At 38.0% G+C, this 288358-nt stretch overlaps 1 protein-coding gene and 1 long non-coding RNA gene across 2 annotated transcripts; one reads left to right on the top strand and one right to left on the bottom strand.

The window, feature by feature from the left end:
- Positions 1-134832: 134832 nt before the first annotated feature.
- LOC120412023 lies at positions 134833-262401 on the bottom strand. The gene is made up of 3 exons (XR_005604679.1): positions 262246-262401; positions 135550-135634; positions 134833-135172 (listed from the first exon to the last, which is right to left on the bottom strand). It is a non-coding gene; the product is annotated as an uncharacterized LOC120412023 (long non-coding RNA).
- LOC104691753 (testis-specific serine/threonine-protein kinase 2-like) lies at positions 250955-252467 on the top strand. The gene has a single exon (XM_010403385.4). The coding sequence runs from the start codon at positions 251394-251396 to the stop codon at positions 252387-252389; it is 996 nt and encodes a 331-aa protein (XP_010401687.1). The 5' UTR covers positions 250955-251393; the 3' UTR covers positions 252390-252467.
- Positions 262402-288358: the final 25957 nt, after the last annotated feature.

Here is a 288358-nt window from a genome sequence, read left to right as displayed (position 1 = left end):
TGAAAGCCTCTCATCTGAGAGGCAAAGGAGTTGAAGTTAAGGCTTTTTTTTTCCCATGCTATGAAGTTTTGTTCTTCTCCCTAGGGATTTCCTACAGATTTGATACATGCCAGCATCTTAGCCAGACAGCTGGAAAGAACACAAAGTTTTTTGAAAACTGCGAATATATAATGACTTCATAAATTTTCTTCTAATCACAAAAGAACGTACAACATGATGTGGAAGCAAAGCTGTCAGAGACACTTTTAAAGATTCCAGGGTACAGTCGAATCTGAGCAATTCAGGTGTAGGTGCAGGGTACCTTTGTTAGTTTTACACCTGAGTGGCTCCTGTGGGATGCACTGGGATTGGCACGAGTGACAGGAATCTCACCAAGTAAGAGCAGTCCTATTGAACTCCCCAGCTGGGAGTGATAGAGGGGAGAGGAAAATGCTTATGTCCTCTTACCATCACTTAAAATGCCATTTGGGACTTTTCCAGACTCAGCACTCATTCCCATAAATCTGAAGTCAGCATACTCCAAATTTATACTTAAGTATCAGATTCTCAGTAATATTTGATTGATGTGACATTTTGGCTATCACAGCTCTTGCTCCTGGGAGGGTGAGGTTTTGTTTGGAATTTTAGCTTTATTCTATCTCTTCTAAATTTTAATTCTTGATTGTTCCTGACTGTATTCTTGCTATGGAGGGCAAATGGGATATGCTCAGCTAAATCTTTGCTTTTTCTTTATCTTATTTCACAAATAGCCAAGTTCCTCAAGTATCAGGCAACTGAGACTTGAACAAGTCAGAAGTTTCAGAAACTCAGTGATCCACTCAAGTGAGCAAAGCTTTACCAAAGCTTTACTGCTCCCATCACATCTGCTGTGCTCTGCTAAGCTGCTGATTTTATTCAGATGTATTCCAACTTGAAACACATACTCACTAATAAGTATCTGTGTAAAACCTTATAATATTCAGCTTACTTGTAATAGAAAAAACAGAGGGAGTTAAGAGATTGGGAAAAGTCTTTCAAATTTTCTGGGTTTTTTTTCTGAAGGTTTCAGAGGGATTTATTATGATTACTAGGGAATCAAAAGGAATTCTAACAACAGTGTTGTGTAGGGGTGGGGGTTTTTTTGTGGTTTTGTGCAAGATAGTGGAGGTAGGGGAAAAGGGGACAAAAAGGTAGATTATAGTTGTCTTAACTGTCAAGATGTTAAAAGGAGACTACCAGAAAACTAAGGAATTATGACTCAAAGAGCTTACAAAAATGCCTGTTTTTCTGTGGAACATCTAAAAGGAAATGGTACACAGGCTGCTTTCCTAAAGACTGAGGGAACTGGGCAAGCACCCTTGGAGAGCTGACAAATCCCAGCCCTAAAGTTAGAGCAGATTTAGTGTAATTCAGATATAAGCATGGCTCATGTGAAAAGATAATAGTAGTGGGGAAAATGCTTCATTCTGCAATTCACACCTTAATTAGGGGTATAGTTTGTAGCCTGCATTTACTGTAATCATATTTACCATCATATCCAACTCATAAGCTACTTACCAGAACTGAGTAGATAATTCTTATTTATTGATGTGGCCTTCTTTTCCATAATGCAATGTTTACAAATTCATTTGATGGTGGCTTAAGTTTGCCATGGCTTCTTTTTGTTCTCCAAATAATGCATGGGGATAATTCCTAGCAGTACAGTGCTAATGGATATTTCATAGTTAACACTAAAATTGAACTATCAAGGACTTTGTTTATATTATCCTTTTGTTTTGTTTTGTTTTGCTTAGCTGGTGAAGCAGTGGGCCTAGTTAAAAGCTCATTTGCTGGGAACTGAAAAATAATGTTCTCTTTTTAGTTCTGCCAGTGACCTTGCACAAGGCATACCCGTATCCCCATGCTTTAATTTCTGCATCATTTAATAAGGAGGATAATACTTTCTGCCTTAGTCTGGTGAGATTTACTGATGAGAAACGTTAAGTATAATTGTTTTTCAAAGCCTTTATAGCTTCATCCAAATGCAGTGACAGGGTACAGCTTCTTTTCCCTGGCATGTGTTTTTCTGATCTAAGAATATGGTGTCTACGTGTCAGATTTAGTTTTGTTTTCTGTTTTTACAGTTGAAAACAGACCATGAAGATTACCTTGTACAGGGAAAAGATACTGTCTCCTTGTAAAAAGAGATGAGATAAATGGAATAAAATGGGGAGGAAAAAGCTACAGTTTGTTTTTAAACTGTTGAAAATACACAGTATCCCATCTCCTCTGTTTTCCATCTCTGGCTGAGTTGAATCACCTTGTCTGTTTCTGTGCTATAGAACCAATTCAAAAATAGTTCTTAGCATACCAGTCATTTTTTGTTCACCTTTTTCTGCATGAAGCCAATTGGGCTATTGCTGACAGTTTTTGTGCTGGCAAGCGAGCCAAGAGAGGCTCTGAGTGGCAGACAGCTGCTGAAATAAGAGCCTGGCACTCTGGGGAGAGAAAGAAATTCATTCAACTTTCCTTCTCAGCCTCTTCCCAATACACTGTAACTTTCTTTTTTCTACTCTATAGTTACCATAATAATTCTCTTGTCCATTGAATGCAGATTGTGGGCATATTTTTCCATTTATAGCCCAACCACATACTGTAAAATCCAACTCTATGTTGGAAAGCCCACCATTTTCCACAGTCTTCCATGGCATGCCTAGAAACCTGATGCTTCCATGCAAGAGGGCTGATTTCTAAATGTAGGACTACAAGAATACATGGTACCATATCCATTCAACACAACAGAGATATAATTTCATCTCCACTTTTCAATTTGCTTTTGATTAACCCACTAAAATTCATTCACTGGCTAGGCCTTTTGTTTTGCTTTATATTTGGATATTGTGCCCATTAAATTCTGAGAATGCTAAGGCTGCTCTCATTTTCTTGCTGATTCATAAAACGGGACATGTGAACAAGTATTCCTGGTTTCTAGACTACAAGTGACATGGGGGTTTTTTTGGCTGGATGGGGTAAGTTCTCTGATCCCATGCACAATTTCATACTTCTAGATAATTGGCAATTGTTTAGAGGCTGTTTATATAGAACATAGGATACATGGTGCACCACAAATTATTTCTGGCTGTGCAGTGTAAACCATCTGTCCTGGACCAGCAGGAGCACATCAAAAGTAGCTCAAAGTAGTCCTTAAAAAGACTTGTTCTTAAGTTCTGGGAGAAATTTGAATCGAGGAGAGTAAATATTCAGTGATCCTTTTAACATGTCCATCTTCAAGATTTTAGGGGATAATTTTTTCTGTCTTAAGAAAACAGGGTTTACTATTTAAGGAACGATATCCAGACCTTCCTCTGCTGTAAACAGTGTTTAGTTCCATAAACATCACTGATCTGATTTACAGTAGCTGAGGATGCAGCTGCTTTGTTTTCTAAACCCCTTAACTTAAGCAATCAATATTTATACCAATAATGGATCAGTGCTGTCAGTGCAGGATGTTGTCCACTTTAATTCCACTGCTGTAGAACCAATACAATTTGCCACTGCCTTGGAAATTTTAGTCACATTTGAAAAAATAGAGATCTTTGAAAGTTCACCAACTAGTTCATTTTGGGGTGTAAATGAATAATTTCTGTAATAAAACTCTTTGGTTGATACATTTATACAGTTGGGGCTTCATAAACCGTTTTAATTTTCAAGTCTTAGGAGTCGGTAATACAACACAGTGAGGCAGACAAGCATATTTTGTGTTCTCCTTTTCGGACTCCTAACTTATTCTTAAAGATCAAAGCTTTTTAAAATGTCTTGCATCCCTATTCTGCCACTCTCAGAGTCTGGATGTGAGTCTGTAGTCAATGGTAACTGCACTGTAACAGTAAATGTACTTTCAAAGAAAAGTAGCAGTAGAGTCCTGAGACATGCACAAAGTCACATCCAGAAAGTCACATTTTCCCAAGGATGGCCACAGCTGTTTCTTTTTCTTTGTGAGCAATACATTGACTTAATCTAAAATACATTACCTTATTATCATGCAAATATTTATTCCACATTAGAATCAGACTTGCTTTCTTCACAATAGATAAGCTTCCTGTGTTATTGCAGATAATGAAAATCCAATTTCTGAAAATGTTCTCTTATTGTTTCTTTTTTCCTCTGCTTTTTATTAGTGAAGAACTTGCAATTATTTGCTCTTATTCAGATGTTCCAAAGGAAGAATTGAAGTCATATTTCCCACACATTGGGATCCTGATAATTGAAATTCACTGCTTTCTCTTCTTTCTATTGCCCTTAAATAAAGGAATGTACTAAGGAAAAAGACTCAGCTCAGTCTGGAATGATACAAGTGCAAGTCAGAAATAACTGAAAACAGTTTTGATCACCCTTTGAAATCCTCGATTAAGCAATTTTGCTAACACTCAAATTCACTGGAACCTTTTGATTTATTGCACAATAGGTAGAAAGCTGCTTTTCTTCTTCTTCAGGCTCTTACCCTGCCAATGGATATTTGTTCTGTAAGTAGCACTGACATGAAGTCTGAAGTTGTCCACTTTCGACCAAAGTTCCCTTGGTAAACAGAGTACCATGAGGAGAGCAGCGTTAATCCTCTAAGTTTACCTTTGTGAAAAAGCCACACTGAAAGATGTGAAAGCTTTGAGGGAAATTAACTAAACTTTGCAAGCCTTGCCAGCATCTTTCCAGAACACTTCCCATTATATGAGATCCCAATTTAATAGTACTCTTAACAGTTTCTTCCATATTAATAAAATATGAGCATGGAAATACCAATGGCATTTCCCCTTTGCTGAAGGACCACTTAGCAACATGGATTTTAATGTTGATTGCAATGCCAGTTCTCTGATCTGTTGAATTTTGCTTATTAATTGAATTAATTGAACTGATAAATTGAATTTTGCTGCCTCTGGGCTGAGTAGTCAGGCTGAGTAACTGCCAGGCTGCTTCTGCAAAGGGGAAGGAAGGGACAGAAGAGGAACTGCGAGGACACAGAAGGAACAGAGACACAAAAGCACAGCCTTGAGGAGGTGGTTGAGGCCACAAGAAATGAGAGCACTGCCTTCCTAGAAGTGATCCCCCACACTCACACACAGAGACAGGCTCCTCCAGCATGACATTCCATCTCACGTTCCTCAGTCGGGTTTTGATGGGCTTCAGCATACCCAAACCAGGCAGTGGGCACCTGGCCTGTCTGCTTCCCCAGGAGCTGCTTGCAGGGCAGACACGTTCAGACAGTTGCACTGGGTTGATGTCTGTTCATCCAAAGCTGTCTGCACTCTCTTGGCTAATTTGGTGAGAAGCCTAATGGTCTGGTAGAAATCCCATTCTAAGGGCTTGAGAATTGGGTCTGGAGAGCTCTGTGTTTCAGCTGACTGGAAAAGTGGGAACAGCACAGTCGACTTTCTTCGAGAGAGTCCTGGGAGCCTGCCCTGAAATTTCTCATCTCATTGCACTCAATAAGATGTCACTATCATTAAAGAAAAGATAAGTAAGATGTCTCAACAAGGGCACAGAGGAAGATAAATATTAAAGTGATAATATAAGAGGAAGTACTTGGTATTGGAGGTCAGAGAGGACTCCAGTGGCAGAGCTGCTGGAATAGGGACTGGCATCCCCAGGTACAGCTGTACCGGTTTGGCCAAATTTAGAAATATATCCTCTGAGAGAAGGCAGGTTACCACCCCTCCCCCACCAGGTTCGGGGAAAATTTTCCTCAAAGGAAAGTGAAAGAGATAAAAACTATTTATTTAACAAACACACAAGAAAAGGAAAATAATGCTAAATAATGAAATCTCTGGCTGTGGAGAAAAACCCTGGGAAAGTGTCAGAGTCCTCCCTTTGGTCTCCTCGGAGCTGGGGCTTGGGCCGGGGCCAGGCCCTCTGTGCTCGGTGGAAAGTCCTCCCAATGTGCTCTGATATTGAAGCAGTCCAGCAGAAAAGGGAGAAAATCTGAAATTCCAGGGAAGAAAAAAAAAAAAAAAATTCAACTCTCAGTCTCTCTGTGGAGAAAAAGCAGCTGAACAACTGGCCAAAAAACTGACCTGGGAGCAGCAAGCCAGGTGCCTCCTCCCTCCCCTGCTGCAGCTGGGAGAAAAAAAAGTTGCTATCTCTATGTGACCTTGAACAAGCTGCAAACTGCTTTGAAAAAGTTTTGCTCAGTTTTTTCTTTCCTCCTCTCAGGCTCAGTTTAGAGGCATAGAAAGGCACAAAGTTAATTTCTGGGCATAGGGCAGCGATATGGGATACACATCATAAAGTCACCCCAAGACAACAGCCCTTGTATGTATGTGCTGCTGCCCTGTCCGTGACACCAACACTGCTGCTGCCAGAAAGGCACAGAGCAGAGGTCTCTCTCCCACAGTTTCCAAAGGGTTGTGTTTCTTACATTCCTACTCGTGCTGAAGTTTTCCCGAATTTACAGAAATGGTGAAGTTCTAGTGAATGAACAAATATTACTCTGACCGTAGTCCCCAACCCCTTGTGGAAGCACACACATTCCTAATTCTGTGTTATTAGCTAAGTATTGTTTTCCATGGGATGGAAAACATGGAGGACAATTACTTTAAATAATTTAGCTTTTCTCTGTTAATATTCCAGCACATGGTACTGTATTCCAATACATTTTGCCTCCTCTATAATGTGCAATGTTCAGAAATCAATCTGTTCTTAATGGGGGTTAGGTGTGAGTTTGGGGGATTTAGTAAAGATGGGGAATGGTACAGAACCAACCTTACATTTCTAGACTGAAATAAATAGTAAACTCTCCCAAATATATGAACAGGACCATACTGAAAAGGAGAAAAGGAGATGAGACTCCCTGATGGCCTCAAAAGGGAAAGAACAAATGAGCCCTATCTTCCTTATTAACTGACCCTGTCTCCAAGTGCTTTTTGATAGCACAGATGGCAGAAAAAGCACTGGACTCTCTATGCCCTGAGAATAAAGTGGGTCACATAGCACCACCATCAATTTTTAAACAAAGTTACTCCCTTGGAATCAGTGCTTGTTCTTAAAAATTGTGCACTGATCTACCCTTTTAATGCAGTGGAATAATTATCATTTTACCAAACACGGCAATACTGTGCTCTCTAGTCCAGTGTAGGAAGAGATTTAAATTCCAGTGCCAATAGGAGAGGGGCCTTTGAGAGATGAACTGTAAGCACTGATGCCTCCACAGATGATCCTCTATAAAAAAATGTTGCTTTTTTTGCTGCTTGACTTTGTCATTCATGTGGGATTCATGTCATTTAACAGTAGCTACCTAAGCATGAGGTATCTTTCCTAGTTTAATCATCAGTGTACTTTTTACGGTTAGCAGAAGAAATCAGTCACACCATGAGTTGATTCATCTCACCCACCTCAGCAAATTGCCATTGTCTGCACACTGTGTATGCCTTTGTGATTTAGACTAGTCCCCAAGTCAAATTAATAGCTCAAAGTCCTACTGAACAGGAAATGGATGAAAATTCTAAAGCAGTTTTTATTTTTGAGTCACATCCATATGGATCTTCAAGCTTCTTGAAGAAACACATGAATTTCCTATGCTTTAATGGCAAAGTGAAACTCTTGTCAAGAGAAAAAAAATCAAGGAAAGAAGGAAAAAATATTCAGATTTTTTTTCATGAGGAGGACATATTTTTAGTTGCATGCAGCCCTCTACACCTCCTTCCTTTATGTCTACCACCACAAATTCTCAGTGTTTCCTGAGCCTTAAATCTCCTCCACCCACCTCTATTTTTGATGATACTCAGCTCAGATAATGCTGTACCAAATTTTCTGTCTATGCCCAGATTCCTCCTTTGAAAACTATCATTTTAGCAAGATTTAGCTAATCCTGGGGTCCCACATAGATTCCTAAGATATTGGTCCTCATGTCCTTTCTTATCTCCTTACAGGCAACTGGGCTTTTTCAGACTTGAGATTTGTAGTCACAGTTAAAACACAGGTGCCCTTGCCACAAATGAGACTGTGTAGCAGAAAAATTGTCAGTGGCACCACACCACACCAGCAGGAAAATCACATCCTCCGCAGCTATTAAAGGCCACATTTGGATATATTTACACAGAGAGAAAGATCCTGCAGTCTTTAGAGTAGCAAAGATGCTTGTGCATCTCACGTATTCAACTTAAGAAAAGTACAGGAGAGAGAAAGTCTTTTGGAAGATGCCAAGAAGTGACTTCCATAAGGGGACTCAGGGTGGCTTTTTTACTGAATAGTGAGCAAGAAGGAGATTCCACCCAGTGCTCTGAGTCTCCATGTTGATCACTCTGAGGCAGCGCCAGCCATGTACAGTTGTTGTGAATATCCACCAAAGTATTTAAAATTATTCTGCTTAGCCAACCATGGCTTTATGATGTGCTGTTTATCATAACAGTTGCTGCTTACAGAGAGTGACCTCACTTTGCTCTTACTCACCGAGACAAATCACTCCATCTTTTTTACATGTCCTTTTGTAAATAAAAAATTCCTGGGAGCGAAAGGTGGTATTTTCAAAAGCTTACTGGTGTATAAGTGTTGAATTACACCATAAATTATCTTTTAAACATCTGATCATAAAAGAAATAAGTGTATTTTTAAGTAGCTAATGCTCATTTATTTTTAAAGCTCTTAGCAGTTCTAGAAGGTGTCTAAATGGTCACTTTAGCAGCACAGACAGGAAGGGCTATTCTTACCTAGACAAGTCATGTGAGTTTACAAAATTTGGTGATTTATCTCTTTTGTCAGTATTTTGACACCAATCCCATTTGTCCAGACAAACGGTGCCTCAGGAAGTTAAGGAATACTCAGTTCCAGGAGGAAGCACAATCCTCCTGAACCCCAGGGGCCTCTGTCCCAGCTCCCAACATGAACCCCAAGTGTGAGTAGCAGACTCAGTAGCAGCAGAATTTCCAGGTGCTCACATTAGAAGAAAGGTGCCTCTGCAGTCATCCCACTTTGTACAGTGGGATGTACACTTCTCCTCATCCCTGTTGCAGAAGTCAAGTAAAGATAAATGAGCAATCAGCTGGAGATCCCCTCCCCACACAGACTTTCTTCTATCCACATCTTGTGTGATCAGTGCTGACAAAATGTGTAATACAATGCATAAAACAAAGGCTTTCCTGGATGGGCTTTTTAACTTCTTAAATACAGAATCAACACCATTCATCTTCATTTGTAAAGCAGTGGATATTATTTTCTATAGCAAGTAAATAATCATTCTTTTTTATTACTTGCTCTCTGCAATCATAAAGATGCATATTTTACTCTTCTGTTTTGTGCTAAGCAGACAGAAAAACAATGCAGCCTGTATTCTTGCTTTAGGTAAGCCCTGGTCTCCTGCTTCATACACATCCACACTTCTTTATAAAATAAACAAACCAACAATAACTATCTCTCTTCTATGTTTACATTGGCTCCACTAACAGAAAATTTTCAGATATCAACTGATCAAATGGGGCAATTCATCCATGCAATAATTGCATAATTGTGACTTTATCCACAAGAACTGTAAGGAAGACAAGGATTTCCCCATGGGAAAGTTGTACACAAGTAGAATGTAAACATGGCAAACGCACAGAAATGCATGTCATTCTGTTTCTTCCATAGCAAGGATCAAAAACTGAGAAACCAAGTAGCTTGAAACAGTTCTTTGACATTCATACAGATGAGTCACATCAATTAAACAATTGTTTCTCTCTTTGCTAAAAGGGGGTAAAACTCATTAGGTTCTATCTGCTAGTATTTAGAGTTCTAAGAGTCCCAGGTAGAAAGAGCTATTGAAGTGTAAAATATGTGTTCTTATTGTTGCTCATTGCTATTTGATAGCCTTCACTTTCCACTCTGAAGGAAAATACAGGGTGTAGGGACAACTCTTCTAAAAAATCAGCCCATCATCTATTTTTTTTCTTTCTTATTGCAAAAGGGATGAAATGCACCCATCAAAGTTAGTATAAGCCAGTTGAACCCTTTTGTTGCAATCCTGTATCACTAAAGTCCATTTAAATTCAGAAGGAGCAGGAATAAAGACTTTATTTGAACAACAGTGGTTTATTATAGGAAGTTTTCATATAACTGAAAATCCTCCCAGCAACAAAGCAATTTGCAAGGAGACACTGAGTTTGTTGCTGAAAAGAGAATTTTAAACATGCAGCATGTTCCAAGCCACTAGTTGTGCTCTTGAATAATTTCCTCATGAAATGGAAGCCATAACCATCCCATTTTATGCCATGGCTAGTCAAGAATCTGCCTTTTGGTGTTTATGGAAGCAACTTAAGATATTAAGTTTGTATTCCTGGAAAATATACAAACCCTTTTTGGCACTGACTGGCTTTATTGTGGCAAAATAGGAATATGAAGTTTTGTATTTAGCAAGTCTGTTCAGGTATTTCCCATTTACTTAGACTTCTTTTAAAGTCCTTACTCTTCTTACAAGATTTCCATTAGACTAGGTTTAAAAACTACTGCTGAGCCAATACAACCAAAATTGTATTAAACAAAATGATAAGGAGAACAATATCAACAGGCCCCTGAGACAATTATGTCTGATCTCTAAGCAATTATTTCTATTTCTTAATATTACTGACAGAATGAAGCTGTTTGAAGACAGAGAAACAGTTCATTCTGATTTTTGTATTTTTTTCTAGGCAGGGTAAAGCTACCTAATACACAAATGCACACATTTCAAGCAAATATGACAGAATGAGGACATTATGGTTATGATACTCTACGTGTATTTGGAACTCTGGGTAAATTTAGTAGGATTGCTGCAGTCACTCGAAATACACACAGCTAATACCATTCTCTGAATAAGAGAGGAAAGGGCAGAAACCACTTGTTAGTCAAATACAAAATAAGGAATGAGAGACCCTCTGGAAACTGGATGTAAAATTCAGTATCCCAATCAGCTGTGGTGAAAACCCAGCCTTCCAACCTCCTTGTGTTCACAGCATTGGTGCTGCCCAGTGCCTCTCACAGAACAGGGGCTGTGCAGCTGCATGACCAGAGCCACATTTAACACACTTTGACATGGCTGGAATCCCAGCCTCCTGCCTCCTTGAAGGAGTATTAAAGCTTCTGCTCATCTAAAGGCCTTACCCAGCTTTCCTGAGGATCTGTACACAGATTGGAATGGACTTTGGACCTGGCTGCTGTCTCTGAACTTCTGCTCAAAAGAGAAGTTGGAAATGATGAGCCAAGTCACTGTGCCTGAGAAAAGACTCTCTCTGTCACATCTCATGCCTAGAACAGGACTAAACAAGATGCTGGATGTGTCAGGATCAGGCTAAGAGCTGCAATCCTGTGTCCTACAATGGGTTACAGAGGTTAGCTTATGCTGATCGTCCTTGTTTTTTGCTGTATCTGTTTCTCGATTGAATAACTTTCAAAATAATTAGTTCTTTATCTTAAGAATTACTATGATGCATTTGATAAAGCCTATTCTATGTCCTTAAAGGGGCAACAGTTATTTAATTAATCCTTCCAGACAATAGGTTAACAGGGTTTTCCAGGGTCATCAGCATGGCAGCAGGGTTAGGTTGTCTTAGTCCAAAGACGTAAAGAAAGTGAAGTAACCCAGGGAAAATGACACACAGGAGCAACAGCGGCTCCATTAAGTAGGACAAGGAGTAATGACATTAAACTGCAAGAGAGAAGGTTTACATTAGATATGAGGAAAAATTTTTCACTATGAGTGTGGTGAGGCCCTGGCACAGGTGGCCCAGAGAAGCCGTGGAAGTCCTGGGAGTGTTCAGATCTCTGACCACTTCAAGGCCAGGTTGGATGGGGCGCTGGACAACCTGGTTTAAGTGGAAGTTGTCCCTTCCCATGGCAAGGGGTTGGAACTAGATGATCTTTAAGAGTCCTTCCAAACCAAACCATTCTATGATTCCATATGAGTATTGTATATATATACGATATGTTTAATATCATTCTCTCTACAGTATTGACTGTGTAAAGGAGTTACTATTTTTTCTATGAAGCTTGCATCTTTATAGACACACAGAAATAGATTAAAACTTCTCATTAATATATGGGATTATAATGAAGCAAGCCAAGTGTGAATTTCCTATAACTGGCTTGGATTATCCTTACCAAATCAAGAATTGCTCTATGGAGAAGGAAGTTTTGTGAAACACTTGTACAATATTTCCAGAATAAAAGGAGAACCAGGCCTACAGGCTAATTTTAAAGCATATTTTAAGAAGCAAGCAGACCAGATCAAATGTCAAGAACCAATTTGTTCATGTGAGATTTGCCACCAGAAGGCTCTAAAATCAGTCAGAGCTTAGTTTCTATTTCACAAGTCTTGATCATATCAGCAAGCTTCGTGCTGTTAGATTAAGGTGCACACTGAGCTTTCTGAAGACTGAGGGACAAAAAAGATAAGGGAAAAGAAAAATGAAGAAAGGCCTAAAATAAAGGCAAAGGAAATAAAAAGTATCTGGAGATGGGGTATAAGATCTGTAAAGAATAAGTATTGATAGAATTTAAAAGAAAATTAAATAATGGAAGTGGGGGAGGATGCCGAAAGATGATAGGGGAAAACAAACATTCCTGATTGAGAAGAAAAGAAAAAGAGAATTTACTGAGACTAACAGAGGGAAGGCAAAGCACTGAGTATTTAGTTGCCTCTAGCTGGGGAATAAGACAAACATCAATGCATAGATTTTGCCCTGCTAGCTAAGTAGTGATTAATTCCATTCCATTTAAGTGTTTTACAATATCCTTTACTTATTGATGGAGGTTGTGATCTTTCTGCTTCTGCATCATCCTGTGGAAAATGCTGTTACAAATGTTGTAGGATCTACTCTCTGCTTAGCTGTACTTACTTTCCTCATATAATTAAAAAATTGTCACAAGGTCAAAGGAAAATTCTGTGTTCAGGATATCCTGGATCAGATCATTACAGATAAAATTATTAAGATCCCTATGGAGCCGCAGTAATTTACACCAGTGGGGATTTAGGGCCCTGTCTGTTCAAGTACAGCCTAAAGCAGATACTTGATAGAACTATTACAATTAAAAGTGACATACCTTCATTGAAGTGAGAATATTGTACTGTACTGAGGCCAGTGGAGTGCCATTACATGAACCACGTTTTATATTGCTTCACACTAATAATTAACTTCAAGATGCCTTTGCTTTTTACACTATATTTCAAAAGCATTTGTATCTTTCATTTAAGAGCAAATTTCCTGTAGTTTAATAGTACTCTTTTTGTGTTTTTCCTAAATTTTGGTATGATTTTGCTTTGATCTATGAGGCACCTTTTAATGCACATTGCCCAGACCATAGTTTCGCCAAAGAGCTCATGCTGAAATATTGCCATGGATTAATTTTCAGGGAGCATAGGCAAAGGGCAAGAATATAGGAACACTACACTGGCTTAATCCTGTAGTTCACTTAACCTTATAATCCTTTCTCGTTTCCTATCTGTGGCTAGCACAACAGATTTTAAAATCTGTGGTGTAATCAGTCTTCCCCATTAAGTATTTCTTTACTGGGGTAAGCGTGGAAATGAAACACACAGCTTATTACCTCTTTCAAAAAACAATTTTGAGCATGTTTCTTATTTTTATTCCTGTTATGAATTGCCTAAATTCCTTATGAATGTAATTAAATTTTTGGTCTGAATGGTTGGGGTTTTTTATACAAATACAGGTGGGGGTTTCGTTCAGAGTTCTCAAATTACCCATTGCTGAGGGAACATTTCCCTATCAGGTCTAATTATAGTGTTTTTACATGTTATTCCCCATCCTATTCCTTATGATTCTTAATGTCTTTTTGGACTCCTGGCCATCACTAAAGTCTTCATTAAGCTGTCTGTAACAACATCCAAATCTCTTTCCTGAACTGAATAATTAATTCCAAGTCCTTTGCACTTTCATAGATGTTTTAATGCTTTGCATGTACTGATGGTGAGTCTCGATTGCTGTCACGATCCTGATGAAGCTCATCCATCAGCCCACAGTATCGAATAAGACTATGGGGCCACTGAGTCTGGAAGCACTTCACCACATAATTGATGTTTAAACCAGAAAACCAGTGTGAACATCTTTCCATCCCTCACACATAAATCAGTCTTCCTTTGTGATGACTGACCCATTTACCTGTAGTCTCTGCCAATTTTGCTGCCTTCCTGTTCATCATCTTTTTCAGGAATTATTTAAGTATATTGAACAATTTTGCACCTAATTCACCATGTTAAATTATTGTTTTTATATTTAACTTGTCAGGAAAAAAAATCTTAATTTTCTGGCTCCTCACATATAAAATCCCAAGCTCAATATTTACATAACCTGGAAGACACTGTATGAAAATATAAATACTATGAAAGTCAAGGAAAATGTGTTCTAGAGTATTTATATATTTTTTTATTTCTTGATTCTCATAAAATATGAACCAGTATTCATGATGAATTTATGAATTTTTCTTTTTTTTCCCCAGTAAGAGAATATGTTCTTATAAAGGATAATTTTAGACTAAGATATTATAAAAGGCACTGAAATGCAGTATGGGACAATTTAAATGCTTTCAGAAATAGAAAACAGTGGTCACAGTGCAGTATCAAGAGAACTCACTGTTTCACTGTGCTCTGAATTTAACTTGCCACTGGTTTTATGTTTTTCCATATTTATAGGGAAAAAAAAAAAAGGTTAAATTGTGGTTACAGGTAATAAAGAGAGAATTCAATCTTCAGATATTAGCTTTAATTATTTAGGCCTCTCTTAGCCATCATAACCAGAAGCTAGCAGAGCAAGGCAGATGAACTTCTAGGCCCTTCCAGTGTTACAGAAGATAATAAAGTCGTTGCTCCTTACAGCCTCCAAGATCCCTTGACCAACATCGCTACAAGGAGAAGACAAATGCATCATGAAAATGGGGAGAAGAACCAGCCAGGCTACATCAAATATGAGAGAAATAATAGAAAACTTGAGTTTAAAATGTGGTGAGAGGTCTGGAAACCTTCACAACATATCAAGACTCTAGCATCTCACTAAACATGCACATAGAAACTAGGGAACTTCCTACACCTTCTGTGTGCATCTCCCACAGGTGGGATGGCATTTGGTACAGGAACACCAATATTTTTTTATAATAAAATAGTGAATAACAAAAAGATTTCCCTTACTGTATCTGACAATCCAGGAAATCAAATGGATTTCATTTACAGAGGTGTCAACAATTTATAGTATTTGATGAGGATTTATTATCTGGTTTACATTAAAAGCAAAGAATGCATCTGTAAAAGCATGTAAGAAAAGGTTTAATCCAGGTGTCTACAGAGCATGATAATGCTTCCCTGGGAATGATTCACGGGTTCCTATATTAACTGTGTGTATTATAGGACTAAGCAGAACTGCAGAGAGACCATTCACAAATAATGCATGATTGCCTGCTACTTACAGCTTGTTGAGTTCATGAGATGTGAATAATCAGCAGAGCTCTGGGAACACTAAAAAAACATTCTTTTTTTAATATTAAGCCATGCTTTACCACTGACCAAATGCCGAGTCCTAGGCTGTGCCCCAGTTCTTTCAGCAGAACTTCCTCACATCCTGCAGGTCAGAGCCACTCTTGAGGAGTATCCACCTGGGGCTCAACAGGCCACTCACAAAGGAACTCTTCACAGTTAATGACAGGGGCACCACCAGGCCCTGTTTGGATGATAGGTAGTTTACAGCTGAACATGAATTTTTCAGACATTTTTAAAAATGAACCTTCATAGTGTGGAGTTAAAAATGCCCTTACTCTTCCCTGACCTCCAGGCAGCTGTAGCTCTGGTTCATACACAGTCTGAGGGAATTGCACAGTGGTGGTGCCTGCAGATAAAATAATCCATACAAAGGCTATAACCTTCCCTAATTTGTACTAAGAGGATAACTCAAATAAGCTTTATATAAGTTGACAAAGGAGACTTATGGCACATTTGTAGAGTGAAATGTCTTTGTTAATGAATTAAAATCTGTAAAGACTGTGCTTGTGTACACCTGGTTTTGTTGAGGCTTAAGATTTGCTTCACTCTGCAAAACTCAGTGGTGGAGAGGAACAGCACAAACCTGTAAGGAAATTAATTCATCCTTTGAAGGCAAGTGACCATTCACAGCTTTTCCTATTTGTACTGCACCATTTGCTACTATCCATTATCAAGTGTCAATTGTTTTCTTAAGGCTGAAAATTTTAAAACACTTGGCCTACCTGCCAAAACCAGCCAGCTACAGAACTGCTTTTGAATAAATGCTACTGATTTTTGATAAAAGATTTGTAAATATGGGGAATGAGCGAGTGAAATAGCAATTTTTGCCCTAGATTCTGAACTGCCCAGTGGGTGTCCTTCACATTTAAAAAGCTTTCCTTCTGCCAGTAGTACTGAGTCCTCACATATGCTCTACAGTCTCTGTTTTGCTACGCACAAGGCTAACTGCAAATGAGAAGGTTGTTAAGTGGGAAAAATATATTTGTTTTGGTTTAGTAGCCAGCAAACCATGTTTATTTTGCACATTTAAACTAAACTGCACTAAATTACTAAAGGAAAATAAAAGTGTGATACAAATGAGATGTATGATCAAAGATCAGATTTGCTGCCAAGCCACAGAAAATGGAGTTGGTTAACATTCAACTTGAGTTATCATGTAAGAAACACCAAGGGAAACTAAATGTACTACACTAAATGTTGCCATGCTTCTGTGGTGAGATCATTTGGACAAACAAATGATAGAATTACTTTATACAAAGTAAACCACCATTAACAGTCAGCATATGTTAACACATATTTCTGTCTATTTATAGCCAATTAAGAGCTGCATTATTCAGTTATTTTCCCTTCATGCTAGCTGGTATGTTTAAAAAAGAAATGAGTTAAAAAGAAGCACTCAAGCTGACTCTAGTACAGCAAATCTCAACCACACTAAGTTGACATTACCCACCTTACCATTTTATATCTGGGGAACTCAGGGGGATATTGCTATCCCTCTTGAATGGCACAGTTATAGACTGAATCCTCTTATTAACAAGAATTGAAGAATTAATAGAGAAGCATGAAGACTACGTATCTCTACAGTATCTGCCTAAAAGTAATAAGCATCACTAGTTGAAAATATGAAATGGCCTTATTTATCAGAACAAATATCACCATTTCCTTGCACCCCTTCCCTCGAATGGCCACAAACAGATACCTAAAGGATCATATGAACAAGTCAACAGTGTGATTCTTCCTCAGAATATTTGCTCAGCCTCCAAAAATTCGTGTCACAGAGCCTTCCTAAGCCACACATACAGAAAGGTGATGACTTCCAGAACTAGGTCTGATAAGAATTACAGAGCATGACACCCTCATGATTTAACAAAGGGTCATTAATGTAAATGTAACGGCAGTGGATTGGTTACTGAGTAGGTTGTAGAAAATCACTGACTCCAGTAGGTTGTGCCAGAATGCTACAGGCAGTAATATCAGCTGAAACATTGAGGTCAGCAGGAATGAGCAAAGGGAACCACAGACTAACAAGCAATGTTATTTAAGCACAACAAAACAGTCAATGTCAATGCTGCAAAAATGGCATGTCAGGTTGGAATCAGCAGCTAAATATGCTGGGATGAGTGCCATGCAGCAAAAAGCCATGATATTCATACTACAGAAATACTAATGACTACTAATTACAGTGTCCCAGGTGTGTAAACCAACATGTATTAAAACACCACTGCAAAGGGCCAGAGATGCTGCATTTTCCCATCAGTTCTATAACCTTGTGTATGTGGACAAGACCTGGCAGTTGTCATGCATCCAGCTCTAGCACGGAATTCATGTGTATATCTTTAGGGGAAAACCTTATGGATGAATTTTTAATTATCACACCTTAAGTTTTCCTTTATTAATTGAACCATGAGAAACAAACAAAAAAAAGTCGGAAGAATCCATTGAAGACCCTATGTCAGTTTTCAGAGCTACCAAGTTCACACCATCCATAAGGAGCATGATTTCTGTTTCCATTGTTGTCTCCAGAAACAAGGATCAGCTCCTCTCAGTTGCTGTCAGCTGGACCCAGTGTTGTCTGAGTATTCTCAAGAGTAAATTGCAACAGCTTTCCTTTCCTGTGCTTATGCAGGGATGCTTTTGCAGGGAATGGCTTTGTTTACATTTGCTTTCTAAATGAAAGTTTAAAATTTCCTCTCTACACTGTTGTTTGAGCTCTAACCCAATCCTTTCTCCAGACTTTCTCTCTTGCCTGCATGCTCTAGGATTCCTGAGGACTGGTTTTAGCACTAAAAAGTGAAGCAAAGACATTCAGTAACTCCACCCTCTCTGTATCTTTGTAGGACTGAGCTCACTTTCCTTAATCTTCCTTTTGCTACTGTTATACTTGAAGAAACTCTTCTTGTTTCTGATATCTTTTGCCAGATTTAATTCCACGTGGACCTTAGCCTTCCTCTGTGCATCCCTGCATACTCTGAAAACACTCCTACATTCCTGCAAAGCAGCCTCTCCTTTTTCTCCACATTCTGTAAATTTTGTTCTTCAGTTTGACTTTTGCCAGAAAGTCCTAGCTCATCCATGCAGGTCTCCTGGAGGAATGCACTGAAACCTATTTCTAGCATATTGAAGGAGTAAAATATGCGGATTTTAAAGTTCAAGAAATTTCCAAAAGCTGAGAATATAATCGAGCACAATTTGAAGCTTTCCAGATTTGGCAACTTCACTGTGATCCTAAACAATACAGCAGGCACTTTCTAAAAATACTGTCTATTGTGTATATTTAATACTGACATCAAAAATACTTCCTGGCAGCAGGCAATTTTAGAGGCAGGTTATTCTGATTTCTCTTAAATTAGGTGTGATTTAACAGAATTTAAAAAGTGTTTTCTTTCTAGAAAAAGGCATAGCCAAGTCACACCAAGTAAAAGACTTGTTCTGTTTCCTCATTAGCTCAGCCTTGCTGGAAATAAATGCACAACGCTTAGCTAGTCCCATGATTAAAAGAAATAATGCAAGATGTCAGATAACTGGTGGTGTGAACTTACTAAGTGTTAGTATCCAGCTACAGAGACAAGAAAGCTCAGGCTGAGTTTTTCTGCTGCCACCCATGCTGTGGTTCTGGCTACATGAGACGTTCCACTGACAAAGTACACTGATGTTCTATATACCCAGTTTTCCTTTTTAAATAAGGAAAGCAAACTCATTTTAGCATAGTCTTATTTCTCTTTAGGAAAATGGTTGAGTCATTTCAACAGTACCTTGACCTGGCTGATTAAAAAAAAGGAAAAAAAATTCTCTCAATCTCTTGCAGTGGGTTTTTAATGGATGGGTCAGTACAGTGTGAGGGTAAATAAAACAAGCTAACAATCACTAATGTGCATAGAATTTAAAAGGCAAACAGTTGTGACTTAGAAGGAACAAATAAATGGCCTGAAATTCCTCTGGGTTTCAAACCACTGAGCGAACATGGGTCATGTGAAAGCAGCTTAAAATGAACTGAGAATTATTCCCAGACGAACAAGAAATTTTTGATAAAGAGAATTGTGCTTCTAGTAAAATTCACGTGGCTTGTTTCTTCTGACAAGATGTGTGTTATAAAATAAAAGTGGAGGGTGGAGGCCCCTGTGGAGAGTTGCTTACTCTGAAAAAATGTTAATGGAGCTATAAAGCCCTCTTATACTTTTTTTTTATAACATTAGATGAAAATAAAGAATAAAATATGACTTTCCCCTTGAATCAATTATTTTTTTTTTAGTTATCTGTTATGAACACAGTGATAGGTAAATACCCTATTGATATCTAATAAATTGTTCATTTTTTAATAACCAGTAAGTCAGCATTTACATTTGATCTTCTTCCAGCTAATACTGAATATGATCCATTTGTACTAAACAAAATCGCAAGGACTGGAAGATATTCAGGATCTGTTGGCAAGGTCACATTGGCTGAATAATGCATTTGATTTACACTGTAATGAAAAATTAGTGTCTCTTATCTCAGTGAAGTAGGTGAATAAAACACAGCTTTTAAGCAGCTGTTTTGTACTCTCCTGTGCACTCCTGAGTCCTTACAGAAAAGTTGACTATGCATAAATAGGAAGCAACACATGTGCTAATTGTAGTGTCATAAAACCTGTCACTCAAACCCTTATCAGCACAGGAGAAATGGAAAGCAGTAAATGCAACCTCAGCCTTTGAGAGTGACTCTACCAGGTAGGTGAGAAACTATAGGTAAGCAATTGTGACTTTCAGGTAAATAGCTGAAAATCAGAACAAAAACTAGAACAGCAGATGTTTGGATAACCAATTGTGAAAAAATTCTGCAGCTTCTCTAGGTGGCATACATTTCCTTCAAACCTCTTATGGCTCTTTGAAGGAGTCAACAAGCATTTGGGTAGCTGTGGTGTGGTCAGTTCACTGTCCTTGGATTTTTAAAAGAGCTTGTGACAGTATTTTTGAAAAAGGAAAGCTTTCAGACAATGAAAGATAATAGTTCTCTCCCAGATCAGTAATTCATTGAAAACTAAGAAACACGTCTTAAAAAAAAAGAGCCAGCATTCACAGCTAAGGATGGTAGTCACAGAGGCCTAGTGGCATCCATTTAGTAAACATATGCTATTCAACACATTTATGAATGAAGAGGAAAAGAGAGTGAACAGGGAGATAAAACATTTCCAGGTGATACAAATTATCTGGGATCAGATGAAATGCAATTTTGATTGCTGCAATCAAAAATAATAACTGCAGCATTTAAAGTATAGTATTTGAGTTTTTTTACCAGGAGGAAAATATGAGTAATTTTAGAAAGGTCTTTTGAAAGTTATAAGTCCAGAAAAGCAAACAACGTTAAATACTAAAGGAAAATCTGAGAACAAACCAGAAAACATAGTACGTGCCTGGTGTTCCATCTGTTTTGATTTTTGCATGAAACTCTGATAACAACTTGAAGAAGAACACAGCAGAATGAGGAAAGGTACAGTTTCTCCAGTGATTCTGTGCAATTCTGTAAACCGTGGCCTTGTTGACTGGAAAGGCTTTATTAACCTGTCAGTAAACACTGTAGGATATATCAAATTTGCAGTGAATTGGAAAGTAGGAAAGTTTTCTGAACACTGCAATGTAGTCAAAGTCAGGACTCATATTTTGGCTCTAGGTGCTCATTTGCAAATGAGCAATTCATCTTCTGAGACAGAAAGGAAACAGCTCCAGGTTTATGTCAGTGTTACAATGTGAAGTGCTTCTCATTGACATGACTGCTTTAGTAACAGCAAGACTGACAAGGCTGAGAAAGCAGGAGCTGAATTTTTCTCTGACTTTCCACATTGTTCTGGATGGAGTGAGGAGACTCTGAAAAGCATCTAAATGTGTTTAAACTACCAAAAGCAGAAAACAGCGGGATGAGACAGGACAACGAACACTAAGGAGGGAGAAGGCTTATTTATGATGGTACCAAATAATTGCTGTTCTGAAAAGACTGAGCAGTAAGTGGTGAAGAAAGCCTGAGTCTATTGTGCTGTGCAGATGGCTCTTGGGAGAAGAAAAAAAAAGTCTCCTTGATCATTTGAGTGTAGGCAAAGAAGCCAAATATACTGATGTAGTGTAATCCCATATTGGCAAGTCAAGGTAACCTGGCATGTCTGCTCCAGAGAACATCAATATTCTGTTAGAGCACTGAAGATATTATTATGAGACACCTTGTAACCGGAGTAGCCTGTGTTGTGTGTTTTTAGCTGAGACACACTACTCCTAAATTTATGAAACCCCATGGACAAGACAAACCTTCAGGGCCTTGCAGAGGTTTCTGGCTGGATTTTGTTTTCGTGTATCAAGACTGCTAATATCTGTAAAAAGGATAGAAAGTATCTCAGAAGAGACTGACTGAGAGGATAATGCTTATTAAAAGCATAAAAAGGTCAAAGAAAGCAGCTGTGTGCCTTGTTTCAAAAGTATAAAACATTATTTTAAATATAAAATGAACAAAGTATATTTCCTGTCATGTAGCCTGGCAATAAACATGAATTTAATAACATTAAAAATTACTATTTTTAACATAATCAAAGTATTGATTGAATTCAGAGACATTCAGATGACATCTTTGTTAGATGTTAAAGCATCATATTCTGCATACACAGTGTATCCTGGGGAGGAAATGGAATGTTCTTTACAATCATTATGTGTCTAATCTCTAACCATATACACACAAAATACATTTTTTAATAAGGGTTTCTTCTATTGAAGAGAATTACAAAATATTTCAAAGAGTAATGTATCCTAAAACAATCCTAGCAGGTCTAGGGTCTGTTGCCCTCATTTTTGTGCACTGGGGGACAAATTTCTGCCTTGGTATTATCCAGATCCTGTCTGCATAACTGTTGGCATATATTGTTATATGGGACTAAGGATGCACCTCTTTCCCTTATGGAGCACTGGGCAATAACCCTCCAATTTCTGACTTCATTCTATAGTTGCCAGCATTAATTATATCCCTCATGGCAGTTCAGTAATGCACTCTTATAAAAGCAAATATAAAGTCAATAGAAAACAAAAGAATGACTCCTGTTGATTTCATCAGAACCTGTCTCTATTTCTTAAATAGGAAAAAAAAAAAAGAAATAACTTTAAGATATTGCCTAGGTACTTATTTTAAATGGCATATGAATAGAAGGGGTATATTTTTAAAGTTTGGAAGCAAACACCTAACATATCAATTTTTTTATTAATGCAAGTCATGGATATGGATCACTAGAAACATTATACTTGGCTAGTGGCAGCCAATAGTTTAATCCATCCAAAATAATGGAATGGCCACTCTTCCCCTCTATTACTCCCACTGGTTATAGGTCTAGACAATGTCACGTCAAAGAGCAGCAGTTAACACCAGGGCAATCTGACACAAACCTGGAGCTATTTCCCTTTTCCTTCACATGATGAATTGTTCATTTACGAATTAACACCTTGAGCCAAAACATTAATGCAGAGTTTGCCTGCATCTCACTGTTTGGAAGAATTGTTATAATGACAACGCCAATTGATATCACATAGGTGCCTGCCTGATGTGATTTGTCATTGAATAATTCAATTAGTTAGTAGTTAATATTCACAGACTACAGTCTTCCAAATTAAATCACATTTCAAGATGCTCAAATTCTATTAACCTTTGTGTTTGTTAATACAGGCTGTTACTCAAAAAAACATACGTTTTGTCAAGTCAGAGTAAATTTCTGGGAAAAGGGAACAGATTTAGATGAATAGCAGTGAAACAAAGCCTGTGCTTTTACTGTTCAATAACAGTTATTTCCGAGAGGAAAGTATATTTTAAGTTTGGAAATGTCTCAGTCATTACCATTTTTGTACCTGTCCTTTCTGCTGCAATGGGAAAGGGTTGCAATGTCAACACAAGTGTGGCACATGGGTGGGCACATGTTTGCAGCTCCCTGGGACTTGCACACCAGAGAAAGGGGATATCTGGAACACTGTGCCCACATCATTGCTCAGCTTTGGTGAGCTCCCACCCGTGCAGGGTGCAGAAATAATGATTTGCAGCTGACAAAGGTGCCACCTTGAGAGTGATGGTTAGGAAGGAAAAAAATAAGCAAAATATGAGATCTGTTTCTGCAGAGCAGAGTCTGTGTTATAAAGCAAGAAAGATATTGGACATATCCACAATAAAGCTGGCTGCAGTGAAACACTGCAAGGCACAAGAATCCTTTCAGCACTCAGAATGTTAATCTTTTGGTGTATTATCCTTGAATATTAAGACAGAATTATCTAAATTAAGGACCTGACCTGAAAATCTTTTCCTCATCACTGTAATTACACTAGGAGATGTGAGAAGGCTGCATTATACCCACCTGCAAAGAATTCCTAATAATTGCAAAGCACCTTCAATATCTCAATCACGTATTTCAGCTCCTGATTACTTTTCTTTGTTTGTTTTGCCTTTGGTAATCCCCCCTCATACCAGAGCTGCTGCAGAATTTGTCACAGCTAATAAGACTGTATTTTTGCCTCTTTTGCAGGAATGAATGCTTGATTTGTTTTTAACAGAGTTTCCAGGCCTAGATGAGCAATAAAAATATCCTGAAAAATGACACCCAAACACACAATGCACGAGCTTTAGTTTTGGTTACAGGGCACTGTACACATGATTATAACGCAGCATAGCTTTGAAGGTCACGTTTTCACAGTCTGCTAAGTAGAATCCTCATCAAAGCAATTGCAAAAAATATTATCCCAGAGTGAGCAGGAAAGAACACCTGATGATTACGCTCTCTGTATCATGGCTAAACCGGTTTATTTTTCACTATACTATAATGAAAAAATCCATATTTTAGACCTTCAAAGCTAAAAACCAGGGAATTCTGGGAGCTTTGTTTTATCATGGGCTTTTCAAGCCAGAGACAAAAACTTCTTGCAGTACACATAAAACAGGTCAGGGATGCCAATTACAATATTATTCCAGTCTTTCCAGCACTGCAAGGGATTTCTATAAAAATCTTTTTCAGAAGCTAATACCTGAGTGTTTTATTAGCACTTTATTTCAAATGGCAGTGCTCATTCCATTTCGCTTCTTTCAATTTCATTTAAATTTCCATGGTTCAGATTTCTTTTTAGTCCCCTGAGAACATTTTGACTATAAGGATAGATTCCTTGCAGCCTGACAGGAGAAATTAAAAACCCAAGCCATTCTAATTAAAGATGGCCAGCCCAATTTGTATTTGTTAGTTGATCTGGAGTGCAACAAGATATTTTATTCTGTGTAGGCAAGCTATTAAACAATTTCTTTTGATTACCATGTGTTGACATCAACCAGAACACATAGATGACAGAAATAACGATAAAAAATCCTTCTCCTTCAATGAAAATGTATGCTTTCCTAATAAGTTAATCAATTTAGTGATGCTTCTAGGGAAAAAGATTTCTATGAAACACTTCAGCAGATCACCCTTTGTTCCATTCATTCAAGCCTTTCATGTGTCATTATTACTTAGTTTTTAAAGATCATATAAATGCCATTGTCCTTTCTTTTTAATAGCATGAGGAACTTTTCAAATCATAGCTCATTTCCTATCTTTCATTATATATTTTTCTAGTATAAAAACCAAGTGTTAACACATAAGAGAGAAGTCTACTGCTAACTGTAACTTAGAATTTTCTCCTCTTCTCTCCATTTCTGAGGTGTTGATGTCTCACTGAAAAAAAAAAAAAAGTCTTTGTTCTCTCTTTGTCAGTATTTTTCCTGGATGTAAGAATTTGACATTCAGAGGATGTACCAAGGAAACTAATCTTCCTCAAAGTACTACCAAGTTCCCTCTAAATGTTTTTCTGATTGCTTCACTGAGGCATTTCTTTAGTAGTTTGTTTATAAGTTTAGATCCAAAAATGGCTTTCTAAAACATAATCTCCAAAGGTAGACATGATAAAATTTCAGTAGTTAAAACGAACAAACAAAAAAATCCTTCCCAGAGCAGGGATGAGGGCTTAAAGATATTTTCTTGACCCAGTAAAAATTATCTATCACTTCACTGTCTTGATCCCTAAAGATCCAGCCACAGACCTGATCCAAGAGCCATAAGAAACCAATATCACCAAACTTCCACGGATCTCAGTGCCATTTATGAGCTTCAGCACAGAACAGTACAAAAAATCAGAGTTTCCAAGTGCCTACATTTGACAGAATGGGGGAAAAGCAACCACACACCATGTGCAAATTCCAGGGGTGGGAAAACAAAATGTAGAGTCATCGATCCATATTTCTTAACCTGTTTTGGATTAGATAACCTGTCTCCAGCCATCAGGAATGGTTAGCCCTTAATGCTGCAGAATAGTTTAGGGATTTTATAAATAAGCAGCAGTATTCTGATATGCTCTATCTAGTCATAAAGGAACAAAATCTATGACAGAAAATGTGGGGTTTTTAATAAAAGCATACAGCAATAGTCCCTTATAAAAGCTGATCAGGAGACTGATTTTCTAATGAACTTATGCTTAAGCAATTTTGTTATTTTGTGTCTCTCTGTCAGCAGTAAATTATGTGCATATCTCATTTATGTATTTCTTATTTTTTTTACACTAGAAATAAATTTATTACTTCTCTGAGAATGAAAATTCAAGTAGTGAACACATATGGTGGTCACACAGTCATTTAGTATTTGTTTTAAGGTCAAGTCCCTGACTTCTGACAGAGCTTTTTGCTTCTACTGGAAACATATCCCTACTGTTCATATTCCTATTCAAAATTGTATATATAGACATTTTTATGAGTAAAGATATGTATTTGTATTCTATTTCTTTCCTTATTGTAGATATTCCTAATAATTCAGCCCAGAGGTACAACATTTGGGTCTTTCCAGATCTTATTAGCCTTAAATCTCTGGGTTTAGGATGGATTCAAAGCTGAAAAGAGCCAACTTCGTTTTTCTGCATCTTCACTCAGCTTCTTCTCTGTGGGAGTCTGAGATGATTCCTGCTTCCATAGCAGGCTGAGATTGCCTCATGTCACCAAGCAGAGCTAACAGTACATCAAAGAAAGTTCCTACATAAAATGCCCAAGAGCTGTATGTGTGAGTGGGGAGTTCTCTTTTAAAATAGCTACACATTTCACATGTGGAAAAAGTTCTTTAATAAATGTATGGTGTGGAGGGCACCGTAACTGGTCAATATTAGAAGCCAAAATTCACAACAGTGCCTGTAGGAGTCGGAAACTCAATCCAGAGATGATCACGTCCCATTACACCAAGAGCCCTGCTGGAAGGAGGAAAGGCAGGGTTTAAGCTCAGAACAAAACTCTAGCTACCCCTTGTAGTCTCACTACCCCTCCTCTGTGGCAACAGAGTCCCAGTAAAACTCTACACAGGCACGGTTGAATTGTCCTTTGTTTTTAAAGAAGTTTATTCCTAATGAAGACCACAACTGAGAGCCTCCATCAACATCATAAGAGGTGTGGTAAATGACAACCTTGATTCTTCAGCATAAAGGAATGGAAATGCTCTTGGATCTGGCACCAGGAGAAAAGCAATGCAGCCTCAGATGCAGAGAGAGGGGGTGTGGGCAGGCTGCAGGGAGCTGTGTGAACAGCCTTCTCTTGGAGATGAAAATAATGCATTTACACTACAGGACACTGACATCTTCCTCTCCCTTTCCCCCATAGCCCATGCTTTCACACACGAGGAATTTTCTCCCAGAACCACCCATACAAGGACTATCCATAGGATAAATGCATAAATACTTGCTCTTTCTGATACTCATATTTGTAAAATGCTGTTTTCCATTAACTCCTGGTGTACCAGTTATTGCACTCCACTCCTGTGGAACATGCTTAGTAGGCTCTTTGGACTGCAGAGGCTTCTCTTTTATTCCTGTTTTGCAGCTGGTTACACAGGTGACTTTTCTTTCCGTCCGTTTACTGAATTAGTTACAAGATTTGTGATGTGCCTCTTGTTTAGAATCTCATCCATTCTGAGCATGTGAGGCACAGAGATAAGATCTTGGAGTGTCAAGGGTGTAAATATTCCCATGATTACAGAATCAGCCGTTTATATGTGAAGGCAGATCTAAATGTCCTTAGAGTTAACTACAGCTGCCATCATTAAAAGTTAGCACACCAATGCACTCTGCCTGCCATAAATTACCTCCCCATGGATAAGCAATGTCAGTGCAAGAAGACAATGTGGCTGGTGATAAGCAACAAGGAAAGGCAGCTTTGGCATCACAAAATGAAGCAGACTTAATCCCAAAGGGTATGAGATCACAAGTGTCCCATTTACATGAAAAGAAAGGGTAAGAGAACAAGCCCCTTCAGCTGAGAAAGGAAAAGATTAAAAATATATACATATATATATATATATATAAAAACAGAATCCTGTGGTAGACTGATGCTTCAGTTGAGGCTGATAGTGCAAGAACCACCCTGAAGACAAACAATAAATGGATTAATAGATTCTGGTTTAGGAGAGACTGAAGAGGGACAACTGGCTCTGTGTTCATAGCAATGGAGGCATTTCACACTCCCATGCTATAAAATACAAATAGAGAGGCAAATTGCAGAGATCAGGAAAAAACACGCAGGACATATGCTTCCCTAATGGCAAACAGTTTTTAAAAATGCTGATTTTTACTGATAGCCACAATCATGCCTACAAACAAAATTGTCTTCTTACCTGCAATGAAAGAATTAGAACAACAAAACTCCCCCCCACCATCAGCATTTTAGTGATAATAGCATAAAGGAATTTATGTGTGTGGAGATTATATACTTTTACTAAAATGTGAATAAAATACCCTGGCACTTTTGATGGCAAAATAACTTCAAACATTCAAGGGACAGTTCTAACACACCTCCAGCAGTAAAGAAGAAAACTAATCACAACCCTCATCAAAGCACAAAACTGGTAGACCCATCCTAACCCTCTCAAGTACACTTAATATAATTGTTTGCAGAGCACAAAAAGCTATTAACACAAAAAGCTCATATAACTGAGCTGTGTAAGAACAGAAGGACTTGTAAGCTCCCCATGGGATATGTGTATTTGGAGAGATTTGTTCAGAGGGAGACTATTACCACAGAATGAAGCATTCATTCATTTAAAAACGGAGGCTGAAAGCCATTGATTGAATCCCTGGGTCTGAATAATGATAATTCTGTGGGTTATGTCAACTGTTAGGTGAGTTGTATGTACAGTAGGTGTAGGCTTGGGTAACTTCAGATAATATTGGCACAGGAACAGAGCAAAGGCAGAGCAAAACCTAGCAGCTCCAAAAATATACTGAGCAACTTTTCTTGTAGGCGAAGGATGTTTATTCACGTACGTCAGAGTAACATCATTGTGAACACAAAACCTCAGTGTATCATGCCTATGAATGGGTCAGTGGACTCCTTTAAATATGTGCATCTGCCTATAAGGCTGATAAGCAGCTTCTGAGAAACAAGACACACAAATGGTTTTCACTTCCAGCAGTCTGTGGGGTTCTAGGCAGACAGCTGATGTGTCTTTGATCTCAGAAAGAAATAACAAGTTCTCCCAATAAGGAATGCTTACAGTACTCCTAGATTGAACGTGGCTATGAGACACCATGCTTCAATTAGGCATGCTGGGCTAGAAACAGAAGTTCATGGGTGGCAGCAGAAATTATTGCCTTTAAACTCATGTCAGCCAGTGATGTGGGTTTTGGTGAAGAGAACTCTACATTTGGCTAGCAAACTGAGAAAGCTCTGAGATAGTATTGCATAGATAAGATTGCAAAAGGGGAAGATTAGAACCACTGAACTCAAGGGGCATATGAAATAGATCTTATTGTCTCAATATATTAGCTTTTATTACCTCTCATGGGTGACTATTTTGTTGTGAAAGATGTACTGTACAGAAGAATGAAGGGAATAACTAATTTAGGGACCAGATGATGCAGATATCCTACAAGTGGCTGTTTGATGATTTTGGTTCCAAATGTTGAAAATCCTGTATGATGCTCACAGAAGGTAGCAGAGGACACTAATCCTTACAAAAAACTCCTTGCTACTTGTGTTTTGCATTAAAAGAACTCTTTGGGTATTTGTTCATTTCTATTCTAATTTTTTGGTGAGAGAATGCACATGGCAGCAATAAAAGAAATTACGGCACAAGGGTTTTATTTATCCTCATTAACTGGAAATATCACTAAGAGTTCTTTCACAGTCATTTTTAAAATCATTGAAGTAATTAGCTTGAACTTTGCAGAACTTTACTGCCAGCTCTTCTTTCCTCTAGATTTATTCACCTTCAGAGGTGGCAACCCCAATTCTGTATTACTAAACATCACTTCACAGACTTGTGACATTGTTTTGTTCACAAATTATTGGCTGCTTGGATTAATGAAGCAAATCAGCCACCTCCTGAAGCACTTAATGATCAATTTTCTACCGTGCAGAAAGTTCTTTGAAAAGTATAAAGTACCTAAATCTGGCTAAAAAGATTAATTTGCACAAGTCTTCTCTCAGCTATTCGGAGCTAGCCAGTAGTGTAAAGTGAGAGGATCCTCATCGTCTGCTATTTATCCCTCCCCCTCACTTCAAGGCTGGGAATGCATTAAAGTTGGGGAAGGCGTTGTCGCACTCTGACAGCTCCTGATATATCCAGGGGTCCTTGCAGACAATGGCCAGACAGTCATAAATTACATCAGTGTATAGGTTGCTCTAAATTACTGCACGTTTAAAGAAGTTCAATGATGAGAGAATGACAGCCAGTTCTGTGGGAGAACCCCCATTCCAGAGCTGAAAAGACCTTGGCACAAGAGAGAATCTCACTCTTTTTCAGTGCTCCTACACTATTTTAGGAATCATCATTCTTCCATGCTGAGAGATCATTTTCTAAGTCCTCTGTGTTGCCATAGCAAAAGCCAGATTTTTTTTTCCACCCAATGCCTGACAAAAAGAGTCTGTGCAATTACAGAGGAAAACAGTATAAACAACAGTTTTAAAATGACTACAAGTGTTTTCTGTGGCTTCATTTTTTGATCACCATTAAAGTACAGTTTAGTCATATCAAGGGTGTAAAAATATGTCTGAATTCTCCTGTTGTCTTCAGACCTGGGGATTCTAAAAGCTGCTAATCTTGCCTCATGACTGAAAATTTTGTGAACTGAAAGAGAATGGCTGGTGTAGAGGAAGACGTGTTTTCTCTGGGAGACATTTTAAGGGATGCATTCCATTTACTTATAGCTGTGGTTAACAGCTATAAAATCAGGACAGCTAGCAATCACAGAGAAATCACAATACTGAAGTAATCAAAAAAGAAATCACAACTTTCTCTACTTGTGAGAGCCTAAATATTGGAAAGTCATACTTGGAACAGCCTAACACAAATGCAGGTTCTTACACTTTAAATTACCCCCAAATGCTTCAAAGAGTAAAAAATAACCTGCACTCTTGCAATTGTGGTAGTTTTGGACTCAACTTCAGATCATTGAGTCCTGCATGTACCTGGGGTCAAACATTAGCATTTCACCCCATATTATTAATGTGCAATAGAAAAAGGCCTCAATCACTATAATCAGTCACTTAGCACAGCATGTAATTAAATATTCAGCATCATCGAATCCTAGTTACACAAAAGGGGTCAGAACGCTGCAGCAGACACACAAACACTACAGCCTTTAGTTTACACCAATTTGCATTCTAAATAGGCACTTGACTTTTCCTCTGTGACAGTCTCACAATTGATTAGATAAATATTTTGCAGTAAGCCACAAAATTGTATGGGCATAAATCAAGGTGTCATTTTTGAGATTGAGAAATCTTTAAACAACCAAAGAAAGAAATACTGTTGTTTGAAATAATCCATTACTTCCAAAGCAGTAAAGTCTTGATCAAGCTCTGTGAAACTTCAACATGCTGTGTTTCAGTTTATGCCCTCTACCTCTGGTCTCTCACTGGACACAACTGAAAAGAACCTGGCTCTGTCTTGTCTACACCTCAATATCTACATCAGATTTGTCCACATTCATGAGTTCCCTGCCTGAGCCTTTTTTTCTCTAGCCTCAGCAGTCCCACCTCTCTCAGCCTTTCCTCACAGGAGATGCTCCAATCTCTTCATCACCCTCAGGGCCCCTCAGTGCACTGACTGCAGCAGCTCCCCCTCTCTCCCACCAGAGAGCCCCCAGCTGTGTCCAGTACTCAGCAAAGAGACGTCATTCTAAATTAAAAACTTTAATTCTGTCTGCAGCTAAACTGCTTAGAAAGTGTGCAGTTTAGAATGTCAATTAATTCTGGTGTATGTCAATTCATTGCAAGAAATTTGTGGTGTGCTTGATTGCTTAAACTCTTTTAAGAGTTGCTGCTTAAGCAGATGATACAAGACATTCTTATCACTTAACAGGTTTAGAAATTTTAATAGGCTACCCAAAGCTGTAGCTAAGTTTGTGGTTGGCAATGATATAGACTAATTTTTGTCAGAAAAAGAAAATATACATTGTCATTTTCCCAAAACTACTGTGGATTTCCAGTTGCTGAATTGGGAGGGTTGTGGGGTGTTTTTTTTTGTTTGTTTGTTTGGAGTTTTGTTGTTGTTGTTGCTTTTTGGCTTTTTCCGTTAAACTTCCCAACATAAATAAAATAATTGAACACCAAGGGGTTGTTTTGTTTTGTTGTCTGGGTTTTTTTTGGATGATGACAACTCATTTTGCATTTCTTACAATATTTTTGTCTAGATGGAACTGACTCTCCTCCTAGTTCAAAGTGAATTGACATTACCCACCAAGACCAGTTATTCACTAAAGAACCTGTATTTCCTCAGTGATTTAAGGGTTGCAGGTGGAGTGAAAAGGCAGCTTAGGAAAAAAAAAAACCAACAAACCTATATAGATATATGTGGATCTTTTCCTTCCATTGCATACAAACATAAAAACCTGGAGGCAAACTTGTACAGCTTCAATTTACACTGTGTGACCTTCACTTATTTGGCATATTTGGGATGACTGAGATAGCATCCTAGGAATTTATGAGTTGGTTTATGTGAAAAATGATTTGTCTGAGAGCTGATCCTTCAAAACACTAAAAATAAACAAGCCCACTTTTCAAGCTGTGTTAAATACTGTCTTTGAATGCAAAGCTGGGTTTATCTGGGAGCTGAAACCCAAGACAGAACTGGACTAAAATAGTGTGCTGATTGTTTTCCTTATACTGCACACAACAAGCAATATCTAGTTATTCATTTGTGTTTATTTTGTGCCTCTCAGTAGGTATTGCATAAAAAAAAAATGTCAAGGCACCTGATTTTGCCTGAGAGGCATCAGTCACCCATAGGCTGTGGCAGGTCTGTGATGAAGAACTAAATAATGCAGCTCCTCCCCGCGGTGTGGGGTTTTAGGCAACAATTGTGGATTGTAACCAGGGTTACCTCTGAATGCAAAGCTGCACCACCCATGCTGCTCCTTCTCCTGCTCTTGGTCACTTCCCTGTGCCTCTCACCAGCTCTGGGTGTACCATGTGGGTCCCCTTCTCATTTCCAGCCATCGTGTGTCTTTGTCATTTCATTGCAATCTATCCCCAGGGAGGTCTTTGGGAACAGACTCACTGAACCTTTTCCATAATATGAATCTGTAAGGCTTCCCTGATGAAAGAGAGGTATGGAAATACAATTTGTGGAAACAAAATCCCACTTGTCAGAAAGTTCAGGATATTGAAAAGCACCTTGCAAAATCAAGCCTGTGTTTGCTACTTAATTATACATGAACCTGAAATACAAACTCCTCCAAATGTCATCAAATTCAAGAGATTGACTTCCCAAATCAGAACTTTTTATGCCACATTGACGCAAGGTGGGCCAATTTTATGTCTCTCTGAATACCTTAATCTTCCCACTAGTATTCCAAAACATGAGCAGAGCAACACTCGTAATTAACAATTGTGTCACAGTCTATAAAAGGCTCTCTGCTCAGGAAGCTGAAAACCGAGCAGAAATGAAGCCAACACTTGCTGTTAAGGGCCCACTGCTCCTACGCTGAGCAAGTATGAACAAAAGCCAGAAAACTTGAGGAAAAAAAGAAAAAGAAGTTGTAAAACCCTAATGATAGTTGATGGAAGTTTGACACATTCAGATGCACCTTCTGATTCATACATGCACAAATGCCACATTTAGTTTCTAAAGAGACCTAAACTGTAGCTTTATCTCTATGCTAGTGGTAGTCATACATCTCAGCTTTATCTATTAATACATTCTTCCAGAAAAGCAACTCCCATCCCAGTCCTTGACTCTAATTTAAGGCATGGCTGCTATTTTCAGATATTAGGTACTTCGGATTTTGTCCCCTTGTCATGCAGAACGTGACTCAGATATTGACTGAGAGGAGCAGCACCACCCTCTTAGAATTAAAATTAAAACTCTTCTGCATTTAAAGGAATGAATTAAAATACTATCTAATTGTCTAGCTCATGGGGATAGAAAGTGGAAGAAATTTAGACAAGTGACTGTTTCAGTCCTACATTTCATCTCTTTTCATATTAATAACTATTATTTTCCCCAAGGTGACCGGGCATAGAGACATGGCTACCTCTGAATTCCAAGTGCCTGAAACTTAATGTGATTTGTCTTGTATCCAAAACTCCAGCTTTGATTATGAAAACAGGACGAGGGAACAACATCTTCTTCTTCAATCATCACTAGTGCTTCAGGAGAATGTAAATAGATGTCTTAAATAGAGGAAATATGTGTATAAAACCCATATGCAACTTAGCTTCATATGGCTATATTAAGAGCAATTACACCAGTCATAAGATCAATTCTGCCCTTTAGTAAACCACTGTAAAGTAGGTAAATCTTCCAAAAGATCCTGAGACCAGAAATTCAACTGTATAATTGTGTAGTTCTCCTCTGTTTATTACAGTATTAGCTCTATTATTTTTTACACCCCACAGGAAACCAGTTAAGTGAAAGCAAAAATGAACTCATCAGGCAATCTTGGAACTCAGTAATGAGATTTTCTCTTCTGCCATGGAAAGCATTCAGGTTCAGGCTCAACTTGCCCGTCCACAGTCTAATGAAAGGTACAATCAGCAAACAGCAACCAAGGACACCAGGTGGGCCAGTTCTGTCAGAAGTTTTTCTATTCCTGTCTTAATCCAAAATGATCATTGTGTCCTAAACCATTACCAACAGCTGTTTATTTAATTAATTAATTCACATATTCATTACCGCTATTTAATTAATATATTCTTTAAAACTATCCATTCCACAGTCCATTTATTCCAATACTTAAATATCTACGAATGGCAAGTCACAGGACTACTGTTCGTGGTTCTCTGCAAACCTTAGATGATGTTTTTTTCATACAACTTATTTTTCTGTAACTCAGTTCACATCTACAAATGGTAATGGCATTTCTTCATTTCCCATAATTTATACGTCTAACTTGTCTCCTAGAAACACCAGTTATTTTTTGCATGCAGAGTCTCCCAATAGACACGTATTTAATCCACCTACATATCCTATCTAGTCTTAATTAAAGGCAATGACAGTCTCTTTGACCATGTTTTAGTTGATGCTGGAAAGTGCTGATGTTAACTCCCATGTGCTTGGTTCCCACACTTGCTAGTTCACCCAGGCTGGCTTCTGTCAGCAGATGGGGTTCATTTGTTGTTTGAGCCACTATGGACAGAAAAGTTTAGGTTATGTGTGGAGTGGCATTCCAGTATTTCTGGATGCATTCTCCATGTTCTCTCTGAGCTTCAAGGGTGTGAGTTATGGCACCTAGACAGAGAGCTGAGCTCCACAGCACAAGCTGCAGAAACTTTTAGTCTCTCCCTATCACCAGGCAAAATGAAAGCTATCTCACACATCATGCTGAGTGTGGCAGAGTCATGATTTACTTGGTCCTACTACAGTGAAAGATAATTACACAAGTAAGATTTACTTCAAACATCAGAAACCGCATTGCTCAAGTCAGCGATTTGTGCTCTCCTCATTTGCAATGAGAACTACCACAATGCCGCTCTGCAATGGCAAACCTGATGACTGCATGCAACCACAGCAGAAAATTTACAGAACCATACATACATAAAACTGATTAAAAACTTGTATTTCCCTTTGAATATAAAGTTAAGGCATAAAATGCAATCATTAATATAATGACAATGGTTATCATTTTTAACACCATTATCATTAACTGACAGCACAAAAACCTAATTGCCTATAATTATGTCTCTATAATTGATTAATTTTTTGTGTTTTTCATGGCTGATTCAACAAGTAGAAATGCCTGCAAGGTATTTGGCCAGTGAAAGATCTTGCAGGCTGTCAGTGATCTGATGGAAGGACTACTGTGACCAGATGACATAGTCTCTGTTTCACAACATGAAGTCCAAACCACAGACTCCTTTATCTTTCTTCCACTCTCTCAGCTTTACATTTGTATTAGTTCAGCTCCAGTGAAGTCTGTTTTGATGCAAATGTTAGTGCTGATGTCCATCATGACTCTTGCTGTGTATAGAGCCAAGTCATAACATCCCAGGACAAAGAGATGAAAATCACAGTCCCCTCTTCTACCTGGCCAGGGCTACTTTCCCCCACCCAAATGTTCTTGTGATCACTGCACCAGTGAGGAATCTGAGAAAGCAAAAATGTACATCTCAGCCAATGCCATTGTAAAATTAACTGAAGCCACTCCTGCAAGATAGCACACTGGAAATCAACGGTGAGGAGAATTTTGGTGGATATCGTGGTTTTTATGGTTTTTTTTCAAAAGGCAAAAATATTCTTTAACAAGTTAAATTTCACAGTTTCTTTTCAAGATATGAAAAAAAAAAATATCTAGACTAAATGCACACAAAATAGGGGCAGAGATAGGTATGCAAGGGATGGGATGGAGAGTATTAAAAACGAAGGATTCACTTTCATCGCCCTAGGTCCAGACCCAGTCTTAAGTTGGACATACATTCCTCTCAAAAATTTTCCTTCACCCATTTTTAAGCTGCATCAAGCAGGTGCATGTCAGCATAAACCATTGCTGGAGTTTGAATTCATAAATATCAAAAGTTACTGAATCTGCAGACCTCAAGGAATTAGATTACATTCTATTTATACTCATGGCCAGATTCTAACCTCTACTTTAACAGCCTCGACTTACAGTAGGTGTGCTGGCACAAGTAATTTCTCTGTTTACATCAGTTTATGTGAGGTCAGACTCCATATGAGAGGGAAAGAATGAATGGATCAGTGTAAATTTATACTATAGTTACAAGATATTGAAGCAGAATGTGAAAACTCCCAAATTAAACTTGTTCCAAAAAAATCTTATTTAAGATACTTGTGACAAGAGAAGGAATTGAAAAATGTCAGCAAAACAAAATTTTCCTGCATAAAAACTGTCCTGTCAGATAGGCATTTATAATTCCATTTTTGTGCTATTATGCATTAACCCATACTTAAATTGCCACCTGAGAATTACTAAAATTCCAGGATTAAGTTAGCAATCCTTTAGGTATAAGAAACCCCATACAAGTACTGTCCATTTAAACACATATATAAAGCAGCCAAAGTTTCAAGGGTATGACATATAAGCCAGCAATTTTATATCAACCTAATTAGCTCACCAAGCCTAAAAAATGCTTTTCTAAAAGATTTTGGTTACAATGGAAAGAGTTTTCAAGTTCAAAACATACAAGATCACAAGCTAACTGACACTGTCTCATAATCGGAAGGTCGTGAGTTCGATCCTCACACGGGGCACCAATTGACACTGTACCATGCCATAAATCAAGTCCCTCCGGATGGGAGAAAATTTACTGAAAGTCCTTGCAAGGAGTTTGAGAGATAAACTGAGACTTTTCCTTTAGTTTCAATGGTTCCAGATAGTTGTTTATTAAGTCTTATCAGAGGAACAGAGCCACTAGCATGACCCAGGTACAGCACAGAAGGAAGAAAAGTAGGAGTGAGTCTAATTATCAAGATTTACATAGCCTTTTAAAGATATTTTAACCAGTAGTTACTAAAAATGTACATTATTTTCACTTTCCTACCAATTATTCAGTAACACGACTAGGAACTGTGGAATTTTCTATCCAATCATTCCAAACTACTTCTACTGCAGAATATGGAGTAGTAGAAGAAGGAGAAGAAGGTTTAGAGAACAACAACAATCCTCCATTTTGATATTTTTTACTCTTATCTATTTACTACAAAGAGAAGCCCAAAACCTCTAAATTTTTCACCCTGTGACAATCTTACATAGTAGTCTATCACCTAATTCACACCACTGTATTTTCTAGTTCTTGTCTGACTGTTGGTAATTTTTTCCAAGGTTTGAAGCTAAAACAGTGTTGTTCAGGGGGGTAAGAACCCTTAAAAACAGGCAGAGAAATATTCTCGGCACTCTGGGTTCCAACAGCTAACACAAACACCAGCCAGCTGTGTGTCTAAGAAATACCCGACAGAACAATGTTCTCAACTTACTGTAATTTCACAGTCTGTATTTTTAGGAGTTTTAATAATCAATCTGTATATGGGCATCAAAGCAGCTGAGAGAGAACATGCATTTTCCATTGCCCAACAGCAATCTTTGAATAACCGAATCACTCCTTTTCTTTAGCAAATAATCACTTCAGTAAAATTCAGTGCAGGATCTTGGTGGATTAGTGTTTGAATCCAGATCTTGGTGTTCCGTGTGATTTGCTCACAAGAGACTAAAGGCAGAGATGCTTCAGGATACAGAAATACCACCCAGTTCCCTAGAGAAAAATACCAGCTTTCCCATGGTCTATGCTGGGATGAAGATATCTTGAGGCTCAAGGAGCACTGTTAAATTGGCTTTTCCTTCCCTGATTGTTGCTTTCTGAGCATTTAGAAATACAAAACTTGGAAAATAGAAACAATCTGAGACACAGCACCCAGCTGAATTATGAGCACTTCAGCAAATACTTGTTCATCTTTGTTGTTCTGTGGGAACCAGCCTCAGGAGAGGATTAGCATTCACAGTGAATCTCCTGCAGCCACTGACTTTCCACTGTCACAATGCAGGAATTATTTCTGATAATGATAAAAATTATGGTGGCCCCTAAAGAAAAGGATAGTTGTAAACTGTACTGCCAAAAGCCGATGGAAATGAAGTCCCTATGTCTTCCTGAGAAATTCTGTGTGATGTGCCAGCTGTGCAGCAACATTCCCAATATGTCTCAGCAGCCACACTGCTGGTTTACATGTCAAAATGTCTTAAATGCTGGGAAAGAAATGATCGAACCTTCACTTTTAAGATAATCCCTATTTTGTAACGCTATCCTGATATGACACTGTGCTGTGAGTGTAATGCAAAATTATACTCATTGTTCATAAAGTCCTAAATATGTGCAGGATGTGTTTCAATGCTGTTGTCTCTAATCAGCCCCATAAAGCCTGGCAATCGTCTCTTCAGTAAAGACTGATGTGATTACTATTCTGATGTAATTCTGGCTCTAGCTACCTCTGAAAAGGACTCAAGAGATACACAGGAGTGTTAGCTCAATTTGCCAGCCTCTACAGAAAAGAAAGTGTAAGATATTGAGAGCAGCCCTGAGGAGAAGGACTTGGGGGTGTTGCTGGAAGAGAAGCTTTTCATGACCCTGCAGTGTGCACTTGCAGCCCAGAAAGACAATCACACCCTGGCCTACACCCAGAGCAGCGTGGCCAGGATTTTGAGGCAGGGAATTCTCTCCCTCTTTGCTGTGCTCTGGTGAGAGCCCACCTGGAGCACTGCATTCAGTTCTGGGGCTGCCAGCATAAGAAGGAGGTGGACTTGCTGGAGGCCACAAAGATGTTCAGATGGCTGAAACACCTCTCCTAGGAAGACACGCTGCCAGAGTTGGGGCTATACAGCACAGAGAAGAGAAGGCTCTGGGGAGACCTTAGAGCCCCTTATGGGACATGAAGGGGTAACGACAGAGCTGGAGAGGGAATTTTGCAAGGGCATGGAATGATAGGACAAGGGGGAACTGCTTTAAGCTGAAAGAAGATAGGCTTGGGTCACATTTTAGGAAGACATTCTTCCCTGTCAGGGTGGTGAGGCCTTGGCACAGATTGCCCAGAGAAGTTGTGTTTGCCCCATTCCTGGAAGTGTCCAAGGCCAAGCTGGACAGGGTTTGGAGTGACTTGCTAACCTCATAACACATCCTAAGGCAAATTTTTCTGGATGGATAAGAGTCCCCAAGATCCATCCTTAAGTGCACAAATTTTTGATATCACACAAAAGAGCATAAGATTTTCACTTTGCATAAACAATTAGTTTAATGGTACCTTCTTCTTCCCTTATTCACAAGAAGGAATTTTAATGAGACCTTCAACATTTGAAAAAAAACATATACTAGACTTCTAGCTAATTACAGTAGACAATTAGTCCAATTAGCTACCTATTAGAGCAAATTATACTTTATTTAAATGCAATGCCTCAATTAAAAAATGAAATCTTGCAATTGATGATGAAAATAATACAAAAGGAATGGCTGAAATAATGACCTGAATGGAGCTTCTTTTAAGCTGTCCTCCTTTTACCTGTTCTCTTTAACATCCCTGTATTAGACAATGCACTTATAACCAGCTAGCAAAGAAAAAGCTTTTTATAGGCTCTGAACTCTGCTTACTGTACAATCATTTGTCTAATCAAAGAAGCTGTGTCTATTTTAAGATAAGGTTTTTTGACATGATATCAGACATAAATCCAAGGAGTTCTGCATGCAGAGTAGATGGAGTCCATCTCTTTTTCTTTAAGGAGTAGATTTTCATTTAGTACATGTAGAGATACATGTCTCATTAATTTGGATGCACTTATTTTTTGGTATTTACTATGCAAATTACTAATTACTTCTTATTTATATTGTATTATGTCCAAAAAAAAATCCTTTTCAGTTAATAGCATTCATCCTAAAATGATGAATGGTATGCAAGGTAATATTAACAGCATTAGTCATTAGAAATAGTTGGAGAAAAATTACATGGTAATTCTCCACTACTTTCAACTGAAAGTCATACTTTCTAAAATGAGCAATCTAAACATAAACACATTCTATGTCAAGCAAAATATGCTCAAATTAGTTTTGAAAACATCACATTTTAAAAGAAAAAAAATCATCATAATACTTTTTTTAGTATTCCCCACCTGATCTCAAATATTTCTCATTTTCATCATAAACATGTATGAAATGTTGTTCAAAGCTGTTGTCCTTTGCGAAAAGAAAAAATTCTGAACTGAGTTCTTATTTCTCCACAAGAGAGGGTAAAAAAGATGACTGAAGTGAAACAACAGGGCCCAGCTGCTCAAGAGGTTAAGCCAAGCTATTTCTATCACCAAAAACTCTGGTCCAGCACAGTCCAAAAGTAGGACTGGAAAACTGAAACTCCTAACCAGAGGTGTTGTGCACTGATCTCAAAGACATATCCCTGTTTCTGAAAAATGGATTCTGCTGGATGTTCAGTGTTAGACCAGAGACATCTTGGAAAGAGAGTACAGAATATTTTAATTGAGTACCAGGACTTTTTTTCACCCAATCTTTTCTGATATTGCACTAAAAAGGAAAGTAGTGTCATCCAGGTTGATTGTATCAGGATAAAATCTTAATGAATATTGGAAGATGAGAAGCTAATAATGGTACAACTCCTTACTAACTCAAGCCTGAGATTTTACACCTTCTCTATGTAAGCCTGCTACTCTATTTATCACTGACTTGCAAGATATCTAGTCTGAAGGGGAACTTAATCTCCAACAAAAGTTCTTGCAAATTACTATTAATAACAGCACCTTTTTTCCCTAATGAGCCTACCCAAAATTAGCTCAAAATACATCATGAACTTGAATATTCAAACATGATGAGATAAATGTTCCCAAAGTTAATTCTAATCACATAAAATATTAACTCCCTGATTTAAAAGGAAATTCCTGGGTTATTATTTGAGAAAAACAAGGATTTTCAATGTTATTAGTGATTTGTACATCTTTCATGAAAGTAAGAGTTTTTCTGCCTATTCTTTACTATATAAAATTAAAGACTGGAGGCAAAATTTTCAGACTTGAGACAAAGACTCAATCAGATTTTTAATATTAAACTGGGTCCAGTATTGTTTAACTTATATATCAATGGCTTGGATGAGGGGGCAGATGCCTCCTCAGCAAATCTGCTGATGGCACAAAGCTGGGAGGAGTGGCTGATACCCCACAGGGCTGTGCAGCCCTTCAGAAGGACCTTGACAGGTTGGGGAGATGGGCAGAGAGGAAGTGCTTGAAATCCAACAGACACTTGATTTTTTTGATAAAAAGTAGAATCCAGAAGAGCAAAAGCAATTTCTCATTACTTGGCAGTATACTGGTCACAGAACAAGCTGCAGTTACTGAAGGTCCATTTTCAAAATAAGAACAACTCTTCGATTCAAAATTTATTTCAGTGTCTTTGGAGGTATGAGGAAGCCACACACACACAAATCAACCAAAGTAATACTCAGTTCCAAGGAGAGAATTGTTTGAAAAAGAAGCAGCTTTCTGAAAGCAAACAAAAAGCAACAGCTAAAAAGGTAAAAACATTTATCCATGATAGAAAGACCATTAAAAGCCACTATTATTGTGAAGCTCATGGTAAGTGTATAAAAATTTTCAGGACTATATTAAAGGAAGGGGGAAAAAAGATGTTGCTTTTAAACTGTGAATAAAAGACCCTATTAGAAGTAAAAAGCCTTTAGCACAAAGATGTAGTTATCAGTTAATTAAAGAGGGGAAAGGATGCTAAGGAGCGATATTTAAAACAATAAAGCAGGATTCTGGGGCTTAGCAGGCTGTCAACATATGAAAAGGAACACCACCACCACTCAAAAAAAACCCCCAAACACCAAACCAAACCAACTCTAGTTGTGAAACTTATCAAAATGACCACATCAAAGAAACCATAACGTCCACAGATCCCTGAGCTGTAAACATGGTGCTACAGCTTGTGCTGGCTGATGCCACAAAAGGAAAGGCTACAGTATGGGAGCCTTCTGTCAAGCAGAACATTTTCTAGGACAGGATGTCTATGGGCACCTTCCTGTGATTTTACCCATTTCCACGTATTCCTGCCAGCTCACTGTTGTCACCAAAATAAAATATGGACCTAGTGCTGTGTACTGAAAACCACTTAAAAGTTAGCACCTTGATGATCTCTTTCCAACACCTCAAGTCTTCCATGGAGAAGGGCAGGACACCAGTGAATCCACCAGGTATCTTCCTTTGTTGAGCATTTTCAAACCCTACTAAATAGTTTTGACACAGCTCTTGAGAAACTAATTCTTCAGGAGATAAGCTCAAAACCTGGTTGCTACACTCTCTGTTTCCAAGCTCCTCATCAGGGTTAGACCGAGGTCCTTTAACCAGCTGACCCATCCCAGCACCTCTGGCCCTCCAGCAGCTGGTTTTTGCCCTTAAAGATTAAATCATCTCAATAAACACAACAGAAGTCAGGTTTACAAACCATATCATCTTCATTGTCTGTTCTTGGACATTTCCAGCCCTCCTGATTAATTTATTTACATTTTAATGCCTTAAAAAGGTGAAATTTTCGAAAGAAAATCAGAATATTTGTAAATTTTTTGGTCTTGTTTTATTTCAGCTACATTGTTGATCTGCCTACTCAAATGGACATTTTTAGAAAATACAAATGTAGCAGATGCTTACAAATACGCCCTACTTCTACAGTCAACCCTTCTTTACACATTTCTATTAGCTAGTAACACACAGAGCCTCCATGAAGTTTTTGAGGTAAGAAAGATTGGCTTTCTTTGAAAAGCAAACACAGCCATGTAACAAGCAAGTACATTTTCAAACAGAGTCTGTGTGTATATCATGATGGGCTCCATTGAGGAAATATTTGAAGAAAGATTTTAATACCCAGTTCTCATGGACCTGTGATTACATGGTGATGAAATCTAATTTATTACATTATTCACTAGAGAGAAGTTCTGGTACTTTTGGCAGGTTTCTCAGCATGCAAACCAACAAATGACTGCCTACATTGCCCAGCACAGAATTTGCTGTTCTTTGTTTTTCCCATAAATGTCTACCCTTTATAGCTGCTCTGGGCCAGAGATTTAAATAAAGTAAGAAAGAAGGTGGAAGTCAGCGGAACAAGGGAAGGAAGAGCCATAACCAGAAGAGCAAAATATTTGTGATTAATGAGGGCTTCTGGTAGCACAGTGCTCACAGTAGTAATTATGTAGCATCAAATATAGTTCCAAAAATAATAGCAATGTACTATCACTGTCAAAATGCACTCCAAAGACTTACTTGTAATACTGCAGAGGCTTAGACAGAGCACATGGAAGACAGGAAGGTCTGAAGATACATTACTGAGATTAGCATCTTCTCTTTAATTCAGTGTATGGGAGAGACATAGCAAATCCAAGTTTTTTAGCAAAGTGTAGGTAAGTTATTGACTAAATGCAGAAGGTTTATGCAAGCTCTCTGCAAAACACAGCAACTCAGCTTATCCTTAAACTATTTACTACAAACTTTGTTTTTTAAGCAACTATTAGCTTAAAGAATCCAGATTTTTATTAAAAAAAAAAAAAAGACCATAATTACAATGGCAGTTTTTCTCCTGCCATAAAACACTGATACAAACATGGAGAGAAGATGCTGCTGGTAGGTACAGTCCAGGATGCCTGGTTTATTTGCCAGGTTTCACAACTGATCATATTTTATAGAATAGTGTAAGAATGTCCATAAGAGAGGTCCAGAGCAAGGGTGAGGCAGAAGATGTCAAGTGCAGAGGGATTTAAGAGATGGTGGTAATGAATAAGATCAAAGAGGTTGCTAAGTGTGATGTTGGATATAAAGATGTGTGAGAAAACTCTACAGGAAGCTAAATTTACTGAGCTCTGTTGTTTGTGAAACAGCATGTTACATATTACATTAAGTCCTTTCATTTTCCTCATGAACAGGGACTTTTCACGGAGTATTGAACAAATCTGAGGGTGTACCTACAAAGTCCATCAAAATTTGAAAGCCCAGACCTGCTTAGCTGAATTTGTGTAACTCCTGGCATCCAAAGGAGGACTGTTGACTTCCTGAGGGCTACTGGAGCACCTGTTACTAGAGAGAGCAGAGAAAGGAAAAACTTAGAGAAAGTTACCTGAGGGAAATTCTGGGACTCTGAGATCTACTCAGATCACTTAGCTTTTGTAAGACAGGAATGTGAAGGGTGCATCTTTCTGAAACCACACACAAACTGTGCAAAGTCTTCTTATGGAAAGCATTTGATTCTAATAGCCTTTGCTGTCTAAGATGAAGATGCAATCTCTTCTATTAATTTTGACAAGTTCAGCTTAATTGTTTTCATTAGTCTGTCACCAGCACTGTTCATTTCAAATAGATACATCAATTGGAAGTGGCATTAGCACATTAGTTAAAGGTTAGTTCAAGCAGCATGGTGTATTGAAAAGAAAGATATACTAATTTCATTAAATTAGAAAGCACCTTTTCTTCCAAAATAATCTATGAGTACACCAGGACCCATCTAGCATTTCAGTTGGCAGGATTGTGATGGCTGAAATTGTAACTTGAAATTTCTCCTCTTAATTGCATCTTCTTCATTACTATCTCATTTGGTCACTAGATTTCTATGTATTTTGTATGAACAACTTCCTGGATTGTGCCTTCAGTTTGTGCTTCACTGACTCTTGTGACTTTTTTTTTTTTGTTGTAAATGGTTGACACGGAACAGGATATAACTTATTAAATAAAAACCCACAAATTCTCCAGAACAACAGCTACAGAAGTTTGCCATAAATACATCACACATGATTTGAAGTCATTAGAAACACAGTTCAGAACAAAATGTGATAATGCCTTTAGATGTGTTAAATTAGCATTTAATTTTAAATTAACAGGGCTGTTGTGTAGAATTTGATAGCATTCAACTGTGAGAGAAGCACATCTGGGAGCTTGATGAAGATACATTTTCTATAATTCAAGCCTAGTTAATTTATTGTCATGTCAACATCTTCACTATCGCCTTTGGGTCTGGTGGTGGACAACCTGGCGTGCAGAGACCTTCCTAGAGAAAGCGACCCACCAGGGAAAGGCTTCTCCAGAGCCTTTAGCAACTTCTCTGGGTGACAGGTGATTTCAGCAACTTCTCTGCTACCAGTGGTATCAGCTCTTGTGATTCAGCTCTTTGTGAAATCACCCAGGCAAAGCTCAGGGACAGAGAGACAGGAGCCTCATTTGGCAGTTCCCCAGAAGAAGCCTTTATTGTCCAGCAGCCCCTGTGAAACCCAGGGACAAGAACCGTCAGCAGGGGTAGAGGCAGAGGTTATATGGGGAAGGCAGGGGGTGGAGTAAAAACCAATTAGCCAACAGGGTACAGGCTATTACCATAAAGAAGCAAGGAATGCTGGGGGTGGCTCTTTTGGCCACCATGACCTTGAAGAAGGTTGCTGATCTCTGGGGTGAATCCTTTGGCACTCAGCCACCTCTCCAAGGGAGTGCAGGGGGCTCCTGTGCCAGGGGCTCACAGCCCTCCACACTTCACTATTTTTTTTTTTTTGTCAGTTAAATCTGTTGTCCCTGAGTATTTCAAATATCAGTTTAGTCCAAACACATACGTGCATGGGGTTATTTGAGGCTTGCACAGTGCTGGTTATGTGTATACCCCACCTGAGAGACCACAGCGGGTTGGTGTTCGAAACTGGCTGTACCTCAGAGAAAATGCAGCAGCCTCTTAGGAGTCCAATCACAAAACTTGCTCCGTCTGGTCAGTAGAAAACATTTTGTAAGCTTCAAACATTTTTTTCTTCTTTAAAAAAACACTGAAAATGCTAGAGGTTTTTTTTTTTTTTTTTAAATTTTTTTAAAGGTTTTTTCATTTGATGGTATTGCCTTTGTTCTAAAAAACTTTTTCCCAAATTCTCAAGGATTAATATATCTTAAATACTTGCAAATTAATTTAAAATGTTGTGATTTGGCTTTAACATCCTGATCTACTTTTTTTTTTAAAATGCATTTCTGTTTTCATATCTACAACATTTTTAGGAACTACAGCACAATGATACACATAAGAGTGAAACTTGTTATGATAAACAGGAAAAATCTTTTACAGAAAGTTGAAGGAAAGAGTCAATACCAAGAAGCAGCTATACTTAAAACTTCTTTTGAAAAGGAACAGGGTTTTGTTTTTTTTTTTTCTCCTGTTACGCCACATTATGACATTAATTGATCATAATTTGAGGGAATTTAAAAATTGGATATTATAACTAGATAGAAGACATGGAATAATTTTTAAAAAGTAAAATTTCCCATAAAATTCCTATTCCAATGAAATGCGAAATTCAAGTTACAACTTAGTATGGCATTTACTGCTTTATTTCTCTGTTTATCAAGCTAGAAAGCAATTTAAGATTGAGACCCTCTCTGTGCAGTGGTCACACATTCTCTAAAGCTTGTCCTTATGCTACTTACACTACAATCATCAGACAGAAAGCCTGGGAGCAGATGGGATCATTTACTGGCTTTTGTTAGATTGAGACCCAAGAATCACTAAGAGAAAAACCTACTGCCAAACCCTGAACTCATGTAAATGCAACTGCGTTAAATGACACTAAAAGACATCCCTTCTAATTAAGCCTCATTAAGTATCTTTTTAGCAATCAGATGGTATTGAGTTAAGTGAGAGTAGCTGACCTATAAAATCTAATTCAGACCTAGGTAAAATCTATTTTGCTGCAGGCTCTCTTTCTTTTTTTGTCACATGTCACAAATGATCTATTGATAAAAACAGAACTTGCCATAAATAGCACAGCCATTGGGATTTGCAGTGTGACACTTAAATATTTCGCCCACTCGAGACACATAAATTATTACCCAAACTTCTGTGGTCAGATTTTACTGCATTCACTGACACAAAGAAACACGAGCACTGAGGTACTCGTGCCACACTTCATCCTACAAGTGTTGGAAGCCCACAGGGCCACACTCTTTCCCAGCCTTGGATTGATGGAGCACAGTTGATCTCATGCACCTCCCCCCCCCCCCCGAATTCTGTCATTCCCCTCCAGTAAATCAACCACGCTGGCAAGAAGGGGAAAATTCAAAGCTGTCAGATTCTGCCCAGCCATCAGCTCCTCTAAGCCACAGGGAATTTGCAGCCAGATTATGACCACTCTGTGTCATCTAAGTGATCGTATTAGAAAATCTGACCAAATATAATGAGGCAATTAAGGGCTTAGTTAAATCTGATTGAGGGCATGGGAAAATTCTCATGCATAGGGAGACTGCAAAAAAACACTTGTTTACCTGGAGGCAGAGCTGAATAGGGAGAAACTTGAATAAAGAATGAAAATGTCAGCAGAGCCAGAACAGCAGGATCAGGAAATTTTTCCATCGTTCACGCAGAAGAATGAGGATTGTGAGGTGGAACACAAAGTGACATATATAAAATAAAATCACAGGGAGATATAACTACACAGGAACTAATGAGTACAAATATATCCTACAGAATCTTTGCCAAATTTGCCTAGATCTTTGTTGGATGTAATTTTTTTAAGGAGGAAAAAAGTACCATTTTTAATTTGATGATGCTATGTATAGCTTCTTTAAAAATTTTTACACCTTTCCTAAACTCTAGAATTGTATGAGTTAAATGTATTTATTGTGAGTATCCCTCACCTTTCTCTTTTGCAGTCTAGGAAATCAGATCAGTATTCTTTTTTCTAAGTACTGAACAGAATCTGCTTCCTTGGGATCTTCATACCTGAAAAGAAATTTTGACTATATTTACCCATTCTAACTAGACAATATGAGAGTCATGAAAATGAGTCCCATCTTTTAAATATTTGTCCTCCCTTTATGCTTTTGAGATCAAATTACATGCTTGTGAAGAGGAACATTCTTATTATTCCTGATTTACAAGTGGGGAGCTGAAGTATGAGGATAGACAGAGGTCCAGATATGAAGATACTTGAATCCTCAGGAGACTCATTCCATAGAATCATAGAATGGTTTGGGTCAGAAGGGACCTTAAAGATCACCCAGTTCTAACCTCCCTTCTGTGATTTAACATGGCACTTCATTCCATGACACAAAATCTGGATTTACTGGATACTAACTCAATCACCGGCTTTATGTTCTCTTCAGCTGCTTAGGAGCAGATTGATCCAGAACTACTCTCCAAGCATCTTCTCTGGATGATACTACTTCTTTATGAGCTTGCCACAGTAGGACAGGTGAATTTCTGGTGACAGGTGAATGTCCACTTTCCCCATGAAAAGAATGTACGGAGAAATTAAATAACCCTGAATAACTTCAGAAAAGGAAATATAACCAAATCTAGAGAGACAAGTGGGTAGCTACAGAAATAACAGAAAGTAATAAAATAAGCTATTTGCTTTTGCAAGCATTATCCTTAGCAATTAAAACATCTCTGTGAAGAACACAACCTCAGGAAATGCCTAACAATTGTTTCCAGCCACTCAATACAGCCATTCTTAATGTTTATACTTTAATTGGTTTCTATAAACCTCTTTAGCAGCTCATAACTCCATAATTCTGCTACATTCCACCAATTAAATGTAACAGCACTAATACAAAGTTCTGTCAGTTCTTTAATTTGTTACAATATTTTTTTTTCTGTAAGTGCAGTCTGGTGATTGAGAATTTGTCACCTTCTACTGCACTTTGAATTTATCCAACTTCCTCATAAAGTCTCCTTTGTAAATGCTGCCAGCTGGAATTGCCACCTCATGGCCTTTTTACCACTAGTTCCATGCTATTATATGAAAAGAATTTAATGGCAGCTCTGTCATTGACTGCAGTAGTATTGGAATAAAGCTACTTACAAGGTAAGTGAAAAAAGAATTAGTTCACATTTGGTGTCATGAAAAGCCCCATCTTGACGAGACAAATTGGCATAGCTTTATACATAAATGCCTTCTTTACTTGGATAATAACCTTTCAGAGGATATTAGAATTTTATTGCACTTTTAAAAACAACTTCTACTGAGATTCATTCCAGCTAATACTTACTCTTTGATACTGCTTAGTACTATCAGAATATAATACCAACATTTTTCAGTTTATTTATTCTCTTGGAATTCTGTAAAGTTTTTTTCTTTAAAATTAGCTTCTGTCCTGTGAATAAAGAGGAAGAAAAAAAGTCTGTGTGAAATACCCCTGATCTCAGCTGGATCATCACTGCTGTTGCATTTCTGTGCCATATTTATTCCAGTATTAGTCAAGGCAGTGGGTGCTGAATGCTCTTCAATTACATACAGTGGGGAAGTTTTGGTCCCAAATTCCTTATAGTCTCATACCTCTTACCTAAACTGCCAATAATAAAAAAAAAACGACAAAACAAAACCAAAACACAATGTTCTACCTCAAAAAAAAAAAAAAAATGCAGAGCAGGAATGCACACAACCTTCTGTTAAACACCCAAAAAAGCATTCCACTCAGGAGACCATAGAATCATAGGTTGGAAAGGATCTTAAAAATCATCTTGTTCCAACCCCCTGCCATGGGCAGGGCCACCTCCCACTATCTCAGGTTGCTCTAAGCCCCGTCCAACCTGGCCTTGGACACTTCTCTGGGCACCCTGTGCCAGGGCCTTCCCACCCTCACAGGGAAGAATTCCTTCCTAATATCTGACCTAAACCTACTTTCTTTCAGTTTGAAGCCATTTCCCCTTGTTCTCTCATTACATGTCCTTATAAATTTTCTCTCTCCACCTTTCTTGTGGGCTCCCATCGAGGGGCTGGAAGGCCACAATGAGGTCACCCCAAAGTCTTCTCTTTTCCAGGCTGAACAATCCCAATTCGTTTGGAAAGAAGACAAATCATCTTTTAATGCTTTTATATTGTTTCATGTATCCATTTGCTCCATTTGCCTGTGACGTAGCCTGGAAGTACCAAGCCCAGCCCAGCACCTGCCTGTGCTACATGCAGTGCAAATTACCACGTCCCCAGATTCACCAACTTCTGCTGAAGAAATAAGAGAAAATGAAAAAACTAAGGAAATGGTGTGGCTGTATAAAGAATAAAGAATGAAGGATGAAAGAAAGTGGTGTCATCACAGCAGCTTAACAGATGTCTGATGATACAGGGATGTTATTAGGTCAAGTCTGTCATTAATTCTGTTATCTGTGACATGGGACTTTTGGACAGTGTCTTCCTAAGAACCCAGCTCAGTTTCTTCTGTTGAAGACACTGAAGTTAAGGATTTGTACCCTCAGAAAAGGCACTGTTAAAAGGACATGGACTATGCAGTCAATTGTCCAAGTGTAAATGGATTATCACTATGAAGTTTTCTGAAAATCCCAGCAATCACTGTTAGCATATCACTGTCTGCAATCAGAGCTATGCAATCAGAGGAATGCAATTCTCCCTATCTCCCTTCAAAAGCAGAAAACAAGCTTGATCTGCCCAAAAACCATAGGTATTTTAAATTGCAAATGTATATCTGATTGTCTGGTTTTGTTTTTTTTGAAGAGTTACAATTAATTTAGATTTTGTAACTGCTTTTTCAGCCTTTTGTATACAGTAAGTTTTTAAAGAAAAAATGAAGCTATTAAATATATTCTTGATTCATTAAAACTGTACTTATAGCTATTTCAGTGATTAACAGGCCTTGAGGGAAGTTCCTTTAAATAGTTTGCTAAAACCCAAAAATTCTTGCAGCAATATGAAGCTCAGATTCTTTTTTTCAGTGATATATTGTACTGTATTCACCAGATTTTCAAAGATCTAACTACAGGAAGGAATTCATGTGTTTCAAGCATATAAGAAAAGATAATTTCTCCTAATTAAATTTTGCGTCCTTTTCCACCTGTAAGTACAAATACAGATAAAATGATGCCCCTTTTTTTCCCTACATGAGGTACATTAGGCACCATATTCCTCCTTTTTGCAGTGTGCAGTGCAGGATCACTGGATTAGACTTTGCAGACTTTGTAGACAGACAGAAAAAGGTGATGGTGTTTGAAATACCTACTTAGATTTCCACAGTTTCTGTTACAGGTTGAACCCCATTTCTTCAAATTGACCTTTGTATAGCAGTCATTGGAGCCACTTACAGAACAATACTTTACTAAGAGCATTTTTGTTCTATTTATATCCACTGACCCAGAGTGGAAATTGCTCATTTAATTTCACCACAGCTTTGGAACATCAGGTTGCACAGGGCTTGTCAGGGCACACAGTCCAGTGCTCTCAGTCAACAGGAAGAGTTACGGAGCACAAAGCACATGCAGAAGCGTAATTGAGAAACTCAGGCTGTCCTTTGTATCAAAAATCCCCACAGGACATGCTGTGATGACTCTGTGATTTCTCTTCTTTGCCACTCCTGATATTTGTGTTACACTGGAGCCCATGGCTGCAGAGCTTGCTGCCCCTTCTCCAACAACAGCAGATTCCGAGTGTGTGATCACACCATCAATCCTCCAGCTCACGCTGTTGCAACAGATGGTACACAGAAAACCAGGGTGTATTTGTGTGCTGGAAAAGTAAATAAAATTATATGACACTAAAATGCTGACATCAGTGGAAATGGTAATGAAAACCTATTAGCTTTAATGGCAATGAAAACCTATTATCTTTAAGGGTGCAAAAAACTATCTTACCAGAATTCATTACGTATCTGTAGAGGAAAAAATCCCACATGACTTTTACTATAGTGCCTATGTAGTGACCTCAAGAGAGAAAAAAAAAGAGAGGTAGAACGACTCTAGATGCATAGAAAGAATGCATAAACCCACATATATACCTGGGTGGCATAATTTTTCCTCATCCTCAGTCCCATACTCCTCCCAGGTACCAGTAGAAGGGAAAATACTACTATTGGCATCACAAGCCATGACCAGCAGGCTCTTAAAACTTTGCCTCACAGAGCACTCATTCTCACTATTTTCTCCTAAGGAAGTTTTCTCCTTCTTATTGCCAATTTATCCAAAATGAGACAGTTAAATCTATTTCAAACCTCTTCAGCTGAATTCTAATTACTTTGATGTTCACTGTATTGTGTTCTTTCTCAGGAGTGAAACATTTCCTAAGAATTGCAAGTCAGAGCAGGGTTTTCATTTGGTATGAGGCCAACATATAAGAACAGTCTTTTTTATGGATCTGGTTGTGTGCCTATAAGGCAATAATTTATGAGCACTGCATGTTTCCAGCTCTAACATCTCCAGGGTAGTTCTGAGTCCATATGAACACGATTTTTACTGCTGGAGGACAAGTGCCCAACACCAGCTACTTTTGACATGTGTTGTCTATATCAGGTTGTTATAATACTTGCTGTAAGCTGCCACTCGGGCCACAGAGGCAACACCACTTGTGCCTTTTGGTAATCTAAATAAATCAAACAAAGGAAACAAGGGCAATGACTTTCCTCAGTTCACCCAACACACCATGGTCAGTCCAGAACAGAACCAATTCTTATGTGTTCCTAAATCCCTTCTGGACTCTCTTGGTATTTGCAGTATGAGGAGCTCTCACAATTCCTGACACAGAGCAGCTATGTAATGCCTCTGTAAAGTCCTGCACATGATCTGAGGCAAGAACAATGAGCAGTACACAGACTGCTGCCTTGTTCCACCCCAAAGAGTAATACCAATTAAGCCCAGAATTACTTTGGAAAGTGGCAAGAGTGGAGTCTGTTCCTCTTCCTCCCATCATTAAATAAATAAAAACAAAAGCTAGATTTCCTGCAAACTAGGAAACACTGCTGAATTTAAATGCATTTTCATGTTCATCTTCCATCAACAGCAACCTGGGGAGACCTTGGGCATTCCTCACTGAACCACTAAACACAACAATATAAAATAAATAAATAAAAAAATAAATAATTGGAAAGCATCAGCCCTGACAGAAGAAAATACACTCCAAAAATACTTCATTTTCCAAGGAACGATTCAGTTACTTGACATCCTAATAATCAGCTCTTTCCTCATCTACTTGTGGAAGTTTAACAGCAAAGTCAAGTTCTATGTCCTTCACTCTGTTATCCTTTAAAAAGATACTTTAATCATTCTTCATTCCACATTTGGTACACGACACACATAGGCACAAGGAGATTAGTAAAATCAAATCTCTTTGTGTTTTAATATATGCAGCAGTGCAAATAAAAATAGAGAAATGAGAGGAAAATACAAGGAATGGGAACAGATGAGAAGAGAAAATCAGACCAGGCAGAAAAATCCTCAAGGACTTATAAGAAACAAACCACTTCAATGAACCAATCTGTGGAGTCAACCGCATAAAGTGAATTATTCAATCAAAACCCAGCAACAGGTTGTGAAGCAACAATAAAAGATTTCCTCATCTGCTTCTTTGTTTACTGTCCACTAATATCTTCCCTCACAATTTGAAAGAAAGTAAGGAAAATGGAAGGGAAGGACAGAAAGAGAACCATCATTCTGCTGAGCAGTAATAGCAGAGGCAGAAGCAGATGCTGCTTCAGGGGTCAGCCTGTCCCCTTTAACTTTGCCTCTCCTTCTGCAGCAGATGTGCAAGCAACACATACAGCAGCCATAAAGTTTAATTCAAAGTACTTTCAATTTTCCCAGGGATTTTAAGTATATTTTATGTTGGGTTTTTTTTCCTGTGACCCAGCCATGCTCAGTCTCCCCTCTTATTTGTATCACAGAGTGGAAGAAATGTTCAGTGTGGCTACACAAGCATTCATGTGCCAGAATAATTATTCCAAACAGCAATTTCTGTTGTTTTCCTATGACATATCTTTTGTGGTGCGAGATGTGTAATTTCACACTTTCCTTTATTTGAACCATTCTGAAAAATGAGCATAATTTCACTACCAAATCTGTTGAATTCAAATACTTAGATGGGTCACCCCAGCTGAGCTCCAGGCAGATATCAGCTGGAAGAAGCAACACATCTCCCTTTCACCAGTGTGTCAAAAACCACACAGCTTTAAGGTTTGATCAAATGCTAACACAGCACTAAAATTAAAAGCCCTGATTCTTACTGGTTTGATTAATAGATCTATCTATCTGTAAAAATCTGTTAAATCAGATTAACAGCTCTAAAAAACAGGTGCTGTAAAAACAAATTAGTTCTTGCTCAGCCACATCACTGAGCGATGCAATTTGCAAAAGTGCTGAGCACAACAGGCCCTTTTGACTTAACTATAACTATAAAGCTCAGACCTGCTTCAGCAGAAAGTGAAATAACCTATTGTAAGGAGCTTATAAGAGGAGCCTCTCTCCATAAATTTGTTTGTTTAACTTCTTTCTTGTAGCATCCATCACACAGATGAGTTTTCTTGCTTGTTTGGAACATCTCTAACAAGTTAAAACCTAAATGAGAGAAGAGGTTTTCTCGACAGCATTTCCTTTACCTCAACTTCATTGCTTAAATGTTTTCTACTGCAGTAGCAGCCTTGCCATTTTCTCCTCACTACCTCTGGCCAACAGGGAATGCCATCAGTCAGAGCACTCAGTTTGCCCCTTCCCTGCAGAAATCAAATGTGTCATCTCTGCAGTGCTCTCGGTCTCTGTAAGCCAACAAAGTCACAGTCTTCACACCCCTTTCAAACTGGGCAGGTTCTGCTCACAACACTGAGTCTGTGACAGGGAGTTGGTTTATTGCTAATTACACTGTCTCCATGTTTTTTGAGCTGAAGAAAATTAATGTGGGTGTTATGCAAAGAGGAAGCCTGATGTAGAATTGTACAATTCCAGCATTTGAAGGGACCAGGCATTTCAAGTTTCCCATAAAAGAAGATACTGAGGATTTAGCACTGATACAAATGAGGTTCCATTTTAGACTGAAATTTTTTAAACTATTGCTGTAGATACCTTCTGGGGACTTGAGAATTCTTTTCTGTTTGTTTTAAACAACAGAACTCAGCTTATTAACACTTATTAAAACCATCCTACAAATTACTTGATATTTACCAATCATGTCATGTTTCTTTTCTTAAATAACACCAATATCCCCATTGACCCACCTGAGAACAATAGACATGCAGTTGGATGAAATGACTTACTTTATACTTTTTCATATTCTATATCTACTTTTTCCTCTTGTAAGTACTATTCAAATGATCTGCTGGGTTTTCTTTCTTGTCATTGCATTTTTAAAGGGCTTACCTTGTCACTCATTAGAACCTTTCAAGTGCAGCTCTGCCCAAGGGTTCTAACCTACATAACATTCCTGCCATCACTCAGGCACAAAAATCCTGAACTCACCTCATCAAAGACACATCAAACAGTTTGGGCCAAAGCTTCACTTGGTGTAAAACTGCAAGGCACCTATATCTAAAAGAAATCTTTAAAGTAGACCTTTCTTCCCAAAATGTGCATTAGACACAGCTGGGAACACAAACACCAATGTGTCTGGAACTCTTTTACTCTCTAAACCAGGTGCTAAAAGCACAGCATGTGCACGACACAGCCACCACTCTGTTCCCCGAGATGAATTATTGATTTTGAGGTTCGCCTGCAAATCGTGAACTTCCACAGGATCCTTGTAGCTGACCTGCATGACATTGATGTTCCACGAGCTTCTGTTCCATAATTAAATTCACCTTTGAAGCAAAAATGCAGAATTTAGCATAGCACAAAGAACAACCAAGCTTTAAAGTCTAATCTTGCCTAAACAGAGATATGATTTTGTCAGTGAAGATTATAACATTTATGCACTTTTTACTTGTCATAACAGATTTACTGCTTATTTTCTACAGCCTTTCCTGGGGAAAAGCATATTCTTGCCATTCTAATGTCACAGTATAGTTTAATAGCTTAAATATAGTAGAGCTTAATATTTAATTTTTTTCCTCTTAGCATGGCAAAAATAGCTGAAGTACAGATTTTGAAAAATTTCTCATTTCTGCAATGAGTTTTGAGAGGAAGAACAGATCAGAAGATGAGGAGCCACGTGGCACTCAAGTAGAAGCCAAATTTTGAATCTGGCCTGCAAAACGGCCCTAGGAAACACTCAAGCTCTTACTATAGAAGCTTCTTTGGTCTTTTTGTTTTTCAGATTTAAATGGACATGGTAACATCTTATGCACATCTGTATAGAGCGTTCAGATCCTAACATTCGTTTTTGAGCGCCAGGAACTCTCCACATTATTAGCAGAGATTAGAATCATTCACCTCACCAAAACTCAGGGTTCTTAGTGGGTCATTTTGGATGAGAAGACACCATTAAGAAGGAGACAGCATAACTTTAGTTTCAGTGAAAAGTATATACGTAAAAATTAGTTGGATTAGGACTACTGAAAGAGAACTAAACCTTTCTCAGAATTCCTACTTAAAATTGCTGGACTAATTATTTATAATGGAGCTGGATGGCAAGCAGATGAAGGAAACATGGCAAAAAACATTGCAGTGTCCAATAACCAGAAGCCTGGATATGAAATACCAGCAGTCAAGTTTTGAGTCATGATCCAAAATTCCTAGGAGGTCAGAACTGAAAAAATAAATCAAACTAAGTGAAGGAGAGACATTTCTATGTAAATGTCCAATATATTAGGGTACTTTTTCGTTTTAGAGCTTCACACACACACAGCCAATGTGATTTATTTCAAAATTCAAACTTTAAACACTTAATCATCAGTATAACAGTTACAAGTTTTTTAAAAATATCCTGGTTGTTCAGTCAGAGCATCACCCCAAATTAAATTATCCATATTTCAAACTCAAGACTTTAATAAAATAGCATATGAAACAGCCCCATTTTTCTGTTCTTACCAGTTTTCCAAGTGATTGTCTAATTCTACTGGAAATGTGGGGTATCCTATTAATTGGGAAAAAACACAAGGCTGTGCTGAACTGAGGGATTATGGCTGCATATTTCTGTGAGCTGATTGCACTGGCTCACAGTGATGCACTGTTCAAGCACCTAACATTCAGCAAAGGATGAAAAAACATAAAAGGCAAACTCCTTTTGCAGAGGCAGCGTCGTGGAGCAGAGCGGATGCTGAGCGAGTACCTTGTGTGCATTGTTCTTTTGTGCTCTACCATCATGCTCAATTTTCCATTGCAGCACTTTGCCTTTCTCACAGATGGATATTTTATGGAATTTGCTAAGGGCATTGCAAGGCCAGAGCAGAGCATGGACATGAATCTAATTTGGTTCGTGTTGGTGGAGCCAAATATTTTAGCAAAAACTTTCTTTTTTTTTTTTTTTCTTTCCAGATTGTGTTTCTTCATGCCCATTTAGAATAAATAATTTCTATTCTTTACAGATCTCATCTGGTATGCAGCTCTGAACTACTGTCTGACTCTAGATTTGCTACACCAAGCCTCTTCTGGGTTGGAAATGGTTCCAATACAAGCTCATAGAAATTTCTACCAGCCTCAGGCTTTATTCCACACATAATAGTCAGTCTGATGTTAGGAATACTTATGCTACTATTTATATCAAATCTGAAAAAATTAGAAATAGGAACTTTCAGTAAAAGAGAACTGATTTTTTTTTACCCCTTTAATCAAGGGGTAAAACTTGGTGTCAGCTCATCTTAAATTTCACCTAAAATTCAAGACAGTCACAGATAGCATATTTCAGGATACCCCAGAATGGAAAGTTCTTTGCTGCTAAACTGTTATAAGATCAGTAAAGTTTTCACTGAGCTAGAATCTGATGGAGACATTTCTCAATGCAATCAGATCAACTGATTGTGCAATTCTAACACTGTCCAATACCCAAACAGCTCACCTACTACACTGGTAATATTATCAGTTCATGTAAAAAAGGCTGACACACACATTCTAAGTACAAAAATCTCAAACAAACATGAATTTCTTTTAAAGCTGAAAAAAACTGTACTTACATGTGACTACAACTACAATCAGCCTTCCCACCCCTCCAGTGGACTCTGACATGTTTTGCCTTCTGTAAGGCAGAACTACAAAGCCACCCACATGCATTCAGCAGTATTGTTTGACCTGTGGCTTAAGTCACACTTGAATCATTGCAAATCATCTCCGGTTCTAGGAAGTCAGAGGCTCTGGTGGTCAAAGAAATAAAGCAACCAGCAGAAGTCTCAGCAAGAACCACTGCAGACCCTGTTACAGCCAGATCGTGCTTTTCAATATTGGCAACAACTGCAGCAAAAAGGGGAGATAATACCAGATGGATTTGACACTTCTTTTCATCAGGACAGCCATGAAAGGCTACTCTTCTCTTTCTCTAAGCCATTTTAATGCTGCTACAGTTCACTGCAACAAACTTTGATAAGAATACACAATTTGCTTAAACGCTTCTTAACCAATAAGGAAATCCAGACTTATTTAGGAGAATGAAGGTAAGAAATCAAACATTTAAAATCTGCCATTATCCGGAAGGGTCACACTACTCTGGCATCGTCTATGTTTCATGCCTTTCATATATAATTGTTTGATTTAGTGACACAAACTTTATAATCTTGCAGCTCATAAGGAATTTGCATTAATAGTACTACAAAGACAGATAAACCTCTGCTAGCTCATGCCTCAACAGACATGCCTTATTTAAAATATTCTGACACTGGAGTGCCAGTTTCACATCTTGGCAAAAGTCATCAGTCAGGTTCTTTCTACTTTTAAATTACTTCAGTTTCTTTTAGTAGTACCATTGTTTTAAAACAAGGAAACAAATCCATATTATATTAAAATTCCAAAGAATCATTTATACTATCACCAAGCGTTTGGTCTTAAAAATTACTTAAAAATTTTCAGCTTCCATTAAAAAATCCTGAAGATCTGAGCACACATGCTAGGCCACATTTACTTAGGGAAGATGGATGCATGGAAACATCCAGCCTGTGAATCCTCATCAGGCTACATAGATAAGGTGGATGCTAAACTGTCAAAGTCTAGGATTCCTACAATTGCACTTCAGCACAAATGCCTAGAAGGTTGTACAGGTGTGTAGACCCTCTAATATACAACTGAGGTGGAAAGAGAAGGGTTTTTTCCCACCATCATGTCTATGTGACATAAATGTGCATTAGAGTTGGCAAGTTCCCTCTGCCATATGAACTTGTGTATTCCTGTGACCTCCATTTCACTCCACTGCTGTAAAATGTACTCCCCAATTTCAAAAATATAATTTTCATCCAGGTTTTCTGACACTGGTTTCTCATCTGCCATAAGTGTTTGATGTTACACTGTCCTCTTCCTTTATATTTACAGATTGAAACTTGTTTGGTTCAATTTCCATTGCATGAAATATAAATGCAATTGTAAATAACTAATCTAAGGTCAACAGAGTAAGAAGTAATCTAAGGTCAACAGAGAACCAGGCAGTAAAACAATATTTTTCAAGATTGTGTGAAAAAAGTGAAATGGAGTAGATCACATAAACAGCATATTTAGTTTATTTCAGTGTCTCTTCTTAATGAACCCTTTAGAAAATGGACAAATGCATCCCATAAATCTCATACTCAGCAGATGTAGGTCTGAGAAAGAGGACTCTCTATAGATCCTCAGTGGTTGCACTGGGAAAAGCATTATCAAATGTCACTGTCTTTTAGGCTGTATAAATTCTTCCAAATGCAGGGAAAATGATGCCTTGTTTTAAATATTGATGCCTTCTCCCAGACAGGGAATCATCCTCCAAAGCAGCATTAGAGTAGATTTGTATTAAAAACTGTCACTGCAAAACTTCATTCCTTTATAGAGGCAACACAAACAATGCTGAATATGCTGCAGAGCACAGAAGGAAGGACTCTTCTTCAGTGGAAACTGTTCTCACCACATAAAATGCCTGGTAATAAGAAAGGCACAATTTTTTCCCATCACCTTTTGTTCTCTCTGTTGTTTTGCTTTTGCTGTTTCTCCTACTTTAAAGTTTTCTTAGGCATTAGTAGAAAAAACTATTACCCACAAAGGTCTGAAGTGGCCATAGTAAGTGCAGAGGAATGCCAGCTGCAAGATCTAGGTCTGGGGGCCAGGCTGTTCCTCACTTTTCAAACCATTTAACTCCAGCAAGCAAGCACACCAAATGTGCAAGCAAGCACACCAAATGCACTGCAATATGTTAATCTAGCCACTGCCCTGATTTAATTGGCCCAGAAAATTGCTTGAGGTATTTGGGACTGCAATTAAGGCTAGAAAACTGTGGAAACACAGTCTTTGGTGGTGAAGGGATTTTTTTTATTATTATTTTTAAGAAACCAAGCCCTCTCTTAGCTAAGACTCTTGGGCTTAATTAGAGATTAATTAGAGTTACTTGCTGCTACTTAGTTGAATTACAGCTCAGCAGACATATTTTAGGTGGCAGGTATAAAATTTAGCCTTTTCTATCTCTCCTTTTTGTCTCTGCCTCCAACAACAAGAACTTCCTCAATCAGCAAACTCATTCAGTTCAAATTAGAATAATTGTCCATCTCTGCCCTTATCTTCACAACTTGAGGATACCTAATATAATTTGGCTTAATGAGATGAAATTAATTTTAAGAGAACAATGACCCTTGCCTGCCACTGTTACCATGCTGTGGCCTGTGAACCTGCAGTTGGAAATAGCACTTACTGTGCACTGGAAATATCCAGCTACATGTAAAAGACAAAAGTAGGGAGGTGACTGCACCAGAACAATGGGTAAATTATCTAATATGGTCCACAAATCAGAGACAAAATCTTATATGAAAAGCACAAATAACAGTAACTCATGTAGCAGCTATGGCTGAGATAGGGGGGTCCATTCCCATTTAGATTCCCAAACAGAGAACAGATTTTTCAGTCTGTAACAGAGCTCAGCACAAGGCATGGCTAAAAACCACAAAGCTTGTCTGCAGGCACCTAATGTTTCCTTAGCAAGACACCCATGCATCATGGAACAGGAGGTCAAACACACTCCTCCAAAAAATTCAGTAAAAATACACACTGAGGGTTACACATAAGAGTTTATCTAAATTAGCAAATCCTCAACAACACTGACTTTAATTTGACTTATCCATTTCTGAGTTTACTATTATTCTAGACAACAGTAGCAGGCACAATTTCCATACTTACATGATTCATTTTCATTAAGTTGGAATGGCATCATGTTGTTATTGTCTGGTTATTTGGATTTAGTGGGGCCAGCAGAATGTTCTTCTGTTGGGTTTGGTGGTTATTTTTGGGAGAGGTTGTTTTGTTTTAATCACACTGTTCTCCAATCCTGTTGTCACAGCAACAGTGGACATAACTAGCTGACATGATTTTTTCCTCCAAACCTTCAGTGCTATTCAGATTGCAGATTGAATTTAATAAGCCAATTTAACAGCCTTCCTGAATCTAATTGCAAGTTTTTTCTAATAGTACGACATTATCCTTTTCAATACATTCTGAAAGATTTCAGTAAATTCCTTTCCTATAGACTAGAGTAGTGAGTTTTCTTTGCTTAAGTGTATCTTAGGAGCTTCTCTCCCCTTCAATTTCAGATACATAAGCATTCACTCTTGTAATTTTGGAACATTTATTGCAATTTGAAAAAACTTTTAAGAATAGAAACATTTAGAGATCTGTGTTTTACAGTGACAAAGCTGAATTTCCAATATTATACAGTAAGGACATATGCCTTTGGGGTTTCCTTTAAGGAAAAAAATCTGCTCAGTCTACCAGATTTCTCCCTGATTTTATAGATTCGACTTATAAGAAGCAAATGTATTCTAAGTATGAACATATTCACCTTGAAACAATAAAACTTAGTGCAGTGCTCTCCCTTGAAAAGAACAGAGCAGTTTTAAACAGGCCTGCCCATGGTATTATACCAATACACTCTGAATTAAACATCTCTCTTAAAAGGTCTCTAAAACTCAGTGGTAACAGCTCCATGGCACTCTCAAAGATAGCCTCAACACCAAGGTGCAGCACTGCTGTAGTTGATACAGATGGATCATTCAAAGCTACTCTCACAGTGTTCTCCATAAACCCTCCAGATCAGAAAGCAACAGTCAGCAGTGAGGATATTTAGTCACACAGAGCCATGACACTGTGAGCATGTACAGTTATGTTTCACTAAACTTACTAGTATTGAAATTTATCTGAAAGGTGCCTTTGTAGTTTTGTCAGAAAAATATGTTATATGGACTATTCAAATCACACCAAGAGCGGGCCATGGGTTTGTTATGCAGAGCCTGCAATGACAAAGTGTTGTCCTGAGCAAAAAGAATAATGGCCTTGAACAGAAACAACCAAAAATTCTGAGTCTTCTGCCCTTTCAAGGAAAAATGGTTATGCCATATACCTCTAAGGCATCAGACTTTGACAACAAGCAGCATCAGGTCAATCTTAGGATTAGAAGAGGTGCTTTGTGCTAGCATTTTTCGAATGGAAAAATTGTTTTTTAACACACAACACTCTTTTCAAGCCACAAAGCACTTTATAGTCCTATAGTATTAGAAGATTTGATAAGAGAGATGTGTGAAGTCATTCTGAGGGTATCTACCATGTAGTCAAAACACATCACAGAGGGCTTTGTACAGAAATTAAAGTTTCTTGAAATCTAACCAGTTGAGATACTAAGAGCTCTCAAACATATTAGAACAAAAAAGAAAAAAAAGTCAAATTTAACCTGCTTTTGGTCAGGTTTATGCAGTCTGTGGTAAACTTGGTGCTGCTGGGGTGAGATTCAGAATGCCTGTTGTATCACACAATAGTCACAGGTTTGATTTTGGGTACTGTTTCCTGGTCTTCCCTGCTTTTCTGTGTTGAATTATTGGAGTTCAAGGTTCTTGAAAAGCTGATTTAGTTTACAAAATAGTGTATGGATCTCTGCTGTTGCAGAGAATTAATTCAAATCAATATGACTGTGATGGATCTTAATGATGTTTCACAATGTGTGCATGTGTACACTTAGGAATTAATTCAAGGTAATTGAATGAATTTATATAATTTAATTTTTAAATGAGACCTGATTCCCTGTATTAGTGGTATTCATATCTGTTTTTCCTGTTAGACTCCACTACTAAGGCTCTTCAGCTTTGTGTGCTATTACTCTCTCAGTTACCCAATTAAATAAACACTAATCAGCTTATTTAATAAACTAGATTATACTGTCTGTACTGGCCTAAGTTTATAACAGAGACAAACACAGATATTTGAGATGCACAATGTGTTGTGTTAAAGTAAACAATGGACTACATATTATCCAGAGACAGGCAGATCCCTGACTAAGCACTGCATGTTTCCATGTGTTTTTTGGGGGAAAAATTGAGGATCAGTTCATCACACCATTCACTATTAAATCTAGGAAATAAAAAAGACAGATTAAAAAAATTCAACACATCTTCAATATTAAAATTAAATAAATACCCCTTTACATACAGCCTGTTTGGGAACATCTGGGATCAGTCTTTGCAGAACAAACTGACAATGTTCACCAAGAACTGAAGCAGCCAGAAGCTGACTTTCAAATATGCATTTTTTAAAATATGCATCTCTGTTCAGGTTTTTTCCCAACTAATCCATCCATTTTGATAAAAAAAGATCTGTAAAGGTCGGATTAGATGGTATTAGTGGTGATGCTGTATCTGACACTGTCAGTAGAATGTGGTGGTTTGTCTCTTTTGGGTTTCCTAGCCTGGTTTAGGCTTCTTCTGATTTTTGCCCCACTTGTGCATTCCCTCTTGTCTCATACAACCAGAACCAGTCCTGCTCAGAGCAGTTTGAGGTGGAAGGGTTGAATCCCATTGAAAGAGAGAAGAGACAGGACTGTCTCAAACTGCAAGTTGCACCAACCACAAAAACTGCTGCTTTCTGCACTGCTTTCCTAAATCCTCAACACATCACCAGCTTCTCAGTAACTGGAGCTTTCTTACTTCAAAAGGAAGAAAAAACTTCACTTTATTTGAGGAATTACTATCTGGTCTATGCAAAATAGTAGAAAATCGACATTTAGTATTTGAAGGAAGCTGTGAGGCTAAGTTTTTCTTCTTTGTTTGAATTATCAAATCAATGGTTAAATACAGAAGATCATATCATTTTTAATAGTTCTTGGCCTTGATATGAAATTTTTTAAAGCAATGTAGTCCTTTCCTTCAAAACAGTCATGCTGGCAAAGATGAATGTTTCAAACTGTTTTGAAGCAGATCTACAGTTAAGATCCAAGGAAACCACTGAACATAAATCAAGGCAGACTTGAATGCACATAGTGTATTTGGAAGAGGACTCCAGAGTAAATATAAAGTGATGCTGCTAACAGGGTGCCTGATCAAGCTTGACAAACTGTTTCTTCTCAAAGGCACAAGAATCAATAGCAAGGTTATGGGCAGTGTTTATGATGGGATCCCACAAACCTTTCACATATCCCACAGAAGTCATGAAGGGCGTTACTGAAGAACAGTTTTAGGATGAACAGATGATGAAATATTAACTGATTTATTTATCCCTAAACAAGGAACATAGCATTATGCAAAAAGTCTGAGACCTAAGCAGAAGCAGTACTTACTTTGCAGTAAGGCATGAGGCAAAATTTTTAAATTTAAAATTTTATAATTTTTTTAAAACCTTAAATCAGTTCATTTGGAAAAGCAAGGCTCAATTTTTTTTAAGCGATAAAAAAGATACAAATATAAAAAAGAAATCAATTGCTTTTCTACTCAATCAAAACATTTCATGCCTAGACAGACCTTTTTTTTATTTTTTCTTAGTTTGCTGTTTCAGAAGAAAAGCCCCAAGAAAGCAGTTAGTATTTTTTATTCCAACTGACCAAAACTTATTCTGTCTTTATTCTTGGTTCAATTTCTGAAAAGAAAATCAGTTTTTCCAACACCTTTAGCCAACTTATGTCTCATTGTCAAGATGTGTCTAAAGATTTATTTGCATAAAAATTCTTGGAAAAGCAACTTTTTAGCAATGAAGCTTTAGGAGATCAAAAATCTCTCTCTGAGATTTACTGGAGGGCCTTTGCACAGTACTGGTCAATCACAGAGGTCAATCTCTCCCATATGTGACATCTAATATTAGATCTTTAAATCTATATTTAGAGACCAAAATCTTTGGCCTGATTTTTAACAAGATGAGCATTTCTTGCCTAACTGCAGAAACTGAAGTTCAAACAATTTGCCTTACACTCTCTTTGCTCTCAATGTCATGGAAATGAGAAATAAATAGAAATGTAAAATGGGAAATAGAAGACTTCTGAGCTTCCCAAATGCACTGTGAGGATAAAATGTCAAGTCTGATGAATCCTACTATGATGTACATTGTGAAAAGTTTATCAATAATACATCAGGAAAGGATTAGAGGCAATGTCACTGTAACAAAGTAGATTAAAATAATTCTAACTGCTTTGAAAACCACCTTTCATTCTCCATCTGCCCTATCAGCTCATACCCAACCAACCACCATCTCTCATGCATATATCATTACTCTCAGCAAGTAACAAGAACAGACAAAATATTTCTGCCTTTCATACTATTTATTGCATCAATTGAGACTAAAACTCTAAGAGAAATGTCACTCTGTGGAGGAGCTGTGGGCTAAAACAAGAACACTGGCTTCATGAATGATGGTGGGACTAAAACTACAGTACCTCAGGATCACCATTAAAATCTGTCTCTTTCTCCATAAAATCCATGCATGTTTGTTCTAAAGGATGTCCTTTGGATAGCTAAGATTTTGTCTAGGAAACAACAACCAAACCACATCAACAGCCACATTTTCTGTAGCATCACCACTGGAGTTTGGCCTGGGAAATGCTCACCAGAACCTGCTGGCTCTGATGTGAATCTGCTTTGGTTTCTAGTACCTGAGCTATAACCAACCCAGCAAAAGAGAGCAACCAAGAATAAAAGTTATCAGGATACTAAAGATGACATGTGGGTGTCAAGGCCACTGATTATTAAATAGTGATGAATTGTCAGGTAGGATAAAACTACAGACACATGCCTACCCTAAAGTTAATAAATTTCCTTCTCTCCTTCCCACCCTTGTTCTAAGCTGCTGCAAATGATGTGAAATAATGGTTTTGACTTTAAACAGACTGAAGGCAGATTTTAATCTTCCTGTGCCCACTGTAGCAGCTGTACAAACACTTCATTAACATAAGAATGGTGATAAGTATGTGCTATTAAAATTGGGGAGGGGGGGCAGTGTTTTTCTGTATCCTTTATATCTCACTGCATTTTATGCTATGAGTAGGTGCTAAATCGGGAATGAATAAATGCATTTCAAACCCGCATTTGGCATCCAATGTATGCTTGTTCTCTTACAGATGAACCAAATTTTTAGATTGACAATTTTTGCATCTATTCAGTGCCAAGGCAAGCATGTTATTTATTATGAATTTGAGAAAATATAGCAAGAAAAGGGCTTTTTTCTCTGAAAAAAACCCCAAATCCATATTCTTAAAATGCTTTCTATCACAGTTTTCACTTGCGTAGAACTCAGGCTACAGCATGTAGTGTCTGTTAACTCTGCTACTAGTATGGCAACATGGTGAATTTTCTTTCTTTCAGGAAGCTTATGAGTTACTTTTTTCTTTGAGGCCTTTAACAACTTTAAATTCAACTGCCTTCCTTAGCTTTCTCTTGATACTTCACTAGAGATGTCATTACTGAGAATTTACTGAGTCACTCTCAGTAAATGGTGAGTGCAGGATTATTTTTTTATGAAGAGAAGCCAGACAGTTGATCTTCTGCATATTTAAGAATTTATTTGATGTCAAATTAAGAATTTGCAAAAAATGTACTTTGCCAGGCCTAGAAATCATCCCAAGATAGGGTCTACTCTGTCTGCTGCTCATTAGGGATACAGACATTGTCCCTACTCTTCTAAAATACTAACTTATAAAATTGAACTGGAAAACTGGCAGCTCATCAGTTTCCTTGGTTTCTTCCTTTTCATATACACACATGAGCACATAAAGCATTCTCTGTTGGCATATATATATATATATATATACATATATATATCTTTGTGTGTGTATATTTATATAAATAGATACATTTCTATATATATGTATATATAAATAAATGCTTCTTTCCTGCACCAGCTGTCACCTCTGAAGCATATGCCTGACCAGAAAAGCAGACAAATGCTTTTTGAAGCAGATACATCTTCTATTTCCATAGCATGTTGGCAGGAGGTGGTAGTAAGGATTAAGAAATTGGTTCTATCCTTGCTAAGAGCCAACTGGCTGGGAGGATGCTTTGGGGCATTGTGGATGTGATACGTTGGTAGTTCTTGAACTGAAGAGAAAGAATGAATTTCTATGCAGATATCTGAAATCTCTGTCTATTCCATGCTCATCACGCTGTTACCTCGCCTTCCTCTTTGCAAGGATGCTGCAAAGCATGTCTGATGGCTCCAAGCCAAAATCTGACAGGCTTTTCTTTACCTCTCTGACATATGTACTGCACATCCAGGCTCTTTGCAGCTTCTTCAAAATCCAGAAGGTCAAATTTTGTTCTCAGATGGCAGCACACAACTCTCATTACCCTGATTTTAATCTTACTCTGGTGTAATTTCTGCATAACCTCTTTGCAAATAGCAATGTGTCATAGAGGAAATTAAAACTTGGACAGAGCTTTTTAGCCAAGCACCAATAACTTCATTAAATTACATTGCCTATACTAAGATAGAGAAATCAGGAGGAACAACAGACACTCAGTTCCTGCTAGGATCTCAACCTCATTTCCATTCTACATGGGAACTGGGTTCTGGATTTTCCGTAGGTCAGTAAACATAAAGATCCACTTAGGTGTGTTGATGTTCCACCCTCTACAAACTAAATGCTGCTCTAGCACACTCAAGTTTGTTCAAGACCATGAAACCATGGTTTGGTCTTTAGTCTGAGCCTTCCACTAACTGAAGTGTTTCCTGCTCAGTAATGAGGTGATGACCTGTGGCACAAGATGGTGGCTGTATGACATGGACTTGGTTAAGTCTAGAACTAAGCCCTACACATTCTTGTTCCTACTGTCTTTAAGGGTACAGGCCTTCAGTTGCTCATGCAGGCAGAGTAGGGTGGTTGGGTGTGTCTGACAAGGGCTGCACACACTGCTGAACCAGCTCTGTGCAAACAGGTCCTGTTTGCAAGCACTCCTGTGCTCCAGCTGCATCCCAGCCTGGAGCTGTCCTAGTGCATGCTCAAACCCCTGCACAAAACACCAGAGGCATGGAGTGTCTTCCACACACTAGATAACTTACATCTCATCCATACCTAATGCCACAAATAACCCAAGGATGAAGGAGTGGAATTTTTGAAAGAGGCAGAGGAAAGACAGACTAGAAACTGATCAGCCTTTCTCCCCTGTGTAAAAGCACATCTCTCCTAATCAATCCTGCTATTAGTTAAAAGTGATGACTGTCCACTGTGAGCACTGGGCACGTGTGAAGAACTTCCTTCTTCAAAGACTGTTAAAAAGTGCCTGTTCACATCACAACAAAAACCCAAAGCCCAGGGTAACCACAGGAGCATGACTTTGCCCGAAAGCATAGGGGAATGTTCCAGGTAGCACAACACATCAAGGGCCATTCACCTGGCAGGTGAGTGCCACTGTGAGGACCATCTGACTTCGGTCACAGGTGATAGCTGCATTAGCCACTCCCACAGTGCTTCTGCAGGCAAGCAATAAAATGAACAAGTGGCAAAACTTGGCATCAAACAGCCCTGTGTGGGAGCTCCTGGTCACCACACTCTGACAGCCCTGAAGTTCCTCTACGTTGACTCCAAATTCACAGCACTGTAATTGAAAGTAGCTTCAGGTACTGTCACTACTGATCCTTGTTGACAGTGATCAAAATTACTGCATGAACCATTATGGTTTGAACTGAACAGGCAGTATCTGTAACTGAGAAGCAAACCAATTTCCAATGTACAACAGAGTGGGGAAAATGGGAAGGACAGGCATAATGACTACTAGTGAGTGGGTTGCACATTCTTTTTCATTTGTCACAGCTTTCAAATGTCATAACAAAATAGAAGAAATTGACATTTCCCCAAGAGCAAGAGAAAGTTCCCCAAGAGAAAGTTCTTAGTCTCCAATCACTGCAGAGTTAAGCTAAAAACTGGGAGTGCAGTAAACGCTATCTGACTTTTTTTGCCTTTTTAATTAATTTTCAACTGGTGATGAAAAAGGACAGGCATCAATTTTCAGAATTTACTGTACTCTATTTATTTTATTTTTGGTTAGTTCACAGGAAATGTACATAGGCAGGAACTCTGACAGTTACCATGGCCTCTTTGCTGCAGGTAGAAAAAATGTCCCTCCATCCAGTTAAAATTGATACTGAATGTTCTTTTCTACTGAGAAAAATTGGTGGTAGCTTGAAAACAAATTACACCTTAAACTTTCCTGCACAGTGAGTAGTGCTCTGTAAAGAAAGAACATGTTCAAGAAATAAGAATCATGTAGAAATCAAAAAAAATCTCCAGCTATGTATACCTTTGAGAGAAACTGATAGGATGAAACAGAACTATGCAGTTCCTCAGGTCTACACTGACAACAGAGGAATTTCCTTCCTTCCTCCCTTCCTCCCTTCCCTTCCCGCATATTTTGTGTAAAAACTGAAAAAAATTGATCCCATGGTCCAGATATCATATCCAATCAGATGTGGATAGGAAAATATGAATCAAAACTCTGCAGGTCAGAAACCACCTCTTCCTACAAGACGTTACATAAACTGGAGGCCATAGATTGAGATTTGAATTAATTTCCACAAAAAGATGTCACCCAAGTGGAAAGGTAATCTGCTATCAACACCCTCACTGAAACTGTCATTCTAATATTGGCTCTTCCTTGAAACCAACGGGCAATTATTTACCATATCACAATGTATCCTTATTGCACTCCTGCAGTCATTCAAGTGAATGAAAATTAGAGCTCAAACTGTATCTGAACTGAGGATTTCCATGGGGTTAAGAAGGAAGAAGGAGATTCCATAGGATAAGATCATAGGAAGCTGCTTCAATGTTTGTCTTTATATTTTTGCCAGGACAGGTGGGGGAGCTGTTGAGTTTGGAATTTATTAATTTAATATTTATTAATGTTTCTATTTAATAGGTCCTTATAATAGCACAATATGGGGCGAAAAATTAACCTAGTTATTAAGGACCAGAAACTAGAAGCTTTCTCATGCTCCACTGAAGTGCTAGAGCTCAGAATGAATTCTCAAGCACCTTCTAAACAACAGGGATATTGCCTAAAAGGCAACTTGAGTAGTTTGGTTGCTCTACAAGACACAGATGGCTATTCTACATGTCAGAGAGTGCTCTGATCACCAGACTGTAAGGAAGAAACAACTCTTGGCTCTTCTGCCAGCCAGTCTTGGAAGAAAGGAGAGGTATCCTCTGCAAGATGACAAACCCTGCAAAGGCTCCTCCTACACTGTCTGAGAGACTGGAACAGAGATGGCAGGAAACCTTATTTTGCTGTCCCTCCTAAGGTCTGGGCAGAGTTTCATGTAACCACTCAGTCAGGACTGAGCCAGCTCTGCCTTTCAGCAGCACACAGACACCGTGATACAGAATTGAGTGTTTTATGCAAGTGGAAGGAGACTCAGAGGTCAAACAACTCTATATGGAAAGTTAATGCAAATATGCAGTTTACTAGCCTGTATCCATGTCCTCTAGATAGCCCCACGCAAAGTAATTGGATCCTTGAAAACCAAGATCCATTTCTGCTGGGGATACAATGAGAACACAGAGACTAAAAAGTGACCTCCTAAAGGCAATTTTAGAAGCACAGCTTGTATTCAGAAATCCACACGAAGTTTCAAGTAGGGTTTGTGACAGAGGCTGTGCAGATCATTACAATATTTGCTAACTGGTACCTGCCAACCTTTTGGTGACCTTCTGGAACATGCATCCTGCTGAAATTAAAACTGTTACAGAATATGTTACATAAACATTGAAACACTCTTGAAGGCACTGACTGCACACTCTGGACAGGTGAAAAGAGAAATGGGAGTTTGCTTTTAAAATTCCTTTTCACTTAAAGCAGTGGAGACACAACCTTGCAATATCTTTAAGGACTGCAATAAAACACACTTTGAAAGGCAATCTTTCAAGGGGACACTAAAGCAATGTGGTGGCAGAAGTAATTATGCAGAAACATTTTTGCAAATAATGAGAAATATCTAATTTCATCTTGTTACTTCTTGGCATGGAAATTTATAAGAAAATCCTTTTTATTTCATTGCATTTTCTGTGAATGATTCAGGGTTAGAACAGAACCTACAGAGGAAATGAAAAATGCTCATTTAAGTTTCAGATATTTTGTAATCAATTAAAACTTTGTTTCAGAGCTTTGGTTTCAGTCCCTCTCCTTCTACCTAAGCATCTTTCCTCATCCCTTCTATACTATAATAAATATGAAAAAAACCAGACTTTTCTCCCTGGTGCTGGACATTGCATATGAAATATTCCAGAATGGTTTTCTCAAGCTGATAATTTACTTTGCCTTCTAACAAATTGACAGTTACAACTTTTGCCATTTCAGCCACCCTTTTTCTACAGAATACACCTCTTAGAACACCCATGGAGAACAAGTTCACGAGGTTTAGACAATTTATTTACCCCCATCTGAGTATTGTCAGCTGTGCAATTTCCGAATCCTTTCAGTCCCTAACCAAGTTTCATGTTTACTGTGTGCCTGTCAACTCTATACTCCTTACAAAAGCTTTGATAGGACTTCAACATTTCTGCTTTAGGCATCAAGGAAATTTAAAGTCATAGATATAAATCTTCTGGAGGATTTCTTAATGAAAAGCCTAGCAAAACGAGCTGTGGACTGAAGTACCACCTAGATAGCAATATCCTTTAGGGTGCCAAGTATGCCACAGTAAGCAGTGTTGTAAACCCTGTGACTTTTTGAGACTGTGAATGAGACCGACTGTTCCTCTTTCCTCGTTAAAGGAAATTGTCCCCACTCTGGACAGGCATAAACCAGAACAGGGATTCATAGGAGGAGAAGGAATGTATTCCTACAGCTCCCAGATTGAATGACAGATTTTTACACCTACGCGCTGAGAATGGTGGCCCAAATTCCTGGTTCCAGAAGAAGCGAGGACATTGATGAGTTTATTTTAGTGATTAGAGTTGCTCCTTACATTTACTAAAAATGTATCACAGAGCTATTGCAGGTTACTTGAAATATGTGATTTTAAAATGTATGTTATTCTCCTGAGCTTTAATTGGCTTGCAGCAGTCATTCTTGTGCTTTCACTTAAAAAAGCAAAGCCATCAACAACAGAAAAACAAACACATGAATCAGGTCTGGGAACGGTCCTGAGAGAGGAAACATGGTAATGATAGGAGTGTATAAAATATCAATCAGTAGTGGTTATGCACTTTACAAGGTTTTACTGGGTAATGACTGCTCCAACCTAATTCATGTCTTAAAATCCAGTTAGGAGTGGGGAACCTAGGACTTTCTTTAGAGGACTGAAGAGCAGTTTTAGTGGTGGTGGTTTTTTTCCAAACTCAGCCAAAGAGAATAGGTGCTGTGGGCTTGTGGTTTTGTTATGGTAGCATTCACCTGGGATGTAGATATCTGACATTTAATTACTGCCTCTGAAAGGAGGAGGGTCCACACCCCCACTTCTCAGTCAGAAACTGCTATATCCAACCACTTCTAATGCTGCCACTCTATTCTCTATATTCTGGTTTTTTACATGCATAATTCCCTTCTCATCCCAGCTTTATCTGATTTTATCTACCTTGTACACAGGCTAGAGGAGACTGTCTTTAACACAGACAGTGCCTTTGCTGTTTGCTGCAGGCCAGAGAACCCTTCTCATCTGAGAGCTGCCTGGCATTCACAGGGGTTGAGGCCCCATCCTCTGTCCCCAGGCAGAACTCCAAATTCAGAAACGACGGTCTCCTGGCATCCCTGCAGTGTGCCACCAGGGACAATCAATGAAGGATAGAAAAGTCAGTATTTGTGGGACTGGGGCTGTAATTTTCTGTCACAAACTCCAGGTTTTCATTCAAAGGATATACAGGAAATGAAATGCGAAAGCAAAAAAAAAATAATTCTATTTTAAAATCCTATGTGAGCACTTGACTAATGGCATCATTCACAAACAAGGTTTCCCAGGTGTTATCCCACAAAGAGACAACAGCAAGGAGTCAAGCAGGTGCAATTTAAGAGTCTCCTGATGTCTTGGATCCAATTTTTGCAGTTGATGCAACCCTTCCATTTGTACCTTCATTGACCATTGCAGCACCATGTAAAGCAAGTCAGCATAAGCCAAGTTTGGTTTACTTTAGTTTTTACTTTGGCAATACACAAAACCAGTTCAGCTACAGAGGGTTGCTGGGAGAACCTGGGCTGCTGTTCCTTCCTCCCAAACACTGATGAATTATGCACTCACTGCCTAATGGTCCAGCACATCTCTCTCCCTTGGCTCGAGGCCTCTGGCCTTGCTCCTGATTGCTGTTCCATACACATGGCTGTACATAACAAGGAAAGAGAAATCCCATGTCCTAGGAGTTTACTATGGAAACAGGAATGAAGGAGCTGAGAGCTACTTTTAGGAATAAAGGCCTGCAGGCAACTTTTAAAGCCTCAGGCAACCAAGGGAGCAGACAGGCTGAGATAAGGAGAGTGCAAACCACCCAGCACTCAACAGGGTAAGGGAAGGCTCTGAACTCTGGTCTTGACCAGAATATCTCTAATCATTACCAGAGCTGTATCTTAGAGCAATGGGATGCTACTGGTAATTTGTGTGTTCTGGGAGTTCCTGTATGAGGTAAAAAAGAGATAAGGTGACACCTTCAGATATCTCAAAATTCAGGCAGAGAAAAGAGGCTTTACATGTATCAATTCCACTCCATCATTGCTTATCTATCATCAACATAAAAATCAAGCCAAGTGTTGAAAGGAAGTCTGCATCACTTCTTTTCAAAGCTGTTTTTCAGTGTAATCAGCATAAAAGATTCTGCTAAGGTCTTGAGAGATAATAATGATTTGTCCTAGGTCAAAAGCCAAGCTTCTTTACCAGCACCAGTCTTTGAAAATTTAGGTTTATATAATAAACACTTTGGACATGTGGAAATATCAGGCATCTCGTATTTCTTGTTTTTCTTGACACAGATTGTTTTTAATTGTTGAGAAATTGCCAAACTCAAACTGCTGAATGCCATGCAGCAACAATAAAAAATTCCTTAACAGGACTGAAATTGTTTTTTCTCAATTGCAGCATCTCAAAACCCTCAATGTTTCCTCTTAACTAACTGTACTTAAAAAATATCCTCTCAATTTAATAAGGATTCGAAAGTATGTTAGCAGTAGCAAGGGAGGAGTCATAGATAGAATTTTCTCTTCCTGGATTTAACATTTTCTGGAAGATGCCTGAGACAGGGGATGACAAAATCTGATGGGGATTACAGTCTTGTTTTCCTAAATAGCTCAAACTTCAACTTTATAATGTCTCTGATTCATTGGACTGTATAATGAACCCTGAAAACTCCTTATTTCCTTAATGTGTTTTTCTTTAAGGTAAAAACATGGGGTTTTTTACCTTGAATTTACTCTACGTTCAACTCACTTTATTCCAAGGGCTCAAATCCAGGATTGAGTGTAACTGCACCAGCAAATACCAATGTGTATCCTCTGAGCTGCTGGCAAACAAAGAGTGATGCAAGAACTGCTTCTGAAGACCTAAACCATGATGCTACCAAAAAGCCCAGTGCTAGTTCCAGCTAACCCATCTGGCTTCTTACTTCTAAAGCAAGAGCAGCAGCACAAAATTGTGGCCTTTGACCACGGCTTAGCAAGGGAAGTACAGAAGCCTCACTTATAGGTCACATATGTATAAACATGGAGAATACACACACACACAAAATGACATTGCAGGATGGGCACAGTCAAACCTTTTAAAAGATGACCATTTATGATAGCTATTAATATTTATTTTATGGTGTTATGTCATTACAGGTGTCCTGGTAACTTTTGTGGGACTGAGAGAAAGTGGCAATTATTTTTCAGCTGCTTACAGAAACAATAGGTGTTTAACTAACAAAATGAAATATTCCAGCCAAGAATATTTCTAAGAAATCTGCCTTCTGTCATGCACTGTCAGAATTCCAGTGTGAAAAAATAACTGCCTTTTGTCATAAAACTTAAAAGTTTTTTCATATCAATTTTGCAGTTCTGACATTGAATCTGAAATTACTCTTTGCTGATTGCATACTGTTTACTCTTTCTATCCTAATTTTGTTTCTTACTGCTGTCTAAAGCCGATTATTTTGTCTCATTTCTGATCCCAGCATCCCTTAACACTTAAGGAAGAATCCTGTTTTTCTAATAAATACAAATCAGGCATCTGAATTAACTCAACCACAGTTATAGAAAACACGGAAATAAACATTTAGCACTTGGCAATTCGGAACATTTCTTTTTAGGACCTATGGAGGCACATAAATGACTGTAAATAAAATTTACATTTTAGTCATAAATTGCTGTGTTTGTTCTTCACAAATGGAATCTTACTATGCACATCATACTTTACATGAAGAAAAATGACCCAGGGTGATCAGTGTTAACTGAAGGCACATGTGAAACTACTGAGACTTTATCTCACAGGATCCCCCAGCAGCAGCAGCAGCCAGGAAGCCTTTCTGCAGTGTGCAGTGGGAATGGTGGCACTGCTGCTCCTGCAGAACACCTTTCTGAGAGGTTTCAGAATAACACAAAAGTCTCCTCTCTGTGTGTCCAGCTTGAGTCTCTACTAGCTGCAGAAAAGGCATTTTTCACCAAGTTGAAGAATGCTAGACAAAATGGTGACTGACCTCAATTAAACTCATTATCTCATCATACCTGTTATGATCTTTGATCTCTATAAACTGACTTTTAAGCTTTCCTATAATTATAAGTTCTATAACTTATTTCCAGTATCTTTTTCCTATAATAATCACTCCCTGATGCAGCTCTCTCTAAACAGTGAAATGCAAATGAACTTGTCTCACAAAAATCCTTAACTCCAAACATAAATTGTGTTGATTGTAAATATCCCACTAAGAGGGAGACTGCGAAAAAAGTGAAGTGAAAATGCATTCAGTTCTCTGTGTGAATGAAGTTAGCATATATATCTCCCTATAACTGCAGAAATATCTTGTTGAGAGGGCATTTTTTGTTTTAGTTTCATTTTTTGAATTCACCTTTTTTTCTGTCTTCAGACATGTCTGTTCTCCCTGGGGCATTCTCCCACAGGATTCATCCTGCATCTTGTTTGCTCATTAACAGCAGGCATGAGGAGCCCACACACGGGTGTGATAAACCTCTGATGCTGTGCTCAGCAGCTACAGGTGTAGCAAGGACCAGAACAACACCAGAATAAAAGCAAAACAAGGCAAAAAAACCCTAGTTCTGTTCACTCTTCAACGTTTCTGTCAGCTTTGCTGTATATTTAATAATTAAATCTAACAAAATTTTGTGCTGCTTTGACACACTACCAAGCATAAACACAGTGATCTCTAACACAAGAAAGGGAAGAAATTTTGTTTAAAATGTAATCTGGCATTATTAGAATTAACTATATCCTTCTCTTCCATCAGGTACAATACTTGGCAACTATGGCATTCTGGTTTTGACAATAAATTGCCTGATTCTCTGGGCTTTCTATGGAAAAACAACTTGAGGCCTGATGAATTTTTAGGGGGAGAAAAGACAAAGAGAAAGCACATTTCTGGTTCCTCTATGAATCAGTAAGAATTCATTCTTTGTACTGTTGGCACAACATTTTGTATTAAAAGACAAATCATCAGGGGCAGGGAGCTGGTGTTTCAGTAGAACACCTCCTTGAAGCTGGATTTTTTAAAGAGTGATGAAACTCCTTCCCACAAGAAAACAATTGTTTCCCATACTTTCCAAGAACTTGTTGGAGAGAGTGCAATGAATAGATGAGACATAAATCATAAGAGCAAGCCAACCCAGAGAGCCAGAACTCCGTTCCTCTGATAATTATATCAAATACCAGAAGAGAAACCTTGTTTAACCAGAGCCTATTCATTCCAAGGAAGAGAAACAACAGATAGTGAAGCAAAAGCAAAATTGTTAAAAGAATAATACTGAAATTTAGTGTAGAAACTGAGATCACTTCAGGACAATTTCAAGTTCTTCCTCACCTATTAACAGAGCTCCAGATTCCTCCATCACTCTCTGTGTTGCTGCAGGCACTCAGACTGCTTTACCCTTATAACCTCCGCCTGCAGCTACTTCACCTTCTCATATATTCTACATTTCTCTTTTGAGTGACTTCCTCACAATCCAGAAGAGCAAGAGAAACATCCTAATGATTTCCCAGCAGCCTCCTGTACACCAAAAATGTCCATGCTCCAAACAATGTTAGTTTTCCTGCATCTTTCAGTGCATCAAGCTGCAGAAGGTTCAGTGCAGCCCTATGGCCATATCTGTAATGCACCTTTGCTTCATTACCAGGGTGAGATTCAGTCCTAGCAAAAATCACATCTCTTCTACATTTGATACCTTCTGTCAACCAGTACAGGATCAGACTTGTTTCTTTTTCTTATCACTCCTTCAGGAAAATATGTTTATATGAGCAACCTTTAGCTGTTGTGATTAAAAAGCAGCCGAGATCAAGCACAGGTGCCACACGCCAGCGTGATGTTTTCTAAAAGAAATATTGCCTGATTTACAAATAAGCCCTGGGGACTCAGAGATGGGCTGCAGAGCTTGCATTGTAATAGTGGCTGAATTGGTCTGTTCTGCTCTGCTGCTGTTATCATCCTGATCAGCCCAAGGATATCCTTGTGGAGGCTGTGCTGTTCAATATCCCAAACCTTTTAACATGGTAATGTAATATATTTCAGCTACAAGTTTTGACAATATTATGGAGTAGCATCTCAATAATGATTCAATAAAGGAATTTTTTTCTGCGTGGTCTTGTCACTTGTGACAGGGAAGACTATAGCACAAACAAATGGACAAATTAGGGCCAAAAATATGCATTTCAAACAACTGAGTTCACCTATCATAGCATGCAAAGTCTCAGGAAAACACATACTTTGGTCCTAACAGGGCAAAGGTGCTGTTACTGAGATGCTGGTTCAGGCTAAAAGAAAATAAAATCTTCACAGGTGATATGCTTAGCCAAATTTTGAAGAGCTTTCAATGAGAATTAACAATATACCTGCATTAGTGATTTTAAGTACTCCTCCAGGTTTGCAAAAGAATCAATTTAAAAATAAAATTATCTGGTTAGGTGTTAAAGGTGATTTATTTGCTCAGATGAAAATATTTTTAATGGCAGAAATGCATTTGACTTTTCCTGGTAGGAACACTATTTATCTTTCAAAAGATCAAAAAATAGACATATCATATTTATGTGCCTGTTTACCAAAACATAATCTGAGGTTTTACAAGGGTAGAGGCAGAGATGTATTGCTCTGTGGCATGACTCAGGCTCCTCAGTGAACACCTACAACTGTTGTTTGACAAATATTCAAAATTTCCTCCCAGACCCACAGTGGACACTGGATTTTCAAAGTCATATTTTGATGGAATCTGATCCCTTGCCACAGACACAGAACAGATATTTTCAATAAATGGTTTAAGATTTTACCCTGAACAACAGACATTTGGGAAAATAGAAATACGTATAAAGATTTACTTCCCAGTTTCTTACTTAAAGTAAAATCTCTATGAAATTGGCATTTTTCTTTAAAAGTGTTTAGTTTGCTTATCAACTTTTGCCTCTTCTGTTTCAAACTTCAGATAACTCAAAAACCTTAATATTTTGGCTCCCCTGGGCCAGAGAAGCTCTGAGGTGACAGCAGATCAATGCAGCATGCTGTAATGTTTTCAGTACAGACAGAACATTCCTGCCTTTCCTTCCACATCTGCCACATTACTGCTCATCTGGCACAGAGACTGCAGCTTCCTCCAGATGAAACAAGACAGCATTTTGGGGAGGGTACACACTGTGTGTGTTTTGTTGTGGAGGGATTTGGGAAGTAGAACTACAATAACAGATAAAACAGGTTCTGTGGTTGTATTTCCTTCCTACAAAAATACCTCTGCCACTAAAGTGCCTGGTAAAACAGGACATGACAAAAAATATATAAAAGGAAAGGTATACTGCAATGAGAAAATGAGCAAGTGAGAAAAGGGCTACAAACCCCCAACCAATCAACCAACCAACCAAAGAAACAAAAAAAAGTCACACCAAAACCTGAGCTTGGTGTCATCCCAAACAACTAGCAAACATCCATTCTCACCAAAAATGATCTCTGTGCTTCGTTTTCAAGACACACAAATCTGAACTCCTGATATATATAACTAAACTCAATTCCTGGCCAAGTCAAAATCAGTGTCCAAGGGTATCTGAAATACTCTGAAGTAGTCTGTCCCATCAGATTAGTAAAATATGCTGTTATAACAGGAATATTGCAAACAGGTACCCATCAGGATAAACACACTCAAAAGTAGATGGAGTAGAATCTGTCAAGTGGCTCAATGGACTAATTATGTTCAAGATATTAAATGCTGAAGAAAATAAGTGGTATTTGTGCAAGACTTAAAGGACTTCCCAAAAGCACTAAAGCATGTTGTTTCTTCAGCTCATCATTTTGCTTCCACATCAGGCAGCAAAAAGGACAAGATGCATCACTAATGCAAAGGTAGATTTTACTAATGTTATGCTCCTAACAATGTCAGTGGCTCAGGACGAAGCAGCAGAAAACAAATGAAGAAATCAATTAAAAGTATTTAGTAATCTATTGAAATAATACTGCACTACTCTTTCAACAGCAAAAGAGTATCAGTACTGCAGCAAATTTTCTAGGAAGCACTAAAAAGCTAAACAAATTTAAAGAGAAAAGTGTAAACTGTGACATAGCTGATTAATGTGTGGTTACTGGTTAGATAACCCTATTTTCTTGGGAAACTTATTGCAGAAGTCATCAGTCACTTCTTTTTTTCCCATTCATTTAATTTTTTAACAACCCTATGCAAAGTACATGATCACCGCTCTTCATCAGAAAGCAAGTCAAGTTTTCCCACTTTCAGTTGCCGAAGCAAAAAGTGCCAATATAGAGAAAGTGGCAATACATTGTTTAATAATGTCTCGGAACAACTTGTCTTTATGGCCCAATCCCCTCAGCAGCAAGCAGGCTGTGCCAGAAGTGTGTTACCCAGCAAGAGACTGATCACTTGGGGTAAAGCTGAAACTCCATCAGGTCATGACAACAGCGTCAGCAAAACTTCCTTTGTGCCCCTCAGAGAGGAGCTGGCATCTGCTGCCCCTGTGAGGTACCACTGCCCGTGCCTACAGCAAACTGCTCTCCACTGAGATCCCCTTTCAGGCATGGCACAGCTGATGGCTCTCACCTTGCTCGCCTGTGGCTTCAGCCCAGCTAGATAGAACTGTGGGAATACTCACATATCCCTAATCTGTACATTGGCCTCCAAAACTCAGCCTCCATTGCACAAATGGGCAGATTCCAGTTTACAAATACAAAGGATAATTTCTTTGCAAGCTATCGGCAGTGCACCTAACCTTTGGTGGAAAGCAAACTAAACAAGGCTAAGGAAATGTCTGTATTTCATAAGTGACATTACAGGGAATGATAAATATGCACACAATTTGTTCAGAATGAAACAACATTTTAGCTACAAAATGGTAGGTCCTCATCTTCACAAAGTGACTTTTGATTTACTCTGCCATAAATTTGAAGTGCAATAGAAGAGTTCAATTTTGTAGACATATCAGCTACAATATAACCCAATAATGTAACTGTACCACAGGTATTCAATTTTATTTTTTTTGCAGTCCAAACACCATACTTTTTGTTTTCCATTTCAATACAGACAGACAGTGATGGATTATTACAATTTTAAGTCTATAGTACACATCCTGTGTGGTAGCATGCAATAAAGATTTTTTTTCCTTTTTTTCTGTATATGTGCAGCTCCATGCCCAATTATTTGTGTCAAAGTGACAGTACAGTGAGTTTCTACAGTATTACCTATGCTGCAAACTCCTCTAGTACAAGTGATTTTTATGCTCTTTGAAATCTTGTGGTTGGTTAAAGGATATGGTAAAAATGCATGACTGAAAAATGCTTTCAGAGATTTGGAATCTATTACTTGGGTGCTGAGACACATCTCAGTGGCAGAAGTAGGGCATCTGATGCCCTTCAGCTACTATGAGATCACACAAAGCTCCTGCCTGAACATATCCACAAGGCTCAGAACTGACTTCCTGAAATTAAAGAGCAAGCAGAATTAATATGGACTCTGCCTCTTGTGGCTTGTCTAATGATGTACTGGAGAATTTCTTTGACTTCAGCTCTCTGTGGACAACTAGCCAGCAGTATAACTCACTCTGGTTTCATCACAGTGATGTATGTGTGTCTGTGGCTCAGACAATGAACACTGAAAATGCACCTTTCGGCATTTGTTCCGTGCCTTCCTCACACATATTTGGGCTTTAAGTGTTCCCTGCAAAAGGGAGTGCACAGGACAAGATCAACCACACTATGACTAAGAGTTCACCATTGCCAAACACTCAATGTCAGTAAGATTTGATCAGATTTGATGGGCTTGAAGATAAAATTAAAATCACATCCAAACCAGGAGTGCTGCCTTCCAACCTTTATAGCACTATGTCAAGTCTTTCTCTGTGTGTAATTCATTTCAGTGCCAACATACTTCACACACAAACTAAAACTCTACATTAGCATTACTCAGGAATTTTAGTGCTAGTGCTCAAGCAATAGCAAAGGAAAATATTTATATTCAGATTCAAATGGTTGTGTAAGAGACACTGAACTATAATCAAACCCTAGCACAGACATTCATTAGCAATTACTTTTTTTTTACAGTTTTCTAAAATGCAAGTCATGAAAATCAAAAGCGCATAATTAAGAGCAACATTCAAACTTTTATTTATATCTAGTCAACATTTCTTACATACATAATTGCAGACCTTAATAAATATGATTTGATTTATTAAAGATGTATAAAATAAGCATGATGGATATGCAAAGTTGGTTCCATTTCTTTCTAGAGAAGAAGATGTATTAAAAATCAATTAGGGAAGGGACAAGTTGGAATAGGGAGCCAATAAAGAGGTGCATCAGTACAGAACTATTAATGAAAAATAATATTCCTTTTTATTCAGTTTCTTAATTATTATTTTTGTCATAAATTAGTACTATTTTAATAACATGTACTTGCACATTTGCAAATATTTCACAAATTTTGAAAATAATATTACATCATAGTAATTTGAATTACCTCATTTTTTGCTATGCTTTAACTCTGTTTTCTTTGCATACACTGTTTATTTTCTTCTTTTTCCACTATCTGCCACAAGCATTTTAAAAACAGGACACAGTGAAGAGTGGCCAGAAATACACTTCACAGGAGCTTTATACAAACACCTCAGAAAAAGTTTTTAATTAAACTGAAGTGCCAGGTGGCTCTATTTTGACCAGAAAAGCTCTCATTTCAGACTTTTCTCTCTACCAAACCCAGTCAGAACAATGAGCTATCTTTGCTTTTGAACTTGGCTGTAAATATAACTTTTACCCACCCAACCCCAGAGTGAGGGGGGTGGTCCAACCTCTCCAAACCCCTCAGGCTGCCCTGAGATCTCCTTAGGGCTCAGCCTGGAGAGGGAGCACCTGGGCTGGACTCCCCTCACAAACCCAGTCTGCTCCCAGGAATTCCTGCTGCCTAACGAGCTCCTGGGCTTTAATCAACAGCCTTGGAGGCTTATTTTTCTTCCCTGAATAACAACCCAAGTGGAACAACATTTTTGTTATTGAACTTCCAAAGAAAGTTAGCAACCCAAAGTGAGTCCAAGATGGAAAACTGCTATGACGGAAGCCTTCTGTCTTGGGGGCCTGTAAACAGTGAGCTACAAACCACTGGTTGTTTTCTGGTTCATGTAAAAACTAAACTTAAAAAAAATCCAAAACAGCAACACTTTTTTATATACATGCTGACTGACCCATGCCTACAAAAACAGCAATAGACCATTTTTGCCTCATTTTCTAAGAGGTCAAAAGCTCAATGGATGTGAAGGATTAGCAAGAAAGTCTTCCTCAGATATGCATGAAACACACCGAAGATGTGAAAAAGAGGTCGGGCCTGAACAAGCCATTTGATTTCAGGTGAGAGGACAATACATTACCATCCCTTCTCTTTTCCCACCTTCATTTCCTAAGGCATCGCTGAATTTTCATCAGTCTACGATCTACATCTCTACAAATTATATCCCTCTGTTACCTATGGAAGGCCCATCACTTGCATATATACTCAGTATAAACTAATGTTGTTGAATACACAAAAGTCAAAAAAATTTCAAAGCTCAAAGCCAAAGCAACAGATTTTTTTCCCCCTCATTGGTTAAACAAAACCAATATTTCTGAGAAACATGTCTGAATACATAAAAGCAGATGGTTTTTCAGTAAGGAAATGCCATTTTTACAAAGTAATTTTTAAGAGATTTGTACAGGTTGTTTCTTTAAATTCATGCTTTCTGGCCAAGTTTGACAAATTCCTTGATGTGGTCATTTTTCAACTGTATGTTTATTGAATGTAGAGGTCAATGGTTAGAGGGATGAATAACCTTGATCAGGTTTCACTGCTGTCAAATAGCACAGTAGATGGAGTTTCTAAATTCCTGTGATTATCCAAGAACTGCAGCTCAAATTAATTCTTCCTCCTCCACCACAAAAAAAAAAAAAAAAAAAAAAAAAGAAGAAAAGGGAAAAATAAGGGGGAAAAGAAAGGAGGGGGAGGTTGAAAAGCAATTTTTTTATTTTTAAAACTCATGATTTTCTGTGGAGAAAAGGGGAATTGAGGAAATGAGAACAGCTCTGGGGTTTTTTTATTATTTTTTTATTATGAGATTGGAAATGCTGAGTCACTTTGGTTCTATATATCTGTGGCAGCAAGCAGAACACATGCTTATGAATTTCACAAGGAAGACACTAGGAGTTTTATACTGACAGATGCTGAAGCACCTCATTTTACTCATGTTAGTCCTGAAATTGGAAAGGGACAAGTTGTGACAGAAATGCTGGCTACAGGCATCTGATCTTCCATCCAGAGAGAATCTAGTCACAAAGGTTTGGTATGGTCCCAAAGGTAATAACCATTTGACAAGAATCAAAGCTTCTTAATTTAGGCTTGGTACCAAGTTCACTTGGCTTGATTTTATCTGGTCCTGGTCAGAAAACACCATGCAGCACTGTTTTATGTGAATTTATAAGGCTGGCTCTCACCTAGCCTGAACATCTCTGCACTGAGCTAATTTTCATGGCACACCAGAGTCTGTCTGATTACTTACTGGAAACATGCAGGAACTGGAAAAGTGCTACTGGTTGAGCAAAGCAAAGGATCGAGCAATTTTAAGTACAAAACAGCACTGCTCTGTCAGATGCCTGCAAATCACACCAAAATATAGTCCAGTCATTTTCTGGACATGTACATGACCTACTTTCCTCTTAAACGCATAAGCAGCCTGAGTTCTGGCATGAGCTTTGAATCTCAAAAACTATTCCAAGCATTTTAAAATATTAGAGCCTTTTATAGGATGTTCTCCATAGGAGCTCCTTAACTCTGATACTTCTGCAGTAATGTTTTAGACTCTTAGTCAGATGTTTGGTCTGGTAGTGTGGACAAGACACCTGTACTGGTCTCTGTGAAAGGATGGTGCTTGTGCCACTTGCTACTCTTTATATTATTATTTCTTCTCTTTATTTTCAATATTTTTCATTTTCAATAGCATTTTAGCATTTTTCCAGGAAGGCAGAAGCCATTACCAAGATAGGAATTTCTCAGTGTATTTCTAACTATTATGTAGATTCTCTGAAAATACACAGTTCTTTGATCTAACTCAAGCTAGTCAAAGAGATAAGAGAAACAGATTGATACTGAGCTGTTCTGAAGCTTGGGGAAAATGAAACAGATATAAATCAAAGAACAAACATTGTCCTCTGTGATTCTGGCTTCTTCTGCAGGGGCCTCTCTCATGCTTTATCACCAAAATGCATGTTTGAGGTATATGCTCTACACTTACTTGAAATTTTCTAATTAAATACAATTGGTAAAAATAGCAGTAAGTACTGAGCAATAATATAACTATATCTGTCTACTGAACAGCACTTGATTGCTCATTCCTCCTCACCTCATCACCTCATTCCCCCCTCACCAGGGGAGTTCTTAGAGGCGCCTGGGTCACAAGGCCATGAGACTGATCCAGATACTGAAATTATAAAACTGTGATTAAAAAAATATAAAGCAAATAATTGAAAAGAAAACATCCTTAGTTTATTCACTTCTGAATAAAATGCATAATAGATTTGGAGCTTATTTGGAATGCTAAAATGGAAGTGGTAACTCCATGTATGATGATACTCAGGCACTCAGTTCTCTGTCCTGGTGTACCAAGGGAACCAAGAGTGGACATTGGCAAAATTAGTTTGAAAATTCTTCTGTCATAATAAAGATGTCCAAAAACAATATTGTAATAGGCATGTCAAATAAAGGCATCTAAATAACTTAAGCTAGGGTCTGCTAAACTAGGAAAAGGATTAGATATTGTCATCTGTGCCAGGAAAGGACTAGACCTGACAATGACCATGGCTCTTCAGTCTTATTTTATCCTTTGGAAGAATCATCCAGCCACAAGAAGGAAAAGTAACAGCTGGAACAAACCAGCCATAAGAAAGTAAAACTCTATGGATAAGACACTGTAAAAACCACCTCTAGAAGAAACATCATCATATTTCATAAGTTTTCATGAATATTCAGTACAGCAAGAAATTTAGTAAGGAATTACTCGGTGGTGCTCTGGGAATAGCAGAAATAGTTCTGTAAGTATTCCAGGAGAAGAACAATTTGGCATGCATTATGTAAAAGAAACTTCAAGTAAGTTTTTAGTCTGAAAGTATTGGCAGACTTCCAAGGATCAAATATTTGGGTAAAACTCTGTGCCTAGGGACTGATCAAGGGTATACTTTTAATGATAAAATCTGACCATTGTGAAGACTAATTACTATATGCTAAAAAAATATAGAAATGCAAGTACTGCCAGGCTGTGAATAAAGAAGTTATAGATTTGTCTGCTTATGCAAAGGACAATTATTCTTACATTTCTGGACATTAAGTCAGGAAAAATATTGGTATATAGTTGCAAGGAGATAAAATAAGAACTGTGATGCAGGCTGTATAATTATAATGCTTCTTGACACATATAACTACACTTCATTTTGAGAGCTGTTAGTGGCAGAGTTGGCATCATGATGAAAGCAGTGTTCTTCTTAGAGAGTCTGGCTTTCTAGTTTATAAGAAAGACTACAATGGTATTAAGACACACATCTTAATGAGAAAAGGAAAAGATTTCTGCCATTATGCCATAAATACAGCATCATCACTTTTAACCTCCAAGAGCTTCTAGTAAATCAGTTAATGGTTGCCTTTTTAGGAAATAATGAGGCAAATACAATTATAAGGACTTTTCCAGCTAAAATGATCCTGGTACCCAAAGTGCACAAATTCTCCCTTTTTTCTTTTAAAAAAGAAACAAAAAATACCCAAAACCAAACCAACCAAAAAAAAAAAAAAAAAAAAACCAAAACCAAAAAAAACCCAAACAAACAAGCAAACAACCAAAAAAAACCAACCAACCAAAAAAAAAAAAAAAAAAAACCACACAAAAAAAGGGGCATAATATTTGACTCACTCTAGAATATAAATGATTTCATCCTGCTGCTCTTCAGTTCTCAGTAGTTATAAAAATAATACTACATTCATACTAAATCTTGAAATTATCTGTACTGGAAAGAATCAAGGTCCAGGCAAAGCAGTCTCAATAAATCATCCCTGATCAATCCCTGACAGGCTTCTCTGACAGTGTACACCGAGCAGACCTTAACAGAAAGATTATCCAACTGGGGATCCTTCCATACATGGAAAAAGAGATGGAACTGGACCCCTTGAAAAGAATCAAGCCTGGCATATGTGGTAGTCATGAAAGGTCACAGGACAAACAACACAATTAAATCAGACATGAAGTTGAATTATACATGAGATTAAAGTAATCTTGATGTTATAATAAGAACTGCTGTGCAGTGTCAGGCCAAAGGGCCAAACAGCTGTGAGAGTTGCCAATAGGGCATGTCCAGGGAAGAGCATGCCAATGACAATGTCTTTGATGTATGGGCATGATTACTGTATGTCTGAGCAGCTGATTGCTTGTGGAGCTAAAAAAAAATTATTTGGTATAGGACTATGCCTTTCCTAAGGTTAAAACAGGCATGTAGCATGCCCCAAGCCCTCCAATTCCTGCCTCTCTCTCATGCTTTGTAAATACAGACCCAACTAAAATGCAACCTGCAGGTGAATGACCTGATCTGTCACGCTGTGTTTGTGGCATACTGCACTGCAATAGGGCACCTGTAGTGAGGACACCCCAGACAGGTGGATATTACAAACTCCTGGTGGGGAGGAGCGTGCATTAGTCCACAGGTGAGCCCAGGTACTGTTGGCCACCGTGTCTCCACAGGGGAATGGCTGGACATTTTTTGTCCTTTTTGGTGACAAAGTGCTAGAATTCATATGAGCAAAACTGACAAGGTTGAGGTCAAAGCTTTGTCTTTAAAGGAACTCACGATTATTTTCTATTTTGAGGACTTTCATTTATATTTTTCTATTTCTTTTACCTTGGTTTGTAGTGTAGTGGAATATTACCGCAGGCCTGGGCCCTAGGGTATATCACCGTGTCCCGCAGCCATAGGGAAGAGGAGGAGAGAAGATCCAGCAGGCAGGAATTGTGCAGCAAAATTGATTTATTTAATTATTTTACAAACTCTTTTATAGACTTTTTTCTTCATAGTCTAATTGGACAAAGGATCAGCCACCCCTTGGGGGTGACTGGCCAAAATCCTAAAACATCCATTGTCAAAATATTTTTCCACTATACCATAAACAAGACTTTTCAAGGTTGCAGGTGTTTGGTTGTTTACATAACTCTGCTACCTCTTCTCCATGAGAGAAAAGTCTCTCATGGGCTTAGAAAATTAGCAAGAAAATCCTTGCTAGCAGCATTTTTGTATCTACAATGGAACACAGCATATCGGAGTCAGGTATAAATAGGGTGTGTCAGCCCTTTAAAATCTGGCAGCTTTGACAACTAGGAAGAGCATTTTGAATTACAATTCCACAGATTTGCAACACCACCAAAAAAAACCGAAAAAGAACGTCAATAATGTAGGTATTTAGTACTCAAGAGGGCAGATGGCAGAAATCAGCTGTGTTCTGATACAGTGGCAGCATAAGAGACCAGCTCCTCTTTCTAGCAAAAATCTATATCATAGGCAAGGTGGAAAACCATGGTAACTTTGATCAAACACATGATAGATTAATTTTTGGTTTTTTAATATCTTTTGTATATATCAAGATTTATCACAAACCATTTCTCAGTGCTGGCAAAGAATGCGAGAACCACTCTGTGTTTTGTGGGTCTGGACTCAGAAAGAGGATTGAGATTCTATTAGAATGAAATATATTGATGTCTTAATCCAAAATATCTTTTTATTTTGAAAATATCCTTCCTTTTCAGTTAACTTGTCCCCTTATGGTTTTGCTTTTCAAATAGCAAGGACAACTATATTTTAAGTGAAACCCTTTGGTCTTGGTTTCTCATCAAATTACATGACATTTAGGCGTGCTTGGTAGACAAATATCTGCTATTTTTATAGTTCTGTTGAGACAGTGAGGTCCAAAATTAGGCCAAAGTATATTGCTTGTATAAGTAATAGTTACTATGTTTCCCATGAAGGTTTATGCCTAAATAAACTACATTTAATGATAAATTAACATGCAAATTAACATATGTCTTAGCTATTGGGCTATCACAGTAGTTCTCTCATAGCCATAAGTATTGATAAAGAAAACTGTGAGACATTAAAAAAAAATCAGAGTAGAGAAAAAAAGAATGTCAGTCCTTAAAGTAAACTGTGCTTCCCTAATATAATGCCTTACTCATGGGGCATTTATAATCAAAGAATAACAATGCCGAAGAAAATTACTACATATGTGAATATCTGATGTTGAAAAGAAAACTGATTGATAAGAACAATATTGAGACTTAAAATCACCTAATCACAATCAGTAACTTTTAGTCTGTAATCTGCCTGCACTACCAAATGCAGATGAAAAAAAGTCAGAATTGCACTAGTTCATTCACTGGAACATGCACCTGAGAATCAGAACACAATGGCAAGAGCTTCAGGGCACATTTCTTTAAATATTAAATAGATGAAAATTAGCATACCAGAAGTCCAGACAGGGTGGTATTATGCTCCACAAGAACTGAACATTTGAACTTTTTGTGACAGAGTGGTTTGCTTTCAGATGTGTGAAAAGTTTTTCCTCTACCAGCAAGTATTCTCCTCTGAAATAATTTCTAATGCTTCACTGGTGGTAGAAGGTCAACTACTCACACTGGGGAACCAGAGAACTGTAGCTTGTCCCTTCAACCTTTTCCCCAAAGTTTTTGGTCACACCAGAATCTTCTCTAACTACTTTTCCCCATCCTGGAATACATATGTAACAATACTTACCTGCCTTCTGAAGCTATTTCCCAAGTTGAAAATATTGAGATATGACACTTATGAGTGACATCAACAGAAATACAGTTAAAAATTATTTTTATTGTACTAGTAAATGTACACATTTCAAATCCAATCATTTAATTCAAAATATAAAACCTATGGATGCCTACATGAAGTTCTTTTAACTTCTTTCTGCTGAGAATTACAAATGTGGCACACAGACCATGTCAACATCACCTTTTTATTCTAGACAGAGCTTTTTAAGCAAGCTGCCTCAGAGGCTGAAGGACATTGAGCTCAGTGTGGGCAACAGAGCTTCCTAAATGCCAGGAGATGCTGTGAGGTAGAACCAACAGTGAGGTAGCAAGACACATCTGTGTCCACTTTGGTCACACTGAACAGCCCGAGTAGTCACAGATAACTTGCAACTGCTACCCCTCTGAGCATCAGATTTGTCCACTTCATCATTAAAAAGAAAAAATTAAACCCAGGAGTAAATTGTAAAGTGTGTGGGATTGGTGACAGCCAGAAACAGCTTGTTTAAGGACCAAAAATTAGTGCATTGTCTGTGGCACTTTCTGGAAGAAATATTCATAGTTGTCAATCACTTCTGATTGTCATAATGACCTGAATGTATTTGAGCTTGGAAACTAAAACATTTAAGCAAATCAGGAATGGAAGTGCTATTCAAAGTAGTAAAACACCATGAATAATGTTTGCTTTGCAAACTTCATCACCTTCAGAGAAGGCAAAAAAGGAATCAGAAATACACAAATTGATTTTATGATCATTATTTAATGCAGAAGGACATGAGGGTCCTTTGAAGCGGAATGTTATTCTAATCAAGCTATTATTAGCTGTTTTCATCCTAAATCAATTTCCTCCTTAAGGCTTTAGCTGAAATCAGTGAGGTAATAAATGTCAGACCTGTAAATTCAACATGAGAGAAAGTTCATAAGCATTTGTTCCTTAAAAAGATTTATTACAAACTCTGGCATTTTTTCCCTGAAAGCCTGATGATGGACATGCCAAGGTTCATAGCTGTGCCTGACAGGGGTGGACAATGTAAAACATAAGAAACAGTGCTCTTGTAGATGAAAGGCAAAGAGCCAAACTTAACCTCTTGGAAAATAATTACAGCTCATGTACAAAGACAGCCCCAATTTACATTGTTATCATATTAAAAGGTTGGTAAAACTACTGAATGATATCCACTTTCCCCAGGGAAAGAAAGCACAGCAGATTGACAGGTCCTGGATTCTAACAGAAGCCTCCAGAGCAATGTGACAACCCAGACAGGCACAGGCAACCTTCACACTCAGTGTACAATAATTTCTCTTGCGGTAAATCAGAATAATTTGGAGGTTTTGCTTACAAAAAAAAAAAAAAAAAAAACCAAACAAACAAAAAAAAAAACCGGCCAACCAACCAAAACCCACTTACTATGGACCAGGATAAACATTTTTTACCTAACTGAAATTGATCATGTGAATAGGCACCAGTATGCAGAACAGAACCTATGGCAGGTCCCCACTAACACTTTTATAATCTGCAGGCACAGTTTGAAATTACCTTGTTTATAACCATAGCTGCCTATCTAGCAGAAGACTTTAGAGTTCTGCTGGTTTCCCTGGCAACTATTAGTAATGCAAGAAAGATACAACATAGAAAAAAATTACATTTTACCCAATCCTGTTTCCAGTAACTGCTAATTCGCCTTCATATCAAAGGGAATTTTACAAAAGAATTTTTCCTCCCATGTCAAGAGTGGCAAGAGTAACAGATAACACAAAACTTTGCCACAGTAAAGGCCATTTCATACCTCTTTAACCATCACATCTGATTCTGCCTAGACCAGTACAAAACAAATGTTAACCTTTTCAAGAAGTTTTCTGCTTTTCATCTGTGTAGGTAAGCACTGTTGTTTTCCTAGGGAGATCAAGGAAGGGAGGTTAAGCAAAATGCAGATACTTCTCTGTGTTCAGCACTTAACCTTTTTGTCACCATCCTCCTCTCCTGCTCTGGACCACATGGCACTTCAGCAGTGGGGAGCAAAAAGCACACTCCACAAGAGGCACTTCAGCCTAATTCAGCAGGACTGAGGTGGTGACTTCTCTGTTTATTCTTCCTCATTATTATTCTAACATCAGCTGAACTTAGTTTCTGCAGAAGTGTCACACTGATATCTTCTTTTCCCCCAGTGCTGGTTCTCACAGCCTGCCTTGGCTGCTTGTACAGATTCACCTTTTCAACAAGGATGTCACACTCAAAAGGGAAATGACTGCTGGGATATGAAATCTGTGTGGGTTTATCCTCTGTTTGGCAGAGTCAGCACTTACATGGACAAGTAATACTTGGCCACATCGAAAAGCTTTCACCAGAACTCAGAAAGGAGCAGAATACCTTGAAACTTACAGATGAAAGGAAACATTATGTGACAATCACAGCTGTGAAAAGCAGGGCAAATCTGCCCCCCCCAAAAAAAAATAAAAATCAGGGATTGGTAGAGAGTAGGAGGAAAGAGTTAAAGACAACAAAGAAAGTGAAGATTAAGTGAATCTCCAGCATGAAATGCATTTTCAGACCTCTACTGACAGATCTGGAGGGGGGAAAATAGTATTTATATTTCTGAAAGACTGTGTTTACAGCAAGATGAAGGGGACAGAACATGGAACCAAAGTGCACTTTAAAACAAGGAACAAAGGTAACAATAACATATGAAATTCATTAGGTTTTTATAGAAATTATTTACACTCTCTATATAATTTTTCATCTATAAGTTAAATACTTACATTTCAATAGTCCCTCTATATCTTCAAAAACATTTTCATATTTTTACAGAATACATGGACAATTCTAAAATCATTTTTCAGAGAATAAAAACCAAATGAAGGCTCTAGCCTGTTTAAAACCCTGAGTCTTCACCCACAGGTTTTTCTGTCTGTGCAAGCCCATCCCATTAACATAATTTTAACTCCAGACTAATTGAGTCAAGCCAAATGTAGTCGACAATAGCAGAGTACACCTACTCTTTCTAGGCATTTCTAGTGAATCGGATGCACGAAGCCCGGAATATTATTAGCAATCTTTAATAAAATGCATCAAGGAAAACTGTGTGGCTTAGTGATACCCCAGAGCAGTTACAGTTTACAACATGTAAGTCCAGAAAGTGCATAAAATTACTTCATGAACACGGAGGGGATGAAAACAGAAGTGGGAAGAAGCAAATTGTACCAAACTGACCTTCCGGGTACCAAGTCCAGTGACAACCAGATCCTGAAGGCACGTGTGCCACTCTCGGGAAAGACATTTGTTTTGTCTTCACTTTTAACTTACAATCTGCAGTTATCCTCATAGATCTGCAGCGCAGGCCGGTGCAGAAAGGTCTGAACCAGCTACAAAGAGGCAAGCCCTGTTTGCTGCAGGATAAATGCAGGAGTGAGGTGCTAATTAGCACAGCCAGCACAAACAAAGTGCTTCCAGCTGCTGCCCCGCTGTTGGACACCCCTCTGTGCCAGGTAGAACCAACCCCCCAGCTGTTTGACTCTTCACCCAGCACCAAACTATGCTATAGGAGCCTGTGCTATGTAGAACTTCTTAAGAGACATTGTGCTGTTTGTCATTTTTCACAAAATGATCCATCACTGGCAACCAAGGGCCCACTAAACACTCTCATCTTTCACCTTCCTATTCTTGAAAGAATGTGTGGCATAAATGTTCATTGATAAAGCAGCCTTGAAACATAATCTGAGTTGCTGAAAGCCAAATGAAGGAAGTAACCAGGGGTTATACAAAACCATCAATAATTCAACCCAGAGAATTTGAACATTTGTGTATGAATCTGTATTGGAACTCCTGTAAATACAGCCCTTTACAGAAGGAGCATAGTGTAAATTCCCAGCACATATTTTGGATTTTTGCTGGTGTGAAAATACTGTTCAATAGCTTCAGTAACTCAGCTGTCATCTCAGAGACACAGTCAGTCTTGTATCACTGGGGAGCACACACAGAAGATGAGACAGCCATCCATTACTCCTTCCTCTAACTAGATTCTCCAGTTTTAAACAAGGGTTGTGGACAACTGCCTCATGAAAATATATTTAGGGTTATTCCCACCATCTTAACCCAACAAGCAAAAAAGACTGTTCCAACGATCAGACTGGATTCGATCTTTAGCTCTCACTAAGAAGTGCTGCCCTCTTAATAGAAGTAATTTGCAGGTCAAAAGCGATGACAAGTGCACTTTTGTGGCCTTTAACTGTACAACAAGCTTGGATTTCTGACTACACCCATTCAGATGTCCAACAGACAAGCTCCATTTAAAAGTAATTGTGGTTAAAAACGGGACTAAACCGCAGAAATTTGCTCAGCATTTTGGTATTATCCACATAATTTCCCTATGCCAATGGTATCCAAGAGTGGGAGAATCCCCATTTTGATGAGCTGAGATAACTAACTCAAGCTCTCTGATGAATTTTCATTCAATGACAATGCTTCTGCAGTCTGATCTCCACATGTGCCTCTCTTCTTTGGCAGTTGTGGCTTATGCAGAGAACTCACAGAGCAGAACCAAGGATTTACACATCAATTCCTCAACCACCCTCCTCTGCTCCTGAAAGTGCACACAGAGAAGGGCAGTTCAGTCTTCCTCCCTCCTTTTCTTTGGGAAAACACACATATTTCTTTCTGTTGCCATAGATACATCATGCTTATTAAAATAAGACACAGCAATTTTAATTAGCCTCACTAGGTCATAAAATGAGATAATTATTTAGGTTGGAAAACAACTTGAGGTCGAGTCCAAATGCAAAATGGAACAGGCTGGAAAAGACAGTATAGATATAAACCCAAACACAGCTCTAGTTAAAAAGACAGAGCTCCCCAGATCCTGGGGTACACTATAGAGACCTCCGACTCCAGAGCCAAAACCAGTCTAATTGTGTTTCCCTCCCTTTGAGAGACAGTTTTTGGAAACAAAGAACACTTCCACTTTGCTATTTGAAAAGTTCTTACCAAAAATGGTTCCAAGCAAAGGCTAAAATTCTGTGACAGTGGTCAAATAGTTCAGGAGAAAACATCATCAAGCTATTGAAGCTTTCAAAAGATCCCTAAGGGAGAGAAAAAACAGTACTGGGTTATGGATATTGCAGAAGACACATTTTTGTAAAATAATGGAAATATTAGCCTTACAAACTACCGAGTCTGTGGGATAAAGAACCCATACAGGGAAATTCAGTCAGCAACATTTTTGTTCAATTCTTGTAATCATTTTTGCAAGAAAAAACACCTTCCTTGAACTTTTCCTTTACTTTTAGTGATAAAAAAGACACTTCAGGACTGCAGCTTTAGTTATTATTATTATTATTATTCATAATAATAACAGTTGTGATGATACTTAGATCAGACCAGCAATTTTTGAAGGATAAAAAAAGTTAAATCTTGGTAAAAATTATTTCCAACAATGATTTTACCCCTGGAAAAAAAATGATGTCAGGCATTTAGATCAATTTAAGTAATTTTATTTCTCCTAGTAACAGGAAGTGCTTCAATGAATTTAACTTTGTTAAGTGGAGACAAGCCTTGTTTTGAATGTTATTCAATGCATCTGGAAGACGACTAATAAAAAAAAAAAGAGGAAAAAAAAGAGGCATTTACTAATGCCCTAGAAATTGCTCATCCTCTTGAACTAAAAATACTGAGTATATTGAGACTGTTGAAGATTTAAAAGAAATTGCTCACAGAACAGGAAGAAAACTGGAACTGCCAGATTATGTTAAAGAGTGTCCCCAAGGCAGGACAGCAGGAGTACAGCAGAAAGCACAGAGAGGCACACCAGGCACTAACAGAAGCAGGTATATAATGACTAATGCTCGTCAAAAACCTTTCATTCTCAGTACATTCCTGACCCAAAAGCTTTTCTCCTGGGGGTCCCTGGAGTTGGAATGATTCAGCCTTTGCTTGATGAATGAATTTAAATATGGGCAATTTCCTCTTAATAAGTGCATCTGGCAATGCATTGACATTCCAGAAATGATTTTTTTAAATCGTCCTGTAAAAATCAGCAGAATTACAAGCCAAGATGTGGGGAGGGAAGGGTTAATTCTGGTTGTTAATTTTGGTGCCTGGGAGTCAGAATTCCTATATGGTCATGGGAGGAATGGTCCAGAGCATCTAGGCTATGGGCTTACAGTTCCTGCCATTCCCAATGCAGGATGTGTGAGATAGAAGGCTGCTTTCACTCTGTGTCAGTGCCCCGGCAGGATGTCTGTGCTTTCCTTGGCTGGGGAGTGCATGAGAGTGTGTGTGTGTGTGTGTGTGTGTGTGTGTGTGTGAAAACACCAGTGACCTCAGCACTTGGGAGTTTACATCAAATAATGCCTCTCTAACTTCTGCAGTGAAGAAGCTCTTAAGGCAGTAGCAAACAAAACCAAATTGGGTTTGACAGGAGGTACTGAGATAGCGTAAAGCTGTTTCTGTAAATCTTTGAATAGTGCCTGAATTCAGTGGCTCTCCCAGTCCTAACTCCAATTCTGACCTAAGTGGGTAGAAGGCTTGTGCATGCCCAGGAAGACCAGACAGAAACATCAGGTCTGGCAGTATTGTGGGGTGCCCTTGTCACACACCAGAGACTGCAGCAAAGGCAGGTTAGGTAAAATGCCCGAAGTCAAGGAGAGTGGGACATAAAATGGGAGCTGAACTGGGGATAAACACACACCCATTCACTTGTTAGAAGATAACTTCCTTATGTTCCCTGTCTTTAGCTTTACTTGGTTAATGGTATTGTTTTCCAACACTAATCTCTCTTACTCCTTTAACCAAGCCTTTAACAAGGCTTCATTTAAAATAGAAGATTCTGTTTTGCTCTGAGAGACACAGGTCCACTAGTAGAAGCAGGAGAAATAAAAGTCACAGCAGACATAATAAGAAATCACGTGTCAACTCTGCAGGGTAGTGTTGTTATCCCAATTTCACTAGGGAAGGAAGGAAGCAGTAAGAACAGCATTTAACAGGTAAAGTACAGTCTTCAGAATGGCTACAGTGAGAAAGAGCAGTGCAATTACCATCAAGTAAAATGACTTGGTAAATGAAGATACAAAATTCTTAACAAGTAAGTTTCACACAAATTACATTGTAAAGGACATATCAAGGTGCCGACTTTGGCATTACAGTTGAAAACAAAACAAGCAAAATTTTTCTTTTAGGCCTCAAAACCAAAGCAATTAGGATAAGAGCTATCACAGCATATGTCATAACTGAGTTAATTCTTTAAATGAGATCTACCACAACACAGAAATACAGTCAGTCGAATGTAAAAATCAACACCTACAGGAACCTGCAAGAGTCATCTGCAATAGGAAAGAAACACATAAATAAAAAGAAAAAAAAAATACTCTCAGTGGCCAAGTTTTCCTGAGACCATACCACATATAGTACATCAATTCATCAACTTGCAGATTATGTACCAACTTTAATGTTTCATTCTTTACAAGAGGAGATAAATTTCAGCAGCCTCACGTAGTGGTGCATTTTTACCCAGAAGCAAGAATGCAACACAGATGTCCTGTAAGTGTTATTTTATTATCCAGTCAAATATTTTAGATGTGTTTGAGGTAAAAAATATCCATGAAATTTATTTATGAAGTCCTGTCATAAGAACTATTTTTTTTTCCATTAAAAGCCTACTCAGGAACATCTTGTGCCCTAATGCAGCACTGCCTCTATGGGCTTATTGCATTAACTCAAGTCACTGTTGTAATAAGCATTTAGTTTAGCCTCTATAAATTCTGACACTAACTTAGACTGTAAAGAATTTTTCCATATTAAAATAGAAAATCTACTATTAATCACAAGATTATGCAAAATCATATTAATGGAAATATTTCTAAGTTTAGCAAGTGAATCATCAATGGAAATTGCATTAACTGAGATGCATATCATATCCAGACTGCTTCAGATTTGCTCTTAAATTTAATATTTTCTTACTAAAATTACTGTTTTAAATACTTACAAATAACAGATTACGGAGAAGCATAAATTTGGGCACTGTTATTCTTAAGACACACCTTGTTTTCTGTGTGTTATAAAAGTGTTTCCAGTAAAGTGTTTTGCACAATATTAATTAAAATACAAACCAGAACTCTTTACTCTTAACAGAGCTCCTTTAAGAGAGTAGATTCAAATGTATGAGACATAACTTTCACCTATGAAAGAACAATGATCCTCATGAATAAGTACCTACAAATTTTCACACAAACCAATTTCTGAGATACAGGCTACTGGAGGCATGGGTTATACAGTGAACATACAGCATTTATCACCAAAAATATAACTATTGTCAGCAGACCAAACAGTAACTACACAGTAATTTATAATAAAAGGACATATTTACTTATGAAATGCCAAAATGCATTAACCTCTATCAAAAACCAGAAGAGTATAAGTCTTAAAGCTTGTTAAAATCAGATGCTCTGATATTATTTTTTTTTTCAAACAGATCTACAATTTGATGTTCTATTGTTAGAGGAAAGAGAACAAGAAAATTGACTTTTTTTTTTTTTACTTTGATGATGCAAAAAGATAACCCTGGATTGTAATTCAGAGGTTCACTTGAAAAGGTTTCTTTTTCATTTGTATCAGTTTTCTTTTTTTATATTTTTTTTCTTGGAGGTAATATCAAGCTATAATTTGTTCTTGCACACACTTTGATAAAAAGAGGGGGAAAAAAAGCCCCAAAACCAGAAACAACTCCACTGGTAAGATCAGCTAAGGTTGCTTTGGGGAAAAGCAAGATTATCACATTTCTGCCTAGAATTTCACTCAGTGTATGTAAATATACAAACCAGCCATCCCTCATTTCACACAGATGGATCAAAACACAGCAGACTTCTATTGAATGAGTTATAAATTTTACCTAGACATGTTGATCCCACATGTCCCTGGAGTTTCTGGACATCTATCTAATCCCAAAACCATGCAGCCCTCCTATTGCACTTCAGCCACCTCATGCAGAATGGATGAACCCTCTCTGTCCCACTAGAAGTTTTCTCTTTCAGTCTTCTCCTCCTTTCTCTTCTATCACTTCTCTGGACCTATTCCAATATTAGCTCTTTTTTGAAGCTGTATAACTTGATTAAAGTACTAGCAGCCTCTTTAAGACAAATACCGATATATTCCCATTTCACCAGGAAACACCTTCCTTAGCCTATGCCAAAATTACATGTAGTGTTCCAAGGACGAAACCACACTGACAACTGTGGACATTCTGTCATCAAAGTTTTCTTGTTGATCTTCTGAACCATTGACAACCTCTAGAAGAAATAGCCATGACTTTCCCATGTAATATGACGCTGGTACATTACTGAATTTTCATATCATTCCTCACTCTGTTCTTCCAAATTATACAGGACTTTTTACAAAACAGTGGTTCTTCCTCTACACGATTTCCATCTTTGTGCTCACTACAGCTTTAATACTTTATACTTTGTGCTACAGTTCTCCAAAGAAAATACCAAACACTTTTGACCTCATGAAAAATTCTTCAAAAATTTCACTAATAATTCTATTAGCTTTCAAGTAAATGAGATTTAAATTCTCCCTCACACATTATCCCAGGTTAATAGGTTGAAATTATGTTCTGTACTACTTGCAATTTTAATTACATGATTCATCACTGGCATCAATACTTGTGTTCTGCATTACTGAATCCATTTTCTACTTTTGCAACAAAGAGGCTGGACTCACCTTTGGAAATAAAAATAAAATAAAATAAAATAAAATAAAATAAAATAAAATACCCAGTAATAAAAGAGCTAATATATCTGAACGAGGAGGGGGGAGAAACAAAAAAAAAGAGAACAATTAAATGAGACTTAAACAATCAGAAGAACAATATTATTACCACATATCTTTGCAAAGATGATATACCTAGCAGGAAACTAAGTCAGTTCTGTATTCTTCTTCATGACTTCACATTACAGTCCCAAGATCATAATATACCTAAGATTTATTCCAGTTGCAGTTTTTATCTTAATTGTCACCCTCTAAAATATTTCAGGTGTGGATTTATTTCATCTTGTCAAGGTGCTGTGTCCTGACAGTGCCTTTCAGGCTCAATACAGGATTTACTTCATTGCAGTGCCTCTGACAGGCCTGTGACAGGCAGCACTCCCAGAATTACTGATGGGCTGCTTTGCCATTGCAGTGCCCAGTTCCTGACTGATGGCAAGACCTGAATTCTGCATTTTTGTCTCCAATGAATTATAATCCAGTTTGAGGATAAGACATTGAATTTCTATGCCAGTTTCAATGACACCAAATGTCTTCCAGGTTATGATGTCACCTATATAACTAAAATTGTGTTTTCTGTTCTCCCTGCCCCATTTCTAGCACACATATACACCAAGTAGTGCTAACAGCATGAGTTATGATTTTTCAATAAAAAAGACCAAAGCAGGTCAAAGTAAAAGATTTTAGTTCCACAAAAATAAAAGCTTCATTTTTCTTAAAAACCAGGTAATTGTTCATTATTTAAATCACTGATAAAACAATGTCAGTTTCCTACAGCCCTTGAAAACCAATACACTCAGATACAACTAGATTATCTAAAAGTCCATGTTTCTTTCTAACCACTGAGGAAATTAAGTTATGGGGAAGTTATTGACTCCTGAGACAAATACCTGAGACTGTAATTTCTTCCTATGAGTCACTCTTGGAGTAGAATTCTGTGGTGTCAACCTGGCACACAAAGTCAGAGGTAAGACTGAGCATGAACACACTTTTTTCCAGGCTAAACACTAAGAAATAATTTAGCAACTCTATGTTTCTGAGACATGAAATAAGTAGGGTCAGACCTACAAATGTATAATGTAGATGCCAATCTTCAAATTCGATGGAAACAAGAAACCTAAACCATGTGCATCTGTCCTTACCCTTCAAAGACAAGGTGTTTGACAACAACAGCAAATGAAAACCAAACACAGCTAATAAAAGTTCCAGATATGTAGTGCCAGCAGTTTCAAATGGTGAAGAGGGAAATCATTTATCCAGCACAGTTTGACTTTAGACATGCCCTTCAAATACTGAAAATACAAAAGCAAACTAAATCGGAATATCTTCCTACACTGCATGAGTTATAAGGTCAATATTGGAACTGCAGGGGGAAATCTGGCCAGTGTTCTGCAGAGGGTCAGACTACAAGATTACAATGGTCCCTTCTGATTTTCATATCTAGCAAGCTATGAATAATTTAAATAACTTTCCAGGACAAACAGAGAAACTGGAGTTTAAAAGCTGAGCAGGCAAAAAAATTTTTATCGTCTTGCCCACCAACTGAGTTTAAGTAATATTTGCAAATATGTGAAAAAAAAATTGTATTCAAACAGTAAATAACAGTTTTCACATCTTTGCCATGGTCACTATAGCTGGTTTTGGTGTTTCAATCTACTTACTACAGAGATTCAATCAAGAATAGAGCTGCATGGAAACCTGACTAAAACAGGAAATTCCCCTTGGCTGAAGATTTTTATTCTGTTTGCAAATGAACACAGTAAAATTAACTGTGAAATGGCTTATTTGGTAATTGACTTAGAGATTCTTGGCCCTAAGAACATGAAGCCGTGGTTACACATCCACTTTAATCTGGCATTAGCCCAGGATGTTGCTGAAGAGGAGCATCCATCCAGACATCCAGACCAGCTTCCCTTTCCTGTTCCATGAGAGGACTGGTGTGGCTCACCAAGTGACTGCACAAGTGCTGGTGTGAGCACAACAGAGCCAGGGAGATCCTGTAGCCATGGCAATTGGAAGACAGGACTGAATTTAGGTCAGATTTAAGTAATGCCATGATCATGGTCTGAGTGTCTACCAGCTCAGTTGACTGAGGAGCCCAAGGTGATGGCTCAAAGAACAGGAATATTTACTTTCTCACTTGTATTAACTCTTATTCCCCAACTGGAGCAGTGGATGTAGTGACCTAAAAAGGTCATTACTTTTGTACTTGTGACCCAAAGATTTATTCAGTTTAGCAATTCCTTCATTACAATTCACACTGCGTCATTGCAGAGACCCAGAAAGCAAGCTGCTGAATACAAACATTTGAATTAAAGAAAAAAAATCAAACTCTGTCAATAAAGCCTTTATATGAACACATAAAGAGAAAACAAACGCTCCTGTCTTCATTCTCCAAAGGAACTCTGACTTGTGTGTTGTATGTTAGGAATTCTATCAAATGACATGGGTTTTTAACTATGTTCATATCATAATAAAAAGAATAATGTCCTCTGTGGGGGAACAAAGACTTTTTAAAAAGCACTGCATTTTGACAGGGAAAGCTTGAAAGATAGTGCATAAAACAGTAAAGATTAAGATAACTTTCTCCTCTCAGCCTTTAAAGGACATAAAAAAAGTGAAATAGCTTTCTCAGGATCCAATTTGGATCTAAGTTATTGATTATTACTATATAAAAGAATGTAATGGAAGACCTCCAGGATCTTCATAAAGCATTTAAAGTCTCTTAAACTACAAAACTGAGAAACATCTGGCAAAACAGGAGAACTGCACCAATGTGTTCATCAGATCTTTAGTTGGTTTTTTATATTCTTGTGTCCCATCTCACTAAGAAGCTGTGAAACTCTACAGTTGATATTCCTTCTTTCAGAACATTTCTGGAAAGGCAGAGAGGCATCGTCTCTGATCTAAAAAGGCTTTCAGTTTACTATCACTGTTTGCATGACCAAAATACTTATCAGTATAGGCCATGCAATCAGTACTTGACCACTGTACCAGTTGTTGTATAGATGGCAGAAAGCATGGCCTTGATATTTGTTGCTGCCTGTTCTGAGCTTCCCCTCCCCCTCCAAGACACTTGCCTCTGCCATGCGCTCAGAACCCCTTTGTTCCAAGAGGGCAAAACCAAATGTAACTCAAACTCTTTAACAGCAGTGTCTGATTGGCCGGTCACCCCGGGTCCGCCCCCAGCCCGCCCCTTTCCCCTTCTCCCAATAAAACAAAAGACCAAGGCGGGCCCCGCCCCCTCTGGCTTGGCAACTCTTTCTGCGAACACCTCTTGTCTGTTCCTTTTTGCTCTTCTTGTCTGTTCCTTTTTGAAAGCTTCTGACTGCAGGAAATTAGGCAAGTCAAGAGCTGTATTTCTCCCTCTTTGCTTCTGCTAGGGGTATTTGCTTTGCAGCTGATACAGGTATCGATTTTAGACCTACTAAAATGCTAGATTGCCCATGCTACCTCTCTAGGTTGCTTGAGGCTTTCTAAGGCATTGAACTACAAGTGCTAGCCGGTAAAAAGCTGAAAAGATACCTCCCTCATTTGGCACCCAACGTGGGATATTGCACCAAATCTCCAGAATGTCTTATTTTCACAGTATTTTTATGTCTCCATGAGCTCCTCTAGACCGCTCTACTCCATGTTTGCCAGGTTATTTATCATTCAGTGATCAAATAAAACTGGGTACTGATCCCCACGGCCTTGATTTTTCACAAAATTTATTTTGACACCCATACACAGAGTAAACATTATCTGGGTAACTAAATATAAATAAAAGTCCCCTTTTGGTCCACAAATATAACTTAAAGAACTTTATGTCTAAAGGGAATCAGCACTATTTCCTCAGCTTCTGAGACATAAAAATGTAGCCATGAATCTGCCAGTTTAAAGCCAGAATACTGCTTGCTACACTCTTTCATTTATTTCTATTTATAGTTGTTAATTTTTAAAGAGATCAAAACAGCAAGAGGACAGAACAGTCAATCCTGTCACATTCAGAGGAAAAACACATTAGTCACCTCCTGAAGTGTGGCTCCTTATTCCAGCTCTCCTATGGCTTATTTAGCAAAGTCAGTGCTCTGCTTTCTCTCTCTGGCCCAGGTGCTGTGCATCCCACTCCATCTCAGCTAACCATGCTCATGCTTCAGCTTGCCAGAGGGAAGCAATGAGGAATACTCTCCCCAGTTCCGCAGAAACTCGGCCTTCTGAGCCACACACTGACTTCCTAATTCTTACTGTTACAGCTAGGGATTCATTTTCCCTCTGAACATAAACACACATAGGAATTACCATGGACTTTCTATCCCAGAAATGTGGCAAATACTGCATAAAAATGCTACAATAAACACCATAATCTCTCCCATCCTGCAAAGTGTTGATAGGTGGGATAGGAGATGATTTTGGACCTGTTTCAGCAATGGTGTAGACATTGTAGAACCCTTTATTAATGTTCCCTAAACCCTTCTTTGCTTTCATGACAGAACGCACTTCATTTAAAAATCTGTTTTAAGGAGTTTTTATGGGAAGGACTGAGTTCATTCCTCCAGACCTGACAGTGTGTAAAGCCTGATGGACTTCCTTCACGGAAGCAGGTTTACTTTCATGAGGAAAGTTTTAGAAACAGATTTTTTTGAGCCTCATTTTTGTCTTTCAAGTTCAAGAGTTCCACATGAACCCACTAATGCTTTTAGCTAATTATTCAGATTTTTATAATTCAGGAAACATTATGTTCAATAAAGGCACTTAAAAGACTGGAATTCCCAGACAGCATCTTCTAATGATCTGTAATGGGTCTTTTTTTCAGCACTTTCCCCCTTTACATTTTTAATAATTATGAGTCTGGTTTTGATAAAAAAGGAGCTGTCCTAGAGGTTTGATATCCTAGATATGTTATCTTTGTAATGACACAGTATCTATTCCTCCCTTCCCTCTCCAGTGACTCTTCCACATGTTATCAGGTCTGCCCACCTGTCTTTCCCTAGTATCTTCCCAATTCTTCACCTGGCAGTGGTCTCCCTGAGCTGTTCCAAGGTCTTTCTCCCTCTAAGGGTTTACTATAAAAAAATATCCCTGCAGAAATTTTTTACATTGGAAGAGTAAGTGTCTCATAATACCTGAAAAAACAGAATGCATCAAAAAATATTGCCTCATAAATGACAAAGCATTAGTATTTGGAAGTGAATGTGGATGTGTGGTGTTTTAACCTCAGCTGGCGCCCACACGGCCACTCATGAGCTCCCCAGCACCAGGGGTAAAAGTGAGGAAACTCCTGGGTTGGGAAAAAGGCAGTTTAACAGGTAAAGCAAACCAAGGGATTCATTCCCCACTTCCCAGGGCAGGCAGGTGTTCAGCATCCCCAGGACAGCAGGGCTCCATCACCTGTAATGGTGACTTGGGAAGACAAACACCATCACTCCAAATGCCCCCCCTTGCTCCTCCTCCCCAGCTTTATATGCTGAGCGTGGTGCCATATGGTCTGGGATATCCCCTGGGTCAGTTGGGGTCGGCTGTCCTGGCTGTGTCCCCTCCCAGCTCCTTGTGCCCCCCAGCCTCTCTCTGGTGGGGTGGGTGAGGAGCAGGAAAGGCCTTGGCTCTGGGTAAGAACTGCTCAGGTACGCAAAAACATCCCTGTACTGTCAACACTCTTTTCAGCACAAATCCAAACCATAACCCCACACCAACTACTACAGAAATAATTAACTTTGGCCCAGTCAAAGCCTGCAAAGGGTTTTCACAAGGGGGAAAAAAAAAAAAAAAGAAAATTTAAATGTATTTATGCATAGAAATTATAATGTAGTAAGGAAATAGTGTAAGAGAACTACTTTTATAAAATTTTAAATTGAAATATTATCTTTGGTCCACTTAAACCGCAATCCAATAAACTTCCTGATGTGGATTGTTTTCTTACTCATTGACTGTGCAGAATTATGCAGGGAGTAGAACATTACTTTGTGAATATAAATAAGTGAGTGAAATGTAAACTAAACCTTTGCATTTGCAACCTGCTTTATTCAATTCAAGCAGAAATTACTTGTATACTTTCAAAATAATCAAAGTGGAATAACAGTTGTTACAAAATGGAAGTATTCTGCAGAATGATCAACAGGGGAGAAACCAAATAAGAGATTTCTTTTTTGACTATCAGTTTCAAGATGAGAAACATTTTGAATACTCTCCTACTAAATAAGTCATTATGGGAGATCACATGAGAGAATGGCACCTAGGCTGAAAGAGAACAACAATTTATTGCTTGAAATATTACCTGTCACAGCAAAGAACAATACAGCATTCCAGTTTCATAAAAATATCCCAGAAAGGAACTATGGTTTGAAAATTTTGCATTCTAGATGAAAAATAAGGCTATAAATGAGCAAAAGAGAAAGATTTTTTTTTAATCCCATAGACAATAAAAGTTGAAAGCTGGGGTTTTTGGATTTTTTTTCAGCAATTACCCGATTACATGATTATTATGCAAGAAAAGCCTACATCATAAATTATCTTTACATCTGACATGACCTTCTGTCCTCCTTTTACTATACCCCACATAACCAATTTTATGTATCTTCCAGAAATTGCAAGAGGTATCTGGTAGACTGCCCAGTTATATTTAGTTTGGCCCGTAGTTGTAGTAGTAAACATCTGATGTGGAATCTGCCATGAGATGATGAGTCTTATCACAATCACAATTTCATTTTCTCAGCACTACCAAAGTGTTGTCCTGGGTCTACACTGCAGATGAAAAATATTGAGAATTTATTTGGCAAGCTAAAAAAAATAAGAGAGAGTTTTTCCTTTGTCTGGAATACCCCTAGCTCACCGAGAAGTAGAAGCCAGGTTCTCACACCTGAATAAAAATAGATTCCACACCAGCAATAAATGCTTGCTCCTTTTCCCAAATAGATATTTAGAGATTTAAATAATCAGCATTCAGAGATGGATTTATGGAAGGGAGACAAGGAGGTACAGATGCTGAGTTCTCTTTCTCTCCCCACCCAGACTGCACAGGTGGGAACTCCCTGTCTATCATCCCCTGTTCTCTCCTGCTTCCAAGATCTTATGGAAAGAGAGTAACAGAGTTGAGGTAGGGATGCTTGCCTCTATCCAATCACATATCTGAGGATGGCTGCAAAATCATGGTGCTGTCATTCACAGCCAGGCTGCAGCCACTTGATCTTTACCAAGAATATAGCTAAATTTTTATTTTAATTGATATGACATCCTTTGATACAAGGATACAAGAGGGCACTATAAATCAGCACTGGAAAAACATCACACAAAGCTTCATTAAAAAGATAATATTTCTCATGTAATTAGCTGTAAATTAATGGTAATTTTTTTACCTAAAAGAAGAAATATTACAAATGTTCTAATACAAACAGCTAGAGTAGGAGTTTTTAATTCTTGTGAATGTCTGCTTCCACAATTGGTCTCTGCTCTTTTATTCTAAGTGACAATTATAGCAAAAACAATTTTTCCCCTTGTTTGAGATAGATGATGAGGATTGTTGTTGTTGAGGAACAGTCATATTACAACTGCAAAATTAGATCTGACTAAAAATCTCTCCCAGTTTGGTGCATCCTGATACCTAAAATTCAACCCCTAGAAAAAAAATAGTGAAGTTTTTCAGCTAAAAAGGCAATGTAGACATATGTTTTCCAAATTGCATCTTCTGAAAAGATCATATATCTGTCACCCACACAGTCATCTTCCATTTTTTTCTTTCTGGGTGTATTTCAAATTGTCACTTATCACACAGCCTTCCAGTTTGGCTACTAGCTTGCTAAGTGAGCATCTTGTTCCACATATTCCTTTTTTTTCTGTTGAGATAATCTGAACACTCTTGCTAATTTTCCTCAAGTTTGTGTAGAACTGTCAATATTAGAAACCCATTTTTTATCCACAATTAATTAGACATAAGGCAGCTTCATCAGAGATATTCTTGGTTCTTGGCTTTCTGAGCACTGAGACATGGATAAGCCAAAATACTAATGTGATTGGAGAAGGGTTTCTTTGCATGGAATCCTGTGATATTACAGATGGTGGCAAGACATGAAACAACATAATAAACAGTCTCTTATTTTTTTATAGAATGTTTTCCCAACTGCATTCTCTTTGGTAATTGGATACACTGAATCTAAAAACCTCCACTGTATATAAACACAATAAATTCATTGGATTTACTGTTTACCAGAACTCATAAATGAGGCAAACACTGTGAAAGATATTTTAGGATTAGCATCTGTATGCTAGATGGTCCAAATGCTAATGAGGACATTATGCTCATGCAAAATTTCATACTCACTTATGGGAATTCTGCCTGTGCTATTTGTTACATGGAGTCCCAGAACTACCTGCTATGTAATATAGAAAGGGAGCTTATTTCTCATTAATTCAAAAATTCAAGACTCCTCCCCTTGTGACCTTTGCAATACAAAAAAAACCCCTACTACCTTTATTTCCTAGAAAGGCACTGGTCAAACAGTTAAGTGACTATTGATCTCTATGAAGGTTAGGTAAAGTTAGAGAAAAAGGTATTATTGCCTTAATACAACATGGTATTGTATTATCTGTTCTGAAAAATAGATATAAAGAAACTCTAGAATGAACTCCCTGAGGGGATCCTACAGTTTTCATATTCACAGAATCTTTCCACAGAGTTTTAAAAGGGGATAAATCCAGCCTTAAATAAGAATTCCTTAGTTAGCCTTCAGTCCATTTGTGTTTCTGGTAGGTGAAAGAAGCCCCAGACCTTCATAATCCACTTGCAATGTAGGCAGGAATTACCAGATAGAGCGTTCAACTTTTATGGACCTAAAATTTCTCTAGACATTTCAACTGATGATTTTTAGGCTTGTCTCCCTATTTTTCCTCATAGAATTTCCCTTCACCAATATGCTGGTTTTAATCCATATATCCCATCTTAATAACTAAAGCATTTTTCATGAAGCGATCTCACATTCTTAGTATTTCCAGGGTTGGAGAGCTTTTTTTGTAACTTGAAAAATATGAATTGTGTCTTGGAGACAGATCTTTAAGAAGAGTGAAAGCATTTTATAAAGTCAGGCCTTTCAGCACACTCTGGAAGGCCAATTGTTTTTGTATTTGGTCTTCTGTGGTGATTCTCCAGATTGTCAACTTTCTCAAAGAGCTAAAATATTTCCTTCTTACGCTATTCTTTATCCTTCTTAAAGCCTGAAATACCATCTTCTGAATTACAAATCCTTTCCACTACAGCAGTTGCTCAAGTGTGTATTTTATTTATCAAATGCTCCTGTGTCCTCTCAACCTTCCATTTCACTGGTATCACTAAGACTGGACCTATGTAGAAACACGTCTACATAAAGAAAAATAAGTTCTTTGTGTGCATCAAATTGTACAGACCTGCAGTGGTGGCAGAATAATTTATTATCTACAATTAAAAAAGAATGGGTGGGTCAGATTTAATTTTTGTTTTAACCCAGATTCTCTTCCCAAATGTGTTGTGAATCCACAACTTTAATTCAGTGCCTTATCAGCTGTATTATCCTCAGAGAGAGAGAAATACTGGCCAGGCAAAATTCAGAGCATGTCTGTGAGACTACAGAACAAGAGCAAATGATACTTTTTGACAGAAGAAGCAAAAAACCTACTGAAAAGGGAAGAAAAGTTTAGGAAAAGGTTATTGGTTAGAATTCCTAGTGCTGAAACTGGCTTAATTTGAGCAATTCCATAATTATTTAAAGTGAGGAGTTTAGCTTACTGTCTCCTTGAAGGAGACCACCAGTTGATTTTAATTTATACTGCTGTGTTTTTTCATAGTTAACAATCAGGAAAAAAACAAGGAATTTTCAGTTTATGCCATTTTATATTTTCTTAGGGAAAATAGTAAAAACAATTCCTTTGCCTTAGAAAAATGCTCAAAGTAATTTGAAGTATATCATATTCTGTGAAGAAAGGGTTATCGCAGTGCCTTACTCAACTAGCTGGTGTGAAGAGCAAGATTTATATTTTTTTCTTGTCTGAACATTGTCAAATCATTCTGTTAGGAGTACTTTCTAGAAAAATTATTGGTTCTAATGTTAAAAATGTCTTTATAAATAGGATGATAAATCCAAGGATTTATTAAACTGAATAAAATAATTTATTGGTCATGATTTTGTTTCTCCTTTTTGAACATGCCAAACAGCTTATTAAGTAAATGTCAACAGTCCTTGTACAAGTTTTGAGACACTTTCAGCTAAGCTTTGTCTCAAATTTTGAAACTCATGTCGTCCCACAGCCCACCCGTAAAATAAAGGATGTTCTTTGGAGCTGCAAATGCTGAACCATTTCTTTAACACTAATTCAAGGTAAGGTTGGTTCCTGTGTGATACCAGGACTAGACTGCAAATCAATATCTAACACTGCTGTTATGACAAGCAGAGGATGTACAATGTACAAGGGGTCATTACCATAACAGGTATGGAAAGATCAGCATTCTGCATACCCTTAAGGCTTGGGCAGAAATTATTGATTCCTGACTTTGATGTTTTAAGAACAGGCATGGGAGTAGGACAAGTATGGATCCACCTTGATCTTACAAAAAACTTAAATTATTATTCTCACTTTGAACCTTTTCTGTCATGAGAACATGGCAATCAAAGCTATCAGGAAATTTAACTCCAGCAGGAATTCGAGACTGACCTAGTTCACCTCCATTGTGCATCTACAGGGATTCTTATCTCTACTGCTGGGATAGGTGAGCCCTTCACACCACCTACATTCTGTGGCAAAGTTTCTCATATTTTGCAACACCTCACAGGAACAGACTAGAAAAGAGACATCACCATTGAGATAATACTGTCACCAATTCAGCAGCCAGTTGTTCTGAATGCTCAGGAGTGATATTAAGCACCATGTACTTTCCTACCCTGAGAGAAGGTCACCCTAACATCTGTTTATAATGAAGCTTGGTGAGAGAAAAGCATTTTAAAAAAGATCTACTTTTGCTGTTCATGGATCTAGTTTGGTACAAATGGTTGCTGCATCCATTTGCTATAGTTCAGTATTACTATGATAATTCTCTGAAAAACAAATGTTTACTGTCTTTTCCTATAAAATATCCAATGTATCAAGACAGTTGCTTACAGTATTAATTTGACACAGGTTTAATTGTGGCCCATTAAAATAATGACCTGTTAATTGCTTTCTTTTCTGCAATATCAAGGAAAAAAAGAGTTTATTGAATGCAAGGAGAAAGAGATTTATCACATCTTCATGATTAGCTACTATACAATAGGCCTTTTCAGTCATTACACATTGCACCACATTCTGAACCCCAATTACACTGTAGCATTAAGTATAAAATTGTAGCTGAACCTTGCAGTTTTGTGTTTTATTGTATTTTAAAATGAGAGTTAGCATTAAATGAAATGGTAATATGAAAAGAGAATATTTAAAAATCTGTGATTTTAATTGAGCATTTGGCAATGCATAGCAGATGGTGTAGGGTGACAACAGTGCCATTTAGCAAAAGTGTCTGCAGGTATGAGGGTATAAAAGTCAAATTAAATTGGGAACAGTCTATTAAAGATTATGAAATAAGATCAATGTGTCAACAATCTGACCCTGTAAATTAGATGGATGGTTATCTTTCTTATTGTTGGGCTGCAAGATGTGTAAAATGGTCTCTGTGATCCATTAAATGAAATTCTACTAGACACAAAACGTAGGACAACTCCTTTCTTCTGTCAAATAGTAAACTGATCATGATACTCCTTTTTTATTGAACACCATTTTGGCTACTGAAAAGTATTCAATGCTTTTATGTTTCTGTAAATATTTACCCTACCTCACTCAGAAGAGTAAGAAAAGCTGTTGATTTTAATAAACCAAAAGCTTTTCAATTTTCCCACCTACTTCCAAATATAAACAAAACCTTACTTACTGTGTTCTAAAGTAATGTCATATATAATTCCAGGTTTAGACCAGTGAGTAATTTTCACAATCTTGAACCACAGTGAAAATCATAGCCAGTCATTACATGACCTTTATCAGGGTCACATTACTTTCTCTAAAGATAAGCTATAACAGCAAAGAGAGGAGAGGTTGTAATATCCAGGATTTTCTCTTTAGTACACGATTCCTAATGCATATAATTTCAGGATTTGGTTTTAAAAGATGATTAAAGACCTGGTTTGAACCTGCAGTTGTAATAGGTCCGTACGGAAAGTAGGTATTTCCGTAACAGCAACCTATGAATCATTTGTTGTCCTAAGATCAAAAGGAAGACAAAACCAAACCAAAGAAACAACAAACCAAGCTGTTTATAGGACAATGTTTCCAAAAGGAAATGGCCCTGCCACCTCCATTTCTAACATGACTTTATAGCTTACTTTCAGACATCGCTGTGGACAGTGCCACAGTTCCAAGTTATCCATCATATTTAACAAGGACAGTACATCTTCATCCCTTCACTTCACCTCACAGTACTTTTGGTCTGTAACTTCCAATAGTCATTGAACGTGGCCTTTATTCTCCCATTTCTATTAAATCTCTCAAGAGTTTCAAGAAAGTCATTTGCTTGATGAACCATTGCTACTGAGGTAGACCTTCACACCAAGAGCAGCCTCATAGGATGCCTCAGAGGAATACTGAACTTGGACAGGGAATTATAATGGATGCAACAGGAGTCTATTAATGAGACATCTAGATGCTTAAACGAACCCTTGAACATTTAGGTACCAATCCCACAAGTGCTGTTCTCTTCTCTTATTGTCCCTGTAAAAGTGAAGATCCATCAACAGTGACTGAAAATACCCACCTACTAATCCAAACATTCACATCCATGCTCTAGGCTTTCTGTTCAAGATGCCTCTAGTTTGGAGGTGAATTTTTGTCTCTCCTTCTCAACTTGTCCATAAAATTTCCAGGGAAAATTCTTTCATTCTTACTCACTCTTGCAGATTTTCTTTGCATATGTATCTATATGCATTTAACCACCTTAAATTGTTTTAGTTTCAGAACAGCAGAAAATTTTAGTGGCTTCAAACAGAATTCAATAGAAACTGAGTAGATTATTAACTTTGTTCTGAACTCTTTTTGACATGGGGAAATCCTTGCAGGTATACTCATCTCAGCTCTTTTTCATAAGCTCCAATTATAATTTAGAAAACTAACACACAAAGGTTGTGTCAGGATAGCATATAAGGCACGTATGCTTATGCCAGAGAGTTGATGGATTCTGCCTGTGGAGGAATGGATAAATGGAATAGATAGAATCACAGGCTATTCTGAAATAAGAAAAACTCTCAGTTTGCAAATTCAAGCTGATGAAACAAAGTCATCTGTCCACTTACTGAACAGCCTTCTAGTAACTGGCAGTCTGCAAGAGGACAGGATGCAAGGGAGGATAGAAATAACACATCTAAAAACTTAAAACCTGCCAGCTGATGTTTCAAAATCCACATGCAGCATGATTCCTGCCTTGATTTGAAACCCACTGACCTTGTGTTTAAAAACATGTCAACCTCAGTCTTTGAAATGGTTACCCCCTGCACTCACACTTGTTTAGGGTCAGTCTCTGACGGGGTGGTTGTGTTTCCTCTTTTTTGAATCTGTTCACACAAATCATTTGACTTGTATTCTTCAAGGCCTAAATTATTCATCAGTTAGTGAGCTGACAAAAAGAATTTCATTAGGACAAAAACACATGTTGGCTCATATCCATCAAAGACACAGGGCTTGCTTTGTGAGGGAGGAGAAGAGTGTCCTGGAATTCCTCTGACGTATGCTCCTCTGTGCATAATGCTTAGACTGAAATATTGATTAATTAAAAACCCGAAGTTACCTGCCTTAGTCGTCTCCAGCTTTATGGATTTAATACTCCTACACACTCCCCTGAAAGCAAAGTAATCTAAAAACAACATTTGAAGGTCAAACTATCTAAGTAAGCAAGCATAGCTCAGGTTCACTGAGTGGATTAATATCCATGGTAAATTTGCCTTCAAAGGTTTGGTCTTTCCTGTAAGGGAAATTTCTACTTCTAATGTAGGAACACTGATGTTTTTTTCCATCAGATCTGTAGTCTTGGCCATAATCCCATTATTTGGCCATTATTTTTTTTTTTAATACATAAAGAAAAAGAGAAAGAATTCTACACACACAAAAAAAAATATTGGCTGACATGCTCACCAATCTTGAATCATGAAGATTAATAAAACAGACAAAATTTTTTAAAAAGCCTTTTACTTGCTCTGATTATTTAGGCTTTAATATGTGTGTGTGTATTAACTTGTTCAGTTGGATAATATCCTGTAGCAGTGATCTTCACAGCTGAAAAGATTTTGCTTGTTAGTTTTCTATGGATGCTCTTTTTTTACATTCTGGTAAATTTTGGTCCACAAATAAGAAAATGTTATTACCATTAGGGAAGCATATCAATCTTTTTTTTTAGTGCGCCTTCTAAAATTATAATTTTCTTTATGTTTGTTCTGACTCAAAAGAAGCTTCCTCCAAAGAAAATACCTTTCTGTTTTTTGCTGGGTTGAAACCTAAAGCTCAGAACAGTGCTAAGTGATTTTAAAGTTCAGAAAAATTTGTTACAGTGAGAAATAACAGAAGATCAAGTACTTTGTATTTTGATGACTGGCTAGGCTTGATAGATTACTTGCATAAACGATGCTCAATAAATGAAGATATATCAATAATATGTATCTACCATTATTATTTTAAACTGTTTTTTTATATGTGTTTCTAGAAAAAATGAGCACCTTTTTGTCTTAGCCCTGGAAAAATACAGTAAACCATTATTTTGGTAGAATTCCCATTGACAAAACCTCCTCCCCAAAGTTTAAAAGAAAGATGTGAACATCACTCGGTGTATTCACCTCTCAAACCAGTATCAATCACTGGTATTCTTGGGAGATGAAGCATGAAATTTGATTTCAAAGCCTGTAAAAACACTACACAGCCCTGTATAAAATTCATTCACCTCTTGCTTATACAATGTAGTCACAAACTGACTGAAAATTTGAGGTCAAAGTCACTGAAGTTGAACATTTTCTACATCACTTTGATTTCTGAACATTTCTGTTCCAGTATGATGGTCAACATCATAAAAACGTGTGAGACCAGACAGACACCAAACAGCAGGAAATGGGTTAACAGTGCTTTGTAGCTGCAGGTGTACTCTTTTGTATCCTCAGATCTGAAAGTGTAACTTTACATTCAGACAGAAAATGAACGAAAACCAGGAGATATCCCAAATGCAGACTGATGAACAGAGTACCCCAACCTTTTCTCCTCCCTATTCAAATAGAAAAACAAATTTTTACAGCTAATATTTTGGTATTGCACAAAACCATATATTCCTGAAGGGGAATGATCATACTTGAATTTTACTGAACTAATGATGCTTTCTTTTGATTGGTGCTACTTGTCTTCTTTTTGCAAAATCTTAAAGTATTGACATTCTCCAGTTCATATTTCATAGGGGAACTTTTGTCAATGCCTTAATTCAGTGAATTCCAATACTTTGTTCACATTCCAGTAATCCAATATCAAAATTTATTTTTAAGACCTTAATAAAGGTCTGCTGCTCCGTGTGAACTTTCCAAGAACAACTCAGACAGCTCTTCCTGCCATTCCATGCATAAATTATCCCATCAAAGAGCTGGTGTTTATTCTGAGGTCTTTGAAATTCTAATCACTTGTATACACCTCCTCAGGCCAGCCTGTGCTTTGAAATTTGGATTACTTACAATTGGGCTATTCATAATGCAGGGCTATAGAATGCAACTTGCCACCCATTTACAAGCCTCTGTACATCTAACATGTCATCAAGGATTTCTAATTGACACACTTCTCTTCCAAATTATTTTCCCAGTGTCAGCTTTATATCAACTATTTGACTCACAGCACAGATAAAAAAATTGCTTGAAGAGGGTGTGAAATACATGCAAGTAATGAAAAGTTAGTCTTTCTATGTACTACTATAAAGAACACTTGCAGTATTTTATTTATTTATTTATTTATTTATTTGGTGTGAATTCTGGCCATGTAGGCTCAGAAGCTGCCATTATATCTGAGCTCTGGCAGAATGTGGCCAGTTAAATTGTTTATCAGAGATGATATTTAATCCTGCACAATTAAGCTGTAAAATGAATTGAATTGTCAAGAACAATACAACATAATTGTATGAGGTTTCTTTGAGACCTGAAAAGGGACATCTTGGAACTTTTGTTGGCCAATGTCCTCCAGGCTGATAGAAGAATGATTTCACACTGAAGACCATCAACAGCTCTCTAGAGATTCCCTTCAGCCCTCTCCTGGTACAAAGGACAGTGACTTTATACTGGCACCTGTATAAACTGGTAATTGGTGACTAAAGCACAGTCAGTTCTGTTTGTCTGTACATAGTTACTCCTTACAGCTACAAACCCTGAAGAAATCAGTAGTAATCTTGCAACACACCAAGCACAGGTCTAAATGAAAATCTAAATCCTTGTAAATCAGTCAAAACAATTTTTTAGAAGCTAAGTCAATTCCTCATGCAATTAGATGGTATATTGTATGTGTTTTATTATTTCAAATGTGCTTCCAAGAAAATTCAAATTACTGAAGATTTGCCTAATAAACTATGTCTGACATCCTTTAAAGGACCTGAATACTTTTTTATTTCAGTCTGGAATATAGTAGTGACAGCTTCCTACAGCTTGTCTTCTGCATTCCCAAGGTATTTCTCAGCAACCTTCTGGCTTTGTCATGGTCTGCAGATTTTGGAAGAAAGGAAATTACTGCCTATGTTATTTATATGAATGTGTCAAAGCTGTATCTTTGCAAATACTCTGTTTCTGGGAGTTCCTAATACTTTCCTCCAGCAGGAGTGAAGAAGAATAGAGAAAAACTACATATTTCTGTCCTTTCAATATTACATCATTTGTGGTGCATCAGGTATGTTTAAAATTTTTATCATTCTATTCACTTACACCTTGTGACTTGTACAAATTGATCAAAAAATGGTAAATTATAGAGAACAGTACAAAATACAGAGATTCACCTCCATTTTTATGTTCCATGGTTCAAATCCACACAGCTTTCCTAAGCAGCTTCTAAGCTCAGGTGATGAAGGGGAAAAAAATTTTATAAGACTGTGTTCTACCTTATAAAAAAGAGCACTAAAGAAGTCTTACTAAAAACCCATGGAGTAATCACCATAATTATCCTACCTGATAGTACATTCCTTGCCTTCAGGAGCATGTATCAGTGACACACATGGCAGTGGGAGTTCTGGCAGAGCAGTAAGGTGTACAAGACCCCATAAAGCGAAATAGCAAACAGACTGGCAGGAAGCCCAGTGAGCTTAATCATATTTCTGCATTTGTGTAGTATTTATATAACCAAATGTGGAGATAATGACAGAGAACCCCTCTCTTTCTCATTATATGGTTATTCACACAGCTCTCAGTATTTCATTTATGGTTTACACATCTGTTATTATGTACCATCAAACGCTGCCTTGACTCTGTCTCAGACACAGCTCCACTGGCTGAGTTCTGAACACCACTAACAGACTGCCATCAGTGCTCGTGTTACTTACAACTTCATGTGCCTTCAGAAAGAGCATTCCATAGATTCAGTCAATAATTGTGATAAAAAGTACACTGAAAAAAAAGTAAAATAAAAAAAAAACAAACAAAAAAACAGTGGTTAAAATACAACATCATTTAGTATGGAGAGAATCCTCATGAAAAGTTCTGTGCACATCAAAGAGCAGAACGAGGAAGACTACTCTTATCATTACTGTGAAATTTACTTGCTGCATGTAACTGAGAAATAAAATTTAGTGTTGTTTGTCTAATGGGATGCCAGAATTTTTTTCCATGTATACTTATACCTATTTATTCTTTTTATTTTCATTTCAGTGGAGACGTAGAAACTTTCACCAGTGGAGGATCTGATGCAAGGTCAAATATATAGAGTTAGGGGTTTGAATGTAAAGGAAATTGAATTTTATACATACAGTACCATTAGGAACAAGAGAAAGGATTTTAATAGGGTGACATTATCAAGGCCATGCTAGAACAGATTACAGGACAATCACAATACAATAATGTCTTATTTTACAATCAGTGCATTTCACTCCTGTGAATGACATAGTGCTGAAAATGTGGAGAAAAAGGGTGGTGATGCTTTTGTTATTTGGATCAAGCATCCTGTCTGGGGAAAAAATGTGATTTCTTTGGCTATCCCTTTAAATCTTAACTCAGGTATATCACTGGGAATGGGAGATACCTTTAATCTTCTGCAATCTTGTAACATAATACAAATCAACCTAACCAGGCTTTCAATTATTCTCAACATCTACTGCTCTGTAAATCTATAATCTCATTGGCTGTCACAGAAGACATACAGGGTTTTTTAAAGTAAGGTAGGGTAACATTGTTATTTAGGCTTCCCTGCTAAAAAAAGAAAAAGCCCAAGGGAAATATATATTGATGTAAAAATGCCATTTTTTTCAGGAGGTGAACTAAATATCTTTCAGATATTAGTCAGAAAATAGGGAACTGTGGAAACATTAAGGCCATAGTCCTGGAAAGTCTCAATTTTGCAGAGTATTTCATCCATAAAAAGTTTAGAAAATTGTCCTAGAGGGTGATTTCTCTTTGATTCAGAATCTATTATCTGACAGAACAGTTAAATAGGTCATCCTATATCACCCATCAGGCATTTTTTTTTCTTTAAAGACTAGATGCATATCTCTATTAGAGTTTATTCTTATTAATCATTACAAGTTTCTAGTCATACCCTTATTAGCTGAATGTTGACCTTAAAATGTATTTTTTACACAAAAGGTTAAACAAGAGTAAACAAAGTTAACAATACTGCAAGAGCAGGGAACTTAAATGTTCCCACTAAGACATTCTGCTGGGGGATCACTATGCACAGATGAACTCTGGAGATCAACAAAAAAAATAAAGGGCATTTTTAAAATCTTTCTACTGGGTTTTGTGGGATTTGGTTTTGCTTTCCTTTTAAAGTCCTTACCATTTTTCTGTAGAGGAGATATTTAGGAACATAACTCAAGGTTTGCTCCAAGTGTTGAGCCTGAACAGGATTTTCATTTGGGATTTGTGATTTTAGCCTCTTGACATACTGATAATGAAGTCATGAGGCATCTTGTAAGCAATTTGAACTTAGGACATTCCAGTTCTGTGAATATGATGTGAATACTTAGAACAAAATACTGGAGCAGAAGATCATGCTGGAAAACCCCAACAACACAAGAACATTCTCAGTTTCTGAAAACAGTGAGACTCCTTCCCAAAAAACTTTTCAAAATTTGGAACATGCTTCACATTGACAAGGGCAATAGGAAGGGTCCATAACATGCTCATTCATACGATTTAAGTCTATATATTTCAAAAGTCTTCTTTAACATAGTGAAACTGTAAGGGACATGCAACCACATTGCCTTAAAATAAGATAAAAATAATCCCCTTTAAATTTTTGATTTACTTCAAAAAGTGAATTACTGCAACAAAATATACCTGCAAAGAAAAGTGAATTCCAATCAACCATACAGAATGAGAACTAAAAAGGTTTAACCACTCCCTTCTGTCCCTGCTGAAATTCAATCTAAATGGATTAGGTTTTACACACAGCTGCAATGGAAAAAAGTTTTTCAAGGGTATCTGCTGTGGAAATAAGAATCTAAAATCTTCAGCGACAAAACTGAATTTAATTAAAAGTTACATTTTTGCTAACATATGTAAAATATTAGAATAAACTCGGAGTAAGGGTCTTTTTCTTCACTGAGGAACAAGCAACTGTTTCCAATGAGCTTAATGGAAGCACATGAGATTAACCAGTGATTAACTGTCAAACTGACAGGTCTTCTGTTGTTTCATAATCCCATTTATGACCCCATACTGTTGTATAAAGTAACAATTAAAAGAAAAATTCTGCTGTAGTAGCTAATTTTCCTATCATCAGCTCTTCAAAAAAGAACTTAAACAGAGGACGTTAATAAACTTGAAACTTGAAGCTAACACTGAGCACTTCTCATTCAGAAAGAAACCCTAAGTCACATGCAAAATTGAGGGACACATGGCTAATGGTACACTGTTTTATCTAATTTTTTCTAGAGTACTAATTTTCTTGGATTATTGCTTACACACCAAAGTCACAGACTGGCAACAGTTCTTAATACTGAGCATATTCACTCTGCATTTCTAACTACTTTGTTTTCATGGCTGCGAAAAGAAAGGGGGGAATTCTTTCCCAACAGGACAGGAAAAGAGTTGTAGAAGTTGTTTAAATGCACTACAGAGGTAAGAGGAGTCCTGCAGAGAATGCTGCTTTATCTACTGCTGGGGGTCAGAGATGCCAAGATGTACAAACTTGACACATGGTTTCTAATAATCTGGTAAAAAATTTAGTGTTGAGAGAATAAAGTACCTACCTTGCTGGAAAAGAAGAATCAGATGTAGCAGCCTACCTCTGGTGATGGCCTGCACTTACAATTTCAAATGATCAGGGAAAGGAAGTTTATCCAGCTATTTTCACTAAGTTAAATTGCATAATGCCTCTAATGCTTCTGAAGCATTAGGATTGATAACACTTGTCATTTTGAAATTTGACAGAGTTCTGACAAATGATAGTTTTATTCTTTTGGAGCTCTGGTTTAAATAAGAGTTGCTAATACAAAGTTTTGTCATTTTGTTTTTTCTCACTAATAACCAGTAGTCCATTATTAGGGGAAAACCTTAACACTAGTGCTTGGAATCCTTTAAATAATAAAACCCCCAGTTATTTTTTTAAAGATGACCCATATCAGTGGTTCCCTCCTTCAGTCAATAAGGAGGAAAAAGTGGAATATTTTAAAATCCTGCAGAATGCAGACCAGTCTATAACATAGCCACATATCCACTACTTACTCCTTATTAACTTCTGTGGTGTGAGGGAGATAAAATCCTTCTCAGTGTAATACAAGAACATCTCTAAACTAATGTGTGCTGCAACATTTACATGAGAGAAAACTGTCACCACATAAGATGCAAATGCAGTATGAAATTTCTCTTCCAAAATGAATGAAATTTTTTTCTTCTTTTAGTCACAGCCTTACATATAGAAGGTTTGGGCTTGTTTGGTTTGGGTTTTTTCCCTTATCCAAATCTTTTCTCATTTTAATAAAGAGACTATCAACTTTTAACCTCAATGAAAATCAAGTAAAATAATTTTTTTGGCTTTTATAATGGCCATACTGGGGAATAACATCCCCAGACTCCCTTTGAAATGACAGCCTTCGCCCAGAATGCTATGGGTCTAAACTGCAAACTAAAAGCAAGAGCTAGTCAAGACAGACAGGGTCAGAGAAGTGAGAGACAACAAAACAAATTGGGTTTGGCAGAAAAATAAAAGCCTCAATTTGTCATTTGCCTAAGCAATAAGGGACAGAGTGATAAGGAAGGCTTGAAATGCAGATAAGCATTGGCTGGGACTGCTATTGCAGTGGGGGAGAGTTCTCAGTCCTGCCCTGGTCAGGGAGCCTGCATCCCCCAAGGTGTAACTGAGCAATTATCTTAATCTTGGTGATTTAACACAGACTTGCATTGCTGTCTCAACTCATAAGTCTATGTTCATGTCCAACTTTATCTCCCTTCACACATAAAATCCTTAAGTGTGCATTCATTTCTCCTTTGCCCCATCTCTTTCACAGGTGGGAGCACATTTCTAAACCGGAGCTGTGATACAGGTTTATCTTTGCCTGATGGTCAAAGCCAAATTGGTAAATACTCCATGAGACTGGAAAATAATCAATCATCAGTTGTCTGGTCATTCATGGAAAGGCTCAGAGACACTTACTGGAATGCTGGTTCTGCACGTCTGTGTGTGCTTTCGATTCTAAATGATTAGATCCAGCAGTGTTGCACTTCCAGTCACTTGTGCAGTGCAAGCAGCCAGTATTTAAGCTGGCACTGGTTTATCACTTTAAGCATAACAGTTCTGAATACACGTTACCCCTCAGCAACCTGTGATTAAAAAGAGAGAGGGATTATGAAGATTCACAAGTTACATCAGTGGCTTCTCACAGTCTTTCAGTGTCACCTTCCTCTCTTTGCATCCTCCACCTCTTTGCATTTGGCAGTGTTCTGTCTAATTTCTAGGCTTACTCTGCAGACTTTCATTGAAAGAAGGATCTGTTGAGACAAGCAGCCATGAAGGACAATACTTTTGGGATCAGGACTTTTTAGTCCCGTGTAGAGCAGAAGGAATGTCTGCTGCCAAGGAATGAGACGTCTGTTCTGAAGCAGACAAAGCCCATAATGAAGCTACTATGAAACGAAAACAGATCCTGAACTAACGCATTGTGGGACTTCAGGTAGATTCATACTGGTATCTTGACACGTGTGCTGGGCAAAGGGGTATTTCTCTTGACAGAAAGGGGCTGATAAGGAAACCCCAAACTGTGCCCTAGCTGAGACCGAACAGAATTCAAACCGCTGCAATTCAGTGCAAAGTCCAAAGGTGAGCACTGAAAGCAACAGGACTCTAAAGAGCTGAGCATCCAAATCTGGAAATCCCTGCAGAGTGCACCTCAAAGCACTCTGACATATGCGACAAGAACTTCATAATCCTCACCCAAATTCTAACCCAGTGGCTATCAGTTTAGTGACTGCAGCAAGTTATGCCAGTTGGGAATCTGCCTCACTGCAGATTTGTGTTTTGTAATTGTCAAGTTAGGTTCTGTACTACACTAAGGCGGTTTTGCAGAACTTCTACCATACTGTTCTCTTTATGATGCACGATTTTCATTACTAACTGATTTCAGCATATGTTTATGGGAACAGCCTGCTATTTATTACTCAAAGCAGTGTCTCATGCTGCACATGCCTGTGACAGGCAATTAGTTCCCTTTGAGTAATTCATTATTAACACAAAATTTATTTAAGGACTACTCCTAGTAAAACTTATAATTATTTTTACTCCAAAAAATGTAAGTAACACAAGGAATTAATTGCCATTGTGTTTTTAAAATATTATATATGCAACCACTCTAAAAACGGCAGTGTACAGTAAAATAGTATCACTTGAATAAAACCAAACAGCTTATTTTTCAGGTAGCAAAGCCAGTGGGTGATTCCAGGCCTCCTTTAGGGATGAAAGCAAGAATCAAGGATGTAAAAGAGAACCTCACTCTCCTTGGAGAGCCAGGAGTAAGGAGCGCTGTGTCTCTGTGGTATGAGGAGAGGATTGGCTTAATTTGAAGGAAAATAGTTGCAGATAACTGATGAGAAGTTCTTTATAATTTTTTAGGCTTTTGAAGGAAAAATATTGATGTCATTTTCCTTCTTACTAAATCTCTAGTTAGAAAGAAATAGGATTTTTTAAAGGTTTCAGGATAACAAAAGCTACAGAGAAAAAGAATAATTTTATTTTTTTCAAAATTATTTGCAAAATGCCCAAGGAACACAATATTTTTATGTCCATAATGAGCAAAAAAAGGTAAAAATCCTTTGCTTTGTCATATTTTTCTTCCTCCAGCACACTAAATTATATAAATCTTTTGAAATTTCCTACAAAACAACTGCTATTTATAACATCTTTGGGCAATTTGTAGAGTTACAGCCTTTCAAATGAGCAGACGTTCTGTTTTCCAGCGGGAATCATACAGATATTAGAGTAGCTACAGAGGGATGAACTATATCTACATAGGCCTGCCTTCTCTTCATTTTCCCTGTGCCAATCTGCTCCTTCAAAGGCTGGGCAGTAGTGTGTGAGAAAGCAAAGACATCAGACATGCCTCTCTTTATTCATGGTAAATACCACACAGTAGGACTCTGTAGTAGGAACAGCTTAACTTTCTCCCTTTTGCTTTACCAAAAATGACGTCAACAGTGGCTGAGCTCAAATCTGGAAAAAAACACAGAATCATCTTTTTAATGGGAAGGAGACATAGAGTATCTGTGAAGCCATGGAAACTGTTCTGAACATCTATCTGGATATCTTTAGCTTTTGTACATGTAAAACAAATAAAATTAAATTAAACAGATGTGAGTGCTTCTCTGCAGATGTTGTGCTCTATTTACACACAGCCTCACTACTCAGGACATTCTTTAAAGCACCATCAGATGGCCACTGCAGAAGACAGATCTCCTCTGTTATGCTACAGAAATGGTGCTTTAGACAAACCCAGATTAAACATTTACACCTCCACTGCAAATATCTGCATGGCTGAAACTTCATGCAGAGCTGTTTAAAGCACTGGTGAATAGGTAAAGAAAGTATGGTTTAACATTACAAAATAACGTTCATATTTCAGTATGTTTTCACTCATTTCCTTCTGCCCATGGTGAGGACTAAAAAGTTAGAGCAATATCTCCAGCTAGCTCAAAAAGCGAAGTGTGAGACAAGAATCCAAGCAGAACACAACCCACACAGAGTCCAGCAGCCTTTGGCTGCACTGACCTGACTTGGATTAGGAACCTTTGCCTTAAAAAATCTGCAGGTGTCAAATTGCTTTGGAAACCTGAGTCATCTTTCAGTAACTTCAGCTATTAATTGCCTTTGAAAAATTGCAGTTACCAACTGTGATTAAGCTGCTACATAAATAAAAAATAAATCAGCCGGGGCCAAGTGCAATTCTGGGATCATATTCCCTCATTGTTGAAAGTTCCTTTAATATTTCCTGAGTTGCTCTTTCTTCTGCGGCTTGTATGCCACAGAAATCATCCTGGCATTGCTGAAAGGTCAAGTTCATTTTACAAAACCGAGATGCAAGCAGCTACAGGCTCCCCTGCTGCTGTGCATGACTCTCTTCTGTTCTCCTTTAAAGAAATACGATTCTATAAAAGCAAAATAAAATTTATAATGACTCCACAATTACTAGCTTCATTTGATGATGTAGTGTGTACATTCTCTACTTGTGGTATGTCACAGAAAAAGGATAGTGGGAGGCTTCAGCTCTGATGAGTTTCTGCTGTCCAAGTGTGGTTTTAATTCTGGGAGATTCAATAAGGTCCAACTTTTAATATTGACTTTTTTTTTTCAAGAGCCATTTCACCACGTAGAGAAAGAGATATTATGCCATATTTATATCTTTGTCAGCTGAAAGTAAGACTTATATTTCCCCTCTTGTCTACAATGAAGTCAAGCATTTAAAAACAACTATGCAAGCATTTCAAAAGTAGCATTGTGCAAATGGTTTTTTGAGCAGCTCCATTTTCATAGTCACCTTGGACAAATAATGTCAAGCCAAATGTTTCCAGTACTTTGAGTAAATTAAAGACGAATTATTTAGGAGAGCTCAGGAGGAAGAAAACAGGAATTCATTAATTAATTTTGACTTAGCTGATTTGTGAGTGGTTAAATCAAATGACAGCAGCTTGGAGCCACAGGCTACCAGCTGAGCTACATATAACAGGAGGAAGCTGAAACAAAAACATTGAAGCAGCAGAATAAAATGCAGCCAGTGGCACTCTAGGTCAGGGTCCCTGCACATGACAAACCCTTTGTTTGTGACCCAAGATTGAAAGCTTTCAAAGCAGCACTAGGCACGAGACTGAAATGCAGGTTTGAAGGCTGCACATCAATCAATCCAAAGGCATCAGCTACAGGGAGGCTCCACTCACCTACCCGGGTGCTGAGCAGGTGCTTGTGATTCCAGCAGGTTCAGTGAACAGGAGAGAGCTGTGTGTCTATCCAAATGGGATATTTGTTTTCTATCCTTAGAACTTGACAGTCTTCCAAGGAAGTGAACAAACATTCCTTTTCCAAACTTGAAAGTTTTGCCAGCCTCCAATCAGAACATAATTCCAAAAATTAACTCAAGAGAAAATAAATCAAATACATAAAATATCTATTTTTATACACAAATTATATAGAGATAAAAAGTGCTGTATAACTTTTCAGAATGGACATTTAATCTTTCAAGTACTACTTGCCTGTTATCTGCTTATCACTTAAGTTTATTGATCACTTATGTTTATTTATCAAAAAATATATTTATATCATAACAAAAGTAAAATTCAGACTGTCTCTGGATACTTCAGAGTAATAATGAAAACATTTCAAATACAGAATTTGGGAGAACACTTCAATCCTTTTGTCAAAAATAAGTCCTCAGCAATAACCTGAGGTATCTTGTATCCATGTGACTGAGGTGGAATTCATTGGCCTAAATGAGATGCTATGAACTGTAAAAAAAATCCTTTCTCTGCAGAAGTGAATACAAGAAAGTTACAACTGGTCTCTTCCTTCCCCTGAAAAATTCCTCTGACTTCACAACAATTTTCATGAGAACACATAAAGATTTAATTTTTTGTGGTAGTCATCAACAGTCAAAGTGTTCACTGTTATCAGGACACTGATACAGGAACTTTTTTTAAGATTATGTGGCGAAAAAGTAAAATACAAGCTGTTCTCCTATCAATTATGCTAAGTCAAGTAGAACTGAAGTATTCACAGGCCTGCCTGAAAACAATGCAGGACTCTGCTTAACTTTGGTCATGTGATTTCTTCTTACAGCAACGGTGCAAAGAACATCATCCAGCACCAATGAGCCAAGGTATTACCACAGAACTGGAGAATTTTAACAGCTTTCCAGTACGTGCCAGTCTCACATTAGATACAGAGTCTAGAAAGGGGACAGAAGGTTAAATCTAGCAGCAATAATGTGAAGAAAATCCCTGTTTAAAGCAGCTTTTTACAGGCAGTTCACTATCAGAGATGAGACAATTCAAAAGATGTTTTTCCATTTCCTTTTTAATATTTTTTCCCTGAATGTAGGTTAACATTCAAATGTTATGCCACCACTAAATACAGGGCTCATTATTTAAGGCTGCTATATGGCGAGCTTATTTTTAATAATAAGTAATAAATAGAATGCACAGGTAGGACTTTCACTGAAAGCTTTGCTCAGTCCATTAATGCCTTGGGAAAAAAATTTAAACATGATCAAATAAGGTAGGTGGCACTTAATGGTAAGAATGAAGTCTAACATTTAAATATGTTTATGAAATGCAGACAATGCACTCAGGAAATGTTAAACTTTCAGCTCTGAGAATTAGCTATGCTTTAATAGCTTTCGGGAAAACAAAGAGCCAATGCAGACGCTCTCTGTTGAGTCACTGCACGTTGATTCAGCCTGAATGCATTCCCTCCACCCAGCAACCCGTTGGGAATGAGTGGGAGTTCATTAACATCCAGGGAAAGGAACAAGCACTCTGCTGCATTGGATCATCTGTTTCACAGCTTCATATTTTACTTATAGGAATAGTGGCAAACGAGTAACTTTTCAGGGACCCTAGCAGCAATCAGCAGTCACACTCTGCCTACAAAGAAAACAGCAAATTGGTTTAAAACCACTTCTTAGCATATGCAGTGAAAACCATTACGTGCTGTCAACATGTTCAAGTCATTGTGCTAATGAGATGAGACAGGTTGTGTGACAAAGAAAGCAGCATGTTTCTCAGTGGTGAGAAGTAATGAGTTCATTGACCAGTACAGAGAACCTGAATCTCAGCTCTTCTCCCCCACCTGGCAAGATGCCCACCTCTGCTTTTAGGCTTTCTGTTATATTTTAGGTTTGTGGGAAATTTTTAATCTATGTTTGGCTGAAACAGAAAGGCATATTCTTGGGGAAGAAATCATAGGCTTTCATCCACACCAGTGGGATAGAAATATCTAACTAGGCTTTATAGGTCAGTCATCTTACACTAAAGAGTGTCAAGGATGATCTTGTGTTTGTTTGATCAACCATTTTAGCTACATTCTCTACTATCAAACAAGTAGCTTTGATAAAGAAAGCAGCCAACTAAACTTTGTAGGCAAGAAAAAAAAAGTAAATGTCCTTGAAGACTGTTCCCCTTTCATGCTGTGATTAATTAAGCAATTAAAAGTATGATTGGTCTTTTTAAAGATGTCATAAGATATGGCAACTTCCCGTTATCAGAATAAATTAAAAAAATCTCTTCAGTCCTTTTATAAAGGGTTAGAGCTGCAGAACAAAATGTTACATGCTTGAGAAATTGGAGTTTTCTGTTCTCAAATATCACTGCAAAGCAGGATGAGTCAGATGGACATGCCAAAGCTCAGGTCATAAATATTTTGCCTATTTCTATATTGCATTAGCAACTCATGTTGCCAGATCAATAGACTTCAGCACTAATGATTTCAGCCCTGCAACATGGAGCTGTTCTCCCACAAACCCAAGTGTCTTTCCAACAGCAAAACCTACATGGAATTCATCAAGAGCTTAATCACTCTTTTATACTTGTGACCCCAAATCTGACTAAATATAGGAGAAAACCAGACAAGACAAAAGCTAAGAAACTAGTATAAAACTGAAAAACAAATATACCAGGACAATTCAAACAGAACACATTTTTTTAAACTATCAGACTGAACACACAGTTGTAGCTTTCAGATATTCTCTCAGCATTTGAAAAGATATCCCACATCTCCTGTCACTTAGCTGTTAAACAAAGGACCAGACACATCCATCTGACTTGAGAAGCTGTAGGCTGATACCAGGAAAATCAAACCCTGGTACTTTGTCCTGGCTGCTCCTGAGATATTTTGAAATTGCAACTTATCCCTCAGACCAAGGAGAAACGCAATTCCGTCGAGCTATCTTTGGCCACTGGCGGATAGGCTGAAGTATTTCAAGATTCTTAAGCCACCCTTTTCTCACCACTATCTGTTGCAATGATAACATGTCTCCAGCATATTTTGCAATGAGAACTATAATGAGAACAAGAGCAATGGAGCCATATAATCAACAGCTTAAACAAAATTTCCTGTCAAACCTACTCCTCCTCTTATTTATTTCCCTGTGCTTGCTACAAATTTGAGAAGGAAATCCTTAGTCATCAGGAGGTTCATCTGACTTCCCTAGCTGATTTACTGATGTACCACTAAAACTTTGAAAATGCTAATTAATTCATTTACCATGGGAATAAAACTTGTCCTTATTTCTGGCTTCCTACATAGTTTGGCAATAATCATTATTTCAGACAAGGCACAACTGTTTGCAAGAACTATAATGAGAAAGGACAGACTGCAAAAAATCATCACTATCTATTGCTTTTTATCATTTTATTTTGCAATAAGCATTCAATAGTAAGTGCTTTATACACTGAAAATCAATTATGAAGAAACAAAAAATAGTGGAGCAGGTCACATAGAAAAAAATCAATGGCATCTTTAGAATTAATTAATCCATACAGCCCACTTAATCCAAAAATGTCATGCAACAAATTGACTGACCATTTTTAAGACAAGCGGTGGCATAGTAGCAATACAGATAGGCTAAGTTTACTGGAAACAATTCACTTACCTCACACAAGTGCTACTCTAGCCAGACCATCACTTAGCATGTCAAATATCTATAACTATCTGATCCACTTAAATGGCTTAGGAAAATATACAGAGTGCAATAATCAATTTTCAGGGGCAGAGAAGCAGTCACTGTGGACAGCATTTTCCGGACCTACTGAAATGCAGAATTTTTCTATAGCTACTTGTATGGAAGAATACTTAGAACCTGCCTGAATGTACATAACAGAATTACTGTTTAAAAGTCCACAGGAAGTCATAGAATGACACAGAGGAAACCTCACAAATACAAAATGAACACCTTTAGTGAGGTGCATCCTTCATGTGACACAGCACAAGGTCCCAACCTCTCAGTGATTCTCCAGCTTCACTTAGACCACAACTAATCTCTGGATCTTTTATTTTGAAGAGTAACTGTAGCCTCAGTTTCCTGGTCCTTGCACCCCTTAATAGCAAGTACTCATCTTTCCTCTTAAAAATGTAACTTTCATCTCTCCATCCTGCAATACTTTATTAACATGAGAAACCATTATCTGAAGTTGCTGTAAAAGAAATGACAGCTCTCTCAGCTCTTTTGTTATTACATTGGAGTAGAAGATAGACAGTCCTGTGAGTATGGCTGAAGAACATATAGTCCTGTTCTGCATACAGAGCTGGGAATCAGCATGCAATTAAAGCAATCTAAAGTTTACTGGATATTTTCAATAGAGAAAGACTAAAATAAAAATAGAAAATGGAAAATGTTCTGTTCAGCATTTTGATACAAGCCACAATCCAAATTAGGTCATTAAATGCAAGCTGTGAAACTTAACTTCAATCTGTAAGTCACTAGAGAAAAGGATAGTAAAGAAAAGCTGTGATAAACAACTCAGCTTTCTGGTTTTCTCTCCTTAGAGCTCTCTCAAGGAGATCCCACCATTCATTTGGAAGTTCTTTCCTTCCTAACACCTTGTCCACGGGTCTGTTCCTAACCATAGATAAAAGGACAAATTTCCATTAGGGTGCAGTTAGGCATGTACCTCCATTTCTAGAAAATATGTAATGAAGAATAATAAAGCAAAAATAGGAACATTAACTTTTTTTTGGTGTTAACAGATCGTTTTTAATGGAAACTCTGTTCCTTAATTCCCTATACATGGTAATAAAACCATACCTCATTTTGTCAGTTCATGAGGAGAAAAAGGACAAACATAAAAAAATAAAATGACACTCCATCCCACCATGCCCACAACTGAACTAACCAAGAATGAAATATTTACCTTCTGAAAATCAGCAGGAATTGTACTTCATTTGAGTAAAACTTCACCTCATTACCACTTATTAACAGATTTAAAATATTTTAGAAAGTACAGATTTACATACAAATCTATATTACCCAGGAACAGGCCAGAATTGTGAAACCAATCTTGGTCAGAGCTGAAAATAAGACTTGATCCAATATCAAATGAAGAGCATAAACATTTCTCTATTGACTTCAGGAGATTTTGGAAGGAGTCCATTTGGAGACTGCATACTGAGAAGGATTTCTCTACTATCCTCCTTTGCCAGAGGAAGATAAAAATATATTAAAAATAATGACATTTTTTTAATTTGAGCAGAATGTCTGGTCTTCAGCTCTGGACCAGAAAGGAAATCTTTATTTTCTCTATTGCAGCTAAACTCATACATAGTTACAAAATAAAAACAAAAACCACAACAGCAACAAACCGAAACAACCAACAAAACAAACAAAAGGAAAACAACCAAAAAAACCCCCACCACAATCAAGACACCACCCAACACCCCTTGCTCACCGAAATAGATCAGAAAGTTATTTTCTCTGCAATTTTATTTTGGTTTATGCATTTACCATATTTCCTATTGGAAAATGAATTCACAGCAGCTGCTGTGAACCACATGTTGACAACCTAACTAGGAAGATGATAAAATATTCCATTACGTGTGCCTGATGATAGAGACAGCCATTCATCCATCAAAGCTAAACAAAACACCTTCAATCCAACCCATAAGGGTTCTTTTGTGTGAACCCCAGCTGACCTAATTAAAAGCTTGTTATACAGGGAAAATTAGGAGTACAGAACTATAGGTTATGATATGCTGGATTAGGCCAATTTTACTGAGCATAATTTTACTGAGCATCAGTCACAGAAGTCAATAATAAAACTTAGAAAATCAGGATAAAACTGATACAATAGAATGGTATGTCTGCAGGTAATCTGTTCTCTCACACAAATTAGTTAACAGCTGACTTGCTATAGGGCTTTTAAGCATTGAGATACATATTCTCTTATTAAAATATCCAATTTTTATGGCTGCCTAATTCTACTTTTCCCTTCCTATAAGTGCCCAATCCCTTTCTTGAAGAGTGCCAAGCATATGGCTTCAGTAATTGGAAACTACCTGTGTGAGGCTTCTACAGAAAGCACAGGGGCCTCTTACTCCTGCTGAAACAAATATTTTTAAATCTACGCCAAAAAAAGAATAACACAGCTAAAGAAAGGTCATGTTGTGCTACTTATTGACAGTGCTTTGTGTTTCCATTTTTTATTTTGCTTTTATCTAGTTTGATTTGGCAAGCTTGTTCATTACTCTTCCCTTCATTCACGTATATAGTGTGCAGAATACAGTTTGACATGGCTTTTCTTTATACCTTTTTTATGGCAGGATATCAACTGTTTTTATCAAAAGGCTTCCATTTCAGCACAAATCCCAGAAAATGCTGTAGCAAATAAGCATGTGCCAATGTCAATACGTTTTTTCAAGCTGTTAAGTATCTAGTTCTTTTCTACTCGTGCTCTTTTTATTGCTGCCATGGTGCTGAGGAATGCCGAATTGCCCTGTTGGACCGCTATGAAAACTGGAATCAGGCATTTCACAGCTTTCCTCTTGAAGTGCAGAACTCTAAAATATGAAGGATGAATTCTCTGTTTTTCCTTCTCTGCTGGAGACATGAGAGAAGATTTCAACCATAGAGCTGTGGATCACTTTGAAAGTCCTTCTGACACACAGACTGCTGAATTTCAGGGGGTTTTCTCAGGTAACACTCTTGTTATGTTCTCTGTGCATCAATGCTATCCTCTTCTTTATTTTTGTCTTTCTTTTCTCTTTGTAATAAAGGGGAGGTCACTCATGACACAAGCCCCTTTAAAACAAAACAGCACAACTCCTCCCTTGCTTTAGCTGGATTTGTAGGAGTTGTAGGGAATTTAACATATTGACTCTTGTCATCATTTCAGTATTGTGTAAAACACTGAAAAAACTGGATTAAAAAGAAAAAAACCCCAATCTTTCTGCTATTTAAATATTCCATAAGAGCCCTGATTATAATTCTCTAAGCTGAGTAGCCCTATGGTCACCTGTCATAATAAAGGGTGTATTGCATAGGAACTGTGTATTTACACTACAAAAGTTGATCGATATCCCAAAAATATTTAAGGAATGAAATGGCAATTCAACTAGGCTGGGGGAAGAGTACTCCTTTTAAATAAAAACAGATTCCCTTAAAATATATGTGCATGTCTGCACATATATATAAATGAAGCAGGGGGGATATGTTTTGAAGTTCCTACTGTTTGAACATTTGCTTTCAGACTGTGATGCAAAAAATCAGTCTCAAGCTGTACACTTCACAGAAAAGCTCTAATCTCCATAAAATTGCCAGAATAATCAAAATACTTCATTTACATTCAATATGTAACCTGAATTCTTTTCCATGCTCTGATGAGACAGGCTGGAGTTCTGTTTTTTCTTCATTTTCTTCAGAATGAGACATAATTTCTCTTTATAAAATCTGCCTGTAACCTCCAAGTATCTGCAGCAAAGCTCCCTACTAACACAGATTCTGACTTATGCTCTCCAAGGACAGCTGTCCTGGCTTTTCCAGAAGATTAAACCCTCTGTGTTACTTCACACACAGAGTAAAATGCACCTGTTTCTAAGTACAGAGTGGGAATGTGGAAATTTAAAAAATAAAAACATTTTCCACTTTGCAGTTTGCCTCTTTGACAGAAGAGAATCATTCCACTTTGTCTTCATGATAACTTTAGTGACTTTTACCTCAGTCCAGGGTTTATACAGGACAGAAATTTTGGGAACTGCTGAGCAGTCTAACTGGAGAGATTGCTTCTGTTACAGGATATTTTCAGACCTAGACTATGAGTAAGGATACAGAATACAATAATTATGGATTTGCTTCCAGTACAAGTTCCCTGGAAGAGATAATCCAGGTTCATAGTGAAAAGAATTGACTATTATTTGTTCAGATTAAATCCTTCAGACTACCTATTCAAGAGTGCAAAGAATCCGACCATCGGCTCACTGCCTTCCTCAGGATATAGGATTAAGAACACTTTGCACCTTATAAATCCAGAATTCTTTTGCAAGACACAGGCAAGTATGAACGCCTTCCTGGGACAGAAAGGGTTGGAACACAGAAAGTTGAGGTGACACCCCATCAGAAAGAGCAGAGACCAGATACAATTGTTTTTCTCACCCACGGCTCTGTGGATGCCCACCCTGCTGAACCAAAACCCTATCACCTCCTTCTCTTCACACGAGAAAAACTGGGACAGAAACAAAGCACCCAGAGTAGCTGACATGATTTTCACTGCACTAGGTGCCTTCTTCCTGCAGGGCAGCCTGTGCAACTGCTGCTTAAGAGATGCTTTTTTGCTGAGGGCTGACATTTGCAATAAGAAGAGGCACAGCTGCCAAAGGAAGAGTAATGAGGCAGCCCTGTGGTAAAAGCAGTGGGCAAAAGTACCCAAGGAGAAGGGGAAGAATAGCTGACCCAGAGCACCACTGTGGAAACTGGCCATCTCTTTCCAAATCTGCAGTTTCTCCGGGGTTCAGACAGATTATTCATTACAAATATTTACCTGGCAAGTCTTGGCATGTTTCTTTAAGATCTATATTGCTTGAGAGTATTACTGACACAGAACAGGGTTTTTTTCAATGTAAAATATTGATTTTCAAGTAAACTTGTCAGTGTGAAGGCTAAAATGGAAAAGGTGAGTTATGGACAAACCTTCTCAGGTCCTTCTTTTTTTATATAAAATATAACACTGATATAAAATATAACACACTAACTCAATTATTTTAGGCCAGGCTATTCTTTCATTTTTCTCTGCCTGGAAATTAGATGAATTTTCTCAGCCAACAGGAAAAGTAGAAGACTATTTCTACTTTTCACAGAAAAAGCAGAAACATTTTTCTGACTTGGAGGTTTGCCAAGTCTTACAAAGTCAGATGCAATTTTCCTGAGAGGTTTGACCTTCTCAGATTAAATTCCATAATCATATGCTTCTCTGAAATGTGGACTTTGTGCTCCCCCATTTTCTCAAGCCGCTATGTAAAGTTATATTTTACTTCTGGAAATAACAAGGGAAGAAAATGTGTTTCATAAAGGAGGTTGTTCCTCAAGATCTCAGTTGAAAAGCAACAAGTACACTTTACCATGCACACTGGAGTGAAAACATTTGAGAGATATAGTACCAGATTACTTGCTAATATTGTGCAGCTTCTGCATAGTTAGAGGCAGGATGTTGTCTAATCACCAATAACACAAAGGTATTTTTTGAGCCAAAACAACTAAAATTTTCAAAGAAAACAACAAAGACACACAGAAAGAAAAATTTCTCCAAAAATAACTAATATTTTCATACATAGGACTTCTGCAGCTGATGATCCCTTTCCTAGTCTTGTACAACCCCAAAAAAATACAAACATTTATTTACACACATTCCGAGAAGAAAATTACCATGCTGAGGCACATTATGCTGCCAGGTTACACCTATGGCTGGACTAGGTTTGAAAGCAGACAGATAATAGTGAGGAATAGCCATCAAGGTGCAGTAAGTTCAAGCAGCTGCCTTGTCAGACTCATTCTGCTTCCTTTTATTCCAGTGTATTACTAAAACTCCCTTCAGAAAGAATACAGTCATGAAATTACTTTGCACTGTTGCTTCCTGACCAGAGACAGCCAGCAAGAGCTGTCCAAGCTCAGCAGCTGCGCATGATAAGAGGGGTGGAGAAGAGAAAAAGGTTCAATTCGTTTATATTTCCTTCAAGCAGAATGGAGCTCTTCTGTCAACATGATCTGGTGGAAACATAAACTCTTGATTTGATTACTCCTTTGATTTCACAATGGGTGGGATCCTCCTGTCAGTAAAGAGAACAGGAATTTCCACTGTGATAGTAATGGCTGTCATCCTGTGCATTTGAGATCGATTCTTTTACTCTGGGAGGTGTCTCATTTTCTGTTAAAAAAAATTAATAGTGCATTTTGTTGGTTTTTTCAGTAAATGTTCCCAAAACATGGCTTCAGTCTCTTTGATTCCAACTGCTAAGTATTGACACGCTTGCAAAAATAGCATGTAGTTGACAGACTGGAAGAGGATTTAACTTTCTTCAAAACAAAACCTAGACGTATTCTAATCTCATCATTGAAACAGCATACACAACAGACTCAATGTCTTTTTACAGATTGGGTGGGGGTTTTTACCTCCATGTTACACACACACACACACACACTCATTTATTTATTTATAACAATACTCTTTCATTGCATTCCTACACCCTTCTTTGGGCCTCCCTCAGAGATAGACACAGCCTAGGACTGGTACCACAGTCTTACCTTTGCTGTCGTGGCTTCTCTTCAGAATCATCAGCACGTGTGACCTGCTCTGCCCTGGCTAACAGGCTCTGCCAGCAACTGCACCCTGCAGAAATAAAAGCATTTGGTAACTTTAGAGCTGTGATAAAATTCTTCTCTCTCCCAACACTTTTACAAGCTGTCTAATAGTATTGCCATTTTAGAGATTAAAGGTTTGCAGTGCCGTGATTAAACCCAAGGTGAAAGATCAGTAGGAAAAAGAAAATCAAAATTCTCCTCAGCCTGTGAGATTCAGTGTTACAAAAGTTGTCAGATATTATCTGCTTGTACTTAAAGGCCCCAGGTACCCTCCATCCCCTAGCTTGCTTGAATGTATGGACAGCCAAAGACCCCCCCAAAATGGCAGGTCTATCCTGTCTGGTCTTAATTTCAGAGCTGTGTGTATTTCCCTGTATTTCAGGATATCAAAGGATATTTCTATTAGTTTTTGAATTCCAGCCTTACGTCATTATTCCTTACATTAAATCTGGCAGGCATTTTTACTCAAAGCATCAACTTTCATCTATATTCCATTTATGCTTTGACAAGACTAAGGTTATTACTTTCTCCTACCTTTCTGCCTGATTATTAGGCTTACATGACTTACACTGATATTTATCAGCAAAGCTGAAGAAGCCACTCTGCCTCTTGTTAGGCATCTGCATTGCTGTTTCCTGTATGACTTATAGGTAATAGAATTACATTAAGACTCCAGCACTGTTTATTGTATTTGATCAAATTTGTTTACAAATGGAAATATTACATTCAAACTGCATCAAAATACATCATCTCCAGAGATCTGCAGATATTATTTACTCATAGGGAAAGTTTCTGTACATATTAATAGTTATTCAGTTCTTCCAGGTACCAATTTTTCTTAATACTCTCAAGACAATACATGACATATATCCCACTCAAACAGATCAATGGATAAATAGTACAGTAGCATTTTTCGGGGCTGCACTTCTGGAAAGGACAAACACACTGCTAGTATCAGGCTCTAGTTCAGTTTAAATTAAAGCATATCTATTCTGATTCCAAACTATAGCTTTGTTATAAAACAGCAGTTAGTGATAATAAAGGTAATAAAGCATGAATTAAAACAAATCTACATAAAACATTGCCTTCTCATAGTATGACTACAGACATAGTTATGCTTCAGAAACCATGAATTATTTATCTCACAAGCAATAGCATTTAATTGTCCCATCAAACAAATGTGGAAAATTACAGAAGTGCAGTAAAAGAGGAATATCATATGAATGTAAAAAAATATGCAATTATTTGAATACAGGCTATGTGATTAATGTCTTATGAAGCTAAGACATCTTTGAGTGCAGATCAGATTCCTACACAAGTCCATGATCATTTCACATTAAAACCCTCACCTTTATAACTGTGCACTTGACAGATTTGGAAGATGAGATGGAATTATACAGATTGTATTTAGAAGGCTTAGACCAGCAAGTGCTGTCTTACAGAGCCTTACCCTCCAAATTAAGCAATCCTATTTTTTCCTGAGACTGTCTTCTAGCTGAAAGCATTTTCTGTATATACAACACTTGTAACAACCACCTATATTTGACAGCAATGAGACCATTAGGGTTGAGCACATACTTAGCATATCAATTATCCTCTGTTTACTGCACATGAATGAAATTTACTGTACACCTCTGTCTTGTTATTAAATTATACTACCACCCCCCAAAAAATAACCAAGCAAGCAAACAAGAAAAGCTCATCCGAAGAAAAGAGATTACAGAAAAGTTTAGTGTTTTATAGCAATACAACCCTTTCTTTTGTTTCCCATTCCAGAGTAAAGACATCTTGTGTTTCTTATCTCCTTCCCAAATAAGCTTTACAATAGCTACTTCAGAAGAAGTCAAATCAGCTGATTAGTGGTGTTCTGTCTCCACAAAATAGATCAAAACCATGAATAATAAAAGCTGCTGTTAATGTCTCAATGTGAAATTACTACCAAGGATGAGCTGTGCCTGAAACTGGCATACAGGGAGATATTCCTTACTTGCTCATTGGCTTGGAAAAATATTAATGAAATTACTTCTTTTTAAAAGAGAAAAACATTGAAGGTTTTTTTAGTCTGTTAGCAACTGGCATCATAATGTATTTTCTGCACTATGTGTAGCACCTGGCAGTACATCCTTGTAGAGCTATAAAAGAAAGTTGCTTGTATAACCTGGAAAGAAGGCAATTTACTGAAATTAGGTAATTCACCACTTGGGAAAAAATGCTCTGTGCTCTCTTTGGAAAACCCCACAGTATCTCTAAGGAAAGGCAAGGCATTTTTTGCCTTGTGTTGCTCATTAGCCAAAATGCAGGCACAGCTATTCATTTGGTGACATATGAGAAAGCTGAACCAGATCTCACAGCTCTGGGCCATTTCTCCCAGTGGACCATTCCAGACTGTGACTAACACAGGTTACAGGCAGGAGATCCCCAAGTGACCAGGGAGTAAAGGATGTTTTAGAAGCCTGTGCATAAAGGATCTTCTCCAGACTAGAAACATAAAGATTTTACAGCAGTTATTAACAGACCTCAAACCAAACAACTTCCAAGTGGAAAATCACTTTTTGTGTTTTCTTTGGCTTTGCCAAGCAAAGCTTTTTGCACAAAAACTTGCAGTTTTAAGTCCTGTTAGTAGACTAAGAGCTATTTGCAACAGCATCCTTCCCAGAGACTGCTTCTAAACTCCATCTGCTCTTTGGCTTACTTCCAGCAGGCACAGCCCCAGTGTTGGGAGAAAAAGGGAGAGGGGTTAGCACAGACACCCCTCCCTGCTCTCCTGCCTCCAGGCCACACCACGGGGTGCAGGTGGGCCACAGCACAGGACTGCAGCCAAGGAAAACCCTCGGGTTTGGCCTGAGGGCTGCTCAGTGTCAAACATTTCTGCAGCTTCAGAGGAGCAGCACCACTGGGCAGCAGCCAGGGTCCTGTGAGCTGCCAGCTCTGAGGGCAAGAGGAGAACGGGAGAGACTTACAGGGGACACTGAAAACCCTCCTGGCTCTTCCAATGAGATCTAAGTCCAGTTTTGAGGAACAGCTCCAACTTTCTGTTACTGACATCTCCAACGTGGCGTTATCCGACCTGAAAACTCCTAACACTTTCAGACTCTTTATTTTAAATACTACTTATCAATATAATGATTTGTCTGACCAGGAGCCTACTCCCATCTTGTTTTTGAGAAGTCCAGCTCCCTTCTGCAAATGGTCCTTCTACTTCACTTTAAAAACAAAGCTAGAATTAATCCTGAAAAAAGTACTGAATGTTTTCTTTTTAGTAACCCACTGCATTTCCATAATCCTTACATTTTTCTGACTTAATGGTAACAGCAGGTATTGCAACTGCAAGTTCTTCCCAAGAAGAAAAATCTGTTCAGATTTATGTTACCCATCACTCAGGCACTTTTTTTTTTGCTAGGGAGGCAAAGTCCATTTCCAGTTCAAGGTGATCACTGCCTCCATGGTTAGTTATGCTTCTTCTGACAGCCTCTGGGTAGAATTTCAAGGCAGTATAAACACGAGTGAAGAGCATTGGAGAATATAATTTTCACTCCTGTGAGAGTGCTTTCAAAAATTATCAGCTTAGTATCCCCACAATGTAATTTGGTTTGCAAAGGAAAATGCATTCCTACGTGGGTGTTTTGCATGTATTATAACCCATTTTGCTTAAAACTGCATTGTGTGCTCCCTGGGTGTAGAAGACCAAAATGACCTTCATGACACAGTATCAACAGAAATATTTTTATGTTTTAAGCAAAAATATTTTGATGGAAAAGTGTCTGCCATATACACCACCAGTTATATGGCATACATATGTCAAATATAGAATTCACTCAGAATTATTTTCCTTCTGAAGTCTTACCTTTATATTAAGCATAATTTCCTTTTCATCCTGATGTGAGTTTAAATTTGAAATTCTCACTGTATAACCACATGCAGCAGCAGGCATATTTCATTCTGCCAATGCAGAATATGTGCTGTAACCTGTGGCATACTGTTTGACTTTTCAGTGTCAGCACAAATGACTACCCATTAGAAGATTTAAAAATCTTAATAATGTCATCACTCAAGTGTTTTCAACATTCATCTACATCTCACTTAAGTTTGGAGGGTGAAGCAGATTTTAACATAGCAGTGATAGTAGCTCTGTACAAGGGAAGCAAAAATGAGTGTCATTTATCCCCCTTAAGGCTTCAGCAGAACCTAAAGAGTTCCACCAAGAGCAAAATTAACTGGTCTCAGTTTTGAGAGCTCCATGTGCTGTACTTCACATCGGTGCAACTCCAGAATTTTGGATGAGATTTGAACAGTCCCAGGAGTTTACTTCTTTTCCCTGCCAAGCATTATGAATCCTTGAATGCTTTGCTACCTCAACAATGCTGGATTTATCTTCATAGTCTGCAGGGACTCAGATCCTACAAGTCTTGGGCTTCCCATCTTTAGAATCACAGAATCAGTTAGGTTGGAAAAGACTCCAGAGATCACTGAGCCCAAGCTATGGCAGAACACCACCCTGACAACCAAGCCATGGCACTTAATGCCACGTTCAGTCTTTCCTTAAACACCTCCAGGGACAGTGACTCCACCACTTCCCTGGGCAGCCCATTCCAACATCTAATCACAGAAAACCTGTACACATCATCTCCAGTTATAACAAGTGGCACAAATTAAAAAAAAAAAAAAAAAAATCAAAACTTCAAAGATTAGTCAGCTCAACTTGACAATTCCCACAGGAATCAATTTCCATTGAGATCCCATATTTTAAGAGGTAGATTTCTTAATATTAGGTGTCTACTAATATTAGAATTCCCTCTTCAGAAATATGTATGTGTTGTATATTAAGAGAACTGGGTATAGTTCTACTCAGTCTTTTTCTTTGTAAAGTTTTCAAAGCACCAGTGTCTGGAAAACTACATCCCCAAGAGTTTAAAGGGCTGACAACACTGTCTTTGAAAATTTGTGAAGGGTTTTATAGAGTAAAAGGACCATAAAAGAGTAAATGTAGCATCTATCTTTAAAACTGGTAAAGAGATGGAGTACTCAAATAAGTGTCTTGCAGAACCTGTGTAGTCTACAGTGTGAAGGTCCTGAGAATTATGTTTCTGATCTCTAATGACCTATAAAATTCTGCTAAGAATTTTACAAAAGTTGAGGGAAATGTTCTCTCTCCCATTTAGATTTTCTGGTCTCTAATAAGTACTGTGACCTCAGTTGCAGTCTTCCTCTCAAAGGCAATTTGTACCCCTCTGGAAAATGGACTATCACATCACTCAATTAGAATACAGAAGTTTTCCTCTTCTAGTCAACTAATTTGTATGGCATGTGAGTATTTAATATCTTTAAGAGCATGTAACAGCTTACAAGAAGTCTGCCAAGAGGTCAAAGAGTTATTAGGATACAGACAGCCATATTCACGTTGAGGAGAATTGAATACATTTCATTTCATTACGAACAGAAGCAAAACCCCGAAGCTTTCTCATGTTAGGCAAAGGAATTAAGATCTGATATACTCAGCCACTTCTGCTTCACCCTTGCTGTGTGAAGCAGTAACTGCAGACACAGCTTCACACTCACAATACATTAGAAATATAGATCAACCCTGCTCCCTCATCTCCTTACCAAACCAAAACACTTCATTCTGGTTAATACAACTACTATACTTAAAATATTTTAGAGGAACTGAACCATTTTCTATTTTAAATGAGGAGAATTTTCAATGGATCTATGGCCCAAAAAGTCTTTTGATTTGGGGTCAGTCAAAACTTTTGTTCTGTTTCACTTACAAAGATACAGTATTTTTACATTCCTGTAATTAAATACATTTTTGAGCAACAAGGTCTAGATCTTCATTCAGATTAATTCCATAATATGTACTGCAGACAGATTAAATAACAAAACCAAAGGCATTCAATTCCAGTGGCTCATCTGCTTTCATCTAAAATAGGGAAAGACATCTTTCAGAGACAGAAATCTCTCCTCTACTTCATGATCTACGAGAGGGATGCTGAAGAACTTGTCTCTTAATAAAGCACGTGGCCTTGGAAACAACCTGATGAAAAGTGAGAATGGTTTCCCATATACCTTTACCCCTCTGAACAGTGAAAGGTGCAGAGGAGTCCTTCACAGCCAAGCAGCCCATGCACTGACAAGGTTAAATCCCTGCAAGTCCAGGATTAATCCCTAGGGTGAGAGAGCCAAAAGGCTGGGACAAGTTTCCCAAACTCCTGTGATGCTCTGAGGCACAGGAACTTAAAGGGCTGCACTCAGACAAGCCTTCTCAGTCATATTCACAACCTCATTTATCTATTTCCTGCAGGCTTGGAGTGCTCCCAGACTGTGTTCACTGTGCATCACCCAGGAAAAAACATATCAGATTGTGATTTAACTTTTAAATAAGTTTTCTCTTCCTAGAACATCTGCTTTTGTGCTGCTTTCCATGTGCCACAGGGTGTTGTAACAGTAATGTATAGTTACAAGTGGACTGCATTTGACAGCCATTAATACAAAATGACATTTTCAGCCATGGTGATGCACAGGGGGCCCTGCTCCTTTTCTGCATCTTTTCCAGAAAGATAACACAAGGCAGAAGCAAAAAGGAAAGTAGCAACATGCAAAATCCAGTTCACAGGTTCAGCTCATGGACAGGAAGTCATACCCAAAAGGGTGACTTTTTCCCCCCATAAATAGAGTAAGAAAAATCAGTGTAACAGACAAAGCAATGAACGGAATTGTGTCTGTACTCCTGGAGCACAGTTCCCACAGCTTGTCACAAAATGGTACTTGAAAATAGAAATGCAGGATGACTTGTCTTGAATGCAGCAGGTAAGGGAAGCAAACAGGGAGCAGTTACAGCAGCACACAAGCTGGTGAAAGACATCAAAGGAGAAACAAAACTGTGTGGGATAATACAGAGATCTATTTGGCCACTTCATATATTCAGAAGGTAGATGGCCCAAGATGCATTTGGCAGTTTGCATTTGTTCTCCCTGCAGAAAGATTGGAATATGCTTCTTCAAAAATATTCAAAGCAAAAAAGGAGTTGATCAGGAAAGAAAATGGTTGAGAAAAAAAATTACAGTCAGCTTGGAAATAGGTAAAACAGAGGTTGTGGACAGTCTGCTGCCAAGACCATCCTTCTGGCATGGTTTGCTTTCTTAAAAAATTCCAGCTGCTCCCATTACTAGAAGAGACTTGTGAGGATTTTTCTTATTTTTCTATTATTAATATTTTTTATTATTTACCTCTTCATTCTTTGAGGCAAATTATTAAGTATTATTTTGCAAGAGAGAAATGTGCCCAAAATTACTACAATTGCTTTAATAGACACAGAGCAGGAAGCAGGGACTGAATGTAGGTTTCTGGAGTTTCTGTGTCACTTGCTAAACAGCAAAACCTTGCATTTCTATGGCAACATATGTCTCTTTCTGTGGGCTGTCTGTGCAGCCTGTGACTGGAACAATTCACATGGGGAACCTAAGCCCACAGGTGTTAGGGGTGAGAATCATTGTTGCAGTGCTGATTCTTTCTCTTTTGAGTCGTCTGAATACAGATTATACAGTTCAATTTTAGGCACACAGTTCAATTTACGGATCATTATGGGCCAGTCTTCCCTAGATGCTGAATAAAGTGACTCAAGAATTTCTCATTCAAATACTTCCCTGCAGAAATGCTTTTTTCACAAAACAGAAATTTACAGGAAAAAATCCAGTTTTACCCGAATTCACTCTTTTGAGAAATTCATAATGATAGCAGGGCCTTTTCTTCTCCAGGGAAAAAGAAGGATTAAAAAGCATTTGCCAGACAGGCAGCTCACAAATTGAGATGGGTTCTTATCACGTTATTTTTTCCTGAGAGTTTTTTGGGGTTTTGTGTGCAGGTGTTGATGGTTTTGTTGTTGTTTTGGGGTTTGTATTTTGTGAAGTTTTTCCACATCCTGGACATTCCCTCCCATAAAATCCAATCATCCATATGTTTGGTTTTTTTAAAATCTCAAATTTGAAACAAACTTCTATCACCTCCATCACTCTTTTAATTTTACTTTCTATTTGAAGATTACTGAAAACCCAGTATCTGTCTACAGGTATTAGAATGCTGCAGACAACAAGAATTGTTGGAGAAACGGATCCAAGATCATCATAGCATTTGTCAAATAAAATCTCAACATCCCAGTGCCAAAGATATGTTAAACAGAAGCACAGTACAGATGTTGATGTCAAATATTTAAAATTGAATTGAACAAGAAGAGAACAATTTTATTTTGAAGATGACATAAATCTTATTTAACTTGCCTATACCACAGGGTGGTGTCACTGCAAATTTTTGATGTCTTTCCACTAGCAATTAAGGTGGTGTGGTTGTGTGGGTGTCTGACTACACACTAATGTTTTTTAAAAAGTCCTGGATGAAAATTTCACAGAAAGATACAGTCCTGGAAAATATTGAGTGCTAAACAAAATCAAAACAAAGGTGCTGGGAAGAACTGGACTCAAATTCACTCCAGAAGGGAAAGTCTGAAGGGCCCAACTTGTATATTTGGTCAAAGAGCCATGTTTCAGTACCAGAAGAATGACCAGCATCCCTTACTCACATTCATCCTATAGCACTGTGTATAAATATTTTACACTTCACCTGATTATATTTACTATAAGAATTTTAAATGTGTATCTGGGATGTATATTTTTTCACCAGCATGGGAGTAGTGTTTTTTGGAAAAAAAAACCAAACAAACACAAACAACAACATTAAAAAAATCACTGCTACCAATCCTGTCTTCAGCAGGTACCTGATGAAACACTGCAAAAATTGTGAGTTAAATACCCAGGGTGAAACAAAAGTACAGTGCCATTATTTTGGTGCACTTACAATTCCACTGTAACTCTCAATAAAACCAGCATGAGATTGATAAGATAAAAGAAAGTAAAACCTGTTTCTCTGAAATTCTCCTGGGACAAACAACCCTGCTAAATTTATTTAATCCTTGGAAGTTCACACATATGCTGGAACTATGGCCAACTCATTCCTCTGTTCTAAATGTAATAAACACATGACAAATCTGATCCCATCAGGAAGTTAATACCTCAGAAAAGCAGTCAGGTGGGGGTTTTTTACCCCTTTGAAATAATGGGAAGCTTTTATTATATGCACTGGAATTTAACTATTACTTCCATGTCTTGTTAGGAAAGTATTAAGGTGTGGGGATGTCTGAAGCAAAGCTATTAAGTTATTTGATGACTTGACTTAGTTATTCTATTAGCATACCTGATGACAAATATTAAGAATTCCATTAGAGACTGGAATTGTAGCTGGTAAATCTAAAATCTCAGTGTCCACTTTGCTTGAAAGAAATTAATATATATCCAAGGAAGTGACTGAACAAGTGCACCAGGGGATTAATTTCCAGTAGATTTTGTGTAGAGGGGGTGAGAGCAATGGAAAAGTAATGTAACCACTCTTGAAAACTGAAGTAATTTTAAAATATCTGTGGCTTCAGTACAGTCTATTGTCACTACTCTTATTAAGAGCAGTAATCAAGTATTTAGTTTAATTATAATTTTTTATTAAGTATTAAGTATTTAAGCAGTATTTAGTTGCCTTCCAGGAATTCCAAGTAACTCTTCTAGAGAGTAAACATTACCTGTGTGTATGCTGGGCACAGGCACACCCAGACAAATATGAATCAAGTTGGGCAGCAGAAGCACTCAGTAGTGCATTGCAGAGGTGTCTGAATGCATTAGCCCAGAAGCAGCACAGAACTGAGTGTGACTCTGCCATTTTTGGCACTGCAGAGACTTCTGCAGTGCTCTGGAGCTGCACCAAGGTGGGTTGGTATGAGTTTCACCCTATGACATACAGCAGCTGTCCATTCCTAGAATGGAGATTATCTGCACTGTTATTTTAATTAAACCTCAGGCTCAGATTGCATGTCCACTCTTAGGTACATAATGGATGAGGAAGGCATGCAGCATGCTACACCTTGGAATGAAGAGCAGGAAAGCAGCTCAGGCAGGCAGAGTGTACTCTCCTAACAACTAATCTGAGAGAAAACTGCAGCCAGCATTATTCTGCTCAGAAAGAACTTTCCCTCAACTGCATTAGCTGCTCACATCATAACTATTCTGAAATCATAACTGGCAGTTCTCCCTGCCAAGGCTTTGGTTTGATAAAGGTCAGTCCAGAAGTAAAATTTAAGAGTGTTATGATGTTTGGCTTAAAATAGCAATTCACTTCTGGAATTGAAATTTACAAAAGGTATTGTGCTAAAATGCTTGTGTTTGAAGTTTATGCTTGTTCATCCAGCTGAAAGTTTGGCCACTGGCTGGGGAACTTGTATACCAGACAACACATAAAGGATGATAAATGCAAACAGGACATATAGGAAATAAAAGCTGGAAGAGCTCCAAGTGCCTCCTCAGGCAACAGAATGTACAATCACTGCCACTTGCAACAATTTTGACACAGCTTGTTGTGGAGAAAGTTGAGATGTTCTTTATGTAATCAATATATAACGACAGAAAAAGAGCATCTAACTGGAAAGTCAAGCACAGATAACCAAGCAACATCTGGTCCACACAAATTATCACAGAGCAGGACAGAGGAAAAGGAATCAAGGCCAGAAAAAAAAGTCTTTGATCCATGCACAATCGTTACAGGTCTGACAGTCAGTCCCTCAGGTCACCCAGGCAGTCAGAGAGCAGCAATGAGGAGAGGAAAGGAGGGCAGTGGTTTGCAACCACCTGTCCTTCAGACAGAACACAATCACTAGCTCAGGATTTGCTGGCAATAGCAGCATCCTCAAATGCTTCCCTCACCTTCCTTCAGCAGGCAGGTCCTGCAGATATTTGGCACTGGACCGGGAGGCATAGGGAACTCAGCAGGTTTTGTCCTTCTGCACAGCTGTGTGACAGATCCCAACTACATAAATCTTGTATCTTATCCCAGAATTTGCCCAAAGTAATTTTTTTACTTCTTAATGTGCACATTCACAAATACACACAATTTTCATATTTTAGTTCTCCTCCCAAATGCTCACATATTCTTCAGAAAGGAAATAAATTATATCATTGTACTCTGAATAGCTAAAGCTCCTGAAAACAGCTCTCAGAAAAATGGGAAAAAACATCGTAAGAAAATATAATTTCACAATTAGAAAGTATATTTGATTGCAGAATATGTGTCTTTATTTGCTAAAGAATTGCTTTATCCAATTTGCCAGGGCCCTGATTGCTGTGTGCTACTTGGAAGTGATTGCTGGAGACTAGACTTGCAAAAGGCTATCACTAGAGGAAAATATTCCAGTGCCAAGTTTGTATTCTGGTTCCCAGTCAGGATGATTGATAGTTTTATGGCCTTCAGCTACAACCCCAGCCTTAGACAGCTGAAGAGAAAGTACAGCCCAGTGCTCTGAGGTAACCTCCCTCTGTACGAGCAGCTCTCTCAGAAGTACCTTTGCTGTTTATGCAAACAGGGTAAGGGCAGACTGCAGGAGAAACAACCTCCCAAGCTGCCCCAAAGGAGAGCATTTTTGCTGTGGCTCAGAGCTGCAGAGCAAAATGGGTTAAAGCAGTGTGCCCAGGTGATCAGCATGCACAGGGGGACAGGCGGGAGGCACAGAATTAGGTCACCCTACAGCAGCCTCAAGGATGCCGTAACCCATGCCAGAAGGAGCTTTCAGAGAGTCATTTACAGCACACTCCTCACTCGCTGCTCCAGGGGAATAAAAACCTTCAGAGTTAGTGCCCACCTGGGAGGTCAGTGCAGACGGGCACTGCAAATTCAGGTCCTGCCTGACAGTGCAGTAACTTCCACATGTATGGAACTCCGAATGCCCCAGACCGAATTAATGGCTTACAGCCCTGCCTGATCTAAAAAAGCTGCAGTTCCCCCGTTCAGGGGGTACTTTTCTTTCACTCCAGCTTTTTTCAAGCCTTCTGATTGTAAATTCCTCGGGGCAGGGAGTGTCATATTTACACAGTGAGAGTCTGCTTGTGGGAGGATTTTGTAGCTGCTACTGTAAGAATAGTAAACACGAAAAGCAGAACTGGCAGAACAAAGGCTTAACAAAAACACGAGTCATCACAATTTCCAATTCCAAACCACCTAAATAGGGTAAGGCAAATATTTTGAGGATTTAGTCAAAACACCTCTTCAAAACCTAGAAATATGTGGTGTCTACATTTCATAAACCAACTGAATGTTTCCTTTGTTTGCAATCCTTCTCCAGAAAACCCCCAGGTATCAATGGAGACCTTCTGAAACCCAAGAACAAATTTGTGATCTTGCTAGACTGCATCTGAAAAAAAAGAGTCAAACAGCTCAAAACTGCAGGGGAAAACAAGAAGTAGGAAAAGCCTCTGAATATAAATCCCCCTGGGTACCTGCTAGGCTCGGGCACCTGTAACCTGCAGCCAAGGCACCTCTGTCTGCAGAATACAGCAACTGCAGAGCTGTGAAAAAGGCTGAACATGTACTTATGGATACTGCAGGGGCAGGGGTAAGAGCAGTCTCTGTGGCCAGCCAATATGACAACATACAATTATTACTTTACTTATCAGCTTTAATGCAGATGCTTCTATGCATACACAGTGATGAAAATGGGGAGCTGCACGCTGCCTTAACGTGAAATGCACAGTGCTGATGATTGCGAATGATGAACTGCTTCATCTCTCTTCCCACAGTCAAATAGGGATGGATTAATTGTTACCTTATTTATTATTTACATTGCAATAATGCCCTGAGACCAAATCCATATACTTTTCTGCTAGCGTAGACACTGCTTGTGAATGTGTCTTTAGTAGATCATTCTTTTACAGGCCTTTGTAAAATATTTAACATGAAACTAAAAGAGAACTGACAATGGCTGGGACCTCAGATACTGAACCTACTGTCTACACTGCTTCCAGTAAAACCTTTTTCTTCTCTACACTTTGCCACCTGCCAACAGTCATCTGACAGCTCTCACTTCCATGCCCCCATCTCCCCGGGGCATGGATTATCTCTTAGTTCTTTACATAGCACGAGTTTCTGCCCATGGCCAGGGGTCCACAAAGCCATGGGAAGAGCAGCAAAGCCAAACGCAGTGTGAACACCATGAATGGGCAGATGAATAGTTAATAGCTTTGCCTAAGGCTAAAGCCAGGATTGAAGGCAGTCTTGATCATTAAGCTACAGAATTTTGAATTCACAAGGCTATGTTTCTAGGGGAAAAAATTAATTAGCTTTGCATGGGGGCCACAACCCAACAAATGTACCAACAACTGTGCTGATAGGACAATACAACAGCAAGAGCCAGGCATTGAAATGTAAGCAAAAACTAATGTTGAGTGATAAAGGTTACAGCAACAGCTAGGTGTCCACGGTCCACAGATAGAAGCCAAAATCATGGGAAAAAATCCAACGTATGTGGTGAGAGCTAATCTAATCATACACTGATTGGTTTGACAAGCAGCTTCTGATTACTCCTTATGCAAGTAAGAGAAAAAAAGGGATATTTCTAAATTTATGGCATGAAACCAGATGTATTTTGGTGCTTTCTCGAGTTGGCTGAAAGCATGCAACAGAAACATTTCATAGGATCATATCTGTTTTCATGGCATAGTGTCAAAACACAGGTTGACAGTTTCATCTTGACTACTTTAAGACATTTTCTTCTGAAATGTTGACATTTATATTTTATCTCAATTGGGCATTATGTCAAAGAAAAATCATTTTGTTCTATAAAAAGTGAGGGTTTTTTCCAGTATCTCTCTTTTTTGAAAAAAATCATTTTTGCAACCTAATGAAATGTAAAATCTATTTTCCATGTTTCAGAACATGCACCTATTTAGTATTTTTTTTTTTAAGTTATCAAGATACAAGTTTCAATTCACTTGTTTGCTCACTTGGGCATAGAAGTAATGTATGGCCACTTCAGGATCATGGCTTTTGAAATCTGTGGACGTTCAGGTGGTTGAATAACCTGGAACAACTGAAATCAAAGGGAATATCCACTAAACTCTGGATGTCTCCAGCTTTCAGCAAAGCAAAAGAGTTTTCACTGCAAACAATATTTTAAATCAGCATGACAAATCAGAATGAAGTATTAGCTACCCTTTTATTTCTGGATTCAGGAAGAAATTTAGATTAAACCTTCCTTTAGGATATATCAAGCATCTACTGACATAAAATATTTTTAACAAAAATGGTCACTGTATAAAGGGGGAGAAATTCATGCAAAACCTTTTATTTGGTCATAGTTACTACTTAAGTATGCTAAAATAAACAGATAATTACATTTACAATAGAAGTTAAGTTCCTGATGTACTTCAAAGGGAAGGGCAGTCAGGTGAAGTGCTTTTGACAATATTTTCCCCATGCTTTGAGCACATACTGCCAACAATCTAATGAGGCACCTTTCTAGTATGAGCTGTAGGTCAGAAAAATCCATGATAAAAGTAATGATTCTCTTTTTGAAAATCTGTGGGTCAAAGAAGAGGCATGATGTGGCTGCACAGCAACTTTGCTCTGTAATATTAATTTTGTCTCTGTTCCTGCCTTTCCCTCTCCAAAGTCAATTGTCAATCTCCTCACACATCCTTGATGACAGTAATTTGCTTGCCTGCTAACAGATGAAAAGATTTTAGTTATGAGATATATTTAATAAAATTCCCTATCTCTCCCTCTTGGGCCCATTATTAGCAATTGAAATGTATTTATTATGGTAAAAAAGGTGGTGCCTCAAGCTGAGGGCTATTGTCACTCTCACACTCATTTGAAAGCAGTGCTGACAATACTCGAGCACTGTTTGGTTCTGGTAAATGTGCAGGCAAAGCTACCAGCACACAAAGGGCTCTGATTACACGGAGCAGAGATTCCATGTCACAGCTCCCAGCCTCAGGGTGTCAACCCACCCCAAAGGCCAGCATTCCTCAGCTTTTTCAGCTGGAACATCCTCTTTGAAAATATTGCATCCCATTCAAATTTACTCTAGCAAAGTATGTATTTCCATTGACATCATGTACAGGTTGTTTATTTGTTCTGCCAGATTAGCCAAATATTTTGTAGGTGAAGACAATATGTTTGTTCTAATGAAACTCACCTCAACTTAAAAATTTACTACACCATCTTTATTTTCTCCCACACAGTACATCTAATACATTTAGCTAAAATACCAAGAGATGGTTACAGACGGTAAAATGCATTTCTACATCTTTGGAGTGCCCCAGTCACTCAAGTACATTTACAGCTCTACTCTTTGGTTAGTTTTGCTCTTTTAAGGTGAAATGTCTCATACTTCCCTTTCAGAGCAAATAAAAGTGTTTGAAGTTTCAAGAATCTCAAGAGTCAAGAAAACCATTTTCTACTGAACTACCCTCTCAACTGGCTTGAAATGAAATGTCAGGCTGTCAGCTGAAAAACCCCACAGCAGAGCATGGTGCCTCTCACTGACGGTATCATGAACAGGACACACAGTGCTACTGCTCTTCTCTTTACTCTTCCCCATCTATTTTCTCCACCCGTGTTCCAACCAGACAGTTGTTTCTCTGTGAATGTGGAAAGGAAAGATAAAATCAAGGCCAAGTTCAGTTGTTACCTCTGACAGCTGACCAAGCAAGCAGAATCTTTTCTTAAATGTAACTTTTACATTGGCTTCCCACGTCAGCTGCACAAGTTGTTCTGTCCTGGTAGTTGTTGACAGTAGCTATAAAAAGCATAATATATTCATTTTCAAAATCATACTTCTAAATAACCCTTCCATGACAGCTGGACCAGACATTTTCCTGTCCTAAATGAGGTGTGCTTAGGGAGGAACGGGAGAAAGCAGAGAGAAAAACAAGCACTTTTTTGCACTGCATTTCTGCTTTTAGCTCATTCATTCTCTAACCCTATTTCTCTCATTTAAGATTAACTGATAAAAAGGATGAGCTAGCAACACCATTAAAGGAAAAGAAGACCATCACCTTGAAAAAAGAAGAAAGAAACTTCAGAATTGAGTTTTTTAAGTAAAAAGACACCAACACTTATCTTGTCAACAATTGGTCAGGAGCTACTTTTGTTATGCTTGTATTTGTAAAGCAAAAAGAAGTGGAACAGTTTAGGTACCGAATAAAGAAAGAGGGACCTTGAACAACAAATTTATAATAAATATACATTTCAGAGACACATGCCAGGTCTAATGAAGTTGGGGTTTCTTTGTAAGGAAGTCTCTGGCAGCAGACAGATCAACATATGGAAAGGGTAAACAAAGCAAAGAAAAATAAAACCCTACAATGAAAATAATGAATAGGGGGGAAAAGGAAACCAGATTCAAATCTCTGCTTGTTTAGAGACTGTAAATTCCCTACACAGCTTCTTTCTTAAAGCACAGCTTTTCACTCAGTCTCATGAAAAATGTAGGTCTTAGTTCCTTCTCGCTTTAAAATGGAAATATCCACACCCTGCAGATTGGAAGAGAGCATCTCATCTAGCCTATGGCAGCCAGATCCAACGTGTACCATGGAGCTGATTATTAGAGTCACTTGAATGGTAAAATATATTTCTCTTATCCAGAGAGTACGACCTAACAGCTAATGATTTATATTCACTTCTGTGTGACAGAGATCAGCCCCTTCCTTTCCAATCTTAAAGAGAAGGCTATGGAAAAGTGATAGCAGCTCCATGACTAGCACATTTCTTCTCACTCCCCTGTATCTGATGGTTCAACTTTTAACACTAACACCCTCAAGGGTGATGATGGGAATCTCTTTAATATTCTGCAGAATTCCAGCTTATGACATCTCTTTGTTCGAGGTCTGTAGAAGGAGGCATTAGAAGGCTTCACAAAAAGGCAAATGCAGCAACACAGGAAGCAGAGGGGATGATGCATTCCCTTGAGCAGTGGCCCTTGGCTCTGAGCATCAGATTCCCAGCTGCTGCTGAATGATCAAGGATAGAAAGCAGATTGCTTTTTGTCTGCAGGAGGCCAGGAGATTAGCTGCTGTGTCTTCTGTAAGCGTCACTGTAATTGTGGTCTTGAGAAAAAGCCAATACACAACTTCATACAAGGAATAAAGTAAACCAACTTATCTGAAAACTGAAGCAACACCAGTTGCTCCATGTCTTGAGTGGCATATTTAGGCACAAGCACACATCTCAACTGGTCTGTAATTTTCCTGAGGCGTTTCCTTTGTTCCAGTAGAAGCCTCATATATACCTCCTGCATTTTAAGGTGCAGAATCATAATTAAGGTAATGAGAAGAAGGCTGCAATAAGTTAATGCTCATTTTCTCCTTGCCCAACCTTTGTTATTCAAGTGGGTGTTGGGTGAGCTGATTCATAACTTCAGTTTAAGTGCCATGAAGGGTGCATAGATTCTTACTTACTCATGCATATAAGTAAATGAAGTAATGTAACCTCATTCGTACTAACTGCCCTGAAACGACAGCTTTGAGACTCCTTGCTGCCTTCCCATAACCTGAGAGTCTGTTGGCAGGGAACTGCACTGCTGTTGTTACCTGAGCTGTTCTGTGCTCTGCAGAGCACCAGAGACTTTGTCCTGCTGTCCCAAATGCTGAACAAAATCACTAAATACAGCAGCAACACTAACTCAGAGCTATTCCAACCTCGATGGTTGTAAGACAAACAATTACAAACGTTCAGCTACATATAACCAGCCAAATTCTTTCCCACAGTGGGATCATTTTCCTTGTTTGAGGACCAGTGAATTACAAACTGTCTCACCTGGAGTCACAGGAACTCAGTTTCTAAATTCAGTTTTCTCTCTGGGCTCTGGAGCAGTAACTGTAATTTAGTTAGCTCGAATGTCAGCAGTGGAAGCATTCCTCTGAAAGCCTGTTTGCATGCTAAATGCAAGGTGCTTAATCTCTTGCCATCACAGAAGCCTCTGCATATGCTGGAATTACTGGCTTGTGCACTAAATCCCCTAATTAAGAGTAGGAAAGTCACCATAAAAGTCATAATTCCTAAAATTAATAGAATGTCTCATACTTGCAGCATCATGCAAATGTTAACAAAATTTAAAATTAACCCATGTAACTATACAATGAGGCACAGAGAAGTACCACTGTTCCCAAACAAATGGCAGAAAGTGAAACCAGTACAAAGAAGCTGGGTAAGACAATATTGTTAATCTTGGTGATAGGAGAGCACTCCTGCCTGAGTAATTCCAAATCACTGACATTCTAGGGGAACATTTTTCCTTAAAATATCATCTTTGCTGTACTTTTTTTAAGTTAGTCTTCACAAATCTTTTTTTGTAGCAATGACTGAGACAGAAAATCGTGATGTTAAGACTGATATTACAAGAGTGGAAGGCTCTGGAACAGCAAAGAGTATGTTCAAAAATATTGAAATATTATATGGGAAAGAGATTAAATTAGTTAATTCATTAAGTCAGTAGGGGAATTAATCACAATCCAAAGTACTCACATGAGGGTGGTCTATGACAGTAGTCCCCTTATTCATAGAGCCAAGAAAAAGATAGTAAGATCCAAGAAAGTTGGGACCTAAAACTGAAATTAGGATGCATACAGAATTCTTAATTCCCCCAGAAGGAATTTTTACAATTCGGTTTGGTTTTTTAATGTTGAAATAGCATTCAAGGGATTTTTAGACTGTTCTAGCTATCACTGGTTCTTGACCTAGTTAAAACCAACCCACTGCCACCAATAGTTTCCCTATAGCCAGACATTGCAAACAGTTGTTGTCATGTATTTTTATCTTCTTAATAAAGTGAAGTTAAAGTCCTGCTATTTATTTCCTGATTTAGAACAACCATGTACTTGTATCCAGATCAAGAAGAAGAAACATATACCTGGGATTAGGTTACCCCAAACCCTTAGTTTTCCCTGAATTTGTTTCATAATTTTGTATATTAAACCAAATTCAAGTCAAACTTAGAAAGTTGAAATGTTACAATGTTTGTACACTGAATAAAGTGAAGACTGATCACTTCTTGCTTTTCTCTGTCATCCAAGGTTTGGGTCTTCAAAAGTCATGTGGTTAATGTAGAAAAAACCAACCCTGTGATGCAGTGAAGTCAACAGCTTGTTATGGAACTGACAGTCCTTAAAAGCTATTTAGAGAGAGAAAAACAACACTGCATCGTTAAGAGATGGCTTCTAGGGGCTTGGTATTTAATAGGATTTCCTACAGAAAGTGCATGGCAACTTTTGAATATTTCAGTTTGTTGGTCCTTAAACAATTTAGCCACAGTGGCTGTGGAGATGCAGGAAACCCCAGCAGTTCAGGTAGGTAGTTTGCAACTAGATTCAGACAGACAGACAGACAGGTTCTTATTTGGACTCCATATGAAAGACAAAAGCACCAATGAAAGAGATTAAATTTCCAAGGCTGAAGCAGCTGTCAAGGAGACATTGCCAGTTCTGTTGCCATTCACAGTCCTGTGCTATCAAGGGATTCGAAAATTTGCACACTCTTCTTCTGCAACAATGGAGACACTGGAGAAAATTGCTGCAAAAACAGTCCTGGGACTTGGGTGGTGTTGCTGTGATCAGGCAGGAAGTAGAAGGAAGATGAAAATGGGCTGCTAAAGTGCTGCCTTGTGGGCCTTGAGATTTCTGTAAGAAGATTTTAAATTCTGGTGAAAAAGGACTTCTGAATGATTTGTAGCATGCAGCTAATATTTACTAAAGCCTTGAAAGGATTAGATTCAATGATTTAGCCAAACTGCTAATATTAAAAATACCAAAACTTCATTTACACCCCATATTTTATTTTCAGATATATGCAATTAAAGTCATTGCTTAGTTTGAAAGAAATTGTGAGTCAACAAAAGCTGAATTTTGCCTTTCTCTGGTCTTGAAGGATTAGCAGCAGGAGGGTAGACTTCCCAAAAGTCAGTGTAAGTGCAGTCATAGCACAAAAATGGTAAAAAACTTTCATATTTGAACAAGCAGATTTTCAACTGTGTAAAAAAAAAAAAAAAATTTGCTTTACTAAAAAAAAAAGAAAATTAAAAAGAGCCAAGATGCTTTTGCCCGAGCCAGCCTGTGGCTACTATTCACCATTTGGAGTGCATTTCCCTCATTCCCTGGCAACAATCTAAATCTTTGCTGTTCCGAGGCAGCTTGAAACATTAAAAACCACAATTTCTGCATCTTTGAAACAAAGAAAAAATTTGTTCACCAAGATTTTTAGGAGCACTGGGTTCCTAGACCTGTGTGCTTTCCCACCTCAAGGGGAGGCAATGCATAAAAGAATTGTGTGGGTTCAGCACTGAGCACACAGTGAAGGGCAGACGTGCCAGAGTCAGGATCTTTTTGCACATCTTCTGTTCTTTTTTGCACATCTTCTCACCATACCAGACCTGGTGGCAAAAGCATCTGCCAGTGTTTACTCCCAACACACTTCCCTGTTTGTTCTCCCTCATAAATGGCAACACTTATGACAGTTATCTAAACCCAAAAAGCTGTTTTAATACCCCTCAGCAGTGCACTAACACTCGAAGGACTCATTTTCCTCAAGGGGATATTAACTTCTTTCTGAACAATCCCAGTTATATATTCATTCACGGCACACTATTCTCTTATATCTTAGACCTTTAAAATAGAAGGAGCAATAGAAGGTGGAGGATTTTTACCCTCCAAGAAGTTTATAAGCAGTAAATGATCAGCCTCGGAGCACCCTAGTAGGAAAATGATGGCTGTTCTTCCTTGGAGAAGAGTGACAGGAAGCTAAGAACATTTTCAAGAGTGCCCAGGTGTATGGGACTCTCAGTTTAAGGCAATGAAAGCTTAATTTTCAGACAGTCAACTGAATAGTTGCAAAAACCATAGTATAGAAAGCAGAGGAAAGGAATCAAACATTTATGCCAAGATCAAAAAGCAAAAACGCCACAAAAATTACAGCGTTGGAAAGGAATGAACCCTTTTGAAATAATCTCCTGAAGAAATTTTCAAAACAAGGATGGAGGCAATGAAGGACTGGGATGCTTCTGGTGGCCAGGACTTATTACTCACTTTATTCTTGTAAAGGAACCAAGGCAAATATTTCAGGTTAAACTAAACAAAACAAAACAAAAAAAAATTCTCGATGGAAGCTAAAAATCATTCTGTGCTGAAGAGAACTCTGCCTCCTGACACCACTGACATGTAGAGTCCTCACCCAGTGGAGGTGACAGAGAACACTATTCCTTGGTTGAAGGCATGACAGTTTACCTATGGCAGCTTACCTGGGTTGTAAGTTTGACAAGTTGTCTTGTAAAATAATGTCATAGCACAGTTATTTGGCATTCCCATAGGTATTTTAGCAGCTTTATCTTTTTATATAATAAAACAAAAAGAAGAAACTTGAATTTAGGTTGTCCCATGGGTTTACTTTTGTGGAACAGGGTGGAAAGGAGGAGGGAGAGAGGAAGAAATCATACTCTGTAAAAAAATGGAAACCCACTCAATTCTATTTTAAGTGTAACTTCTGTAAAAAGAATCATCTGAGCATCAATTCCTATTTAATACAAGTCTCATGATTGAAAACCAGATTGATAAGATAGACTCAAAGTACATAATTTAGTAAATTTTTACACAGTTATATGTCTCTGCCATGCAATTAGCTTTCAAGTAAAATTGGGGTTTTTTATCATAAATCTTCCCACCTGGGTAAGTGAACTGATGCAGAAAGCACTTGCTTTTCTGACCAGCTTCAGTGAGGGAGCGTCTGGACCTCAACAGTTCTCTCTGAAAGTGATTTATACCCATTTTTCTCCCAAGTGCATGAGAACATCCTCTAAAACCCCACTACAAACAACTGAATCTAAAAATAGTCATTCTAGTCATAACAAGACAATATTTGTCTTGCTAGAAAAACCTGGTAATGAAATCATAACAAGCCAAATACTGCAGATTTCATTGTGGGAGCTTCACTTCATCACAGCAAAATACACAGTCACAACAACACAATGCAGCTGAAGCCTTACCAAATATAAACTCAGCTACCACAAATAGATATAAAGTTCAGCACAAAAATAACATGGACAATACTGCTGAGAAAGGAACACTGACAACACAGGCTTTTTTTATCCCCTTTTACATGTTCAAAATATTGAGCAGAATAAGGAAGAGATGCTTCAAATTATACCCCAAAAACCTTCCATTAGAAGTAAATTAAGAAAACTGTGGACCTCAGGCAAAGGGGAGAGAGACAGAAAAACTGAAATAACACACTCATGACATGTAGATACAATTCATCAATTTTGAAATTGAGAATAATGCAAAATATAGAACAAAACTTGTAATGCCTTGGCAACAGCAATAAGGAGAGGAATATTAGAAGAGTGTCAAAGAAAGGCCATGAATGACACCCCTGATACCTCACAGAGGAACACAGTAGGAATAATACCAAGATTAAACTCCAGCTGCCTTGTGTTGACAGGTGTGAGTGCAGGGATGGGAGGGAGGGGAAGGGTGCAGAGCATAAATCAACATGGGCTGAACGCTTTAATAAAGCTAAAATTTTTAAATGAATGCCGTCAAATTAGCATTCAAAATGCTGAGTGATGTGGATTATTTTTTTTCATTCCATGCCTGTTTTATTCTGAATCAAGCATTTCATTTTGTTAAAGTAGCCGTAAAAGAATGATATTTACATTGCTTTATGGGCCCATAAAATTTAAAAAAAAAATACATATGCTGCTTAATAAGATAACATCTCTATTAATCCTCTCACTGGGACCGACAAAGATGAGAACTTTACAATGGATATGAAGATAAAATGCAGGATTAAAAATAAAATATAGAACAAGATTTATTTTTAATTAATTCACATGCCACCTCCATTCAGTTGATGTACGTGGGAGAGCTGCATTAAGCCTACAATGTTCTTACCCAGAAAAGAGTCAGACCTTAAAATTGTCTCTCTTAAGTAGGTAGGTAGGACAGTGTACCACTGAAAGCTGAGAGAATCTGCTCCATTTCAGACATTCACAATAAATGTCTCTTTTACACAAAAAAATAAGAACACACACACATCACTGCCTGCTAATTTTGTTAAAGCAAAGAAAACAAATATGGGTAACAGTGGATGTGGAAAATTACATGGGCATACTCACCTAAAACAGGCTCAGTCAAACTGTTCAAAAAAATTTGAAAAGATTCACTGCAAACTTGCACATAAGTTCCTAATGTTAGTCTCTTGTACAGAGATTGAGTATTAGCAAAAGGCAAGATAAAGCCTCTGATAAACAAAGATAAACCCTGCATAAGCAAAAAGTTACAATTTACTTAAAACTTCACATTCTTAAATAAATGTTTTGAGCCTAAAAAATCACAACACGCAAATTACAGCATAGGTTCTATTCATTTACAATATGGAAGGATGGAGTGTGACTTGTTCTAGATGTGTAGATGAAAACTCAATTGCAATTTTTAATTGTGGGGAGATCTCACCTCTGAACTTTTGTAGCCTACCTTCAATCTATGTAAACTTTTATCACTCACAAGGGCTGGCTAATACATTAACAACTGTTTTTTCACAGCTTCACAAGATCAGTCAGGACTATGCCAAATGGGACAGACTATCCCAAATCCTCAGTGAAGCTGCTGATTCTGTGGACCAGATGGACACATGTGACTCACGGTGATCAGATCAGAGACACAGGGCCTGTAACTCACAGGATCTATCTTACTTTCTTAAATTCATCTTGAAGGGATGGGCAAAGTCCTACTAAATTCTTAAAGAACTGGCCCATCAACCAAAATGGGACCTGTATTACAGGTGTGATGAGCGAGATCCACAGGGATAATCTTTAAGACATAGGGATGTCTTAGAAACTGTAAGGAAAATTAAGGAGATATATCTTGTGCTTTGAGATCCCGTTTTTATGACAGCAGGTCGAGCACTGAGACGAATCCTAACAGCTCTACATCTGAGTCTGGCACCATCTCATCAAACAAATAGTGTGGGGAGAGCCATGCTTTTGTAAAATTACAGATCAAAATCAAAAACTCTTACAAAAGGAGAAGCAGAGGCAAATGCTGGAGGAATTGGAGGAGCCAGAGCAGAAACTGGCCCCAAGCCACAGTGAGGGCTTTTTTCACTTCAAAGCAGAGGAACCCAGTGGGATGATTGAAGCACGATCTGCTGCTGGCAGCAGCATCTGTGCAGACACTGTGGGCTACACTGGCCTGCCTGGCTACCACAGCTGAGCACATGAATCACCAGCTCTCTCTCACGATTAAAGAATTCCCAGTAACAAATTCTGGTTTCTAATTTTCAAGCAGTGTGGTACCAGAGCTTGGGCCAACAAACCATCCGTCACAGCGTGGCCTTTGCTGCAGAAATGACACAAATGACACTGTGAGCAGCAGTAGGAGCACAGGTTTGTTTTGGGGAACTGGTCAGCTGCTATCAACTCTTCTAGTTGAGTTGGCCTGAGATCCATGGTGTAAAAGGAAAGAAGTCACCTACAGAGGTGGCACTTGACCATTTACCAGAGTGAACATTAGTGGAGAGTAGCAATTAGATGTTAACAAAAAATTTGTGGGAGAGTAAGAAGTGATCCACAGATTCCCCTGTATGTCATAACCACAAATATCTTTGTAAAAATTCCTTAAAGTGTAGTATTTTTATTTCATTTTCTGTGATTTTATGGGAATATAATATTTTCCCTCCCTCTGTTTTGTTTTTCCATTATTTTTGTAGGTGCCTTCTGTTATATTACGGACCACTGAGAAACCCAGATGGATTTGGAGACTGTGTGGTTCCTCCCAGTCCCCACTAATTGAATGCTTCTTAATAATCCACACAGTAATTCTGATGACAAATTTGGGAGAAATTTGGGCCAGATTTTTCACTTAGTTTTGCACGCCAAATGTTTTACAGACTTTTTTTTGGGTGAGGGGGTGTGTACAAATTGGCATTTTACATTGAAAAATGCCTCCCACAAATCCTAAAATAAGAAAAAAAAAAAAAGATGGTCAGAAATATCTTCTGCATTTGTCAGTTCCTTCAACCTCAGGAATCTGGTTTACAGTTAAAAAAACTTATGTCTTATGAGTTCTAGTGTTTAATATTGATAGATTTGCTGGTTGACTAGAAGATACCTTCTAGCAGATGTCATTTTCAATGCTTCATATTGCTGGATTCTTACCCTTTGGTAGCAAGGCAACATTTACTAGAGAAATCACAACCTTTTCATCAGTCACAGTAGCACTGTAGGGCCAGGATCCAGCAAATAGTGGTTATGAAAAATATGATCAGGTCTGTCAGTCCACAGACTGGGAGAGATGAGCTCCAAGTCACCCACCCACAAGCGTAACTTCACCCCTTCCAAAGACATTTAAGCCTCCAGATATCAAAATGCAGAGCTTGCAACAGACTGAAAATGAAACTTCAGTCTTCCCAGAGAACAGTTCCTATTTTTACAAGTAAATTACATACATTTCCCCTCAAGTTTTGCTGCTCAGTAACGCAACTTGAAAAACAATATTATTGTTGCCACATGGTGTCTAGAAGGAAAGGTAGACAATTTGCATGAGTACATGGGGTTTTTTCCTCTAAAAATCATCATTTAAATTTCTGATTTTTATTTGCAGATTTATTTGTGTTACACCGGAGAATATTTTGCAAAAAGAAAATTACAACTAACATGGCAAAGTCCTGTGCTGTATTTTGTGATCAAAAGCATTTTCATAGAATCATAAAGTCACAGAATGGTTTGGCTTGGAAGTGACCTTACAGATCATATTATTCCAACCCCCCTGCCACGGGCAGAGACAAAAAAGACAAAGTTTCTCTGCATATACATTGGAAAGTGATACCTAATGCTGCTGTTGGACTCCTTTGTTGTAAATAAATGCATTGATGTTAAACTACTTCAGCTAAATCTGTTCTCTACGAGCCATCAGGAACTTCTGAGTTTCAAGGCAGCAGTTTTGCTTCATTTATATAAAAGGAAGCATTTGGCTTTGTCAGCCAAAATGAACCAGGACACTCAGTTGTGGAAAAATGCCAAAACTCTGCTATTAAAAGTTACCATGTAGTGCCAGCTTCTGTTACCACAGGGTTTGCTGCCATTTACCCACCACACAGGAATTACAGAAGGCCAGAGATGTGCAAAGCAAGGAGTGGAACTGGGAGCCCTTTTCCTTGCCCTCCAGAACCTATATAACAATTCCTTTTTCTCTTTGGAAAACTGGAGGTCATGACCCTACTATGGGGCAGTAAGTGGCAGAAGGAGTAATGAATTTCAGGTGTAGTGTGTGGGGAATATATTTCATCTAAATCCATCCTTTATTGGCCACACTTCGCCGTTTGAGCCAGGTGATAAGTTCACTCTATGAAAGCTGGTTTTGCTCAAGAACATGGTCCTATTTTTGCCTCTCTTCTAAGCATTTTTGAAGGCAAATCAAATGAGTCATAGGCTCAGATCCAGGTAGGTATACATTTACCACTGTGTGGAGAGAAGAAAGGATCACAAGAAAAGACAAGGGCAGAATGTAATCCTTGCTGATAACACAAACAAACAGAAAGCACTCTGAGACACATCAGTTGTTTTGACAATAGCCACCACCAAAGGAACTGTGTGTTTCATTGGTTTATTGCAGAATAAAGCCCTGCCATTTCACACAGGTCTGATTAAGCAAGGTGACAGATCAGCTTTGGGCTATAGATTTAGCTATGGAGTTGGTGGATGTCTCTTCTACATGCATGACTGTAATAGACACATGAGAATAAAAATAGCTGTCTTACATATATTCATATCTATTGTCTGGTTTTGAAACCCTGCAGGACAAATGTGAGTTGTCATCTCCTTCTTCTCCCCCAAGTCAAATGGCTTTGAAACAGTAATGAATACCAGAATTAACAGCTCTGGATTAGCCCAAAGATATGAATAAACTCAGTGACAATGTTACAAGCCACAGCTTACAAAACAGATATAGAAGACACCAACAAATTTTGCCTTAAAAGCACAAAATGATTCTGAGGTATTTTACTTAAGAGTAGTTCCTATAGATTCTAAAGAAAGGAAAAAAAGCAGGATGTCAAAAGAGATGACTGTGTATCCTTCCAAAGCAATACAACTTCCTATCTCTGCTACATTACTTACACACAAGAATGTAATTTTAACTTGATTTTAACTTGAACTTATTTTATTTCAAGAAAATTTACCTGACAAGTAAGATCGTTTAAGGGGAACTTTTGAGTTCCTCAAGTAAATCGTCCACTAATACCTAGATAGAAAACATGTTCCACCTTCTATCTTTATTTATTTCTTTATTTTAAGATCAGGAAGGCATTAAGCCTCTTGCAGCCAGCAATATGTAAGCTGCAGCACAAACCTGGGTATTTTCTCCAACAGTGACTGATGAAAGTTCCTCTTGTCTTAACAAATGCTGTCCTGTGGTTGATTCACTTTGCACAAAGTTGGGATATTTGCAAGTACACAGCTATTTAACATTCCTATACAGTCATGTCACCATACAAGCAGCAATAAATAATGTCACCCATCCAGCTCAACAGACCAGCGCTAGCAAGGTTATTTATTTCTGGGCAGTCAATCCTGAGGCCTTTTAATGCATTGTGACTGTTGAACTCATCAGTAGATTAACCTCAAGGCAGAGCAAATTAGAGAATCTGCATGTTCTCTGTCATTGACAGATACAATCATTTATAGTAAAAGAAATTCATAACAAATTTAACAAACTGCGCATTTACAGTAAAAGAAATTCAGGTTTCACTATAAGAAAGCATATTTATGCTCCACAAGGTAGTTAATATACTTAGTTAATTGTCAGTAAAACTGTCAACACTTTATTCCTATAGTTTAAAGTAGTACTTTTTTTCTTCTGTAAATAAATAGGATTTTTTCGTCATCAAGATAATTTAACAGTACTTTAAAATATTTATTTATCCAGTGGTACATTGCAATTTGTGGCTGAGTGTGCAAACATTACATAAAAGTGTTGAGTGTTAAAGTGAGGGAAAAAAATCCCCGAACGCTTCTTCAGAAGACTTTTACTGTGAATTTTTAGCATCCTAATTCAGAGCTATCACTAAACACACTGTTAAAATATTTTGAAAGATATTGTTCAATATTAGTGAGACCGAGCACAACCAGGAAATTACTTTGGTGTGTACTTACAATGGCATAATTAAAGCAAACCGTTCACAAGCAGCAGAATTAGCAGGAGCTGGTTTCTCATGGGCTCCTATTTCACAGATTCTTCTGGGTCTAACACAGACCAAGACTGAAGTGATGATTTCTTGAATTGGTTGTTCTTTCTCTTGATATTCTAAATATAATATAATGAGTTAATTTGTAGGATCGATTTGAAACTCTTGTCAAGTTTGGCTGAAAATTTTTTGACATGTGTCCTGGGTTGCAGTGTATTCTATTACCATCCTCATGAGCTATTGAAATCAGGTGGGGCAGTGTTTCCTTGCCTCCTGCCCCCAGACTATCTTTCTGTTAATGGCCCATCACTGTCCTGCCCCATGACTCACAGATAACTCCCTCCGGACTATCTTCTGTTAATGAGCCCATCAATGCCTGGCCTCATGACTCATCATCCCATTGTGAGATGCTCCACCCAGAGGGAGGAACCAAGCATTCCATCCTGGATATAATCTGAGATTCTGAACACCAGAGACACCCTTTCCACTGGATTTCCAGAGGACAGGAGCTACACAGCCACCACTGGACCTTCTGAGGAAGAGCAGACCCTTTTTACAGGATCACCGCTCCAGAGGACTGCAGCCACCATTCTACCAGACTGCTACCACCACCCTGCCTAACAGGGACTCAGGTTGTATCTTCACTCTGTCAGTTTGAACCAGTGTTTTCTTTTAGTTTTTTTTCTTTTCTTTAATTTTCCCATTAAAATGTTATTCTGACTTGGTGCCTCCCACTGGTTTGTTTTCAAACTAGTACAACATGTAAAAACGGTAAAGGTGAGGTGTCAGCAGAAAACCACCAACAGGATTTCCTGCTTCCTTATGAAGTTTGTGTCTATCAGACATTTGAGGCCAAGATCTCCAAGGAATCCAGCTGCTCACTGACAATTAAGATCCCTGATTCCCAGGCCCCCAGCCCATCAGATGTACTGTCTAAGTAGTGACGTCAGATACATGGAAGGAACAGCCAGTTATTACAGCAGTGGATCTATCACTTCAGCACTCCAGAGGCTATTTACAGTAATTTGGTGACAGTGAGACCTCTCAGCTACTGGATCAGCTACACATCAGTGTCACAAGATCTGGCCTTCTGTTGAGGCAGGATTCCCCCTCTCATGAGCCTCAGAGTTCAGTTCCATGGGCTTTAGGCAGGTGATTTTTAGATGTGGATGTGTGTCAGGGACAGGATACAGATGAAATAATTTCTTTTCTTTAGACCCACACGGAAAAGCTTCCTTTTCTTAGGGGCTAATATAAAAGTTAAGTTTTGATCCTTTGATCTAAAGAGGCAGATAAGACATATTCTTGAACTTCAAAAATCTCTGAAAGTTTGCTGTAGATTTCTATAAATATTTTAACAAAGAAGACGTGTTTCTTGTCCTTTTCCTTTTTAACCTAAAGACTTCCTCAGATTAAACACCTTATAGAGACCTTTTGTTTATATGTAGTCATTTTTGCATGGTGTTAAAAAAAGCTTTTTCATTTACCACTGCTTGTTAAGATTGCATTCTTGCATTTTCCTGTACAACAGATAAGAGAAGCGTCAGTCACCTCATCACAACCTCATTTGCCATTAAATTTAAAAAAGGAAAACCATAATTGTATCAATTATTCTTAGTCTTGCTATTCTTCAGCCAAAACCCTGTCACCTCAAAAATCAGAGAAATTATTTCACAGTTGTTTCTGGATGCTTCAAGCTGATTTTCCCAAACAAAATGATCCAAAGATCCACAAACATACATTCATTTGCAAAAATGAATCATACTTGCACAAAAAATACACTCAGGTGGAGGAACCAAGAATCTGAACAAGATTCTACATGAAAATAAACCTGGACACTTTATTGACATGACTTCATATCTAAAAATTTCGCTTTGAATTCAAAACCAGCAAATTTTAATATTTTCAGTGCTGTCTTTGCAAGGAAGAGAGAAGAAACTGTCCATGCCTTTTACAGAGGTTTTCCTAGCAAATTTGCAGGAACTATTGCTTCTAAGGTACAATCTCATGCTGAGGTGCCCAAAACAGTCCAATTCCATGTTTGCTAAGGTCTGCAAGGAGAAGAAATCTCTTGATCAATTCTATTGATTTCTGAGCTCAAAACACCTGTGTAAAGTTCTGCTGGTCTGGCATTTAGCCCTGTTATTTTATTGCTATTTTAGGTGATTTTTCATTGGTATCAGCTCTGCATTGTCACTGTTTCATCAGGAAGTAGTTGTAGCCAGGACTGTGGCCCTGTCAATCAAGTGCTACCTACACAGAGATTTGGCCATGGACACTCCTGCTTTCCTATTTTGCTATTCTTTTCCTATTAAATTTCACCACTACTTTGCCTATAACAAGGACAAAACAAGCCCAAACATTTGATAAGGAAGCATAATAAAGGCTCTCTTTATTGGCAACATTTTCCTGATCCATGGTTTATTACATATATTGCCTAATTCAGGTTCAAAGGAAAGCTTCACTCACTATATCCACCATATGGTTTGGGGCAAAGACAATCTAAAAAACAAACCTGAACATTTTATTCTAAATATAGGTGGGTTCATATCTTTCCCCCCAAAAATGTCTCCTTAGTATTTTAAAATCGTTGTGGAACACCTTTCTTTTCTCTCTTTGGTTTCAGGAGGTTTTTTTTTCTTAGAATAATAAAATGGAATTGTTTGAAAACCAGTTTTTATAATCTGTTTTAGCACTTCAAGAAAAGTAAGGAAGATGAAATTTTAAGAGTGTATTTACCCCCACCAAGAGGTTAAAAAAATATTTGTGAAAATGCTAAAGTGCATTTTTCAAGGATTTCAAAGAGGAATAACTGCAGAGAGCCCCATGGATACTTATCTTACAAGACAGTACTTACCAACTAAACCAAATTCCCCTTAAAGCTTTGCATCCCATACTTCTGGAAAATCCAAGTCACAATCTGCTGTCGCTGGACATGTCTGGCACACAGCAATTTAATCTGCTTGCTAATGCCAGTCCCATGAGTAACTTTGAGCATATGGCCTGAGATCTTAAATTGAATCTGTCTTCAACCAAAAGCCACAGTATGGAGGGGAGAGCACAAAGGGCTGAGATCATAAAGATCTGTGTTTGCTGAGCTGATGACTAACACTGGGCTGAGACCGCTTTCAACTATTCAACTGTCAGACACAACTGCCAAAATCCCAATTTGATCAGAGGCAACTGTGATTTACTATTGACTGCAACAACAGGGCCTGGCTGCTCCCAAAGACTTCTTCCCTACCATGCATCAGTTTGAAGCCCAGGGCAGGAGGGATACATGTCATCAAAACCACAAAGATCTGTGAGAGATACTAAGAATTATTACTTCAGTTATTTTCTGATAGTATTTTAAGCCCAAATTCCATATTTGAACTGCTTCAAACATCAACCTTACATCCATAAGCTTAATTTTAAAAAAGCAAACTATTTACAGTTTCTCCCACTTGATTTCATCTACTGCTAAAAGTAGCAGAATTTCTGTTGTACTTTGAACATATATTGGTTCTCTAAGCCTTGAATAGATCACAATAATCCAGAAATATACATTAAAGAATACAGTAAGGGGCACAGGGAAAAACATAAAAACCAAACCTACCAATTATAATCTTTGTTGCTCCTCATTTACTTGGACACACTTGGTTGGTTTTATTTCAGCTGAATGACTCCAAAAAATACAGTTAACACACCAAAGCTCTGCCCTGTCAGTACATGTTTTAAGAGTGTCATAAATTTGACTAGTTAAGAAAAATGGCTTTGCTACAGAGTGCCCACTGGCAGACTTACTGTATGCCAGAGCAGTTTAGGACTCCATTTTCCTGATCAAATAATTAATCATCATCTTCTTGAACTGAAGGATGTTTCCCTCATACCTAATAGTCACACTGGCATACTTTTTATATGATATTTAACAGGTTAAGTAGTTGGCATATATATACTTTATAAAAATCAGGTTTTATTTTATATATTCCAAAATATACTTTAAATTAGTCAATGGTTAAAGAGCTCTAAAATTAACTTTAAACTCCAGTGAAGTCAACAGAAAGACTGTCCCCAAAACAGATATTGACTGGGATTATCACTGCAAATTTGAAACATCTCTTCTAAAAAGCACAGAAGCCTCTCTTCTAAAAAGCCCACGTTGTGTGCCTACAAACAAGTTCTCCATGGAGCTCCTGTTTTATTAAAGACGACTCTTAGACAAAGGCCTGGCAGGACAATTGTCACTGTGAAGAAGATATCTAGTATGGCCTCGAGATTTACCTTCAGTATTTGACAAACAATTGATTTATAGAACTGGAAATAGATTATCCTAACATAACAATAGTTCCATGCAATGATCTATAAAACTAACACTGAAATATAACCTGGCAGCTGTCAATCAGATAGGAACTTGGAGGATATGTTCTTTGACATAATTCAATTTCAGATATCCCTGGATATTGTGGGGGTCAGTGAGGTCACTCACTGTTTAAATAATAGCTGTCTTACAAAAATCTCATGAAAATATGTTGCCATATGATTTGAACAGTGAAATTTCTATCCTGCTTTTTAAAAACACATAGAATCAAGGTTACAATTCTTTATTCTTTTAGAATCGAAAAAATTAAAAGATTATGCTTTTTATTTATTCAATTTCACAAAGAATATCATATTTAGTAATCTCTTTAGTCCTTTCTTAGGAAGCATGGAATTTCAATGTTACAAATCCTTATTCGTGAAAAAAAGTAAGATTTTTTAAATGTTTACCAAAATAAAATATGAGGGAGGACACATTTGATGGGTCCAGCCATGGGAACTTCCAGGAGCATCCCACTGAATCTTGTAATTGATTTCCATACCAGGTTCCCTCAGTTTGCTACAGACACCAGCTGCCTGTAGAGACACAGGGCATGAGGTGAGAGGAAGAAGCCTCAGCTATGAGAGCTCAGATTTGTCATGTCTCTGGGAATGCCTCTGTAGCTCCCTCCAGCATAACCATTTCTTCTGCAACAAAAATACAAATCCAGACCTCAGATCATTTGTTGTGCCTGGGGAAGAGAAAGGAGAATAAAATATATTTGCAGGAAATAGATGAAATGTTTTCAAGTCCAAGCTGAGTATTTATGTTACACCCAGCAGTGGAAGCCAAGTGCTTTTCAAATTGGGAAAGTGAATCATCACAAACATTTAGGGTTAAATCCGTATATTTCAAGTCAATGGTTGACAATGGATTTCTCTGCTAGTGCTAAATCAGGTGTTATGGTGCTGTGGCACTCTGGCAGAGAATTGGAGTATTAATCAAAGTATTTTGCACTCTGCTTCTCATTAAAATTTCCATGGGTTTTTGTGCAGCTGTATTGGAGGAGAGCAACAGAAGATCCCTCAAAGACATACAAATCTTCATGCCTGTATGTCACTGGGAGGTAAAAAGAAGTGAAAATATTAATATAGTCTGGATTTTTCCTATAAAATAGGAACATATAAAATATATCATGTTCTAGTTACTAAGAATCAATAAAGGTTTCTGCAGGGATGATAATATTTCCTTTCTACCAAAGCAAACTTTCTAAACCTGATAAGAGTGTGAGGGCTCAGGCTTTTTCTTATTATTTCTTTCCTTTTTCCCTGTAAGGAAACCTGAAGGATAAATTTTTTGAAATACTGCAGTTAGTCTACAAAAGGGTATATCGGATTTTTTTCAATATTTGGCACAAAGAATTTACTGCATGTCACTTCAAGGGTTGTTTCAGGGAATATTTAATTATGACAATAGTGTACTTTTAATTTTACCTTTCAAAATTTATAATTTACACAAAATGACAATTATTTTTATCATTTGGGGTTAATTTTGCAATGTAAACTTTCTAATTTTTGCTTAGGTTACATCTCCAGCATTATTAATACCTAGATGTACTAAAATTCTCTTCATTAGTAGCTTTGAAAAGACTTTAAATGGTGAAAATGTCTGGGGCAATGAAAGTTATACAAAAATAGACCAAACCACAGACACCAATTAGTACAAATTTCTTTTAAAACAGCACTAAAGAGATCTATTGCAAAAAAAAAGAGGAATTTCTCTAAATTCTTTTGAGCACTCTCATAGTTATTAGCATTTTCATAAAATTAACTTGCAGAAGGCTCTCCTAGTAAAATTAGAAATCTTTTTTTCTGTGGCAGCAAAGTCTATTAGAGATATTGATAAAATGAAAGACACTTCTGAGCTATTATTCAGCACTGCTAATAGCTTTCCATGTCTGAAGATTAGCTACAATGAAGTATCCATGAGCATTTCAAATCCAGCTCTGTGCTCACCACTCCAGATCAGGCTGTTCAAATACATTCATGAAGCAGATGAAGTGCTGGTAGATGGGCATGGGTTACACTGTACACAACACATGAAATTATCACCATTATTAGCAGGGTGTAAATATCTGAAGCAAAAATATGGATAACAAACTGCTTGTAACATCAGCAACTTTCATAGAATAGAGGGTCTCATGCATAATCCAGACACAAGCAATATTGACGCCTGCTTAACTGAAGGCAGGCCATTATTTTTCCCTCTCACCCTTCCAAAGGGATAAACCCCAGAAGGTTACAAGCCTATTTGTGCTGTCTGGGTTCCAAGTACATCAGGCACACACAGAAAAAGTGAATAAATCTGAGTTCTTATCTACCTCAATGTCCCTGTGAAAATCCACCAGTCTCTTCCAATGCATCACCTTTGCAAGCTGAACCAACCGTCTTCAGTGACAGTACTCCTAAAGTTTTAGTCCTAGGATTATTCTAGAATTACATATTTTTCTAAAGATGAAAATGAAGTTTCCTTCTTTCAGGCCTTCCCACCTTTCTCCTACAGATCCAGGGCTGAAAATGCAGAGCCATGAGCACAGCCCTTGTAGAGTCTGTGTGCAGGCTCTTTATTCCAGAACAAACTTCAGGGGTCCTTGTTAGTTCTGGGCTTGCCTTGCCCCACACACAAAGATCACCTGGAGAGAGCTATTCTATAAGAGCAATATTTCCTGATCTTCAAATTATAAGGCCCTTTTATCTTCCTGTTTAGGCAAACCACAATAATTCTCCTTTGTTGCTGCCTCAGAAACAAGGCAAAACTCCCATCAACCACTTCCTATCACTGCATATTAACCATGCCTCACACAGACCCAGTTTCACTCCAGCTTTCCTCCTATCTTTGATAAGAAAGGCTGATTCATTTTTCTTTTTTTGCCTGATCAGCCAGATTGTCCAGCACTGGGCTTTGCAAGGCTGCACCTACCTCTTGTAGCCACCATTTCACAAATTTCAGTATATTCAAACAACAGTGCAGAGCACAAATTATTCTGCAGCCACAAAACCCATGCAGAGTCTGGCTGCCTGTTAAGTTCTGGTCACCAAACCTCTTGCAACATCTCCAAATTCCTCAGTGTAAGTCCCTGCACGTGGTGTGCACATAACCTGCAGGCAGCCCTGGTGATACCTAGTCTGCCAGCTCCAAGCACACAACAGTGTCCATGATTTTCCCCTTTCTCTTTCCCCTTTAGGATGAGGATGGGAATCTCTGTGGAGAGGGAGGCAAAAGAACCTGGTCCCACCTGCTTTGCTGTCTCAGGGAAGTGACCATAAAAACTATTTCTACTTCATACTTTCATTGGGCTGTAATGAAAATGAAAGCTCATTCTAAATGATAAAACATCTGTAATTCCAACACTGAGCTTTTTAAAACTTCTGTTGCATTTCAAAAACCAGCACTTGGCCCATTCACTGCAAACTGTTGAAATACTTAAAAATCTTCGGGCCTACATTATTTGCTGTATATCCTGACAGTGTGGTAATCCCTAGATCTTATGTAATCAGATGAAATGGATGCAGTTGGTGTAGACTATTTCAAAACTATTTGAAATAACATTTCCATTTCTGAGAGAGCAGGGGAAATGCACAACTGAAAGGCCATTTATAGAAATGTGATTTCAGCTAAAATGGATGCAGCAAACCTCAGTGGGTAAAGGTAGTAATAACAATGCAGTATCTTCGCCAACAGCCAGATGCTGCTTAGAGAATTCTTTTTCTAAAGAAAAAGCCTTTTTGAATTGATAGGATGTCTTAATACTTGAGATGAAAGAGCATTTCAATGAGACAGAACCAATTTCAGTAATTATTAACTTCTTACAACTAGGGATAATATCTGGGTCAGGTCTTTTTTTTTTTTTTTTAATGTAGGCAATGCAAACATTTAAAAGTAGAAACAAACAGAATATTGTTACAGTCTTTCAAAATGCAGTAGAAAAGCAAGCTCCAGAAAGAGGTAGATCCACCAAGCAATGTGTTTATAACAGTTCAGACTCTTTCAACCTCACCTTACAAGGTCACTAAATTTGCTTTTGGTCATACATAATTATCCAATGACTCTTCCATGTCATTTTCCTTAAAACTGGTGAGGAAACTAAAGGTTTCTTCTCATTCCCTCTTCCACAAGCAGAACAAATGAGGAAATAGAAGTGTGACTTTTTAAATTTCAGTTTTCTCAGGCAAGTAGAGCATTTATCCTCCCTCCTCAGGGTAGAATAGGAATCACATGTGTACTGGAGTAAATGACTCATGATAGCAAGGGAGTAGAATAATCACCCATTTCCATTCCAGTGTCTGCTCCATCCCTTTTCTTTATGAACAGGGCAAATGAGGGAAGACATGGAAACCTCTGAAACTGCCACTACCATTCTGCAAGCATTCCTTTCCACAAGAGATGAACTGAAGGAAAACAAGGGCAGTATCAGAGATCTCTCCCTCTCTCTTTCCTTCACACACAACTGACTGGATTCTCCAAAATGTTTTCAATGCCAGCAATTGCTCTTTCAATAATAAACTGAAAAGACCCAGATTAAAGCTCCTGGTTTTCAGTTTACTGAAAATAAGGCATGAAATTAGAATATTTTATAGCTTTTGCATTGCAGGGCTTTTGTTAGAGCTCAGCATGAGGAAACAAGCAAAGCCATAACTTTGATTTGCGTGCACTGGCGAGTTTCCCAGCACAGTAGTAGAAACAGCAGGAGCTGGAACTTAAGACATGCAGCTAAGCATGCAGCCTCACCTGGGGAAGGGAAAGGAAAAAAGCCCAGAAAAAACAAAACCAACCAACCAACCAACAAAACAAAACAAAACAAAATTTAAAAACAGAACAAAGCAAAGCAAGACAACTTACTGTAGCAACATAGCAACACTAGGCAAAAGTTGGGTAGTTTGCTTCGTCAGTAACCAAGCTGTGAGAGTCCCACTCAGTGAAAGACCTTTAAGTTCTTAGGATATTACATTACTTTAATAAAAACAGACATTTAGTTTGTTTTAAATCCCTCTGTTAATGTCCTGAGCAAAAAAATTCAATAGGAGAAAACAATGCTATTGATTTTTTCCCCCCCATCTTTACAGCTAATGGCTCTAAATATAACCCTTAAATATTTGTTGGGGGTTTTTTTGTGATATGTCTTTACCTTCCAGTATGAACTGAAAGCCTTTAGCCTCGGTATGTAGGTGCTTAAAATGTCTAAATAATATAGTATGCATGAATCCCATTTTCAGGTCTGTACCCTAAGGATTCTTACTGGAAGACCAGAAAATTTCATTATTGAGACACTGCCAGATACTATGGCAATCTGCCTACTACACTGACTTTTGGTACTAAAGCACAGTTAAGGTTGTGCTGCAAAGTACAACAGAAAGGTTAATCTTGGTCTTTCTTTAATGCAGCAAGACTTCTTAGGAAAAAAGGTTTTTGTTGTTGCTTTTGGTTTGGTTTGGGGCTTTTGTTACAACTGGATCTGAGTTCTGTAAACAAAACCCCTCCCATTTTCTTAACTGCCCTTAAACAAAAAATAATACAACATTAACTTGGACCTTTTAAGTAAAGGGCCAGTTTTCAGGATGTTCAACAAACTTATCTCCCCCAGCCTCAAACAGTCTTCTTCAAAATGAGCTGAGATGGCCCTATAAGAAAAAAAAATATATATATAAGAATATAAGAAAAATAAATAATAATACAAAAAATACAAAATACAAATAATCTTTTTTGCAGAAGAAAGCATTTCCTTCCTTCCTATGATTTTGAATATCAGGGAATTAAACAGTGAAACAAAAAACTTCACAAAGTGAAGACTGCAAGAAAGCATCCTCACAGAAAAGACAATAATCACTGCCAGGAATAACATCTGGCCTATGTATCTCTAAATAGTATCTCTGCCTGGGTCCTGCACACAGGAGCTGCCACTGTCCTTGTCCTGAGCTCCATCCCGAGCTGTTGCAGGGCACAGGGAGGGAGCAGCTCAGCACAGCCCTTCCCAGACACAAAGTGATGCCACCTTTTACACTGCCACACACAGCACAGGCTCCTCTGGCCTACCTGGGCACATTCCTCCGCACAGAGCTTCATTCATGGGCATCTCTATCTCAACCCTGCCCACCTGTGTTTTAAATGGCAGGGGCCTCTGCATCTCAAATATTGTGGGAATGACAAAACTTTCCAGCTCCTGTTTTTACTACGTGCATTGCTGTAAAAACCCCACGCTTTGATGGAAGAGAGGTCTCACATCCTTCTGGGAAGTAGCACATCAGTTCTCAGGTCTTAAAAGGTATGCAGGTGAACTCAGGTGGGAACAGGGACATTATGGGACATTACTAAATCAGCAGTGCTATCCTGAATCCCAAGATATCCTAAGTTAGGGCACCAAATAAAAAGGCTATTACAGATTATTCTTGTGCACACAACCAGTTGTTACTTTTTCTGTATCAGCCTTTAACACCTACAAATCAAAAATCATTGAATAATCTGATAATTTGCATATACAAATTGTTGCTTACTTTAGCAATGCCCTAACATGCCACTATTCCTGTCTTAAAACAGTAATTAACTTCTCAACTACGTATTGCAAAGTTGCTGAGGCTGAGAAAGCAGTTTGTAAGCAAGCAGCAGAAGCAGCAGTAGCATTGGTTATACAACTCTGTTACACACAGGCTCATTTGCAGAACTACAAACAGTACCAGGAAGAATCTCTTGACTCTTCATTTAGGTTCAACTCTACTGGAGATGGAACACCAGCATGCCCCTGAAAATGTTGCATGGTAAAATTGTGACATCCATGGCCTGCCAGAGCAAGATGAACTGAGCCATGGCAGTGGAGGAAAGGGAGAAGAGGCAGGAATAATGAATTGCTGCTCTCAGTTCCCTGTGATCCATCCTGCTGCTCTGCTGTCTGAGCCTAATTTTCAATTGTGAAGCATTGGATCTGCACCCTGTGACCATGTGAGCTGCCTTTTTGATGCTATATAAATTCCACAGCTGTCCACAAGGTACTCACTACATCCAGACTTAAGTGAAAAACACTGGCACAAGGACTAAGGAACATTCCCAAAAGGTCACTCTCTAAACAGACACAGAGATAAGGAAAAAAGACAAATCAGACTTCCTGTGATCCCAGGTGGCACCTCAATTACAAGACTATCTTTCCTTGTGACTGCAACAAGCTTCTTTTGAAGGATTATATTTTTTGGCATACCTGCAAGTTTTCTGCAGTGAAATTAAATGGCAGTAGTCAGAGATATTTGTATTAAATTACTCAACCATTTTGAACACCTGTCACAATCTTGCTGCAGGTGTCAAAGGCACATATAATATAAAAATTTGTAATAAACAAGAAATTAATTTTCATTACTTTGACTTAGGATGTCTATCAAAAGGAATCTTTTACATTTACAGAAAGCATCTATAGCCCTGGCTGTGACACAGTGGCTTTTTGACCTGCTGTGCCTGAAAACCTCTGGGACCAAGTCCACAACTAGGCTCCCTGGGCCTGCTCACTCCAGCTGCAAGACACAGTGAGCATACAAATGAAAAACCTGCATTTTTATTTCCTGCAGGGATTAATAAATTTTACACAACACTGATACAGATGATAAATTGAGGATTTGACATATTTGTTGTGTCAGCCCTATTGTTTGGCAGCACACAGCTAAAAACAACCCTTAAGACTGCCGAGTAAGGCTAAGACTCAAAAGTTTGCTTTTAATTTTGGGTTTCACCTCTGAAAGTGGAGGAATTTAATGCCTTGGAAGGGTCAAGCCATTTGGTGGACATGAGCAGAGTTCAAGCCTACAATAAACCATGAATCCCATCAGGGAGCTGTGGCTGTCCTCCCTCACTAAGTACCTCTCCACAGACTGCAGCAAAGGATTCCCAGCTCTCAGGTGTGAGCCTTTGTACCCTGAACTTTTAGTGCATTGTCCAAACTGGTTTGAGGGGTGTTCCTTTTCTTCTGTAGCTACCCACAAAGAAAAGATTCCAAATTTAAGGTGCAGCTTAGTCAGGGCAGCATGCAGTTCACCTCTTCATCTTGTATGAATGACAATTATCAGGGCCTCATTACAGGTAAAGGCTTTTAACATTGCAGGTTTAGAACAGCTGGCCAGGAAAAATGATCAAGCAGCACAAGTTTTTCTCACAGCTCCCTGAGTCTCCCCTTCTTTCCTCCTTCTATCATTCTTCTACCTCGCAACTATTTTTCATGTTCTTATTTATAACCATATACCATTTTTCCTCTGCTCTTCACCACTGCAAAATTAAGTGCTCAGGGAGTCAAATTTCATGTATTTTAATTACATGATGTTCTGCTCTGCTGACTTGTTACATCAGAAAGGAAAAAATGAGGAATCTTCCTGTAAGAAGAATATGTTTAGACTAGGCCTGTTTCTGTGCTTCATAACCTGCATAAAATGTAGGCTGTGTAAAATTCTGTACAGGAACCTTTTTGCACAATATGATTCATAAACATGAATAATGTTAAGCAATAATGCTGATGTTGTTTTTGCTCCCGTCTGCAGACTAAGTAGTTTATTGTTAATACTGCTTTACCCCCAAGGAAAACATAATTCTTTTGTCATTTTCTTCCTACATATTTGTGTATGTTAAGTCAGATTCCTTGCATTATGTCATAACGTTGAGACAACTTTAAAAATTGTCACATGCAAACCTGAGGGAGCTGGAGGTGTTTATCCTGGAGAAAAGGATGATCACTCTCTACAACTGCCTGAAAGGAGGCTGTAGCCAGGAGGGGGTCAGTCTCTTTTCCAGAGTAATAAGCAGGAGGACATGCCCTCAAATTGTGCCAGGGAATATTTAGATTGGATAGTAGGAAAAATTTCTTCACAGAAAGGGTTGTCAAACACTGGAACAGGATGCCCAGGGAAGTGGCTCAATCCCCAACCCTGGAGGGGTTTAAAAGACATTCAGACTCTTGAGGACCTGGTTTAGTGGTGGACTTGGTAGTTTTACATTAATGGTTGGACTCAATGATCTTAGAGGTCTTTTCCAACAGAAATAATTCTGTGATATAGACAGACAGATAGATATAGATATTTATATATATCTATATACACACATAAAACACACTTGGAGTGTTTTCAGTAAAAGACTTTAAGAATTCAAAAAGCTGTTTTGCACAGATACTGGCAGCTACACTTTTGTCAAAAGTAAGGTCATCTTGAACTTTCTGAAAGAGATTCGATAAACATACCCAGATTTCAGGACTGTCATCTGTCAGACCCTGAAGTGCAGCCAGCACAGAACAATGCAGGGAACACCATAACATTTGTTTCATCATTTAATTCTATTTTTTTCAGTCCTGAAAAACATCAGTTTAGACAAGCAGAGAGAATGGATATCATAGCAAAGATGTAAAATATACATGTATATTGACATCAAATAAAAAGTTTTCCTAACTTATAACAAGTTGCATTATTTTTTTTTAATGGTTGAGCAAATAGACTTTAACTTTGATTGAGACAAAGCATCTGTCATGAAATTCACCCCTGTTTCAGCAATACATGCAAAGCAGCAGAATTATCCAGAACTTTGCTATGATTCACAATCACTTCCACTTAAAACATGGGATGAGTGCTGTTATGATAACCTCCCTCTCTCCCCCTTTCCAGCAATATGCCTTTAGCAGTAAGGTGTGTTCCCTACTGAAAGAACATTTCTGATGCCAGAAAGTAAGAAGTCCCAAGAGAAAGCAAAAGGGAACAAGATTCTCAAGAACAGGATGAGCCCATTTGATGCATACAGAGGATCTCAGTAAATAAAAACCAAGATTATTCCCTAGAAGCAGTGTCCTAAACTCTTTAGCCACAGGATCATGCTCCTTCGTCAGATCAAGTTGGTCTTTGTGCCAACTTGCAAGTTTAAGGTTTATATATCCTGTTCAAGACACAGCAGAGTGAAGTTAGAAACCAATCATCACCTCTAAAAACATAATAAAGAATAATAAATTATGAAATCTATTTGAGGTCAGGAGTTTATTACTAAGATGCCAACCAGGTAATATCCTAGGGAAAGGTATTTTCATGCCTGGTCACACTTAAGAACAAGTAATTTAATTTTTCCAGCATGAAAGCTGTACTTATTTAGTTCTGTTATCTCCCTAATCTTGCACTGCCCCGTGCTCTTTCTATGTATTTCACTGATATGAACAGCCAATTATTTAGCCTAATTTTTCAAACTTCTGAATTGAAACACATATGACAGCGAAATAGAAGCAGAAGGCATAAACAGAGCCTAGTCTAGATTAAATTAAGATTAGTCTTTCAGTCTACCTAAGTGACAAAAGCTGCATCACTCTGCAGGCTGCTGGCCTTGGGGTAGATTGCTCCGAGTCTCTCAGACTTTCATGTCCTGGAAGAAACCTCTCAGTGGTACCAAAAACACACAAGCTGCTGATGGCAGCAATTGAATCAAAGACAAATTTCTTCATTCTTTGGGCATCAAAGGAAGCAGACACACTGAACTTTGTGAGCTGCATTTATCAGAACTGTTACGTGTCAGGGAGGGTAAATATTCTCCATCTCTTCTGCTATCTCCATTCTTTGTTGGAAATGGAGTACTGAATAATTTTTTATCCAAGATACTTATCCAGGAAGGGAACTGCTGGCTCTTGATGCTAACAGTGTGATTTGTTCCTGAATTATTCACCAAAAAAAAAAAAAAAAAAAGAAAGAAAAAAAAAATCACAGTCGTTTTTCCTTTGTTTCTGATCAAGTTCTTACTGTCTTTTGATTGCAGTCCCCTACGGGTACTTACTTCTATGGAGCAAAGCACTCTTTTTCTTCTACCAAAATTGTATTGTGTAGTGTTTAGAGAGAGCTTTTGTCCTTAGTATCAGGAGGAAAAGAGAAGGTTTCATTTCATCTTTGTAGGATTGCCATGAAAAAAAAAAAAAGCCAAAAGGAAGAAAAAACATGACTGCAGAAAACCTGAAAAAGACAAAAGAAGTGGGACCTACCTCATCAGAGATATTTCATTGACCTTAGTGTACTTTTTACTATCATTTTACTGGCTGCTACAATTCCAGCAATACACCTTATTTTCCTTGGCAACTCTCTTGTTCTTATTCAATGAAGTTTAAAAACTTTGACTTGTTAATGAAAAAATAACTGCTAAAGGGCACACAGGATCTACTTTCTGTAAATTCTTTTTATTAGGCATAGAATCATTCATTTATACTTCAGATTTGCTGCTTGAGTGTACCATTGTATGTAAACCAGGTAAGCATGAATATTTCAATTGTGAAGTCATAAATTACTCAAAACTATTTTAAACTAAATTAAATCTCAATAGAAATGTCTATATTGGCACTTAGGGGTTTAAGAATCCTGTATTGTGCTGTTGGGTCTTTCAAGTAAAAATATACACTAAATTTTCAAAGCAACAATCATGGGGTTTTTATTTTAATTTGTTTTAGGTTTTATACAAGTCACTGTATTGGAATATATTTAAACACCTTATATACAAATGTGTCAGGGCATCTTTTCAAATCACATATTTTAAGTAATAAATAACATTACTGTATTTCATACATGTATTTCTTTTTTGAGAAACTGTGGTCTTAAGACTACATATAAAAAATGCTGACATAACACAGGATTCAGTGGGGTTTTCTCCCCAGACAAGGAGATTTCCAAGCTGTTGACAAAGAGTTCTTACCTAGTAATATGGGAAGAGAGGTAAAGAAGATGAACAAGACATAATTTACTCAGTATTGATTGAGAAATGTGGACAGATAAATCATTCCAGGCCTTTCAGATCCTTTCCAGAAATTTATGCATTTTCTGGAAAAACCTGCCTCCTCTTCAGAGTGCCAGAAAAATCATCATCCATTCAGGGTATTTTCTCAGCTTGCCCCATACAGTTCTCTCCTTCTCTGTCACCTTAGATTAATGGCATTCTTCTAAAGCCATCTTCCTTCAAATCTATTCAGTACTTCCCCTGTCTCCTACGTCAAAGTCTCCTTGGTAAGACTCCAAAGAGATAATCCATCTCTGCTGTGATTCCAACGGCCAGCTCCTTCCCCACGGCCTCCCAGCCAAGTGTACGGCAGAGCTCCTCAGCTGGAGCAGCAATTCTGGATCAGGAGGCACCTGCTCAGCCACCTCTGTCACAGCCAAGTATCCTCCTCTTTCCAGAGACCAAAGTCAATCCAAAATTTCAGTGTGCCGATTTAGAAGACAGACCTCTAATGCTGTTCGTGATAAAATTTAGGTGTTATGGATTAGGTTTGTTTTTGCAGTTATTTAGAAAAGCTCCTTTCAAATCAGGCTTTACCATTTCAAGAAATGAGCAGTTGTAATGATTATATGCCTCACAAACTGAAGAAGACATCTTTTTTTATTTTTTTCCATCAAGGATTTGATTTTCCATGTTTTGAATTTTATATCACAACTTGAAACAGTTTGACTACCACATAAGATATAGTTCTAAATGCTGGTGATTGAACTCAGGCCACATCCACCACAGTTTTGAATTCCATGTGCTTTTCATAAATATGGAAATATGTTATTGAATGAGCCATAAAGAAATGGCAATTTTAGATAATCATACATCTTGAGTCTCTGAAGAGTTTTTGTAAAAAGGAGAAGTATTGACAAGGATCAAGTATGGCTTTTTTATTCTGCCTCTCTCAAACATGCAGCATATCATTTTTATCAGCCATTCAATAAACTAAAAAATGTAGGGAAATGGTGGACTGTTGAAAAGATCATTTGTACTAAAATAATTCATCTCCTATTACAACTGTATGCTGCTTTCAACACATTGTAAGTTAGGCAGAAAAAATGGAAAAAAGTAATAATTTCTTACATTGTGCATGCAATGGTGTATGCAGGAGTTCACTGTCAGACACAAAAACATTTATTTTAAAAAAATTCAGTGACATAGTAGCACAGAAAAAGTACTCATATGCAAAATGCTTCTTTGACAGGGAAAACTATTGCCAATAATCCAGCACAGTGTAAATTCTCAATCATCCTGTTGAAATGCTTACCAACAGGGCATTCAAAATAGGCAGCTTACATTTTTTCCTGATTATTAGAAATGGGATTACAAACATCCCAGTGGGTGGAAAATGTTTGCATGTTCCACTTATAAAACTAAAAATCAGATAAGAAATTCAGAAGGGTACAGATTCCTAAACCCTCAAGGTTCTGGCTCTGCACAGAGTTTACATTCAGGCCCTTTCAAGCCAGATGCTTTGTAATATGTTTCAGTTTCCCAGCACTTTAAACCACTGATAAAAGCTGTAATATTACTGAAGAATTTGTCCATATGTTGAGGTATTTTTGCATCTAGAAAGGGACTTATAGACAGGCTTATTTTTGTTCACAGATTAATAGGCTTTGCTGAGTCAGGGCTACAATGGTATGATGAATAGAAAATACTTTGAAAGCTTCCAGTGTATTATCCAACAAGTCTTATTTAAGAGAACATAGCTAGAGTAAAGACTGTTATAAAAGTTAATTTCTGACATTTCAGTTCTATAAATTGATAATAGTCTTTTGTGTATTCTCTACAGTTCTTTAGAAACCTAGAGGGTGGCTGCCTGGATAGACAAAACATCTACCATTTTAATATAGTCAACTTTCCTTAGAAACCACATCCTTTTTATTTTTAAACACATTATGTGGCTTCTATTTACTATCAAGTCCACAGCCTGGTATGAGAAGAACAGCAGTCACAGTATTAAACACTCTTGAAAATAGGGCAGTTAATTTGATGAAGAAAAAATGTCATTCTACTGAATTTCATCTACAGCATATCCCATACAAATTCCAAGAGTAAATCACCAGAAAACAACTGAAATGGGTTTGCATGCAAATAGCCTAAAGCATTAATTCACAATTTTTTAAATGAGAATTAGAAATGCATCGCAACAATAGACAAAAGAGCCAATACTCCTAAACACAGAATTACCATTTTCCTTAGCATTATACTTGCCTGCCATGTTCAGATTAATTAGATCTTTATCTCAAGCAGATTCAAAGGATGTTAAATATGTAAATTAAATTTTCTGAAACAGGCCAACATAACCAAAGGCCTCAGCCACCCATTGTGTCAAATCAGAAAAGAGGGAAAAAGCAACCAAAGAAAAAGCAAGGCCCAATCAGTTACTAATGCTGGGAACAGAAAGCTGATACCTAAACCCACAGCGAGTTTTTGCAAATGCTGTTTCAGCTGTTATGTAGTCCTTGCTTCTGACTTCTCTGGTGGGGAAGTAGCTCTCAGAGCTCACCACTAAGAAGGGGCAGGTGCTCTGTACTATGGAACTCTACCAGCAAATTCCAAAATCCTAAACACTGTTTGAGTGGAAGGTCAACAAAACTGAGGAAATTAAGTCTGACTCTTTTGTATAAAGAAAATGTGTCCTTTAAGCCTCAGTCATATCCCCAAACTTACTCTTTTGTCCTTTGCTGCTTAATTCAGGTGCTACTGCAGGAACGGATTGTTCTTGATTCTGTGCAGCTCCTCCTTACCTGAGCAGTCTCTGCTCCTCCCAAAGGCACACACAGCTGAGTTTGGAAAGGCAGTAGTGGGCATTTTGGAGCTGCAAAATGCTTCCTTTGAGCAAGGAGAGGATGCATAAACCTCTTCTGTATCCTTCAGCCATTGCTGGAAGCACCCTACTGGGAGAATGCATTCACTCGCTCCTAAGGCACCAGCAGCAAACAAAGTCTGGCACCCACAGGGACTGCACAGACTGGACAGGTAGCTCTGCGTGTCCAGCAATTACAAGTGCATTCAGGTCCATCACCACATATGCAACTAGGATTTCTAAGCAATATTTTTTCAAATTAGATAATTACTAAAAATAAAATTTTCCAATTCTTTGGAAAGTATTTTCAATTTGCTGGGAAGAATTTTCCTTCCTAAAGAGAACAGATTTGCCGAGGTCTCAGTAAATTCCTCCCAACCTAAATTTACCAACACTGAAATGATGCAACGAAGAGTTTAGCTTTGCAGCCATTTAAAAACAATACATTGTTAATAATCATTATTGAAGATCTCAGGGCTCAACATTTTAGCATTGTGCTATAGGTTTACTTTGAAAAATGCAACTTAACACCCAGTCCAGAGTCACCATTTCCCACCACACACCAGACTCCACCTTTTCTCCTCTTCTGATGATACAGGTGAATTCATGCAGTGAGCTAATCAATAAAATAATCCATTATAAATAGTGCCTGCACCTACACTTGGAGGGGAAATCATTAAATTCTGTGAAACAAAACATTTCTAGAAGATGAGAAGGAAAAACACTGTTCACAGGACACAGAAGGTGTATCCTTTCCTAAGCTATTTAGAATAACAGGAGCAGCACCCACAGCAGGCTGAATGTCCAATGAAGATGCCCATAGATGGGCACATTTTATGTTGCACTAACACAGTTCAGGAGCACTGGCTTGCTCAGATCACTTCTTGGTGTTTTGGCTAAGGTCAAGCATAGTTTAATTGCAGCACCTCAGCTCAGGGATGGTACTTTCATAATCTATATATTCCTAGATGAATGGAAGAATCTTCTGCTGGTGACCTCAGTAATTCTCACCTCTAATACAAGTATTTTACCCAGCTATCAATCTATTCAGATTTCCCCAGGAGTAAGTAATGGATAGGAGGAAACAGTCCTTTATACAGAATGTGCTTGTTTCCAGCTAAGTTGAAGAACCAAATATTTATAAAATGCACTAGACAAAGATCTTGTGCTATATGAGGAAAATCTAACATGTCTTGCTGGTATTCCGTCCTCTAATAAATCCTTCTAAAGTTATAAACAGCTTTTACACTTTAAATTGACCATATATGAAATTGTCACCTCAGCAATAAAATGTAACTTCTTGTGGGGAGAAAAAAGAATTGATTATACTGCAGTGCAATAGTTTGAAACATGTTCTGTGAAGACATGAAATAGCTGTACAAGAAAGCAGGACTAAGTGTCAGAGTGCTTTAGTTTCAAGACCTCATTCAGTGCAGGAATAATGACAGAACTCACTGGGGCTGAAAAACAAAGGCTCAAGATCCAGATCTAGTAAATCTCTTACACAGAAAAACAGGGGGAAAATATTTCTAGATACAACATCCGAAGTTAGAATTTAACAGAACAGTACAGAGCAGTGTAAAATATCTCTTACTAGAATTCAGACTGTCAGCATAGAGTTTTATGGATGACCACCACAAGTATCAGCATCAGAAAATCCAGAGTTTCACTAATTGGCATGTAAAAAGTTAAGAGATATAAAAATTACTGTAATTTTGAGTTAGTGAAAAGCTGCATTTCAGTAAGGAACCTTGGAAACATGGCTGGGGGTAAAACTGGAGGAAACTGAGAAGTTATACTCTCATCCTAACAGAAGTTATAGCAGCACAGAAAATAGTGTAAAATACAGCTGCTGCTCCCTGGATGGAATGGGGTTGGAATGTTCCACGATGATTCCCCATAAAACTGTAAGTACCTGATAAGAGGGAGGGAACAGAGGAGTGGAGACACCCTGGCCAGGCTCTGTTGGAAATCCTTGCAGGAGGGGAACTCAATGGTACTTTGCAGGTGATAAACCCCATACCTTCTATCAACCAGAGAGAGCTGTTGGTTGCTGACCAACAGCTGTGATGAAATCATTCTCCTCAGAGGAGATTGGTTCGTTATAGCATAATTGTAATATTAACACACATACACCCTCCCAAAGGTACACACCTCCAAGGTGTCACCACCCCTCCCTGGACCTGTGCTCTAGATTTTATTGACTGTACCTTTAAAACCAAAGTGAGAGAATTTTACACCAATCAGCAACACAGGCATAGATGACTAGAGTCACTCAAGCTCCACCTAAACATATAGTATAGAAGTAAGTCAAGAATGGGAGAAAAGTTAGGGAAGATAGCACTGTAAATACTGGGATCAGACAACAGCCTGCCTTCTCCCTGTGGGGACTCCTGCTGAGTAAGCACTGCACTCTGTGCACGCCTTTACTGGGGACTAGAGCCTCTCTGTGTATGGCTTTGAATACATTTTTGCAGTCAGATACTATCACCAGCAATCCTCGAACCTTAACCTGGCACAATTTGATGTTAAACACTGTTCTTCCCTAAATGTGAGTGAGAGTCCTTCACAGGCACCGTCAGCAGGGAACATGCTGAATAAAGACTCACTGAGGGGTCTCAAAGTGGGAAGATCCACTGAGGGGTCTCCCTTGTGCTGTTGTGTGTCCCTGACAAAGGCAGTTGAACCACCCCATGATCCAGCAGAACTGGTCAGTGAAGGGTCCCTGTAGTGGGACACTGACAGGCTGGTCAGGCACAAAGGTCTCGACCTTCCTGGGGCTCTGACAGACAAATCAAACACTAAGGGTTAAGGAAATCTCCACTTTTCACATGACTGAATCGTAACAACTTCATTACAAATCTGAGACTGTTCAAATGTCTCATATTTCTAATAATTGCTACCAATAATATAGTACAAATGCCTAACGAGTGATAAAATGATATTTAACTTGTAGAAAAATAGACCAGTTATTTGCAAATAAAAATAAATCAGTCTTACAGAAGAAAGAAAATAATTACAATCTAGTTGCACCTGGATTGTAACTGCTGGATTTTGTGAAATGTGCTTCAAAAATCTACGTTTATATTCAATAGGTTTTGAATCCTCTTCTGTATTCTGAACATTTCAAAAGGAATGGGGAAGAGAAAGCCGGTGGGTTAGGATGTTTGTCTGAGAGATGAATGTCTAAATCATCTTGACTGAGAGAGGAATTTACTAGTAAAGTCTTGAAAATGAGTGTAACTTTATTTTCCTTTGCCTTGCATGTTTTGGCATCATAGAACTCCACCTCATCAGAGTGAAGAATTTTCTACTCTTCTCATGCAAACATAAGTTGTTCCATTCTCAGAAAAGCTCTCCAAAGTCTGTTTTTCAGCCTACAGACCATTATATCTTATTGAAGCTTCTAATAACAAGAGGAAAGAAGAAAACTAATTGCATTCAATTTATTTCTAGTTTATTTTAAGGCAGGACAGTTGCTGATTTTTATGCAGTAATATTTATTAAATATAGTCAATAGCATTTTCATTACTCTATCAACAAGATGAATTCCAGGGAATATTCAATGGTGGGCAAAAGCAATGCTACATGTTCTCTTATAGCCAACAATATCCAGCTCTGTAAATTGTCCTTTATTGCAGCTATTACTGGATTATGGAAATCTTATTACTAATTGATTATTAACTCAGAATAATGTAATATGTTTCCAGAGAATGCCAAGCAGCTCACAAACACAATGCTAAATCAAGACTCATTCCTTACCTGTTTCATTCATCATATTCAATTCCCACTATGCCAAATGCAAAAGGCTAAACTGGATTCTTTCTAGCAGTAGAAGAGACTAAATAAATCCATTTAAGAGTAAATAAAAAGAACTGGAAAACAGAAAACAAGTCACAATTTTAAAGTAGAACAGGTAGGAGAATGCAAACATTTACAGACTTTTTTTTCAGCTAGCCTCCACTCCTTTTCAGTAGCAGGGGTTGTTTTTATCTAAGTCTGATTTTATTCTTTCAAGCAATTGGGGTCGTTAAAATATATGTTAATATGCAGCACATTACCCTGGAGTTTTCTTGATCAATCCCTACATATTAAGGGAAAAACTTCAGGGGAAAGTTTATTTCCCTATCCTGAGTTTGAACATAGGCTACTCTAAAATTGGTGTGAATCTAAAAAACCCGAGGGTAAGGATATGAATACTGGAAATCATTTTATAGTCAAAGGAGATTCTCTTTGAGCACCTTTTGAATCTGGGTAGCACAGCTTTTAGTTCTTGATGGTTTTTTTCCCTGCATCCTCCTTGATGTTGGTGAAATTATGTGTAATTAGCCAGGGTCGACTCAGCACAAGAGAAAAAGGCATCAAACTAACAGATTACAGCAGTCAGCTAAGGTCAGTGCATCTATATTGATCCTCTGATGTTTGCCCTAGATACCTGCTCTTTTGCCAAAGACACAGTCTCAGTTAAGGAATAATGGTTTTCTTGGACTGCACAATGATTTCTAGTATTCATAAATTCAACTCTTTCCCACCCCAGCACCTGTCAAAGCACACTTTTATAACACCTCCTTATCAAAAAAAACCTACTTTGAAAATTAAGTTCAAAAAGGAATAATTCAATGTTTTCTAACCAGCTTTACACATACCAGCATGAATAAAACAGGAGTATATGGTAGAGCCAATATTGCTCCCAAATATGTAAGGACAACAAATATGTTTAGAAATATCTATTATACAGTCATTCAAATTTAAGTTTATAAATTGAAGCTCTGGGCTGTCCTACCTTCAAAAGAACAAGGGTAGGAAGGTTTCTACCCCGACCTTGACATAGTGCTCTACAAACTCTACTACCACTTCCAGGTAATTGCTCTCCAGTATGGTTCACAAAGCGGTTTATTTTGGGGGATAGAATGACAACCACATAAGTAACCTGAATCACTTTGTAAGAACCTGGTTCAGGAGAGACTGTAAGGAATTTTACATAGCAAATCTGAGAAAAAGGCACAATATTGAGCAGTTGAGGACGCGTCTTCTTCATGTAACTGAGTCGCAAAGTGACTTTAGTCCTTTAGGCACTAAATTTTCACAAGGAGGTAGAAGTGGACAGTCTGGAAAGATGTATATGTCCAAAGTAACTTCACCTCAACTCTTCAATGATATGTGACAATTGTTTAATAAATTCCTTTTCCTGCTCAGGGATAAAAGGGAATGGTCTTTATTTGAAAAGTTCCTAGTGAAAAAGGACAGAAAAATAATAGACAGATTTTTCTCCCATGAACAATGTAGATGACTCAATTGTTAAAAAATTACAAGGTAATAAACTATCTTCTACTTGAAATGAAGGACATCTGAATTCTTGGAAAGACTGAGTCCCTTAAGCTGAAATAAACTCCTTGTAAGTACAGCCTCATGTATGAACATTAAATAAGTCAGCTACTCCTGTAGATGTAAGTGCAGTTTAAGTTGATACTATGTTTTGCCAAATTTTATGCACTGACAGTAAGTTCATAAAGGTCAATTTCAGCCAGGAGAAATCTAATTCTCCAGGATCCCCTAAGGTTAATTTGGAACATCGAGAGTTGGCCTCCAACTTTGAATTGCTCTCACACTAATGAGCTAGAGAGACAGAGACTGAATGAGTGAGAGGCTTGAAAAATTCATATTGTGTGCAGCAGCAGAATAGTCCACAAAGAGCTGCAGAATACTGACCTAACTTAGGGCAATACTTTGCAAATGGATCTGTTTGCAGCATGTGCAGATGTCCAGACTGGATTTCATCTGGGTAACTTGAATGCCATTAACAAACTCGCAGCAACACAGGCTTTAGCACAAAGAGACAAGTACAACTGCAAAGCTTAACAACTCATCAAGGAGCCTAATTAGATCAAGTGGTTAATCCCCACATCTGTCTACAGATGACTGACAAGAAAGGCTAAGCTTTGCGAGAACTTGAAGCAAGTTCCTAAGCTAGGGTCTCCGCATTCTTAATAAATCCATAACAGTAGTCCCATACCCATACACAGATGTAAAACAGCCTCAGAATTGTGTCCTTTGCACAGAAAAATGAAGTTGCAGCAGTCTTCTGCTGTAGGGACACAACAAAATGACTCAGCTGCCTCTCTAAGCCTCAAGAGCTGATTAATTCTCTTAGATAAGCTCTCAAGTCTGTCTAAAGTACTAAATTAGGTTCAATACAAATGATGATGTAGGGGCCTCTAGCCACACTGAAATGATGTCAGGCAGGTCTTTATCCTTACTGAATATGACTTGAAATTTATACATCAGAAATTAGAATTGATATTCCATTTTCTGAAGGATGCAAAGGAGAGAAAAGTAAGAAATTTAAGCTGTAGGAAAGGCTTTGATTTCCTACAATGTCCCAAAAAGTGAAAGAGGTATCTTCTGTGTCAGTGTGTGCTCCGTGCACTACACACAGGACTGGAACTTGGCGGATCAGCTCACACAGAGCCAGCTTAGGCTTCTTTGGCTAATGAGGGTGGAAGGGATCATGGCAAAGCAAGAGTGTTAAAGGTATGTTCTCACAGGATTTCATTTTACACCGCTATGATACGCGATCCCTCAGAACACTGGATTGTGGGCTAATGCTTTGCTTCATAAGCCAGGCTGTCAGTATAAATTATCAAACACCAAGTACAGCAAACCCACTGATGATCTTGTCTGGTAACTTTTGGCGGAATCCAGAAACATGGGGACATCTACACCATGGTAAAGTTTTTTCCCATTTGTGAATGGTGACTTCTCCACCTTAGGAGCCTACATATTCATGCAAATTCTTGGAGAGAGTACATAATTTCTGAAAGCTAGACAAGGCATGGAAGTGATACATAGTGCATATTTTTAATTTCATATTTCATCTTTCTGCACTTTTAACCTAGAGAGTTATGGGATACTGCAAAGGTCTACATTAATACTAAGTTTGCAGGTTATTTTGGTAAGTAGTTCGTGCTTTTATGGTCAAATAAATAACAATAAAGAGAAGCTATTTAATAAAGCATTGTGGTTTACACAACAAATTATGAGTACCTTTTTCTGAGTTCATGCCTATTTAGAATATGAAAAGTAACAAGTGCTTTAGAGCTATCTTTCAGCAGATTTGACAATTTTAGTGTATGATATTTTACAGGCACTAACAGCAAGCAGAAAAAAACCAAATATATTTTAGCACTACCTGAAAATAGAATTCTTCCATTCTATCTTTATGCAAAATTCAACATATTAAACACTAGAACTTTATTTAACAGAAAGGCATTTCACAATCTCAAGTCCAATAATAGCAGTATACTTACTGTGAAAAGCCTTTCTTTTACCTTTTGAGGATCCCTGGAATATAAGGATAGTCTGTCTGCTTGTTAATCTTTGCATGTTTGTACTGAACTGTGAATTGAATTGAAAGAGCATGAATCCCCATAAGCAAATAGTCTGAAAATATAGAACTTTTCTTTTTTCCTAAAACACATAGTGATACAGCATTTTATTTATCGTGGAACTTGTCAAAACATTGGAGTTATGCTAAGAGTAAAGCAAAAGATAAACATTCAAAACAACATTCAATATTACAGACAAACTTTGGCACAGTCCCACAGCCCATGGCAGAGCATCCACTCTACCTGCCTTAAGGTCTGCTCAACGAGGGTCACCCAGTTTCTCTTCCACAGTACAAAAAGCCAAATGGCCGTTTCTAAAGACAATGCACTTCACCTACCTTAAAAAGGGATTGATCGCTTCCTCACAGTTTTTTACTGACTTAAAGGAAGCTTAAGCAACTTGCCTGGATTAGACACTGACAGCTACAGTAGATAAATCACACCAGCAGTTTTCTGTACGATGGGGAAAATCATAAATTGCTTGAAAACCCTGGCCTAAAAACTATCTTCCCAAGGACTACACAACTTCACACAGTAGCTCGAACAATTGGCCAATTCAAACCCAACTTCTCACTTGGGTAAACATTCAAACCTGCTCATCATTTAAACATGTTTGCTGTGACTGGTTCTTTGGCCTTAGCCACTGTGGCTGGGTATGTTAATCCTTTGAGTGTGAGAAATTCCCTTCATTTCAGTTTCCATTCTATATTGTCAAGACGGGACAATAGCATAGACTCTTCTACATTATCAGGAATTCACAATTCCCCCCCCCACACACACACAAAAAATCCCAAAATGAGACAATAATAAAGATTGAGAGAAATCCCAGTCTGGTACTCCATCTAATCTATCAAAGTCTGTATAAATACCTACAGGTACAAAACTGGTGTTACTTTTTAAGTAGAAGAACATGGGCAGCATAATTTGGTGTGCAAAGGAAAGGGAAACGTCCAGATTTCGCTGGCGTTTCCCACATTTTATTGACAAATACACTGGATCATGAAGATATTTTGCCTCACAAAAGAAATAGCACGAGCCAAATGGGATCAAATCCACAGGACTCTGGAATGGTGTTAATGGACTTAAAAACATAAGAAAGTTGCCTAACAAATAAAAAAACCTACAGGCTCAGAAAGAATGCAATACTAAAGCTGAATGAAGGCCAGTACAGCCAAAATATCCCACTGGTGGCTAAAGAACCTTAATCATGGAATTCAGCATTAACAAACACAGAAGCACTCATTGGAGTTCTGCTCAAATACACAGCACTAAAACTGGACAAGTTCCGACCTTCCTCCTGTTAGAATTTGTTCATCCCTAATTGAAACACTTAATTCTTTTTTTTTTTTCCTTCCTATTAAAGGGAAACCATTTGTCAAAGATGAATTTTGAGAAATTCAAAGAACCATTTGTCATTGGGATGAAATTCCTTTCCAAAAAAGCCCAAAAGACAACCTTCCTCCCTCCAAAAACACTTTTTTCTGACCTTCACAAAGGTAGCTTGAATGAAGGAGATGAAGTAATTGCAACCCTTACAGAAAGTAATAATATAAACCTTAACAGCAATCCAGTTTATTCATACAAGTCCTTCCTCTAATTGTTCTCCAGCATGGCCTTGGATTATATCCAACTGAAAGCTGAATTAAATACATATATTATTGGCATCACTACATAACAAATAGTGTGGAAAAGATGTGCAGTTTCTGCTTTATATCTGAAACTAATGCAAACCAATTAGAATCTTTTAATTATGGTTGAGCAAACCTGAACACACACAAGTAAGCATTATTATTCAATTTGGTCCCCTTCTCGCCCCGTTGATGCTCATTTAAATTTCAAAAAGATCTATTCTTCCCCAAAGTCTACGTTGCATGCCCAAATAAAGTTTAAAAAAAAAACCAAACCAAGCCAAACAACCTGGAAACCTCCAAAACCCACAGAAGTCCCCAACTATTCACAAGTCAAAGTAATCATTCACCCACCCAATGGTCTTTCTGGCCACCTTTTGATGAGCTTTGGGCCCAGGAATAGATTCCATGAGGTAAGTGTCCAAGAGCAAGATCTAAACATGGATCACACTTAGCCCAGTCACTGTACTGGATTTGGTAACAGGTTTGAAGGGAAATTTTTGTGTCCTGTGACAGAACATTATGGTTTTATGCTGGTTCCCAGTTGATGTGCCAATTAGGACCTTAGATCACTGCAAATCAGAACACAAGATCCTCTTCTTTCCATACCCACACACAGTGCTCAGAAGTGCCCATTTGACTTTCCAGTTCCAACCTCCCTGCCATGGACAGGGACATTGTCTACTAGAAGACCTTTAAAGTCCTTTGCAACCCAAACCATTCTATCCCTCTATGATTTATAGTGGTTTACTTCTCTGCAGGGCAATACAGGATCCAGAAGAGAGTTTTTAATGGAGCAGCAGCAGAATAAGATTTTTGCTATGCAGAGCAATATCCTGAAACCTCTGAGAATGCAGCCTTTAGGGATGGACTCTAAAAAAGATAACTTTCCAACCTAGGAAAAATAAAAAAGCACATAACATCATCATCCTTAAATAATATTATGAGGATATGCTCCATAATATCACAAATTGCTATGCATAGTCCCAGATGTCATAGACATTCAAAACATTATTGTATTATGCCTAAATTTCAAAATTAAAAATGTCATGGGGAAAGCTATAACTGCTTCACAATACAGTGAAGTCTGTGATAATATTTTATGATTAACAGAGTAGTACAGTTGTCATCTCTCTAAAATAAGAGATCCAGAAATCCTTAAATTTGCTATGATTTTTGTTAAAAGGTAAATTTAAATATGCATCTGAGTAGTAGTTACATAATGGCAACAAGCAAAATAGTACCAGACTCAATTTTTACCCATTACACAAAAATCAGTGAGTTCACCTAACTGTGCTTCTGCACAAAAATAACTGTGTGGTCAAGGGTATTACAGAAAAAGGATTTAAAAAATTATGTTTTGGCAAAATCACTATACATTCTTGTAAAGTTTTGTTCTATTTTAAATAACTACAGAAATTTATGTAGCCTCTTTAGTTAGTCCAGCTTTCAGGCCACAGAGTGCCTCTTTTAATAACCCAGTGACAGAATAAGATTTATGATCCTACAAATGGATTCAAAGAGATTTGTTTTAACAAGCAGATCCACTGGGAAGTAATCAAAAGTATCTCATCTCTAACATTTAGTGATGTAAGCTTCATGCCTTGTATCCAGAGGCCATAAAACATCCCTAAACCCACTGGGGAACAGTGACAAGAACAGTGTGTCAAGACACCCTCGTACTTCTGTCAGTCATGACTGTCTGCACCACAAAAAAAGCATTTACACCCACATTTCCTTGCTAAACTGTCAAAGATTGCCCTAAGAATACTTTATTTAAAATATTTTATTAGAAAGTCATCAATTAATGAAGTTAAACTTTATGCTCAGGGACAGGTAGAGAAGTTCTTTTAACATTATCGATGTGGAGACCAACAGTTAATGCTGTAGCAAATAATTCCAACACACATAGTCATGTTTTCTTCCTGTTGGAAGGAATTAAAGACCATTGTACTATCGTGAGTCAATCTATCTCCTGGTACTCTGCCTGCATTATTCCAGCTATCAGCTACTGATCTGATGCCTGGCTGAATCCAACACATCCTGCACAACCATCAGCAGAAACGAAGGTTTGATTTTCGAGGGCACTTGAACTTGTAGCTCTGCTGTTGTCAGAGACTAGAAGCACTTCTTTATGTTAGCCAACTGCACAGGGGAGCTGCAGATCACAAATTCCATTGGAAAGAAATATATTAAAAATTATGACCAGCGAGGAAAGTTTTGTAGTCTATGACTGCAGTGTATCACACCTGGTCTCAAAATAAACCTCAGCAGAATGTCAGCTACACTCCATCAGCTAAAATGGAACTGGATTCTTGCAGTGTTCCAGCACACAACCCATTCTTACAAACGTGGCTGATGCAAAAGGTAAACTCACATTTGCACTGTTAATTAACTGCTAATTAAGAGTTCAGATGAGCACTAAATTATTCAAATATTTTAGCAATTTAAACAGTTGCAGTGGTCAGGGTAGACTGCTCAAATGCAGCAGAAACAAAGGAAAGGATGGTTCTGACTTCTCCAGTGACAAGAACACTCTTAATGACTTCTTGCCTTCTCGTATCTCCCCATCTCATCCTACCATTAAGCAGGGCTTCTCTTTGGAATTGTGCTTCAGTGTTTTGTGCTCAGAAGAGTTTGCATCTTTTTTGCTTGGAGCAATCAAGAACAAATAAGACTCAAGTTACGGAGCTATGTAACATAACTTTATACTCCCTTTATACCTGTTTAGAGATTATCTAACTAAGGCAATAAAATACCACTTAATCCTAAAAAAAATATTTTTCCTATGTATAGAAACATTTGTTACCTAAATATCTGTTAGTTTAACTGTAAAATGTGATAAAACTGCAATGAAAAAGATTATATAGCTTTATATACACTCTGAACTTTATAAAGGCAATGTATTTTAATCTGAGTGAAAGGAATTGTTCAGCAGAGCATTACCTGTGTATTTACATCCAATCTGTTTGTAGCTATGGAGTGCATATTTATTAGAGATGTCAAATAGAAAGCAATTAACCTCATCAGTGATGAAAATTACTTATGAACTAGGGAATACCAAAGGAAATGGTAGATTCTACAGGTTATTAGTCAAAAGCAAAATGCAAAGGCATTAACACAAAATTTCTAAATAATATAGCTCACTCAATACATGTTAAAGGAAATATAAATGCTATATTTTTCATGTCCTGTTTACATAGGTCATACACTCCACTAGATATGCACTTCATATTTCAAAAAGACCAAGGATAACTAGGCTGTCACTGATAGTAATACTCATCAGAAATAATTGAATGTCAGAAAACTAAAAAAGTGTAAGGAAATCACAGTGAAAATGCATTTGACACAGTAAACTATATGCTTATTTTTAACTATGACAATATGGTAATAAAATAGAGTACTTGATCATATGACAGCAGTATCACCTAACTCATGAATAAAACAAGATGCAAGGCTTATATATTCTTTCAAACCTTAAATAAACACCTATATCACAATTTTTTCATTTTTTTTATTTTATAAATAAACAAATACACAAAAACAAGTTGTAGTAGTTTTATTTGCAGAGGAAAAACGCACAATGCAAAGAGCCATATCTGGCTATTTCAGAATAATTTCTATTATTATCTATTATTATTATTAGTTGGCAAATGTGACACCAATCTACAAGAAAGGCCAGCAGGAGAATTTGAGAAACTTCAGGTCTGTCAGCCTGATCTCAGTACTGGGAACAGCGTTTCCCACAGCTTTCTCCTGGAGAAACTGGAAACTGATTGCTCACAGCTGTACTAGGGAAGATTTAGACTGGATATTAGGAAAAATTTCTTCACTGAAAGGGTTATCAAGCATTTAAACAGGCTGCCCAGGGTAGTGGTTGAAGCAGCATCCCTGGATATATTTAAAAGGCATAAATGTGATGCTTAGGGACATGGTTTAGTGGTGGACTTGGCAGGATTTCAGAGGTGCAAAGTCAAAACAAAAGATGAGAACAGACACGAGTTAAACCAGCAATATTCTGATTAGATACTAGGAAAAAACTTTCAGTGCTGGAACATCGAAACGGTGGACATCTCAGAGATGTCATGCAATCTCCATCCCTGGAAATAACAAAAACACATCTCTGCATGACTCTAAGCAACCAAATCAAAATTGTAAGTTTGAATTAACTTCAATGTTGGCTCTGCTTTAAGCAAGAGGTGAGACCAACCACATCCCAAAGGTCCTTCAGTCCAGTTATTATCTAGCTCTATTCTATCTAAATGACTTGATTTGTTACAAATGTTAGTAATTTAGTGGATTTATTTTTTATGCACACGTAGAACTTATTTCTGGAGCTTTAAGTTACACAAAACCACATACATGAGGAAAATAAAAAAATATCAGAGAGGCAATCCCCCAACCCTACCCTTGGCATAGTTTTTTTGGGAGTTTGTTTTTCCTTCTTTCACTTTGGCTTTTAAGTAATATAAAAGCCAAGAAGATCACTGTGACTATTCCATGGTTGAATACTCCACTGAAGTAACAACTGCAAATGTTTTTTTGTATCCTTTTGGTTATTTTTTCTGATATTTCTGACAGAAAGCCCAGTAGTTAACTATTGATCCTTCCAAGACTGTTTCTTGACAGGCTTAAGGAATTTCTCTGCAAACCCCCTCAATACCGGGATTACTGACAGACTTTGAGTTACGTGGTTTACAGTTGTCAGGATTTCATCCCTGCCTCGAAATACTCTTCTCATCAAAAGTTCTATGCTAAAAATTAAAACTCCCTGGTCTCAGACAGATGACATCTCTGACATCTAACAGAAAACATCCTATTTTCTCACCAAGTTCCTGATAAATTCTCCTCCTGATCCCAGAAAAGTAATTTTCAACTAGGTAACAGACACAGCACTTACATCCTAGAGCTCTGCAAACCAAAATTTTCCTCTACTAGCATTCAATGATCTCCTCAGATTCTGAAAATGCAAGAGAGTTCAGAACAAATCTCCTCAGATTCTGAAAATGCAAGAGAGTTCAGAACAAAGTGATTTGTATCTCTCACATACAAGTTTGAGGACTGCCCCACCTTCCAGGCAGAACACAGTTTCTCACTAACATTGCACCATCTAGATGAGCTGCAAAAGTTACCTTTCTAGTTAAAGAGAGTAAAAGAAAGAGTAGTAAGGCAGTTAACAGAATTTCCAGAGCTATCTCCAGCAGCAAACAATACAGTGGCAAGATACAGAGTTTGAAACATGCTCATCATGTATTGCAGAAATAAAATCCCTTGTCTAGGAAAGTCAGAGCCATCAACAGAAGCTATTTAGATCAAAAAGAAAGAAGAAATCATTCTGATTAGGAGCTATATACAAATGAGAATGATGCAAAAGAGGAGGATTCATCAATTCAGGGTGGTTCAATCAAAGACTGAAAATAGATATTTCAGCAAATGAAAGGCAAATCAAGAGATTTTTACACATTACAAAGAAAAAGTACCTAGTCCTGAAAGTTCTGCTCCAGCCCATTTAAAATGGTGGACCAGAATAATCGAATGTACTCCTGCAAATAATTCTGACATTGAAAATGATGGTTTTGCTCCAAAATAAGAACTGATTGATAAAAGAAACTTCAACATTCTCTATTTTTAGTTTCAAATACCTCACCAAATGTATGCTGTATTATTTAAAGTTAAAAAAAATAAAATTCAAAAGATACCACAATCCCATTTTGGTGATGTTCAAAAAAACATCTGTAGTTTCATTGACTACAAGGAATCCACATGGGAAGTACAGCTCTGCTCCTGCTCAGGGAATTTCTTGTCCTTTGTGGTTTTGCATCTTAATCACTAAAACAAATAACTACAGATTCCCCCACCTTTAGTACTTAAGCTGAAAATTACAGCCTCTGCTCGTTCGAATGTCTCGTCAAAAGTGAATTACCTTTTGCATAACATGTGCTGCAATCATTTTCCTGCTGCAAAGATCTATGGCTTAAATGAAAGTGCACCCTTTGCATCAAAATTTCCAAGACTTACAAACAATCTGTTTAGGCTACATCACTGCCAGGCAATCTCAGAAAAAAATATACTGGACTTGAAATAGTAAGACTGCAAAAAGCCTTTAAAACATCCTGACATCATGGTAACACATGCCAAGGGTCATTAGCAACTCCACATTACCATCCCAGGAACATCTGAACACTGTTTCTAAAAACAAAATAATAAAAATTTTAAAAGGAGTAAGATAGAACAAGATCAGGGAAAATGACGATGTTTTCAAGAAATCATGTTTATTCATGAGGAGCTTCTTGATTCTTGTATTTGGTTTTATGTCACCCACACAGAAGATCTTCATTTCATCTGCTGACAGAATGATCATGCTGAGAGTGCTACTCTCACTTCCACTATTAATGTTTAATTAATTATTTTTACATTCCTGCCTATCTAAAAAAGGACACCCAGATATAAATGAACAAAAAGTTCCATTCAATCATTAGACACTGGTGAACTATAAATGAAAATTTGTGTAAAAACATAAAGACAAAAAACAGAGTGAGGGTTAAATGATTTTCAGATTCACTGCTGTCACTCACGTGGCTTGTAAAAGGAAGATGTCAACAAGGGTATAGCACCTTGTATGCACTTTTGTTACTCTTAACCCAAAAAGGTAGGTTATAGGCCCAAAGACTCTAAATGAGGAAACAAAGATATTTGTCTCTTGCCTTTTTTCTAGCACAAAAACATCTCACAGGGCAATTCTTTGCTAGAGATTTCTACGCTATACTGGAGCAGTGTTATCTATTCACTTTAGGGTTTTCTGTGAGGAGAAGGTTATAAAGCAGTCCATAATCATATGAACACACACATGGAATCCTAAGCACATCACAGAGGTATCAACCCATGAGAAAAATATTTCTCAAAAGTTACCCACAACAATAAAATTTCTTAATATTAAAATTCTCTGTAGAATTCATAATAATAATAATAATTGCATTTCCTGTTCCCAAAATTCTCACGATTATATTCAATTAGTATAGCAAACACAGAAAGTCAATTAACATTGAAGTGTCTTGGACAGAATCCCACAATGCTTTGCAAGCTGGCAATAGATTGTGTGTGATAAAAATTGTCTAGCAAAAATATCTTCATACAAACGAAATCTGGTGACAGCTTTATTTAGTTCACTACTTAACTCATTCCTCCTTTCTACCACAAAACACCTACAGTGCAAGTGCAAATTAACTCTTTTGTGCACTCTTCTGGTAGAAATCCTACCCAAGGTCACCTTTCCAGTCCTCCACACCATGCATAAAGTGTTGGGTTGGGGTTTGGGGGCCTTTTTATTTTGTTGGGTTCGAGACTTTTTGTTGGTTTTGTTCTGTTTATTACGTGAAGAGCTTCTCCCATGAGATTGCCAGCTGGCAGAAGAGGTGGCACCATTCAGTCACTGGCTGAGATTGTACAGTTCAAATTCTGAACTGTTGTAATTCATCACATGTTCATTTATGTTATAGATTTTGATCACACACGTCAGATCTTGTACGTGAACCAAAGGAATAGCAAAGGCTTTTATGAAGAGGCAAAAATACATGTGAACAAATGCAAGTAGATTATCTCTGATTACAAGTAAGAATAAAGCATTCATCAAATTATTGGTAAGACTTAAAAAAAAAAAAAAATTCTCCTGTCATATCTCAGTAAGCTTCATTTATATCCTGTCTAATTAAGAGACAGATCAGCATGAGAGCCAAGGGACTGAGTTCCTTGTTTTTGCAAATTCCCTATCCATCAAGGATTAGGCTGTTTGTCCTTTTCCTTGTTTTGATGGAATGGACACTCAGTTTGTCTTACACCCCCCTAAAATGGAAAGCAAGTAGGAATAACGTTCAGGTAATTCCCTCTAATTAAATCATGTCATGAGAGTTAAATGGTGTGAATGCCAGGGGAACCAGGAACTCTCATTCTGATACACCAGCTACCAGCAAATTATGAGTTGCCAAACATAATCAAGAGAATGAATTACAAGAGCTATCAGCAGTGTCAAGCTGGATAAGGAAATGTATGATTATTGCTCAGCCACAGCTGAGAGATTCACAGTGAAGTGCAGAAGGCTCTAATTAATAAAACTGTGGAAATAGCAAACAAATTTTTACCCCAACAAGATTATGAGTTTTAAGTAAAAACAAATATTTCAAACATTCATTTTCCCAGTTTTTTAAATCTCATATATTCTTTTCATATACCACTCACTACTCCAGTATCCACAGTACTGAAGATAAAAATTCAGGTTGCAAAACAGATCTATTATTAATACCTTTCTACTAGAAGAGCAATTCTTCTAGTTTTTGATAGCAAGCACTTTCATCAAACACACTGGAAAATACCTCAAGAAAAGTGATACTTAAGAGATCTGGAGCATGTTAAGGCCTTTCACCCTCCAGTCAGATACTTTCTATTGAGAGCATTTTCACATCAGCTGTGTCTCATGGAAACAGCATCAGCAGATAGTTAACTACAAGTTTTATCACCTTAAATGTCCAGTGCAGGACAACCAAAAGAGAATTAAATTCAAGCTTAGGGAAGGAATTCTCTTTACTCAGCAAAAAGATTTTAGGCACCCTGCCACAAAATAGCACTAACTTGGGGTGCAAATATTCAATTTGTTTAGATATTGGCATTCATAAAGGTTACCTTATTGATGAAAGAATCATCTCTATCAGCCAGCTGGGAATATTCAGTAGGAATCTGTTGATCTGTCTTCCTGTAAGTGATTCTCAGTGGGACACACACTAGTTATTACACCAGTGAAAATTACTGAATACCCTGGTGGTTAGAGTCCTTACCAGAGAGACATCAGTTCCAGGCTCTAGTCACATACTTGTAGAAATGCTTAAATACTTTGAAAGAAACTGAGGTCTTCCCTCTATCCAGAAGAACCTCTAACCAATCAACTAAAGGCACATTTTCTAACTCAGTATCAGCAATTGCTTACTTACCCCAAGAAAGATGAAAGCTTCAAAAAGAAGGATTTAAAGACTCCCACTGAAGAATACTTCCAGCTAAGTGGTTAGGGTACCTTTCTCTACATTCATCTCTACCTTTACCCATGGTTCTATAGCCAGAGTCTTTAATCCAAATAAAATTCAACACTGTTGGATATTGGATGTGGTCAGTGGCTCTGCACCAAGGGGTCTGTGAGTTACCTAATGCACAGACTGCACGTATGCCAACAAAAAGCTGTACTTAGCTAGCAAACCCACCCAGAATTTAGGAGATAAGCTGGGCATTTGGCTGATAAACACCATCAAAAGGCTGGTACTCCTAGGCATACCCAGTACTTGCTTCATGCTGGTTTGGGTTAATAGATGGCTGCTAAGCATAGACTTCTGGAGATTTACATTTTGAATTTAAAATGCTGAAGTATTCACTCCCTCCTCCTGGGCCAGATCCCCAGCCAGAGGAGAACCAAAGGACAGAAGATGTGACAAGATTTGAGGCATAGAACCAGGCAGGTGACAGAAAAACTTGGAGAGAACTGGTTTTACACTGGTGGCAGTGTTCCTAATTCATCATCTTACTAGTCATCATTTCCTGGATATGAGACAAATCTAGAAAGACCAGGAGTAGCCAGGAATGTGACAAGACAAGAGGCATTGCTGACACAGGGCTCAGGCAGGGACTTGCACTGAAACACAATCCCAAATGCACAGGAGGGAGGTTCCAAGCTTCCCCCAGCCCTTTGAAAAGTGGCCAAGATGTGCACACTGTGACAAGGTTCAGATATTTCTATCCCTTTCCAGATACCACTGCATTCCTTTGTCTAATAACTCACCAGACTTGGCAGGCAATAAATCAGAATAACTGCAAAAATGAAATGCAAAAAAAAAAAAAAAAAAAAGCTGAAATCATTTACCAATTTACCACACCTCTGATTTTCCAACAGTTCTCATTTTAATTCATAGTTATTTGGTCATTATGGACTGTGAAATACTCCAGTGAGCCAGAAGATTCCTTAATACCAGGTGTGATACCTTTAACACCCACCCATTCACAGGATATACTTGTAGCATTCTGTAATTTATATGTTCCCATGCACCATTTCTTGGTAGTGTTTTAATGCACAGGCTCACTCTCAGCAGAAACAAAATTACTGCCACAGCTCAGTGGCACTGATGTTCTCCTGGCATTGGTTCATCTCCTAAAGAAATCTTGGAAATAAATAACATGAAAAGTGGAAGCACCAGGAAGAAAGATAATTTGTATATATTACCCTGAGTTCCATAAGTACTAGAAGAAAAATTATGATAAATGAAGCATTTTGGAAAAATAGAACAGTATCCAGGGCAGAAGATCTAGGAAAATCTAAAAAAAAAAAAAATCTGAGATGTTTTTGGGTTTTTCTGTTAAGTTCCATCCCTCACCAAAAACTCCAAACAAAAAACTGCAAACCATTTACATTTTACATGTTTGCAAATCTGCTTCTGAGCTACCAGCACAGATAACTTCATAGTTAGTAAAATGACAGAAAATTCTAAGTGTGATTCAAAGTATTATAAAACGCAACAGGCCAAAGGAATTGAAAGTCAAAATGTGCCTTCACTGAAAATAAAGGAAGTTCAGAGAACTATCTGAGATTTATCTGCAATTACAGCTACATTTATCTCAAGTCAGCCATGGTGAATCCCATGAGTGTTGGCCCTGTCATACATTCACCTGGGAGAAAGAATCACAGTTAAACGACAGCTCAAATATATATACTTAATGAAATTTTGATGACTGTTTTCATTCCCCAGTCATTAGTCTACATTTTTAAGTGAGAAAGTTTAGTTACAAAAGTATGATGAATGAAGAAATGGAATAACTATTTCAAAAGCAGCTGAATCTGGATTTAAATCAGATTATGTTAGCATCTTTACAATTCCACAAGAGTAAATAATGCTCATTATTGCAACCACATCCTGCAATTTCATTTCTGTGATGAGTATAAATAATCAGTGGTGGTATTTCACCTCTACAAATTTTGTCATAATAAAAAGTGCCATAAAAGACCAGTGGGTAAATTTACAGGTGAGAAACTAATTCAAATTGTATAATTTGTTTCATCTGAGAAACTCAGCTGCAGATGAACATTCTCTGAAAATTATTAATTCAAAACAGGGTCTTGTTTTTTAAACTGAGCTACTACTTTCCATCTTCAAACCAAAAACCAGAGGCCTGAAACAATTTCCTTATCCCCTCTAATTTTTTATTTATTTTTCTAGTGTAGAGATGAAATCTCTTCTTTAGTAAAGAAGCACAAAACTTGTGAATTTCCTGTGTATAAACTCCATGGTCACAGATTCACCTCACCAGGGATTGCTGATATCCTATTACTGTGGACTTTTCAACAGAGAAAAAGATAATAATTTCAGGAAACCATCTGTTTGCCTATGATAAACCTTGTTTTCTCCATAAAGCTGGAATTGGAAACTTAACGCTGGTAAATTATTTTATAAATACTGCAGTAAAAAGGGATGTGAGGGTTGCAATTCCTTTAGGCTCCATCATGCATCGCTACTGCTTGACATTTTAGCTCTTTTGCAGTTAAGCAAAAGGAAGTGGGAAATTAAGTGTATTTCCTAGTGTATCACCCAGAACTTCCAGAAGCAGAACTGTTAACACATCTGTGTATCACTGAGCACCAAAACCAGAATACAAACCAGTTATTGTTCTAAAGTTGTGGGTACAGTTTTTCTGCACTTCAAAGGACTGCGGTCTAAAGGAAATTATTCACTCAAAGGAGAAATTTACTCAAAACCTTCATAAACTGTCCCCCCTCCACTATAACAGCAATTATTCTAAGCCAAATCAAACAACTTCTGACTTGCTACGGATATACTGTTTCCAAATTGAATGTGCAATTCCATACATTTATCTCTTATTCACAGTTTCTGTAGATAAGCCTGAAGCATTTCGCTTGCTAGGAAAATAAAGCTCTTGGAAAAGAGGCAATCACAAAAGAATACCTTGAAATAATAACTGAACACCAAAGGCACCTCAGGTAGAAAAGGCAGAATGGAATTACCTAAATTGAAAAATTAGCGTGGGACTGAGATTTTCTGCTATAGTTGAAGATAAACGTATTGAATTATGTCAGGGTATCTAAGTTATCTCTGGTTTACTGTTCAATCTGAAGTAAAATATTGTTCCTCATAACCATTTTGTTATTTGCCATCCCCAGAGAGATGACAGGAGAAGAAATCTTAGTTTTATTTACATATTTTACAGCTTCTGTCAATGCCATAGTCTCCCTTCTATTTCATTATTATCACCAAGGAATAAATTTTTCCAGTGGAAGCAGAATCAGGGTGAATACAGCAAATAAAAGTATTAATCTGTAGTTGCATGAAGGTATTTGAAAAAAATGCAAGTATTTTAAGTAAAAGGTACAAAACAAGGTCATAAAACTTGGGAAACTGACGATTAAACACTCAGAAAAAAACTTGTTCTGGTTTCTGCCACTTAAACGCATCTGAATGGCAACAGCTGCACTTGTGATTTGTCCATAAAGCTCCACTTTTAGCTTTGTGGGTACTTCTAAAAGAGAAAAACACATTGCCCTAACAGCTCCTTGAACTGGAATGCTGGAACTGCTGAATTTAAATTTACAGGGGTCCAAGCAGCTGTGGTTTGGGGCCCAGTGAGTGTGATGTGTCAAAAGCATTCCCAGCTATGCTGAGGAAATAGAAGTGTTGCACAAACCACTTTGAATCTCTCTGTACATCACCACCTTCCTGGCTGGAATCCTCCAGGCTAGTGTTACTGAAAATAATACCAATAATATGCCAGCTAACCGGAGCAGGTTCCCAGCAGTGGGTAAGTCAGAGCTCAGAAGGGATCCTGAACATCCTGAAAACGTATAAGAGGGGTTCCTGCCACTTACCAGCTTTCCAGCACAGCAGAAGGAAGTCTCACCCAATGAGGGTTGGCAAACCCCCAGAGTTAACACCTGTCAACAAAATACAAAGCTGCAACTCATAATCCCCAACTGCCTGCATCTGTGTCATGGCCAAGAGCATCCTGGAGAAAAATACACTACTGAAAATGTGTGCTTCCATGTCCTTGGTTGAACTTGATGACCTTAGAAGTTCTTTCCAACCTAAACAATTCTATGATACTTGTCTAAAAGTGAAGTGAGAAACTCTTCTGAGTCCTGAGTCTGTGCAGTATGGGCCAAGTGTTCAGGTAAATGACTGCAAATCATAAATATTTCTCAGAGGATTTCGCCAAGAAAAGAAAAACTCTTTTCCCCATATTTTAACTCCTCCGAACTTTAAATCTCTGATCTGAAGCTAGCAGGGTGGTTTTTTTTTTTGTTTTGTTTTGTTTTGTTTTGTTTTTTTTTGTTTGGAGGTTTTTTGTTAGGTTGGTTTGCTTTGTCTTGTTTTTAAAAAGACTTCAAAAACATACAACGGAACTTCCCATTTTCTAAACTCCTCTCCCTGGAAAACCACAAACTTTCGCACACACTCCTGGAGGCAGCGATGCGCTGCTGCTAAAGCAGCAGTTCGCCTAATCAGCAAAAGGGCAACACAACTGAAACCAACAGATTGTGCTGGGAAACTTCAGATAATTGTAACAGAAAAGCTGCTGCAAAGTTCAACCTGTAAATTAGCCTGCTCTGAGGCAAGGGGCTGCTCTTTGTTGCTCCTTACTGTGCTGAGTGAGACTCATTCAGTGAGAAGCTGGGATCTGCAGGAAGGAGAAACATTTCAGAGAGATCAGATCAGAACAGCGAACGCTCAAATCCCTTCCCACTCCCCGAGCTTCTGGGAACAAGAAGCTGTACAAGGTAATTGCTGAAGTAGTTTCACTACCCTTGGGAAAACAGAAAACTTTACAGAATATATCTTGTCAAAAATCCTGCAATGTGGCCAAGTAAGAAATACCAAAAGAAGAAACCAACATTGCCAGAACACGGACTGATGCCCGTAGGGCTTCACAGCTGCTGTCATGTTTTGGAACCAGCAAGGTTCCACTCCCAACAGCACGATCATGGTGCTTTACACATCTCCTACCTAATTTGATTTCACAGAAGCAGGCAGCATCCCCTGCCTTGAAAAGAGTCATCCCATGAGGACTGAACATTGATACCGAAAGCTTAAATTAATGCACAAACAAAAATATATTGGGAAGAGAACAAAATGGAACTAAGAACTGGGTTCTTCTGACAAGCCCCAATCACTGCCACTATCTCACCCCACTCCCCAGGCTACACAAGTGCCAATTTCTCAGCTTTTTTCACCAATTTTGGAAAAAATAAGACAGCACCAGGTAAATTTTTCTAAAGGGATCAAACTCTGACCCCCACCAAAGGGACTCATGCAATAGAGTCATCCATGCTATCTTTAGGTTACCCAAGCTCCTTTTACACAGTATAAATATCCAAAAAATCGCACAGTGGTTACCACAGCAACAAAGTGAGCTGTGCTGCATGAACCAGCTCCATGGCTGCCGGCAGGATCTGCACGACAATGGGTCTCATTTTCTCTCTATTTTTCACCTCATTCACCTAATCGAGCTGTACCAGCTTACACAGCTCTGTGTCTTCCAAACTTGTACACATCCTCCTTCCCAGCCAACCCTCCACACCATCACCCTCAGTTCACATTCAGCTCAGAGCACAGGCTCTGTGTGGGGCTAGAACAGCCACTGCTGTACCCACCTTCTTGCCACAGAGAACTGCTGCTGCATCATTTGGATTAGCTGAAAACCATAGTTCCTTGAGAAGAGGTAGACACATTTAGGGCATGGCAGGATCTTCAGACACATCTTTAATCAGAGCAGCACCTTTAACTGGTCATTGAACACATCAGCAGTACCAATACTAGGCAAATGTCAAAGCAGATGACAGAGGCTCTGAAGCAAGCCCAGTATTCTGCTCAAGAACAAGGCATCTCTTACTCTGGCACCAGGGTTACAACCCCAAATGGATCTGGCAGCAGCAAAAGCAGGAGTTCCTCCACTTATCAGAGGGAAAGAAATGTGAGATGGGACCTCAGGGTGAGCTCCTGGAGCTGCAGGGGGCAGACTGGACATCTTACTGCAAATAAATCAGGGCAAATGGCCCAGCCCCAAAGAACAGAGTGTCGCCAGGTGCCTTTCACATATAGACTTGCTTTGGCAGATTGCCCTTTCAACACCTTCCACCCCAATATATTCCCAAGAGTCACGCTGCTGCTTCACGCAAAGCTGGCTCCCTTCATAAATCAAACCCTCAGATTTCAGCAGATTATTTTGTCTAAACTAGATCTGCACAGCTGAGCTCAATGGCAATTGCAGAGCTTTGGAGCAGGCCAATAGCACATCTTTTATCACATGGCTTTCACTCCTCTACTACAGATCTATTTTTTTGTGGTTAAAGATATTAAGAATAAGAATGATCTCTACAACAAACCTGAAATGCCACTATTAGGGCAGCCTGTTAACAGGTTTCAAGCCTTACTCTGAACAGGTGCTACTTGTTCAGCAGACTCAAAAAAACTTCATTATCTGAATGGATCTAGTTAAGAATGCTGCTTACATTTGCCCAGCTGGGTGAAGTGATTGCAAAGTCAAAGTCCCATCAAGTTCACTTCCAGCATTAGATATACAATTTCAGTTTCCTATAAGGACATTTTTCTGTACAGTGGATTTGGGATTGCAAAAACAAGCTTGGCCTCTACTCTGTCCAAGCAATGCACTGGAGACCTGACATTCAGTGTTCACAGTAAGGGACAGTTTGCTGATCTAGCAAAAGAGACATAGGCAAAAGATATTACAAACACCAGAAGAAAATATATGGCCTGGGTGTCATTCAATGAGAAAATGATTTTCAGAATTATCTGGAATATATTAATTAAAAAGTGTTTGACCTAGCTGCATTTCTTCTTTAAGAACACAAATCAAGCTGTGAGCAAGACCAAAACTCTGCACCAGACATTCAGTGAAGAGTTTATGAGGAAGTTCCCTAAATGGTTAAAAGCATATTTTTTCTGTAATTGTGTTCTGAAAAGAGACCAACTTTTGAGTTCCTACCAGAATGCACTTCCTCCCACACACAGGCCCTGTTTCTAAGCAACATGCAGATAAACCATCCATAGGAATAAAAGAATCAACTAAATATTGCCATCAAGACTCACCTGCTGTGCCCTGAGGAGAAGCATCTGTATGTCGAAGAGAAGACAGTGACTTAATCCAGCAGAGCACAGGCTATCAAGGATACTGCAGTTAGGAAGCTGCAGTTCAAGGCTGACTCAAGGAGACCACAAGATTAACAGGCTCTCCACTATAAAAGCACAGTGTCTCCAGAAATAGAGACTCCACTCTATTTCTATTACCAAGACCTCTGGTCCAGAATTTAGGCTCTCATTCTGTCCTCCAGCCTCAACCCAGGAAAGATGTTTTATCCTCTCCCTCAAACCAAAGCAATCAGTTTTCTGTCTTGTCTGCAGGATGTTCTTTCTGTTGGTTTCCCGGTAAAGTGAGATAACACACCCTGTCTTCTATGACCTAAAGCCACTGTTATTCTGAAATGCCTCATCCTTTTGCTTAATAATTCAGAAACTGCAGTTTGAGATCTCACAAATTAGAAGAGATCTTCTATGGGCAGCCTGTGGTCCACATAGAACTTACAAAGTAGAATCAAGAGCCTCACTAATTGTCTCAATTCCTCCCTCTGTACCTGGCCCAAGCACAATACTTCTCTCATGTCCAGCCCACTAAGCACAGGATAGGGATGCTGCACACGCAGAGGATTTTGTGCTGGCAGACCATGTTATGCCATTGGAATCACAGTGTCCTTGTCAGACTGCATAAGGGTGAAAGCCAGAAGCAGGGCTAACTCTCCTCCTGTTATCACAGAAGGCATAAATGGCAGAAAGGAGCCTCGAGAGACAACCTGCTTTATTCTCATGATTATCTGTCAAACAGAGCCTCGTCCTGGGTCATGGACAGCCAGCACCATCTTCCCTGCTGGGAGGACGTGAGAGTTCACAAACAGCAGAACACATGGAGCAACAGTGCTGGGAAGGCCCACCTTGAGGTAATCTGTGTTTTCAGAAGCTTGCTGTTCCATTTGTTTTAAAGGTCTCAAGTTAGAAGCTTATGAAAAACAGACCCAAACAGAGAACTAGCAGGCTGGTTCCCACTGGAAGGGGACAATTCATTTTCTTGAGATCACATGGTCATTTTTGTGACTCATCTGGCAAATATCTCCATGTTTTCTCTCCTTGTTCTGTATACCTGGACACAGACAAGGAGATATTTATCTTGTACATCTTAAAGCATCAAGGCATTGCTCCTGTTCCTCCCCCCCGACAAGGTTTTGTCTATCCTGCTTGCTCAGAAAAGCCACCTGCTTTCAATTAAGGCACATGGGCCTAAATATACCTCACCTGAAAAGTGCCTATAAAGGTATGTGTATGCATATATATAGCTACAAGGATGCACTCAGAAACTGCTTGCTCTGCACACAGTGTGATCAATCTCAGTTGTCTGCTTTACTTCCCATAAGCAAGCAAACAAGGTGCTTGCAGGTGTTTGGCTGCAGAATGGTTTCAAGAAGAACCAGATACAACAAAGGAAATGCAGGCAAACGCCAAAGCTGTTTGCAAGCTGAGCTATGGCACAACGCAGGGCTGCAGAAAAGGGAGACAAATTCAAGCAAAAAGCAACTCCCAGCTTCAAAAGCAGCTGGACAGAACAAGCACAGGAGCTTACTGGCTTGCCTTAGGCCAGAGGTTACAGGTGTGCCATTAGCAGAGGCAACCACTCCACCAAACAGAAGATAGGATGTGAATTCTAGCCTGGTTGATTTTGGCTCTGTGTTATTTTTGGCCTGGGGTTTTTTGGTTTGGTTTTTTTTTTGTTTGTTTGTTTGTTTTGTTTGTGGTTTTTTGGTGGCTTTGTGGAATTTTTTTTCCTAATATAAGGTTATAAATATATTAAAAAATAGAAATAACTGCAATGAACCTAGCCAAATATTGCATAGGCACTGGTAAAACAAGCCTTCTATATATGCATTCTGCAAATGGAACAGTCACGCAGAGAATTTTTTTTACATAACACAGAAGCCTCATATACATAAAATGACATCATGTACTTTTTAAAATTAATATGTACATGAATTTCATACAACTGAAATGAAATATTCTGCACAGCTCTAAACCTGTGTTGTATCAGTGCTGATCTGTCCAGGTTTCTTAAAGACTCTTTGACAAAAACATAAGGTTAAATTACTTTCAAAGGAGCAATCTTGATTGCCACAGTAATTTCATCTATTCTAGCTAGGGAAACTGAAGAGCTTGGAAAAGTCAGACACTTTCCAAGTCATAATTTTCCCCCTACATTTTAGCTCAAGAACATGGCCTTCATTGACTAGTAATTAAGAAAAGAAAAATTAGGCAACCTGAGATCTTAAAGTACTGATATTCACTAGCAGTAAGCTCTGCTAAACTCTAGCAACCTTGCCATATTTATTTTTCAGAGACCTTTAACACCTTTTGTTCCATGGAAAACTACAACTTTTCCATTTTTTTTAGAGGGACAGAACAGACACAATATTTAGGGAGGGGAAACCCCTCCAGTTTAATTTAAAAACCTCCTAGAAACTTCATCCTGAGTACTTTTCAGACACAGTGGTGGCCCTGAAGTCAGTAATGAAACCATTATCATACAACTCAATAAATCCATAATAAGCTCACCACCTAAGAGTGTGGGTGGTTCTATCCCTCTTCCTTCCTGTAGTGAAGGGAAATGTCAGGACAAAAAACAACAGCAACAAAAACCACAAAAAAAACCACAAAAAACCACAAAAAAAATCAACAACAAAAAAAACCCACAACAAACTAAAGAGAACAGGAAAGAATTATCAAAGTTATGGAACATGTCCCTCACAAAAGAAACTAAATAGATCAGACTGAGGTCTGGAGAATGGTACAGCCATGATTATTTAAGTTTCTAGATTATTATGTAATATAATCAAAAAAATATACTGACATATACTAGGCAGTGAGGTGCAGCTCCTGACAGAGAAGTCCCCTGAAATTTTCAAAATATACAGAAGTCTAATTATATTTGGTAACAGAAATTTATATAATTAATAAATTATATTGGGTCAAATCTAAATTTGAGACTAGCAGATTTATAAGGATATAATTTCTATAATAATACAAATTTAAGAAGTAAATACCTCTGTGTTGGTAAGAGCTACACAACAACAATAACCTAAATAAAAGGAAGTTGTATTATGCTACATTTAATATATTCTTTAATGAATTGAGATCCTTTTCCTGGCAGAAAAGCAGAGTATCCATCAAAGTACAGTAGCACCTGGAAAATGTGTACACCAATATCGAATTTCTCTAAGGAAAAAAATGTTGCATGTAACAAAAGTCTGTCTTTCTCTGTTTCCTTTCAAACTATTCCAAATTTTTATACAGAATAAATAGGAAGAGTAATGCAAGGAAATAACAGTGATGAACAAAACAGATGTTATGAGTCAGATCCTCAGTTTGAATAAATCAACACATTGGATAAAGCCAAGAAATAGTTTGTACCATTCAATAATCACATCTCCATACCAAAGATGGTTCTCCATGAAGCTCCTGAAGGACAAAACTGGTACACAGAGCTGAGCAAAGGGGCATCCAACAAGTACCAAGCAAGGCAACTCAGCCTCTGCCTGGTCCAGCCCAGGAAGCAGCCTGGGCTCATCAGCCCTGCCCTCACCACTGCTGAGCTCCAGCTCTCCCTGGACAGGCTGCACTTCCAGCGCTCCCTGCTCCTGCAGGCACAGCCAGGGCTTCTAACGCACTGCTGGATCTTCATGAAAACACTTGAGTGTCAGGGTGGTTTGACCCTTATGAGACACTTTTCAGGACTTTTCAGTATAAAATTAATTTCTTTTGAAGGTTTGAGTGCTTTCAAGCCTCCTGTGGACCCCCCCCCCCCCCCGCCTTTGCCAGCAACCAAAGGAACAAAAAAGAAAGGACCAACAAATTTGTTGGAAGATCTTCCCATGGTTCTCTGTGTTTAGTCATTTGTGATGACCTTCATGATTCAGCTGTGAGTAATACTCACATTGGTAAGTTCCCACTGTGCAGTGCTGCAGTATTGTTTCTGGAAATATCAAAAAAAATGCAATGCTGTAATGTGAGATACAATGCCACTGGTTCTCACTCAAAGAGTCCGCAGATGTTCCAGATTACCAATAACACAAAAGCTTCTGTGTTATTCAAACAGAGAAACTATAGGAAAAGAACCCAGCACATACTTTTCATCAACCATCCCTTTTTTGTTTGACTGTGTATTTATTTTAACTGTCAAATTACGATACTTGTCAAAACATATCGCCTTCTTTCTATCACCATATGCCAAGATAAATCTTCACATTCTCACTTGAATGTCATGGCTGCTTCAGCATTTTGCACTGAATATTTCTCAAGTGTAGAGCAATCTTTGAAGCAATACATTTCTTTACTAATAAAGTAACAAGAAACTAAGTATCTCTCATTATCATTAATTTTCACATCAGCTGTTCTGTGGTATTATGACTACGGCAGGAAATGGTCTCTTTGCCTATAATTAAATGCCATAAATATATCTGTACCTGTCATAAATGCAAAGGACAAGATTTAAAGAGTGTAAGGGGGCAAAGTGCCACCTAATTAAATGGGAGTTTAAGTCCTACTTTCAAAATTTAACGGAATATGGAAGCCTCTGTCTCATTTCTTCTAATGAATATTTAAAAAATGTGATTTAAGTGCGAACTGTTTGTCTTTTTTTCATTGGCTATAAATACAAAGTGGGCGTCCAACCACACTCTTCAACACTAAAAACCAATCTGTCCCTTGTTAGTAGGTTTGCCATAGCTCTTGGAGGAATACAAACAAGAATTTCACAGTGAAAAGAACCCAAATAAATAAAGTTTATCACCAAACTAGTTGGTGCGGAAAAATAATCTAAATGCCAAAATATATTTTAAACCCCCCCAAACTTCCTCAAGTTGGGAAACAGACAGGAGCTGTGTGAAAAGATACAGCTTGCTGGAAGGTTTGGGGATCTTTAGTTAGCCAAACCCAAAGTAATTGGACAAAAACTAAAACTTGGTCAACAGTTTACTGATGCACTGTTAGTTTGGTCTGTGCTCTGGAGTCCACAGCTTTGGTGTCATTTATTCCAGGTTTGGAAACCCCATACACAAATTGCCAAAGGAGCAGGCAGCTGCCCTGCCTGATTTGGAAATGCAGGAGATAAGGAGCACTCAGCCTGGTATCGTGTCTCCATGTGACGGCAATAAACTTGTTCAGGTGTTTAAGAAATGAAAAACAAAAACTTTTTAAGTTTCCATATCTCTTTTGTTTCTGGTGCCTTATTCTTGACCAAAAGAGAAATCACCTATATGCAGCATGGTCTTAAGATTATTTCTATATAATTATATAAATATGATTGTGATAAAATAGTGATTTTTTAAAAATAAATAACATGGTTGCAGCCTTTCAGCTTGACTCTTCATAGTGAAAGTAAACACTACTTTAGAATAAAATGCAGTAACAATGGAATTCCCTGCCTTCAGCTTTTTTGACTCTCAAATGATGACAAAAGTCTTGAAGTCACAGGGTTGCATGCAATCCTATATTCCCAACGCTATTCAGAGACCATGCCTGGTGTTTCTCATTCATAACACTTTTATATAGAACGTTTTGCTTTTAAGACAACTCTCAATATTGTAAACCAGGCATAACCACAATCCATAAAAATTCTCAAAGTAAGGAAGTTAATAGATTGAGGTGTCAAAACATAAAATACCTAATTACTTTAAAAGATAGCTGGAGCAAAGAAAAAGTCAATAGATAAAGTTGGTCTGAGCCAGTAAAAGAGCTCAGCAAAAAGGAGACATGGAATAAACCCACAGAAGCTGAATGATTTTTATATCAAATCCATAGTCACATAGAATGTTTTTAAACAGCAGGACTACAACTTCTTTGTGACAGCTGGAAGCTGAATAATAAGTTCATGCAATTTTTTATCATATCTGCTTTACACTTCTTTCAAGTTTAGTTCCATTCTATATTCACAATATAACCTCCCCTGACAATTCATTACCTGCAGTTTTGAGTAGGTAATACTTCTAAAAGCTAAGATTATGTATTTTATCTACTTCTGGGTTTTGAAGATAGCATAAAATAGGAATTTGGAAGAAAAGAAGTGTAGATTTTAAATTAGGATTTTTTTCACTTTTTTTTCTTAACTTACAATTTTATATGCCATATTTTTAATAATAATAATAATAGAGCATCAATTTCCAGCAGCTCATGGGTATATTCACCCAGTAACTCCAGATTTAAAGAATAAGGAACAAAAATTCAGCACAACACCATAACAAGACATAGAAGCTTTTCAAAATGTTCTAATTTGGTCTTAAAATACTATCAAGCTGTTTAAAATTCTAAGAGATTGTCATCTCATGTGTCTGAATCACATGAAAAACTAAACAAGCACAAGACTGATCTTCCCTTTACAGATTGTGGCTACACACCCTCCCACTAGTCACTTTATTATATTATTATAAATACTTTATTTGACATATCCAAGGAATTTAATGCAAAATCACCCACTCCAAGTCTTAAGTGTCACTTTCTGTACATAGAGCAGCAGCTTAAAGAATCTTCAATGTCCCTACACACCAAATCCTTGACCCTGAAAGACAAACTTGCAGGTAAAACCTGAAATCATGTCTCATCACAGATAGCTTCTGAATTTTCCACAGCCCTGAGCAGTCCACTCATTCTATAAATGAAGAATTAATGACTCCTTTCACCCAGAAATATAAGATATTTGAAAATGTTCAATCGCAGCTCAGGGTATTTTAGAAAGTTATTCTGGCAATTCTCTCACAGCCTTATTAATAATTAACTGCCATTATAATACAAAGCCTCTCCATCTAAGAGCACAATGACCCAACCACTGAAGGGTAATTTTCAGCCCAATGACCCTGTGATAGGTGAGGTACCACTGATAAGACTTCCTTCACTTTTAAAATCCATTACAAAAGAAGACAAAGGACTAGAAAACATGCAGTAATTTGGAGAAATGAGGCTGCAGTAGCAAAAGCCTGGATGAGATGGTTGTTGTTTTTCTCTTCATGAAGCCACTACACTGAAACTCTAAACAGTGCGATGTAATTCCAAAATTGCTTCCTTAAAATCTCCATGAGCTATTACAAGACAAGAGTTTCTAGCTGGTTTTGCAATCCAGATGTAGGGAATAAGTTAAGGTAATACAGAAATATAAAGCTTTGGCGAGGAATAAAAGGCAAAAGCCACCAAACCACGATTCAGATCTGCTTTTCAGTACTCTGCCTCCCATAATTAAAAAGAATGAAAGTTGCACTTTATCATGGTCTTTTAAAAGACCTGTTACTAAACTTAATATTACATTAATGCATGGGTGATTTGCTGAATGGACATGGCAGCTCATTTATTTCAACAGGCCATGCACACAGTAAGTTCCTGTTCAGGAATAGTTGAGAACCTTGTCTAGCAGGGAGTAACATTCAAAAACAAGAATAAACCCACTGTATTCTTTATTTTCTTCTAGAAATTATTTGAATGGTTCCAAGTGAATTAATTTCTCAATATTTGAAGACTGAAAATCTGGTTTCCAAAGTTATTCAATTATAACACAAAATGGCCAATATCGCTTTTTATATACAACTCTATAAGGGATTACATCAAAGAGAATGCCTTACAATTACTGTGATAGTCAGAAATAAACAAGTATGAAAACAATTATTTCCCTCTAGAGTGGATAACACTTCCAGTTTAACAGTCATGAGCAAAGTAATTTGTGAAGTTTATTAAGATTATGGTTTTACAGGCTTTAATTTATTGAGACAAAGCTTCATTTATGCAGAAACATTAGGACATACTACTGACTCATTTTATATTGAATATTCTTCCTGGAATAAATTTTTCACATAATTACTTCAAATAAATGAGGTGTTTACAGTCAATGAACTGGTTGCCTTTAATCTTTTTCTGAAATTATACATACTTATGGAAAAATAGCATAAGTTTTTTCAAACTGCGAATTAACTTTATAGTAAAACAGATGAAGTGCCTTCCTAAAGAAATCCTTTTACTTGACTAAATGCATCCCTATGTAATATAAACAATTCCTGTTCTAACTATGCACTGACTAGGTCTCAAATTGCTAACTCATTCCTCAGATTCTTCTACAGAGAACAGGTATTACCAGATCAAATTACCAAACTGTTGAGAAGCTGTTTTTTTAGTGCATTTTCAGTGGTTTGGACCAGACCTACCACAAATAACATCAGGGTGTTCAAATCCACATCTAAATGAAAGATACATCACTGAATCCGGTGAATGTTATTGCAAGCTGGAACACCTATGTGTCTGCTTCCCACTGTTTAAATTAGGGGAATCTTGTATAACCCTTGCAGGGTAGATACATGAACCAAGCTCTCTTCACAGTCTACTCATCCCTGCCAAGAGATCGATTTGTCAGTGGCAGACGAAGCTGCAGACCCCCTGTGATTAACTGACTCCATGGCTCCTGAGTCAGGCTGGATAATCTCACCTTGTCTATGCACTTTCCACTTCACAGCATCAGACTAGATATCCCTGAATAATGGGAACACAGGAGTATCCAAAAAGTTGCTAGTGGACCACTTCCTCAATGCTTTAACAATAAGGTGATTTACCCTCAAATAGCGTTTTAAACATATTGCTCAAAGTAGTCTTCAGCATTCAGTCATTTCCAGTTAAAAAATAAATAAATAAAAGGAATTCTTCCTACTCCTGTGTTTAAATTTGTGCCCACTGCCTCTTGTTCTGTCACTAGACACCACTGAAAATGGTCTGCTCTATTTCCTACACACCCTCCCTTCAGATATTTTCATATATTCAAGAAATGCCCCTGAGCTGTCCCTGCACCAGGAAAAACACTCCCAGCTCTCTCAGCCTTTTTGCTCATGTGAGGTGCTCCCATCCCTTAATCACCATAGCAGCCCTTTGCTAGTATCCTAAAAAATAAAGTCTTCCTCCTAGCTGGGAATAGACTAAGCCCCTGCCTCAGCTGAAATTTGGCAGCTGTGACCTCCCTTAACAGGCAGCCCAGTATAGAACAGGCTGGTCTCTCACGGCTGTGAGAAATTCTTATCATCTGAAGATTTCTAAAGGCAAAAGGAATGAAAATGTCCCATTGAGTTCAACCGGTAGGACTCTGCTAAACTTCAGTAACTCCATAAGCCAAACCCCTTCTGTACCTACTGTCTGTCTCTGATGGCAGATGTGCTCATAATACACTTCAGCCTGGAGGACTTTGTGCATTTTTATGTTAATCCAGTAATGGTAACCTGATTTACATAAAGTCTACCAATGCAATTCTAAAGCTCTGCAAAACCATTCCCAAGGGTTTGGTTGTTTTGGGTTCCGGTTGCTGGTCCTTTTTTTTCTTTGAGAAGACTCAAATAAATGCACTTTATTAGGGGTGAGAACATGGGAAAGAAAGAACGGAAACAGAAGTATCTCAAACTCTCTGGGAATACAGTAAATTCAGTTCTTGGAAGATTAATGGAAATAATTCCAATTAAAATACTATCTTGCTTCTGTTCTACTGACTTACATTTTAACTTTTTAACAAAATATTGACTGACTCTTCTCAAGCTAATACTGTAAATGTGTATCTCACTCTCTTTGCAAGTCAACATTCAAGAATTTAACCTAAGCTTTCTTTTCTTCAATAGGACGAATCTCTTCTTGGGGTAAAAACCAGCTGTGCTAGAAGGACAGACCTGGGAGTTCATCACCGTGGAGATAAATCTTCCTTTCCTAATTCACACATGCATGCACACACATGAGCACTGTGGAAGGGGAATTCCTCCAGATATATCACCTCAGGAGCAAAAATGATTGTCAGAGTGCCTCCACTTTCCAGCGGAAGAAAATTTACCAAAAATATTATTTAGAAGAACATTCTGTAAGAGTTGATTAGAGAAACCTTGTAACTTTTCCAAGGATATAAAACTATATTTTTTCCTTAATAAGTGAAATCTTCAGATCATAAGGCTGACTTTGTATTTTATCTCTCATTTCTAACTAGGAAATCCATACAGGTTTTTCTGCCCACTCCCAGATATTATTGGATACAATAAAGTGAAACAATACAATACTTTATTAAGAAGAAATACAGGTACCAATATGAAAGATATTCAAAATTTGTATGTTCAAACCCAATCTTCAAGCAATCTCAGAACATATGGTAACTTTTAAAATCTGTTTTTAAACCTAGAAAACAATAGCATTTCAAATTTTTATGCAATTTAAGTACAGTACAGGGAAATTTGCAGCACAGGCAGCATATCACATAATTAATTGCAATATTTAAAGAACAGGAATTTGTTTTAATTAAAAATGTAGCCTTGATCTCTTTCTCCTGTGTGAGACTTAATTTTCCTGAATATCTGATCAGTTATTATTCATATCCTTTCTTATTGAGCCCAAATAATGATCATGTAAAGATAATGAGGGATTGTTAATGCATTTTTGTTGGTATATTGGTTAATTTATAAAAATCTCAGCGAGGGTGAGCAAAGCTGTGCTGGTCCAGCAGGTGGTAAAGATCAAAAATGAAATAAATCAAAGAGGACGTGCAATAGTTGCAGGCGCTATTATAGCAACTCACTTGTGATAGCTGAGGGTTTAACTATCAGTTTCATTAGATGTTACTATTCTTTGGTGTAGGCAGCTTTGAAGTGAAAACTCCCTTGATGTACAGCCTTGGAAATAGGAGCTCTCAGCTAAAAGAAAACACCTCCTCCCCTATGACAATCCTGTGCTTTTGGTTATATTTCTTCCTTTAAAAGATGTAGTTCAAAAAAAAGAAGTTGTCATAGTTTATCATTAGTATGCTTGTTTCGAACAAGTTGGCAAGAAGTCTTCATTTCTTCCCTCTGTTCACCATCATGCACAGAAGGGTCTTCACAGACCACTCTTTTTGGTAGGGGGAATCCTTTATTGCACACAAAAAGTAGAGTTTTTTCCACCAATCTTGCTGAGCCTTTGTATTCCTCGCATTCTTTTCACAAAAGTTGCACACTTAAAATTCACTACCAGTTAAAACACTGCCATGGACATGACAGGACTGTACTTCTTAGAGCAAGCAGTTATATTTGGTGATTCCCACATTCTGTTCTTAGGGAGGAAATATGCAACTATTCATTTTCTACCATGCAAGTTTAAGGAACTGAATCCCAGGGTCCAGTCCCTCCTGCAGGCACCTGGGAGGCAGCACAAATTAAGATTCTGTTCTGACTCATCCCCTAGAGAAGCTCCTCTGTACTCAGCAATGGTAGAGTGCACTTTGATTAAGCAGGTAATACAGTCATTATTTGTTCACAAAGGTATGGAAATGATTTCCAAGGTCTGAAATGTAGATGAGGAGGCATTTACAGTGCTCACCACAGTCCTTGTCTTTGGGCACAAATCCCAAATCCCCCCATGACACATCAGGAACACATCAGGGGCCAGAGGAGAAGACGTCCCAGAGCATGTCAACCTCTCTTCACAGAAATGTTCACCCCTGGGGTACCATGGCTGCTGCCCTGCCCACTGCTGGAAGGAAAATCAGTCCTACTGCTCCGTACCTTGTCACTAAGAGCAGGCAGGATGGGAGAGAGGCAGCAGAGCTCTTTGCCAGGAGCCAGCTCGAATGCATGCCTGGGATTTGGCTGCTCAAAGACAGGAAACAACTTATTCCTCACTGATATGAAATGTTAAAGCAGAAAAGTACTAGGATGTCTTTGTTGTTCCTGAGATAATAGAATTACCCAGGAAACTCAGAGTAGTTTCTAAAATTACATTTCAGTCCTGTGTAATCTTAAGATTAATTAACTTCTGTGTTCCTTCATTCTTCCTCTGTGTATAATACTGGTTTATTGACATGTAAATTTGGGGGTGTGGGGGGAGAAATCCTCAGAAGTTCAATATCTTTTGCAGCAGAGTAGGAAAAGTAAAGGAGAGGTCATACAGTAATTCAAAGCATGGGAGTCACAAACTAATATATTTTCCATACACGTTCCCAGAACTCTGCTTAAATGACTGCTGCACATATAAGAAAAGCAAACCCAAATGAATGTCAACCAGATATTGCCTTTTCCTTCACCTCATCTTCATAAACACAGGGAGATCATTTCTAATGAAACTTGCCCTTTCTCAACTGAAAAATTAATCTGCAAGCAAAATTAAGACCTCTTTTCCCATATCCCTCCCACCCAGAAAATGTTAATAAATTTGATCCAAATACAAATGGTTTGGTTTAAGCTCAAGGCGTTTTTCCTTTCCCAATGTGTACATTTACAGTTCTCCATCAATGCCACTACTTAGATGTTTGATGTGTTACTGTAGTTAATTTCAATGTGTAGAACTTTTCTGAACTGTTCGTCTATGCTACAGTTTCCATTGCTCAACAGAGATTTATTATTCTTTAAAGTTATCAGAGTATTTCTACCTTATTGTTTTCCACCAGCCAATTTCTATCACCTGTGAGGAAGAAATCAAGAAACAATGAATGTACACTAAAAATACCACCAACACCAGTGGAAACCATAAATTATGTTTTCGTTTGATTTCTCAGGTCACCTTATTTTGTGACTACATTAAATTAAGTGCCATACCAGTATACTGAGGTTTTATATAAGCCCAAAATTCACATGCTTAAGATGGGTAACTACATGTAGTGTTTAAACAACTTCTACCAGATCAAGCTAGTGGCCTTTTTGTCTCCTCTTTCCTATGTTAGTTTTATTATTTACAGTATTTCCACCAGCAACCACAGAGGTTTTGCTGATAATATTAAAAAAAAAAAAAAAACACAACCCCATAAGAAAAAGAAGCCATAAAAATACGGTGGAGAATATGCAGAATGGATTTAAATATCTTTAAGCATTTCTGCACTTTTTGAACAGGAATATAAAACAAACATATTCCATCCCAGTCTATATATACACACTAAAGTAATGCAAATCTGCAGCCAGTGAAGTGCTGTGACCTGCACTGGCAAATGTCCAACCCCACTGCCTTTGTAAACTTCATTAGCCACCAGTGTCACACCAGAATTTCACACCAAACAGTGCTCAGACATGCACAAAAATCATGATCCATGTTCCAGTCAGATGCTAAGGTGGCACCATGCCCTGCAAGCCTCATTGAAATGAGGGGCCTGTATGTTCTTGTGGAGTTAAAAATATCAGAGTACACTAGCTAAACACACAAAACCTAGAGGAGAGGAGTTATTTGACTACAAGGGACAAAGTTGTAATGAAATACTTTCTTCTGGGCATACCAAAGCCTTTTATTTAAAAAAAAAAAAAGGTTAAAAAACCAAAAACATGCTTTTACACAATATTGTATTAGACAATTGTCTGTTGGCAAAGATGCTCACTGACTGCCAATGTATTGGCACCTTTGCCAGCTCTAGTCCTTACAGTGTCTTTCAGCCACAACCTCCTTGATTTAAATGCAAGCACTGCTGACCTTCAAGATTATATATAACCATATTATTTATCTTCCCTGCTTGCCAGGATATGTCCAGTGTTAGAAGGGTTTGTTGTTTTTTTTTTTTTTTTCACTCCTCAATCTGTGAAATAACTCTTCAAATTGTACAGAGTTCCATTTATTTGGCAATTATGTAGCTGGGGGAAGGGGATGTGGGAAAACATCACTGGAGAGCTACAGAGGGTTAAAAGCAGGGAAGTATTGAAGATCAACCATATGTGTCACGGAAAATTAACACCTTCCATTAATCCAAGGCTCTAGCTATATCCTAGATGTGCTTCTATCTCATTTCTAGCAGATAATTTCCAACTGATCATACTTGTCATCTTGTACACTTGTATTGGCAGCAATCCCCTTAATGCACAGTTAACCACAGATGGCAGGACTCCAGCTTCAGATGCAAGATTTTGATCTCTAACATATAAATAAACCTTCAAGTACCCTAAAGCAGAGCTGTGAAAACTTGTTAGTGCTACTTTATGTATTTAGCTTGAAAGGCAGTGCCATTCTAAATAAGGATGCAGGGAAGGACAACATGATTGTACATTGAAGCAACAAGTCTTTCTGCACACGATTTAACTCTGTATTTAATCACAGTGACACCAACCTCAACTTTCTCATCATCCATCAGTAAAACTATTATGATTCATGTACTTTAAAAAATAAAGTTTTCAGATAAACTATTTGCAGTTTTTCTTTTTAAGAACATTTCTTATCAAAAAGAATCACTCAGTGACTCCAAAACCTATAGAAAAAACTAAAATAAAAATCAGAGTACACTATCTAAATATAAAAAACTACATCAGATGAGCCATTTAACAGCAAAGGAAAAAGCAATAATGAAATGTTTTCTTCTGGGAATACCAAACCCTTCCATTTAAATAAAAGAACCAAAACATTGTCCTTTTACACGAAATTCAATTAGGCTCCTATATAGCGCTCCCTTTAGAACTCTGAAGATAAGATTTCCATATGCTCTTATTGTCATGTTACTTAAAAATCTGCATTTCATTTTTCATTAGAAAACAACATCACAAATTAGGACAAAACATACTTATGTTAAGGATTTTGTATTTATGATTCACAGTAAGGGAAAGAGTCAACCAGCTCACTGCTTGTGAGGCACATTAGTTATGAGCAGAGAAAGAGCAATGGACAATGAATTGAGTTTGCAAACGCTTACAGGAGATATTTGACAGTGATTCAAACTAAAGGGAAAGAAGCAAATGCTCAGGCAGGGAAACAAGGACCAGTCAAGTCATGGCAGGCAAGTCACAAGTGACTGGACAACGGGAAATACTGCATTCATTCTGAAAAGGGGAGAAAGGAGGATTGTGGGAACCACTGACCTGTCAGACTCACCTGTGACGGTGAGGGTGATGCCATGAAGATTTTTTGCCTTTTCTTTTATACCCCTGTTATACCTTTTTACAACTTCTGTATTCCCAGTGCTTTTTGCCTACATTCTTGGACTTGTTTGTCAAGCTGAGAGACTCAACATTTTAGAAGCTTCGTAGCTGGGGATCAGTGTGCCCCAGAGCCCGAGGTCCTCTCCAGAACACATTCTGTAAACCAAGATAGAACCATCCAGGGGAAGGTTCCTTGGGGAGGGGGGGGGCTCACTTGAGCCTCTCATTGGGGAATCTTTGATAGATCTGCTAATTAGTAAAACCTATAATGTTATACCAGATCTTTGGGGGCAGATACTCGGGGGGGTGCATCTTGATGCACATGACCTGGACATGTGCACCTAAGGATCCTTAAAATAAATACCAAGGTAAAATCCCTTTTTCCCTTCTAACCGTGTATGCCTCTTGATTTTAAGACCAGGAAAAGGCATCAAGGGGACCCTGGCACAGGGTGACCAGAGAAGCTGTGGTTGCCCCATCCCTGGAAGTGTCCAAGGCCAGGTTGGAAGGGGCTAAGAGCAACCTGGGATAGAGGAAGGTGTCCCTGCCCATGGCAGAGGGATGGAACAAGATGATCTTTAAGGTCACTTCCAACTCAAGCCTTTCTATGATTCTATGATTATGTATTACAACCCTTTATCAATTTTTAAAAAATTTATCAGAATAAACAATTTCAAGTGAAACTAGGAACAAAACCAAGTTGTGGGAGATTTTCTTGCAATTAAGAGGGAAGAAATTAAGTTTTGGTGTTTTTTTGTTTGTTTGTTTTTGTTTTTTTTTTTAAAGAGAGTTGAGCATTTACTCTAAAAGCTTCTAGAGAGAAATTTATATCCTGGTATAGAGGCTTACTTAAGAATCACCAGGAGCTGTCAAGCACATATCAAGATTAGAAGAATACTACTTCACCTGCAGAAAAATCTGTAAGGTACTCCAAACAATTTTCCAAGCGTGATATACCTGGTCTTGTTCAACAATAAATGGCAACAATGTGTAAAAATGCAGCACAAATGGGGAATTTGGTCAGACGACCTTGCTCTCTGAACTAGAAAACTCAAGGTGTGCACTTAATAGCATGAATAAAATACAGAATTTATAACTTTTTAAAATATTTTCTTAAAATATGAGAGGCAATTAGTTCAGTCTCATTGTCATGGAGCCTTTCCACACTCTTATTCAGTAAAGAGTATCTTAAAAATGGTCTACCCTGCAGGCAGTCATTATCTTCTGACTGTCTCTTTTGCACTTGTGGTTAATTCTGGTGGACTGAGAATGTACCAGTTACACTGATGTTAATTTATTCTTCCTGTTTGGTTGGATCATAGATCAGCATCATTGGTGCCCTGCCAGGCAGCAGAAGAGCAACAATATCTGGCAACTAAAGAGATTTAAAATAATTGGTGGCAATATACCAGCTCCAAAATGACTGAAGGTCTGGCTCCTGTTCAGTTGTCAAATGAAATGTTATCTTAATTATAGGGTCTAGGCTTTTCTCTGAGCATTGTAGGATTTTTTTTTTTCTCCTTTTTCTGTACAGCTACGGAATCCCAACTGTTACAGGATTACCTTTGCATATCTTAATACTCCAGTCAACACAATCATAGAGAAGCTGTCGTTTGAGAAAAAGAAATACAGGAAGGATGAATTCCAGAGGTAAACAACATAATGAGCTCCAACTCCACAAGCAGTACAGATAATGCTGCCATGAACTGAGAATATTGGTGTTCTCTCCTCTCTGTGCATCATTTAAAATAGGATGCTGTACTGATCCAGGTATTTCATTCTGGTTTCCCCATCACCAGTTTTGTGTCACCTTGCTGATGTCTACAGATGAACTCAAGATTCCCACCACGTGCACATCAGAAATCAGAGTAGATGGAAGGAAGAAATTTACTAAGTGGTAATACATTCATGGGAGGATTTCAACCACAGACCTGCTGTACTGACTTTCACATATTTTTCTGCAGCTTAAACTGTAAGGATTTCATAAAGGAAATGTGTGCCATTCACTCAGCTTTGTTTCCTCTATGAAAAATCTTGCTTCCCATTACCAGGACTAGAGAGCTGTGGGGTTTGAGACACTTCTAGTGTTTATCTTTTGTCAGTCTGAAGATTTGGCATATCCCTCAAGATGGAATATCTCCTACAGCAGTAACTCAAAACCATTATTAACAGGGGTAACACATTGCTACATGCAAATTATTTCAGTCTAACTTGTGTTAACATCATAAAAACACTTATATAATTAAGCTCTTCTGTATTTCAGAATGCAATTTTATTTGGGATAGAATGAGAGAATGTGGGCAAGATGGACTGAAATTAGCAAATCAGACTTCTCAATACAGAAGGGTTAAAGGGAGTTCCAGTCACGACAGGTAGTCAAAATCATTAAAGTAGTAATAAAAAATACATTCTGTTATTTTGTTCCATAAATCATGGATACCACCAGAACTAAAAATCCCGAAGTATTGCCAAACCAGCTTTGTGTAGATTGAGACCCAAACAACTTTAGTTTCTGCTTACAAATGGAAAAAGTACAAGAAAAAAAAGATTCTCTGAGACCAAATAGGATCTCTGTAATTGTATTGTTGGATAAACAGCATAACACAAACAAAAGAGATTTATAGATCAACTGTAAAGTCTGCTTTAGAAATGTTACCTTGATGTAAAGATTTCAGGTGATACAGAACTTTGGTAAATTGTTCATACAGTTGCTGTTAAAATTTGGTCCCTATTTCCTACTTGAATTTGTCCAGACATTGAATCTTCTATTGCCTTTATCTGCTAGATTAAAGAATCAAAAAAAAAACTTTCTTGATTTGAGAAAATTAGGAATAGCTGGAAGATGATAATCAGAATTCCTCAACTCAGCTTTCTTTTGGAGCAGAACACATAGTGTGGAACTTCAAAAAATATGTACCCTTCCTTTGGAATGACAATTTGTTTGATCAGCAGAAGAGACAAATTGTCAGTGATTTCCTATATGCTGTAGAGCAGCACTAATTGTTTAAGTGATAATGAATCACCTATTCAGCCTAAACCCCTGTGCCACAGAAAATCTCAGTAATAACTTCTCCCCTAATTCCCACATTGCACCCTTTGGGCAATCCACATCTTCTCTTCATGATTCACTTCTTTCTAGGAGACTTTGTGAAATGATTATTTCTTGGCTCTGTACCCATGAAAGGTATAATACACGTTATTCAGGGTTACAGCAAATACATCTGTGATGAACATCAAGTTCAGTCTGAGACAGTTCACAAAAACTGGAGCAAAAACAACAGAAAAGGAAAATTAACAGTGAGAAAAAGAAGAATTAGTAATAAAATTAGTTCCTTGTACACTGATGGTCTTCCCATGTACTTCATCTAAATGACATTTCTCTTGGCCTTTCCACATCTCAGAAAAGCACACCTAAGTCTTGAATTCATAGTGTTTTGATTAAAATAGCTACAATTTCAATAGAGGATGACTCCTCCCTTATCTTAAAGCCTCTGACATACTGTTATGCATCTATATGTATAAAGCTGATACTCCACTGAGCTCTGTAAAGTCATTTCATATAACACAAAATGATTTCTATGGAATTTTCTATCACAAAATGATCATCTATTATGTGTTGCACTGCCTTCTTGCAAAATGCTACATTTTTAGTATGTCCATAGGCAAAAAGAAAGCAAACTACATTACCTGAGGGACAGTAGGCTCTGTGTGCCACTGCCAAAATTGTAAGCAGTCATGCACGCTTATGAAATACATTTTTCCTGTTTCTCCCTTCTTGGGGGTAAAATAATAAATTAACAAAACATGCCAGCTTCTAGAGCCTGCAAAAATTGCTTTTTCAAACTTCAGTTCATGTTATCTTTTCAGTTTTTGTAATAAGGATCCCCTCTCACGCAGGGTAAGTACTGTCCAAGTACATCACATTGCACAGTAGCATGTAACCCCAAGAAATGAGAAGTAAATGTCATGTCACACCCCTACAAAAGATGAAGATTTTTTTTTCTGGTGGTAAATCCAAATTAAGAATTTAACAGCCTTATTCGTAAAAAGAGAGGAATATTTAATACCTTTAGCACCTGAAAATACCGTAAGAATACAATCCCTCCAGGAAAATGGTCTTCACTATAATACAAAACAAACCCTACGCAGTGACATTTATTTGCAGGCCTCCTTCTGTCTCCACACGTGTGCCACAGCTCTTGTGAAAGCATCAGACCTGGTAAATAGGTCATGCCATGCCTTAGACCCTAAGGGACATAGAGCATCCTCGGGGACCAGCCTGCAGGCTCTGCACAGGTGCAGCAGCAGCCTGATGTGTGGAGCTGACCTCGGGGAATCCACCCTCACCCACAAGCATTCCTTGTTTCAAGGCAGAACACAGCAGCTACCCCCACTGAGCAGGTTAGTATCCAACCCTTTAATGTTTATTTGTACAAATCTTACATTGGACACATAGAAATGGAAGGAAAAAACACACACAGATGCTAGCAGTCTGATGTTTTATGAACCTTCTGCAAGACTCCCTCCTCAGCAGCACCCACTGTACTGTGGTTCCCTCCTCTTCTTGTTATGCAACATTTTCCATTATCTAATACATGAGAAAAGAACACTAAATTTCAAAAGGTGAACTGTTTCAATCTGTATCTTAAAGTCTTACTCTCACAGCTTATTAGTCATTAAAAACAAAATACTAGATTGTCTTCACCAGAGTGCAGAATTTTACCATGTGGAAAGAACTCTGCTGGGTCCTGCACTCTATTTAGACTGAAACCTGAAATAAATTTGAGACAAGTACATTACAGCCCACTCAGTTCACCTTTTGCCAAAGAATTAGGCTTCATTCCTAGACTAAAGACTCAAATTAGAATTTGCGTTTTCTTTGCTTAATGCTAAAGTCAATAAAATAATCTGTCTCTAGAATGAGATTTATTAAAATGGAAAATAAGAAGCTTTCTACAGAAAATCTTTTACATGTTAACTCTAATAAAACTAAACAGATATCCAATCTAAATTACACCAGTAGGACTTCAGCAAAATACAGTTAAACTACAGCAAAAAATGAATCTAGAAACCTGAAAATTAAAGGACTGAGGAAATATTGTTAAATACTTGTCTGCAGTAAAATGTGGTCAGAATTCATTCATAGGTTATGTACCTATTCTGAACTCCACAGAGGAAAATCTGGTACAACGAGGTCAAAAAAGGACTTCACTCAAGTAAAACTTAATTTTGCAGATCAGAAATGGCAAGGGGAAACAGTGGCTTGCTGGAGAAAAAATTATACATTAGTTAGTTGAAAAAGAAATTAATTGTTTGGAACATCTTGTTCCAAAAAAAAATTGTACTTTTTATCCTTAACTTCAGTTGAAATGCATTGTGTGTCCTCCCTTCATACTTGGAAAGAACCCCAATTGCTTTGAAGTTCATCAGCCTAATGAGGAAGTCCATATAGCTCAGGCAACTGCTGCATACTTAGCAGCCCTTAAAAGGGAGAACAATTTATAAACCTAAAGGGATGGTTATTCAGATACAAATAGAAATTCACTTTAGCTCTGCTGCTGACATGACTCATTGGACTCTGAGTGCTAGATTTTGATAAAACATGGAAAGATATCACTGAAGTTATTTGTTTTGATTCACTGCAGAAATGAATATGATCTATCTACAGCAAAAAGAAAGGTACAGCTTTCATCAAAGTTTTGCAGTCTTGGCATCAGATGTGTGCAATTACTGCACCATCTGAATTCTTTAAGGACTTCAGCACAACTCAAGCAGCCTGAATAAAGGACTGCACTTTTTAAATGATCTACCAATGTTTTAATAACAAATAAGGCATGTTTACTGTATTCTATTTCTAACCTTATACAGGATTTAATCTTCTGTTGAATTTCATATGCTTGAACAAGGTCCCATGACTAAAAAATTAGTAAAAGTGACATTTTCTATTGGTACTGAAGGACACTATATTTAATATCCACATCAGGGAAGCTTTACACGTGACCTGTAAACCAGTTACTCCCTTACACTCTAAATTTCATTTTCTAATCACAAATTACAAGAAACACTTATTTACACCACAAATAAAGTCATGAATTTGGATCACACAAGGGGAAGGAGAAATAAAATGTCTGCACGCTGTACATTTCATGACACATTTTTTGCTGCCTGCATATTCACATATTTTCATTGCTTGGTTTTTCTGTGTTCCTAATTACACTGTAGATAAATTTCTTAAGAGAAAGAGTATTTAGAAGGAACAGACCTCTCAGAGACAAGGGCAACAATTAAGCTGGAAATGCCTGCTTTTTCTTCAGCATAAACTGAAGCATAATTATGCAAGTGATGTTGCTGCCATACCATTTCATTATCCATGTGCCAACACAGAGGGTTTCTATTCCTATTGGATGGAGGTACCCAACTCAATCTAGGCTGTGCCAGCGTGGAAAAATCTGAAGTTGCCCAGTAATTGTGAATGCAAACATAAATAACAGAAAATCTGGAATGGAGTATTTAGAGATGTGCATGCTTCCTGAATACCCATGATTAGCTGGAGATAAAGACTAGCAGAACTACCCCAAAATGCATTTACAGGGTGCAATTTCTTTCTGATAACTTCAGAGGCTGTCGTTTTCCTGCTTCCTACAGTGCACATAAAACTGAACTCTGAAGTTTGCAGACCATGAAAAAGGAATGCTAAAATAAGATACTGAAATCCAGAGTATTAAAGGGAAAAGAGGGGCATGTGAGAAAAAGTCACCCCCATTCCAAAATAAGATTTTCACTAACAGTTAAAAATAAGTATTGAATATTTTCAAAATAACTTCAGCTTTGCCCCTTTGATCTGGAATGACTACTCGTAATACTAAAATATAAAACTTCTAAAACAGAATTACATACTTCATAAATGAATGAGGGAATTCAGAAATGAATATTAACTGCCTCGTATTTTTCTCTGTATTCAAACTGTTTTCTTATTTTTATGTGTAAGCATAGGTGCTTGCAATGGTGCAAAAAACATTAATGGATGCTGTCAAGCTGCAAAGTAAACTGTAGGAATTTTTAACAAATCTGTATAACTTTTAAGTTTTCCTCGTCCTCAGTTTGCATGTTAAACATGTCATTAAAGTTACAGCATTCCACAGATGCCACCATGTAAAACAACTAGACGAAATAAAAGGGGAGGAGAAAACAAGGAAATTTAATTTTACATACACGGATAAATAGATGGCAAACATGGCCATGAAAGCACATTAGCAGAGAGCAAAAGCACAGGGAATTAAAAGTAAAGAACACCATCTGGGTAGCCTGGATGGTGTGATGGTTCTGTCCCCTTTGTCCAGCTGGCAAGGGGCTGGGACATGCTACAGCTAACACTGCTAATGTATCTGAGAAGTTCAGCCAGCTCTGGGCTGCCCAGAAATCTTCGTGTCTGGCTGCAGCAGGAATGAGGGCACTGGCACTTTATGTGGCAAAAATGCAGTTTCTGTGATTCAGGATCACTTTCCTATCACTCCAATCAGCATTAGATCAAGCCCTGAAGTTAACTGGCTCAACAACATCCATCATTTTGAATTAACTTCTCTTTGGATTGGTCACTTCTTGTAAGGACTAAATTCATAAAGGAGTCGATTGAAGGAAACCAAGAATGATTTTTCATATTTTCTACTGCAGAGAAAATATCTCTAAGCTGTTCTCTGTGTTCATTAAGTTCAGAGTTGCCACAAGGAAATTAAATTACAGCAAGGAGAATTTCTATTGGATTTTGCCACGTTTTCTAACATTTTCTAATTAGGGCAGTGAACACTGATACAGGTCACTAGGGACACTGTGATACTCATCATTGTATGTTTCCAATAACACATTGGAGAACTTAGAGAGAAAGCTTTAGATACAGTCCATTCTGATACAGAAAAAGATGATGAAATGGTTGGAATAGCACAAGCTCTCAGGACAACTCCTGATCCCAAATTCTCATGACTGTGACCTCCTGGGGTAAAAAAAAAAAAAAAAAAAAAAAAAAAAAAAAAAAAAAAAAAAAAAAAGGGGATATTTGGCAAGATGACTACATTTTCTACAGCATAACACACAAAAATACCACCCCTTTATGGGTGTGAGTTTCAGCAATTTTGTTTTCAGTTAAAATGCAGCTGCCTTCATCCTTCAGTAGTATTTTTCCATTCTGCTTCTTAATTATCTCTTAGAATAATTACCATGTCATGGCTTGCAGTCTTTCCTCAGTTGTAACCACTGTTAATTTGTCTGAGAAAAAGACAGCAAATTCAAATTTTGCAAGAATCTGAGGGCTACGATGACCCCTCCATAGAAAACAGCATAGGAGATAGAGGTCTTTAATCTGAAGGGATTCTTAAACTTTAAAATTGGCCACATTTAAACTGCTAGCATTCCAAACATGATAATAGACTCCCAGAGAGCCCATGGCTCTGCCTGAGTGTTTTGCCAAGTCAGGATGGTGCTGTTGCCAACAGCTGCAAAGGCTGAAGTAGGTGATACTGTGTTCATAGAAAACTACCTTTTGTATTTATTTTTCTGTACTGTCCTTGCACCCAGGAAGTAGGACATGATGACATCCCTGGGAATAAATAGGTGGAGCAATGGGCCTCTGTACTCGACCTGTGCTGACCAAGATCAAACCAGCTCATAAACAGGAGGAAATATTTCTTTCCTGTGTAGTACATGACAGCTCACAGCAGACAGGTGTTAGCTGAGAGTCCTTTCTCATACTGAAATATATACTGTAGAAATTGTACCATTCTTCCATCACACTTCATGGTGTTCAGCCCAATGAAAATGTATATGCAACCTGAATATGCCAAAAAAACTCCTCCTGAAAAATAAGTAATTTCATTAAATATTCCTAAAATAGAATGTGCAGGTATAATTGAACTAGCAGCTTTTTCCAGGCAGAAATCAAGAACCATTGCCAAATGATGTGTCAATTGATATGATCAGGAACTATATCTCCAATGATAGTAGCATCCAATTGTCACCATTTAAAAGTTATCTGGTGCCAAATGCTATTAAAATTCTTCTTAAAACCTCAATTTCATATTGATGTTAATATGCAAGAAAGGTTGGCACCCTTTAACAAACTTCCAGTTTGAGGTTGTCAAGAGTGTGATAGATCAAACAGAGGTTAGTGCAAATTCCAGGCTGTCAAGAAATACCTGACAGAGAATAAAGAGCAAAATTCTGCAAACCATTTCAATTTGACATTGATGGTTTTTACCTTGGAAAGGACCAACATATGCAAGATTTGCTCTGGGAGGTGCAACAGTAAGGTATTTAAGGGTAGATATAGAAAATATATAGTCAGGTATTGTGCTACCAATTGGTATTTACAGACCCTTATAAATGCACAAACCATGAGCAAAATAAAAGTAAGTGGATTGGGGGAAAAAAATACCAAATGGAAAGCTTCTAAACTAGACAAAAGCATGGTCTGAGATGAGGGGAAGTATTTAAGGTTTCAAGGGAAGGTACTGCTACTTTTTGAGGCTGAGAATGCACGATTCCAATGCACAAGTTTCATAATGCCATTGAATTTGCTTTAAAGAAAAATCTAGCAATGATAAATCTACAGAAAGACATGGAGAACCCTTGCCATCATAAGAGTAACCTTACTTTGGCATTACAGGGAATAAACAAATAGACTTTTTTTTGATTAGACTAAAACAGCCAATGCCCCTTCACTTCCCTCAGTTTATTTGTTTTGATTTTTTTCATGTGATCTCATATCAAAAATCTGACAGTGTAGGTAGGGCCAGAAGTAGCTTTATTTTCATATTTGATGGTCATTTCTTTCCTCAAAGTCATGATGTTGCTTCCATTATTTTACTATCTACAGGTTGTACAAGGAACCAATGTCATTCTAAGCACTGAATAAATAATACTTTGAGAACTATTTAACACATTTCTTTTTCATCTATTTTTCATGTAAATCTCCCTTGTTAATAATACTACAGAATACAATCCCTTTGTTTCAGTACTCCACTGAAGCCACTGAAAGAAAATTGAAGTTTGCAGTTCTCCAAGAACAAAGTCATAGTCTTAGTCCCATTTTATGACTCCTGTGTGCCTGAGTGGGTGTTAAATCAAGTCTTGTAATATTAAAATGTCCACATGCTTATGACAATTTAGTTGTCTGTGTCACACTAGAATTTCTCTTAGTTGTCTGCTGTTAACTGACCATGCTACTTTACCATAAGGAGTTTAACTATTACCTTTGCATTTGGAGATTCTGGTAGCTAGAATGAAGTTATGTCCTTTGGTTTGAAGCTTTCATTAAGAAAAGAATTCCCATCCATACACTTAGAGTACAGAGAAAAGCTTGAAAAAGACCAATCATCCAGCACCCGAAATCAAGGATAAATTCCTACCAATGAAATGTTTTAAATTTCATTAGTTTGGGGTTTTTTTTTAAACCTGATGCCTTCTGAATGCCTCAATTTGACATTGCCAAAATAAAAGTGTGCTTTGCATTTACCATGAGCAGCACTGTCCTTCATAGAGACTGTGCTCTTTATCTTGTAGTGCCTCAACAGGGCAGCTTGGTTTTAGCATGTGCATATTTTTCTTTAGATAAAACACTGAGCTCCCTAATGAGGGCTTTTCTCTCTGTGAAATGCAGTAAGAGGCCAATATATGTTCCTGGACAGGTGCCCATCGCAGAGACCTTCGAGGTGGCTGTTAGAGCTGCATCCATCTGCCAGAAGTAGCTTTATCTGGGATCAATAGCAATGCCAGTGTCCAGGTAATTAGTACCTAATCTGTATCTGTCACATCCTTTACCTCTGTCATTGACTGGAGACCTGCCCTGCATTCAGGATGACATTTGCTTGAGGATAAGTCTGAGACAATGCAAATGAAGCACATGTAACTCCAGGCTTTAAAAGCAAAGCTAAGCTGTACCTGCCTCTTTCAGATGGTTCCACAGCTTTATAGTAAAAACAAAAAAAACCCTAGAAATACCCAAGATATGGATTGAATTTGTAAGAAAAAAATGCCTTGGAAAATCTTCTTTGATTTTTGCATCACCACTGGTTGACAACTGAAGAGAGGTCAGTAGAGCTCAAAGCCTTATGTATTTTCCACATAAATTATTTAGAAAGTTTGGTGCTGTCCATAACTTTCCACTTGAAGTATAAATGCTTCTAGTTTTAAAACTCTCTCTTCCTTTGCTTGGAAATGTTTATCCTGCACTTACAACTTTCACTATTTACTCACTACCAGTGCCACTGGGCCTAATTGATACCTTGTGAACGAACACTGGCTGCAAAATAACACAGTACTAATACAACAGTACTAACTTTACTTTCAGTAAATAAATTATCTTTATAACTCTCACCTACATAATACCCCACAACCAACAGTCCCCATGTGCCTTCCCTACTGGGCAAGGCTGTTAATCCTATTTCAAAACAAAGTTACCCAAGGAAGATGGAACTAGCCCCCGAGAAGACATGTTTTAAGTGTATGCAATTGGATCTTTATCAAACCATTTCATCCTTTCACTGTGTTAGCTCAGAAAAGTTAAGCAGGCAATCTCATCATCTCATACTTATCAGGCCACTGAACTCAAACATCTTCCCTTTATTCTGCTTATAAATAGCAAGAGCTTTATACAGCAGAGATTTTAATTTTTTAAGCTTAAAACTGATTCTAGATTGTTACTTTAAGACAGCACAGTCAGCTCAAGATGTCATTGGCACCAAGCCACTCAGAGATATTCAAACCTCCCATGGACTGCTTTGGCACATGTACAGTACGCAGTGTTTTTGTCCAATAAGTTCTTAGTACAAAAATGTAAAAATGAGGTGCTTCAGAGTATTATAATTTACAGAAAAGGTTCTAAGCAGCTAATTCAAATAACTTCAGGATTAGAAAATTTATCTCTCCCAATGCTGAAGTGGTGAAATGAGCAATAGCTCATAAAGTAATAGTAGTGTTGGAATCCATTCATTCCCTGATGACCTTGTATTGGCATTGAACTTCAGCTGGCACTGAGATGCAGAAGAGAACCAACAGTGCTCACTGATGAAACACATAATGAATGCAACCTGCTTTCTGGAATATTTGGTACCTTGTGCAACTGTTCTGATTTTCTGATATCTCATTAATTCTGTTGCTCTTCTGCTAGTGGAAAAAGACTAATTTTTAACGATTTGAGCAGCTTTTTATATTGCCTTTACAGCATACTTAAAGTTTAAAAAATTATCATGATCCTGCTATAAATTCTACAGCCATTAAGCTGTTAATATCCAAAAAACTAATTTAAAACTACAGAACTCACTTTGACCTGCAACACAGGGAAAACCTATTACAATAGATAAAAAATTATGCCTTGAAAACTTCATCTGTTTTGTGGCTGAAATAGACTTATATTAAGAAAATTTTAGTTTGAATACATTAATTTAAGTGTCCCATTCTCATTTATTGCCTGGGGTAATTAGATTTTTTTTTTTTTTAGAGTTCAATTACATTTTAAAAATACTGCTTGTTTTCTTTCACTGATATAATGAAATGGGGATAAAGATCACGTAACTTTCCAGCCAGAGGGCTCTTTTAATGCTTGTAAGATGAAGAGCACACAGATGACAGAAAGAAAGAAAAGATGGCTTTTTGTACTGCCATGAAATATGCTGAATATATGACTAAGAAGTTGTTAAAAGGCAAAGAAAAATTGTTGAAACAAATTGGGTTTGAGGCTATGTGAGTATGTTTCACTAGGAACATCCTTATTATTTTCAGAAATAGGAAAAATATCCTGAGCTTTGAAAACTAAGATAACAAATGCTATTGAACAGGAAGATATTCTTAATCTCTAAAGACTTTAATGGGTGTCCATTAATTCAACAGGGTCTATCAGGCTCTGTTTCCACATACTCAGCCAAATATGGTTCACAATACAGTTCATTGTATCCAAGAGAATAACAGAAGGGACAAATTTTACTGGTTTTACCAAATTTGGGTTACCATGCTTGTATTGAATCAATTTACTGATTTGAAATGCTATATCACTAAGATTTTACATAACCACACAGAACCCTTTGATTTATGCAAAGGTAAGAAATATATCAAACTGGTTATTGGTTACTTAAGTAGTTCATGGACAGCAAAAAGACAGTAGTCCTGCTCACAGTGTTTCTTGTCACCTATTTTCTATTTTTATTTGAATAGAGCACAGCTTTGTGAGCTGGACATAGATATAAACACTTTAAGCCTTCAGTATTGTGTTAATTTTGTCTTAATGTCTGTTTAAAATTTAGTTACTGGTTATGGTCTGTCATACAATCAGCTAAGGAAACTAAGATTTAAAGCTAGCTGCTGGTTTTTAGCATGAAGCAGAGCTATCAATTCTAATAGAGTCAAATGAAAATTTCCAGAATGAGAGAGGCAAAATGTCTTTAAAAAGGCACTAATGTAACTCCCACAATCTGAATAATTATCGGTAAAGTTAAATACATTTGCATAAAATATTTGTCTTTTAATCATACCACTGAGAAATTAATAGTTTTATAACTTTGGTAATGTTCAGAGACAGCTGTGCGTGTGATCTTGCCCCTTTATGAACACTATTAATCAGCATAATTTCTGGCACACAAAAAAAAAAATTCCAGGAGACAAATGTTTCAGGCCTTTCTAAAACACATTTACAGAAAAATTCACTCCATAAACCCACATGTATCTAAGAAAATCAGTGAGCATTGTATGAAGTAAACACTACTCTAGAAGAGTCTAATCTCTTCTTGTCTGCTCTTGGTCATCAAGAAACGCCTATTGTATAATTGATGCCTTTTCCCAGTCTTAAACACGGTTAGAAGGGAAAAAGGGATTTTACCTTGGTATTTATTTTAAGGATCTTTAGGTGCACACGTCCAGGTCGAATGCACTTCCATGCACACCGCAGTGCACACCCACAAAAGATCTGGCATCACATTAGAGGTCTTACTAATTAGCAGATCTATCAAAAACTCCCCAATGAGAGGCTCAAATCAGCCCCCCTCCCCAAGAAGCCTTCCCCTGGATGGTTCTATCTTAGTTTACAGAATGTGTTGTGCCAGGGACCTTGGGGTCCAGGGCACACTTATCTCTAACTATGAAGCCTCCAAAATGTTTTGTCTCCTAGCCCAACAAACAAGCCTAAGAATGTAGGCAAAAAGCATCAAGAACACAGAAGTTTTAAAAAGGTATAAAAGGGATTTAAAAGAAAAGGCAAAAAATCATCATGGCATCATAATAACTCATATTATTACAGTAATTAATTAGCAATTAATTAGGGCTGGCAAGACCTTTCGAGTAACAACAGTTGGCTTAACTGCATTTATTGCTTCTCCTCTTCTATCTCACTTTGTTGGCCTACTTCAGAAGTGTTTTAAATAGAAAATAGAAAGACAACAAAATGCCTTTTTGGATACTTTGGAGATGTTCTGAATATGTAATTAGGGTCCTGATCTATAATTTTTAGGGTTGTGCAGGAAACTGGATCCCAGGGAGTTTTTTATAGGCTTACTCACTCAAAAACACGCTGCCATCATCACATCTGATCACCTCACCTCTTTTGCTGAAAATCTAGAAAAATTTAAAATGTGAACCATTTCTCCAATTAAAAACTCAAGGGTTAAAAAGAAATTAAGACAATCATAATCATATCTCAGAGACAATTTTTTTCCTCTAGAAATCTGCTTCAAAAACTAGATAAAAACCCTTCACTGTTCCTAGATTTTAATTTGCTTTGTCTATGCTTGGGTTTTCTGCATATCTCTCTGTGGCCAAGGGTTCAGCTTTTGAAAACTGTCCATCTGTTCCCATGTTAATTCTGCTATGTTTATGCTAACTCCTAATGGTTAGGTTTCCTTATGTGCACTTTTTCCCACAGAAACTTTTCAGCAGAGCTGACTTAAGACAGCCCAGTGATTACAGGGTATTAGACAAGGAGGTGGGTGCAGAAGCCCATTGTAAGCCAGCAGTCCATACAATGAACATGGCTTACAGTATGGAATCCACACCACATCTTCAGAGCCTTGTAAGGATTTGTAAAACTAAGCCTATGCATTTACTAATATCCAAAATTCAGGAGGTACAAGGAAGGTGAAGTAAATCACTTGCAATAAAAAAGCAAAGTCATCCTCATATACAGCAGGCGAATATCCAAATGAAAAAGTTCTTTTTCTTCCAGGTGACAGTATTCCTGTAATCTAACAGAGTCCTCTCTAAAACAGAGGGATTTGGCTATTTTATTCAATTATATTTAGTGGTTACAACAATGTAGCTCCAACTTCTGAAAAAAGCAGCGAGTTTTGCAGATCTGTTGAGGATGAACAAGTTGTCAAGCCTTTGTGTCTGATTTTGTACCTGTAGTTAATCTGACATAGCTGCAAGATTAAAAGACAAACTGACAAACTACTGCCTACTGAAATTACTCATTGTTGGTTAAGGTCTGACATACCTGGCCAAAATATCCCCAGAACTCTGCATTTCAAAGTTGTTATAAAATAACAGAAGATATAAGCAGCTATGGAAGTTAAGCCAATCTGTGTTGGGGTTCCTCCCCCCTGCCTGGAGTAGAGGCACAGCCTATGGGGTTTCCCTACTCCCTGGTCAGTCTTGTTCCCCACTGGTTGTTTTGTGTTCCGCTGCCTGGAGAGGACCTTGCTGGTCCCATAACTGCCTCAGTTCTTCAGCAGTCCCCCAGCCATGTGGCTGGAGAATAAAGATCTCTGAAACTTCTATCAAGAATTGCTCCCTATTTCCTTCCCACGGGCCTCACTGTCTAATGCATGTTGCAGGAGACCCCACTGCAACAGATCTGGTGACTGAACAAGGTCAAGACTCTACTGCTATCAAGGACCTATCTCTGCTGCAGGGAACAGATTTCCTTTCTAATGGACAATCCTGTTAATTTAGTTGTAGAAAGAAAAGACTCCAGTAACTTGAGACAAGAGACACACTGTTTAGATCAAGTAAGGGGGAAAAAAGCTGTATAACAACCTCTAAATGCATTTCCATTGTCAAAAAGAAAAGTAGAAAAGACACTAAAAACAGACTGAGATGCTCTCTGGAAGAGGAGAAACATTAGAAGCAGTATCACTCCCAAAAACCTAAGTCTCTCTCATTCATAAGGCAAGTGTTATTTCCTACACAAAACTGAAGACCAGGGTCTATTCTGAATTGCAAACTCTCCCCTCTTCATAATCCTTCAAAGTACAAGTCAGAAAAAAGATTATATTAATTTCCTGCTTGATCGTCAGCTTTCCCACTGGTATTCCACATCTGGTCTATTTTATTATTCAGTTGTATCCACATCTATCCCAATAAGGTATAAAAAGATATTCAGAATTTCCTTGACTTCTTGTTAGGTGTAAGAATACAGGCAGCTGTTTTTAAAATGCAAGCCACTGATCAGAGCTTGTAGCATCATCTGGCCTGGAACATCATGTCATGGAAATATTTAAATTCCTCATTGTCCTTTAGGAACCTGTATCTATTAAAGTCACTTCTCCATTGACTATATTCATGAAATCTAAAAAAATGTGGGCAGTACTTCTCTGCCACATTGTTTTCTTCACACTCTGTATCAAAAAAATAGGTGCAAATGATTTTTTTTTTTTTGCACAACCTGAAAATCCATTTATATTATTAATAAATTTGGTCTGTGCGATTTTAATGTCAGAATCCCTTTTCTGTATGCACAACACAGCAAAGATAGATTGTTTATTCCAATTTCTAATCTTAGTCAATATTTTCCAACTTAATGTAATTTCATGTGAACTAGTATGGAACTCAGATCCTTTTCTTATTATTTTCACAAAAAAATTCAAGATGCACACTGATTTCTGTCCCTCTCCCAACAGGACCAAAGTTATCAATTCATTTATACAAGATGCTTTAGTTTTCAAGTCATGTTGGCCAAGTCAAAATTTTTCACTTGCCCTTTAAATTCTTAGTTTAACACAAAAACTTTTGATGAACACTGGGGCATTTCACTTTTCAATGGTTGAACATAGCAAAATACACAAAGTCTAATCGTGGGATAATATTAGTGAAAGAACACAATAAAACTTCCAATTTACTTGTAAGAGTTAATGTTTCATTTAAATACTTAGTCCATTTGAAGATGTAGCAAGAGCATGATGTTAAAATCTTTATGTTAATGTATTTTGCCTGATAACCCTGTTTATATTGGTTTACAGTTCAGCAGCACATTAGCAGCAAAGTAGAATAAACATCATAAAGTGATGGAAGACTTGAGTGCCTTAGCACAAATAAGGAAAAGGTTTCACACCACACTGAATTTATATTAAAATCTCTCAGTGATTTCGAGAAGAGCTTACCCCCACACACAATTAGAAAAGGCAGAATAGGTCCTGAGTGAGCTCTGTGAATTCTATATGCCTTACTCTTCCTAATGCAGTGCACCAAGAAACTGTTAGAATAATCATGCTGGTGCCAAGGCTCCCATTGTCTTTAATAAGCTTTTCCATTTACAAAGCAAGTGCAGTCTCATGCAGGCAGGTAGAGGGTAAAAGCAGAATACTTAATGGAAAGTGTCAGTCCTGGTGCAAGAGAGATATTTCTGAGGGTCCATCAGGAAAACCAGTCCTGTAATAGCCAAAACATGATAATTAATATCATCATCCAAAAGCCAACTGGCAGGAGAAGTTCAATAAGCTTCACCTCTTAATAAAAACCTCATTAGCTTGACTTGGCTTCTATTATGTTATTTTCACAATTCCTGTCTTAAGTCTTTGTTCTTCCCCTGTCTTCTCTGGGTTACTCACAGTTCTGCTGTGAGTCCTCAACAGAAATGAGGAAACTCTTGCATTTCAGGGACAATACATAGGTTTTTCTACTTATTCAGTCTTTGACTGAGAAAATTACTGTATCATTTGTATGCAACATTGTGAATATCTCCAAAGAACCACAGCATTACTTATTCACAAACTAGACTGATTGATCATTAGGGAATGTCAAAATGATTTTGGGGTACTTACACTGCTGCATCAAAAACCTGGTACCAAAATTTATAATAAAGTCTGGTTCAGTCTTGCAAGGAAAAGTCACAATAAGGTCACTGTCACACCAGATCCAGCCTCAGCTCCCTGCCACAGTTTTGGTACCATTATACAACTTTGTTGTGCAAAATAGAACTACATTCATAATTGTTTCCTGAAAAGGAGCTTAATTCTTTCTAAAGCTAAAAACTAATTAGCTAACACCTACCACAGAGATGATTTTGGAGAAAAATCAATCAACACATTCAAATACAAAACAAAATTTGGGAACTTGATGATCAGGAATACACCATCAATCAGAAAGAAAATTGTCAGTGACAAAATAAAAAGATAATTTTACTACACACTGTCATGTAATTTAGTTGGTCCTTTTTTTCCCTCATTTCTTAGATTCTTTCTGTGCTTCTGATTTAGAAAGAAATGTTACAGCTACAAATACACACCAAAAATCCATCTACAGACTGCTTTAAGCATTTGCTATGATTCAAAGGGAATTAAGAATCCTTAAAAAGTCTATTTTGATTTCTTTATGTCTCTAATGCTGTGCCAAGTCTTCACAGGTGATGATTCCATTGGAATAATTATCCTGTATAATAGTGAGTTAAGTGACATAAAATTTGTATTAGGGAAAGAATGCTGATATTAGCCAATATTTACTATAGGAAAATCACTTAACAACAATTGTGACAAATTAGGTATAACTAATTCTGTGTTCTCCCCTGATTTTAGATATAATGAGACACAGCTGAATTCTGCCCAAAGGGATGTCAGTTGCCTTCCTAACAGCCTGCGAGGTAACATGGTCTTCCCCAAAGTTACCCAACATTCACATTACCCTTACATCCTCCCATGTCATGGAAAACCTGATGGATAACCTGGAAGAGAGACTTTTGCCTTGGTGTGGATTTTGTTTTCCATTTAGCAAATTTAATTCTAGGTTTTTGCTTTTTGGGTACTTTTCCTTTGATCTTCAAAACATTGCAAAAGAATTTAAGAATGTGTAAGCTCAATTGCAAACATTATGGAATTTTACCAACACCTTGTTTTCCCCCCTCATGAAAGACAGAAGATACACAGAAATACAGATAATAAATTACAGTTACAATGGAAGTTCATTTTTTTTTCCATCACTTTCATAAGTGACTCAGAGTGATACTCCCTTCTTTCTGGGTATTTGAAAGCTTATGATTTAAAAGGGGATTTAATGTTAAACATGGCAGTTCTGCAACTAAAATCAGGTCTAAGTTGTGAGTGGTAGCACTCTCAGGAGTTATTTGACTACAACTAAGGAAAAGACACTGAGAAAATCTAGTTGATAATACTAGCAATTACATGTAATTATAACACTGACTTTTTAGAAATAATCTTGCAGCTACAGACCTCTAATCCTTACAAACATAATTCATCAATGAACTAAACTGCACAGAAGTCCAAGAAGCAATTTCAGAAAGGACAAAATAAAAGGAAAAATAAGAAAATCTGTCTAATCCACATGATTTTAATGTTACCTGGAAGTTCAACATCCCCCAAACCACACCTTTCAATAAAAACATATTGTGGCCTTAGGGACACTGAGTCATTTCTATCACTGAGGGCCAATTAGCAATTTGTTCTCCCCTTAATGCAGTCAATAAGAATTTGAACAAAGAAAAGGTGTCATACACCAAACTGCTCAGAAAGTACACTGTTATTGACCTTAAATCACTCAAACCTACCAGTCAAATCAGATCTAAAAATTGATAAAAATAGTAAATAATTCTTATTTTATAAAAAACTCCATCAGAAAAGTCATTCTGACTTCAGCCAGCTGATAGAAGCAGGTGTTGACATATGTGGTCAATGACTGCATTGAAAGGATTATGCTCAATATTCTCTGCTGATGCAGTGATTGCAGGATTTGAGAGTGAAGAAGGCAGAGCCAAAATTATTTAATTATTGATTTTCCACACATGGGTTAAATTTTCCTTATTATCAGTTAATATGGGGGAGATGGAAGTTCACACAATTGGCATGAGAGCATGAAATTATGTAATAGTAAAGTAAAAAGTTTCAGGATCAGATGCTTGAAAAGCAACTTGCTGCATAACAGCTTATTCTAGAATTTCAGTCATGATTTCAGGCTCAAGAAATGCTAAGGCTCTCTGAAAAAAGGGAGAAGCTTAGAAACATGCTATGAGAAGTACACAAAGCTCAAAAAATGAGGGTCACAAAGACAATAAGAATAGTCTGTATTACCAAAAGCTTTGTAAAACACTAATTCAAGAATACAAATAACTCTGAATACCTAAGGGACCACCTGCTTCCAAAATGAAGCCTGTTTCATTATGACAGAAAAATACTGAAAAAAATTCAAAGAATAAAAATTTCATGATTAACAGTATTTTTTTCAGAGCTCTGAGGGATAACTTGTGGAATGTAGCAGCTTTTATTTTTAATTCAGTGCACTTCAGATCAGATCTTGGGCCCTCAAGCAACAAAGAGAGACCGGAAAATAATAAAACAGTAAAAAAATTTGCACATAGCCACCTCAATAATTCAACCATCAGAAAATGCCACTTGCTGTCTCTTCCATCTCAGATGGGACACAAACTCAGGCCTGCAGTTCAGCTTGGCAGGAATTTCCTGCATCTATGTTTAGTTCTACATTAAGATGATTAACACTGTGATACTCCTTATAATCCATATGCCATTTTCAACACATCACATTCATGCTTGGTGCTTGTTGTTTCATTTCTTTGCATTTAATTTGTGGCCTTTGTCCATATGAGCTGTCTACAGAAATGCAAAGACCTAAGGAGAGGTGAGAAATGCAGCCCTGGTGCAATCCAGACTCCAACGAGCAATCACCAGGGCAACAGCATCTGCTTACATCCTTCAGTGTAGCAGTTTCCCTGGAATGAAGGGATACAGCATAATTTATCTGACTCACAGGTATTTATATCTCCTCATTACCCACCAGAGTCTACATCCTGTTTTTACTGTTTAAAATAATGGAGGGTAAAACACAGTCACTGCTTAAAAAAAAAAAAAAAATTGCAAATTTTGGATTTGAGGTATTAAAATATCAAATGAAGTGGGATACAGGAAAAAAACTACTTTCAAGTCCTTAGAAACAATATTTCATATTGTACATGGTGACTTCTACCCTGAGTGATTTAATGTGCTTTGATCTATAACTATGAACTAGGATGAACAAAAACGCTGACTTGCAAATTACCCGTAGGGATAGTTAATCATTTCCAAAAATTCATGTCACTGATTTCAGCAACTTTCAGACTGTTAAGTACACATTCAAGTAAATTTTTTCTTTAAACTAATGTTTCTTTAAGCTAATGTTTGTCTCTACATCATCATTTTGGACAGTTCTAAACACAGCTCAGACACTAACCCATCCTTCATATCCTTTAAACAATTAGTTGCCCACCCTCTGCTGTCACTTTTTTTACTGTATGAAAGCATCTTGTTTGACAATTATTTTTATGATGATAATTTTTTTATTGGTAATGTCATTTTTTTTTCCACAATCTCCGAATTTTTTTTGCAAAAGTCTCTCAAAAAATAATTGCACAAGTATCAAACCAATAATTGGGGTTTATTGGAAGGATTTAACTTGTTAGTTCCAGTATTCCTTAATATTATTCCTTCTGATTCAGGTCATCACACTGCTGCTCTCTGCTGTCTGTAAGAAGAATCCAGATGAAATTATTACAGATATGACATTCATTTTCGGCTCTATAAAACACGTATATACACCACAAATTTTTCATTTCTAATTTTGCTTTCTTACTAAAATCAAATCTAATTTTAACTGGCAAGAAAATCCACGTAATTGCAAATAGCATGAGTTAAACATGAGAAGAATCAGAAGGTTTTGCAATGCAGTTGCACTCACACTTGAATTTTGTACAAACCATGAAATATACGTCCTTGTTTGGTTCCACCTTTAGTCCCTAATTCTTTATCTCTGTTTTACCATGATCTGATAAAAAAATTCATTCAACAAATACTTTTCAGTATGTAATGAATGGGTAATTAGGTCCAAATTTTCACACTGCAAGTGATCTCTGCAGAGGTTAACTTCAAAATTGTACAGAGAATACAGCTGTCACTTAACAGTAGTTTGCATATTTTCCATCATGACAAGGCAGAAAATGAAACTTTTAAGAACAGGAAATCCCTAAACAGCTCGAAGATTTAACAATAGAAGATGAAAAACACCACCATTCTTGTATGATTTTTAAAATGGATGATTTGAAGTCATTAGAATGAATATACATCTAGGGCAGGAATTCTCCTAAAGTCAAAAATCTTTCACAGTAAGACTTTATATTGAGCTGGGTGCTCCTACCTATAGTTTAAGAAGAAATGCTGTATAAGAAAGAGAAAACAATTCTTGTCAACTGATGGCACAATCCCTGATAGATGTAATTGTGTGAATATATTATCAGGTACAGGTCCAAAACCCTTACAAGTACAGCAACATTTGTGAGAACATAGGTTTAGCCTGTAGTAAGAAAAATTATGTAAGTGAAAACTTGACATTTTACAGAAAGTGGGCTTAGGTGTTCCCTAGTCCTATGGCTTTATTCTCCTGAGATTCAGTTTATGCTGCCCCTTTTCCTCTGCCCATCATTTATCATTTCATTTCTATTGTACCACCCATGGCCTCCTGAATAAAACCCTTCAGAATCCTGAAAATCTGAAGTTATGCCTAATTATATGTGCAACACCAAACAGAAGCACAGCTACAACAGAAGTTGTGAATCTATTTTTGCATGGGTATATCAGAGATATTCTGATTTAAAGTTTGGCTGGAAACACAGTGAGCCTATTTAGATTTTGGCCTCTTGCTCCAAAATCCCTTCATCCATTTTATTTAGGAAGCTTCTTCTGTTCCAGTTCCTGATACGATGGGGAAAAGGGCCTCTATAAATGCCTGAAAAAACACCAACAAAAACAACTCACAAATACAAAATTTTCTGCATTCTGAGTTAACAATAGCAGCTGGACTGTCCCCAACACATGGATGGGATTAGTCAGTCTTCCAGGTGCTCATGGCTACAAGCAATAAACAAAACTGTCTTAATTACGATTTAACATAAATTAGGATTAGCATACCCAGGAAGGCTTAGTGGGTTATCAGCAGCATGCATTTTACCTAAGCTAGCATTTTGTGTGCTCTCAGTTATACCATCTGTTTATCTCCTTGCGTAGGTTGACTCTGACAAAAGGATTTCATGACAGGTAAGGCGGGATTTCTCAAACTCTCTATGGAGTCTAAATCTAACAGTGTTACCACCCAAGCAGCCAGGTATTTCATCCAGCACGTGGGATTTATTTTTAATTAAACTGTTTATTTTCAATTTAAATGCCTAAAAAAAGCCCTAACATACTTTGAAGAAAATGTTCCCCAAGTAGTGGTCAATACCTGTGACTATTTCACAGAAACAGTCTGTTCTCATTTTGTTTTTATGCAACATTCTTATGAAACCTGGACTATTTTCACCCAAGATAGTTACAGCACGTACTTATTCAAAGTACTGTATTCATAAGCAAAGCATTAAGGAAATTAAAAAATGACTTTTCTAGTGTTCTTAAACTCATAAGTGACTAACCTAAAACACAAGTATGTTTCTGTAAAAATTGCTTGAAATTTTTCTTTTCTTTTTTCTTTTTGCTTGTTTTTGAGTCTTAATTCACTGAATTTTAGTTGTGGAAAACTATTTTGATAGGTCCTAGAATATAAAGTCTTGTCAGTCCAGAGAAAAGACATGCACAACATCCAAGTGGAGAAGGACATGAAATCCAAGAATTTCAACTCATCCCTAATTCCCAAAGACTCAACTTTGGGTAACCAAAAAAAAAGCATTCCCCTCACTAAGATTAGCAATTTGCTTTTCAGTTTAGCCATTCTTGCCAGATTCAGCCAAAATATGATGAATGGCTTTGGCAGAGTTGTCATCACCAGGATGTCAACATTTTCACATGAATATCAGCAACTTCAGCTCTCCTACAACCCAGAACTACAGAGGAGAACAGAAAGCCATGGAGAAGCCAGACCACACATTGCAACTCTACATCAGGACTTGCACATAAGATGTTGTACTTTAGGAACACAAAAACCCACATAAGCAAGGTTGGAATTAAAAGTCAAGACAAAGTTTTTATCTCCAGAGATGTTTTACACAAATAAATCACATTTTAGAGTTCCTGCAGACATTGATAAATATTCCAGGAAGTTGCCAAGAAATAATTTGATGCCTGCAGAGTACTTCCCATGACAATACTCTAAAAAATCCATTAAATTTATTGCATGATAATTCTTCCATATTAGAAAACCAGGACAAATGTGTTGTGAAATCTCTATGAAAAGAAATCATAAATACTAAAAATCAATACCTAATTCTGGTAAGGCTGGAAAATGCTTTCAACACTCTCATGGTTAAACCCAAGATGGCAACTGAGGCCACACAGCCTCTCACTCACTTTACCCTGGTAGGCTGGGGAGTGAATAAAAAAAACCACATGGATTGAGATAAAGGCAGTTTAACAGGTGAAGCAAACGCCATGTGCACAAGCAAGGTGAACCAAGGGATTCATTCCCCACTTCCCAGGGCAGGCAGGTGTTCAGCATCCCCAGGACAGCAGGGCTCCATCACCTGTAATGGTGACTTGGGAAGACAAACACCATCACTCCAAATGCCCCCCCTTGCTCCTCCTCCCCAGCTTTTATATGCTGAGCGTGGTGCCATATGGTCTGGGATATCCCCTGGGTCAGTTGGGGTTGGCTGTCCTGGCTGTGTCCCCTCCCAGCTCCTTGTGCCCCCCAGCCTCTCTCTGGTGGGGTGGGTGAGGAGCAGGAAAGGCCTTGGCTCTGGGTAAATGCTGCTCAGTGATAACAAAAACAGCCCTGAATTAGCAACAGAATCCAAAACATAGGCCAATACCAGCTACTATGAAGAAAATTTACTCTACCCCAGCCAAAACCAGCACAAATATTATTTTAAAAATGTATTATCAGCATAATCACTAAACTTCAAAGGTAGATATCTGATGCAAAAAAAAAAGAAAAAAATAGAAGTGTTTTTTAAAAAAGGAACTTAAGGTGGTGTGGGGGTGAGGTCCTGGCAGCTTTGGACCCTTGTCTTCCATAATGAATTCTATTCAAGAAAAAAATATGCTCCAGGTACCCAGCTGTCTTGGGGTGACCTTATGATGTGTATCCCATATCGCTGCCTATGCCCAGAAATTAATTATTGGCCTTTCTATGCCTCTGAACTGAGCCTGAGAGGGGGAAGAAAAAACTGAGCAAAACTTTCTCAAAGCAGTTTGAAACTTGTTCAAGGTCACATAAAGATAGCAGGTTTTTTTTTCCAGCTGGGGCAGGGGGGAGCGAGGAAGCACCCAGCTGGCAGCTTTTCCAGTCAGCTTTTGGCCAGTTTTGTTCCAGTTCCTTGTTCTCTGGAGAGAGGCTGAGAGCTGAACTTTTCCTTCTCTGGAATTTCGGATTTTCTCCCTTTTCTACTGGACTGCCTGATTGCTGTAACATCAGAGCACATCGGGAGGACTTTCCACCGGGCACAGAGGGCCTGGCCCTGGGCCAAGCCCCAGCTCCGAGGAGACCAAAGGGAGGACTCGAACACTTTCCCAGGTTTTTCCTCTACAGCGAAAGATTTTACCATTTAACATTATTTTCCTTTCCCGTGTGCTTGTTAAATAAATAGTTTTATCTTCTTCACTTTCCTTCGAGGAAAATTTATTTTTTTTCCCGAACCTGGTGGGGGGAGGGGTGGTTGTGCCTTCTCTCAGAGTATATATATATTTCTAAATTTGGCCAAACCGGAACACCAGCTTTTATAAAATGGTGCTGTACAACTATAAAAAATATCTCTAGGCAGAAGATTTAGCATGCAAGGAATACTCATCCAGGGCTTAAAATGTGTCTGCCTTCTAGCTATTCTCCCCACTGTCAGTGTGCCATACGGTTCCTATTGTACCAATCCCTGATCCAGTGTTAAGCATCTGATTTTTGAGATACTGCTGGTACACTTGGGCCACACTGATGCAGTGGGGATTTCAGTGCTCTCCCTCTCCATCACCTGACCTAAGAGGTTTATGAAAGAGGATGACAGCAGAGCAGGAAGAATAAAGAAAGCAACAGACTACCAGGTCTGTCTGAGGGATGAAGATTCCAACAACTCCATGTGCACAACATGTACAGGAAGGGTTGGTTTCCTTTGTTATTTAAGACCAAATATAACTTAAGTAACTAAAGAGGAAACTACTGAATTGCTTCTGCCAGATGTAATGAACTAATAGTTTGCTCTTTCCCCTTTGGATTCAGAATGAATTCTTGGCCTATATTGGCATTTCTCTCACTGGAAAATTTAATTTGCATTATTAAAGCCCTGAGTCTATTACATTTGCAACTGACACAGATGGGCACCAGAAAAAAACTCTGTATAATTTTGGTAAATTTGTTAATATTGATGATTCTAAGTACTATTCAAAATTCTAATTAAACACCAATAAGCTGCTTTAGCTAAAGAGAACCTTAAATTAACACCAACAGAGACAAAAAATGTATTTCACTGATAATAGATCTGACTTCTCACTTAGATTTTGATTAAGTTTAAGCACATTTAGCATCGGAGGAATTAACTGCTTTGCTGAATATAGATCCTCTCTCTTAATCCATTGGTTCCACGGTGACATTATGACTGATTGTACAGAGCAGGGAACAAATACCTACCACTCTCCAGACCCACTGCCTGTGACAACACCAGCAGTCAATTACTCAAAAAAATTATGTGTAAGTTGATGCACTTGGATTTGACACTCAATTTTGTCTTAATTTATATTAATAGTAAAAATGTGAGCATTCCCATAAAAACATGATCATTCCCTTAAATTACTGTAAGAAAAAACTGTAGTAGTACTGTTAATACTATCACATAGGTCTGGTGGAAATCACTGCTTAACAATTTCAGTAAAATTACTGTTTTTCTGCATCCCTTTGTATAAATTTCAAAAGAATGTCTATAAGAAGATACACAAACATCAGGTAGAGCACAGATGATACATTTTGGGTACCTTGCACCAAATATAAAAATGTCTAGATGCAAGACAGATTTCCTAAAGAATTAACAGGCAGACATGAAGATAAGCCATCTACACTAAAAGTTGGAGTGGTTTTAAGCATGAGTAGCTGATATGAGGCTATCCAACATTTAATACAAGGCCACATTTTTATTTACACTTGAAAAGAACCAATTAAATTAATGTCCTGGAAACAACTACATGTAATAGCCCACTGTAAATCTTTATGCATTCTTGCGTGTATTTTAAAGACTTTTCTTCTTCTTTGTTCTTTCCAATGTCATCACAATAATATATGCCTTCCCTCTCACAGTTCAGATATTGGCTGCACCCTCAGGACAGACAGAGGCATGATACTGAATAGTTAAACCTGTTATTTGAAATTATTGTAACTTCCATGCCCTTAAGAAAATTTGCTCTGGAATAACATCAGGGAGTTGCTCTTTTCCCCTTCTCCAAAAATTTTCCCTTCATTTGTGGCTGTTGAAAGACTGAAACAAAAACATGCAGAGCAGCATGTGCTAAATATCTACTACAAATCCTCCTTAAAACAAAAGACTTGATGCAATAAGAACATACATCACTTAACATGGAAAAAAAAAAAAAGGTTTAATCCCTTGAGAACTACTATCATTCCAAACTTACAGTTTAACTTTCTGGTTTGTTCACATTTGTAGTAACTTTAGTCACTCAAGAATAAAATCCTCAGTTTAAAGGAATGCCATCAATTTGAAAGCAACTCAGGGTATTTTACCTATAATCAAAGAACAGAACTACAAAATTATTATTACTGAAAGTGATTGCAGCTTTCTGTGATTTTCATTTCTTTAATCTGCTTCTGTGGCTGTACTCTGCAATGGTATTGTGGCTGATAAAAATTAACTTTTCTCTACAATTTCTTGGGAAGTTTACTAGCACTAAGTGCTAAAAGCAAGGAAAGAAAGCTGCATGTACAGGGAGATTATCTGCAGTGACTATTCTGAATTTCCATAGAATTATTGTCTTCTGAAATAAGGAAAAGACTTCCAGAATGCTCATAACAATACTGACATAAAACAATACTGAACTGGTGGGACTCCCTGGTACTCCCTGGAAGACTCAGGTCAGTCACCCTTTATTGCAATCAAACTCAACAAACAGTACTTATTAAGAAATCAGGATCTATCATACCACAAAAAAAAAAAAAAAAAAAAAAAAGAAAAGGGTTTTTGAATGCACTGCTCCACAAAGTCTCAGTTCTCACATGGTTTTTGTTATTCTCCTGAGATCCGCCAAAAATCCACAGTATATTGTAGTAATGATGTACAGTAACAGCACAACTGAAAAACAGCATTACAAAACTAAGATATAGAAACTGTCTTCCTACTCTGAAAGTCTTAAAAAGAGAAATATATGTTTGAGAAATGATCTCCATTTTCTGATTGCAATGTGCAGTCGACCACCAGTGACAGCACAGAGCAGCCAGTGACTCCGTGCTAAGTTTTGGCCTCCATGATGTCACAGAGTAGTTCCATGAAATCACAGAAAGATCCTTCCAGGGCAACTGTTCATGAGATCACACAGTAACCACCCACACACCCAGCCCAGCAGTGCCCCTGGCAGCCACCATCGGGCGTGGAGCACAGCCTACCAGCACAGGATGCACAGCAGCTCCCGCTGGGGCAGATCCCTGCAGCTCTCCCAGGATGGATGCTGTGGTGCTTAAAAAGAAGGGCTACAGCCTTGGTGACACCCTTGGAGAAGGCTCCTACGGCAAAGTGAAAGCTGCCTACAGCCACCGCCTGAAACGCAAAGTGGCCATCAAGATCATTGACAAGAAGAAAATTTCTCAGAATGTCCTGAAAAAATTTCTCCCCAGGGAAATGGAGGCTTTGATGAACCTGCAGCACCCCTCAATCATCGAAACCTATGAGATTTTTGAGACATCAGCTGGGAAAGTGTACATCGTGATGGAGCTGGGGGAAAAGGGAAGCCTCCTGAACTACCTCACTAGCCAGGGTCCGATGGACGAGAGCGTCGCTCGCACCAAGTTCCAGCAGCTGGCCTCTGCCATCAAGCATTGCCATGACTTGGACTTTGCTCACAGGGACCTGAAATGTGACAATATCCTTCTCGACAACGATCTTAACTTCAAGCTGTCAGACTTTGGCTTTTCAAAACCCTTGACTCGGGATGGAAATGGGAAAACCATTCTCAGCAGCACCTTCTGTGGGTCTCTTGCCTACTCAGCCCCTGAACTGCTCGAGCACGTTCCTTGTGACCCCAGGATTTCTGACATGTGGAGCCTGGGCATTATCCTGTATGCAATGCTCTATGCTTCACAGCCATTTGATAGCTCCAATGTCAAGGAAATGCTCCAGGTTCAGAAACAACAGAAGATTCCCTTCATCAAGTCAAAAAATATCTCTGCAGAGTGCAAGAACCTCATTGTCCACTTGCTCCACCCTGATGTGTCTCAGAGGCTGTGTATAGACAAAGTTTTGAGACATCCCTGGTTGCAGACTCCAAAACCCATGCACTGTTCCAGTCCGCGAGCTGCAGGAGGGGATGATCCCAAAGTCTGTGAGAAGAAAAGCCTGAGCAAAACCAAACAGCAAAAAAATGGGATGGCAAATCCCATTGTGTGCAAGTGTAAGGAGTGGAGGAGGAAATCAAATCCTCTTAAGGATAGTTGCCTTTAACAAGGCCACAGAGTTGGCCTAACCTGTGAACTGCATTAGTTTAAACTCACATTAAAGAGAACCTAAGATTCTGTGTCACTGCTGTGTCCCCGCTTCTGCACAGTGCACGTGAATGAAGAGTTATAACACTGCCAAAGTCAGGCCTGTGAAAGACGGGGGAACAATGAGGGAGGGAAGTTTTAGAACATATAAACAAACTGCAGAGGAGCACTTTGTTCGTAATACTTGAAGGAGGAATGTATTTCAAACATGACAAGGCAATTTTTTTTGTATCTGAATATCAGACCTGGTGCACTTTATAACAATTTATAACTATTTCAGTACTCAGACTCTTGGATTTGCCTAGATGTACATGCTTAGGAATCAAAATTTAGCTGATTTCCTCTTTTGAGTCTTTTAACAAAAAAATGTGCAATGTAAACCATTTCCTTATACTTAAAAATTAACTGGGTTACAGGTTCCTTGTACCATAACTCAGGTTTTAAGTCAAAATGAATGGGGAAAGAGTTTTCATTAATTAGCAAGGGAAGTTTTAAAAAACACAGGTCCAAACATCAGCTGCCTTTAACTGAAACTTATTGGCTGAGGAAAAGACACACATGAATAACAGATTTCTTTTTTCTGTAAGAAGAAATATTACCTTAGACATTAGAAACAAAACATCTACCTTCAATGCTACAGTTGTTTAGCCTAAAACTTAAAAAATAATGTTAATTATTTTATTTGCATTACAGTCCTGCAAGGTAGTCCTAATCAAGGATCATTTTAAAAGCCTGCAAAATAAGAAGTCTCCTGTCACAATGGTCTAATGCATTTACCTCTAGGTCCCATAGGATTGACTCAACTGGATAAGCTATGCTAGCACACATTTACAGTCCAGCCACTTCCTTCAGAAAAACATCAAAAAATGTCATGTGGGTAAAATCTGATCCCAGTGGAGACTTTGGGAGCTTTCTTACCCAATTCTTTGGTACTCAAATAATTGCCTGTCTCTAAAAGTAAAGGAAAACACATGTAATTTCATGGGTCTTTTTGACCAGAGACATCTGACCAATTATCCATCTACGAGGGTATCTATCCAGCACGTGAGAATGCCAGGCACACAAATGATGACCTATTCATAATTTGGTATTGCTTAGAAAGGGTCAGGCTACTATGTTTAACTCTTTATAAAGCAGAGACAAAGCAAAGATGAAGTGCTACTGAAAAGTAGCAAAGTGTCAAAAAGGACTCTATCATACAATTTGACAAGATAAAAATTATATTTACCCATTATTTCACCCATTACTCTTTACAGAAAATATGCTGTTTCCATCAAAATATTATGCTAAAATATCAAACATAAAATACTGCTATCGACAAAGCCATCAAATAAAAAAACACTGACCATAATTACAAGCTATTATTTCCTTTTAGTAAGTGTGGGCAATAAATCTATTCTGGGGAAGAAAACTTTTTGCTTAATAAAATGAGAGGTTATTGTTGATGCTATCAAATGCACTCTGGAACAATTACAAACCTTACTCTGAATAGTCTTCTACCTCAGAGAGTGAATTAAAAGATGGATTGTACAAACATCCATTCAGCAGAGCTCTTACTATCCTAAATAATCCAGGGAGACACTAAGCCAGATCCAGCTCTAATTAACACTCATTGCTAGTGGCAGGAGAACATTAATAAGATGCATTTCCACTGCCACACGTTTAGAAGCCACAGCCATTGAAAAGGACACTTGGACTAACAAAATGGAGCTTATGAATTCTTTCAGATAGCAATTCAATTGGAAACTTAAAGATATAGCTTATTATTGTATTGTTTTCATTGATTTAACCTGGGACCAAAACACAGTAGTAAAAAGAAGCTGAAGCCATGGAAGATATTTTCCTATTCTATCTTTGCCATTTATGTGAAGTTTGAGTTACCAGACACCTGATACAAGAGGACACAAGGTGATAGGAAATGCTCACATGGAATGTACCACAAAGAGCATGTGGCTCCTCATCCCAGTGTACTGGCAGCTCCTTGGACAGGATCATGAGCCTCCACACTGTGATGCATATTCATATCCAGACTACTGCTACATCTCAGGCAGTTCAGCCACATTCTTATTTCCAGTTGTGTGTCTGTGGCCAAAATATGTCTAAGTACACAGTCAAAATCAAAAGGCAGGACAGCTCCCTTACCCAGAGGCCATCCCAGCTGAATTTATTACAGATGTGAGCCACTCTCTTGTGTAGATTGTATAGAAGAAATACCTGAGATGTGTCTAAGGAGGATGTATTTTGCAGTTCTGGTTTACTTGGGAATTCAGTTTTATTCCAATCCTTTCAGTAAGACAGGGCTTGTCATTGAAAACAAACATAAATGAGTCGTAAAAATCTTCAAGAGAAAGAGGACCTATGAACTGTATTGGTGAATATCACAACAAAAACCAGGCACACTAAAAACACAATTTCTATTGAATGCAGTAAATGGGGTAAAATGTGTCCTGCTATAACTGTCAAAATGACAGTGGGTTTACTTTAATTAAAGATAAGAGAATCATATATTTACTATGGCTGGAAAAGACCTCTAAGATCTCTGAGCCCAACCATTAAATCAACACTGCCAGGTCCACCACTAACCATGTCCCCAAGCACCTCATCTATACACTTTTTGAAAACTTCCAGGGGTAGTGATTCCACCATTTCCTTGGGCAGCCCATTCCAATGCTTGAGCACCCTTTCAGTGAAGAAATTTTTGCTGATATCCAGTCTAAGCCTTCACTGGCACATCCTTCCTCTTGTCCTATTGCCCACTACCTAAGGGAAGACCGATCCTCCCCTGACTACAGGCACTTGTAGAGAGTTTTGAGGTCCCTCCCCACAAGCCTCCTTTCCTCCAGTCTAAATAACCCCAGTTAACTCAGTTGCTTCTCAGTTCCCTCAGCCTCTATTTCCTCCAATTTAAAGAGGAATCAATACCACGTACCTAGTATTGGTGAATGAAAACGGAGATTGTTGCAATCACTAATGTTTCAGATAAAAATTTAATTTGCACTTTCCTCTACACATTACAAGTGATTGAGTTTTAGAATCATCTTTTCCTTAGCCAGAAGTGTCCACACTTTCCTATCTTATATTGTTGGCACTTAAAATTAATGGTTTTTATCTAAAAGATACAGCAGTCATAATAAATGTTTAAGGTAACTATTTAAATTTTGGCTGTATTAACATTACAATGTAAAGAATCCTAATTTTGCCTCAATAAATCAAAGATTAAACTCACTCAGACATTTTATCTTGCTTGCCCTTAGAATAGTTAAAGAATTTCACTTTAAATATGAGTAATATGTCTTCATTTTATGAGCTTTGTTCATTTCCACAGATTTAGTTTGAAAATAAAATTATTTCTAGTACTTACTGGAATGCTGCTAATGAAACTATTGAATTAAAATTTTTTGTCTATATCTAAAAATCACTTGAACTCATTTGGAGGGGTTGGATTCTTAAACGAGGACCTGCCTCAATTTATGCTCCTTGCTATGGCACTCAGAGCCATATGAACCATCATGGACATTCCATTAAAAAATAAGGTTCAGAAAGTTACAATTTGTCAAAAATTCTCAGTACTATCCCTTGAAATACCATGCATAATATTGACTGAAGTATATTTTAAGACTCAACTTCACAATGAAATTTTGTAAGATTTCTTTCCGATTCCAGCAAGAGTCTTTAGTTCAATGAGAATTAATTGTTTTGCTTACACAGATACTGTTTCCAAAATAAACCCTCTAAACAGGATCACAATGATCTCTGTAGAGCCTTTGGAAGTGCTTCAAACCAAAAGATTCCGGTGGATAACTTTGCTGGTAGTACAAAATGGTTTGATTTGGTGGCATTGCAGGCAGACACCCACACCAATTTGACCAAGAACACAGTGTCCAGGACAGCACATCCATATCCCGGGATATCACTGCATTTTCCCTACACAGGCTGTATGTTTAATTTGCTGGTTGTGTGACGTGTGCTGTCCCCCTCCCTGCCCTAACAACCAGTGGGGCTCTGGCGCCTGCATCCTGGGGACTCTGGGGACAGATGGCTTCACGGCAGCCAAGGGCTGTCTGGAACGGTGACCCAGACGTCTTGCCACTATGCAAATATCACCATCAGTCAATCATTTTATTATAAATAGTGGACAGCCCAGGGCCCACTGAGCTCTCCCGCATGGCAGTGGCTGCACTCCAGGAGCTCCCCTTGAGTAGGGACCCCTCTCAAGGTTACCCCTCAAGGCTGAAAAATTCCTTGCCACAACAGAGCCTCAGTAAGTGATCAATAGCTTAGTAATGTTTGAAATCTTAGCTAGGTGATACAGAGGATTGACTGTGCACATAAACTCCTCTGAACAGAAACCACTGATCAAGTCTGAGTCTAGGACTGGATCCAGCTGCAGTCTGAGAAGGAGTTTAGAAAGCAAGGTGGTCCTTCCTGAACCTCATGACTCAATGGGAGGGTCTCCCTGACAGCTTCTTCTGACCTTGTCCTTTAGGCAGCAAATAGTCAAGTGTACCTTGTTAAAGCACTCTCACATTTACCATCTAATTTTGTTACCTCGCTGTTTTACATCAAGGTTTACTGCTGCTTCTGTCTCAAGTGGAGTGCTTCACTCCATTCATGACAATATGCAATGGGTAGAGAGAACAGGTGAAAGGGGTTAACAGAGCAGCACTGGGGGGAGCAAACATTGGAGGGAATAAACATTTGCTGATTCTCCTAACACAGGAAGGGTAATAGCAAGTTATCTGTTGTACCACTTGACAGCTTGTAAATGGATGAATGACTGCCTTTAATAGTGGTGATATTTACTGCCTCAGAAACCTAATTCCTTTGACCTGAACAGAAATGGTCACGGTCATTAGAGCTATATAAATATAAAACTCAAATCTTCCCAGGCACATAACAGTCCTACCAAAAAAAACCAAGATTATTCATAACACAAGACACAACCAGAACAAAAATTAATTTTTCAGAACCCGAGTGTTGAAAATTGCTCATGACAAATTTTAATGGACCTGAATCAAAGTTCATTCAAGTCATTTGGAGTCCATGGTATTGTTATTTGTATCAGCACCTAAACCTTCATCTTATTTACAAAGATAATTCATATTATGCTAAGTTTTACCCAAGCAATTTCTGCAAGATGAGAACATCTAGACATATTAGGTACTTAGTTTACTAGACTGTATTAGACACCTAAGATTAGCATTAGTCCCAAGCACATTGCAGCATTTAATGCATTTATCTCCCAGTATCCTTGTAAAGAAGAGGGATAACATTATCTCAGCTTTACAAAGTGAAACTGAAACACAGAGTGAACGTGGTACTTTTAAAACATATTAAGTACTCAGATCCTATAAGCACTGAGTGCCTGATTACTGTTAAAAATCTGAACATATTGTTATACAGACTAAGCCACTGAAAAACATAATCTGTGACAAAAGTGATCTCAGTCAGGAGCATTAAAATCATGAAATATAGCGAACTACAGCAAACTACTACTGCTGCCTGTCTGTTTTTTCTGTCTCTGATGAGGTCTAAGTAAAAAAAAAGAAAAGAAAACAAAAGACCACAAAAAAAAAAAAAACCCAAACCAAAGAAACCTCACCAATTTTAAACCTCCCATTCCATGTCTAGTTGAAATATGACTACGGTATCTCTGTTACACACATCAAGCTATTCAAAGTTTGCCAAAGCTATACTTCAAGTCATTTCTGCCTAGCATTACATAAAATTCTAAATATTCCAACATACACAAACTTAAAAAAATGAGCTGAATTTTCTTCATGCTTTAATCATTAACTTTCACTGTACAATCCCATCATGTAAAAGTAAATAAAATGGAATAGGTTTGCTTGCTCTGCAGCATCAACTTGTTCTAACAGTTTATCCCTACCAGTCCTGCTCAACATCAGCAATCAGCTGTGAGATGTCTTTTCCTTTAAAATACAGTTTAACACAGAATCATCCATCCAGCAAAGTATCTGTCAGGGTATATTCACCTGCAGTTTAAGAAAATTGTGTGGGTTAATCAGAGAGAAATCTCTGCTTTTCTGATGCAAAGCTGTGAGCTTTAGATTATCTTAAAGCACGGACAATCCACCAAGGAACTACATATTCAGAGAGTTTTTAATGAATATGTATACATTAGTCTTTTTATGATTTTCCTTAAAGGAAAATATTACATCAAAGCAAAGCTAGTTTGGCCTATTACAGAAATTATTTCTTCTGTATGCTTCAATGCACTTCAGAAACAGGTTTTCTTAGTAAAAAATATTTCCTACAAGGAGGAAGAAATGTTTCATTCATTATTTTCCAAATAAGTTAAAGAAAAAAAGGCCAAAATCTTATCTTGATTTTGTTAGACTACTGTATTTTTAAGCCGTGATATTTAAAAAAAAAATAAATAAAACCACTTAGAGCAAAATAATGCTTTCTAGGACTAGTTTCTTTCATATCTAGCCAAAGGACCATAGGTACAAAAGAATTAGGAGTGTCTGAATCTTGCGCTAACTTCACATTACTGCTGGTTCTGACACAGTCCACAACTCCAAGACTGTTCCCACAGTACTGTCTCCTTTGTCTTCTTACTCCTTTACATCCTTCCAAAGCATACTTTGCATTTCTGGGAAATATTACAGAATTCCTGAATAGTTGTTCAATAGCAGGTTGAATACACCATATTGGTCACTGTTAAAAGAAAGATTTTAGAATGGTTCACAGTATGTTCTAGTCTTATGTCTAGCGTTCTTTCCTTTTTGTGTCCATATGCAACTCCCATTATCCTCCTTTCTCAGTTGTATGATTCACCACCAAAGACTTCCCTCATGCTTTTATCATAGCAGGTGTTCTATCCCTTAAATGTATTCGTATGGAAACCTAGGAGGAAAAATATTGAACTAAAAAACTAAATAGAATGGAATGTAAATGAAAGCATTTTAAGTCTATGTTTTAGTGTATTGGCAACAGATATTATTACACTGAACAGTAGCAGAGGTCTCAGAACCTGGTATTGTTGAACAATAGCATAAATTTATTGTATTCATGAGTGAAGATGCCTCACACAACCTGTAAAAAATAAAATCCAAGCTAAATAAAGTTTGGTTGTAGTGGTTTCTTGTCTTGAGGAGAAGGTCCACTCTAATTAGGCTGCCTTCTGTAAGACCACTGTTTTATCTCCCTATGTGCTGTAAACTTCACATCCTGTCATTACTGCCAGTAATTTCTGTAGAAACCACCACTAATGAACGTGAAAAACAGAGCAATGTAATCCGGAAAACTGAAGTAGGAATCAGGAGGAATATAGTAGAAAAATTCTGGGTATTCCTGTAGAAATTCAAAACTACTTTTTCCCCATTCATTTGTTTCTACAGTTCTTAGGGTTTTGGTTTATTTTCCAGTCAAGACATAAATCTCCCATAAGAAAAGAAAGCAAAATACAACAGAACAAAAACACGCTGTGGTTTCTAATGCAACAGTTAATTTGGCTCGTTAATTTGGATTTATCCTAATTTCATAAGTAACAGCTGTCTGCTTTTCTTCTGCCTTATTTCAGCTAAAGGATGGCAAAGCACATTGTCTACATAAGCAACAGCAGTTTTGGCCTCTGATTAGGTGTTCTGTTGAAGCAGTAGCCCCAAAAGGGCATTGTGTATACTGCTTATCATCTCATAATTCAAAATATTGAAAAGTGAGAATTTCAACTACTTTAAGTAAGGCAAAGCAACTTTTTGTTTGCCAAAAATTAACACCTTGCATAGCCACACTTTTCAGGTTAGCTTTTGAAAGGGAAACAGACACACAAAGAGAGCCTAATCTCAGTCTTCGCTAAAATCACCACAGTCAAGGCTAATGAGCCTCTGACCACAGAGACTTCCTCAGAAATTATAGCCAATTATATTCTTTCTAGACGTTCATGAAGTATGAGGGTATAGAACTTCATTAAGTGGGTCTAGACTGGCCACACCTACTCTAAAATAAACCCTTCCTCTCCTGCCAATCCCAGTTGAAACAGATGGGGAAAAGTGCTTTGGGGCTAACATTTCCCTTGAATATGTTTCAGTGATGCAATAACAAGTTGGAGCCACATTCTCCTGCTGGACTACCAGCTCTGGTATTCCACAGGCTACTGCTTTGGATGCACCTCCCTCTCCTTCTAGCCCACACCACATCCACATCTGAGGCACAGCTAAGATCTGGATACATGAAGGTGCACAGCCTTATGTTGTGCTCAACTACAAACACATTCTGATCTTCTGTAGAATCTCTCAACATTTATTTGCAACGTAAAAAATTGAATTGTTCTGGCTTTTAACCTGGGGGCTTTGCTCAAAATTGATGCTAAGCTTGAGAGTAATTAAATATGACACAAGGTGGTGTCAGGTTGGATTAGTTTTAACAAACTACTGTATCAACAAAGAAGAAAGTAAGGAAAAGATTGGATTTTCTAGCCACAAATATTCCTTCTCCTCTTTAGTGAAATTTCTAGAGACAAGGAATTGTGTCACAGCAACTGCAAATGCCAAAATACACTTTCAGATAATCCTGCAAAATCTGCTCATGAAGCTGTCCCTCAGTGTTTGGGAACACTATGAACCCCATGTTCTCTTAGGTAAATAGTCCAAGTGAAGTCACCTCTATTTTCAGACCAAGGGCTGGATATTCGTGTAACTTTTTCTGTTTTGCTTTGAATGCAGAAATTGGCACTTCAGATGAAGTCATGAAAGCACAAATTAAAGTTTACACTACAACAGCCAGCAACTGGCATTTACATTGAACTCCAAGAGTGTAACATTTTGCTTGCAGCACTGGGCAGAATTTCCAATAATTTTAGTAAAATCATACATGCATTAATTAAACAGAAGCAATCCATATAACATTACCACTTGCAGGTGAACTTGTATTTGGGGTTCACATTAAAAAAAAAAAAAAATTATAGAATCAGCTCAGCTTCATGGATTAAAAAAAAAAGAATAAGCATATTATGGTTTTTTACACCACAAATCTGTCTGGCCTGGAAGCCAAAACAATTGCTGGATGTATAAAAGCTATGTAAGAAATATAAGGCTTTTCATATAAAATCATATCACTAAGACAGTAAATACTAAGTAGTGGGAGTTTCAACAGTAAGAAACGATATGGCTCATGAGAGTTACCTCTGGTTTGCTATCCTCTAGTTATGTTCTACATTTGAGAGGAATCACAAAATACCTTGGAAAGAGTAGAGCTCCACACACTGACCCAAGCTCCAACCCAGTTTTCATGAGGCCACTTCTAGTCTAATGCGTGCAACAAGAAAAACACAAGAAAAAAAGACCAAACCCATAAAGAAATGCAACATGCATAAACATTCTGAAGTAAACTAGCATACTGCAAAATAATCACTAATAAAATTACATTTAAGTTTTATTTACAAAGCGATTGCTGTAGAAACGGAGTGCCTGAGCAATGCTGGAGTGCTGTACTGCAGCAAGAATTGGTACAGCAGGAGTTATATCCCAAAGGCGATGGTTTTGTTCCTCCTGTTTAAGTCCTTATTTTTGGTCTGTTCTGCAAAGTTTCACTAGATGGATGGTGTCACTGTTTACCTTCATACACTTCAGAAAAGGTACTCACTGTCTGAAAGGGAAGCTTTTCCTCAAACCCGAAATAAACTCATGGAATAAAACACTATCATGAAAGCTTTAACCTATCATAAATATGTATGCAGTACACAAATAATGTTTTAAATACAATGGTAAGAAAATCTCCTTTAATAAGCCGAAGACTTCCGAACTCACAAAAAAAATTATTCCTAAATATTAAAGGCTGCCAAAGGGTACCTGTTGAACATTTTCCAGTGTGGGAGTGTGTCTTGTTTGGTTCAGTCCGGGTCTCCCCTTTGGGTTTTGTGTTACGGTACCATCCCAGTTTACACCCTCCTGGTTTCCCGTTCATAACCCTGCTTTCTCTATTTGTCTCCTCCCAGACCCCTGCCAATCGCCCCGGCACCCCTCCCAAGCTTCTAGAAAGTTCTGGCAGGGGCGTCGAGTGATTGGTCTTGGGGGGAGGATCCCTCCCTTCCTTTCCCAGGATAGGTTCCCTTGTGTGTCCCTCATCCCGCAGACCCGTACTTCTCCTTCCCTGATTCGATGCCGTTGTCATCCCTCCCCTGTCGCCACCCCCCCATAAAACCCCTGGCAGGCGCGTTCAGAGTTGCTCATTGCTGGACACCCCCGGGGGGGAGGTCCTCTGTGCGGAGACACAATAAACCTTCCGGATTTCATCCACAGTTGAGCCTGCCTCCTTCTTCCCCCACCTGCCTCTATTGCCGCGGTCCTGTGGAAGGACCCACGAGCCAGACCTCTGGTCTCCCGGATTCCGGAGGCTGGCCCCCGCAGCCTGCTGCGTCCAGAGCTGACCGGGCAAAGTGGGAACTGCTCCAAAAAGGACGCAGAGGCATTCCAGGAAACAAAACTTTCCGTTCAGTTATAAACAATTACAGATCTAGAAATACTCAGAGACATGTTCCTTGAAAGCAGAAATGCCCAGCAAGTCAGTCAGAGGCAGTACTGATTTTCCCATTATTTTCTCATGGAGGTACAATTTTTCTCAGTTAAGTCAATGTTCCAGTTCACAGCTAAGGCAAAAGAAAACTGCTGGTAAACATTCAATTCAAATATAGTGAGATACTGTTTCTACCAAGAACAAGTACTCCTCACAAAGCATATTAATATCCTTTTGTATGGTTTAAAATCCAGAGAGAATGTCAGTTACCTGAACAACTCACATGCTGTCTAGTGTAAAAGAAGCTATTTTCTTTTTCAGTCTTTAAACCATCATAACTGTACACAAGGCATTAAAAATCCAAACAAGATCATTTGAAAAGTCCAAAAACAATTCAAAATACCACTGTTCTTCAGCAATTACTTTTGAGAGCTGAAGCAGGAAGAAGCAGGTAATTATCTTCATCACTTTCACAGCTCTGAGTTTTCCTGGTGTCAGGAGGGGCAGAATCACCTCCTTGGACCAGCTGCAAATGTTGCTTTTATTGCAGGTCAGGGCACTTTTGGCTTTCTGGGCTGCAAGGGCACATTGCAAGGTCAAGACGAGCTTTTCGTCCCTCAACACCCCCCAAGTCCTTCTCCTCAGGGCTGCTCTCAATCCATTCTCTGCCCAGCCTGTGTTTGTGATTGGGCTTGCCCTGACCTGGGTGCAGGACCTTGCACTTGGCCTTGTTGAACTTTATGAGGCTCCCATGAGCCCACATCTCCAGCCCATCAAAGTCCCTCTGGAATGGAATCCCTTCCGTCCAGCGTGTCAGTCACCCCACACACCTCAGTGTTGTCAGACTTGCTGGGGGTGCCCTCAATCCCACTGTCCACATCGCTGTTAAACGGTGTCACTCCCAAAACTGACTGCTGAGGACACCTCCCATCACTGTTCCCCACTTAGACATCGAGCCACTGACTGCAAGACTGAGTGGGACCAGCCAGCAAGACAAGTTTAATTTTAAAGATCTATTACACTTACAAAATTGGGACTTACCAATGCAGAGTAAACCCAAAGCAATTTGGCAACATTGCAGTTTGCTATAAAGAGGCCATTCAGTGAATAAGCAACTATTTCAAGGGTAACACTGGAAAATGTGCCAGAGCAACAGATTTATTGATTTAAAACGATAAAAAGGCCATATTTAGATAAAGGATAGATCCAAAGCACTCTAAAATCATAAAAAGTGTTCTGCTTGGCTTCAGTAGGCTCTGCTTAAGGACATAGTTAAAAATAATACAAGGTTATTCATTGCAGGACCACGTAAGACCAAGTAGTTAAACACCACCACTGCCTTTTAAAACGACAGATGTGGTATGACTAATATTGACTTTTCTAGTCTGCATGTTTAGTGAAAGATTAGTATAATCTGCCATTTATTTTGATACTGAAATTAGAAAGATTATATGAGATCACTTTGTTCTGAAGTCACATAAGGTAGATACGGGAGAGAAATCTCTTCAAAGATGCCCTGGCTTTTCACCCATTCTTAACCTCTAAAAAGAGGCACCTTTTCTATGGAGTGAGAAAGGAAGCAGATTCTACTTGACCTGAAAATAACAAGGATTATTGAAGAACTTGTGTTAGTCTTTCTCAGGATTTTTATCAGAAGATATTACTAATATTGATTTTCTAGAGCCCCACAACCTGAAGACTTGCAATCACACAAAAATCTGATTCACAGAAAATGGTGCCACTCACAGTCTGCGTGCACGCTCCCTTGGGGTGACTTTATGGTGTGTATCCCCTATCACTGCTCTATGCCCAGAAATTAATTTTGTGCCTTTCTGTGCCTTTAAAGTGAGCCTGAGAGGGGGGAGAGGAAAAAACTGAGCAAACGTTTCAAAGCAGTTGTTCAAGGACACAGATGCACGCTCCTCTCTGCTCTGCTGCTGCAGGGAGAAGAGCAGAGGAAGCGCCCTCCTTGCTTTCCAGCTGTCATAGGTTAGCAAGCATAGTCCCAGAAGGGACGTCCTTGCTAAGGGGTGCTTACAGTTTCCTCTGGGAACTGATAGAACCTATCAGCTGGCCAGGTTGAATATGGACAATTCTCTAAGCCACTTAAAGTTGTGATCACCTCTGTGATCCACATTTAAGAATAGGCAAACTCCCCCTCCAAGCTCTCTCTCGTTTCCGGCGCTGGCACAGGTGGCTGCGGGGCCCGAGCAGGGCCCAGAGGGCCCGGCCAGGCCCTGCTTGGGCCAGGCCGGGCCGGGCCACGGCCATCCTGGAGCCGATGGACCTGTTCCAGCCGTGGAACCCCCCCCACTGCCTTGCCGTGGGCAGCCGGAGCGGCTCGGCTCTCCCCTCTCTCCACTGCGATGAGAAAAATTCAACATCCCAGCTGCAAAGCTGCAAGGCCGAGGTGAGATTAACCCTTTTACTGCTGTGAAGAGCTGAAAACCTGAGGGAAGAGAGAGAGGAGATGCTTAAAGCTGAAATTCTGTTGTGAAGCTATGATATATCAGAGTATCCTGTTGTAATTCCATGAAGATCTGGGGGGTGGAGTGTTCAACTCGTGAGCAAAAGCACCTGCGCTGAGATAGGCAGATGCTGACGCAGCTGTAATTTCATGAGAAGTTTGGACAGGGAGAGATGAACCAGATGAGGACTTTGGCTCCAGACGGGAAAGGAGAAAACCTCAGTCCCTAGAGATGCTCCCAGAGATAGTCCTAACGATGAAGATGATGAAGACCCTTTGCTCCCAGGGAAGGAGAAGGGCCTCTGTTTTTGTTTCTGAACGGCTCAACCTTAAAATTGTACCCCAAAAAACTTCAAGAGTGGACCCTCGAAAGCAGTTGCGGGAAAAGCTGCAAGTCAGGGGAAGGGACTCACATGCGAGCAGAGAGGCTCCTCTTCCTAAATGGACTGAACAATATTTGGAAGTGGGCGGCTGTCTCGTGATAATGTTTTCATAGCATGAGCAAGAAGAGACTTCTCTTTCTAAATGGACTGAACAAGGTTATTATGGAAGTGGTAAACAGACTGAACATCTTAAGGGTTGTCTTTTTACATTGTCAGTGGGAGAAGGGAGGAAGGTGGGGGGAGGAGGAGAGTTCTGAAGGTGGTATAATTTTTTTTTCCTCTTTTAGGTCTGTTAATAAACTTCTTTATATTCTTTCAAGTTTGGTGCCTGCTTTGCATTTCTCCTAATTCTTATCTCACAGCAGATAAACAGTAATGAGTATTTTGGACCAAACCACTACACCAGCCAGCTTTTGGCTCCTTTTCTCTGGAGGGAGACAGAGAGTTGAGCTTTGTTTTTCTGGGATTTCGGGGTTTTTTTCCCTTCTTCTCTTCTGGACTGTTTCAACATCAGAACACATCGGGAGGATTTTCTACCGAGGTGGAGGCCCTGGAGGTGAGCCCACACTGACCCAGCTCTGAGGAGGAGGAGAGAGACCACACCTACGGAAGGACTCTGAAATTTCTCTCCAAAGTGAGAGGTTTTATTATTCAGCATTATTATCCTTTTCCTGTGTGTTTGTTAAATAAATATTTTTTATCTCTTTCACTTTCCTCTGAGGAAAATTTCTCTTTTTTTCCCCGAACCTGGTGGGGGAGGGCTGGTTGCAACCTGCCCTCTATCAGAGGTTATTTTTCCTCCAAATTTGTCCAAACCAGCACATACATACAAGAGTATATAACATTAAATTCTTTACAAGACAAGAAAAAAATCTTAAGTTTCAGTTTTCTTAAGTTTATTATCCAAGTACTAATTGTGCTTTTTCTGAAATAAAACTGAGTCAATGGGGATCATTAGCTTTGTTATCCCTTTAATGAAGGGCTTCACAATATAATTTGACATTCTAGTTCAGACCAATAAAAATTTTTGTGCGGTGACAACTACTGACGACATTTAATAATAGTCACAATAGCCAGATTTACTGACAGCACCTTAAGGAAAAGTCACACAAATTAGATCTGTTTTTATTTATGCCTTGCAGTCAAAAAAGCCTGAGCATCAAAATGAAAGAAACTAAAATATTACTCATTTTGAATAAAATCATTTCAAAGATTAAAAATTAGACGTCACCTTGGACTTTTACAGTAATTCATATTTTTCTCCATTTTCTCTTTAAAAGCTACATGTTATTCTATTAGATTTTTATTGATATTCAATCAATCTTGAAATAATTTGAGTGCATCTGGTTTTACTGTTTTGCTTCTACCCTAGAGCTTGAGTCAGAGAATTTCTCAGAAATCATAAATATGCATTTTCAAGTTAGTACAGGACTCAGATCTCAAGGATATAAAAAAGATGGTTTGTTTTGCAAGTTTCTTTCCACTCTGTCACTGGAAGTAAAAGCAGTATTACTTTGCTTTTTGAGGTAAATAAGGTCTTTCTGCTGACACAAAACCTTGATAGAATGGAGCCAGGATAGAAATGCAGATCTGCAGGGAGAGAAACCAAGTACAGCAGTATGAAAGGACAGTTGAGTTACCTGTCAGATGGGGTTCTAAAAATCTTCTATAGTACAGTTTACTTTCTTAGGTGTCTCTAAGTGGCATCCATTACTTAGCCAGATTATCCCAGTGTTCATTGTCAGACAAGAACAGAACCAAGCTGCATAACAGATGTGAGAAAAAGGGTTTACAGATAATTGTTCCATAATTAAAACTATGTTAATAAGAGGGATTATGGTAGCGTTTTCCTGCTGTGGTTACTTTTTCTCTTATTACCTAGAAAATTGTGATCACAAGGCCAAAGCAGGAAGGTTATTAATTACTTTTACCTTCCCATCTGTGTTCTTTGAAAATTACACCAATTTGGTAGAGTTTCAACATTCTAATACTCAATCCAAGATCTGGAGACTGACAAAACTGCTGGCCAAAGTGGGAAAGATAATCATTACTGTTATCAGCGAGTTCTTTAGATTCCAAAGCAAAGCCTAAAGCACAGCATATGCTGCCTTAGTGACAAACACAGTGGTCCTAACACACTCTGAGTGTGTGAATGTAGTGTCACTTTTGTAGCAGTCTAACCCCCTGAATGCTGAATTCTTTCCTTTTTCAGGGGAACAGAGCTGTTTTCTGTATGCTTGTGGCTGATCTCAACTATTTTCACTACTGAAAATAGTCATATTTCCTAATCAATAAAACTCAGAGCAAGATCTCAGGGCTAATTCTATTGTCACATGGTGTTACAAAAGACTTTAATCAGAGATGCTTTGCCCACGGATGATAAGACTCAGAATTACATAAAGATAAAGCAGCTAAATCACTCTGCTTTGTAAATTACAGCTGATGGTTTATTACTCTCAGTGAAGCAGAAATCCTTATAAGTGAAATAGCCCAAATTAATGTATTGCTACACTTCGTAGATGATTGCAAGCCCTCTATCCTCTATCCTGAAGAATAGCTAATTTAAATATGCTAGAATCTCAAACTCTGAGCTTCCTCCCACTCTCAGTAATTTTGCTGTGGTGTAGCCAATGGATTTCCAAAAGGTCACCACCAATTTACAGCAGCATCAGGATTTTCTGATCACTTTAGAGTGAATTGATAGTGTGGGGAAAGAAAGCCAACAAGTCAGAAAGTCAGTGAATGGGTATTTAAAAACAGGATACTGTAAAATGAAAAAGTATGTGCTAAAGAATGGGATTCTAAAGTGCATCTATGAAAACAAAAGCAACATGAAATTGGAAATATATATCAAAGCATGGTGGACAATTCAAAGCAGTCATAATGAAGGTAGCATAGCTGTGATGGGTAAATTGTTTATCCAAACCTAGGAAACCTTTAACATGCCTTTGCAGGGTCAGTACTTTGCACAGAGTTACCTGAATCCATTCAGAACTGACAAAGGATGTCAAAGCAATGCACTTTTTACATTGCTGGTAATAAAAAGTCTGAATGAAAAGACTCTTTAAAAACCCATTTTTCATTAAGCTATAACTAAAAAAAAACCCCAGTATTAAAAGGTTATGTGATCCTTTAAGAGGTTTAGAAATTACCTTGCTCTCCAAAAGTACAAATAGAGTCTTTGAGGCCAGCTATCATGTGTTTCCATGAAAGGTTCTACATTAACCTTCTATTCATAGATAAAAATTGATTAACAAATCAGAAAGCTAAACCACCTGAACAATAAATAAAACAAAATGTCAAACACTTGCTTTTGACTTTATTTTATAATTACTTTTGCACATTAGGAACATTGCCTGTGACATGGGATGCAAGCCAGATGAGGCAGACAGAAAAATAGCAGAGCAAGAACAAGGCTTAAATACACAACATGCCCTTCTTCAGTGTCTTACCAACAGAAGTGTTCTGCACTGAGGAACCTCTCTCATACTGGAACCTCTGGTGTTATGTTCCTGCATTCAGCTTTTTTCTCTGAAGTTCAGAATAAATCACTTTGTTAAAACGATATTTAGGCACAGTTGAGCAGTTCAAGGTACATTTCCCAGGTCAGATTCTTCATTATTTTTTCTTTATTAATTCCTTTCATAATCTGCCATTCTCACTGGTTCCTAAAGAATTAGTAATGCAGCATTTAAGGATTCAAATGAAATTAACTTTTCTCTCCAATCTCTGACTGCCTCATTATTATTCTGCAATCAAGAACCTCATGTTCTTTGTCCATTTCAGAGACAACCATTCATCTCTCCCATTTCCTATCACTGTCAGAGGCTATTCCAACTCTATTTCTGTCTTTGATTATATTTCCTGACGTCCAGCTCGTAGTACATAAGGTGTGACATGAAGTTTTATATTTTTACTACTTACACTGCATTGAGTACAACACAATTTTGCTTTTAAAATTTGTAAACTGCTTTTGAACCACTGAGTAATAAAGTGTGCTCAGTTACCTAGAGGTTATTAATTTCACTTCTGCATAAGTCTTCTCAGCTTTTGCTCATACAGTATTCAACTATTCCAACCCAAGATTATGTGAATATATACAAAGAAAAGTTTTTAACTGGTATTGAAAAAGGATGCCAGTTTTGTAGGATTGTACAAAAGGCTGCATAGACACTTCAACATATTTACTGCACAACAGAAACAACTTCCAAGTGATTTAATTCCCCTACGTAAAATGTACTGAAATTTATTTCTTGATAAATATGTTACTTTAGAATAATAATGTTGCGGGTAAAACTTGACAACTGTTATAAATCAGAGGTTGCATATTATAGCAATTATTTTTCAGATTAAAGATTCTCCATTTCATGTTCAATGTTACGAAAGTCATTATTAGAAATGCACGTACACTCAAATACCTCTGAAAAAGGCCTCCAGTTTCCCATGGCTGCTTTACTTTTTCAGGTTTAAAAGAAGTGTTAAAGACTGTATCAAGTATTATGGCAATCCAGTGTTGCAGAGGCACCACTGTCCATTAAAAATTCAAAATTTCAAAATCAACCTGGTAAACAAAAATAAAAGAAGAAAATTTTCTGAAAGTGCATTGACTCAGTCCTTCCTGTCTCCTCTCATTCAATACCAACACTGCTTCTGGACTAATGATCTTGTACTGCTGTGAGGAATGGAAAATTGGTTTAAATGTTCAATAGGGAGGCAGAGAAAAATTTGACATTTTTGGGTGTGAGGATAGCACTACATGTTTAAGAATATTGTATAAGATTACATGAAATACTAGAAGATTAAGGATGCCACATTTAAAATCCAGCATTATACTTTTAAATATTTACTGTCTTTTAATTACATATTTTAAAAACTGAAAAGTATGATCAAATATAATTCCATACAGAATTTTACACGTGTATAATTAACATATATATTAAGAGTTTCTTTTTAGAATACAAAAATTGAAGGCGTAATCAGTAACCAGCAAGTGCTAATTACACACTGAATTTATGTTTGACAGATAACATTTTGAAAAGCACCTGATTTTCAAAGCACTATAAATTGAAAGCACAGACAAATTTTCAAGTAATACATCCAGTATCAGTTGCATTTTAGTGAGTGGTAATTATTTTGAATACACTTCCTCATGGGTGTACTTGTGTGTGTGCATGTGATACTGAATGAACACAAGTGAAATTAAAATTTCTCTGGACTATACTTTTTTTGCCTTAGAAGAAGCAAATATTTTTTTGTAGGAGCTTGGGTGGGTCGGACGGTCGGGACGGACGGAGACGAGAGATCTCTGAAGTCAGATCTTGGAACATGCGGTTTATTGCAAAGGGCGTGGGTACAGGGGCACTGCTTAGAGCTGCCAGCCGCAGCTCGGAGCGGGCCCAAGAGAGCAAGAGTGTAAAAGTAAGAGCAAGTAGGTAAGAGTGGAGTAAGAGTGAGTGAAAAGGAGGTAAGTAAGAGAGTAAGCAGGTAAGGGAGTAAGTAGAGTTGTTCGTGAAGTCCTGGTTACAATACAGTAAATCATCTTCTGTACTGAATATTCTAATTTCCACTAACCAGTCTAATACAAGATACAAATCCTATAGCATTTACATACAGCCTATAAGAGTTCTTATATTACCATAGAGTGTTACATCTTAACTCCTAAAAACTACTCTTTGGACCCCTTCTGCTGAGCTAGTAGGGTCTGCTCTGACCCTTGGACCTGCCTGCAAGCAGAGGGTATTGTTCAATCAAGAGGGGATTACCTTCAGTCAGCCATACCATTGTTTTCCAGTTGTTCAGTAACTAAGACTTGGTATCTCAAAGGTGGCCTTCATTTTGATGTCGCTTATAGTTTTCATATTCCCAAAACCTTTTGTCAGGCAATCATATTTATAAGGCTTTCCTGTTTCATCTTCCCCAACATTTTTTAAGTTCAAAATTGTCACAGTAGGTCTGAACAAAAATGTGCAATCCTGGTAAAAGTTTAGACTGTGTTAGAATTCTCAGATTTGATACATACAGGGGACTGTGACATCATGATTTTGCCACATATGAAACAATTTCAACCACTGCAGAGAACCTCAATATTTCTGCCCATTTATAAGAGCAAACAGTTCCACTTCAGTAAAGACTCAATATGGACAAAAGACTCAAAGCTCTCTCTTTCTCACACTTTGCTCTGCTCTAGCTTGTGCTCCCCCTAGGGTCACAGGTCCTGACAGAAAACCTGCTTCAACACGGGTTTCCCATGGGGTCCCAGCCTCCTTCGGGCATCCCCCTGCTCTGGCCTGGGCTCCTCTCTGGGCTGCAGCTGCATCTCTGCTCCCCACGGAGCCCCTGGGCTGCAGGGGCACAGCTGCCTCTCCATGGGCAGCACCAGGGGCTGGCTCTCTGCTCGGGCACCTGGAGCACCTCCTGCCCCTCCTGCACTGACCTGGGTGTCTGCAGGGCTGTTCCTCTCACGTATTCTCTCTCCTCTCTTCCAGCTGCTGTTGCACAGCAGTTTTTTTCCCTTTTTAAAATCGGTTATGCCAGAGGCACTGCCACTGTCACTGCTGGGCTCAGCCTTGGCCAGTGGCAGTCCATCCTGGAGCTGAATGGTGCTGGCTCTGCCAGACATGGGGGAAGCTTCTGGCAGCTTCTCACAGAAGCCAACCATGCAGCACCACTCACTGCCAAAAACTTCCCACACAAACTCAATACACCCTCCTTTTCCCACATGGATAATAAATTGCCTGCTTATACTGTGGTAGTACTGGAACATTTTAATACAGTCTCAGAGACTGATTATAGACATTGGAAATATCTTGACTTGTAAATCAGCACAATTGTAGTGCTGTCAACCCTTTCACTACCTGGTGAACCCTATCAAAATTAGCCTGTAGTCCATCATAATACAATTTATTATCCAGGCTGGTAACACCTGCTGAGAAGAGGACATGCCTCTACTACACTATTTTAGGTGACATTACTCCACTAGAGACAAATGGTTCTCCATTGTTCCTTAGTGAAAAATGCTCTAGTTCAGTAAGCACCAGGGGTCTGTTTTACCCACCCCAAAACACAAGTTCTTGTTATTACCACAGATAACTTTCAGCAAGAAAACCTTCCTGGGAACTGAAGCTCTACAACAAGTGAGTACTGATAAATCTTATCTTATATATTAAATATGCAGAATGCAACTCATGCTTTCAATATAATCCTAGACGAAGTATTATCAGTAAAAATAATGTGCTTACTCTTTTGATCCACTTCAATGACTTTGTTACAGAGGTAAATGGCATCTCATAGGAAATTCTAAGCAGTGTTTTGTGAGATTTCTACATCCAGCCCTTTTAATACTCCTTTCCCAGTTTTTCCAGCAGGTAGGCAGTCTCCTGCCTTTTGTACAATTTAAAGTAGGCCAGAAAAACGAGTCACTTTCAGCTAGCCAATACTCATATAGGCCTGTGCACAACATTTTGTGTAGCCTGGAACCAGTACAAATGGCATGAGAAAAATGAGAATAAGGAAGGTATAAAATGCAGCCATTTGTGTCTCACTGCACAAGTTACAGATATTTTGTACTCCAGCCTCTTTGGAATAAATTCAGTTTGAGCATATTGAAAGGGCCCTGGGTATAATTGTCATGTATATGATGGCCTCTGCCTTACAAACATTGACTGGGGACTTAGCAGGACTAAGTATGCAAACTGAACCAATTCATATGTATTTAATAGCACTGGGATATCCATGGCTGGGAGTAGAATCAAACAGAATAGCATAACAAAATAGGGAAATGTGGGTGGTGTGCTAAATTTACCTTTTTGTAAGCGTTGAACGCCAGCATTTGCAAACAAGTGAAATGATGCGCAAGTTTCCTAGGCATTGTAGCCTTTTTGATATGACTCTAGTGAGAAAGCTACACAAGAAGTTTTGGTGGCTTTCTTAAAGCCTCTAAGTAACAACACAACGAATAGGAACATTCAGACTTTTCCCAAATAGTCTTCAGCCTTGCTTTCTCTGAATTTGCAACATATGAATCAGCTCTCACTAGCCAAAGCTTGAAACCAGTATTCATGTGCACCTATTTTGAGGTAGGTCACCTGTATCCAGCATTGCAATTAATAATTAGTAATTCATGACTGACTCTAGACATTATAATGGTACAAAAAGAAAAAAGTTTTACAGCACCCTTAAGGTTCTACTCCTGATTAAGTGATTATATTCTCTGGTAAGATATTGGCAAATTCAGTAACTGATTTGAAGTTCACATCATGCAGTTTTTCAATACTGTATTTTGCACCAACTTTGGTAACATTGCTGCAGGCTGACAAATTCTGCAATTCAAGTCCTAAACCTTTTGAAGTTTTACTCTTAAATTTTCTTGGTATCTTCTGATTTTGAGATGAAAGTGCCAACATTTAAAGTTGCAAGCTTTCCATTTTGTCACTGCCCATCTGGGGATAGACAAGAGCAGAGTAATGCCACACCAAGAGAAATTTCCAAATACTTCAAATCAGAAACCCTCCTGGAAGTGACATTGCCTGTATGTTTCCTTCTACAGCTATAAAACAACCACACTGTCTATATCAAGCCTTTAGAAAAACTGCTTATCAGTGTGAGAGTCCTCTCATCAGCTGATACAAGCACAGTTCTTTACTACAGGGTAGATTAAAAAAAGAAAAAATTGTGATTTACACCCATTAATCTGCAAGTGCAACAAAAATTGTTCACCTTTTCCAAGATTAAATTCAGTATCTTCTGTAGTTCCCTAGGTTTGTAAAAGTAGTCTGAAAGTATTGGCATGCTACTGCACTTGCACTGTATTAATTATAAATCAAAGCACTTCCACAGTATCTTCCACTTTAGAAGCTCATGTTCCACTAGCAGTGGTTTCCCTGTATGCAAGATATTCTGGGAATAAGAACTATCAAATTTCAGAAACCTCAGCTGCTGGTATAATGGTTATTTTTACCTACTTCTTTCATTGCTTTTCTGTAATCACTTTCTAATGATTTAAAAATCTTCTGGCTTTGTTTGACAGAAAGGTAAATCTGCTGCTGTATTTGATCACCAGCCTGCCTCTGGCAGGCAGCCAATAAAAGGTTTCTTTACCAGTACTGGTAAAATTTTGTTTCCTTTTATGACTAACAAAACTATGAAACAAGTTTCTTAACTAGGCAAACTTAGTGCTAATTTGTTTAAAGCTTTTTCTTTGATTCCTTGCAACCCTTAAACCAGTGATGCAGAATGATGAGCATTAACCTCACACTAGGCTCATTTCAGAGACTGAAATGGCCATAAATGCATTTTCTATTTGATTCATCACTGGCCTGCACATTACACACTCTGTTCCATGGAGGCACAATGGTCGTTGAACTCTACATTTATGTGTGTTTGGGGCAATGAAGATCCTTAATTTCATATTTGTGACAAACTAAGGTTGGGGCTCTTTAATATCCTCGGTGGTGTGTGGATCTTCAACACATTAAGAACTTTAATTGCAATTATCCCAATGCCTTCTCTGGTTAAAATTCTATCATTAACACAGAATTATACTGAATATTTCTAATATAATGAGGCTATAAAAATCACCAGGATTCTATAACATGGGAAAAATTTCTCTGGATCTCATCTGGCTTGTAGACTATAAAATGAAGCATAATACTCAATACTGCACTGAATTCTAGACACATGAGTATAAATGCCAACATTTTTCATTATATATATAATATTAAAGACTTTTTAATGCTAACAATACAGGGTGTCATTAAATTGCGAAACTTAGTTTTGTACTAAAATTTTGAATGCATGCTTCATTTAATTCTGGGTTGCTGGTGAAGTGGTCCAGGTGGTGGGTTTTAATTTCAGATGCTTTTCTCTGCATATTGAGCTCTGTCCATTCATCAGTTTATAACTCTTGGTCATAATGACTTTTTTTAAGGCAATGAATTCCCACTTCAAATTTAAATTCCAGATGTGGAGTCTCCTTCTTTAGAGATATTCAAAACCTGCCTGCATGTAATCCTGTGCAACCTGCTCTGGGTGATGCTGCTTTAGCAGGAGGACTGAATCATATTATCCCCAGAGGCCCAAAGTAGATACATTTGAATAGCTATCCCTGGAAGCCGAATAGTCACAATCAGATTTTAGAACTCATATTCCACTGATAGACCAGAACAAATCCTAAACTTGCTTTCTGCCTGCATATTGAAAGTAAGAATACAATAGAAAATATTTTTCAGATAATTTTGACTGAAAATTTTTGAGAAAAAATTCTCTCCAAATGGATATTGGTCACACTGCATCATTTTTATGGTGTTTGTGTATGAGAATTAATGTACAGAAAATTATCATATTTGGCCAAACAAAACCATTTTCAGAAAATGAAACCACATATTAATTTAAATGAAAGCAAATACAGAAAGTAGTTACAGTTACTATGGTAAAGTGTCAGTGTGTAGAATTTGCTGCAGCATCTGTTACTAACATTGCAAATACCTAAGTATTTAAAAGTAAAACTTCTAAATGTCTTACTAGCTAGACTGCATAATGAGATCCCAGAAAGGACATAGGGAATTTTCTGTTCTTTTAGCTTTCCTGACATGTCAAAACCAAGTGTACCATGCCTTCCCTTGCTTTCAATAGAATACAATTATTTTAGGTAAAGAGATACCATTTAGCCCAGAGCCCACAGTAAGGATAGCACAAGGGTGAGGTCCTCCTTCCACCTAAATAAACCAACATGCCCCATGTGTCTCTGAAAGCCCCTATGAGTTCATGTCTCAGATATCAGTTATTTTAGTTGTTAGAAGGATTCCCACTATGGAGATTTAGACCAGAAATAGGTACCTCCTTAGAACAGAGAACAGAACACATCTCGTCTGTGGAAATAATATTTTAACATCATAACCCCTGTGTGTGAAGGGTGGATTGACCCACCCAGGCAGCAGCTCTCCTGCTCTGAGGTTCTGGGCAGCCTTGCTCAGAGCCAGTCCCTTGTCTGCAACCTGCTAAACACACAAAACTACAAAAGTGTTTTAATCCTGCACCTCAAAGTGACAGTATCGTGGGTTCATCATCAAATCACTTTGATTTCCTTACACTACATCTGATTTAAGCCTTCATTAATTCTAAGAAAATCAGTAGGTGATTAAAGCAATTAGCACATTTTGATTTTTCACAACTCTGTGGCTACTGTTAAGCTGCACGTGATCTTTCTATCATTAACTTGGCATTTTGTTGCAACTAAAATATAACCTAAGACTCAATAATCACAGCCGCATGATTGCAAGCAATCAGAAATCAGGTGAGTTACAACAAAAAATTATGATTCACAAAAGATTCACCCATTGTATTACCATGCTCTTTACTAGGAATGGGCATTGATATCCAGACAGTGGAATACAGGGGTTTACATTGTAAAGTTACTTATTCTTAAGGCACCTATCTAATCTGATTATTTATAACATTGCTGCTAGGTAAGTTCATTTTACTTGTGTAGTTAAGCCTTGTATTTTGGAGTAGAAGGTTACAAGCTAGAAAAACCTGGCTGAAGACAGTAAATTTTGCCCTAAAACAAAACTACCCTTCCTATTCTATCCATTAATTGTCATTAGATATGCTTCCCTAATGATTCACTAAAACAAATTCTATGGATTTTTTTCTCCTCACTGCAGATGGAGAGAGAAGATCTCTGCCACTATTCTCTGCAGCAATACATTTACATATGTAGCAACTCTCATTAATTTTCATTTTCATGATTCAAGACAATCTGACATTTTTCTCTTCACTAGTTAAGTAAATTCTTTTCACAGTATTTCAAAGGCTGTTTTTAGCCCAAGTTTTTGTCAGCACATTAACAGTTTTCTAGCGGTTGAGGCTGACAAGCATTAGTATCCAGACATTTACATTGCAATCAAGCTATTCATAATAAAAAGTTTCAAATTAAACCTCAGAAGCTGTGACAGTGTATTTTTTAATAGCTAAACCAGACTTACACAATCAGACCTAAAAAGATAGGGAGAAACAAATCAGAGCAGTTATGATTTGAACTTAGACTGAAAAATAATGCAAATAGAGACCAGGCTTAGTACACCCAGCATCTGACAGGAGACCCAAATTCATCTCCCAAAGTGGAGTCTTTTAATATATTAATTGCCTTGGGTAGAAGTCATACATCTGTTAAAAGACCTGAGAGAACCAATATGTCTTTTATTGTTCCAAGAGCTTCTCTGTACTCTCTTCGCTTCTGTGCTCAGGAATTTTTCAGAGACCTCAGCCTTCTCCAATAAATTTAGAAGTACTGCTGGTCACAATTTGACTGTGATAGTTTTTCTAAACCAAAAGGCCATGCTTTGAGTGAAATATGAATACAGAATTCCTGCCACTCCTTCCCCAAATAAAAACTGAATCTCCAAGCTTTTCTCATCAACCAAAAGAGGTTTTAATTTAAAACCTTGGAGACAGTAAGGAATACTTAAATCCAGCCTCTTTTCCTGATTTCCTCTGGGATTTAAGGCAGGCTGTGTAATCCAGCAGCTCTAATTAGCACAGCAAACTGCAGTTTTGCTTATAAGAAGAAACAAATTAAAACTTTATTCTTCTGTTTCTCAGTAAACTGTATTCCCCAAATAAAATAAATTCTCAGAAGAGTTGCAAGAGTTATTTCACATAACTTTAGTTTGACAAAGACAGGAAAAATATTTCCATCTTTTCATAATTTACCAGCTCGATTTTTCATTGATATTAATTTTCTGTTAATTTCAATCAAACACTCAGGCAAACACATGAAAAATTGTACTAGTAATGGAAAGATCTAAAAGAAATAGGTCACACACATGAAAATATTTCCATTTAGAAAAATAAGGGTAACCATATAATATGTACTTCTCAAGCCCATTCAGCTCATAGCACACTGCTGGTGTTTTCTTTGAGATTCTTGACATACAGCAAAGCTTTTAATGAATCTAAATTTGGAAGTACACCTCACAACTCTAGAGGTTGGAATGGTTTTAAAAATTACATTATAACTTACTGTGTACACAATAGCTTCTATTCAACTAATTCAAAGTCTAACCATATTAATTCTGAAATGCAAAATAAATGTATTACTATTCATACAGCTTTTGACACTGTGGTGTGTTGACCCTGACTGGACAACATATGCCCACCCAAAGCTGCTCTATCATTCCCCCCCTCAGCTGCACAGGGAAGACAAATAAAGAAAGGCTTGTGGATCAAAAAATGGTCATGGAGATCATCACCAATTACCATCACAGGTAAAATGGACTCAGCTAGGGGAAATTAGTTTAATTTCTTAACAGTCAAATCTTAAAAAGACCTTCCCTCCCTTCTTGCTGGACTCAACTTCACTCCTGATTTCTCCACCTCCTCCCCTCCAGTGGCAGAGCAGGGAATGGGGGTTGTGCTCAGTTCCTCACACATTGTTCCTGACACTCCTTTCTCCAAAGGGAGAGGACTCCTCACACTCTTCCCCCTGCTCCAGTGTGGGTCCCCTTCCACAGGAGACAGTCCTTCAGGAGCAGACTGCTCCAGTGTGGGCTTGCAGGTGGATATCTGTTCCACTGTGGATACCCACGGGCTGCAGAGATGGTTCCCCCTCCAGGGGAATCTCTGCTCCAGCACGTGGAACACCTCCTTCCTCTTCTGCACGGGCCAGTGGTTGCCCAGCTGCTCCTCTCACTTAGTCTCAGTCCTCTCTCTGGCTCCAGGTGTTTCTGCACAGTAAATTTGCCCCTTCCTAAACACAGTATCCCATTACCTGCTGAGCTCAGCCTTGGCCAGTGGCAGGTCTGTGGGAACAGGTGCCATTGGCTCTGTCACACATGGGGGAAGCTTCTGGAAGCCACCCCTGCATCCCCCCTGCTACCAAAATCTTGCCACACAAATCCAGTACAAACTCTTGCTATAGTCACATGCCCATGCACATTTCTGAAGATAAAAGAAAATGTTATCTTCAGAGGAGATGCAGAGACTTCAGCCTCAAAGATACATTCACCTGGTGGTGCTGGATAACAAACACCATGAAAAGAGTTTTAAAAGACACTTTTCTACAGTACAGAAGAGTAGGGGCTCACAATACCTCTCTCTCACATTCTTCGTGTGTGCACCCACACAAAAATACACACCTTTACATCCACAATGCAGTAGGGTGGGAGAATCATTTCCCATTCTCTTCTGACCAAGGAGAATGAAAGTATTCTGACAATATAATTTGAAAATAAGTATCATCATTTTCAAATCAAATGCAAGTAAAAGACTTTTTCATCAGTCATCTAGAAATAGCTGTTAAATAAACCCTACAAGTGAAAGACACATTAAACATTCAGCTGAATGGCAAGTTATGCCCTGACAAAACCAAGAGTCACAGTGAATTTATAGATCCAGTTTTCCTCTACATTCTTTCTTCAAATAAAATGTCAAGTTTTGATTATATATCAAAATATAAAATTTAAAAAAAAGACTCTATCAATACAAGATAAAGAAATCCTGACTATGCCAGACTGAAGCAAGATACCTCACAGGCTTCTTGACAGTGCCTAATGGGTAGGAACATCCAGCTGCAGCTTATCACCTGCACCAACACCTTTCCTCCTTTCTCCACTGTACCTGTTATTCTTTACCTTCTTCTGTTGAAAGTAAAAGCTAGATCAAATAAAGGATTTAGGATCTTAGAAGACAAACTCTCTAATACTTACAATTTCAGTCCCATGGCACCCAAAAGGGGTGGCAGAGCCCCGGGCCAGGTCCTTGCATGCAGTCCTGGAAAGCATCTGTGGTACATGAATTCAGCCCAGTCAGGGAGATGGACACGAAGGTGCCTAGATCCATGTGACCAGGTCCTGCACATCAGAAAGTGAGCTGTGTTTAAGAACTGCATGTTCTCACACCTCACTCAGAACTGGAGTCTTTCAGATAGGCATACCTGAACTCTCTGGGTGCATTTCCAGGAGGCCCAGCTCGACCCATGGGCTGCCTCTGTCCCTGCACCACCTCTAACACCAATGTGCTCACACACGCTCTCGTTTTGTGGCTGGCATCAGCCAGCTGGCCCCAGCAGGCAGGACATCTCTGAAGCACAGAGGACTGGCTCAGTTAGGGATAGAGTGGTCCACAGGGCTGCAGAAAAACTCATGCTTAGCACCATCACCAAAGGGAATGAAGGCTTAGCTACCCTGTGCTTAGAAGCGGGTTGGGAAATAACCTACCAAGCACAACAAAAAAAGAGAGATCTGCCTGCAGCATCTTCCTCTACCCAACACTTTTCCAAACTTTCATCACTACCACTGGGTGCAGTGCCAGCCATTTATCACCCAGAAACTTGGAAGAAACATTCCCCATGTTGCCCACTGGAGCCAAGAGCAGGCCCTGTAAGCCTGAATGCTGGATATAAGAAGTTGGGAGGAGCAAGTCTTAAGTTGGCAGTTCTACTCTCAGGGCCATTTCCCAGCTCAAATTTTATTAAGATTTCACACTAAATCTAAAGCCTGAGACTGCCATGTCCCAGAAAACATAAGTTTGAATGATATTCTGAATGATCTAGAATACTTTTATTCCAACAGTGACTGAAATTTATTATCAGAACAGATATTTTATTCGATTTTTAGGTGCTGCCACATTAATGCATGCCAGGAGGGAAGCCCATATAATTAAAATTCTATGAATATAAAATTAGTAGAAACTTAATTATGAAGAACTTCATAAACAGAAGAAAACAAATAACACAGAAAAACAGTGTGAACATCCTGACAGCAAACCAGTACTTGATTTAACATCCATTATTTTATTAATGATGTAACATGGCAAATGTCAGTCTTCCAAGTAGTTTGATTTTGACTGACCTAATAAATTATGTCAGTGAAGGAAGAAGATTGTTTCTTAATTCATAAGCAATTCCACAGGTATTTGTAGAATAACCCTAGTGTGATCAGTGGAAGCAAGAGTAAACTTAGCTGACTACATCACCTTTATTGCAAGAAATACACATCCTGTGTTACAAAGGCAGGATGAAGATGGGAGTAACCTTACATCACTTACGAAGATTTCCAAACAGGTATTTAAAAAAAATCTCAACCAAAAACATAAGGATTCTTCTGTGCCACTAGGAAAGAATAAAAAAAGATAAAAATGACAATCTGGGAAAAATTAACAACATTTGACCATCATTTAACCACCATTTAATCACCAGTTACAGCTGACCAGTAAAAAAGTGTCTGTGTAAGGAAAAGGAGTTGAGGTGGTAACCATCTCCTAAACTCCACTCCTACAATAAAGTTAAACACTATGAAATTAATATCAAATATATAGATTTGTGATTCTCCTCAAATACTTCGATGATGCTTTCACTACATATTCTTCTAATAAACATGGATGTTATTAATGAGTGAAATAAATCAATCCTTCTGTTTATCCTAAACTAATACAAAATATCACCCTCATTTGGACATCACATCAAATTAAAGCAGCATACCAGAAATTCCAAGCCGCACTGCATCCTTTTTTAATCTTTACTCTCTGTTCTCTCTCCCTCTATTCAGTAGGAAAATGAATGAGAAAATATGGCCTACATCATCATTCATTTTCAGCTGACCAATTCTGATCTTTTTGGCTACTAAAGTCTGATCCAAACCCCACCAAAATCAATAGTAATCTGTCCAGCCACAAGCACTGGCGCTTTACATATTGACAGTTTCATTCAGCAGTGGTTAAACTGTTTATACATGAGACGCAGGAAAACCACAGTATTAACTCTCATCATTTGTGAAATTTTCTGCTCTTAAATGCACTTCTTCTTCTGATGATAAGATTATTTGATGAGATCCTATTACACAGCAGATAATGGAGTACTAGAAATGGCAACTTTCTCATTTCCTTATTGATTTTCCCTCTTTCAGCTCTCAAGCAAGTGCTTCTCAGCATGCTGAATTTCCCTATTTGGAAAGTCAATTACCATCTACTTACTCCTGATGTTAAAGCACTAACAGTGTAGAAGGGGGTGGGGGAAAGAACAACAGTTTTGTGTTTTCCTTTGTTATAAAACATCTTGATAAAAAATATTGTAGGCAAAGATATAATCAAAATCTGAACTGAGTTTCTAGTCTATATAGGCAGGATTTATTGTATATGCTTCATTTACTTCAAACACATCAGATTCATTAGTCACAACACTGGTATCTAACTGTGCTACTCTAGTGCTATGTGTGTATGCTTTGCCACTGCAGACAGTTAAAATGAGCACTAGCAGAAATCATTCTAGAACATCTGGTTTTCCCTTTCAATTCCTGACCCTACATAGCCACACAATTTCTCTTGAAAACCTGCATTCGCTATGTAATTTTGAAAAAAAGAATTCCAAGACAAATGTAACTCAAGGTACTTTTAATCTAAATGCCAGCACTAAGTGTTTTATCAATTGTTATAAATAACTTTCAAGAGCAGGAATAGAATTTTAAATTTTAAGAGTACTGAAAATTAGACAAAACGATGTATTTTTTGTATAGGCTTAAAGTAAGTTTAATGTCTATGGAAAAATTTGAGATACAAGTAACACATTTTTAGTGTCAGAAACAAGATAGGAAATTATGTCTTGTTCCATGGGAAAAGAAAAATTATGCTAATGGAAAAAGAGAAAGGTTTATCTTAGAAAGGGTCTATATTTTTTGCCTACATAATTAAACTGTTGCATTAATTATTAGAAATGCTCAGGTCTCAAACTAAGCGTATTTCATAACAAATTTAATTACTTATGTCATGGAGATTGCTGGTTACCCATATATGCAAACCCTCTGTGTTCTCCTGTTTTATTACTGTTTTATTTATTTAGAGAAGTGGAGAAAAGATTCAGGATAGCACAAATGCATTATTCTTCCCTCCCTCCCCAGGTTTTCACTTATCTGCAAAATGATTAAACATAACAGTCACACAAGTCTAACTGACCATGCTCTAATCTTGCAATTGTCAGCCTGAACAAAACCTTTCAAACTTTCTTCTGCTCCAAGAAAAGGTGGAAGAGTACGTGGTTTTGAGCAAACTAATGTATAAATTTGGAGATCTCTTACACACACAGGTGCCAAATGATAGGTTTGGGATCCAGCTACTGCAGGCTCCCCGTTTTGAAGCTTTGGCTGGCAGAGACCAAACTGTGCTCGTGTGGTATGAAAAATGCATCATCTATTACAATATTTACAAAGGATTTCCTGACACAGGGCTCTATTTTCCCTTCCATAAAGCAGATGCTGCTGCCTGAAAGCTGAGGCAAGTAATAGAAAACACTACCACCAAAACCAACCCAACACCTGAGCAAATTGGCAAACAGACTGCAGAGATCTGACAATCTTCATTGAAAATTTGCTGTCGCTTGAATGCTAAAGATTATTTCTAACCTTTGATAAATAGCTTTTTTGAGGCAGCATGATCACACTGTTGCTTCTTATGGGCAGCTGATACAAATTATCATCAAGAAACTATTTAAGAGGCGTTGCAGCACTTTCTCTATTGAAAAACACGACCTCTGATGACAAGTAACTGTAATTACATATTTTAGCCTGATTTCAGGGCTGAACAAAAGAGAAACTTATGATAAACTCCCACACTGCCAAACAAGCTATACAATATATCATTAGTGAAAGTAAAACTGGTACAGTTCAAACAGGGCAAAGTCTTTGGAAAGAGTGCTGAGCTTTCCAAACAGTGGCAGCTTGTGTTCTTTGTGCCTTGTGCCTAATCAGTAATTTGTGGGCTTGGTGTTTTCCTGACAGCTGGTATGTGGACACAAGATCAAAAACCTGTAGGTGTAAACAACATAAGATTTGTTAGAAATGAGATTCCAGCAAAACTACCTCTGCAAAAGGAAAACGAAAAGCTTATATTGCAGTTTCTGTTTGCAAGGCAAATCCTGCTGAATCTGCATGAACTCACTAAAATCCATACTACAGAGTATAGATCTATCCCTCATCGGGCATTCTTTACATATTTCCAAATTAAACACCCGCTTCCAAGTGTACAAAGAATCCCTGTCATCAAACAAATTTCCTTTTATGCTGCTCAGAAATTAGCTTGAGACATTTCTGTAGTTCCACACTTGGCCTTATGCTTTCCAGTTAGACAGCTCTGCTGTCTCTTGTTGAAGTTTTGGTCAGTCTTTACATTACAAAATAAACTCAGAGAACAAGAGTAGAGAGGCAGATACAGAAAAAAAACCTGAAAAACCAAAACCAGAGGAACATAGCAGACCATACCCAACGTCTGAATGTGGTTACAAGCATGGAACACAACACAACAGCAAAAGAAAGCAATAATTATGTCCAGTCCACAGGATCTCCAGGAAAGGTCTTGAAAAGAAGTTACATATATTCTGCTGAATAAACACAGTAGTTAGGTGGCAGCTGCAAACTGTAGAAGTGGGGAAAAGGAGCCAGTTTAGATTGCTTTGATGATTCTGTTCATTGCAAAATATCAGCAGAGCTGCTCTTAACCAAATATCTGGCAATGTACTCCCACCTGAGCTCATGGATTGCAATATAATAAGTGCAGTTAATCCACCCAGTATTATTCCTGTAACAGCATTTTGTTTCAGTATTTTAGAAAGAAAGTTCAGATGTTGCCACACTTCCCCCACCAACCCCTCTACAACTTCCTGAACCAGTATCAGTAACAGTTCTTCATCTCAATGTTTTCCTTAATTCTAGCAGTTCTACAAACACTGCAAACACTCAAAAACTTGCAAGACTTTCTGTCTCTCTTGGTAACTCTTCAGAATCTCAGTCTCACTGTTCTGTATTTTCCTGTAGTATTGGGCTGTGTGTGTGTTTTCATGTAGAAGTAGTTGCAATCATTAACCTCATCAGGAGAAAAATAATTATTTAAACCAGAAACACCAGAAGAGCATTTCTGCTTGTCACACACCACTCAGATTCTCATCCTCTGTGAGCACAAGAGGACAGCTGATAGCAGCCAGAAAGTCAGACAGGCAGACAGCTCATGCAGTGCTGAGCACAGCAGTCATATATAATGCTCAGTTAATCTCAAGCCTTGCCCAACAATGAATTTTTCCTAAGTTTTTCATACAATATAAGTGTACAAGTTGTTTATACTTTTGTTTCTTAAGGTTTGGATTTTAAGAATGTGAGCAATCCTACATCTGCAGGAGGCACATATGGACTGCAGACAGATGAACTACATGTACATAGTGTATATACACATATACTTGCAATAAGAGAGTGTAAAAGAAATATTATTCCTCAAATCTATAAATAACCATAACCTGGTCCTACGCTGAATCTGAGTAATACAGGTTTGCTCATAATTGTTCAGGAACATTAATTTTAGGGATACATCATTGCCAATGTAACTGAATTTTCAATCTTTCAATATGCATTACCATAAATATTATCAGCAATAAATTTAGTATTATAACAAAGGTTTTCATGTCTACAATATCTAATTAAATTTTGGCTTATAACCAAAAACATGTGCTGTCTTAATATCCTGTCCCTATGTTTTATGGAACAAGATGATTTTAAGAGTTTGGTGCTAAATACTATAAACCTCACGTAGAAGACATTTCTTTTACAAATAATACCAGCAAATAAATTTTTTTTTTTTTTTAGTTTTCAATTACAACAATGAAAATGAATGATTGCAATAGTAATATGGATTTTTCTCTTCCCTGTTAGATATTGGTACAATGACTCCTTGAAGAATCAATGCTTAATAATATTGATATCAAATTATAATAAAGTTTCCCAAGTACTAAGCAGATACATGGAATGAGTAGAACAGAGCACCCCTGACAGTGGCATTCATCATTTTAATCAGCCTTTTACTGCTGTATTTTATAAATCTCTTATTTCCCCATTTATTTCTTCTTCATTTAGAATTGTTAATCTCCATAAACATTTCTCAATAGGCTGAAGAGAAACCTAATTCATTTGCTTGTTTAAGGACCTTCCCATTCACTTGCACCTGAAATCCAGAATCCTGTTTGCTCTTGTAACATTTAAATCACATTTCTTCCATACCACACAATCTGACAGATATCAGTCTTGGCTCAAGATGAAAGCAGAGATGTGTAAAGCACAGATGAAATATTTTGACAGGTTTGTTCCTAAAAGACTACATGGTATCTATTTCACTGGAGCCAGCACTGTTAGGGTACCAAATACTAAGCTGCACCCATGCTTTCCATAAATGTTTTTTGAAGCTAGCACTGAGTCTGGTGGATTTAAAAAACAAACACTTATCTGATTCTGCCTGGCACCTGCATATTCCCCCACTGAGAATCCAGCCCAGCTCTGGATTGGAAGGACACAGTTTTAAAAGTTAGAAGTCAGTTCTTCCAGCACTGATAGGGAAACGTGTTCATTACACCACCTGCCAATTTTCTCTATCCTCCTTTGCCACTGAAGCTGCTGTTGCCCCTAAAGCCAGATTGTCACTCACAAATAAGAAATACAGATTCTATGCCTAATATCTGTATTCAGGCTTATCACATCCACATGCCCTATAACCAAACACTGCAAAATGGCCATGAAAAGGTTACCAGAAATCAGAGATGTGCACAGAGCTCTGCACCTTCACTTGGCACCAATCCTTCTTAAATGATGCTCTTTTGCTTCTTTTCTAAAGCTGTTTTGGGTATTTTGGGCTGCAAATACCTAAACAAAGGTTTTGGGTTTAATGCTATCCAATACCTATCGAGACAGTACCTGTGATTTACTGGAGAATATTTATGTGAATTCTAAACTGGTAATTACTAAAAGGAGAAGAAGAAAAGAATACATTAGACAAATGTGTCAGAAATTACTAAGCAAGACATTAATAAGGCAATTTATTCTGCCTTATGGTGGAAGAATAGAACAGCAGACCTCAAAATCTGTTCTCGGCCACGCTGTAACATTTTCCATGTCAAAAAAAAAAAAAAAAAGAAAAGAGTTCTTTTGTAGAATTTATTCTGTGCAATGGGTATTCCATACATGGGACCTATTACTCTGAGTCCCCAAATCAAAAGATTATTCTTAAAGATGTCAGCCCAATGGTGCTACTTGCAATGAAACAAAACTCCAATTAATGCCTAATATCCAAGTTTAAGTCCACTCCTAAGCATTATAAGAACTAACCATTCTTTTTAGTGCATCCCTAGATGAATGAAGATTATTTTAAACATTTACTGCACATGGCTATGCATCTTCTAGCTGAATTCATGATTGTGAGTAATTGGTAAAATAATATAACACTGGAGCTGAAAGTAATTCAGGGCACCTCATCAGTCCAACCCAAACCTTTTTATGACTATAAACAGGTAATTAGAAAATTTTTCTGTAACATCTTAATTAATAATTAGGATATTACTTGACCACAAGTATTCCTTATGAGTTTTTCTTTGCAACTTAAAAGTATCCGTAACTCTTACTGAGAAACAAATCACAATTTGATTTAAAGCTTGATAAGCATTTAACTACTGAGCTGCAAAACAGAAAAAAATATTCAATCTTCAAAAAATAAGACTACATAACATTATGGAATAAGAAAGTAGAAGAGCAAAGAATATTTTTCACACACAAATGGTAACAGGGAAAATTTTATAGCTTTTTCTGT

Source organism: Corvus cornix, chromosome 4A (genome assembly GCF_000738735.6).
Source record: "Corvus cornix cornix isolate S_Up_H32 chromosome 4A, ASM73873v5, whole genome shotgun sequence".
NCBI classification, from domain to species: Eukaryota; Metazoa; Chordata; class Aves; order Passeriformes; family Corvidae; genus Corvus; species Corvus cornix.
The sequence above is the reverse complement of the archived record's forward strand: the minus strand, read 5'-3'. Positions and strand labels throughout refer to the sequence as shown.

What these genes read in the sequence shown, in the direction of transcription:
- LOC104691753 (XM_010403385.4), top strand. Translation starts at nt 251,394, where the DNA reads ATGGATGCTGTGGTGCTTAAAAAGAAGGGCTACAGCCTTGGTGACACC.